The sequence below is a fragment of the Manduca sexta genome, chromosome 14 (assembly GCF_014839805.1).
Source record: "Manduca sexta isolate Smith_Timp_Sample1 chromosome 14, JHU_Msex_v1.0, whole genome shotgun sequence".
Lineage (NCBI taxonomy): Eukaryota > Metazoa > Arthropoda > Insecta > Lepidoptera > Sphingidae > Manduca > Manduca sexta.
In genome coordinates this window covers 6,989,770-7,278,127 of record NC_051128.1, presented here as the reverse complement: position 1 = coordinate 7,278,127, position 288,358 = coordinate 6,989,770, and the positions used below count along the sequence as shown (strand labels likewise).

Here is a 288,358-nt window from a genome sequence, read left to right as displayed (position 1 = left end):
CTGACCTATTTTTAAATAACACTGCCTAGCCTTAGTAACTTATATCCAATAAAATATTTTCTTACGACTCGCCTAATAAGAAATATGCAAAACACTTCCTGCTTCAAATTTTAGATTAATGTTACATCAAATAACACTGTTTTAATTGTTCCTCTTTCACTCCAAATGATTACAATTATCCTTTGCCCTGCAGAGTTTCCGTCCTCACTGTACGTCCACGAATGACCTCCATCTTGTTTCCATCACGCTTTTTATATACAAATTTGGTAAAGGAGAAAGTTAACAGGAATTTATTTTCTGTCTATACATATTATTAAAAAAGTCCCCAAAAGCTGTCTGTCTGTATGTGATCAATATTTATGAAATTTGGTATTTAGATAGTTTAAGACCCTGGAAAGGTTATAGGCTACTGTCTATCCCGGGAAAATATAACACGGGACTTTTATCCCAAAAAACTTTTCCACGCAGGTGAAGCCGTGAGCAAAAGCTAGTATGAAATAATGTACAGTTTGTATAAATGTTTATAATTTATAAAATAATTTGAACAATAATTATAAACAATTAGGGGAAAGTGGGGGGAAACCGGACAGGGGGTAAAAGTGGATAGTGGCTATTTTCATAGTAGGCATATTGCTATCGCCTTCTTAACCTTCGACCGACACTCATAAACGCTCGCTTAGTGTGGTTACAAATGGTGGCTAGGAAAGACTCTCATCGCGCCCGTTTATACGACAAAAACGATAATACAGGTAAGTGATCTATTATTTTCTAATGTTTGACGTACTCTTATTGGTTTTGGTTATAAGTAACTACAATGTTGTATTTTTTTTTTACAATATCATGGATAATTAGTGCATTAAAACTACAATAGGTGTTGTTCTGAGTTAAAAAAAAGTGCTGGTAAATATTATTTCAAATATGGTACTTGTGGGGTGAAGTCGGACGGGGTTGTATCGGATATCCGGTTTCACCCTAGTGACCGAAGTTTCGATTTATGTTTTGAGTACTTATTTAGTTTAATTATATATTTTGTGTTTTGTACCTAATTATTAACCTTTTCTCATTTTTTTACAGTTCCTAAATATATCACGGACATACGTCAAAAATCAAATAGGCTACAGTGGTCGGCGTCAGACATGCTTTTGGCAATTAATTCCTTTATAGAAGGCAGAATAGGATATCTTTTGGCAGCGCATAACTATTATGTACCTAAGACGTCATTACAAGACCGCATTAAAAAAATCAAATCTAAAAAATTTTATGACGAAGTATTCCGAAAGTGCCCTTCTAGTAAAAAATGTGTATTTTCTGATGTCAAAAGTATTAGCTACAAGTTAGTAAAATAAAGGCAAAGAAGAAGAAAAAAGAAAGTCAAAGACTAGGGTTATTGGTAAAAAATCAAATAAAGAAAATAGTCCAGAGGATTCAAAAATTTTAATTTGTTGGGGAAAATACAGCCAAACCACGTCCACTGATGTATGGTACGTGACACGGCATGCTTGAAGTAGAGTGTGGAGTGCCTCATGAAGGTTGTATTGGATGTTCTGCACCAGAGATATTATTTTTTTATATGCAAATATTGTAAATAATTAATATATTTTGCTATTTTGTAGTATACATATTCACCTCGTTGATAAAATATGCGTATCCTGTTTTACCCATAGGTATGGGGTGAATCCGGAAATATATTTTTGTTAAAACCAGTTCTAGTTCCTATAATTATAATTGATCGCTGATATTCGTGCGCCAAAGGTATGTCTTATGTATGTTCTACGATAAGTGATGTTAACTTTTTTAATATATAATGTTTTAACTAAAATTTTTTTGTTCTTTTCTTAACTATCCGGTGTCGCCCCACTTTCCCCTATAACAACTTTATAAAAGTTCTAAGGATTTATATCTCGCGTTAATCACAAAATTTACAAGAGGGTAATTACGTAATCAAATAACTTAGTTAATTGGTAATTAAGTCTTATTTTATGTTATACTAATTATACAAACGATTAATACATATAACACAATATAACATTCAACAACCGCTCATAAAATGTCATTTTACAGAAATTTGTACTTTTCCCAATATTTTTAAATTACATGACTGGTATAAATATTTCCTTTTATGATGTTAGGAGCAATATTTTTACGCTTCTCAAGTTTTCCGGGTAAGGAGCGGCGATGAAGTTTCTCCCATAACTTTTTTGTGATCATTGAATTTGTTTGCCGTCCACTCACACCGAGGTATGGAAGTTTAATGGAAACTTATACTTGCCGATACTTATGACCTCTTTGTGTGACTTCGTCCAAGGAGTTGCGTTTTTTGAACATTTTTCTTGGAAAACTTTTTGAATGTACCTCATTTTAGATTATCAATGCTTGGCTTGTTGAAGTCAAACGTTGGTTAATATTGATGGCAAAAGTAAGTTTGCCAAATATTTGGCTTTTGATTTTAATTCGTGAAGTTAATACCCAAGTAACTATAGTATTTGTACTATAACTTTTGAACGCTCCTTAAGATTGAAATATTGATCCAGCCTAGCTATAAGTATTTTCATGAAATAACAGACGTGCACCCACACGCATCTTCTGTTTATAATTAAATACACCCGAAGCGAATTTAAATTGAAATAAAAATCATTCCAAATTATCGTCTGTTATCCGGAGCGATATTTCTATAACATGGTCAACATATAATTAGTTAAAAATGGCTCATATTTTTCTGGTGGCACAAATAGTAAAACGACTAAATTAAATTTATGTTTTCATGGTGAGGCTATAAAATTATACCCAGTAATATTAAAGTACTTAGTCAAACGGTATAACAAGAGGTCCTCATTTTAACATTTGCACGTATTAAGACGTAACACAGCCCGGCTAAAGATGGAATCGTAAACCTTTTGACAGCCCACCGTAAAAAATGACAAAAGGACTCCCATATGAAGAATCCTTCTTTTTATTTAGGTTTCCAGTCCGCTCGTAAAATGTGAAGCTCACTAATAAAATGTGTGCTCAAAGATTGTATTCAACTCCCTTTTAGTGCGCGCAGTCGTTTTCAGAACGACAATAGGATTTAATTCAAGCCAGCCAATTTCCTTATGTTTTCATTATTTATTTTCCTTGGTGCGTCAAATAACATTGGATATTGGTTGTTTGCTGTGCAATAATGCGTAAAATAGATCGTATATAACAAAAAGACACGCGTGATGAGAAAATTTATCGCATAAACACATTTTTTATGTTGTACAAATCGTGTGCTCGCTTCCGCGTTGTGTGCGGAATAGTTTTATCTATTGATACATTTTACTCGCAACTAAATCTGTTTAGAAGTCGCGGTAGAAAATATTATATATAAATATAAGCATAGCATATAAAAAATCATATTTATAAAATAACAAAGAAACGATACAAAAAAAAATATAACAATTCAAAAACCATTGAACTTTGTATTTAAGAAATTATAAAAACACAAGCAATGAAATCTTCTTTCTAATTCGGGTTTTTATTTTTATATGAACATTAAATACTTTTTTTGAGTTGGTAGCTAATTTTAATTAAATATTATTTTTGTATGTTTGTTACTTAGATTAGATGGCTATTCATGTCAGTCACCTACGTTCCAACCATACGCATGGAACATCAATACAAATTAATTAAATAGAAATGTTTGCGTTGATATTTGAATTTTATATTTGGATAACATTGTTTACTTAAACCGAACGCGCAAGTAATTTTTAAAATACTTTTGATCGTTGTGAGCGTTTCAATAAAGAACTATTTACCTACTTGAATACAAAAAGTTTTATTAGTTTTAAAAATGTTTACCCACTAACAACAACCATATCTAGGACACTTAAAAATCTTGTAGGCTGTGTACATTTAGTAAAAAAAATCATTATAAACCTACATCATTGAATGAAACAGTCCTCAAATATAAGGAGATTGTTCTAGCCAAAATTCGTTTACATATCTGTTCTATAATGGAAAAAACTAAAGATATACTTTGGAATAAACTCGATTACACAACCGTATTTAACAATAAACACGCACGAAATAAAAAGGTTTCAAGAAATCTAAACAGATCTAGACACTAACAGTGTGAAATGAATACAAATAACAACTCATTTTCTTAAACTACACTGTCTGGTATTAGTTCAGTTATGAAGCACCTGGGAGCGATTGTAACCTAGCAATATAACACGTAGACACGACTCGGCCGTTTGGCAATTATTCCGCTCTTGGTATATGTAGGTCAGTATCGCATAGAAAAAATAAAATTAGTTTATTAGTTTTGTTCAGCGTGGTGGACTAAGGCCTATTCCCTCTCAGTAGCAGAGGAGGCTCGTGCCCAACAGTGGGACAGTATACAATACAGGGCTGATTTTATTATATTATTATTTATTAGTTTTGTTAGTACGGCTAAGTAAGCTCTTGCTACGTGCTTCGATAGTATATTATGAAGGGAATCTTAGGATTTAGGGGCTGTATTATTAAATGCAGCTCAGTCTCGTTCTCAAGTACGGAATTAGATGAGGCGTTGTCAAACTAGGTCGGCATCTTAAGATAGTCGCTATGCAGTAAACCTTTATTAACATCACGTCAAAGGACATTTTAAGGCACAATATGTAACGGATTCTGCACATGAATTTTGTTTATATAACAGCCCTAATTCAGCTGGAAACACGCTCTTAAGGACGTCTTAAGCTGAGACAAGATTTATTAAATAGGTCAATAGATAAAATATCTACTGGAAATTTTACTCAAAGGTAAGAGATTTATTAATACGCAATAAATGCATCCCAATAGTTTTATCTGCAATAATAAATGTAACTAGTTCAGAAAATAGTTCTATATTCTGAGATAATCATGATAAAAAGAGAAAACATAAGGCAAAAATAAACCGCAAACAAAATAAATTGTCTTTTTATGTTTATATTACGCTGCATGATGTTCTTCTGAGTAACGCTAATTAACATATTATGTTAATCCTTTTATATACTTGTTATTATCTCTTGTATTAAATATAAATTAAACTCGAATGAAATTTTATACTTGTATCTAAGTCGTTGATGTAAGTTAATCATAAACTAAATGCTGATGTATTTTAAATTGTGATTATTGTAAACATGTCAAATATCTTATGTCACGATATTTGTTGACTTGAAATATATTTTTACATTCATCAGCTTCACTAAAATCACATTAACTATCACACTATCTAATAGCATAGATTCCTATAAAATCTTCACTACTTTTTTCTTATAATCAGGGACTGTGCACTGTCTAAAGCTAAAAAAAGCCGTCCGACTATAACGCAATATTCTTCTTGGAAGAATTCTTTTTCCATTCCACTCGATATAGCTTTAAGGAATAAACTGCGATGAGGGAAATCCATTCGACAATAATGATTGACGCGTTTCAATATCAAAAACCTTGGAGCTGTGTGATCCGTCTGTGCCAGGATTTCTAATTTAACCTAGCGATGTTAGTTAAAAACAATGAGGGCATTTTGTTATTCCAATCAATATAAGTTCTCTATGTTTTTTTTTAGAATATGTTGAAAAATATTTGAATGTCTTTTACAAATCCATGACGCCTTTTTAATTCCTTTAATAAATCTAGTTACAATTACATCACATTTTGAAAAAGTTACATAATATTTGCCCTGAAAACAAACAATGGCCTCGCCAAAAAATTAAAGAAGGCTCACTAATAACTAGAGTTTGATTTTCACTACGAGTAGATTACAACATAGGTTACGTATTAATATAATGTGTACATGGGCAAATTTCATGCAACTGGTCTCAGTTTAAGTAATGCGTGTTTCAGTGTGTTAAGGTTATAAATGTTATAAATAAAAGAAAAAATAATGGCCTTAAAAGTTGCAGTACTGAATTCTCTATCCCTTTAACGTTTATTATAATCTTGAGCTGTTCACAGAGCCTCACTGAATTCACACTCTAAGGTATGGACACGACTTGTTAATTGAGATGAAATGTTGTCCCAGCGGATCCGTTTCAACCAACTTAGTGTTCAAACTGTGTGATAGCTCCAACTGAAACCAATTTATGATGTTTCCACAGTTTAAATGGGTTCCTCTAATTTGTATGTATTTGATAGGCAATTTGAATGGTACTCGAACTCTGATGTATGCAGTTCGAAATAAATTTGAAGGAGCCAATGTGCTTATTTTACTTGTTTTAAACATTTTTATATGGTCGAGCTGAACATGGTTTTTGTCCAGTACGATGTCCCCTTTAGTTAGTTTGATACTATATACTTGCTTTACTATTATATTTGGGGATTAGTTAATAACACTGCTGAACCAGACTTGATAAAATTTGCTGAGAGATGAAACTAAGATGTTACCTTTCTAGTTATTTAATTCATAGCTCGAAACCAATTCAATAATCTAAGTACCACGTAATTATTAACATAAATCATAGAAAAACCAACGAAAAAGCATTATAACTTACCAAAAAGAAATTATATTTCCCTGATTAGATTACATTTGGGACATAAAACGAAGAGAAAATTATTGCCAGTAAAAAGATACAAGCTAATCGTTTCCCTCGTTATTCATAATTCAGATTAAAATATAAAATCAAAAAGGCAAAATTGGTATAAAGTCTGAAAGTAGCCATTATTAATACACCAGGCCCATCAATATCTTGACGGGAATAATTTATCTTGATAAGCTTAGTAAAAGGGAAGCGCCAAACGATTATTTATAGAGTAGAGCTTAGCCTATCGCTATAAATTTAGTGAGACGTTTTAGTAAATTCTCCTTTATTTTTTATAATGTAATCCAATAACGTAGGTTATTTCGTCTCATATCCTGTAACATTTAGTGTGAATCTGCGTAATTAGATAAGCTAATTAAAGATCAGGGATGGTAAACGCAAGATATATTTTGTTCCTTATTGGATAGCGTCCTCTATATTACAAAAAAATTCGGCCATAGCCAGAGCTTGATCCGACATACCATCTTTTTGATATCAGCCAGTGTTATCCGGTAAGCGGCGACAGCCTAGTTGGGTTTGAAATGGACTGCCAACACGAATATCCCAAAAACACACACCTTTAAATTTTCTAAAATTATGTGTATTTTCTTTGTGAATTATCGCTTGCTTTAAAGGTGAAGGAAAATATAGTGAGGAAACCTGCACACAAGAGTTTTCTATAGGAATTTTGAGGGTGTGTGAAGTCTGCCGATCGATATTAGGTCAGTGTTGAGGACTAAAGCCTAATCCCTTTTAGTAGAGGAGGCCTGGGTTCAACAATGAAACAGTATGTAATATAGGGCTCATATTATTATTACAAATATCCAGTAAGATAGACCAGCATAATTCTGAATACCTTTGGTACTAACCGTTTCTCGTAACTAGACATAATATGACCACACATTTAGTATCTGGTTTGCATAGTCACTTTCCTTCGTCAGGATCAAATATTATTTTACATAAACATTCTTATTTTTAATATACACTGTTTATGTCACACATAGTAATAACCGTCTGGCATGATGAAGTCATAAACAATGTTTAAAAATTCAGTACAAAATACTTACTCGTTACGTGTGTTTTCTCGACGCTAAGATAATATATTATTCTTCAAACGAGGGTTAAAAGCTATTGTGGTAGACAGTTCCTGACTGTATATAATAGATCATCAGCTACTTATTGACATCATAGTCAATAAAAAATATAGTTTGATTACACATAAATAAGTATATTTTCTAAACAATAAATAAAATGCTTCTATTACGTCAATAGTCGAGAAATCTTCTTCTTCAGCCTTAGTCTGTCTATTACTGAACATACGCCTCCTCTAAAGATTTCCAGGCCAACCTAAGAATTTATCATTAATTAAATTCCATATCAATCAAAGCAGGATCTTTAGCCTAAGTACCGTTGGGATTTAACTTGGACTTTGAGTTTAAAAAAGTCTATCCTTAATGGTCACCGGCGTAATGTAAGTCTGGCAAATTTCAGGCTTATAAAGTCACCAAGTTAGGCCGTGCCTTGTCTGTGGTATTCCATTATGCAGGACTTCTAAAGTCGTAGCATCATTGCTACCTCATTACAAGGAGGACTAAGACTAGAAATAATATTAATAATACCGATAAGTACTCGTTTCGACTGCTAAATCCAAGCCCAGATCAATGCAATAAAACATGCATTTTAACACCATTAAAAAAATCGTATGTAAATAATTTTTCATTACTAGTATTTCAATATAAAATTTTACAAACAATGAAACAATAAATCAGTGCAAACCAATTCATTTCCGTTCGCTGCAGCTTGTTCCGCTGAATGATGGTTGTTTTAAAAAAATTATAATATTACCGAAAAACTAGTTCACGGTTCGAAAATTACACTGAAATGTATTAGAACTTAATATATTTTCCGTTGGTCGTGGCGGACTTTAAGTATACATATCGTTGGATATCATAAAATAATTTTCTCCGCCTCTTTTGTCTGTCTTATCACGATAAACTTACTCAAAAACGAATAAACGGATTTTAATCAAATTTGGTATGAAGATAGTTTGAGACCCTGGAAAAGACATAGACATAGGTACTTTTATCATGAGAAAATATATAGCGGACCTATTATCCAGGAAAAACTTTTACACGCGAGCAAAAGCAAGTTTAAATATATTATAAATATAATAACTATGTACGTCTTCGTATAATATTAGTATTTATAATAATATTTTTGTTAAATTGCCGACAAACCTAAAGAAGCTGCAACAATACCAAATCGATTTTATTACCGCCATTTCACGATTACAATCATTAAACCTTGGCTACACGATTCAACGACCTTGTTTTAAATAAATATAAATTACTAATGATTTAAACTCTGTCCCAAATAATTTTAAGGCATTAATTCATCGCTAATGACTTCGAACATTCCAAGAACTAGGTTTCAGGAGATGGATTACAGACGTGAATCCATTTGTGAAATTAATATATCTCAAAGCCAAGAAATATTACTGACAAATATTGTTTCCAAGTGTGAAACAAAATGTCTAAACAAAGCCATCTGCTATCTAGCCGAGCTCTTCGCAGTTTGTGAATAATCTCTAACTTGGAAAGTTATTGAACGCTTCAGAATTGGAAACCTTGAAAATACGACTTGTTTTGACTGTTTTTGCTGGTATCCATTTTAGATAGGTATTGCTTTTGACATAGTGAACGTGAGTAATTGAATACTAAACTAATATGTGTATCTTTGATTTTAAAATATAATTAAATCCAACCATATTTATCTGTCGTATACGTAAATGTTCCATTGATAAGTGATATTAAAGGATAACACAATATACAAAATATTATCTTTCAATATACTTACAGTTAAACACTAAACTAGACTAAAAGAGAGAGTCCCAGTAGTCAGTAAGTCCCTGTAATCATCCGAGTCAGTACTACAGTCTAAAACTATCTCAAACTAACAACTTAACTATTGTAGATTGGCATGATATTAAATATCCATATCTTTCTAATTCACTCAACTTATGATTTCTTATGTTTACGCGAATGTTAGACATTAAAATAAAACTAGAGCGATAAGTTACATATACTTCAGTGCCTCCCGTAACCATGAAGGCTGCAAAATCTTCGAATCGCCGAAAGAACGTTATAATATAAAAAAAAAACCGTTATAAAATTCGAAGATTGTTTTATTTCACTCAACTTCTCTTTGTATTTCCTACAGCTCCGGTCTAAGGATCCAGCAACGCACTCAAGATTTCTTTGTTATTATAAATGACAGTGACTATTTACCGTCAAGTAATCCTTACTAGAACTAAGCTTCTGCTATTAAAATATCTAATTTATCCACTTATAAAATGTATACAACTTTCTAGTCACAACTTGCAATATCATTTAATTTTCTATAATTGTAAAATGAAGGTAGATATTGTAACTTTGACTTTCCGGACGAACAACACCTCAGACCTCCTCCCTCCCCCCTCCTGTAACAATGAAGACTGCAAAGTCTTCGAAGCGTCGAGAAAAAATTATAATATAAAATCCGCGACAAAATCCAAAAAAAATATATTTCAATCGCATTTGAATATCAGGAAGTTCCAAAGATTTCACAAATACTGAAGTAGGACAAAGCACGCAGATATGAAGTATTTATACAGGCAGCGGCGCTCGCCAGCCGTCGCCACATGGTGCAAAGAATTCCAAACTTTACTTACATCCAACAATTTTGATACCAATATGAAGATTGTTGGAGTTTTTATATGGTGAGGGTTAAGTGCTGTTTATGGGATGTTTTCGTGTGATAAGAATAGCAAGTCGGTCGGCTGAAGGAGGGCGCTTCGACTGTTTAAATAATAAAACTACACAAGACTCAGATTACAAAGCTATGATGTGATATGATAAGTTACATAACACGATATATTTCGTATTGATAATATAAATATACCTACACTTTCAAAAAATAATCTAGAAGTCAAAATGCTCATAAAAGAAAAACGGCCACGTATTTCATAGAATCGATTCCTTAACGGAATTTAGTGATATGCCGATTGATTCTCAGAAAAATAGTGCCGAATTTTTCGCTATTTGTGCGGGTTTTGTTCAAAGCACGTGTTTTATTTCGATATTTTCAACCACGTGTAACGTTAAAATGAAAACGTGCTGAGAAAAATATTATATAAACAAGGGCAGAGGTCAGCGGGCCTGACTCCGCGTGACGTGTTGACATCACGTCGATATTTTAAGCGGGTTCACCCCTGCAACATAGTTTTACTCGTAGCAATTCAGCTTATAGCTTTTTATTATTTACTGTCGATTCAATTTCACTTAATACTAGGCGTTGCTCGCGGCTTCACCCACGTAAAAAGCCTTTCGCGCTATAAGCCTAGATCTAGCGATCTATAGGGACATCTATTCAAATTATGAGACTAAAAATTCATATTTGTCCCATGGGAGCAAATAATAATAATAATATCAGCACTGTATTATATACTTGCCCACTGCTGAGCACGGGCCTCCTCTACTACTGAGAGGGATAAGGCCTTAGTCCACCACGCTGGCCTAGTGCGGATTGGTAGACTTCACACACCTTCGAAATTCCTATAGAGAACTTCTCAGATGTGCAGGTTTCCTCACGATGTTTACCATCACCGTTAAAGCGAACGATAAATTCACAAAGAATACACACATGATTTTAGAAAAGTCAGAGGTGTGTGCCCTTGGGATTTGAACCTGCGGACATTCGTCTTGGCAGTCCGTTCCACACCCAACTAGGCTATCGCCGCTATAGCAAGCAATGGGAGCAAATGACCAGGATAAAAATACCATAAGTTAATCCAGAACCAGCCAATTCGTGAAATCCAATGAAGCTAAAATATATTATCGGGTAATGAGAGATGGTGTTTTCGACCGTCGCCACTATTACGCCGGCCAGTGTTACTTTATCTACTCTGGTTCTAGAGCGCAACGCGACACGAGTCGCTATAGTGGATATTTTACAATATCTATTGTGGTCACTGTGTAGTCGCATGCCACGTAATATATCCGATACTCAAAACGAGTAAACATGGTGATAATTATGACGTATAACTCATTCTTAGTTTTTATATCGTTCGAAAACGAAACAAATACGTATATTTAATCTCAATTCTATAACCTTGCAACGACCTCAACCCTTCACATCAAATCGCTTACCCAAGTTCCCAAACATTCCAAAACATTTCAACCCTTCGATTAAAAAGACATAAATATTTGTATCGCTCTAAAAGGTGCCTAATTTTTAAATTAAATATGTATACAGTACACGCGTCAAAAAACCAATTCCCAACTCTCGTTTAGCTGTTAAAAAATGTTAAAAAGCCTCTCGCAATAATTACATAGACCTTTTTAGACTGCTCGCCTGTTAAGAGAGCACTCTCATTTTATACAACCGCTGGGGAACCGGAGTTTTACATACAGGATGTTAATTTAAAAGTGAAAATGGTTTGAAATAATGACTGTGCCTTGAGTATATTATAGCGTTATTTTTATGGTAGGGTTGTAAATATTTTAACACCGCCTTTGGACGGTTACTTTGCTGGGCATAATTTAAATCCCGACCATAACTTTTAATTAGATACGGAATCGTTGGTTAAATAATAAACAATTAAATTGATTTTTACCAAATCTGAATCCCAAATAGACCATCAAACCATGTAACACAGACTATGTTACTACGAATAGTAAAACATGCTCGAAGTTTTGTCTAACGGATTCCGAAATATAACAGTTCTTAGTTTATGGGAAACTAAACTGACCAATTAATTCATTTAATTACTAAATGCGTATGTCAACAGTGAGGCTGGTAGGTATTAATAAATTCAGTTCCCAATTCCAACAATGGGAAATAATTTAGACTATTCTTAAAAATAGAATCACTTCATAAATTTATGTCTGCAGTATGAAACCAACCCGACCGTGATGGTACAAATGCCTAAAAAAATACGGCTTGAAGTGGTCTGAATCCGAAGCAGTCTTCCCGTCGTTTCCAAGAGCATTCTGAGGCCACAGATAAAGACACTGGCAAAAGTTTGCCACTTTTACCCAGAGGTTGGTAAGAATCTTCAACAAATTTTCCTGTGCAAATTATTATTATTAAAATAAGATTCAAGTCTAATTTAATTCTATTTAATTTCTAGAGGGGCCATGAACGATTCGTAAACATATTTTTAAATCTGCCACATATTAGTAACTGCATAATATGATACTTACTACTTAGATATTCCTTTATGGAAATATCAATTCCAGTATCAACAAAATAAGAACCATTGCAGACTGAAATAGCAGGTAAATGTATCTGAATCAAGCATCAATTGGCGCATCACAGTCATAGCCACTGACACACATTGCTCTGACCGAAGTTCATTCAATCGATTGATAGCACCATTAACCGTCACTTAAGCTTGAATCGAGCCTGTTCAGAATTAACAGCATTGCTGAACTTAAATCACTATTTGAACTAGTAGCTGCATTTCATTGATAAATTTAGATTAAAAATAACGATTGAAAATTAAAAGATTACAATGATTATTTTATTATTCAAATCCTTACAAAATTCATAAAATATTATGACTATAGAAGTAGTAGAATAAACCTAGTGGAAGAAAGAACAACAAGCCATCAAAATATATTCAGATTTACATAATACGGTTAATAAAGTCAATGATACAGAAATAGCAATAAAAAATCACGCCGTATGCTGCTAATCTGTATATTCAATTTACACCAATAAGTTGTGTGGTTCAATTAAGGAAAGTAATTAGGAATGCATCGGACGGTGATCGTAGAAATGTTCGTAATTACGATATTGGTGTCGAGCGAGGGCGTTTCCGAACTAATGAATTACCTGCGAGGTGCAAATTAATTATAGGCTTCAGTGCGTTCGCCTGGGAAGTACACCAGAGTCAGCCGTGCCAAATGATGACGTCACTGATTCTGAGTTAATTACGATAAAATATGATACTTACGTTGGAATTGTGCATGTCGACCTCAATGCACATGATAATAGACACTTCGAGTGAGATAGATTGGTCAAAGGACTACGACCACCATTTAGGATACATGGTAAGTCCACGAAATAACTCTGAATATGACGTTCTCTATTTTAAATATGGGCCAAATTTACCCCTACTACGCAACATTTGAATTTTTAAGCGACTTCAAAAAAAGGAGGTGGTTCTCAATTCGACTTTATTCTTTTTTAATTTTGTTACCTCAGAAATTTTGAACCAACAGGCACCGACTCCAAAATTGGTAACCAGTATATAGATAATGTTAAATTATTTTTGAAGGCAATATAATTTATTGTTAAAAAAGTATAGTGAATATGGGTACAGATTATCGAGACAAAAGTCCGCAGATTCAAATACTAAAGCACCTTCGACTTTACAAAGTTACGTGTGTATTGTTTATAATTATCGCTCGCTTTAACCGTGAAGGAAAACATCGTGAAGAAACTAACGAAAACTAATTGCTGCTAATGGTTTATTCAATATTGCAATATTATTTCGTATTCGTAACTCCAAGCAAGTTTTATACGCTACTGAAATATGGTATTCTGTATGTACAGATTTTTAATAAAGTCAGTTAGTAAGTTTAATAAAGATTTCATTTGTATGTAGATAGTTAAGAATATTAAATGATTATATAATATAACCTTTAAAAACGTATATAAAAACACAATTTAAAATAAGACAAAACTTATCTCAAGTAACAAATTCACAATCGTGATTTTATTCCCTGTACCATTCCACAAATGCAAATTGATTCGCTTATCGTCAATCTTATTCGCGAAATTAGTTCCCGAAAACCGCGGTAAGGCACGGTCCCCTCCCGTCAGGAGAATCCCTTCTGATTTGTTCCCGAAGGAGTCACATCGCTGACGTCGAAGAGGGGAGATAAAAAATTACTTCGCGGCTGAGACCGAGCGCAGCTGGCTTGGATGCATGTGCATTCACATCTACGCAATTTGATAAATTATTCCGAATTCTATGTGATGAAATTTTCTTTCGAGTGCATATCGTCAGCAGTATTGGAAACCATATTGGGGAGCCGAATAATTTTACTAACATGCAGCTGAGCTCGTATGATTACAAATAAATTATAGGCAGAAGTTTATTAAAAATAATTTCACCATTCTGATCAATCCACACCGTTCGTCTTAATCTAATTCAGCTGCACTTTATGCGGCACGTAATAACAAACTAAAATATCGTAATTATGCAGCATTTCATCCGCTTTTTGTTTCGCATGTCACTGGTCTTGGTATCGTATATTCATATGTCACATAGATGCTTTAAAAACGGATGGCAATGACGTTCTAAGTTTAGATACTGCTTTCGTGCAATATTTTGAAAAAAATTACATATAAAATTTAATAACACGACCTGTGATTTTTGAAGAGGAAAGTCAATGCTGGAACATAAAACACCGCGTATACATCGTATGGAACGTGGATCTAGTTATAAAAGTTGAATGATACTCATAAAACGCAAGTATTTCTTGTCTCACCGATTCAAGGAAGTTTAACATTTCCTATAAAATATTATATTCCGACAGACATGCAATATTCCAGCATAATACGCGTTGCAATTTTCTTTCTTTCTATTTCGATAAAGTGCCAAGAGGTTAGGTATTCGCTTTATGAAGCCGAGGGGTGAAAGCACTCAATTGATTTGCATCACGGACTTACGGACAAAGCACTGCAAGATCCGAGCGAGGCATTGAGGAATCTAGCGCAATTCACTCCTAGAAACTAAATCTAAAGATTAGAAACTATACACACTCCCTACAATGGATTTTTTTTCTTGAGATATTTGTACAAAATGCAAACATTCGACTGTAACGGCACACATGAAGCCGAGGGGATAGTAATATTGGTCACGCTGCGATCATGCGAAGGGGGATCGAACTCCGAGCAAATAAAGCCACACGAGCCTTATAGCAATAAAAGCTATTGCACCGTAAACCGACGATATTTATGAAATACTCGAATAAATTGAATTTCCTTAAGGAACGACAATAAAGCAACAGGAATATGAAGTTGATGCAGAAAGAGCAATTAATTAAACCGCAATTTAAGGCTTACAAATGAAATAAGGCGAAGATAACTGTTGGACTGTTTATGAGAGACGGTCGACCCGATCATTAAGTTAACAGGTTGCGCTTGCACAAACAATATTAAGCGACAATTGCAAGTGGCGGGTGTAAATGAGTTTCACATTTATTTTTCCTTTTAGGAACAATACCGGGCTTTTACCTCGGCGATATTACCCTCGAGGACAACACGAATAAGTAGGGAAAACGTAAAAATATCTAATTGAATTTTTCATCTCACTCTAGGATTCTCTGGCGCTTTATTAAACTCGTTGAATAGCTGTGAGCAGTGCGGGGCAATCGGAGACTGCCTTGATTTGCATTACCAGGATGAACGGACACAAAGCACTTGCAGAAATCCACCAAGCAAGAACTCAATGCAGTCAAAGGCTTTAGAAATGGCTACCACTACACTTCGCACCCTATTTTTGAACACGTTAATGGAAATTAAGCTACAAATAAACGCTACCGGTTCGTTCCTTTGGACATTTAATTTATTCCCATTTAAAATTACACATTGCTCTGAGTATAAGAGCTAAAAATACTTAAATATGAATACTGTGTTATCGTGATGTAGATGCGAATCCCACATCGTATCAGTGGCAAAATAATTGAAACTGTCAGCCTTACGCAATATTATTAAGGATATTCAAAAACTTAATAAACTTGACAATACTTTCATATTATCTAATAGTATTAAATAATATAATCTGTACAATTTTTCAGCAAAAGTAAATTATTTCGTGTCAAACATCGTAAACTTATATTCTAGTACAAAAGCAATGAACAATTGTCGTCACGCGTCCCTTCTAAATTCTACTCTTTCAGCTTAAGTCAGAGGTAAGTACCGCATTTGTCTTCGGGGTTTAGAACCTAAATCAATCCAAAGGACGGACGGAGAAAATGCTACTGCTTCGGACAATTCTATTCTCACAATAAGTTGTTGGATACATTTCGTATTGTAAAGTAAATTTATATCGGCTATAAAAAGAATTAGTTCTTTTAGAAAAAGGAGACCTTTCCAACACACTTTATTTGGCTAGCTTTCTAACGATAAAAGTTACTATCAATTTTTCGATCGCAATCAACATTTCATTCACCCGCATAATAAAATTAGCTCCTATTTACAAAATGGAAGAGCCAAATGTGAGTTCACCATTACAAATAAGGGAAAGCTAACACGAAACAGAAAGTATTGCAAATATGAAGCGCGCACCATTTTTCACGGGCCATAACGAAACGTCAGCACCAATGCAGACCTTTATCATTGTCAATAAACTGCTGTATAAATCAAACAAACATGCCGAGCTCTCTGTTTCTACGAGTTTCCTTCGCAGTATATATCGGTATGTGAACTATTTATTCATTTTATTTCTGTCAGTCACGTTGGAGTTGGTATTTGATTTCTGTGTAAATTTGACCGACTTTTTTCATAATTTGGTATATTCAATGCCCTTGCCATATATGGGTGAGAATACGATTACGAAATGAAGATTTGCTCATCGTTCTTTTAGGTACTCTATGAGTAAGCCATGCGTGACGTTATACAATATCTTCCAGGCCACTGAGAGCAATCAACTGTCCTATGAGTGATTAGACACTAAATTGAGCTCACATACTATAATCACGTTATTCACAAGATGAACTAAGTATAGATAGTTATTATATTTTTGTTTTATTTATAAAGCCATATTTTCTAGTCCAATCAATCATGTTAGAAGAAATATGTATATACTAATAATTATGTTCGAGTTAAATTCCACGTTTAATTAATTAGGTACTAGATATTGCTCGCGATTTCGACGAAATATACGTGTACTTATATACTTTTTTAACGTAAAGAATAACCTAATCTCAGGTCTCTTTCCACCTCTGTGCTAAATTCCATCCAAATCTTTTTATCGGCTTTTGCGTCTACTAAGAAACACGTACATACACTGTCACGTAATCATCCGTTCACCTTCTCAACTAACAGTACTAATATACATAAAGTAAAGAACCCAACCAACAAAACATTAGACACAAAATACAGATTAGGACAATTACGTATTAGTGAACCAAGAAAGATGAATCAAATTGGTTCTCTTTTTGTTATAAGATTGGCTCACACAATCAGCGAAGCCACAGCAAAAACTCGTTAAAGGGTATTAATATTTATGTTGGATCCATTTTCCCATAGAGTTGCGGACTCGTCTTATAAACTATCCATCAACATCATTAGGTTTCTTCGTATTTTATTTAGTTTGATTTGATGCAGGACGGACCCACCGCGACGTTTTGCATGGTGTATTTTTATGAAACTAAATATATATTTATTTTAATCCGTCTACTAATGCGTAGTTTGTTTTATCATATAATATTTCACAGATTTTTAAAATAGTAGTCGAAGGATATATATTCGAAGGATATATATTCTTATATTATGTATAAAAGACGATTATGATGAATGTGATTACCCATGGAAGCGAAATTAAATAAATTAAAGCATTTGCTGGATTATTGCTCTAATTTTAGTTTAAATTGCAAAACTTTCACGTAGATAATTTGCAGTAAATAATGTTGAGATTAGATTTCTGTAGTATCCTACGTTCTAAGTAAAAATTTAATTATAGCTCAAACAAGTACGGAAGCTTTCATTTCATAGTTGCAGGTAACTGGAATGTGGCCAAAAAGGCTTCAATATGAGAGATCTGCGACCCACATTTATTAATGTAATTACAGGGTACCTGTATTTATGTATCTAGATAATATGTACTTACAAAATAGATTAAATATCAAGTTTTTCTCACAGATCCACTAACCGGGATAAAAGAAGAATATTTAGGGGCCGTTCAAGTATTACGTAGGTAACGCAATTTAGGGGTAGGGTCATGTAAAATGTTACGATGCGTTACAGGGGCCGAAGGGGGTTCTCGTACAAAGCGTTATGTAACATTGTTTTTTTATTTTAAAAACAATAACAAAGGTATTTTTGCGACTTTCCGGTATTTTGCGTAAAATAATTGTTAATATTACAAAAAAAACTTGTAACTTTAGAGTTACATAACTTTTGGAGGGGGGGAGGGGGCGTACAGGAAGACGTTACGGCGCGTGACGTCAGTGGGGAGCCCAAAAATCTTCAAAAATTGCGTTACGTAATACTTGAACGGCCCCTTATCCAGGATATAGTTTATATGTGTGTATAAAATTCCATCCAAATTCGTTTAGTGAGTACGAGAGCTACGAACATCAAAATACTTTTACCAACATTCGTTTTTAGTAATATTAATAAGATTAATTATTCTTCTTTCGGTAATGAAGGAGGCCCGTTCGCAGCATTGAACATTATATTTTATAGTGCTGGTAGTATTATATAAATAAATAAAATCAATCAAGTGGATACTATCAAGCTCACAATTGATATGATTTTATTATATTATAGTCATTGAAGATAATAATTGCGTTTGACTGTGATTCAATATAAACAACAAACATATAAGAAAGTGATAACCCAATACTAAAACAACACAACCTCGTAAACCGAAAACACATAAAACTTCAACACATTCGCGTACATAATTCACAAAGTGCGAAAATATTCGAAAACAATTTGCCCTTTTTGTTAGTAAAAATAACAACGCTGTACCAGCCGCATACTCTCGTTATGCAGATTACATTCGTACAAATTTTCATAATCACGGTCTGGTAACTTCGCAGGAAGCAAACGCAGGTGTTGCGAACTAGCAGTCATGGCAACTGACATAATAAGCGCATTTACGGAACGCGCGCCGCGTATGGAAAACTTTGTTTCGGTAGTCGATGTATGTTAATGGTGTACGTCTATTTTACTTATGCCATTCATCAACGTTATAACGCAGTGTGCTGTGACAATCGGTGAATCATGTTTTATTTGGACTAAGTTACGCCAAAATGTACTAATTTTAAACAATATTTGTGGATTGTTATTTGTTGCGGCTGGTTTTTCTATGTATAAAAAAATGGTGTGAATTGGTTCAGATATTTTGTCTTGTGTCAGGTATAAATAGATCTCGGCGTTTTACTAAACATTCAAGTATTACATTTGGAGTAATTAAATGTTAAATATTAATAATTTATTTTTGAATAATTTGTTTAGTACAATTTGTTTTGTTAAATAAAAGTATTTTTATCTACCACTTAGTACAGTAACTTCTTTGCGCTTAGAAGCTAGCATTGCTCGTAGAATAAATCTTATGTCTCAATTTTTTATTTGTGGAGAATTGTCTCAGACAGCTAAGAACAGCGGTTCTTGCATACTGAGGCTTTACGTGAGTTGACATATACTCCGACGGACTCTCAAAGGACCTCAATCAACTAGTAAAATAAAGTTAGTATGTGAGCTGGCTATTACTTTTTTCCAAACTATATATAAAAGGCACTATAGAATACACAGCCTCAGTTTTTATTTAGAGCACAGATTTGCTTTCACAGCGAGGGCTGTAAAACTAAAATCCGGGACGCCGACCGCAAGTGAGTTAGCGGACGATATTAGTTTAGTGGTCAGTTTACCGTCACTTTTTTAGGACACACGTCTTTCCTAACATAGCTTTATAACAGATAGTATTTTATAAAGTGAAACAGCCATTTTTTTTATTTTAATATTTTTTGTTTCATTACAACATCAAAGGAAAGGAAGATTTGGTAGGAAAATATTTATAGTCATCCATTTTTTTGTCGTCACCGGGATGGCACAAATTGATATAGTCAGTCATAAATTGATAGTTCACACATTTATAATCTGTAACCCACAAATAAACCCACACATAATAGCAGTCTATCGTCCAGTCACTCGACATATAATCTGATGAGCCTAAATTATTTGCCCTCATTGCCAAGCTGGGAAATAGACCTCGGAATAGTAAATCAAAGTTGAAAATAATGCACTCAAATGATTGCTCAAATGTCAACATTGTTTTTGTCCCATAATTTGATTAAAGAATTATTTATAATCTGAGTCACGGACCATGTAATTTAAATAACAATCTTGTACTGTTTATATTGATGTACTTACTATAACTATTCGAAAATTGATAAGCATTTTCAAAATTTATCGTAAGCATATCTATCATATTTTTTTACATTATTATATCTTTTGCTCGCTGAATTTTTTTTTCGGAAAGAAAGTCCCGTTTTATCTTTTCCCGGAGTAAAAAGTTATTACTGAAAAAAAAAACAAAGCCAGTTAAGTAATACCTGAGATTAGCGCGTTCAAACAAACTCGTCAGCTTTATTTATTAGTATAGCTTAAAACTGCATAGAAACTAGAATTTCCTTTAAATACTTGACCGATATATCAGCTAATCGAATCGCGCCATACCTCGCACGTGTGCTTCGGAATCCTAATTATTAACAAACAATAGTTACAACACGCCGATGTTTGGTTAATATCGTACATGTTATAACTTCGCGGCTTCATAATTTCCATTATCCATGGAATTTGTGTAGAAACAAAACAGACTGAACCAACTCGCTTATTATGTTTCGCTGCGAATGTTGTTATAATGTAGGAAAACGGGAACTTTGTCGGGTTTGAGTTCATGTTTTGACTCGTAAATTTAATATATTTACATAGGACAAATAATGTATCCTCCTTAGTTTTGAAAACATCGCATTATTCGTACCATTGGTTTTAACGTTATCATTATCTAGATATTGAAAACAAAGAACGGGTTTTATTGTTTCATAGTTTTAAAATACTATAAGGCTTATAACAATTTTTTGCTTATAAAAATTTAAACTGAGGTCTCAAAACGACAAAGCATTTGATTGAATTCATTTAATTATAAGAACTAATTAACAACAGCAATATGCAAAATGGTTGGAAAATCAAAAACAAAAGTCTATTTAAAGCTGTATAATGGCAATTATAAAAATGATGTAGTCAAGTTAATAAAGTCCCTCATAACATTTAGGTACAGAGTGGTCCGAATTACAAGAATAAACATTGCGGTCATCACAATTCACAAGCCAGTTAAGAAACATAATACCGCACAACATAAGGTCGCAGCGGACAACGGAACCCTCAAATTAAGTTAATTGCAATTGTAATTGGCCAGCGCTGGGACCGCGGCAATAAAAGAAAAATATTTTCATTCCCTCCCCGCATTGAGAACCGTGCACAGCTTGCCTGCATCTATTGTGATAAATATTTACGTAATTTGGGCTTTAAGCATATATTCGTTAACGAAAATGAAAGTACCGTAAATTATTGTTAGGAAGTTCTATTTCGCCTACAAAGGCAAATCCGTAATTTTGCAATTACGGGTTTTCTGATCGAAGGATAGCTTTGATAGGTAGGTATATAAGTAAAGCAGTAAAAATACCCTATTTACCTAAGGTTACCATGCTAACCTTCGCTTCTAATCGCAAAAAGGCGGAGTCGCCTACATAGACTGAATAGGGACTCTCAACTATACCTAGTTTTAGCAAATGAGTCAATCCCAAAGTTAGAAAAACATTTAATCTCAACAAAATTATTAATATTATTTGTATTTTTAATGTAAAGTGTGCAAAGAATATTGTAAGTATACACTTTCCTGATCGGACAATGTTTATTTATCTTCTCCGTAAGAAAAATTCCATCGAGAAACCCTCTTCCAAATACGATTTAAGGTGAAAACACTCGATCACTCAAAAATTATGAAAGTACATTTGCAATTGTATTTTTGAAACAGAACAATTGGCACCGGCTCAATTAGTATAATCTAATTAAACAGACAAAGCGGCAAGCGGGCTGTTTAAAATAAAAGAAAAATATTATCATTCGGTTCGAGGAGCCTCTACAAGATTGTCACCGAGTGTTAATAGGCTATTCTGAGCCATTTTCACAGTTTATTCAAAGGGTTGGACAGTTTTATTTCGCTTCGTTAACGGAAGTGGAATGTCGACTGTGGATTTATTTGATTTTTTCATTTCATAGCGGCTAGAAACACTTAAAAGGTTTTGCATTGTCTTCAACTCAATTATATTTTAGTACAGTTTACAAACAAATCGTTATAAATTAAATAAATGTACTCGTATCATAGTACTTGATTCAAAACTCAAGGTACGCAACATTAACTTTACGGAGCTATGTATTGATTTTGATTGTCGATTATCTCCAGTTTTAAAGGCGGGAAATGTCGGAGAAAACCTACCTGCTTAAGAATTTTTCATAAGAATTTCGAAGGTAAGTCTACCAACGCCCGTTACAGTACGATACACATAAAACTTACTTATGTTAGTAAATTTAAACTCCATAACAAACAGAGGATATTATGTAATGAAGCTTTGTGCTCTATTCCTAAATTAAAAATATACATCATAGTATACATATTTTATCTCGGAACTCTGTCGCAGTTTCGGTTTAAATACTTATTTTTAGTACACGCAACATAAAAAATTTATAGTCATAATAATAGACGCGGTCGTTATTATAAAATCGTCTATGGTATGACAACCTATATCATCACGCTATAAATCAATAAAATGGGGTCTCCGCAAATGTCATGTCACATGTCGTATGTCATTCCTCATTTACCTTCCGCACCAACAAAATATCGGAATAGTACATATTATTATATTATGCAAAAGTACTATAACAGGATGTTATTATTTTAATCAGACCTCTACGTGATAAAATAATACTAGTGAAGATAATGTGTAGGTAGTTAGCATTACTCCATACAAATCTTTATTTGAAAAGTAATATTAATATCCGACATAAAAAAAGTTATTAAACAGGTTGTGGAAACAATAAATTAAATTTTACACTTAAACTGGCTGAAGATAAATAAAAAATAAATAAAAATCACTTAATGCAAAGTGTGCAGAGATTTAAAAATGCGAAAAAGAGCGAATACTAAAACTGTCTTTCACGGAATGAATTCCGAGAAATATCTGAAAGCAGCGCAAAAGACATTCTGAATCGGCAAAAAGCATGAAAAGATTTATGTTTGTGCAGGCAGCGAATGAGATATGCAATAATAACTTAAATTGCCGCTTTTTGATTCCTATTTATACCACAAGCACCAGAGGCGGTGCCAAAAAACACTGGATAGAATAGAATTTCGTTTTCACAATAACTTGTACTGACTTTAATGTCTGAAAAATTATTTAACCGTTCTATAGGTTTTTTTCAATTATAAATTAAACCTAAGTTAACGTGTAATTGAAACAAGTCATTGATGACCTATTAATGTCTTCAATAGATCGTTCTTCGGTTTATTACCGCCAATATTCGACTATAATAAATTAATCAGTTTTTTCGACCTAATTTCAAAAATATCTCTCATACCGAGTCCCGCAAAATATTCAGCTGATCAAATTGTCATATACAGCAATATGTATGCATACCGGTTCGTAGTAATATCCGGCTCCACAACTTAATATCCGGTAACACATATGTCAACCATTTAACTCCAATTTGCCTTCAGTAATCCACATTTAGCTAATTTCGAAAACTATAACGCAATACGAACGCTCATATTTGAAAATGTGTCACACAATTAATTAAGTACCACACAGGTGTAACGATCTATATATAAGTACTTGATACTACGAATACATACATCTAATTTAAAAGCGTGGGTTTTATACGAACAGAAAGACGAAGAAAGGTTAATATAAGAATATTGTAATTAGCACACTATTATATGATAAAAATTGTACGATAATTTTTGCTCGCGGCGCCACCCGCGAAAAATCTTTTCCTTGAATAAGAGACCGCATCTGAGTTATAAAGACTAGATTAATAAATTATGCATGTATTCGTCTATATACTTATGTATCAAATTTCGCGCAAATCAATACCGAAATTTAAGCGTTTTCTTGAAACAAATCTCAAACATCAAAACATTTTCCAAACCTTCACATTTATATTACATATATTTCATAAACAATAAAAGCACGAAGCTACCGGCTGTTATCATTAATCCTCACGAGGGAGTAGCAATAACACTTCGAAGTCAAATACCGTAGGAATGTTAGTACAAAGGTCGCGGCATTTACACCCAACACTTACACAAATGTTATGACTGAAGAATGCCTGAAGCACTCACGTTATTATTGTTATTCCAATGTGATGTGAAGTGTTACTAAAAACCACTTCATTGTGCTAAATTAAGACAATCCACGCCTTAGTTTTTACGTAAATTACCAAGAATTTTGTATCCATTCTCGTAATGTTCCGAAATGTATCTCTTGTATTCTGCTTCTTTATTTCTGAAATAGCTGTAAAATACATGCTTATAACATGTATATTTGAGTGCTTGTTTGTTTTATCTTTTAGATAATTTTCCATAGTCTTTGGAAACAACATAAATTTGGACTCATGCTAAAAGTACACATGCCTATCCTCTATGTCACAAAACCTAACTCCCAATACCAAATTAAAATAATTTAAACATAACGTCCTAAAATACTTTGAGTACAACCCTAACATAAATACATACTCCACCTTTGTTTTGTATACATCAGCAATCTCTCCAATTTTACTTACTTTTTATACTATTCCAACTAACACTTGCCAGCAAACTCCAACATTATATATTATGTAGTTATATACATGCGTGCACTCCTAAGCACGAACGATATCTCGAGCCGAGAGCAAGTCCGAAACCTTCATAACCGAGACGATATTACGTAAGGGGGTGTAAATTAGGGTCCCAAATACCTATTTATAGAGATTGCCTGTCCGTTTTGGGGGCAAGTCACGTAATAATATTGTGGTGTACCTAATCGTCGCTGTTCCTTTGTATCCACGCGGTATTTACAGTAAGTTTTAGACTTAGTTTAATGGTAGAGAATGTTCTGGAGACGTTCAAATTCAAGACAACAACTTATAAGAAAATTATAAATGAAAATATCTGGAATTTTTATAGTCTTTTGCATGAAATGTTAAATGATCTATAATATACAAAAAAAGATATTGAAACTTAGAACTGTTGGAATATAATGATGAACGTATATCCTGCTAATATTATAAATGCGAAAGTTTGTGAGAATGTATCTATGTATGTTTGTTCCTCTTTCACGAAAAGACTACTGAACGGATTTGGATGAAACTTTATAGTAATATTATTTATACATCAGAATAACACATGAGCTACAATTTATAATAATTTTCTGTAATTTGGTCATAATATAACTATACATATTAAGTAACTCGAAAAAAAATATTATGCCGGAAAACTCCTCCACGCGGGCGTAGCCGCGAGCAAAAGCTAGTAACATATATAAGTTACGTTATTCAGGTAACTATTAAATCCCAGAAGACTAAATTTCCTCTGACATAAATAGGTATGAGCTCTGGCTGACAGACTGGACTGAATATTTGCGGGCCGCGCAAGATCTATCGCGTCTGAAACCCTAATAAATCATCATAATATCTATGAATAACTTTCATGAAGAGTTTTATTAGAACCGGTACTTGGGATATGTATGTTCATAGTTAAGTGGTGTAATTCATCAACTTCATACTTTATCAACGATACTAATAAAACGTATACTGAGTATTGAAACACGTGTGCAGCTTTTTTTATAATAAATATTTACCGAGACATGTATGCAGAATTTTGGCAGATATTTTGATGTAATTTTGTATCATTTTTTTAGCAATGCGTGGTTTATGAGTAAAATTTTGAGACTTATGCAAAACTAAATACCGCACGGTTTCTTAACTCTCCAACTTTGCCAAAAAAGTCAATTCATAATAATTTATATAGATGGAGACAAGAGGGACAAAAAAATTACCTTAGACTCGATGGTATTTTTTTTGTTATATTATTACTACTAAAATATAAAATTGTAACATCGTTAAGGAACTAACTATTAAGTAAACTTAAGGTAAGCGCAAAATAGTGACTACATAATTAAAATAATAATATAAATGTGTTCGAAATTTAAAATGTATTTTATTACGTACTTTTCTCAACAACTTACTGGCAAAACTCCGGAAGAAAATACTCTGCAATAATAAAACGTAACGACAAACTGGCTCGCGTCTAAAACTTATTCGTAGGTAAAATATTAGGTTAGGTTTTCAACGTTGGGATAAATTGGTGCGATTTAGCCTAGTCCGTTCCCTATAGAACTGCGGGCGACATCAATAAACGACGCTTTTCTTTGACCCACGGCCGCTTCATATAAAATTGTAAATGAAATATGCATGAGGACCCAGATATTGCCCATATAAGAGAATCTTTTTTATGTTCTTCCTTGATTATATTTGGGGTAATGTGTGCGGCTGTATGGTCAAACAGTAGTTATATAATGAATAAACTAAGGCTCAAGGCATAATGATAACTTTTTTCAGTACGAGGAGATACATTTTACATAGCCCGGGCATATTCCTAAGAAGCAATAATTTACTAGAGTATATAAAATCTACGTCTGCTTACAACAGCATTGCTTATTTCTGAACTTCGATTTGAAATTAATAAAATACTGATAAATACACATTCTGAGCTCATTTAATTGCAACAGTTTAAGGTTATAGCTTAAGGTCCATTTTCATACATTTTGTTTCACCTTTAATCTGGGTAACTAAACAAGTATTGGCAAGTAAAGAATTTAAATTCACGTCTGCATGGATATTTCGGCCTTTAAAATTGAATACGACGAAATTTTAAAGGCCGAAATATCCATGCATATTAATTATTTTTACGTTTTTCTTTCAACTGCGAGAACTAATCACTAACTAGACATGAATTTAAATTCTTTACTTGTGTAGTTACCCAGATTAAAGGTGAAACAAAATGTATGAAAAATGGACCTTAAGCTATAACCTTAAGCTTATATATGGACTAGGTGTTGCTAATGGCTCGCTCGTGTGAAATGCCTTGGCCGCAACGAAAAACACTGCAGCAAATCATAGCGTTACCTATACGACGCCAGCGCCATTTATTTAAAAAATAATATTATATATGTACATTATTCCCCATAGAAGCAAAGTTCCGGGATGAAAAGTAGCCTTTGTATTAATCCAAGACATGATCTACACTTGTAAGTAAAAAATTTCATTCAAAACGTTAAGCTGTTTTTTTCGTATTTTTTGTTTTTATTGCTTTGTATGACGAGACGAGCATGTCATTCGTCTGATGGTAAGCGATATGACCGCCCATAAACAGTAGAAAAATCAACCAACACCTTCAATTACAAAGTGGAATACCAAACAATGGTATTCCACTGCGCTCGGCATCCTGAGACATGAGATGTTAAGTCTTATTATGCCCAGGAGTTACAACCGTTTTAACAAACTTTCACGTTTATAATGTGTGTTAGATAGTATGAAGATAAAATTCATTTATGAAACATCCACATGATAAAATATATAAACCCGAAACACAAATATTAAAAAGACTAAACAGATCAAACAAAATTGATACTCGTGAAATAATAAATAACAAAGCACCTCGTTTGATATCAAATACAAAATAAAAATAACTACCGTGTTCAATGTAGCAGATAATCTCGGTACATAACCAAATTTGATTCGGATATTCTACGAATACAAAACGTATACAAATAAAGTGTTGTAAGACATGTGTTTAGGTTCACATACTACGCAATCTAATATTAACGGAGCAGAAAAACATGGCATCGAAAATATTATACTTACACAAAAAAATATACGTACTCTTGTCTTTCATGAATTGCTTTATGTGCAATTATTTAGTTTTCTTTGTGTCAAAGCTACAGCCAAAAAGAAGTCATTATCCGACTATTGCAAAGTCAAAGGATGGTTATTGGTTACGACTTTACCATGTAGGCGTTGTATATTATATGTAGATATATTCCGCCGTAGCAAAAGGCATTACTATCTTTAAAAATCTTATATAATTAATTGTCTACTCCAAGTTACCAGAAATAGATACAGGTGGTTATAAAGATCAGAAGAGTCGAGGATATGATATAAGGCGTAAGAACTATACTCTAATATTTGATTTTAATTTTATTTTATAATTTGCGTTTTAAGACAGATTATGTTATGACAATAGTGCCAAAAGGTACAATCGTAAGTCGCTATAGGTGTCAGGGTTACCACATAACAGGCATTTTTGAAAATTATGTCCTCTGAAAAATATCAGTCTTCATCTTAAATAATAAAAATCCTTTGACTAATAATATTTGTCATCATTATTGTCTACTAGGTGATGTGATAACGGCTTCGCCCGCTTGTCCCTAGTCCCTAAAACACTGTTCATAGCACCATTTGAAAAAAAACAGAGGCATCTATAAAAAAAACTGATAATATAATACCATTGTTTCCAGTGGTAACAAATTGCCGGGACAAAAGGAGCTTATGCTAATGAATAAATATGTGTCTATGCAGGATGTCCTGGTTAAACCTTGTGGTTTACCGATGTGTCAAATTTTATCCAAATCTGTTCCGCTTTTTCTTCCTTTACTAAACATCCAAACATTTTCACAAACTTCCGCATTGGTTATATTAGTCAAAAGTGAAATTGTCTTTTTCTTGAAACCTATAGCTATTTACTTTAGACAGGCATTCCTCCATTTATAAAAGGTAACCCTAGTCACAGTAGACAGATGGCTTGAGCAACAAAAGGATTAATTGGCGCTTACACCTAGTACGGATTCCTGCCAAAACATTAACGCCATCAGCAGAAGCCAAGCTTTAAATAGTCCGAAACATTTTGAATTAATTCATATAAATTTTTCGATTAAGTAACAATTCAAAAAGGGACAGTCAATCATATCTACATACAATAGAAACAAAAGATCATCAAATTCACCCATTATAAAAATTCTATACATGAATCTAAGGCTTAGTGCGTAAAAAATTTGTGACCTAATATTTGTGAAAGTTATATCACATATGTAGTAAAGCATTATGATTTGTTGTATATTTTTAAAAACAGTATACAAATGTTATCTTTTATCTAACCGTGCGTCTGAACACGTAAAATAAATTGGTCCATTTATCTTTTTCCGGCAACGGTTGTGCGAATACACGAATATGCACGACGTTTTAAAAGCGACAGTGGCTCGTCTCTCGAACAAACATGTTTTTAGAATTCCAACCTGCATTGAAAAGTGCAATTTATTGTGCCTTTTCGGTCGAAATATTTCGTGATAGAGATTACAAATATGAAACCGTAAAAAAGATGTAGGTACGTGTAGGCGAGTGCGAATAAAAAATCGCTTTATTTTGTGACAAGTAACAAGCATGAAAATAATTTATTATAACCGTACGATAATAATTATGTTTCTGACTATAATCATCATCATCATCAGCAACATGAGTCCACCGCTGAACATAGGCCTCCACTAAAAATGTCCAGAGGATTTGTCAAAAGCGCCCTGTATCTTGACTATACCAGCGATTTTTTATTACTAAGTTTAAGATTACACGTCTTTTTTTTTTACACATTTAATTTCTTTGGTATATGATATCGACTTCGAAGATGCAAAGGGGAACTTTTCAAAATCAAATAGGATTATAGATATTTAATACAATAAATATACGCATTAAAAACATGCAAATCATGACATGGAAAAATTATGAAGTATTTAAGATTGGTGTTTTGTTATTTCACGGTAGATTTAGAAACCATCACATAAACGCAATTTTTTTGTATGACAATCTTCCCAATGTCCGTTCTGGGTGTATGTGCATTAAAATTACTAGAATAACCAAAAATATGCAAAAGCAATATTCAAGCAAAAATACTTTAAAACAATATGTTTCTGTGGAATATTATAATCATATAAACAAAATTAATATTTTATGCTCAAATTGGAAATGCGACACTGTTCTTGAATCATGAAATATTTTCTGATATAAGCGCCACCTGTTATCTATTCTTATTACTAAAAAAACATCTTTCACACGAACGTAACCGCGACTTTTGAGTATAGATATATTGATAACAGATGGCGCTTATTTAAATCACTCATACATTTATTGTAGATGTCGCTACTTTACAATTAAATCTGGTCCTACAATTAACTTTAACAGCTGACTACAATCGCAATCAATTTACGAATGTAAATTAAATTCTATTTATCAATCTAAAAAAACTTTTAAATAGAATAACTTTTGGAAACACATTTGAAAATTTACTGCTCGTTTAGATGGGTAAGTAATACTTGCCTACCAGTATCATTGTTATGGAATAGATTTAAACATAATAATTTTATACATAATATGTAATTTCACTGAATCACTTTTATATTAATTAAATGGAATATGTAAATATTTATAAACCTCCATTAAAAACATTATAGCATATCATTAGGCACTCCTTAAAATTAAATGAAATAGAAAGTTAGTTATTGTTGTAAAATGTTATTACATTGGTTCGAAGCTGTTATATCACGCGTCTCAGTATCAAGAATTGCCTAAAGGCGCCGTGATGGCTGATAGGGACTGATAAGTCGCCGTAGTGGTACAAACCGGCCGTACATGACATATAAGAGAGAAAACGAAGTACACTGACACCAATCTGCGATGCGAACCTCTGATTTGACCCGAAGCATTCTTATAAGGAATCCGCCCGTTACTCATTCGCCATCGATTAGGGTTGTCACGGCGGTATAACTTCGCCACATACCACAAAGGTTATCGTATTTATTGAATAATAAAAAGTTTTATCGTAAAACCGTGTCTTCTCCTACTCCTTAATCAATAAAACATTATTTTGTTGCGTTAGATTTTCGCACATAATCCGATATAAATAGCACATAGATTAATCACATTATGATAATAATTAATTATTTTATAGATTTGATGTTTAATTCGTAGGCTTATTAATGAATGTTACGGATGTCTCTTGATGTTAATCGCATGGTTAAGTACACATCAAGTATATCCTTAGAAAGGAGCATTGTTTATCACGAGACATGAACACAACCCTAAAAATCCACCGTCTAATCGGTGCGAGCGGCACAGCGATGGTCTCCAAAGGCATCATCAAAGTGGCGGGCGAAACCGCGCGCATTTACTGTCGGCTACGAATAGACGCAATGGGCAACGACTGTGGGTATAGCACCGGTTCCTCGGAGACCAGTGGCAGTGACTCACCCGTTCTATGTCAGTGTAACTGTACTGTTAGCCCAGTTTTTGTTTCCACTAACGAGTGTGTGGACTGTTGACAGTTGTTGTTTTGAATTGTAGGTACGCCTAAATACGACGACGCAGATACCGCATATTTGAAATTGATTTAATCCATCAAACGCATATATTTAAAAAACTAAATTTAAATAGATAAAAATAAGACAGTTCAGTCTGCCCATATATATACGAAATGAGACTAGTGACGAAGATGTTGCTTTTCTATAAGTATTCGATTTTATTTCCAATAAATGACTCATTAAAATATTGTTCAAGTATAATAAATTGCTCAAAAAACCGGGTCGATATGGTTATGTATGCCTTTTACGGTTGTGATAAAACCATACGAGCATCTAACATTACCCAAACAGTGACGAATTTGCACACGGCCCGCGGCGTGAGACAAAATCTGTAATTTGTTAATGTCAGCATACCTCAGTTCTGGGCCATTGAACGGGTCAGACAGAATGGTCGGCCCACATCAGGAATTATGTCAATTCATTTTAGGTCGAACGCGTCAATCAAATGCTATTACTTTTTTATATCTGTATTGATTTAATCGCGGATGGTTAAGATGCTACGAGTTTGGATAATTGCTATTAAATACTTGCGGACGATTTGTCTGATGCGATTTAATCATTTTGCAAGCCGCAAATGCGCAGAGCCATGCTTTGTTTTTGTTTCATACGGTGTTTGTATTAACAGACGCTTTAATAAGCTTCGCTTTGTTAATAAATAATTCACGTTGATTAATTGATTACCATAATCGATATTTATGATTCACGAATCCGCCATCGAGTTTATAGTTTGTACCTTTGTAGTTAATTTAAGCACGTTTAAATTGTAAATTTAACGGCCAAACCTAAGCGTGAAACGTATTAATCAAAACAATTCATCTGTTAAAACAGAAATTAGGATTGAAGGTCACAGAAGCCGTTAACATTAATGCAAAGCCTATACTGAGCAGGAGCAAACAGTGGGCGACGACGATGATTCAATAGTCGCCGGGCAGAAGTGGGTGGGCCAGCTGACACGAAGGCCGCGGCTGTGGCGCTCGGTCATCAACTGCCGACTGCCATTCACTCTTTACATTCAAAACTAGGTATCTATTAATTGCTTAAATGTTGCGTAACGTGACAGAGAGGTTAGATAGTGGTGAAAGGTCATGTTTGTCGGAATGCAGACAGCGGTGTTGCAGACAAATACAATCGAGTGTTTACTTTGCTTTTATCGAACACTTTGCTCTGTCATAACAAAGAATCGTAAAATTTGCTGCTATTATAGTAATTAACATAAATATCTGTCACTTCAAAGAAACTGCGTATATGATACAGATATAAGAGCGGATGCATTAAAATAAGAAACCGATTTGCGGGACATAAGAAATATGACACAATAGTTTATAAGCATTACTAGGAAATGTCGATAATAACATTTATCATTTCGCTTAATTATGCACGATATTATCAAGTTGACTTTGGAGCAATACGCCTACGCACGCTGTATATGGTCAAACAAGTACTAAATAATCGACGAAATCAGAACGAACTAATTTTATACTTACAATATGCGACACGTTTAGAATATTGATACAATCAAGAAAATATTCTTCAATAAGCAATATAGCTCTAAATATAGTGATCGTTTTCTAGCAGTAAAAAATAGACACAAAGTACCTCGTAAATTTGGTAAGGAAATACCAAAATGTAGAGACATTTAATATCTACAGGTCTTATTTGTTTTCGAAAAATTTCAACGTTTCTGCCGCTTTTCTCGAGGGAAAGGTCACAATATAACGTATTATGACTAATAACTAACATTTTAAGATTTTAAAACAATGGTCATATAAATTAAAAGTCCTAAATACCATATAAATTACTGAACTGGCACTTCGGTATTGCTCGTGGCATCGCCTGCGTTAAATACCTTTTCGCTACAAAAGTTCCAAAACATATTTTCAATTACGCTACTTGTATGACGCCAGCACCATCTATATAAAATAATCCAATATGTCCTATGGCAGAAAATTAAAAGGAAAAAAGTATATAAGTTCATCCAGAACATGGTCTACCTGTGTGCCAAATTTCATCCAAATCCTTCCAGCTATCTGCGTTTGCTTCTAACAAACATACAAACATGTTAACAAACTGTCGCATTTATAATATTAATAAGTAGTTGCGTGCAGGGAATTGTATAAGTTCCAATACTAATCCAACTCTCCATTTAGGATAAGCATAACGTCCTTGTAAAAATTGCCTAAGTCGTAGCCCCCAGCGAGGCAGGCAGTCACGATCCTCGTTCTATTACCAGCTATATCATACATGTCTCATGATGTCACCACACGAATTAATTTACCCATTGTCAAAATCGATTCTTCGAATTTGTCGTGACCGTTTACATTATAAATGTAAAATTTTAATAATCATGTATTGGTGTGCTTCTAAAGTCTTACAGACAAGTTATATTTTAAAGATTCTCTATTTTATATATAATAACTCTAAGAAGGTCCGGGGATACAAAAATATAGTTCAATAATTACCCGTTTATACTTTTTTGTGCTTTTTTATTTTCTATGATGATCTTTCCAAATCTAATAGAATGTATCCATTCCGCGCGTCCGCAGGACCTTTATGCAGCTAAATGTGGTATCATCAATGCCAGAAATTGTGTAAGTATTATTATTTTACACACCTACAAGTCGTATAAGTATATTAATTGAAAGTTGTTTATCCTTCATTATATACATACAAATAATTGCACTCAAAGCTTATGAAATATACGCAAATGATAAAACTGCATTTTAATGGAGAGTAATACATCACCAATATGTAGACCATGTGACATACCGTTTATCTTACGATATGTTAATCTGCTTACCTGTCAATACAACTACCAATCGGTGCGGACGGTGACCACCTACGTCGAAAACAGCCCACATAGTTACTCCTGGTGATATTATACTTTACAGCAGCTGTTGTGACCTCTTTAAGGCAATATTTATTTAAAGACAGTTTCGCAATACCAACTGTGGTTAATTTAGTTGTAATTATTATCATTAATTTCAGGTAAATTGTTGTAATTTATAAAATATTAACTCTCAAGTTAGCCTTAAATGGCATGCAGTGGCAGAATTTGCATCGCGGCTATTTATGCGTTTGCTGACGACACAAAAATGATAAAAAATAACGTTTGCTTGAATTAATAATGTAAATGTATGCTCTCATCGATTTCAAAATCCAATAAATCGGACACCAGGTTACGAACGATAGAATTAGATCAAGATAACATTGAACACATATGTTAGCTACGCACGTACAAGTTATAGCAGTTTGTATAAAGATCCTGTGGACTTTACGACGTCCGGCTTAAGTCAACGGACGCGGCCAAAATTAGCCAGTGCGAATGCCAAACACGCCAGTGACACCAGCACTCGCCACTGATGCCAATGAGATAATAATTACGTGCCAGTGCAAGTGCAAATAGATAATCTTGTACTTTAGTAGATTAGCTTTTGTCGCTAAAACCACGTTATGTGAATTATGTAGCTTAAAATAATGTATGTTTTAAATTAAGGTACAATTTTTGAAGTTGTGTATGAGGTTAAATTGTTTTATAGAATCCTTCCTGGCAATTTTACCAAACAGATATATTTTGTATACAATACAGATAACATGAAAACGTAAGCTTAGGACGTAAGGTTAACAAGGGCTATGGCCAGAATATATACCTATTTAGTCAAGGGTGTTTCGCAAAAAAATTAAACATATTGACATTATAATTCAAACGAATTACTCAGGTATAAACATAATATTCTTCTATATGTATTGTACCTTTCTATTCTTTAATTTGCCCCTTTAAGCAGTTATCACCATTTAACGTATTCCTGCCACAATGAAGAAGTATGAAAGCATTATTGGAAACTGCCCTGGGTATCACGATTCTGAAAACCCAATATACATTTAACATATTATCAAGATGACGAAAATAGAGCAGTGTCAAGCAATGTTTTGTAATTTAGAGTTCTGGGTCATATTGTTACTGTATATGAGCGGTAATATTGGTATTTGCCGAAATGCACACATGCTCATTTCATACTCAGCAATATAAAAAGTACTTAACCTGATAGGTATTATAAAATGAGACAACAGTTTTCGAGAGCAGATGCTTTTATACCAAACTTATTTAACAACAATGTGGCGCCACGGCAGATGGCCGTGCGCAGCCGCACAGGTGTTATGATACAAAAAAATTAGGCCCGCTGTACCTGATTACAAAAGCATTTCGACATTATACATGTGCCTCGTAATTACCGAATACAGTATAGTTTCGCTTCGTTCAACTATATTTGCTAATTGCACAATCGAGTCGTCTGCAATTAGTTTGGTAGGCAATCAAGTTACTTTTACTTTTGATATGAGTCTGTCTATAAAACGATCGTAAATGTTGATAGTTGTAAAAAGAAAATTGCGTGTTTAAGTTGTACATTTCATTAAATTCAAATGCTCTGAATTGTTATTTCAAGTTAATGCCGTGAAAGACCAACAAGGTGCTGTTTAATTTATAACCAACCGAAAAATAAGTCCCAAGGTACATAAAGCATTGCGCTGAATACGTAAATAATTATGTCATGTTGTACAAAATGCTTGCGGCAAAATTCCAAGTTATGTCATGATAAGGCTTGGGATTGATCTCTACAATTTATCAACGTAATTGGCTTTCAGGAATTCGAAACATTCAATACACCACACCCGCCACTCGAGTCAAGTGAACTTGAAGGCCTTTGGTGACACGCCACGCGTTGTTAATACTATCGTTTACGCCAATGTACGATTATTACTTCCTTAAAACACACCTTAATGCAACAGTTAATTAGTTAGTATAAAGTGAGAATTACGTCATCCTTTTTTCTAAGGAAAATTTATTTCTCGCCATAAGCTTATAACATTATGTTATAATATAATTTACTACGATTAATGAACCATTGCATTTGAAGATTTGACTCTTAACATTGGTAACAAGACAGTTTATAGTACAAACACCTTTATTCTTATGTTTTTTCTCATACTTTTAGCTGCTTAATGCAATTTCGAGATATAATTATTGTATATTGTAACTACTATTTTAGAGGGTACTTTAGTCTTTGTTTCACTGGGTACATGTGCTTCCAATATTTATAAATGCGAATGTATGAACTGTGGATAGTGTTAGTAGTTGGTTGTACTATTATCTCCGATATTCATGTAGTCCTTGTTTCATAAAATTATTGTACAATTGTATTTTATCCCAAATAAATATAAAAAAAATAATGAGAGAATTTAAGAATCCAATGGCAAGCAGTATTTTCAATGATACACGTATTGAAATGTTCGCTTTGTATAATTTTATATATTTCTTAGAAATATTTTTTAAAGCGACTGACTAAACCAGACCGTTTGCGGGAAATAGTGACAACTATAGTGAAAAACCCTTTTGTATTGTTCATTTCCAACTATAGTATTACTAAACAAGTCAATTGCGATCACTGAAGCCATTATTTTATCAAGTCATTTAGAACTATAGTTCGCTAACTAACTAAATAACATGAATAATCTAATACGATGACTAGATCATTTAGGACGATCAAAGCTTAAAATATCAGTACGCATAGTTCTCTTGTAGAATCGAAGTTTAAACTTTAAGAACACGTCGCGTCTATGCAAATACGATTGAATGGGTTGAATAATGATTCACACATAACAGTTAACAAAGAAAATCTAGGCGTGATTTCGATCTGTGCATAAGTAAAATGAGTCATACAAAACGGATTCCACGTCAACGCAGCGCCGGCCGCAGTTAAACTTGCTATTTTAATAACCACACTTCGTCGCGTGGCTTAATTGGAAGCGCTGTTTTTTCTTTCACGAATGAGATTAAAGCGGTCTCGATTACATACTTTTTGTTCGATTCTCTCGTGTATTCGTGCACAGAAATGAGATCTCAAAACACGTGAGCATTTTTAAATCGAAGATCAATTCAATATTCGTCTATATGTTAGTGAAATTAAATTTGGTAGCCTCAATTGGTAGTGGTAGAGTCAACCGTTTTCTCGAATCTAATAATATTGATTGTCCGTCGTATTTATGTAGTTATAACAAAGGTTACGTCATGACGATAATTGCAATGCAAAAAGCGTAAAGAGCCATGACAATCGGACATAAACGAGTCTATCACCTGTCATGGTTAGAACGGGTCGGGATAGCGCCGACTGTCAAGGCGAACATTACATAATCCCCGATGTTATTCAACAATTATGCGACAATTCGATGAGGCCCGATAACCATGACAATCGAATGATTGACAGCGATCTCGGCAGGTTAGAAACCGTTGCCGACGTGACGGCCTGTCTCGTTAACATTCCTGTAGGTGGCAATTTAGACACCGAATTTGAATAAATTCGATTCAACGGCATACGAGCGAAATTTAATGAAAGTCGCCCACGCCTATCAATCAAGAACAAGCATAAAATTTTCGTGAGAACTCAGTGAAAATGATTTTTACGAGCTTAGTGCTTACGTAATGTATAACGAACATAGATGTGATAGAAGAGGCTAGAATGCCTTGTGGGCAAAGCAAGCGCACTGTAATTATGCAGCGCACACGCTCAAAATAAAACGAATGTCGGTATGCATGCTCTTTAAGCATACAACTGCAAAAAACAAAGTATGCAACTGTATAAGACTTCAAATATAAGTCCTTCACACTTCGCAGCGGGCGCTGTAATGAACAAAACGTATTAATTCTGTCATTTTGATTTCGTACCCTGTAAAGAATAAAAAAACTCATATGTACTGAATATTATACAACATCATTATAAATTAAGAAAATTATTAAGTAACTAATTATCCATTTTTCCGTAATCGATTAATAACAAATATCCTTGAATCATATAACCATATTTTAATAATAAAAATTATTTAACATGTTCCACTTTCAATATTCGTTATTCAAAATTCACAGACCTTAGACTCAAACCTACGCACAATACTATATTTAAGAATAAGTCCTTGCTACCGAGGCTCTATTTTTAATCTTTAATTCGTGTCGGTAAATAAGATTATTATAGAATGCAAATTTTAATTCGATAGGTAGTGTTGCTATTAATACATGCCTACGCATAGCAACCTTGTGCCCGCTCTGGGCTCAATCACTTTACAACTTCTGTGGTAAACGAATTTTATCACATCTAAACGCTCATTTCGTGGAATTAATTTAATTTTGATTAAAAGGAAAGGTGTTCTCGTAACTCTAATTGATATTTTTAATTGAATCATCGTACAGCGTTTACTGCTGAATAGAAACAGTACTAGTTGATCAATCATTTTCACCCATCACTGGCGTCGCATAACTTTCGTTGTACTTTCACGTGTTGTGACGAGTTTGTTTGATCAAGACTGGACAGTTCTTCTACGTAAACTGTCCGCCACGTGATATATCGATTATAATTATAGAAACTGGAAACCTTAATATAGTCACCGAGTGATTACTCTCACGCATTGTTCCGATACGTCGGTGTATATTTTCACATACGAAACCGGTATTGACACGCCTGTCTGTTTAATTACAGTTAAAAAATCAATAATTTCAATATTATAAATGAATGAACTTGGTGTAATATCGTGTTCCGATCAGCTGTTTATATAATTTGCATATTAAAATTGAATATTCAAATTTCTTTTTTTTTTCAATATCTTGTCGTTGGATGTTTTATGTAATATGAATAACAGATTTTCGTTTTGTTGGGTATCATGTTTGTTGTCATAAGATCAAAAATATATTATTTTGATCACACAGTCAATAGCGATACAAAAATTAAGTCATTATTGGTCTTGTGCTATCATTAATACCATGGAAATCGTACACTACTATGGAATTCGAACTTCTAACTATGCTATCATGGGGTTTTGGTTGATATACCTGTATAGATGTCGTATTAAATACTCCGTCCAACGGTGGCCCAATGTTTTCTAAGTTCTCACTGGATAGCTTAACTCCGGATCGTATGACAGTGATTCCGACATAATCACTATGTTGCCCCACAAATTGGAAAGAAATTGAGATACATATTATGTGTCACGAGAAAAATAATAGCTTAATACGCCCAATGTCCATATATGCTGTAAGTTCAATAAAGTTTATTATTTTACAAAAAGCTCTATCGAAATTAAAAAAATTATAAAATCTTATTAACTACCAATATGTCTTGACAGCCAGACACTCTAGACCAACAGACAGAATACTATGAAAAAATACATAAACACGAGCACTACAAGTAACAACTAAGTGACTAATGAATATTTAGTATACAAAGGTAAGACACCCTTCAAAATTCAATCACATGGAACGATCAAGACAATTGCAAAATTAAAAACAATGGCACGGTCTCTTTGTGATTTGGTAAGTGGGTTCACGGTGCGGAACGATAAAACAATTCCATCAGATCTGGCCTTTATTACAATACGCAATTGCAATTTCCCTATCACCAACATAGAGACGCTGCTACACAAGTTATATATTCCATCTCTTTCTAACGCGACCAGCAATAGTAATGGTGTGTCATAATACGACCCCTGATCTAGAAATGTCACTCATCCATCTAGGAAGGTGTTAAATGTTTTACTTGCTGTTGCTTCAAGTGTTGCCTTGTCTTTCTACGTACCGCAATCATTGTACAATGATTGAACTGTGATTATTCTTGTTTGTCGTTATTCTTGTTCATGTGGTAGTCTTTAAACCTGCTTATTTTTAGTCATCGGTATTAGTTAGATTTGCATCCTTGATCCTTCACAGTTATTACAGGAAAATTCTGAATATGAAAACGAACGCCAAAAGAACTTGAAATATTTCCTGCGTTCTAATTTTTTGAACTCTAACTAGAACAACACTTTAGCTGCAAATACAAAAAGCTGATTAAAGAAGCCCCACTAAGCTACGCGCCAAAATTTGTTACGAAATCATTTACTTTACCAGCCTGAAGGTTCTATTACGCGTCCTTTAATATGTAACATAAAATCGTTGTAACAAGATTTCTTAATCGAAACCAGCAAAGGTTTCGTTACACGTCTTCGCGATTTTGCAATAAAACTTCGCGTTAAGCCTGTTACCTCTCGTGCACATACCGGATCGGAATCCAAACTTACTCTTAACGAGTTTTTTGTCGCATTCCTTCGCATATTTTTAAAGTGAGTGTATTGTACATTCCAGGTCTCAAAACCATTAAAGCATCAGTTGACTATTTATGTGTTATAGATATTTCTAAATGTTTAACCTCAAGTATCATGATTGCTCTTCTCTTTATAAAACAAAAACCATTCAAGCATTTAAGAAGAAAGTTCAATTTATTAGCATTATATAATCGAGTATAGTTCACAATAATCTCATGTACAGGCAGTTGGGTTGTTAAAATGTTTGTTTATAAATCATTGGAACTGTGGCTAATGAAGCGATTAATGTGAAATTTTCCGCAGAGGTCGTTCATATTCGCGTTCAACATTTTTACCCGGAACAGTTATAAAGATGCAAGATTTAGCTGGGATTTAGATACGAGTATAAAATATTTTCAACGTTTATTTAAATAAGGGTCATTTTAACGTAGATTAACCATTAAACGACTTACGACGATCATTCTATGAATGTATGAACATAGATAATGCTACTAAATCTATTTATACAAACTTCTCAATTTGATACAAACATTTGAAAACAGCAAGCCCCGTCGATCACGGTTGAATCAGAAATGTTTACATTACTATAATTAGAGCAGAAAACATTTACAAAAAGAGAATAAATTAGATCGTTGAAAACTGACGAAAAATAACTTGATACCATGACGCATGACGCAAAAATTCACACGCATATTCACTCCAAAGCAATTCCAATAAAACAAAACAAGCTGGAATCCTATACTACTAAACCAAATCATAACGTGTTTCTTAAAACTGGCACGGATGTAACGCAAAAGGATCGTTTACCTATTTATCTTTCATTTCAACATTCATAGGCATTGGACACGGCAAAGAGCCAAGAAATAGTTCTATTTGACGTACGCGTTAAACAGCGACTAGTCTACACCACGACCACGAAAACCTTGAGACTGTTCAGATCTTTGCTTTATACACGATGTATGACTATTTTGAAAATGCATTGACGGCTCTTCCGATTTACATTCAAATTAAACCTTGGCCAAACGGAACTGTATTGTTAAACAAAAAGTTGTCTCCGGAACAAAATGCTGTTCGACAATTTTTTTGTTACTGCTCTCTATTATTTTCGTGCAATACACATTGTGGGAATACATGCCATATAGTCAATTTTAAACTTGGCAGGTAGAAACGAACCCATACAATAAATCGTTCACCGGCCTCACCGAGGCATTAGGTATAGAATACTGTATCTTAAAATTTTGAACACAAGATCCCCGGAACATTTTATAGTATGTTATAAAAGTATGATTAAGAATAAGCAGTATTTAATGGCTCAGTTTTATGTGAGTGGTGGTAGCGCCGCGCCGTCCGCCGGATGGTCGTAAGGAGCGGTAGCGTTGTTCTGACGGCATACAGCCGGAAACCGCGAGTTCGCAGAATCGCAGCGTGTAAATATTATTGCATCGGGACCAGACGTCTTTAATAAACGCCGCGAATGTAGTCCGGTATGCTCCTTCGGTACCGCTATGCGATGAGATATTGGCAGGTTTTTGTATGCGCATAAGGAACTTTCTTTGTCCCGTTAAAATCTTAACATTCCATTACAGGTAATTTTGTATTTGCGATGAGCTTCAAGACTCGTAAACGCACGTGACGAGTTAATACTGACATTAACAACTTTAACAATATATTTTGGGTAAGAGGCAATGTTAACATAAAAGAGTCTTTTGATGGCAGAATTACGCCGTTTTGCTTGTATAAATACTTCGATTCAAAGATTACAAACGCAGCCTAACGTATTATGGAAGAGATTACAAATGTAATTTGACATAATACAAATGGTACTAACACGAAAACCAAACTCGGCTATCCCCGGAACATCCACATAAGTAGACAATGAACGATGCGTCGTGTCGTGTGTGGACACTCCGCCGACAAAGGTCCGAGGCACGAGGCTATTTGTCAGTGGTACCTACACAATCGTATGACGCCGGCACGCATACAAATGAGATGAAGAAAGCTTTTACAGGATACTCGGCTGCGAGACACGTTTGACGTTGTTCCGACCACGTTGCTAACGTGCTTTGGTACACTATCATGTCCCTTCACACATTCCAATTTGCGTCAACGGAGTTACATTTTGCTTTAATACTTTTAAGTGTTATAGAATTTGAACAATAAAAAAACTACATTTAGAGTGATGTTGTGATTAACACTGGCTAATTATTCAGATAGAAATACCCATAGTTGTATTACATTTTTTTTCATATTAATAACAAATTACAGTTAGATAAAAAATCAACAGTAATAAATTTAAATGACATTCATTTTACATATGTGTAAATCATTTTGCAATAGTTTCTCCATTTGGTATGATAAAATGTGTGTAAGTAGATCTAAACCAAGGTTTAGACTCCACCCATATTACAGATAAAGTATTAAACCTTACAAAATTCACCGGACTCGAATCTACAGGCAGATAAAAATTATAATTGGTGAAAGTGAATTTATTACCAAAGTCGTAAAAAACTATCATACACGCCGAACTTTTTAAGGGAACGAGGGGATTATTATTAATAAACTAGCTATTAACTTGATTTAAGGGCGTATAAATTAAACACCTTTCGATTTCTAACTTTTAAATCTAACACTTGTCTTCGGATGTGTTTCGTGATAATGTATAGGGGTCGAGTTAATTAAACAGATATTACCTAATTTATCAATATAAACGAACTCATTGATATAAACTATCGGAACTAGGGACCATCAGTAGGGCCAACCTTTTAGAATAAGATAACGAATTACATCAATGCTTAGTGTTTTCTGTCCATATACGCTAGACATTGCCAAAGTCACTGCACCCTACATGAAGTCAGATCATTATTTTACTTAGTCGCTCCCCTACTACGGCACTGTCAAAACAGTTTATAATGAGTTGCGTGAAGTAATTCTCACATAATATGCCAGTGCGAGAACTCCGGCTGAGTCACCGAGTCGGGGTCAAGAGCACGCGCCATGTCGACTACCTGATGAGCTGCGAGCTTCGCGTATGTCGCAAATCATCCTCCGCTAAATACGACTATATACTATTTTTCTACCGATAATTACGATTTGACGGCTCGATGCACTCCGCTTGCGAGCTCATTCATGCAGATGATGTATTTAAGTTGTTAGCATTCAATACCAATATCACTTCTGTACAATATTCCAACACAATTTTTACATTAAATACACGAGTATATTGTGCAACTGCAATTACAGTTATGCGTATTTGTATGAATTCATTTGATATTAACCTTGAATGTAAACTGTGAAACCGCATACGTCAATCATATGATATCAATCTCACACTTAATTGAAACAGTTACAGCGAAACTAAACGACTATTAATGCGTAAATATGAAGGACAGTTTTATCACGATTGTTTCTCACGATACTAAATGGCGACCACGGTACCGAAAGGTGACCAGGCGGGGCGTGACGCCCACGCTTCCACTTTCATCTCGCGCCCGCGGACACACGTGACCACAGCCCGTCATTCTTATTATTGTGCGAGCTCTCGGAACATCGAGTACCCTTAGTACCAACCCGGATTTGAGGAATGGGTGAAACATACAACGAAGATTTGCATTACTGTCATACCCATCAGTCTTGTGTGTAGGCTCAATGGGCTACAATTACGTTGAATAGAAGACGTTGTTGGAGGTACAAAAGCACACGTGTACTCATTAGAAGTAATCGTTGAAATAAGGCCGTCTAAATAGAAGCGTGAGACGGATGTATGCGGACTATTCATAATCAGTGCAATCATAATGTACATTGTGACTAGAGCATAGTGCAGAACAGATAATTGTACTTCGTGTACTTGCATACCGCTATCTACAAAGCAGGAAAGGTGTTAGATAAGTAACAACAATCGTTTTATGTTTACAGAAAGTTATTAAATGGCATTTTTTTTAGTCTGCTTATATTAGTGTGATTTAATGAAACACTGATGCGACAACAGATCCTTTGCGTGAACGCAATAATGAAGGGAAAACAGATTTTTAAATCGACCTATAATTAGCTTTATGTCAATCAACTCATATTTAGATATTTTTCTCTCTAAAATAAAGAACATGTATCGCAGAACCCGTCTGTTCAATGGATACTACAATAAAATATAGCTTGAAGATGGAAAGACATCGTAAAAAATTATGATGTCAAAGAGTCCATTCAACGTGTGATGTATCGTCACCTCGTTATTAAAAACTAAAATCCAAGCGAAATAAAAATGATATCATAACAGGTATTCACCCTTTTTGGCAAGAAAATAAAGAAGTAAAAACATACTGCAATCAATGCGTCAAAGAATGAGAAAACAAAATGGCTTAATCAACAGATCGTAAAACGTGACCTGGTCCGACCCCTATTTATTCTGGATGTAATCAACAAATACTTTTATTCATAATTTAATAGTCATGAGCATTTTAAATTGATGACAATGCTATTGTATTCACCTCAGCAAATTTTGCAAACGAAATGATAGTTACTTACCATGACATAAACCAACAAATGAAACTCTCTTCTACACACGTTGCTACTTATAATATTGAACTCAATAAGCTAATCTTAAATTTAAGTATCGATGCTGTTCTATCAGGAACGACTTTTTTTAACTAATTTGACTTAAGATTACATTGTTCACACTATTAGGTGCTATACCATACCTTTCTATAGTATAAAAAGTTGTATGCAAAATTTAAACCAACTAGCAGTTGGACCATATTCAAGGAACACTGTCCGGAGATAAATAACTAGGTTTCCAATACTCACGAAGAGATGAGAAATCTCAATTGGGTAGGGACTTGTTGGATCTTCATCAATATTACAGACCTTACGAAACGCAACAGATAAACGCGGACGAACCTATAAAATCACTCTACCTTTTATAGACCCTCTTCTTTAACTTCAATTTCGAATAACCAAATCGTTATCCGATCTGTTCCCAAGAATGCTGTCATTAGTCAAGAACAAAGGTTCAAATAAAAAAGCTAAATAAATCTTACTTTAGAACTGAGTGGGCCATCCATTGTTTAACTTGTTTTCGTTAATAATGGCGTCTTAATTGTGTCTATAACGTTTAAAGCTTCATAAAACCATATTATTAAAGTTAAGGGAAATTAAATTTATATTGTTTAATTATTATATACACAATCACGCCTTTTACTCCAGAAAGGGTAGGCAGAAACGTAACTAGTGCACCTACTTTCCGCCATGTATATTCCTTCAAATGATCTGATTGACGGCAAATCCATCGCCATAACAGGTAAAAATTCCAGGCTGTTTAATTAGTCACTTAAAATAATATCTTGGACTAAATAATAATCAAATATAACTTTGTAATACCGCATTCATGCACGGTCAACTGCAATTTAAAAGTACAGAGTGACTACAGTAAAAGCATCAAAGATTATGACACACGTGGTATGCGGCATTTTCATAACCAAATGTAATAGGTTGTACACTACGCAATACATAAGAAATGGCGTCATCAACGTGTAACAAATACAACGTGGAAAAGTTATGACAGCTGAATAATTTTTATCTACAACAAAACATCATTCTAATGCTACCAACAAAATAAATGTCGTTACCGATTATGTTGTGTGTTGCGACATGAGACGTTACGGAGATTGTATCACTATGTTACTGTGCTAAGGAAAGTGAGTTCTATTGGCCTATGAAAAAATCTTTTGTACTCCATCTTGTTAGTGTGCGTCGTTAAAATCTGAATGGTTTTTTACGGCGCTGCGGAAACCTGTTTGCCGGAGGATCGGCCACACACCTTGCCCGGCGCACTCCATTTTAGTACGAGCAAAACAAAGAAGTCAGCTGATGTAACGTCTATAGTGCTTTCACATTAACATGCCTTTATTGCACATTAATCGAAAGTCTTTTAACTATTCAATACGTCCATACTTTTTTGTATTAGCAGTGTAAATTGTAGATTGTTGTTCCAAAATAAAACGGTAATAAAATATTATTGTTAACATTACAGAGAGTAAAACTGTTGTTTCGTACTTATATCATGGTCATAACTTATCAATCAATAGTAAAAATAAAAAAAAAAAACTTATTACGTTGTCATCATTTCTATAGTGATAGAAAGTGATCAAAGAAAAGGGCTCTAACCTCTACATTGATTTCTTATTTTTTGTATATTTATTCGAGTAGGAACCTGTTATTATTGTGACGAAGACACGTAACTGATAAATAATCAGGTAATGCTGCTCTAAAAGTGGAGCAAACGTAGATAACAAGCGATAAAGAGGACACCGATCCATTTATACCTTGTCAAATTTCGAAATGCATGGGAACTAAATAGATTTCTTGCTCAGTAAAAGTATGGAATAGACGGATACTTCTTTATATAATATTAAATGAAAGAGTAACAACGAAAGAAAGCTAGATGTTATCAGCTATCATCATTGTTTCCGATCATAATTCAAAAGCCAATGCTCGATTCAATTTTATTTTCTCAAAACATATGCGAGGAATGTTTGTACAGATCAAAATACACCACCCACGGCTCCATTACACTGCACAATATTGTGATGAATTATAAGAAATTATGCAAAGAGCGCCGACTTTTCGTTCACACACTTTCGCCGAGATAGTTTCGAGTCATTTAGCCATAGAATTGAGGTAATGTATCCAAATAAGTGAGGTCTAACTATTTGAACAAATGTTCCTACGCCCGTATTGAAAGGGTAACCGTGGCAGATCCTATAATGATGGTTGAGATATTACAAACTGGCCCACCCAAGCCGTTCAGGGTCCGTTCCTTTAATCTTATCTCTGCTTAATGATCAATACGGTTCGAGCCTAAAGTGTGCATGCTAATGTTAATTTTTGTACCTACTTATCTAATCTTTTGAAACTTTGAAACATTGAGACAGATAGTTCATAAAATACGATTACAAATGGCGAGCCAAAATGCAAACATCAGATAACTCTACGTTGCTAAACCTATGGAATGTTGAAATGGACACAAATAGTTTAAAATCATTGCTTCATTTCGCTAAATACATAGTCTAATGTGACAAGCTCAATTTTTAATATCATAGTTTTTGCAAGATTGTTTTTTTAATTCTCTGCAACCTTGGCACCACGAGATCAAAGTAAATCGTATTTGTAACACAGACATAATATTGCTGTAGGTCACTTTTTGTACACCGCAAACTTTCTGTGATTAAATAGTCAGTCTATTTGTAATTAATGTTTCTTTTGAGTGTAACTCAAGTTTCCAAGTTTTTGTTGGTCAGTATTTATCTCATTCGCTTCCGTGCACCGCTGCCGCATCGTGGTCTGCTAGAGTCTAGACTATAAAGGAAGGCAGACCTTGATGTGCAAATAGTTCAACGGTTTCATTCGACATGGTCCAAATGTGCTTCATAATGACAAACATGATTGCCGCACCCACACTTCAATTGCGAGCCGAAGCGTTTAAGCATAACCGACTTCAAGTGCAAATATATATAAATACGATGTAAAAATATTTAATGAACACTTGAAAATCTCATTCAGCTTGACAACTGAATTGTGAAAGATAGACACATTACCATGACCTCTCAATTATTGCCAAGAATAAAGAAAGACAGTATCCAAGAACATGTAAAGATGAACAAGTAAATTATAGAGTTCAATTAACCTGAATTGAACGATGAGAAATATTATTATTATATGAATTAAACTGGTATTTAACAAAATTAATGAGTTTGTATTGCTACCAATAAAACGAACATGGTCTAGTCATACAATTTTGAAACTTATTTGTGTCCAAGAATGTATAATTCTTGTAAATCGTAAAGAAAATACAAGCTCAATTTCGCGACAATTTCGCTATGAATTTTCAACAGATGTTCTCACTGAGTTTTTGCTCGCAATTGTATTGAGTGTGCAAGTAATCACGCGAGTTTGACTAATAACGTTTTAAACGTGCCCATTCAGTAACCGTAACATTGTCGCACGCATGTCCGCGGAGGCATATAATGCGAAAGTGGCTATCTCACGACTGATGATGGTATTTCACAATAACTCATCTGTACTGTATATAAAGCTAAAGAGTTTGTTTGTTTGAATGCGATAATCTCAGGAACTATTAAACAAGTTTTTTTTCACTAATAGGATGTTACCTTATTTTTGGGTGTGACAGGCTACTTTTTATACCAGGAAAATATTTATCCCAGAAAAACTTTTCCACGCAGTTGGAGCCGCAGGGAAAAGCTAGCGTGGAATATTTTTGAAAAAAACTTATGGTAAATTATAATTTCGAACCGGAAAAGTATGTTTAATTATGAATTTTAATTCTCATTGTAGTGAAATTCGTTTTCGAAAATATGTATAACAGATTATACTACTACTATTTTTATTATCATTAAAATATATCCACTATAGTTTTTACACTTTAAAGATTTACAAAAACGTTTTTAAAAGCAAAAGTTACACCTGTCTTAACACCTAAAAAATGGAGTACCATAAAGTTCAGCATAATATATTTGAAGAAGGCATAATAAACCCACAAAACTTTGTTGTTAAAACCGTTTACCTCACTCTTTTACCGTCCAAGATAACAGATGAAACCATTGACAAACTGACGCTGAGTTGAAGAACCTACAATGGGAAAATATTTGTTTATGGACGTCGCATTGAATGAATTCCTGTTGGTGACTACATTCTTTCACACGCAAACAGGTTTAGTACGATATTTTTGAAATTCATAAAATTATGACCGCTTTTTATGTGAATATATGAAAATACATCGCAACTGGTGTGTATTGTTAATATTTTATTATCAATTATTTTATAAAATTTTATCAATAACAAAGTAGACGTATACGGGAAAGTTACAGTAATATAGCAAAGTTCTAACATATACAAAATCCTGGTGTAAACGTGGGCATTATTGCCTATAAATCGACTGGTATGACAACTTGCCCGCTAAGGTAATGGAATGCCGCCGTAATTTAGATTCAAGCTATTTTGTTATATGTATTACTGCAAGTGCATATTGCATCAGAAGCCGTAAGACGAATATACCGCTCATTTTATTAGGGCTACCGACTGTTGCGATAGTAAAGCAGTTTGATTAAATCGTACTTATATTTATTATGATTGATCGAATTATGCAAACGTAACAGTTCCATACGAAGGCTTGAACTGTATTTCACTGAGTTTGGCACAGCTTCCATTGATATCTAAATAAGTTCTTTTAGTTCAGTGTTTAACGTAAGTACATAAAAATGATTTAACATGTTTTAGTATTTGAAAAGCGCTCAAAAAAAATCCTGAATATAATTAACACCTTCAAATATTTCGTAACTTGTATTAAGTATAAACTCATCTACTTATCACAATTAGTTAGCTACATTAATCAAATTATGCATATTAGCTAAGACTTGTTGTCTTGTTTTATTTTCAATGGTTTGATTCCCTCGCAACCGAGTTGCGCTGATTTCGCAATACATTGCACACATTACATTTCATATATTTAATTGGCAACCCTATGATAATAGACAATATTTACTCGAACGTTTAGCTGTATAGATACATCCACGCGGTTTGCTTTGTAAATGTATTAAAGTAAACATTGAATTTGCAATAAACTGACATTCGTTAGTGACTGTTTAGCGCTTTTCGAAATGCCACTGTATATATGTAGAAATATCGTCCGTGGGCGTACGGCCAAAGGCCTACAAAATACGTCAAATAGTCAAGAATAATGTAATGGACGTATTGGTAATTGCATTCACTAGTCATTAAACGTTTTAAACGGTTGTTGCCGTTTATGTAAGGTCGTCACTAACACCTTGGTGGTATTCAGTGAATCTACATAATGTTTTTGACGCTTCCGCGACCGTTATATAAAACCTACCTTGAAGTTCAATTTAAAAATTACACGTTTTCAGGAATCGTATAGACTGATACTATGTAGTTTCTGGCATCAATTCAAGGGAAATATATTGAATAACAACATAAAATATAACTTGACATTGTAATCGCTGTTTAATGTAGAATTTATCTAAGTATTTCTGATGTCTAGTTGTAAACACAGTGAAATTGTGGATAAAATAAATCATTTTTACGATGTGAAAAGTGAACTTTGGAACAAGTGGTACAGAGTCGAGACTGCTATGTAAATGTTGTTTACGCAACAAGTGATTCGGCAGTGACAATAATTTACAACCGACCTCGACCTTGCCGCCGACTGCTCCAGCAGATTACTGAGCGGTTGCAGAGTACGAAAATTCCGCCATTTTAACTCACTCAAATGCGCCATTTCGTGAACGGACTGGGACGCGGACGATGTAAATTTTGATAGCCTTTAACTTTTATAGCTGCAAGTTTTTATTTGAGGTCGTCCTGTTATGGTTTATGATATTAAAAACAATATTTGAGCAATAATTAATGTCCGATAAATACCAAAACTTAATGAAGGACAATCAGACCGCCCAAGATAAAGCTCTTAAAATACGTTATTAAAAGCATATTACGCAATATGCACACACAAGTTGTAAAACCGGTAATATTCGAATTTAATTTTATAAACATTATGCACAAAATTTAACTAATCATTCATTATATTTTGGTAGGTATCAAGTAAACACCACTTGCAATTGATCATGATATTATCATTAGGCGTAGCATCCGCACTGCACTCATGCTCGTTTAAATTAATTGCTACGCCAGAACTAAATGTTATTGTGTCAAGGCTATAGACAATTTTATTTCATTCTCAACTATCATGAATAATTGACCTAATTTGAAAATAGAATATTATTGTATCGTGAATTTATAAATAAATAAACGTGGATGTCGCAACGTAGACAGCGGATACAGATTTCAAACGCATCGGGAAATCGGTCGCTGCATAGTACCTACACAAATCTAATTTGGATCGCCTTCAGCTCCAATTTTATTTTTGTAACGCCACAGGTTACACAGTCGTTTCTTCCTAGTACATCACTCTAAATATTTAAAAATGATGAAATAATAGTCCAAAACACTTATTCAATTTAAGTATAAATTAGATACTTACTCATTTAAAATACAAGAATACCTTATCTTTCAATGTCGTGGAAATTAGAACAAAGATAAGGATTTTCAACTTTAAATAAACAAATACAAAATAATATTTCATTTGGCGGTAACTGTTAAACGCAACTATTAATAGCATCGAATTAAATTTACTATTCACGATAAAGTGGCACCTATTCGAGCATTATTTGTATGTACAACTATTTAAACGGTCCGGACACCGTAAAACCACCTACGCGTTAATTAAAAACCCTTTCATCGATTTATCGTAGCCTTCAAAGATATCGCTTACTTACGTAACATGGAAAGTGAACCTGTCCGAAACGTCAAGTACACAATTGACGTTTTATCGAAATTTCGATTTGGACAGGACAAAAAAGAAGTTCGGATATTTACAGAAAGTTGTCTCCAAATCGGGAGGATAGCATTCGCTTTCATTGAACGAGCTTGTAAGAATTGTACTGACGTATTATAACACCGGCCAGTTCGCTGACCTTGGTACAATAAACAACGAAAACATCGTACTTACATAACTTTGAAATTAGATCCTTTTCGATCGATCGATCCTAAAGAGCAATATAAAACGTACTCGAGCTTAATTGAGTGAAAAATTTAAAAGACGTTAAGATAGTGAAAGTACCACTCTTACACATGTAGTTGTAATCAAAATAAACAACTTAAGTACATCGCCTCCATATAAACTACATTACATCGGCTTGTATTGATAAAGTATCACGAGACAGACGCCTGAAATTGCTACTATCATTATTTTCAATTCGCTCCAATAGATTTTACAATAAAGATTAATCAACTCCAATAGTGTTTCTGCCGTATCTACTTGAGATACGTATTAAATTAATTGAGCAGAAGATTTCATTTATTGTCATCTGCATTTGCTACATTGGGAGAAAATCATTATGTGTTCGCATCTTATCTGAGACTAATTTGATTAATGCAATTCAAACAAATTGATAATAATAACAGAATATTCAAAAGTCACGCATATATTTTTATTTTTATCTGGTCATTGCCGACGTTATGTAGCCTCTGTAACATTTCACACAGCATAGATGAAAGATTTCACACCGATGGACATCAGCTTGATCATTATCGATTCTAACGTATTGAGACCATAAAATCGGAGAGGTCAATAACCGAAATTAAAGAAAATATAAGAACGCTATCGAGTGAAGGAAAGCCCCAGGGCTTTTAATGTTCGAAAGCGGTGTTTGGAAATATATTTGACATTTTACGATTCTAGTGTTACATAACAGATTTTTTCAATTATCTTCTCGTGATAGCTATATGTCTGGGTATTATCAACGAGTGCACAGATATCTTGGGACAATGCTATCTTTTCTGACACCTCGTCAACAAATAATAAACTCTATCAATCGTCGAGATTGCTCTGTTACTAACATGGTCACAGTGATATTACAAAATCGTGACTTAATCACACCACATGGGTTGTTGTTGTCATTTTACATAGTGGATAAGAATATAGTATTAACAACGAACTGGACCCCTAAGTTTAACTTTTCATTTCTAAGCGACCATAATATGCCAATAATAATCACGCAATCTATAATGTATAACTGTATTTATTTTATTTCTAAAACTTCATGGATAAAAATTAACCGTTCCACCAAAAACTCAACTACGTTTTTAATATATTAGCTTGATACGGACGTCGATCATTTACTCAAAAATGTTTGTAACAATGCTATTACAAACATTAGTCGCTATTTATGCCAGCATCAACAAAAGGAAACCAAGGATGAAAAACAAATGTATAATTTTATTAACATCTAGTCTAGTTTTAACATTTTTACGATTTCGCGTACCGGAAATGGAGTTTACGTACATTTTATTACGTTAGATATTGCATGGTCTTTGAAGTGAATGGGCATATTTGGTGTGCCTGAGACGCACCCGCCCCGTTAACCTTCTTATCTTAGGCAGGAACGAATTCAAAATCTCCAACTACGGTTTAGACCGCGAATAAAATATGAATCGATGTAACCTTTAAACCTTTATGTAATGCTTTAAAATATCATACTAAACTAGCCCAGCATAATACTAGTGGATGTTTTGAACCTTATGTATACTAGACTAGTGTATCGCCAAGGTCTTTAAATATTCATAGGATTATATGTCTTTTAATATTTATTTTAAAAAGACACAACCTCACTCCTCCTCTGTCGTCAAAGCAGTCTTTACGTATAGTCCTAACCGTTATTTGGCTAGTGCAATCGTTCCGACCATCGCTTTTAAAACCTTGGTTATGTTACACTGAAACTAAATAAAACAAGTTGCATTGGATTTTCCAACAATTTTAGTTTACGTTCTCGGTCATGACCTGACCTCTGCAAAACTGTATTGTTTATTCTGTACTTGTCAATGTTACTAAAAGATAAGACATGTTACGGTATTTTTAGGTGGTTTCCTTTTCGTAAAACAATAGAATTTTGCAATTTTATATCCTGTCTCTTTGTCTCCATCGTTATGTTTGCGCTATATTAAATCTACAATTATCTTTCACTAGAACAGAATAAACGTTCATCAATGAAGTCAAATATTTAACTGAATCTAGGCATACATTGCCTTTTGTGTAATATACAATTTCTGAACAAAAAACGCACACAGAAACCACGGTAACATATCTTGATGCTCCCATTCAATTGTTGTTAACGAGAACTCTATCGATGTGTCAACTGCGTCGAATAGGTCAAGGGAATTGGTGCAGCACCGCGGAATAATGAAGTAAACTATTATATCTGATTCAAACAAATAATACAAAACGAAACCCCCTTTCCTTTCCCACTTATAAAGTTTCCGTGCAAATATCAAATATGAAGGAAAGAACGAAATCTGTTTTAATATCCGAAAACAATTTGTAAATTCAATGTTTTATCCGATACCGTAATTCCAATAATCTTACCTACTTCCGTGAACGTGAGATACGTAAAATATAAATTGGAAGTATTGAAACGTAACGCCGATATGGTAATAGCTTTCAATACTCTAACTGTAATTGTAAATGGCTTGGGAAAACAATGAAGCCACTAAAAGGTGTGTAGCGGTGTATCACACGCTCCATCGTCGTTTATACGTATTCAGTTCCAGTGGCCGAGATTTCCTACTAGGAATACCAATAGATAGATTGCAGACCCGCTCGTTAGTTCCTGGTAAATCTACTCTCGAACGAAACTTGCCTCTAAACGTTTGCGACTTTTTCTCTTATCGGTTAAGTCGTACGCCTAACAACTTGTTAACTTGCGGTGACAGCCGGTTACTGGCTGTAACTTTGCAATGTTACGACACTATTACGCCTGTAGCATTCTGTGCCACTCTATATACATCAACGTGATGCGTGATACAAGAAACTATTCCGATTGCCATTTCTCCAATTGATTAGTCATGCAAACGTGTACCAATGTTATTAATTTATCGTCTATAATTATCTGCATATAAAAAATAACCAAGATTTTACATTCACTTTGATAGAGAATGACCATTGATGATGAAACATTAAATAATCGTAAATTTATTTTAAATATTTAATACTTATTGCACGCATAAAATCTGTACCCGTACATCCGGATTTGCCATTAATCCACACGACACTTTTCACATCCACTCACTCAGAATTGTAACACACGCGTTGCAACGTTACGGCATTCACCTGCGCCCACCGTTCATCACGTAAGAAAGCAAAAGAATATTATATTTTAAATAACCGTCATAATCGAGGCATTGAACTTGCTTCTATAGAGCCGAGCGTGTGATTAATCCAGAATACTTTCACTCTAGTCAGGCAGTTATCGCGCCGATGAGTTTGACTATGTAAATTATAATAATTAAGAGAATGTTATGGACAGTGAGTCAGCTAGACTCGGAGATGAGAGATAACAGCCGCCCGTGTCATCGCGTAAGACCATTGTGTTCGATGAACTTTCGATCGGCGGACTCTTTGTTAATTACAGAAAGAAAGCGGACATTTTCTATATGCCTAATGAGACTTATTATGATTCGCACGACGCCAGTCTCGTGAGAACATAAGCTAAAAGGTTTTCTAAATACGTGTTCGGCTTAGTGAAACAGTTCAGGCATATAAACAAAGATTTCCAAACAATTAACTGGCTAAACACAACATTATGTGCTTTGTGGGAGGTTGCCGTATAATCTTTTCACTAATATGTACCCGCTGTGTACATTACAAGCCTTTAATGCTGCAGTTGAATAATGGATTTATGCTGTCTTATTAATGGCTTAATTTGTGTGCTGTAATAATAATAAAGTCGTTGTTTAATCGCTATAACTAATTGACGTCGCCATATTCTAAGTGCAGATATATTGATTCGACATAAGTGCACATTAAGCGATAATCCCATAGGAATTTATAACCCAACAGACAACATAAATAGAAATTATCTTAGCCCATATAGGAATATCAACTATAAGCCAAGCTTACAAGGTCAATAATCGGCAGAGAACATTGAAGAAATTGACAAGCATTTTTGTTCTGACCTAAAAACACCGATCCATTGAATCTAACACATGTTTACTATAACACTGTTATTATAAATGAATCATCGTGGAACAAGTTTTTTATTTCATTCAAAGCACGCACTCTGATTCCACAAGCTTTACGAAAGTTCCTTTTTCACAAATGTGACTAATATGCCGTGATGGAGGTAAATGATTATGTAGATTGCACCAAACCTAAATATCTCTTTTAATGGCCACAAAAAATATATAGAGTTAGTTAGTTACACTTTTATAATATTCTTATTTTTCACATAAGAATATTATACAACTGTAACGGATTTTTAATCCTTAGACGAGATATATTTATTATGAATCTTCTTCCTAATCTTGAAATTATGCCGTGAAATATAGGTATGTGTAGTTAATTATAAAACTTGTACTTGTATTATTCGTGTTCAAAAAACACAAGTATTTCCCGACCTGGGAACCAAACCCAGGACTTTCCAATCCACAATTAATATACATTATCATTTGCCACTAAGCCAATAAAGCGATAACCATATAATATTATGTAATCACAACAAAATTATTCATAACAGAAATCAATCCTTAAATCAATAAAATAGATTTTCTAATATGCATCAATAATTTATATGTTAAAAAGAACGCGAAAATGCATGAATGATTAATGAAACACAACTTTAAAACTGGCAGTCACTCATTCTACAAGCGTGAAGGCTATAAAATATTTAAAAGCTCTCGCACTACATTATTAAACCATAAATTAAAAATTTCGATCGTCTCGTAATTGAACGTTTAGAGTTATGACGCTTTACATAATAGAACAAGTCTGCAATTAGATTCTTAAATCATTTTTATTATGCACTCAAACATAAGAAGTTTTTTTTACTTATTATGACTTGTGATTAAATAAATTAGAGTCTTTACTGACTAGGCTTGCAGCGACTATAACGACATGCCGAGATTAAATATTTCAATCGCTGATAAATTAATCACCAACTCGAAGTTTACAATTTGAAACGCCAGATCGCAAAATATAATTAATGGACAATTATGTTATTTTGCGCGGAGTATTTTTTTTACTATAATAGGTAAATAACTAAGAAAAAGCGCGAAGGTATGAGATAGATTACATTATGAAAATACACGTAATACAGTTTAGGTACAAACGCTTAGGGACTCTCCCCAATGTAAGAAATGCGGACTGCAGTCTAACAAAGTAAATATTCTACTAAGTTGCCTTTGCGTGACGTAACATAAAGTTAAAATTATATTCTGTTTTATGTTGTATCTTCAGTTCTTAAACGTAATCTCGGTAGGATAAAGGTGTGTCTCAGATAAATATTGGTGTTCGAATAACATTACATGATATCATACATGCACTACCTTGATCTACATTGGGTTTAAACGTGGTATGTAGGTAGTGGACATTCGCCAATCATACTTTAGGCATCAATTACATTCTAATATCAAGTTTTTGGTTAAGGGTTAAATATAACAGATGTCTGAATAATTTGATCTATTTTATACTAATTGCTCTCGAACAGAAATTAATTACGGTTTACAAATTGCGAAAAAATATTTTATAACATTCTGAGCTAAATTCCAACAGACGTTTAAATAATATCGCGGACTTATTGCATTCGTATTAAATTAAAAGAAAACGGATCTTTAGTGCCAACCATAGATCTCAAACGTAAAAAGTCCTAATAATGAGGAAATAAAGAAATCTAAAGATTTACATGTACAGAATATTCTCTCTTTGTGCAACTAAAAACAACCTTTGCGAATATGGTGTTTATGGGTCAAAATCACAGAGGTGAGCATTTTAGGTTTTCAAATATCTGAGAAATAAAGTTTTCTTTTTTACAAAACTAATAATAGGAGTCTGTTCTTTAATTTGTCATGAATCCTTTCTATGAAGAGGCACGCACAAACATGTATATTTTCGAAATTCTACCTGTTAATAAGAATTATGCCAGAGACGTGACTCATTTCGGGAACACTTTTAAATAATTTTTAAATAATAACATAACTTATGTATTTCAAAATCACCTTCCATAAGTTATAATAAACCTGTTCCTAAATTGAAAAATGTTGTTATTTTATACATATTTAAATTCGAAACGCTTATTTTTCAAATTACTCTCCATAAATGTTCAACTGATGTAAATTCTGCTCCAAAACTTCAATTTATTTTAAACATTCTTGCACTAAGTTGTATAAAAATAATAGAAATACACAAGGTCAAAGGTCATTTCATTCTATGTATGCTAGATTTAACTTTAAAGTTACGTATTAGTGATGTATTTGACTTTTTGTGACGTTCCCGAAAATGATGATGGCGTTCCCAAAATGATAGTGAAGTTCTCTAAATGACGTTAACGTTACCTGAATGAGCGCAACACCCGGTTTCCTAAATTTTTATGCATGAAAATAAAATACATTTGTAGTTATAACTTTATTTGTAGTTTAGAAATGAGGAACATGAGTATCCTTAAAATGATGAATGAGTATCCTTAATGGTAAACTTGAAATGTAATAATAATAAACTTTGTAGTTTAAATCACAAGCAACAGGTATTAGGAACTAAATGCTAATAGCACATTATTATTAAGATTATTAACGTAACAATGGATAAAATTAAAATAAAAAACGATAAACTTTGTAATTTCAAAATAAACAGACATTAGAAACATTATTACTATATGCATACTTGCATAACATCACAAAGTAACTTGAGTATCAAAGATTGAACTTAGCCCTACAATAATAAACCTACAAAAGACGTAAAAATATGTAAAAAGAGGAAGAGGATTATTTTTTATTACCCACATTACTTTTCAAATATGTCCATACTTTCATCAAAATAATAAAAGCTACGACTACCTTTTATCTGCAATTTCGGAGTGGGTAAAATTTTAACAACCTGTTCATAGGTGACATATGAAACATCATGTTGTTGCATTTTAAACATTTTTGTTGAGTTCTGCTGACAACGAAGAAAAGTGACTTTTATTTCACCATCCTCATCAACTGAGGTGTCAGCTACTGCCACGTATCTGTATTTAAAATTTTCATTTTCAGTTGGTACATTTACTAGCAAAAATGTCTTTGGGCGTATCAAGTTTGGATGCAAGTTTTCCTTGTCTTCTCCGTACGATGTACCAGCACCATTATCGTGATTCTTTCCATGAAGTCTATCTGAAATCGTTTGGAGATTCTCATCATCTGAAGTGTCTGATCCGTATACGGCGTTGTAAATGCTTACTCTGTTCAGGACCTCTCGATTCATTTCTATGTCTAAATCTATAATTTCTGACGGCGCTGGACTTTCTATTCCTCTATCTTCGATTGAAAATGCTTGGAGTTTAATTATTCGCAACAATTTTGAAAATTGATACAATAGTATGGATACATCAGAAGAATTCTGCCAGACAATCTTAGTTACATTCATGATTCCGGGGATAGCATCTATTTTTTCAGGTATTAAGTTTTTGATTGCAACTATTTCATCGTCCGTGACTTCATGTAGTAAAATAGTTGATTTTTTTAGTAAACGGACAAAATCTGCAGCTGTATTGACATCGTTTCCTCGTAGTACATGGTCATCAGCAGTTTTTTTCAGTACTCCTCCTACACCATCCATTGGCCCTTTACCATGACCTGGTTCACTGAATGTCCACGTCGAAGCAGTTATTTGCGGAAATTGGTCCGTTAAGGTTTTAATCCATAAGTAAATATTAGTGCGGTTTCGATACTGGGATGTGGGTCCGTCTGAAAACACGTGAAGGGTATTTACGTGAGGCCTGGTATCTAATATTTTCTGTAATGCTGATTTGAGATGACCCCATACAGCATGAGCTTGATGGTCCAAATTATCACTCACAGTGGCAAATGAAACAGTTTGTAGAGACGTATCTTTTTTGGCATACAAAACACCTGTGTGGATCGATAATTGACCTTTTGAAGCTCCGAATCTAATAGATTGAATTTCTTTCCCATATTTTGTCATATAATTTTCAGCGAAATCAATTTGAATCATTAGCTCTGTTTCTTTTAAATTATCTCTTAGTTCTCTTTTTGCTTTCAAGTTTTCGCCAATTCCATAAACATGTTTTTTCATTAGAGGAATATCCGCAGCTAAAGACATTTTCAAATCCTTGACTGTGCTTGTAATAGTACCTTTTTTAGTAAGTTTGATGGTTTTCTTCTCTCCTTTTATGATTCGGTCTTCTTTTGTTATTTGCCACTGAAAGTATTGAACGGTATCTTCATTGATCCCAGATTCCATTTTGATCTCCTTGCAATTATCACACAAACCAAACATACAATCATAAGAAGTAATGTCACAGCTGTACGTTTTTATCAACTGAGATGTAGAATTATGCAGCTCTCCCAGTCGGTTCAATTTGTTTAGTTTGTATTCAAAATTTTCGTGCCTTACACAAAGACAAGTATCTCGATCCTTTTTTGTAGGGTGCACTACCCAATAAGGCTTCTCTCTCAAAAGGGTCGCATAAGATACTTGAATTCCAGTCTCAGCACAAAATTGAGGTTGCAAAGTTTTAACAGTTTCTAGAAGCAATCGCTTTTGTTTGTGTCCTTTGAGGCAATCTTTCTTACCAGAACATATCCTGCTGACATCATCGCGCTCAAAAAACTTATGGATATCTTCACGAATCTGCTGAGTAATTGCAAGCGTTTGACGCCTCCGATTAGATATTAAAATGTTGTCTTTATTCTTATTTTTATATAGAAACTGTTTGGCAATATAACTTAAACGATGTTTTTTGATACGATTCCCACTGACGCATTTTTGAAAAGCTTCTCGCTGTTTAGAATTTTTTGGTAAATTTTCAGCAGTGTCTTTTAGTTGGGCTGTCAAAACCTGGCCAAATAATAGATGTTTACGAACTTCTGGAGTAACAAAACATTCTCTTGTAATTTCATCAACTTTGCGAGTAGGCGTATCAGCACAATGTTGAGATGCTCTTTCTTCACGTCTTCTGTTTCTCTCTACTTTTTTTCGCAACTTATCTATAGATTTTTGCATTTTTTGTATTTGTTGTTTCTGTTTTTTAATGATTCTGTATGCCTGCGCTCTATCTTTTTTTATTCGTTTTCTCCCCGATTTCTTTCTCAACTCGCGAATATCGCTTTTCATTTCATTTTCGGAAGCTGGGGGGCTATCAGCTAAAATATTTTCCATCATTTTTTTTTTCTGTCTATACTTTTGAGAATATTCTCTCCACGACTTTCTTTGTTTCCTCTTCTCTCTTTCAGTCATATCACTAATAGTTTTAACTTTCTTTTCAGCTTTTTTTCTTTGGTAATATTCCCTATCTTTCAGTCTTTTCATCTCTTTTTGTTCAGGTGTCATATTATCTAAAAACTTGCGCTTCCTTGCATTAGCCTTTTCACGATGCCTTTTATAAGCTACACTGTCCTGTTTTAATCGTTTTTTCGACTTCCTTTTCTCTTCATTTTTATCGTTTTCCATGTTACTCGAACTAAATTGATACCTAAAACCAAAATTTAGCACGGTTATGCTTTTTAAGCGAGTTAAAGTACCATTTTGTTCACATATTGTCATTTCGGAAACGGTCGTCACGAACGGGAGCGTTTCCGAAATGACCGTTCCCAAAATGACTGTCTGATACATATTTCAATGTCACGCTTGACGTCGCCATGTTAGATATTGGTTTTAGAGGTTATGAACAAGTGAGCTGCAATATTTATCACAATTTTGCAAAAAGTATGCAAATTTATGAAAAACTAATTATGAAACAGCGTTCCCGTAGTGACAGGGAATTAAAGTACGCTACACAAATATCAAATTGAATGGTACTTACCAACAAAATCAATATATTTTTTCCGTAAACACGACCCACGCCGTATTATTTACCAAGCGAACTTCACACTGTTGCTCCCTAACGCCACCTAGGGTATTTTGTTTTAATTATATCGACCAATTTCAACCGCGTTCACGGAATGGTTAGATAGTTGTCGGACAGCGTTTGAATAGCCAAAACATGAAGAAATTAAAATGTTATAAATTTAGTTTATAGATATATTGTTAATTTAATAATTTTCAAAGCTAATATTAGAATATGATATTTTTAATTCGTAATTGTATACATTTTTGACTTGTCTGAACTACGAAATATGGTTTACGGACGCGTTCCCGGCTTGATTATTTAGGCCTGTTTTTGATTAAAATCAAGTAAAAAAATATTATAGACAATAAATATGCTAAGTGCCATGTAGTTGTGCACAGTACCTATATTTTGAAGTAAATATTAAAGTAATATCATGTTATTTTATTAAGGAAATCTTTGTCAGAAGCATAATGTTCACCTCCGTGATTTTGACCCTTATACGTTTCAGTATTTTGAAAACATGAACATAAAACACAATGTTTATGATACACATTACACACTGCTGAAGAACAAATTGAAACAACTTCCTTTCTGCTGTATGTTTACTGATTCTTACAAAGGACTGTCATCAAAATACATCCCGATGAAAAATCCGACAAGCTGTTAGTGCATCGACCTTTGCCCCTACCGGCAAGCGTCACCGATTGATAACGCAGGTTAAATGGGCCGTGCCACCATACAAAGCCATGGGCCATCACAATGCCTCTCTATTGATACACGCCATTCAATTTGCTAATGTCCCTGTTAATTGGTTGAACGATTTTGTTGAAATCGAATAAAGCTAACGGGATGAGTGCCCATTTACCTGATTTGCCTAACTATTTACATCAATTTGCTTGAGATCACAGCTGTTGCTAATTGCTATAGTGTAATTTGACGATTTAATTACTGCATACTTTTTGATTTTTAGCGAAAATGAAATAAAAAATAAACACAAAACAAACATCACGCCTTTATCCCCGATGGCGAAACATAGGTGCAACCAGGGCACCCACTTTTCGTCTGTTCTGAGTTCTGACTTCTGTCCCATGATGTGATGGATGTGAAGCCACGTGCATGTTTTCTTCAGGTTAGCCCGATCCCCTGCTATGTGCGTTTTAGTTCTAAATATGTCTAATTTTCAAAATAGCTTCAGTTTTTAGTAGTGGTAGGTACATACGCTGAACTAAAAGTATCAAGTTGTCCTGACTACCAGTAAATAGTGCGTACGTATATATAAAAGCGGTGCATTAAAAAAGGCAGAAATTAATATATCGGTAAAAAGAACATTGGACTTGCATAAAGTGTATCAAAAGCCAAAGAGGCCGGTCCAACTTGACGTACAACTAAGCGTCGAAGATCCTAGCCTTAAAAATAAATGTGTGACACTTGCCCATTGTACTTTTGATCACAATATAGCGATCCAACCTTAAAAAACGATTTCGAAAAACTACATTAATATTAAAATTTATCGTCAGAATTTTAAGAGAAAGTCGACTGAATTTACTAAACTCCATAATATTAGTGCAGCAGGAAAATGTTCGGCAAAAATTACGATATAAGTATGCAACCAAAATTTGTCCTTTAAAGTTTAACTGAAACCTTATATGTAGGTAATATTATGTTATTATTTCGCCGCGATTCCTTTTAGTGTAATAATAGGTGTCCACGACTATAATACTTAATACCAGCCGTGATGGTTCCCAGTAGTGGGATAATATATTCTTATTATCCCACTAATGGCAACCGGTCTCCTCTACACTGATGAAATTTAGGCATTTGTCCGCCACGCTGACCTAGTGCAGGTTGACAGACTTCATATAATATGTAACTTAAAAATTCTTATGGATGATTTTTAAGTAGGCACCTATGTAGATTCCCTCACGATGTTTTCCTTCACCTTTGTAACCTTGATCAATATAATTAACATCATGCAAGTAGGTGATATTGGAGTACCTTCTTACCAAGACATGTGATAGGCACTTATTGGCCTTGTGTGGCAAATAAAATTACTATCGTACTTATATTGTTTATTCACATTTTGTGCAATGACTGCTAATTTTCTCGTGGGAAACAAAAGACGATCGCTTTGAGAAAAAAACTGATGACAAAATGAAAAAAGACTTAAGGTTTCAATTATGCAAAGATTAATCAGCACTTTAGCTTAAAACTTAGAGCTTAAATGCCATTGAATATTGATGAATAAATAAATTTAAATATAAATACCGTATTAAAATTAAACTATTTTCCTTCTGCGTTGGAACCCAAAAGACCGGCTACCAGACTTCAAGACACTGTGAGCTCATTCTGCGTAGATCGGACCACTAACAGCTAAAATTTTAAAGGTTGTATAATTGTAAAATGTTGGTAGATATTGTAACTTTGACTTTGCGGATGAACAACACCTCAGTCCCCCGTGACCACGGAGGCTGCAGTCTTCGAAACATCGGGAGAAAACTAAAAGATTAAAACCGCGATAAAATCCGAAAAATAGTTTAATGTCTAACATTCGTGTAAACATAAGAAGTCATTATGCAAACCAGTAAATGCCCTCTTGTTGAAGGTTTTTTTATTTACCTTAAGTTTTCTCCATACTACATAGCCAATGTATAATAATATCCACATACTAAATATGTTTTACGAATTATATTTTATTCATAAGTAGGTACCTTTCATTGATGCATCAAATGCTTAAAGTCATCATAGCTTTTGTTGTTTAAATATACTTTACCCAATTTCAACGTAGGTATTTAAGGAATTTAAAAAAATCCAATACTTAGCAATTATGTATCTATCTTTCACAAAAAAAAGCTTATTTATAGGACGTAACCTTTCATTGACACACAAGAACAGAGATAATGGCATTTTAAAACCCGTGCCCTATTGTAAAAAAACACCGTAAGTGTTGTGAGCACGAGTGGTTCTGATGTGAATCGACGGAAGTCGTTGGAACGATGATATTTTGAGCAAGGCGCGTCGAGTATGCGAATTCATACACAATCACATAAAGTAGATACCAACCTGGGACTAATATTCCATGAACATAAAATGGGCAGCCGTTTTTGTTTAGACTTTGCAATACATCAATGAAAAAAGCTAAACAAAACACTCGGAATACGTCTGAGAATCGCGTACAATAGGACAGTCATTCATCTGTGACGTACACCTAATTGAATTCTGAACTTGCAATAACAATAGTCAGGCACGTTGACAAAGAGGTGAAATATTAAGTATAAACAGACGCTAGACAGGTAACTATTAACATTTATCCTTGGATGGAAATAGAAAGGATATCCGTTTGAACTGCGTCTAAATCGTGTCTGAAATAACTGTTCACATTAGCGTTTGCTTATAAGTCCAAGGAAAAAAATCTAACTAGTACTTCCCTAATTACTGCAAATTTATAAAATACACTCAAATACACTCAAACGAATCTGGTACATTTTACTTATCAAAACTTGCAGCTTGAAGATATTGAGTTTGAACCATTTCGCAGGTAAGTACCGTAGTATCCGTAAACATTTTAAATTTACGCTGCAGCACATAAAAATAATAGAATAGATATTTCCGGACCCGATCCAGACTTGTTCTCAAGGACACGCCCAACCCGCACCCTGTTTCCGTTCTATGAATTGGAGTAAAGCGCATTGTGGCCCGAGCAAAAACAGAAGCAGATGGTCCCGCTGGTTCCCACTCTCTCCTGTCGTACTTAATAATCTTACCCTTTATTAGACCCCTAATCGTAATTTGTATAATAAATAGTTATTATGGTTAATTTAATGAGTAATTACTTTACAAGTAGTTTAATGTGAGGTCAGACACAAAGTTCGCAGCATCTCTTCCCGGTATATCAGTAGAAAGGAACCGAACACTATGATCAAGTTGTCGCATTAACACTTCACTTTCCCTACAACCCAGAATTTAAGACATTTACTCATCTGCCGACAAACTGATAGTAATTACAGACTAACCGAAGGGTAGTTATTCGGATGTAATGACAAAGGAGAAACCCAGTACAGCTCTTGATAGATCGCCAATAAAGGATCACTTTCACGAAAATTGTCTTAAAGTATGCCGTGCGAAATGGTATTTTTTGAAAATATGCAGCATGTGCGGATTTCTGCCGACGAAGGCTAACCGGTGTGCGTGCTTTCATCAACAGGCCAGCTGCTTGTTTACATTTTCATTGGAGCATAGCACGTTCCTTTCGACTCGTTCCTATACGTCAATGATCGATGAAATTATTGTAGTTAACTATAGTCGACCCTCTTTTTTATTTCATTCAAAGGTGAACGCATTCAACTACATAGACCATTATAGGCACGAACACAAATATCTCAGTACCTTGTTCAGTCTTTCTAGCCTGCTCCTAGGGTACAAATTTTATTGCTTTAATTTTTAATATAGGCCGTATACGATAAAGGCGTAGAATCGCGATTTTGCCCAATTAACTCAGTTTGGTTAAAAAGTCAAAAATTATAAATTTTGCAGCTACCGATGTTTTAAAAATGCTATAAGTATATGAATTAGCTCTGTACTTACCTAATTTAGTAAACATGGTAGGATAACATTTTACCAAATAGTTAAAATCTTTCTGCAGCAACCAAGACAAATGGCAACTTCACCTACCAAATGGCATCTCATAAATCACAATGTAGCACACGCTGTAATCAACCGATGAGACATGAGACAATAGTTCCTAATTGACTACCCGCATTAGATTAGCATGGGGAATTATCAGAGTCTGTTGTCTCCTATCTTCTCAAAGGGAAGAGTGCTTCACCTCGCAGTTGCCTATATACATGTAGGTAAAGAACCAAAATTTAACAAAGTAAATCTATAAATATAACAATATTAAATAAATAAAATAGGTAAGCATGTAAGTAATAGAAATGCTATTAGTGTATAAATAAAAAATATTAAATGCATTAAATAATTATGCATACATGACGTATCCTACTTACCTACCCAACACGTTGGTCTCATAAATGAAATATTAATTGATATCATAACACTATCCACCTGCAAAGTGCAAATGCGTCAGCCAGCGTAATATTGAAATCTTTCTCTCGCAGTCGGATACCGAACGCATGTAGGTTCGAAATAAAATAAAATGAATGTAACGTAATAATGAAATGACTTGCGATACGAGGCGGGAAGTATAGGGGGCGCGGCGGTAGAAGCGCCCGCTTGCCCTCCTGCCCGCCTTCACACCCGCAGTAAAGCGAGAGGCGACAGCTAGCCAGCTGCGCGTCTTGTGTTTTTCGGATTTTGCGGTGCGACCGACGTTTCCTAGCATTTTTTTAGTTGTTTTTATAAATATAATGAAGTTTGTTTACATATAGTACGTGCGTGATGTCGAGTTAATTTAGAACTAAAACTGACTGTTGCCGTTGGTAATGTCGTTATGACTGTGCGAGGTGTTCATTAAACGGATACCAGTGTCTTTTGTCTGTAAAACAGTGGATTACACAAGAGGTGGTGGTGTTTATTCGTTCAGTACATTGTCGGGTTTTATGCCTGTGGACCCTGCAGTGTGACCAGTGATTGTTGTCGTGGCCGGTTTCCACTAAGGAAACTTTCCAAACGTGCTTAAAACAGTGGGTAATGCTTTCCTAGCGAATGCGGGCCCTGCCTGCACGCATTCCGCAGGGAGGCAAGTGCCGGCAATAAGCATTTTACGGTGAGTAAAGCGCGTTCAAGTTCATCGTACTTTGACCTAAAATTGTGACAACGCATGACAACGCCTCTTGACCACACCAGTGTCAAATGTCGAGACGTCCTAACGCGGTACCCAGTGAAATGATGAGAAATTATTGTGATAGCATCAGCACCAATTGCACCGTGTGAAACAATGCGCTCAGCGGTACGTTATGCGTTGCGACCGAACTACCTAGGTACTAGGTAGATCGTGCAGGAACAATACCTAATCAACACGATTGAAATGATTTGAATTACACCGACCTATGCCCATACGTGGATTTAACTTACTGATGCATCAAAATGGCTGAATTATTGCAAGTTCATGCAGGTGAACACATCCACTCTTTTGTTCGTTGTTAATGTGTATGTTATACTATCTTTATTTTTACTTTCCTGTTATAAAAAAATGGTTCACAAAAAGAGTATATTACCTACTACATAAAACTCTGATTACCAGAAAAATAATGATTAATAACGATTAATCATTTTCATCCATTTGAACATAAAATACTTTCTATGGTATTCATAAATTTTTTTGAAATTAATTAACTGCCAATTTAGTAAAAATTATTTCATAGTTACACATTATGTAATTTTCAGTAAACAATCCCAATGGCTTTTTTCAATTTATCTTAAAAATTGCAAACTAGTTTTATTTTTATATGCTTATAATTGAGATTGGGATCATTATTGAAAATGGAACAAAATTTTGATCTAAACTCCACATAAAGCTTGAATCCTGAAATCCAAATCATATTTTTATATAGGTCACAATAGTTGTATTATCTAAAAAAAAATTAATATAAATATTGTTGTTTGTATCTCTTTAACCGTTACTGTCCCATTTTAGTTTTTATGGTACCTAGTTACAAAAAAACTACGGAATATCATGACTAAGGAGCTGGACTACAACAAGTACACCTTTAACTCCTTAGTGGAGATGTGATACACAATATTAAAATATAATCTGTTGGCCAAGATTACTAGTTGAAAGTGACTGCATTTTTGTATTTGTAATTGCTAAATATTTTGTGTTTACCCATAAAACTCAATATAAAACATGTAACTGATAAAAAAAATATTAGATTTGGAATTTGAAATTTATTGTTATATTCATTTTATATTTCCCTTTTCAGTATTATTTTAGTAAATTTTCAAGTCAGTTCTAATTTTTACAAACAATTACAATATTGTTTATTAAATTTATCAGCTACTGCTCCAGACTTTACCTTCTAATATCAAATCCATTTCATATAATTAAGTATGAAGTTCTTCAATATACTTTAATGGATAATGTAAATTATATTGCCTTTGCATAAAAGTAAGTACTAAGTTCAGGAATGTCACTTAATAATGACCGTCTTATATAAAATTTATGACCTCATCCATAGACAAATAATAAATTAATAAGTTGTTGACAAACAAGTTATTATGCATGCAATATGATTAATCATTCAATTTTAGTGCAGTATTAATTTATTTATTTTATACACTTTTTATCCTCATTTTAAAATAAAAAATTATATGACTACAACCATAAAATGATGTATCACTGAATGGAATATTTTATTATAGCAGTAATTCATTTAATTTTAATTAAAATTCTTATTGGTGTAATATTTTATAACATTTAACAGGATATGTAGCTAAACAGCATAAGTCAAAATAAACTCAATCAACAATATGATTTAGTTTTCTACAAATAAACCCATACTCACAATGATGTTGTACTTAAGTTCATGCATTTAAGTCGTAGTCATAGAGGTAGGTATTATTTTAAAATAGAATTATTGTTAAGAAAATGTAGTCTTTAAATGCCTCATGTGTATGACTGAATGAAATTCATCATTTATTTACTTAGAAGGTTTTGCTCATGACTTCTTCCGAGAAATATGGTCCACTATGCCCTTTTCTGGGATAACAAATGGCCTATATGGTGATCCAGTACTTGGCCAGGTTTCTGTGTTTACATCTAACAAACATCTGAACATCTCCAACAATTTCTTCATATTACCAGGAAACAAGGCGTAAGACCATTTAAAACTAACATTACAACCAATGATTTATTTTATTACATTAGTATCATATTCATATTTCTATGAAAGTTATTCCAACTATGATCATACTAGTCATGTTTACATTGAATCGGCGAGATTTACGTGGTAACTCCATCATTGCATACAATAAGAGTACAACATAATTATAAATAATATTTTTGTGAATGTATTATAATATATTGTATACTATCATCTTCTATTGAGTTAAATATTGTTGAAAGTAGGTAAATATTATAGGGAATTAAATATGTGTTGTAGGTAAAATTCTTGCATAATGGTGAGCAGATATTTCAAGACACTTATTTTAGTATAAAGATTAGTGTCAAGTTATAGGTTAAGTTTTAGGCAATATTTATATCTACCCAAGTATTCTGGCAGTTTCATATTAATAAATATATTTTTTACAGCTTATTATCATTGTTATAAATAAGCATCATGGTATATAATTGATTGATGATAAGGAACAATGATTAAACATTTACTGCAATTACTTTAACAAAAACCTAGACTTTGCAATTAAACATGTGTTTAAAGTATTCAAAATTAACATACAATTTTGTCACTGCCTTGAAATAACCAACATTTTAACTATTTTCCTCGAATGAAAATACAAACAGTTCTTCGATAATATAATTAATATCTAACTTGCTAAAAAATATGATACAACATATAATGCATGGCAACCTCTTTTGATGATGCAGGTATTCATTAATGACATCCTGGCTATGTCATTGAGCTGTAATAAAACTTTATTCCACTCTAGTGTTATTATTAAGTGTGTCAGTTGAATTACTGGATTAATAATTATTCACTCTTACAGTAAACACATGGATTATACTGGGCCCGTTATCAATAATTGGAAACAGAATACATTATGGACTTGTTGGATTAATGATTGTGTTTTATGTTAATATCTATTTCTAATAGAGTGTAACAGATTAACTGGATGTTGATTTATTTTGTTAATTTTACTTTTGGTGAGTGTGTAATACATTTTATAATATAAATTCATTTAGTTTTATGTACGAATTAGCAATTTGAAAATAGAGCATGCTCCATGCATTTTTAAAAATGGGTCTTTTGTCATCATGAAAAAATAATAGTGTTAATAATAATAATGTCATCATCACAACAATCTTAGCGCATACATGTACTGTTATAAGCATACACAATTGTTTTCTAAACACACCCATTATAAAATAAGTAAACTGATTATGCAACTGATAATGTCTAATAACACACTAGTTGACATAATAATTTAATATTGAGTCATCTGATTCCGAGAAATAAATCATCATTTTATGTGAGTCACTCAAAACAAGTGGATCTTACAAGTATTAAATTGCTAATAAACAGAACTTACTAAAACAGTAAACAAGAATCATCAGTACTAATACTTATGAGGCAGACCTCATCTTAAGTACTATATGATATCTGTAGAGAATGGTTTCTTTTTATTACTTTTGTAATGCATTTATAACACGGGGCCGTCTGACGTGCATTCACATATTTTGGAAAACATTTACAGAAAAAAATATGTTTACTGTTATAAAATAAAATGATTAGCCCCTCAATCATCATAGATCATGCTGTGACTTGAAAGCAAAAATTATGATTACTCTAGGAACAATAGCAATTGTTTTCTGTATAAAATATATTACGTCCCTGCGCAAGGTCGCCTAGTGTATAAAACACCAGTGGAATTCTTGAGAAAATGTAGTATAGATAAAGATCGTAATTTTGTTATATCCTTCACAACTTCTTTGTAAAAAAAAATGTTTTTGCATTCGTTACACAATAAGGAAGATTTCGGGTCACGATGTTTAGTGTTTTTGCTACTGTCGAGTATTAACAACTTTTTAGTAGAAATAACCTATTTAGGTACTCGATGCTTAGTACATTTGCAATCTTAAAAAACTATGGTAGTCTGTCATAAAATTTATTTTGTTAATATATAAATGTCTGATTTCCTTATTAGCTAAGATTTTGTCCGTTCTTAGACTTATGTCTAATTATTATGATATTATAAATTATATGGGTATTCATTAAAAGGTGTTACTGATAAATAGGACGTAATAATTAAAATAAAAAGATACTCACAACTCTGGATTTACTTTTAATGTTCAAAAATTTAATTCCTTTGACAATAAAACGAAAATTCATAAAACTTTAACGTAGCAACTTTTTATATAATATTTGACCTGATTGAGAATCGAAAGCTGCGCCCGATTTGGGTGCAGTATTGGTATCTAACTAATTGGGTCGCGGTTTTTTATATCTAAGGTACTCTACGTTCAGAAAGACAAACATTAATTTAAATATACAAATGTCTAGTCCTAGCATGTGTGATTGTAACGTATTTATTCAATAATTTACAAATTTTATATCAAAGAAGTCAATCAAAAATTTAAATGTTTTCATGTCCCAAACCACGGAAAGTAAAATATTTTAGAGCAGATGGTATAAGGTTTTTGATAAACCACTACGAAAGCAGCTGTATGTTTTTGTGAAACAGACTTAATTATCACTCCATGTGTTCTCATCCCTCTCAAACACTCATATTATTCCGTTTCTATTTTTAGTATCTGTGGTGAGCAAGGGAAACAACTTTTTTAATAGTTTCCTTTTAGTTTCTTGTTGCGTGAACTTCCATTCCTTGCGTAACTTGTCATAACGACGTGCCGGTACCTTTGAAGATATAGGTAGAGCCTTAAAAGGTAACTAGTACTGGGTGCTCTCATTGCGCCTAATTACACCTATGGCAATGACGATTTCATCCCACTTAGTAATTAATCACGTTTTAATCCGCGGCGCAAGTCGCGTCGTCATCCTTTTCCCGAATCACAGTCGCACTATGCACAAATACAAAGTAGCGTATGTTATTAATTCGAAACTGTGCCAAATTTCATCCAAAGCTGTTAATTTACGCGTTTACTTTTAGCTAACATTTAAATGCCATCTGTATAAGCATTCGAGTTTAGAATATGGACAGTGGGATAGTATGTCACACTATCGTAAACAAATCAATACACTTGCAATTGATGCTAGATTTATGTTACATACATCGTCCACGTCCACTTCACCCACTGACGTTATTCTAATCAGCTTTAAGTGATGAAACAAGACGTGCTTCCTATCGTGGTTCAAAAATGCGTACGTAATTATGTCTCATTCCTGTTTCGATCAGTGTTTCGACTGTAAACAAAATTGAGACGTCACTAACATCATATTGCAAACTCTATTTTCGGCCAAGACATAAATTGATGCCAAAATCTATGTGCGTTCGGCTTGTCGCTACGAACGTAATACAAATAGTTCTAACAAGTTGCAGCAAAATTAGTGTTCTCAAATAATATTAATACGTAAAATTTACAGTCTCATTTATTAAAGGTAATAATTAATCCCTCGATTTCCCACGATACAATGGCTTCTCCATTAGGCTACAGTTTCTTTTAAGATATGTTATTTAGTAAACCATTAAAGATACCCAATATGCCTTTCATGGTATTATAATGTTGTCTTATTGTTTTTTATTTTAAAAATTGTATCTACAAAAAATTTTGTTACTTGCCAAGCGATTTGTTTGTAATTTATCAATAGATTTATTTGGATTTTCGAAAATATGGATGGATCCGAAAATAGTAGACAATAGCTGTTAGAGCAATATCATACTGTGACGTGTTTTTACTTCGTAAATAGAAATCTAATAGTCAATCGTATTTACAGGTTTTCACGTTGTCACCATCGAAAACAAAATGTACGCAAAAATTATAATCTACGCTTTTAGTATGGATTTAAATAATTATTATATTCTTAGTTCCCTTTATCACATAGGCTAGTTGGGCACCTCAGCAAATACGTAAACAGTTAGATCAAGTAATAGAATTTTCATGATATTCATGAATCCCACTAAGGCACTTCTGATGCATGTAAATTATTACCAGCTGTATATTACAATAGACCGTGAACTTTACAAGATCAAAGATCAGTATTATTCTAGACCTCGATTGCGGCGCTGTCAAATAATAGTATTATACTGCGCGTTTATTAAATTGATTTTGCTTCTGTACACTCGTTCTTCACTTCAAAAATAAAGAATGCGACTAACGTTTCGATGTTGAATTACAGCTGACATGTTGAAATGATGGCACGTAATAACCAAGCACGGGTATTTTAAACGCTGGTTGTGATGGAAAGCAAAATGAGTTAATATTCACGTACATTATTATTGAAACAGTAAAATTCCTTTTATTGACATCTATTACAGAGCAGTCGTGCTGTTTATGCAAGAATATCGGCGTATGTACGCCCTACGCCAAGGCAATGACCTCGAACAACATAATATAATATATTCGGGTCGTGTAATCCGTGTAGACATAACCCGAATTGATATTTTATTCCAGTTTTTATAACACTTTAGGACTGTTCTTTTGCGTGTCGCTTCGTACATTCAAATTCAAAACGAGAGCATTTTTTCGAGCAGATAATAGCGGCAATTAGCCTCAGTTTTTACAGCTATATTAAACAGGTAAGCCAACGCCTTTAGCAATTCGCTCAAAAAGAAATGCAACTCACAAAATTGTGACTGCAGAATCAGAACTCGGTACTCAATTGAGTTGATCCCGTATAACATTATAATTTTCAAGGTAACGAGGTTATGTTGCCAGAAAATTGGGATCGTGATATCTTTTGATCTCAAATTAACTTTTATAATATTTCCATATTAAATATATCATTCAATCCTCTAGGTTTAAATGGCCCGATGTTAGCGTTTAGCTTATTGAGCTTATGAGTATATTAGGACTTGATTTAAGACAAGCGAACCTTGAAAATTTCCATTTGAAGACACACCTTATTTACCCAGCTAGTTTTGTAATTTGTGTGATATCATAAACTAATATATATAGCAATATACTAGCCCCTAACTTCATCTTGTAACAAGACTAAACACTAGAATGAGTTGTTGCCTTTGTTGCATTACGGTATTCAGGATACAGGCTTAACCTTGTAACATAAAAAATTTGCCTACGTTTATATTCCTTGACATGCAACCCACATGTTCACAGCCAAAACTGGTGGCTTGACAGTTTTATGTAATTTCCAAGGTCTCTCAGATAATGGTCAATGATACAGCAGAATGCGCTTCATATTATGCCATCGAAGGAAAATGATGGTCATAGCATACTAAAAGAACGTCATAGCAAACCTGAAACGAACACAATTATGTTAATATTTTTATATCACAATTTAGGCCTATTATATAGGTCATAGGTCGAAATAACCATCAATCCTTATACAAACATATGCTGTTAAAATCACCCACTCTTTCCTTTCGCGTATTCGGCTTAAAATATGCTATGCGCATTAATACGACCCGGGGCATGTAATTTGTGTAATGCAATGTAATCATGTAATTTTTCAATGTTGACAGAGAGGCGAACGGCGCGGGTGGCGGGGCGAGCAGCGGAGGGCTGCTGGCCATGAACGCCACCCAGGTGCAGTGCGAGCCCCACGACTCCGTGGTACTCATTAAATGTAAGCAACACCCACTAATTAAACACTACAAACTGTATTGCTCCGTTCAACTTTGTGGAAATTGTAAATGCATTGACGTAACCAGGTAGTAGACACAGGATGTTGCACCGGCGCATTTAAATGCGCGCTTACTACTAATGCATTGGACGATGTAAAAACACATGATAACGAAATGTATATGACGTCGGTGACGTCCGCATGCAGACCTCATTCAGGTGTTTAGAATGTCATAGTGAACATTAGCAATGCAACGAGTATTCGAGATCGCGCCTTTAGATGCAAACAATCGATAAAGAGTTAACGTTACCGTAAACTCACTTTTTATTTGTTTTAGTTATCATTGTTGTTGTTTGCAGCGTAGTGACGTAGGTATAACGAGGGAATAGTTGATATTAATTTAACATCATTTACTTAGTTCAAATCAATACGCTTGATAAAAGTATTGTAGTTTCAATACACGTGACTTTAGGAATAATGCTGTCGTTACAAGTTATCAAAGCTTGGTAGTAAAACATTTGTTTATGTCCATTAATATCAGGATTATTTTAATCTTCATAGGCCAACAAAAATGGGACATGGGCACCATTCATACATAGTAAGTAAACATCGTCAATGTTTCAAATGTTGTTTTCAAAGCGTTTAGTTTGATTTACGTTTAGTACCATTTAAACAATTTTGTTTACATTATTTTTTTTGCCAGTATTTTACACACAGCATACAGAAGTATCGCTTTTTCACTTTATGCTCGCAACAAAATACCGCATGTAAAATCATTAGTTGTTTAGTAGTAGAAACAGTGTAACTTGCGGCGTCAAGAATAGCCGAATGCATTTATTTGTCTAGCACGCGGCTGAATGTAGACTCAGCGCCACTGCAGTACATTTTAGTGTATTTTTAGATCAGTCTCTATTGTGTTGGCTGTTGAGTGTTGGAGAGCATTATATTCTCATGTATACTTTGATCATCGTTTAAAAATATAATGATAATACAAGAACTGAGGACAAAGGTTTGGCGTATAGCTGCACTATCGTGCTTGTACTTGCCGTTTTTAGAAATAGCCACAATTGGTACTATTTCCGTCACAGAAAGTTCCCCTGTTGCGCCGTCGCTCTCAATTGATGCGGGAGCCGCGCATATTTACAATTAGCTTTGTTTGTACGGCTAATAATAATTGATGCTGGACGCAAGTCAATGTTGGTATTAATTTTTCAACATGCTTACTTGTAGGCTCGTCAATTGTCATAACTGTGCGCAATTATGTTAATCCCGGTTTAAAATGTTAGTTACAATTGAACTGCGGCATGTGGTGCACGTCACATACAATGTATAAATCAATATCGGCCAGTTATGTGAGAAAGTTGTTTTGTTTTTGTGTGTGTTCCTGTGTTACATGCTACGATGCAGTTTACGTTGGTAATCGTCGTGAATAAAGTGAAGCTATGTCCGGTCACCGAGGAACCACTCAAGCCTATAGGTAACCGTTGTGAGAATATCAATGAGCTAGACTGCTTCTGAATCAACTTTTTTACCGTAAATAAAAATGATGTTCGTTTTTCGCTGATAAATAACGCGAATTAAATATAATATTGTGCGTAACGTTTCTAAATTTATGATACAGGGAAGTATGTATGTCAAACTATATCATGCTATATTACCTCGTATTTCTGTGTCTTGGACATTTTCCACGCATAAATTACAAGACATCTTCGCAATCGTATAAAATAAAATTATGATTAACCGTCCACACGTAGAAAATTGAAATTCGTTCGAATTCAAATATTTCAATCAATTTGCAAAATAAACTTACTTGTCCGGCTGATGGCAAACAATAATATATCCTCCTCTGATAGAGCGTAATGTTCAAGCATTACTACAACGGCAAGTAACGGACCACACGTAACAGATGTCGTCCATGAACCATGTGTGGCAACAGCCGCTCAAACAATATTGTAAGTGACATCTCTAACCATCTGAATAAACGTAATTGAACAATTTCTTACAACCATTGCCCTTATCTACTCTTACAAATTCGACGCCACAATTGGTCACAAATGCTAATCATTGTTAAGAGACCGAACTCAATGAAATATTTATGAATCGATTGCTGTTTACGCTTCATTTCGTTAAGCAGGTATATACGACATGCATTAGTAATAAAATTACTCATCGCCGATATTCTGTGTTATTCCACATAATATCCTGAGTAATTCGTTCCATTGACGTCATGAACAAACCGCGAAGCGTACCGAACGTTGAATTTCTAATGGGATAAGCCGGTGTTTGTATCCCGCAAGCGGTGATGAGTTGTGTCGGAGTATCGAAGCTGCGCTCTGTGATCATTCGCTCACAACGCCCTATTTGCCGCATTCTCAAGCCGAACTTACAATAATCGCATGAATCATAAACATCTAGGCGGTTCAAACAATGAGACCGTGAGTGACGGGCCGCGCTGGGCGGTGTCTCTGATCTCGACCCAAAGCAACACAGAGATCGCTCGATACTGCCCGTACATAAATCGAATCTTGTTATGGACCTGCTGTTTGCTATTTATTTTACCTACAATAGGTCAGTGTTCCATCTAATGAGGTTATCTGTGCCAGTAAATAATTGTTGCCTATAAATGTGTTGTACACATGCATAATCCAATATTGATAATGTTTATATGTTATTATTAGAATGTTTATTCTGTACTTGCTTCGGCCGCGACTACGATTGAACTAATAGCATGTGTGTTTTGCATCCACCTAGAATATACGTATACTTGAGAAATGTACGCCAGTCTACAAATTGCCTTTACGTCATTCCAAAGTACACAAACGTAATTTCCTCCTGAACTTTACGATTGCTGTTGTTCTACTCTTATTTCCCTTTACGCTGTTTCCTATAAATTTACTTCAAAACAATTTACCAATGATTTTTTTATAGTACGTACACTACGCCATACTATATTAAAACATTCTAGTTTTAACCCTTCTGTACCGATTATATTTTGCTGTAGCGGCGTCGGGGTTAAAGCAATTAGTTTACATCATCTACTTTCCTCGGAGGATATTACGTTTGCTAGTGTCGGCTTTTCCTCGATTATACTGTAAACTATTTTAAATACATATCTTTAATCATAGTCGTATACCGATAGAAATATATATTTCTAGTATCCAGTGTGTGTATAAGTCGCTTATCATGCAGCGGTATCACCCGTCCCAAAGTGATTTATGTTGCATAGCATCGCTATCTAATGAAAGGTCAACATTGTTAAGGATGTGGGCATCTTCATTTTATCCATAACTAAACAGTCGAGGGCTAACTTCACAAACAAAGTAGCCTACTTCCTTCTAACTTGTTGCTAACGTCACTGTTCTGTTGTGTTTTTGGATATGAAGTCAGGTGTGGTCTTTCGTAGTCGTTTTATTTGCATTATTTATTCACAGGTTTAAAATAACGTTTTCCTGAATGTTGCAAGTAGTATTTATACTAAAAATATTTGTGTTGATCACAAAAATGTTTTATTTTCTTTTAAAAATAGTTCAATATTTAGTAAATATCAGAAACAAAATTAACGGTTGACACTTTAAAAACACAAAATGACTTGTGTAAATATTGTGATAATTAAAGCTTTTGAAATGATATCCATTTGAATATATCATTTTCATTTAAAAACAAACAACTTACATCTGTGCAAATAAACGTGAAACTGTCAAAACACGTATCTCGTGCTGAATCCTGATTACATCATCTTCTCTACTATCGTTAACAATTTTATAATGTTGAGATACAACTAACAATTCATTGAAGTTTTCATTAGTGTACGTTTGAGCATTGTGACGGTGACACGTAAATTCTGTGGAATTTAATTCTACACGACCAGTTTATTGTTATTAGTTTTACTGTGGACTGTTGCGGAATATGTGATAGTGTTGATTACGAGAAAAACGTTTATAACCGTTGTGCGTTAAATATTGAGTACTCATGGAGAGACCTCGACACGACATGAAGCGAGCAAGAAAATGTGATAAAATAACCAAAATGAAATACAAGTTGATAAAGAAACACAAATTAAGTAGGTGATTATTTGCTCATGCGGGTATTTCAAGTACACTGGTTGTCGTTTTCCCAGTGAAACGTCACTCCCACGCTGTCGCCTCGTTTTTTACACGTGACTTTAGTCTTAGTCAGGCAGACTTTTGGATCTATTATGGCCTATATTAAAGCATATGTTTAGGAACATGTGATAAAACACGCTAATTCACTAGGGAGGGTATTTGGATTCTGGAATTCTTAGAATTTAAACCCAACATGCCTTGAATAAATATTTAAAATCAAAATGACAAGGTGTCTAAAGAAAACAAACCGTTGAATATGTGATTATATTATGTTCGCTGCGTTGGACTTGAAAACTTCGTTGACAGTACAACTATGGATAAGTTCCAATAAGGTGTAATTGTAGTCCAACGACTCTGCCATGCGTACGTAAATTTTAACGAACAAAAATATCATTATCATAAATGATATTCAGTGTTTTCTGATAACATTTTTGACGAGATTTTATTTTAACTTCGAAACATTTCTTACACACTGGATCATAATTATACTTAGTAAATATTCAACAAAACTATTTACAAAGACCTCACGTGGTCCCAAAATGGTTCATACGAAGACTACATTTCCGAGCCTACTTTGAAAACATGAACTAACCTATTGCATATATTTCTAGTATTTCTTCAAACGGCTTCCAAAGTCAGAGCAAACTGGAACTAATTTGGGATTATCATAACTTGAAATGAATTTGTTAAAAGTCTCGCTTGCATATACGAGATATAAAACGTGTTCGAAACGTGGTATGCCCGCACGCCCACGCTCGTCTCTCAAGGTCTCACTCCCAATTAATCGGCTGTCTTTTAAAATCGTACTTAAGTTTCGCAATAGTGTAGTGTTCGATTTTTAAACATTCTTGTTTTTAAGAACGTGGGTCATTTGTTTGTGTTCGTCCTCTTGAGGTGACAGGTCAAGAACCTATGTGAATCGTTTTTGTACTAATACATCTCTTATTGAATTGCTGTACTGTGTATGTAGAGTTTATTATGGGTTACGGAATTATTCATATTATGCCAATTTATATGTAAGAGCTTAGATATTTCAAAGGATTTCTTTTATTTTTTACCCAAATGAGGAGTATTCAAGTATGGATTTTAGATAGGTATAATTATTTATTATGTAAATGTAACCCTTTTTATGTTTGAAATCGTAAACGTATCTACATAATGTCTTTGCATATAATAAAATTATAACAGGCCAATGTTTGTACATTATAAATATTGGAGAAACACTAATAGGGAGGTCTTCATTACAGCAACAAAAGCCGTAACTGTTTTTAGATTTTTTGTCTGTTTCTCTGTCTGCAAGTTTGTCACGCATAACGCAAAAAATCTCCACGAAATTGAATGCAGTTTTCACTCGATGTGTTGCTAGAGATCTAACTTAAAATATAGGCTCCATTTTATCTCTCAAAAATATATAACGAAACTTTCATCCCGGAAAAACTTGTTCACGAGGACGAAGCCGCGAGCAAAACCTAGTGAATAATATAACAATATTGTCGATATTAAAATGCTTTTGGGTCAATAACATATGATCTATGGGAATTCATAGTTTATGACTATGACTAATTGAGGAAATCATAACATGTGGTTATTTTACCATTTGTTTTCCTTATTGCGGTCTATAATAATTAAGCGTCTTGCAAAAAAACAATATCGTTTCACGTAGTACAATATAGGAAATCTAATTTGACCGGCTCGATGTTCCTTGTTAGTCACCTCATCTGTCTGCTAGAGCTCCTATCATTTGGTATAAAAATATAGTCATGTTTTCTACGCTACTAATCGCTTGGTATATACATAGCTAGAGTCACGTTGAAGTTAATGTTCAACGCCTTATATACGCCCTGTATAGAAGCAATTGAAGCGAAATATACTGCGATATCATTAGGGATAGTACAATACCGCTTAAATGGCGAAAAAATCAAAATTGACATGGATACATTAAATCCAGTAAGTAAAAAAAAAGTAGACGACACTTCTGTTTTCACTGATTTATTTTTGCAGGGTATTGCACTATACTCAATTTTTTTTTTAATAATTTCTTAAATGCCTAATGCGACTAATAATGCCGTCTTACCACGAATCGAAGTAACTTCTTTTTACTAGTATGGTCCCAGTATCAAAATAATAATAGCGTACACATTCGTGACAAACATGAAGCTGATCAATGTAATTTGCTTCTCGATAAAATGTTAAGACGTCATAAGATACCTATATCCTAAAGTATTTTCTATCTGACTCAATATAGCTTCACTTAAATCAGGTACAGTAAAGCCACTTTGCCGTGCCATCATCACCACATCATTAGTGAACATATCGAGTTGAAAAACCCATATATATCCGGTTCCAACAGGACGGCATAATTGTGTCAAGGAATCATCATCATCATCATCAATAATTTCTCGTCAGTCGACATTCTATTGGACTTACCGTCAGATGAAATGGGGTCACTTTGCCGTACCCGTCTAAAATATGTTTATAAAACTTCTTCCCATTATCACTATGTCACTATGGTCTATCATCCTCTTGCTCTTATTCTTCTTCAGTCTGAAGTTAGCACATTTTGTTTTTAAACACTGTCCAGAATGAAGTTGCTTAGATTTTACATAATTGTGTCAAGGAATCATCATCATCATCATCATCAATAATTTCTCGTCAGTCGTCATTCTATTAGACTTACCGTCAGATGAAATGGGGTCACTTTGCCGTACCCGTCTAAAATATGTTTATTAAACTTCTTCCCATTATCACTATGTCACTATGGTCTATCATCCTCTTGCTCTTATTCTTCTTCAGTCTGAAGTTAGCACATTTTGTTTTTAAACACTGTCCAGAATGAACTTGCTTGATTACAACGATCGCCACGCTAGTAACGTTGACACTCTGATAGATTAATATTATTTTTATGTAAATACTTGATAGTTGGTTTATATATATAGCTATAAATGTGTATTATTTTGTAACAGATGAGCACCGGTCGGCGGGAGGTAGCTGGGAGGAGCCGGTGAGCGCGGTGCGCAACGCACCTCTCAGGCGCTCGCAGAGGCTCAACTCCACGCTGGACTCCAGGTATAACATCTTTTTTAACCTTTTCAAGTCCAATGCTGAACATAGGTCTGCCGTAGAAAATTCTACAAAACTAACATTAATAGATTATCGTTCATCATTGATGGTAAAATTAGATCTGTTATAATAAGGGTCTATTTGAAAGACCAGGGTGTTGTGAATGCTAGTTAATAGATCATGATTAGTGAATGATAGGTGATGCCTAATACTGCTGAGCAGAGACCTGAAGTAGCTTACGTACAGATCGTCAGATTTTTAGTTAATATTAGAATCATGGCGTCTAACACCGATGGCCCGATAATAATTGATAGCTGCTAGGATAATCAAATCTAAGGAAATAGAACGTGATTCTAAAATCCACTTGAACGGGTGAAGTGAAAGAAGGTCACCAGCATGAAGTCAATTCGGCAGAATAGTCTTCACGCCCGATACAGAGAATACAAAACACAACAGAAATCTGGTAACCTATTATCAATTTTATAAAACAATCAAATATAGTCATTCATGCAATGCTCTCTCTAGAATTTTACAAAGTGATAATAAAAATAACTCGTTAACAAACCAGCGTGTAATAATTGAAATGTAAATTTCACCGTCTCGTTAAAGAAAGTTACACACGCAAAGTGAAATAATCAAAAATGTAATTATCGTATTGATGAAAAAATCCATCTTCAAGATTGATTCTAATTACAACTGTGCATGTCTGTCAGAAAAAAATATTTGTAAGTTTTATAGGCTACTAGGAATTGCTGGCGACTTCGTCCGCGTGAAAAGCCTTTCTCGCTATAAAAATTTCTCAAACACTATGGCGCTAGCGCCATGTATTCAAAAAAATAGATAAAAATCATATTTTTTCGTTGAGAACAAATTATCGGCCGAAAAAGTAACCTTTGTGTTAATCCAGGACATGGTCTGCCCGTGTTCGAAATATCATCTTAATCCGTTTAGTCGTTTCTGCGTTTACTTCTATATAAACATCCAAACATTTAAAAAAAATCACTTGTTTAATATTAGTAAGAAGTCCAACTTCTTTCCCGTGAACGGTTTTACGCATCGGAGTAGGGGGCAGAAGCCAGTTAGAGTCTAGAGATAGAACTGAACAACTCTCTCCTTATCAAGTTGAAGGGCACGGAAGTCAGATTAATTAGACCATACATTAACGCATTAAAACAATAATTACCCGCTAACAAGCAAAACAAATGCCCACATCGTAGGAAATAAAGTTCTTAACTTCGATACTTAACGTCTTCTACGTGTTAATCTTATTAGTAAACAAAAGTTGGATGCAAATGTCACAGTCAAGTGTGATTGATTACGCACCCGGACATAGAAGCAATTCTCGTGTTTTAGACATTCGACGAAACGGGAGATGGGGTGTTCGTATTTCCTCTATGAAATATATTAGTCTGTCACTTTACAACGCAATAAAAGAACTGTAAAATGATGTACTAAAATGCGGGTTTTGTGATATTTTTGTAAAGGACAATAAAGTATGAGAAATGAGATTAGGTAATATTAGGAACTACATATTTTTTTACTCTTTAAATATTTTAAATTAGATAGTAAGAATTCTCAATTTTGCGCTATTCGTTTGAGTAAATTGTCTAAAGAAATACTAACAAATTTGAACAATTATTTAGCACACAATTAAAATTATTTCACAATTATTATATCTTAGAATATTCGTTAAAGGATTTATCGTCTTTACATACTACTAATTTATACACCGGTCATAGGCTATCATGCGTGTTAAAAAAATTAATACTCAAGCAAATGTAATATTTACTTTAAAAAGTTATATCATACGCCGGGTCAACTTAGCCGTTATGTCGTTAACATTCAAATCCTCATTATCTCACAATAATAAAGTTACATTTTTTTTTAATTGAGACAATAAAATGTATTATCACTTTAATGGTAACTGCTCTTAAATATCACGGAAGTATTACAGTTTAATATTAATTCACGGAAAGTTGTTTTTACTCAAATAACTGTAACATTGAGTGTCGAGTATGTTATTTTGATTCCACGTGGATGCGGGCGTTACCAATAAAGATAATATTTAATGATTAGTTTCATCTGTGTTTTGTGTCTTTCCCACTTCATTTATTAAGTTGCGCCGATAACCAAGCTTGGAGGGAATTGACTTCGTAGACAAATGTCCGGCGGTTCAAAACCCAAGACACGCACCTCGTGACTTTTCTAGTAACTCATATGTATTCTTTGTGAAGTATCACTTGCTTTAATGGTGAAAGAAAACATCGTAAGGAAACCTGCATTCCTGACAAATTGTCTAAGAATTTTGAGGGTATGTAAAGTCTAACAATCCGCACTAGGCCAGTGTTGTGAACTAAGGCCTATTCCCTCTCGATAGTAGAGGAGGCCCGTGCGCAACATTCAGGCAGTATATAATACCGGGCTGACATTATTACTATATTTGTTACAAAGCTGTTAATAATACTGGCTGTTTCATTTATTAGTAAGGAAAATACGTATGGATAAGTACACCTTTCGCAGTGGTGACGGTCACCGGGTGACACCCGTTGCGAATATCAAGGGTGTTGCCCTATGAATAAAGAATAATGATACAACAAAGGGGTCGTGTTTTTAAAACTTTATCTACATTGCTACAACTTTGAATTCATCACGTTGCATTATTGTGTTCTACCTGTTTCTTTTTATGTATTTAATAATGTGTGGGAAAAATCATTTTCAGTAACGGTTCGATTCATACCACAGTCTAGACTGAATTAATTCATCAATATGAATCAGTCAAATTATTGAATCGGAAACGCGTTGCATGATCCAATCGAAATGTTACTATAAAATGGTCTCATGACTCGATTTCCGAGTATTGCTCATCGGGGCCATAGTTGTATGTGATATGTTGACAGTTAGCATTAGGGCTGCCGTATTCGCAAAACTGGCCATAATGATTTCCAATATTGTCTTTTGATATCAAAAAAATTATACCAATATTGAAACTGAACATGACATAACTATACCATAGCTTATCATTGTACCTATATAAGAGTTAGCAGGCTTACCTTAAAGGGGTTAATGATTCGTTCCAATGCTCGCTCGGATAATGCTACACTCCCGAGTTGACATTGGGCCGTAAGACCAGTGAAACCAATATAACCGTTCCAATCACCCCCCAAGTGATGGTAGCGATAACGCGTTTTTACCTGCAAAAAAAGGCTTACCATCATAACAAAATATCTAATTAAAATCAATCACCAACATAATGAACCACAAATCAATTCCTAACTGATTTACTCGCTAGTTTTCCCCGCGTTCAACCAAAAATTTTAAAGACACAATCTATGACCTAAAAGTTAGCAGCCCTATTCAATGCGACTTCCCGTCGAGTCTCGTTGTGCGGTGTGGTCCGGCGTACAACAATTAGCGGGCGCCCAGGGGCCAATTAACACAAATTTCCTGTGTTCAAACTCCGCAGACCACCGAGGGCAATGCTTCTTCACAAAGTGACCGTTTCACGCTCTAACACGTGCCTATTGTTTTGGAAATCGATGTTAGTGTGTTCGATATGTTCGTTTACGATAGCTAATAAGGATTAATGGGTTAATTAAAATGTTGATGATTCTTTCTGTTTGTCTAAAATATTTTGAGTTATGAAACGTAATTAATTAATTATTGTGTACTTGACACCATCCGTGGTGCAATTGGCTGTAAACGTAAATTTTGCGTGTTGGTCCCGACATCATGATAAAGTTTTGTGGAATTTGCAAATATGTTTTTATTAAATATCCATATTATAGTATTAAGAAAACATCCTAATTCATGATACTTCCATACAAAACTTACATAGATCGCAGAATGTGCCTGTTAGTGCATTTATTTATTAGGTGGTACTATTTAACTCAATTCATGACCAGTGAAGTGCATCAGCAAATTTACTGTTACAGTTATGTCGTTATTCAACGTGTATAATAATTGCATCGCATAAAAGCAAATACTATATTTATACATACATACATACATGGATATTTATATTTGGGTACATACCCAGAGTAATAAAAGTTTAATGTCATTGCATCTTGGCCCAAAATACCAATGTGTTTATACTGTCAGTAAATGTTGATTTATTAAAGATCTTATTCGATTTTGTTACAATACCTGATTTTAAATGCCACTCTAAAGAATGCTGAACTCCAATGCTCGATCTTTAAATAAACACAACCGGCGGTAAAAAGTGGCAATAAAAATGTTTATAACAACAAAACATTCCTGCTATCATAGCTGGACTATTTTTCGATGCAATTCTGTAAATTTGTGTAGAAAATACTTGAATTCCTAACATGATGACAACAATTAGACAATATACTAAGAACCAATTAAATCACATGTTCTGTAATATAGTTAATCATATTGATGACAAATAGCCATTTGAAATATTAGAACAAAAATACATGCATATCGGTATAGTTTAAACGTTTTGGGCAACATTTTCCACGTGATAAGTATTGTCCGGCGCCACATAGCCGCATGTTTAATGTCACAGCACATACAGATAGTATGTAAAATAATGTCAAGGCTTCATGTACCAAGCATCGATTTGCATGAGCGTTAATGATAATAGTAAATAGTGCCTACTTCGTTTGTTGCACAGCTGAATTTATGTTCTTGCAGATTTCATTGAATTCACAAACAATGGCACCATTAAGATCCATTGCGCATAAATAAAATCAGGAAAATTATTTATCTGCAATCAAATTGTTTTTCATTACAATTGTCCTGGTCTCGCGTTTAGTGTCCGCTCTAAGAATAGTGAACATAGTGGAAATCTTACAAATTCAGTTCTCAACAATACAGTACAAATAATTCACAGTTAACACAAGAATGTGTACGATTTGGGAGTATCTATTCTCATGATCCTTTCACTCTTTTATTCTCGAATAATGGAGAAAACTGCAAGAAACAAATAAAAGTAACTAGAATTCCGTGACCTTCTTTTGGAGAAATTTGTAAAGGAATTTACAAAGACAATGTTAACAAAATATTTTGTTTGTCTACATGGCGCTAATTATTACGTTCGAATATTGACTCAAGATAATTTTTAGATAGTGTACAAATATTTGAATTTGTTATACAAATATTTTAATGACGGTAAACCGTGTGTAACGAGAAGTAGTAGTTGCTATACGTGAGTATATTCCGAATGACTACTTCAAAAGGAATCAAATTGTTATGACAATAGAGCTCTTCTTTTAATTACATGACCGCGATACACAATACTTGATGAATACATATAGTATTCTCATTGGTAGCCATCATTTGCACAGTAAATTTTAAAGCGTACATGGCTTCAACGACCTGTAAGAATCAATTCCTTTGACTCGTATGGACTTTGGTATGCACTAAATTCACCACTGGTTCAAATAGCATCCATTTTATCGACGCAAAAACGACGAAGGCCATCAGATCACGCGACAGTATGAAATGCACCCAGTGACAAATATTGAATTATTTTTGCAACAAGGCTTGAAAGCATCAAAGCACCGACCGCTTTAATGTTGCTTAACTGTTTCGTAATTTAAGATAACATGTATCACAAATGTTAGTATAATGTTATCTGAGTTTTTGTTTGAAGTTCTTCCATTACTGCCTTAATTAATGTACAATACAATTGTACGAGTCCAAATTTTTAAAGCTGATATTTCTTTAATATTACCATACGAAAGGCCGACTGTATTTATATGAATAAAACAGTGGTGTTGAAGTGAAAATTGACATGGCAACCACATCGCCAGGGATCCTACTTTGGATAGCATAGACGTGTCAGTTCATTCACCATCTTATCACACAGATAACTGCTCTCGAAACAGATTTAATGTATTTGCGGAGCCGGGAGCACACAACCATTTGTTTAATGCGAGTGTTGTATACGTGACCTCTACATCTCAGCCGAATAAATAAATCTTTTCGTTTCCTTGACGCAATAAATATCTTTTTCAATTAACAGCGATATGACCCAAAAAGATATACTACAGATCTTAATAACGTGACATGCGATTCATTAACATTGATTGTTTTGTCATTGACTACAGTTTTTATTTTGTCTAATTGGGGTCAAACGCTCGTTAGCTTTACAGCCGCTTGTGAAGAAATGAAGGAAATGACTTTTTTTATAATTATCACCGCAGCCTTGATGAATGTACTAAAACGTGTAATAGTTTTGTGCGCATAAAATGTAGGGGGCCATATAAATGAAGCTATAAACTTAGAGAAGATGTAGAGTAAGTGGAGATGTTAAGTGAAATGCGTCTATTGATTTCGATGGAGAACGGGGTTTTATACCACCTAAAATGTGACGTAATATTAACGGTGCCCTGGATTCTGTGCAGTATAGCAGAAAAAAGGCCATTATCTCTACACGCCTTCGATAGAGGCGAGGAAACTTAAATGATTTTACCGTTAAAAACAAAATAAATTATGGCAAAATATTAAATATAAAGGACCTTTGAAATAACCTAAGTCTTCTAAAATATGTAAAATTCTTTTTTGAACTATATAAAGATCACCACGTAAGGCAATTATATTTGAATGACAGTAAATTTGTTATAAAACAACTTGTATACATTCCTACAACGCACATACGTCTCTTTAATCCTAATTACAAACTTGATTTAAACTTCGATGTAGGTAGGACATAGAAGTAAACACAGCAAGCATAATTAATTGCATGACACACAAGCTGGCGCGCTGCGGTAGATAAGCCAATCAGCAGCAGACTGTGCGTCGTCTGTCTCGAGTTATTGATGCCTATTCGTTCGTGCAATCGACTGACTCGCTACGTGGACACCGAAAGTGTGAAACGGGTTGTTTTATGGTGATATTATATTGCTTTTAAGTTTTTCATAGTATTTCTAAGGTATTGTGAGAAGATGTGGTACCAACGATTGCCTAATTATTAGTGATGCTAGGTGATGAATCATAGTCTGATATATAGGAAATACTTTAATGCACAACATTGAACCGATAGAAAGAAACGAAAGAATTTATTTGATTGTGGTAATATAACAAAACTAATAAAGATAAAAAAGATATACATACTGTTCTGTTTTATTCTATTTATACTGATGTATTAAAACATCCGTGTTGGCCGCAACACATAATAATTCATAAAGGCCAATTAGCTAAGAGTTAGATTATGGATTGAAATAATTAATGTCGATAATAAAATGTTTACGAAGCATAATCTAAGTATTATGATATACACAGTTAACGTGATCTATCTGAAGGCAAAAGCCTTGTCGTAAATAAACATTGTAAAGCCTAACAGGAAAAGTCGAAGATGCAGCAATTGACCCATAGATCAACCGAGCATTTAGTGATTATTAACTTGCATAAAAACATTATTTACTTATTGCGACTATTATGCGGTTGTCATTATAATAATGATATCATTTTATTCAAGTTTTCTGGGTTCATAATTTAATGTAATTCACGATGTTAAAGAGGAAAAAAAAACACTATTTTAATTTGAGGATGTCTTAACTTAACGGTCGTGAATTTAAAAACGCCATGTCTTATCTTATTTCTTACTGATGTTACAAATACGAAAGTCTGTGAAAATGTTTGGATATTTGGATGTTTGTTAGAAGTAAACGCAGCAACAACTACACGGATATGGATGAAATTTCGCACACGATTTCACCATATCCTGGATTAACACATAGCCTACTTTTATCCCGATAATCTGCGCCCATGGGGAAATAATGTAATTTTTATACAGATGTTTTAAATAGGTGGAGCTCGCATCGTACAGATAGCACTATACATCGCTACAGTGTTTTAGAGACTTTTGTAGCGGGAACTTTTCACCCGGGGGAAGCCGCGAGCATCACCTCGTTAATGATAATTGTCTTACTTTACAAATTAACACTAACATGTCCAACACCTGTAGCGGAACGTGTAATTGTATCTCTCTAACGTCGGTTTTGTAAAAAATATTGCGAAAAAAACATTTAAAACTGAGATTATCATCTGCATTAATTTACCGCTGAACAAAAACAAGGCGCAACCTTGAATAGTGACTTGATGCATTTCTGCATGATGTGGAAACATCTAGAACACAACACCTTTGCACGAACCTCGTCCGATGTAATCACCGTAACCGACACCACATAATAAAATTTCATTACGCAGATTGCTTCGTAGAGTGAAGTAACCGCAACGACAATATTTATTATCTTTCATCACATTACCAAATACGATCTAATGTATTCGCAACTTGTACTAACTCATACATTAAACATAAACGTTTTATTCCTGCTTATACATTCGGATGTCAGCCTTCAACGGACTCTTTGTTTGGTGTATTTTGTCAATCTAATTGCTCTATTGTTAGTTCAACGACAGTCGGATCTCCTGCCTGCGTTTCGATTAGTTTATTAAGGCCCTAATCCGAGCAAACAGCTTTGACTATTCGTTCTATACATTTATGGCACACGAGTTATGGGCTGGAATATCTAAAGATTTAGAATTAAAAAAAAAAAAACATTAAATGAATATGTAATTTTTTTTCTATATGTATTATAAATTCCGAAAAGAAGCTTCTAAACATACGGTTAGCGCGCAGTTTTTTTGGGAGGCCCTTAATAGGCCCAACTTCGATGGCGACGACGCTATTAATTGCTTTAATTTTTATTAATCGCTTCCCATTCCCAACACTCTCGACACGAATGTTTATTCTGAACTATTTCTTAATTGCGTTCCTATTTGTAAACATGCCACCCAGAAATATATTGCGTAAGGCTATGAGATAACAGGTAAACAGTTATGCGCTCTCGTCAGAATGTAATTTTATATGCTGTCAGAAAGCCATCTATCCGCACAGACCCAGTTTCTATTAAATTTAACCAATTATTGTGTTCTTTTTATCGTTAATTGAACTCCTTCCGCGTTTAAGTTTAATTGCCTATATCCTACCAATCATGCGATCAATTAAACTCAAGTGGTCCAATAAAACATTCTCATAAGTATCATTACATAATGTTGGGTTATATATTATGTCTGTAATCAAAAGTTATCATAACGAAATTTATTACCGGACTGTGTACTGAGTGTGATCTCTATCATGTAGTAGCCTTTGGCTTTTGTTTTGCTTAGTGATGTGATGAGCTGATAGTGATTTACTATGTAACACCCGAACGGATCCGCTTACGATAAACTGCGTAGGCTATCGTTTCGCGTTGTAACGTACTCTTTATAATAGCTATGCGTCTGTATTAGATACTTTTAACTTCATTTTGTGACTGATGCCGTCGCGTCAGTATTGAAAAAAAGCTATCAGTCGTCTCATATAATGGCATACGTAAAATTTGTAGACCAATAGTTCTAATATAATTTCGCCAATCATGTTAATGGAATACCAAACATTCCAGATGTATCTGAATATATAAGACTAACATTCCAGTCCCTGTGCTACGCAGCCTTCATATGTGGTTAACCGGCGCGCGATAACTGATACACTGTTTTGTTCACCAGGAGCAGCGGTCAGCTGCGCAACACGCTAAGCCGAGCGCGTGAGCTGTGCGAGCGATGGCGCAGCGGCAGCGCATCGACGCCGCCCGCGCCGCCGCCCGACGACGAGGGCGGGGGGCGGCTCGCGCGCTGGTTCAGCGTGCGCCGCGGCTCCACGCACCAATACGACATGCACACGCACGAGACGGACAAGATGCCCAAGTTGCCTGAGGTAATAATCACACTCCACCGCCTTTACAACTCACCGCGTCATACAAAAATGAGCGCTGTCTGTCGTATGACGTGTCTCATATAAGAGTTTGATGGATGTTATCAAATGAGGTGTCATTAGATTCATCTGAATGCCAAGAATGACATAAGATGTCACTTGTGGGAGGTGTCAAGAAATATAATATGGCGCCTGTCTGTTGCGGTAATTTAAAACGACTAGATTATGTTTTCCCTTTATGTAGATAGATCTATGATTATTATAAATATGAAATCGTTTATTAAACTATGAATAACTAAATGTTATTCCTTATAAGCTAGTGCAAATAATTAATGAATAACTATAGTTCCTAGTGTATATTCCTCATTCTATTACTGAGGAATGTCCTCAATAAAACAGTCGTTGTTCCACAACAAACAATTTATCAATGGTATGAGAGCACTCCGTTCATAAAAGCAAGAGGCATTTACGGAATTGTCAGACAGCATACATATTTATCCCATTTAAGTTATAACAGAGAGCATAATAAAATAACATATAATGCACAAAGCTCATGATTCACATTAATATTTTAGATGAATCATGATCCAGCCATTGAGTAGTCATTGAACGTCAAACCGCAGTAACGAGTCGATCGTCGCGTCGGCGTCGCCTCGCACGACGTCTCAACACGCTAAACAAATATCTATTTTAACATGTGATATAATGATGTCAGATTGGTATCCAGTGAGCTACCATACCGGATTCATGTATACGATAGTAATTTTCTTACTTCAGTTTATTTTTAGTGTGACTACGTGTGTAACGTGTTACTCGTAAATGTCAAAAGTTAATTCTATTCGCGCGAACGTTCCGCAATGTTTTGTCCGTTTTGCATGAGACTGATGCACGATAAGGCTGAGTATACGTTGACACACTACAACGTAAGTCACGTGGCGTATTGGTATATCGCTTTTGACGTTTACGTGTTGATGAAAGGACAGTGTTCCGATGACGCGAGTCGTGACGCGCCACGCGGCCGAGTGTTCTGCGCGGGCAATTACGGCAATACGGCAACAAACAACGCTCACCAGTCACTACGGGCCGTCCTCGAAATGCGAGATTCCGTCGCATCGAGTGTGCGATTGCGCGGTTTATTTGTGTACGCGATACGAGCATCGGGATAGTGTTTGTGAGTAATGTGTGTGATGTTGCGCGTTGTTTCCAGTTGGAGGAGGATCTGTTCTCGTGCGGGGGCGAGGTGCGGGGCGGGCGCGTGCCGCCGCCGTCGCTGGGCCCGCCGCCGGACTCGCTGACGCCGGTGCAGCTCCGCCGGCGGCACGTCGTCGCTGCCATCATACACAGCGAGAACTCGTACGTCGCCACTCTACAGCGATTAGTCAATGTGAGTCCCATAAGCTAAGCAAACTTACTATACTAATATTTACAAGGAAATTACCGTCCACTGTTAACTGTGTTTTGTTTAAATATTTTAATGTGATGTTTGAATTTACTAATGAGTAAGGACCAGTACACGTTATGACGCCGTCCATGAATGCAGTTAATGAAAATGGAGATATGCAACGGACTTGAACAAACTCTTCGTAACTAAATAAATTTATTGATAGTAAGTTAAGAGGAAAAATTTGTATTCTACAGCCCTGTGCAAATTTTACTTTAAAAGTAAATGTTCAACTGGTAGAACATGTTTAAGAACATGGTACTATTATTGTTCTACAGTATTGAATTATAAATATTGCCATATAAGTAAGTTTTAACGGGCTAATTGTATATATTATAAACAAAAACAAATAATGGAGTGTTTAAGTTCACCTATGTAAGCGTTACATGTACCCAAATATCACCGGTGTAATATCATATTTGCCGTTATGGTTTGGCAAACGGCCAGCAATAATTATCCGTACAAGGTGGGTCGGTGCAAATATTTGCTTTGCGCAATTATGGTCAGCTGAAATAAGCACACTGTCAACAAGACAGCCCACTTGCTAATACAAGTTATTGTACACAAACCGGTTGGTTCGCTATCATAACATCGCGGCATCGGGCGTTCGACGAACGCGCGGGTGACATTTCTCACGACACGAGAGAAATTCGTCGCCGGGAAGGAAGTGTTTAGATTGATGGCAGAATAACTGCCAATTATAATTCAATCATAATACCTACATGCCGTTGCGTAACCTGTCAAGTAAGAGTATGTAACTCAACCATGCTCGCGAGATCGCTAGAGTCGCCAATTCCGCCAGGCGCGGCACTTTTGTTTTCAACTAAACGGAAGAGGTGTGACCGGTGACACGACAGGACGCGGCTTTTTAATTGAATAGCAAAGTAACAGTCACAAAAGCACGTCTCAAGGCGGCAACACTGTGTTTATTAATGAGATTACGCGTTCGGAAAGCGGCCTGCCGGGTTTTGTTAATAGCTGTTGATTGCTCGTTACATAACATTCACACATCAATGAATACCTGTTTGGGGAAGCGCGTTTATTTTAGCTGTGTAAATAAATGCACCTTCACGAACATCGATCCGATGTAATAACTCGTGAGGTAATGCAACTGAAAGTCGTTTGAATCTCGTTAGCGAGCCGATTATTGATAATTGAAATACAAAATATGTTTCTACATTTTCTTCTGTAATGAGATACCAAATTGAGTGTGTCGTCCTTTCTCTCAAACGGGCGTATTAAGCAAATGAGCTTTCTTTTCCACGTTTGTCAACTAAAATCTGGTGAATTTACATGATGTTTTGAAACGGCCGCGAATGGGAGAGCGCGCCACGCATAGGAAATGTCAAAAATCTCAACGCAAACATATGTAAATATACCTGTCTGGCCCACTTTGCATTGTTTCGCCCACAATTCACATGCCATAGATTTGCATATTAGGAAGTAGGGCAATTTGAATAGACTACAGTACACGCTGGTGGACCGCGAGGTCATCTCTTATTGAAAGTGGCGCCGACAGCCGCCACAGAGCGTGCTTAATGCACTAAATTGGACTTTTGTCTGTGCGAATTGGGCCAGTATTGTCCAGAACTGCACTCTATGAGTCAATACAAACGTTGGGACACAATACAAGATATTCAGTTATTGACTTACATTCAGAAGTAGTCTATGTAGAATAGATATCATAATAGGGAATCTTAAAATATTTAAATTTACATGATCCATAAAATATTTTGTTGAGAAATTATCATTTAGGGTTTATAAATTCTTTTGTATGCCCTCGCCGCTGTGTTTGTGTACAAGTTTATTTGCTATTCCAATTAATAGAAGGAATAATATATTTTAAAGCTGGACTGGTAAACACCGCTACATAATAGGTATAAACAAACAACAAACTATCATCGTAATTACTAAGCAAAGCTCATTTGCTGATATCGTGAAGTTACAATGTTTATTATTGGCGAAGTTTGCCACAATTTCCAGATTACAAGGAAAATATACGTACACGCATACTATGTCATCAAGTCTTTGTTCATCTCTGAGAACATGTAAAGCTTATTATTCCAGCGAACAGCGATTTGTGTTAATAAATAGACAATGAACGTTATAACCAAGTTCTTTATTTAAATACGGATTCTGGTTTAATAAATGAGATTCATGACAATACCCGACTGAGTTAAATGTGCACTAATGCCACATTTAATCTATTATTCTAAATTTAAAACGCACACCCACTCACGCCTTTTATCCCTGAATGGGGAGGCAGAGGCGCATCTCCGAACGTATTTCGATCCATGGAGCCTATCGTATATTTTATTAGGCTTAGATTCCAGTATCCGGGCTAATACTCAGTAGAAAAAAAATATCACTTTGCAAATTTTCTAAGTATAGCTACAAAATATTAATTAAAGAAAAGGTTTACGAATACTGGTGGGCATACAGAGGCCGAAATTCAACCGTCAAATTCTATATATTTGTAACACATATTACATATTTTGTGCGTGCGCGCAATGTGCTTAAAAGGGGTACAAGATTTTCTCTTCACGTATTGATGCATAGATTAGAAGATGCGGCTCGTCTTATTAGATATTCAGCATAATATGATGTAAATTGCAGAGGTATCATCAGTCTTTACTTATCGTTAATTGGGACGTAGCAGATATCAAAGTGACATTACCACATTCTTAAATTAAAGTTAGATCAAGTTTTGTAACATCCTATTGTTTTCAAGAGTACCATAGAGTTTCAAAGGTGTCCTTAACCTGCATATATTTATCTACGTAACTCCGTCACATTATGTACTGCAACATACTTATGATTGCACCGCAGTCAGCACGTCCTTTGAATTATAATTAGGCTTTATCTTCTACTATTGTGTTAATAAAAAAAACATACTAATAGCCGAGTTATTACGATCTGATTATTGTTATTGGATAATAATCTTAATGATTGTTCTCGAATAGACAAATTATTGCTTGGCAAACCATAAATTAACCAGATTTTATTCTCGTATATTTTTGTGGCACATTTGCATAAAAATACGTCAAAACCTTATTCCAAATAATAATAGATTATGTAATCATCGAAGTCTCACAGAGTTTGAAATTTATTTATTTATACGTTTAGTTCACAATTTAATGTACAAAGCACTCAATATTTAGTTACTTGTAAACTAACACGACTTGCTCGTTAAGCTAACATAAGTTAACAACGATTATATTCGCTTCGCTAATGTATCACGTTTGCGTCAAAATAATATTCAATTCTTTGTTTATTCTTGGAAATTCCTTTAACTGTATATAGGAAAAATGTATATTTTCTTGTTTTTGCTGTAATTATAATTGATAAAGGCAATAACTGTCATCCTTTGTTATATAGAATTGCTTGATGCTCTGAGCGAATTATGACGTACCGCGGAAGCCTAGCAATCAACAGCGCACGTTTCTTATACTTAACCGTCTTAGAGAACAGTATAACAGATTAATAGACTTTTATATGATCTGATACATATGTCGATGTAGTACTTAAAAATGACTAAATGCCTTTTTATACTGTTTCGTATAGTCGCTGACATGGTATTCTCTGAAATACATGAAGGATTTAAGATTGAAATGGTGATAAAGGATCAAAATTAGATAAACGGCTTTGATATAATTTTTTAAAAAGATTTATTGTGAAATAATATTTTTGTATCTTTCCTAAAGTCGGGCCGTAATTAGTAACTACACTTTATTCGCGCAACGTGACTCCGTCTCCGTTCCACGCTAGACAGAATCTAGCTCCTAAATTTAATTTACAGATGTCTTCTTAGACTACACCCGAAGAGCCTCACGTGTTTTCCTAATATTTTTTTAGCCGCTAGCATTGACAAGTCACACAAGGCCCATTGCAAAAGTGTGCGTTTACAATTTACATTGAATACATACGCTACCTATTCTGAGGTGTGACGCGAGTTATGACGGATTCCGTATTAGCTCTTAGTTTTTATTTCTACATCGTCTTCAACAAGACGAATGTGTGAATTAACATTTATCTGTTAGAGTATGTTCCTAATGTCATTTTTTGTTCATTAACTCGTTTGCTGTGGAATTATTTAATTTTATATGTACATTATTAAATGTAAGCTGCTTTTTCTAATACGCGGCAATGAATTGCATAAATCATTTAAGGAGTGTTACAAGTGTTTTTGTATGTGAACCTCTTTGTGGCTACATTATTTGTAATGCATGAGTTCAAAAGTCGAAATCTTTGATTTTTCGATGCCGCTTTTTATTTCATGCCGTCTTAAAGACTCCCCTTCAATATATTCTTTATAATGTAATCAATTAACTGCTTTACGATCTTTTCGTAATAAATAATTTAAAATTGACAACATAAAATCGATAAACAGTAAATATTTGCCTCATAAAAGTGGGAGTTTCCCAACTTCAACAAATTTTATTTAACCCCAATGACGTAATCAGCATGGAGTGCGACATATATTATTATCATGGCTATAGACATTTTAAACTTTCCTGTATTAATGTCTACGCGTACTGAACAAATTATTAATTTGTGTACGTAAAATCCCCTTTACTTGACTCATGTAAATAATTTTAGTAGTTAAAATTGATTCATATAAGTAAACAGGGCCTTGACCGACATGAACTATATCGCAGTTGAAAGGAGCCGCGTAAAATCATGATTTACGAGTCCCGAATACTAAAACTGAGAACTCGATTTACACAAGGTTGGCGTAAAAAACGTTGAATCTGTGGGAAGCCAATTATAGACAGGTATCTACCATTACACGCGATGTTATAAAAATATATCGAACTTTTACTAAAAATAATCCGTTTGGAATGCATAGGCTTAGTTTACACAAGAATTTTGAACAGAAACAACGCCGAAATGGAAAATACTACTCTACGTTATGATCTCCATTTTTTTTTAAAGTATTAGTTTTGTATATTCATTTTTTTCTCTAAGAATATTTACTTATAAGTGGAACTTGACGTACCTCGCCTGTATTGTGTTCGGGGAAGGAAAAAAAGATTCATTTACCTCAATATTCATAATAAGCCCTAATAAGCGCATTATTTAAAAAGAAGGGCTTTATTTGTTTACATTTTTCTGTAACTAAATAAGGTGCAGGAAAAAAGTTATTACGCACAATGTATTGAATGTCTCGTGGAGCACATATATGGCTTACAAAAAGATATTTCAGACGTCAGTTCAATCAACACAAAGTGCGTCATTATTGTAGTGTTCAGTAAACAATGCAGATATTCACACATACTTAAGGCGTTTTTTCCCCGAAGGGATGAGCAGAGGTGCAACTGGTCCACCTATTTTTTGCCGTGCATATTGACCACTTTCAACAAATACCTATTTTGTAATGATTGCTGGGCAATAAACTAACTGAACATGAGCATTTGCAAGCCAATACTTTATTCAAACATGTCAAATTATGAGCGATATAACTAATCATTTATTAATTACTTTAAATAATTTACAAGACGAAACATGAATCGGGTATTCCAAATGTAAAGCCTTTTTCCATAAATAAATGTTGGTGTTGAAAACTATAAAATAATTTTATTTCCAGGACTACAAGAAACCATTAGAAGAAAGCAGCCCGGCGATATTAAACGCGAGCAAGATACAAACGTTGTTCCACCGGCTTCCAGACATACTCCAATGTCATCTACACTTCCGCACCGCGTTGGCGGACTGCGCGCGGACGTGGGACCGCGATGAAAAAATAGGTAAATCGACCGTTTCCCATTGTCATGTCAGACGATCGTGGCAATAAGTATTTCAGAGATGTGTTGGATTTAAACAGAGTCTTTTTAATAATGGATTAAGATAGTAAACAACATACTCATAACGATTTGTGACTTTGATCATTTTGTAGTTTAGTGCAGATACGTTGTGCTCGTGAATGGATTGGCTATACGGCCGAGTTCAAACCCGGAGCTTGAGTAAAAATTTTATAACACCCATAAATTAATTTTTTTACACCTAGTTCTTGATAAGTATTTTTGCGAGTTATCTGGTTTTAACTAAAAACCGGATTAAACCCTTCTATAATTATACTTAAATAATTTGCGACTAAGTGTACATATTTCTGTACTGTAAAAACATGTGATCCAAAATTAGCATTCTAAATACCTCTCAAACATTTAAGATTAGGTAATTTAAGTTGCTTATCAATTACGATACACATCTTTGTTAAACTCAAACTCATGATACTAAGTAAACACGTACAGCCAGCCACAAAAGTAGCTGAAAAAAATCATAACATTAATACACTTCAACACATTAACTTCAATCGAAATATAATTTTTTCTTTGTCTAAAATAAATTGATCCACTTAAACTTTATTTAAAAAATTCGATTGTTGATACGGAAACAATAGTTTAGGGGCAATTTTAATTTGTTTCAGCTATATTCGTGACTGACTGTACTATCAGTAGATGATTTAAGTTTTGCTTAGTTGGAATAGGTGCCATCTGCCACCTAATGTCAAAAAATCAAGTTCTCGCTCTTATTCTACTTGTCACGTCTCGTCTCTAAAACATACCTTATGTTGAAATGTTAAATGTGTTGTCTAGTGTGTTTGTGAAAGTATTGAATGCGCGGCTTGATGATGATGACGCTTCGATTGGACGGTAATGCCTATCTGTAAATATGTTTCGAGATATTGTTGGAGCGCATGCCTTCGTATATTTTGATACAAACAGTGAAATGATTAGGTTCCGATTAGTCTTGCTCGGTTATTTTGAAACGAATTCCATTATTGAAATGCTGATTTTTTTTTACTTTTGATAAATATAATTAAATAAAATGATTAAATAATAAGGAAGCAGCATCGTTGCCTATTAACTGGCAGTGCCAAGTTCTCCAAATTTTGTAGTAAAAGTAAACGTGAATTCATTTTAATTTAACGTTTCTACGTAAGTTCTCACCATTCGTTCGTATCAAAATAAACATATAAATTCTTTCTTAAAACATAATTGTTACGTTGAAATCCCAAATTAATACATTTCGTAAACACTTGATACGAAGTGAGACATCTTGGAACACATTCGTGGTGCATGCGCGTGGGCAGTATGACTGTGCGGACAGTTTGCTTCTCACCTTTTAAAATAATACGCAAATGTTGTGTATTATTTTTATAAACACTATGTTATTTGTTCATTCGAAACATGAGTGTAGTTTAAATATATATTTCATGCGTCATTTGTTTTATAATAAGATAAATTTATCAGTCCCGAAGTAGTAGTAAATTAAATTAGAATGGCTTGAAATATTTCGCCCTTTTTATGCGTAGCGTTAACCCGAATGAACATCGAATATGCCTTAAATCATTATTTCCTGCGATTTCGAGGTTACCTGCAAATATTTGTCCCACTATGAAAACATAATGATCTATTTTATAACCTAACCGAATATATTATAATAGGTTAATGGATAATGCTTTCCTAATGCCCATTTCCTGGACTATAATTCTTTCAAATGCGCACTATTATTGAATAATGAGGTTGTAATAAATGCCACCTAAAATTTAAATAAATAAAAACCATTATTTTGAATTCAGTACAAAGCCCTGATATTATTGAATCGTTGGAAATTTTAAAATACGCCTATAGGTCGATTAACTAAAGTTGGCACGTTCACAGCACACACACTAATACAATTTTACACAGTATGTTCAAAATATTTTTCACATTACTATAATTAAAAGGGCAGATACAGTGATGTAAACAAAATATCACGCTATATTTTTTTATTTTGTTGATGCGCGAAAATTGCGTTGTCATGGCAACTGACGTTAGTTTATTCATAGACACTACACACACGCAACATTCGATTGTGTTGTACGCATCAGCTTTAGGTAATCGGCCTATACTATAAATTTACAATTAACTTCAAACATTCTTATTCTGGATGCATATCACTGGCTCAGTATTACAAGGTTCTATGCTATATTTATATGAAAATTGAATAATATATACAAGATTCTCAGACTTTTTCAGTAAATTACCCAATAATTCCGAAAGATAAATAAAGAAGAAATCATAATTTATACTTAGTCTTCTCTGATTAATATCAACATAAAATATGTTTATTTAATTTTTGCAACATAAATAAAATTAGCTATATCAGTCATGTCAGAGCGTATCAAGCAGAAGAGCGACTATTGAGGGTACCCACTTATTCTTAATTGAATATGCCAGTCCAGTTTTATTTACAGTCGGCGTGGCTGCCTCGGTGGCTCGCCCCCTATCACATCATGGGACGGAACATACTTGGCGAAAAGTGGGTGCCCTAGTTGCGCCTCTGCATACCCCTTCGGGGATAAAATGCGTGATGTTATGTAATGCGTGGCTGGCGTGGTAATGAAAGGATGGATATATATATGAGACGTGTTGTTGGTTTCAGGTTCTTTATTAGACTGCTCTCATTATACTAACTTATTACAATACTTTACATAGCTTATATACTTACTAAGTACACACACTACATGGCCGTATTTGGCTAAGAAGACATAATCATCACATTATCATACTTTATTGATAGATCCAGGATACACGGCGCTCAATGCTAAGTCTTATATGTTCATTGTACATATGTATTTATTTCAGGCGAGGTCTTTCTGAACGCGTTCTCAAAAGCGGTGGTGCTAGATGTATATTCGGATTTCATAAACAATTTCTCCGTCGCGATGGAGTTAGCCAAGATGGAGTCGAAACGCAAGTCGGCGCTGGCGGACTTCTTCAAGGTGAAGCAGATCAGCGCGCACGACCGACTGTCGTTCTTCGGGCTGATGGTGAAGCCGGTGCAACGGTTTCCGCAGTTCATTATGTTTTTACAAGTAAGTTAATGTAAAATATTTGTTCTGCCCTGGTAAGCTCAAAAGCGGTATATCAAAATAATTTAAATCTTGATTGTTATGGCGTCCGATAGCTTAAAGAAATTCCCATCCAATAACGGTATCTTGTTTAGAACTTGATAAAAATACCTTAAAAGAGTTTTTTTTTCTCTATCTCTGTTTTACTTAAAAACTATAAAACTATATTTACAAAAGTTCGATTATCTCGAAATAAGGTTTCCCTGACATACCGCTTTTGCGCTTAGCACGGCAGTATTAAAGCTGTCTAATATCGTGATAGGTTTAAACCCTATCACATTAAAGATTAAATATAAAATTACATCTCTGGCCTATCACTTAAAAACGTGAAGTAAAAGTTCAAGTAAAGGCGTGAACTTCTGCGACTATGTAATAGATAGGTAATTAAAATGTTGTTGAAAATACTTGCAGGATTTATTAAAACACACGCCGCCAGGACATTCGGACCGCGTTGCTTTGCAACGTGCATTGACAAGACTGGAGGCTTTGGCCGAAGCTTTGAATGAAAGAAAACGTGATGCCGAGAGGACACAGGTAATCTATTTTTTATTATGCAGATACATATATTAAAATAATATTTAATCCGAATATTTTTTCGAATTGCTACATATTTAAAAGTTCTTGATAACTTGTTGACAAAGGTTTAACAAAATAAAATATTATTGTATCCGCAGGCATTCCGCGCGGCGCTGCGGCGGCTGACGAAGGGCGGCGTGGCGGCGGCCGGCGGCGCGGGCGGCGCCACGCGCTTCGGCGCCGCGCGGCTGCTCGCCTCACGCGCAGACAAGCGACATCTACTGCGCCAGGACGATTTACTACAATTGGTCAGTTAACACTTTTATACTCCCCACTCAATGTTTTGATAGGCGTAAAGTACGTTGAAATATGTCTTAAGTCTTAAGAAAGCTTGCACAGTTCTCATGCTCTAGTCCTTGGCAACAATAAAAACAATAAATCATGGCTTAGTCTATATATTAAAGAGTAATTAGGATTTTTTTGAATCTTGGCTTTATTTATACTGTTTCACGAGGTCATTACTTGTAAAATATCATGTAAGTAATGTAGATTAAATATGTATTGCAGGAGTTCAACCAGTCGGGCGGTCTGTCGAAGTGCAAGCCGCGGCGGCTGCTGCTGCTGAACGACCTGGTGGTGTGCGTGTCGGTGTCGGCGGGCGGCGGCGCGGGCGACGAGGAGCGGCTCGGGCTCAAGTGGGCGCACCCCGTGCACGACGTCGACGTGCTCGACACCGGCACCTCGCCCACGCTCAGCAGGGTCCTCGCTCAAGGTACGTACATAAGACTTAACACCACATGTCTCAAGATGGCGAGCGCAGTGGAATACCAAACAATACTTTATTGGATGGTGTTTCTACTGTTTATGGGCGGTCGTATAGTTTATCAGACGAACGACAAGCTCGTATCGTCATACAAAGCAATAAAAAAATATTAAAAAAAAACGTACGGATCACGGAGGCAGATACGACTTGTGATTGGTCGATTTGAAGAGCAACGCGGCGGTAATACGCGCGATTGGTTCTTTACTCAAAGCTCGATGTTTATTGGCTTGTAGGTGTCATGCGGTTAATAAACACTTTCGTCTAATTTGTACATCTAGCTCGCCTCCACCGCTGTTATCTGTGCTCATGACTTGTGCCTTTTATAATGTATTCTCTTTAGTTTTTTACGGGCACGGCAATGTGTATAACGAGACTTAACTTATGCTATAATTTAATATTTTGAACCCGGTTTGATAATGACATAGAAAAACCTGCCATTGTTGCACGTTCCGACATGTTGAACTTTGGGGTCAATTGTCTAATTATGAAAAAAATCTTTATGCATCATATGAATAAAATATATTTTATTCAGTTGTTTATAATATTTTTAAATATATTCGAGAAGTAATTTGTCTATTAGATATCTTTGACATCTTAACCATTTTACTAGTAATTTGGTCACTGAACTCTAAAAACATCGCATTAGTCACTACTGTTATTTTTAAAGTTTAAACAAAGTCTCTTTTTTTTAACAGGTATGAACCGTAGCGGTAGCCTACGATCTAACTCGAGCAATGGACAGCTGAGCACGTCGACCGGCGACTCGCTCTGTAACGAGATGTCGGCGCTCATGCACGACTACGAGACGGTGTCGCGCATGGCGGACCTGGCCGCGTCGCTGCGCACGCCCTACCCGGAGCTCGCGCCGGAGATGTTCAGGGGGCTGCTGCAGAACATACAGAGGAGTATACAGGTGAGGATAGTGATGTGATGTTAGTTGGAAATTTGAAGGACCCTGAAAGTTCTGATAAGTTTAAGATTTAATCAAATGTTTGTTTAAAGTGATAGCAAGAATTTTAAATATGAATTTTAAATTTAAATTTTATTCAAGAATTTTATTCAATGAATATTTCATCATCTTATTGTTTTTACGTTTACGATTGCTCGAAATTTTTGTACAGAAAAAAGACGACGAGATGGCGTGGGTGGACTCGTGCTGCCTGCAGCTGCGCATCCGCGGGCGCGAGGAGGCGCTCACGTTCCGCGCGGGCGAGCCCGGCGCGCGCCTCGCCTGGGCCACCGAGCTGCGCCTCGCTCAGCTCGCGCAGGCCGCCGCCAACGAGCGCGCCTGGCGCCTGCCCGCGCCGCACCACCCGCCGCCGCACAAGATGCCGCTCTTCGTCGCCGCCACGCCCGTCTACTCCTCCAAACATCTCACAGAGGTCAGTTCAATATTACCTATCCACTCAGTTGTAGTTATATCTAATGAGTGAAACGACTACTATATTTAAAAAAAAAAAACTATTTGAATTTTAAAAAAATATTCATAAAATATATTCAATCGTTTAGGAAATTGTGTATACAATATTTTCCGTATATTGCCGAATTACTTAATTGTGTGTATTGTTAACAGGTGCGATGTGGGTGCTTCTACACGTGCAGTAGCGGGTCGCGCGGCGCGGCGATGCGTCGTGCGCGCGCGCTGGTGTGGGTGTGCGCGGCGGGCCCGGCGCACTCGCACGTGGCCGTGCTCACGCACCGCGCCGCCGCGCTCAAGACGCTCGTCACGCTCGACCTGCCCGACACCAAAGTCTCCTCCATGGAGCACGCCAAGGGCACGCCGCATGTCAACACCCTGTGTGGCGACACTGTCTGGCTCGGCACCGAGGACAAAAAGATCATAATCTTCTCAGCCGTTGAGCCAGAGAAACAAGAAAAACTTGTCGAAGTCCCCACCGTGGCCGCGGTCACTCAGATTCGCCACCACTGCGACTCCATGTTCGTGGGACTGGCGAATGGACGGCTGTCAGTTTTCAGACGGAACCATGACGACTCGTGGGCGTTGCAGGAGCCGCTCGCTGTCGAGCTCGGTGACAAACCCGTCCACTGCGTGCTGCCCGTGGACGGCATCGTGTACGCCACTTGCGCCAAACGAGTATTTGCAATAAACGCGCTTACCGCTGAGATAATGCGTATGTTTGAATTAAAAGGTGAAGGTGATAAATCTGTCAGATACCTAGCTCACTCGGGCGTCGGCTTGTGGACCGCATTTTCCGATTCGACGTATGTGAGTTTGTATCATGCAGAGACTTTCGAACACTTGCAAAATATCGACATCGCCGCTGACGTGGCAAAGACGATCGCAGCTCGGGAAGGGACCAAGCCCGCACACGTTTCTGCTCTTCTCGCAGCACAGGGTCTGCTATGGGTCGGAACCACTGCCGGCGTCAGTGTAACAGTTCCCCTACCGAAACTGGAGGGGTTACCATTGATCGGAGGACATATAGCAGTATCGTACCACGCGCATGCGGGCCCCGTAACATTTTTACTCCCCCTTATTCCTGAATCGCGAGATGTAGACGTGAACGTGGTCCGCCGTAACTTGTCAAACGCGCGAGCTCTCGCTGGCACGACAACGCTACAGGAGGAGGATGTCAAGGAGGACAATGATAAGCCAAAACTGGAGAGGCGAATTTCTGAAGAATCAAGCCCCTATCGTCCACAACGTGTACATTCCGCAGTCGTGCGGCGAAAGAAACCTGGCGACGTGCGCCTCAGCAAGACCCTGCCCAAGTGTGCCAATTTGAATGCATGTGACGTGTATGGACTATTCGGTGATCTAATGTTCGTGAAAGACTGTGTCGGCGAAGGTGACGTGAGCGGTGCGGGCGGCGAAGCGCTGCGGCGCAGTGACCCAGAGCTAGCCGCCATCCCGTTCCGCGTCAGCACACTGGACCGGCGGCTGCGCATGCGTGCCGGCCGTCCGCGCAGCCTCGACCTGTCCAGCTGGTCGGTGGACTCGCGCGCTTCGAGTCTTTGCACGTCGTCCGGCAGCGAAGAGTCGATGGCGCTGCGTGGCGTGTCTCGCACCAGCTCCGGCGCATCGGGCGCTGCCAGCCTGGCGCCAGTGGCGGTGTCCACGCCAGACTCGTCATGCGGCTCGTCAGGCAAGTCGTCCGCCTCCGAGCGGTCCGTGTCCCGCAGCGACTCGGCCACGCTGGCGGAGGCGCGTGCCGGCGGGCGGAGCGGCGCGGCACGGAGCCTGCGCGGCGCGGACTATGTGATGGGCGAGAGCGCGGCGCGGCGCTCCGTGGTGACGGTGGTGGGCGGGCGCGGGTACGTGGACTGGCGCCAGACGGCGGACGCGGCCGAGCGGCCGGCCCCCGCCGCTGACCCCAACCCCAAGGACGCACACCTCATCCTGTGGGAGATGCGCTTGTGACGTGTCACAGCACGTCGTGCCGAGATCGTCATAGTAATGTGTTTGTTTACGCTCGTAAAAGTTTACGTGAGTGATGTACAGTTTGACCGGTCCGGTTCTCCGGATCCGTACTTTGTGTCATATTGAATACTTGTCAGCGACTGTAAATATAGTTATGTTGTTGTAATGAAGAATGTGTAAATTTCTATGTCCGAAGCTCTCCTGCACGAGGCCTCGTGTTAGAGTAATTTTGCGCTTTGTTAATAAGCTTCCGAATGGTAAATTTATTAGCTTTAATTGAAGGCACTAAATGATTCATTACAAAAACGTATGCAGTAAAGAGAAGATTTACACTTGTGTAAATTATGTGATAAGCTTTAAATTATTTTTCGATTTTGGGGCTTGGCGTTATATTAGTTGTCCCGATGTTTATTGTATAATATTTAAGCGTTGGTGCATTATTTTTGTGATTGTTTATATTAGTGTTATATAGTGTATGACGATAGAATATATAAAGTTTATCGCTTACGAGGTAAGACTCCGATGTCCGTTCCGATTTTCCGATATTAGTGGTGCACTTTATCTCAATATGAACAAATTTCTATGAATCCAAATGTTACGTTAGTGATGGCGCGGTGAGTATGGACAATTTGTATTCGTAGAAGCCGCCTTAATTATTTAAGATATTATGTTAATAGTAAATGTAGTTTTCCTTTAATTTAATGCAATTTCGATTTTATTCATTTCCAGATTAATTTTCATGTTTTCGATTAGTTTTGTCGGTATATCTGGGTGTACATTAACTTTGAAATTAACACAAACCCTAGTGGCCTTATTTTATGAAAATTTCCAGTGTGTGATTAACATGTTATTCGTTTAAGCTTTATTATTAGACATTGTTGTTAATGTCGCTTTAAGAATTAGACTGATCTAGCTTAAGCGTTAAAATGTATTATTAGTTAAATTTTAGTCGTTTAATAATTTCGAACGAAAATGTTTCACATTTGTTAATACCGCAGATTGTTTATAAATGGGTTCTCTAGTTGATTATATGCAATATGTCCTTTGTAAATTGTATTTAATTGTTGGATGTGACATTTTTATCAAGCCACTGTTAAAAGCCACACATTTGATATTTACTTGTTTAAAATGTTCGTCCATGTAAATTGTTTCTTCGACAGTTGATTTGTATACCAATTCTATTATTGTTAATAGTTAGCATATTGTTTTCGGTCAGTAATAAAACCTAACATTTGTTTTGCATAGTCCAAAGAAAATATAATCATGCATGAATTGAATAACTTACACTGCCCACAAGGAGTTTAACGTGCCAAATTGTAATCAAAACTGAATCATTACCTATTTATATTGTGATGAATTACAACCGTTTTGGATAAATATGTATCAATAATAATTGCACAATATTTAAAGTCCATCACTGTAGAAGTTTCCATACTGAAAAATATACTAGATGCCGTTTGTAAAGCGAAAATGTGAAACACCACGAAACAAATCTCGAATGATATCTCGAAACTTTTTGTTAAGCTTGTATTTAGAACAGACTCGAATTCGATTATTTATACTCCCAAGCGTCACAAAATGTATGTAGGTGTAAATAAATTTTAAGTTTATATATGTACACCTGTATATCTTGTTTTATTTCATAATTTTACCTGGGATTGGCAATGATTTTCAAAATATAGACACGAATTCAATTAGGATTTATATTTTTTACGCCATTACGAAGAAAATATAACACGTCTACGCTTTCAGCATTACGGCATATGAATCTGTAAAAAATGCTGAAGAAGGAATTATAATAATTCACTCCAGAGAGAGTGAGCGCTAGTCCAATATTGAAAATATCCTCAGAATATAAACGCAAAAGTTTTTGGTGATGTTTGTGAGAAGGAATCTAATAAATCGATGCCTAAATTAAATTTGACATACAAATAGACCAATGCATCTATATTTCTGGAAAAATGCATGCTGGGGAATTTTATTCCGAGAAAGATTTTTTAAACTGGTTGAGTAAATATCTAGGTGTCCAATTTGCAATTTGATCAATACAGATCACTTGTGTCCAAATATATCAAATTATATTTGGACACATAAACATTGGGATAAGATAAATGGCTTATCATATATGTATCAGGAAGCTTAAAAGATTGTGGAGATTGATTAACTACAAGATAATTTATTGTACACAGTAAATCAAACAAAGACGTCTTTGTGTTAGATTATTTTTATTTTGTCATAAGAAATTTTAAACCGTTATAGTCATGGCAGCCCTGAAACAAAACAAATGTATGATAATAAATTACACAAATTTTAAATAAATCAGTTTTTTTTTGCATTTGTTTACGTACTATTACGCTTTTTGCATTCTCTGAGTGCATCATTGAAGGCTTGGCACTCCTGCAAGTTATCGTGGCTGGTGGCACACTGCAGAAACTGTGAGATCTCGTACGCGCAAGGACCTGAGGGTTCGGCGTTAGGGTCGTAATTACGAGGCAATGCTTGCACTACCTCTTCTCCACGCCGCCCGCTAAACAAACTTGATATAGCCTCTCCAGCTAAATGGCCCTGAAATTCATATTATACGACTTAGGTAGGCAAGAGAGGCAAGAGATAGGTCTCAGACCAGTGGCGGCCCTAAACGACGCGAACCCCAGGCGAAAGCAAAAAGAAACGGACACGAGGCCCCGGGTAGAGTAAAAAAACGTTTCCTTGTTTTAACAGTTACGTCGGTAATAACGTAAAAAAAGGTCCTGCGAGGCACCGCGCGAGGCCTCTGTAAGCGTGAGGCCCCGGGCGGTTGCCCGGTTCGGCTCCCCCAAAGGCCGCCTCTGTCTCAGACACAATAAATCATCAGTAAGGTGCGGTTTTAAATGCACGAGTGATAAGAGTAGATTTGCTCATATGCTATCTACTAATCTTCTTACAAAAGCTGACTACGAACATGATTATGAAATCGAGTGAAGATACCAGTCTTCTACAGATTAAAATTCCTAATAGCTATCTTATGATTTGTTTTCTATTTGCTTTACCCACCTAGCCTTATCCTACACAAATCGGTCGGTTTAACACAACTTTTGAAGCTTGTCACTAAAATAGATTTGACTTTGTTTTCACGCCGTCTTTTGAAAAATATAAAGTACTTATAAATAGTTTTATATACCTACCACAGTCGTCCCAACGGTTACTCCTCCAGCCACCGCAGCAGCATCTCTGAAAACGGAGCGGCGCGGCACTGGAGTCACTATCACAGTGGCCGGGTGCGCCGGGGCATGCTGGTTCCTACGCGAATATCCTGTCCGGGGGCTTCCACTGAAAATGATAATAGGCAGTAGATAGCCGTTGCAGTCAATCCCATTTTGGTACTTAAATTAGATATTATAATAAGTTTGTTCCGTCGACATATTTTTAATGCCAAAATGCTTAAAAGAGAAGTCAGCGTAAGTAATTACTTAAGTAGGTACCTACTACGCAGTACTAGATGGACGGTTGCGCTGTTTAATTAGATGTATGCCAGTAGAATCCAGTAGATGGCTACTAATGACATGCATGGTGAAGAATAGTAGTGCAATTAGTTTCGAAAAAGCACAGGCAATATGTATAGGACGCGCCTTGTCTGATTTTACCTTTCTACCAAAGTAAAGGAGCAAATACTCATGCACTCTTTTATAAAAACTGTTGTAGTGCATTTTAAACAGATAAATGTTTAAGATTCATTTATGTGGCCTGTGGCGCCTCCCTGAGCCCAAGTGCCCCTAAAGCCCGTAAGGTGTCTCGTGGGTAAAAGTCTGAGTTTATTTTAATTTTATATTTCTACGTACTGATTATTGAAAAGTTATGTTACTTATGATTCATTATTGTACTTATTTAAATTAACTGTAATATAGCAGACACCTTTGTGGTGGGCTGCTGCTTCCACACCGACTACACATTTTTTGTATATTATATTTTGGTTCTGGCTTCAAATCGAGTTGGCATTAGGCCTAGAACAAATGTAACACCCAATTGTATTCAGTCATTGACTTAATAACTAGCATTGTAAGATTCATATAGCAAGTACATTACGAGCTTTTTTAACTACGTATATTCAATCGTTTTGCCCAGCGAAATGATAGCCGTTACAGCTTCTGTTCTTACAAACAGGTGTGAGGTCAGATGGACATTTCAAGGCGAACACTTGTAGTAAACTTCAGGCCTACCTAACATTGGGAATAAATATAGAAATAAAACAACATTTGGGTTTTATGGTATGTATATTTTGTCACTAAAATTACGTAACAATGGATAAATTGGAACTATAGATTCTAGCTATAATTTCCGTAACTTAATATATAAATATTACTAAAATTTTCTAGAAAAATAAAATTAAATACAAAGTTGGAAACAATTCCCCGTCAATAATAGTATCTACTAGGAAGGTGCTCCATTCTGAGGTCTAGGTAAAATGTTTTGAATATGATATAAGATTTTAATGATGACATTGTATAAACACATTTCTTGCACAAAAATGTGAATGATTTCTGAAGATTATACAGCATAATTTAACTTTATGGCACCTTCAATGGAACTAAAAGATTTAGATGTGGTTGTTGACTTTGCATTGGCGTAGAGCCTCATTGAAGCCCTCACAGAGGGACAAGTCGTGCTGTTGTTGCGCACACTCCAAGAATTGTTTGATCTCCCAAGCGCATGGTCCTTGAGGCTGTTGTCCCTGGTACTGGTTGTAGGTCTGAGCTGCAGGAGGGGCTTGCTGTTGCTGTGCCGGTTCGCTGCTGCTTCCTCCACTGAACATTCCTGTTAGCGCGCTGCCAGCCACATGACCCTGTAGTAGAAATAAATTTATTGGCCTGTAGCCCAATTTTTATAACAGTGACACAGTAAAAGGAAGTGTGATGTGTGAATCATAGGTACCCAATTTCGTCATGTGAAGCAATAGCTCAAACTGTAAGCATAATGTACTTCAGTGGCATTAGACAATGTCTTTCGACAATTGAAAACCCTTATAGAAAAAAACAAAAAATGTATGGGAATGACATATTCTAGCAACAAGTTTCTCGCTAGGATATGTATGGGTCATATTACTTTTTTCATTTTATATTAGAGCTAACATTTTAATGGCTCAATATTACAAGGTTCTATGTTATATATTTTAACAAAAACTAATTTATATAATACATCACATAATGTCTTTTATAGCAAAATTTACAAAACCTAAAAATAAAAAAGGAGACACTATTAATTTAAATCTGACATGTATTTAATAAAAAGAAATTATTGTCTTTCCTAATTTTTACCAACAGTAAATATTTAAAACTTATTCAAGTAAAACTTATTATAAGTCTGTGTAATAGTTAGCCATCCAATAGTAGAAAGGCATATTAACAAAGGGCTCTGAGCCCCTAAAAAATAGTAAAATAAGTAAATCAGTGAAATTTTGCTTTGTGGATATTTAAAGGTCATTCTGTTTCTTTTTTTTTATTTCTTTAATTACTTATTAGTTACTTGTTTCATCATAAATTATTATATACATCAATCATATATTACGGACATAATGTAATTATAAATATTTTTTTTTATTTACAAATAGCTGAATTGATGGATATAGATAAAATGATGCAACATGTTAAGGATCAGTTGTTGCTTCAAAATTTTTCCTCATAAACACCACCAAGATAGGATTTATAACTCATTTGGAGTATGATAATGCACATGTAAACAAAATCAGTGACATGGGTTATCTAAACATTTTACCATTATAAGTATTATGATATTAAAGGTTATTTTTTGAAACTAATACACGATAATTATCATAGAAAGTGCTAGAATAAAGATGCTAAAAACTAAGGAACAAAGAATGTTATACAGAGCGAAAACAAATTGTTAGTCGTTGCGTCATGATAACGTCACAAACCATGTGATTTACACTGGCAAAAAGTCAAAAACTTTACAACTAAAAATCATCATGTTTAGTGGTAAATATAAAATAAAGGCATTCCCATACAAATTGGATGTAAAAAGCAAAGGTCAAATTAGTTTACGCGGTTTCGTTGCGTAACAACATACGCACCACAGCAGACCCTACAGCTACTCCTCCAGCTGTAGCGGCCATTTGACCGAATAAGGATGGTTGCTGAGGCTGGGCAGCCATCGGAGCAGGCGCCGACGGAGGGGCACGTGCAGGCACATTGCTCGGCGGTGGAGCAGCTCTAAAACATACATTTTACAGGTTATCTCCACATCATTAATTATTATTAAATAATCAAGTTACATTACAACTTACCTTCGCTGAGGTGCCGGCGGAGGGCTAGCTGATCGTCCTCGTCGAGGCATTATTATTTTATCACTTGTTTATTCACGAAAATCCGTTTATCACCTTAGAACGCACAAAATGAAACTGACAGTCTTCTCACGTCTGAATTTTATATGTCACTTTGACTGCTTCTAGAAATTTTAAATTTAGAATGGCTATCACTATCTCTGTCTAGACAAATGAATATGAAAAGGAAAAGACATACGGTAGCACCAACATTAAAATATAAAATTATGCATTCATGATTCACGAAATTTTCTGCGGGAATCCTATTTTCTAAGGTAAAATTATAACGCGTAAAACAATCTATTCAAACCTAAAAGTAAAGTATCATTTCTTTAATTAACATAATACATAGCTGTACACAAAAATATGTATGCTAAATTTTACTGTCAATGTTGTCTAAAGCCCAACGTCTACTTGAGACTTGAGTTCATCATATTACATGTCCGCTTTTTGTATGGGCGCTGGTTCTTTAAAAGTCGAACGAATTCGAACCAACTTCAAACTTACTGGATAATAAAGTGGCAATAATGTAGAGCTTAGAATCATTATGAAAAAAAAAATTACATTCCTCCATTTATAAGAAAAATAAAAAAAGATTAATGTTAGCAGAGTAGGTAACCAAAAAAGTATTTCATTGATTCGTTAGAAGAGGCGGAATGAGTAATTATCTATTTTGTTTTTTGTGGACATAAGTAGCTATTAATTATTGTCATTCGCGAATATAAAGGGAAAATAAATAATCATGATTTTTGGAGACAAAATTCTATTCCTAACTTTAAATTAAATTATAATGTACGATTGCCATAATAAAAATAAAAATGAAAAAAAGGCAACATTTACATTCCGAAAGCGTTTAAGGCGATACCTCAAGGTCCATTTTCATACATTTTGTTTCGGCTTTAATCTGGGTAACTAAACAAGTATTGGCAAGTAAAGAATTTAAATTCACGTCTAGTCAGTGATTAGTTCTCGCAGTTGAAAGAAAAATGTAAAAATAATTAATAATCATGGATATTTCTGCCTTTAAAATTTCGTCATATTAAATTTTAAAGGCCGAAATATCCATGATTATTAATTATTTTTACGTTTTTCTTCAACTGCGAGAACTAATCACTAACTAGACGTGAATTTAAATTCTTTACTTGCCAATACTTGTTTAGTTACCCAGATTAAAGCCGAAACAAAATGTATGAAAATGGACCTTGAGGTATCGCCTTAAGTGTAATTGTAAAATAAAATTACGAAAATCTCAATAACGAAGGTCTCTAAATTAAAGGATTAAACTCAGTAAGCTCTTTTTTAGGAGTTCTATGCAAATATGTATATACGTATACATAAACAAATATATATAGATATAAAGAGTAAGTAAAAAAATATATAAATTATCTTAGTTAAAATTTTTGTCAAATAACAAACCGTTTTTGAACATTTCCTGTTATATTGTAATATCTACACACCCGGTGTTGAACTAAGCACGCACAGCGTTTTTCTATGAATACATTTTCATAGTAGATACATTTATTCAATGTGAATTTATTTGTTTTGTTATCTAGTCGATATTAGCCATAATAGCATAATGGGTTATGTGAAGAAGAGAGTTCTAAAAAAACAACCAAAATGGGTCACACTACTGTAAAATAACCCTAAACTTGTGCTTAGGTTTTAATAAGAATCGACATACACGCGTAGATTAATAATGTGCCCATATATGTTTAAACTGTAATATATTACTTTCTCTATGGCTTACATGACAATGTAAATATTAAAATAAGATAATATTTTAAATTATTACCTTCCACTTCTGCTGCGGCTGCGTGACATGCTATTGTTATAGTTTATACCACATAATTTTTATTATATTTTTCCCAAAATAATAATCAATCAATTCAATAAAATTTTTAAATCCAAAGTAATATACAGGTATTAAATTTCCGAATAAATTTTGTATTTAAAATTTTATTTGTCACGATTGACATATTTTTTATTACAACATTTTTTTCAAAGAGGTCAAATAATAATTGCATCAGTCTTCTTGGTTTCTCTAATGGAATTTATATTATAAGGATTAGCGTCCATTATAACAAGCCGGGGGAGGTCCACAACAAAGTTGCCATCTCAGTGTCTCACTCCACCGATTTGTTCCGCAGCGATAGAAATAGACGGACTTTTATACAAAATACTCATTTATTTATTTTGGTACACCAACAGCATAACATATAGGTTATATTGTGAAACATTGTACAATTTCAAATATGTAAGCCTATTAAAGGCGTATACAGCTTTGACCATGAAGTGTTAACAAAATATATAGGAGATAGATTTTTGCGATATGACCCGTGTTAAATTATTTATTGTGGAAGCTTTGTAGAGAATAAATAATAATAAATAATAAGTTAAAGTATAATATTAATTATAGTATTTCATAGAATACAATATATATCCATGGAATACAATTTTTAAATCAAAATAATATTTTATAAAGTAAGAGAGGAATAACAGTTCTAGTTGCCAGTAGCAACTATACTACGAGTAAAGAGTATTATAAAAGTATAATACTCCTAACTTCACAACCCGACCAGACTAGCTACGGCTGGTGGACGCTATCGTGGTCTATTTGTAAACGCTCGTACCGTCAGGTAGGTATTGGATTATTGTGCTAGTACAATTTAACGAGTGTAGGTACTAAATGGGAACGCTAGTAAACTGCTCATAGAAATGAACGAGCAAGAACTAAATGTACTAGTAATAAATATTGAACGAGAACTAGTGTTGCACGTCACTATGACAGCGACGGCGCGGCCTGCGGCGGTATCGCGCCTCATTCAATCGGATCAGTCATTTATCTGTGGTTAGTTATTGTGGTGGTGTGACCGCGTGATCGCAACTGTCGTGATTGTAATTTCTGTGACAATTTAAGATTTCGTGAAGAATTTTGAGTGAAAATGGGCGACGTTCAAGCCGGTCAAAATACCAATACATTCATATTGGCGGGGATTACGATTCTATCATGTGTAATATTACACTTTTTGTATAAGACCATCTTTGGAAGCGAGAAAAAGGAAGCGCAAACACATGAGAAGGAGACCGATTTAGGTAAGTTTATATATTATACGTTTAAGTCGAAAGTAACATAATTGCTAAACTTCGGGGGCATTAATACTACATGTATTATATTAGATGTTTATAGGGTATATAAGTTAATGAACCCACGTGTGGGTTCTCATTGAAATCTCTTGCGGTTTTGTGAGCGGATGCTATAACTGTATCCGAAGAGGCTAAGAATGCAGCTGACACACTTTGGATATTCTCATGTTAAGATTTATTCAGTCGATCAATTTCTAGACTAACTTAGCATATAAAGTTTTAATCCCTGCATAGCTTTTTCAAACTTATTATACTACCTACTTGCTTTTTTTAAAATGTATCTATCTACTGTAGGCACTGTATATCATATTCTAATTTAGAATGAGTTCTTATTTAGAATTATTCAAAGGAATTTAATTGAACAAACATTATATATTTTTTGTACAACTCAATTAACTCAGCATTGAACACGTGTTGGGCTTCATGTTTGTAAGTAGTATGTAATTATGATATAATAACTTTTTATTATTATTTTGAGTACATAAACCCAAAATTCATTTTGCAGAAGAACTTATTACATAGCCTTCACATTTTTTTATTATTTTTTTTACTATATACATATAGTGAAGAAATTCTTACTAGGAATAAAATATACAAAACATGTTCAATATTTTTTGTCATCTAAGTACATTGTTATTAACTAAAAATTCAAAACTAACCACCTTTAAATTTTTTATTTATGTATAAATTCATTTATTCTGGCTGATCATATGTTTATTTTATTTTTTTTAAGAATATTGCCATGCATATACCATTGGAAATATCTGTATATAAATATATTACCTGAAGTCAACAATAAGAGGCTTTTTTAGTTGGTCATATAATTCTTAACTCCCAGAAGAAATTCTGGAAAGTGGAAAGCACATTTAAAATAATTCAAAATAAAAAATAATGCCTATTAAGTTTTTAAACTTTCTTACTAGAACTCATAATTTGAAAAATATTTTTTCATCTAATCTTAATATATGCTATGCTTCATTTACATGTCTATATTCAATAAAGAATATTTATGTTAAATAAAGCCATTGAACAACTAAAAATTATAATTATGTAAATATATTTTTAACACATACTTATTCTTTGAAATAAAAAGCAATCCATAGTATATTTTCTTATGTATTTAAGAAATCACAATTATAATAAAAACTGTAATAAATATTTATCATTGGTTGCTTGCTTGTAGTCAATATTCCCTTTAGCCATACTACTGCTTTTTTCTACATTTGCTTCCAGGTATTATTATGCTCTGAGTTATGAATCAGATTGTGTTTTTGGATAACAAGTGACATGGATATCAAATACTTTTTAGTAATTCTATTTAATAAATTATTGTTTTTTATAAACAGATGCCCACCCTTAACCAAGCCATCTGTTTGACTATTTACTTATATAAGATAAAAGGTTATGTGATAATACATAATGAACTTCAAGTTATATTAACTTTATTGTTATGAATGTCAAAGGCTAATAACACCATGCAAAGACTACATTTGTATGTACTGTCATGCCTATACAACTGAACAAATATTTTTCTATGACATATGGTGTTATAAACATTATACAGCCCCACCATTGTGTGGATAGCATATTTATATTATGATTCATTGACTTATAAATCAATTGATGGAAGTTATATATTATTATGGTAATATACCCTGTACAAGTATGTTTTGGACCATCATGAATTTTTAGTATCCATTAAAATAATTTCTTGGTGGCATTAATCAGTATGGTAAATTGATTTGGTTTTATTTGAGTTACTTGGTATACTCAAATAAAACGTCGGTCGTTAATTTATGAATTATGTATTAGTATCTAAATAATTATGAGATAATAAAGTGAGACCGATTCAAGTACAATACTGAGAGAAATAAAAATACAGTTGTGACCAGACCTGTCAGATTGTCATAGGTCCAAAACAGCAGCGACGTTCCCGCGGTCACACGGCTACAACGCGAAGCGTGCCAATAAGATGACCACTATTAGATGATTCACTTGCTTGACCTTCTACTACTACAAAAAGTAATGATGGATATGCCACGAAATACGCGAAGACAACAACTTACTACAGAAGGGCAAGACGAATAACTTATCAAATAGCAAAACCTCGTCACACCCTCACCCTATGTGGTAATCACGACCCTATGACTTATGTCTTGCGAAAGATATTAAACCCTTTGTGAACTCATTTGAGAAAAGGAAAAAAAATTAAAAGTATCGTAAACATTCCGAGTTTATTATGATTTGCTATGCTTTATGCATTTACAATCTGACTTCGATTTATAAAAACTCTCGATTAATTAGTACATTTCTTTCTAACTTTCTAACGAGTGTGAAATGGCGAAACAACGATAGTCTTGAGAGTTGATCGATGGAGGTTACAAGTTCAAAACAACCTCAAGGCTCGAGCCACGTAATTCTGAGTTTTTGATGTTACGTGTCCATTCATTGTTAATTATCGTCGCTTCCTCTGTTAAGGAAAATTTCGTGAGGAGATCCGCATACCGGTGTGCCGTCCATAAGCTTTTTATAAAGATTATTAAATTTACTAATCGGTGTTACACCAGTGGTGTACACATGTGGTGAATAAAATAATTCCTAAAGTTACAGTAATATTTTGTTTTTGTAATATTTCATCATAAATATTCCTGTATAAAAAGTTTTAAAATCCACTCCTGAAATTAATTTTTATCTTAAGAATTCACGGAAACTAGATATTTATTAAATAATCTTTATTAACTTTTTTGCTTATTTGACTATGTACGTTAATTGAAAAATGTCGAATATAATATATATTTCTGTGTCTTAAATATTTTATTTTTATATTGATTTCGCTTACACTGTAAACAGAAAATTTTTATCTCACAAAGATCTAATAACTTATAGAATAGATTCACTATTTAATTTATCTCAGATCTAACGATGCATTTTAATGGTTTTAAATACGTATTTAATGCACAAGACAGTCCTTAAAAGGAAAATATGAATTGCTGCGTGAAATTTGTTTATCTTAGTGATTATTTGAAGCAATTAAAAGGCGACGATATAAACGCAATTTACCGTTAAAATTTATTATTGGTTTTGCCTTTAATATAATTTGAGTGCAAGCCTATCCTTGTCCTGGTAATAGATTTTGTTAAACCACAAACATCGCTTCGGCATGGCTTCAATTCGTAACGTTAAAAAAGAGGTATACCTATGCGATGCAGTTGTTTTATAACGTGATATGTGTAACGTTTACGATCCTCCTTAAGTTAAATACCATAAAGTCCATTATCTTTAGTGAGAAAAGACTTAAGCCTTAATTCCCTTTGTATAATCTAAGTCGATCTGAAACGCAATATGTAAACATAACACAAACTAAGTTAGCTAGATTATTATTATGGCTATGGACAAATTATAAATGCTATATTTTTATGTTATTAAAAGCGTTTTATAGCTATAAAGTTTTTATAACGCAGTTAAACTTTGCTTCAGTCCACGCTTCGTACAGACCAGCTCACTTTCTCTCGAGATGTAGCCAATAAACTTATGTAACCTGCTCCGCACTTTCGAGATACAAAATTTACAGCATTTATTGATTTGACTTTTACTTACACATGTTTGCTTTCATAATTTTTTTGTTTGCATGTTTTTATCAAACGTATTGAAGTGTTTTATCCATTTGACCTCCCGGGGACGTTGATACGAAAATGACGCAGGAGGTCGTATCAGTTCCCGTATGGACAGTGTTAATGATGAATAATAGTAAAGTACCTAACAATACATCAACATAACAAAGTTTATTTATGCAATTCGATTTGAATTAAATAACTTATGTTGCTAATTGAAGAAACATTAATAGCTCTTTTGTATCGAATATTTCAATCAAAAGTTGGATTCAAAATTTAGTTACACTACACTAAAATATTTATTTGTGTTATGTTTATTGTTTTATTATATTCTATAAATATATATAAATATTAATTTAGATAACCGATAACTTCAATATTGTGACCATATTTTCCCCTACGTTTGCTTTTGGTATTAATAGGTAACATATCTTTGCTTATTAAATATTTTACACACACACTCGCGCCTCTAATCCTCGAAGGGGTAGGCAGAGGCACAACTGGTGCACCCACTTTCCGTCATGTGCATTCCGTCCGTGATGTGTTAGGGGAGCTGCTATATCAGGCACTAATTCCAGACTCCGAGTTGATACTGAATAGAAAAACCGAATATCAAGTGATATTCAATTTAATATTTTATTATATATAACTAAATTATATTTTATTGTTTACATAAAGCTACTTCATATTATTAAGTCAAGAGATGTGTACTGGTCATTTGTAGGCAACCTCGAAAACTGTCCTTAACATAGGATCATGGCCCTATGCACTGCGACCTTTTTATGTTTTTATTATTTAATTATTTTATGTCTAAATAAATACAAGATTGAGATATAAATAAGGTTCCAAAAGTTCTCACCTCGTATATAACTGAATATTCAAATTATAGACTGATAATAATCGAACTCTTTTAATTCTGTATGATTTGGTAGCTGAAGCGTTTATTTGCCAATAAAAATAGAAGAGTAGGAACTTCTTAAAAGAATTATACGTAACGAAATAATTTTATAAAAATATCTCTCTCAACTGTCTTTTCTTCGTTTGATTTAATATATATGTTCTATCAAATAATATATACAATGTCGGTAGAAATAAGTCTGCCCTATGACCATAAAGGTAGCAGTCTTCGAAAGGTTGGGAGAAAAATAAAATACAAAAAACTGCGACACAATTCATAAACTAGTTTTAATTCGATGTCCAACATTCCCGTAAACATAAGGAATCAACTCTAGTATAGTAACTTTTAGTTCTCCTTAGATTAGCTCATGAGTTTGGATCATCGGAATGCCTATGAGTAATAGTGATTCATTTTTCTCGCATAGTTATTCGAATAACGTAACGGCAATGCACGGAACGGGTTGATCATTAATATAGCAGGCCCCTGTCAAAAGTTTCACACGCAGAATAATAAAAAACACTCATCCGTTGATTCTTCTGCATTTATCCCCAGTTCCCATAATTTTAACGGTGTCTTCGACAGATGTTCCGTTGTAAAATTACACAATACGATTGGAAATTCAGATCAATAATAAAAATTAACAACTAAGTTGTTCATAGATTAGATAGAAACTCATAAAATATTTTATTCAATTTAGATTTTCATGACCAGCAAGTTAGGGGTTGAACGATGTTGAGCTGATGTTCAGTTAGTAAGCGTTTAGTTATGAACGCGAGATATATTATATGAATAAAAAATAAATGATAATGAGACAGATTTTTCTGCGTTTAAGAACACGATAACCGATGTTTTGTGTAAATTCGGAGCTTTGTTCAGATTTTGTAAATCTGCGCCATAACGTAGTTGTGTTGAAAAGCATTATTTATCCTCGTCTAGCATGTGATGCACATAGCCTTGAGTTGTTTTTCTCGGATTGTAAACGTCGGGCTGCGTTCTATTTCTCACTTATATCATTTTATCTAATATTGAGAATATTTTCTCGAAATTGGATCTGTCATGATGATCAAATGTTCTAAAAACTAGATGATTCAATTTGATCTTTCGAGAGAACAATGTACTGAAATAAGAGTAAGTACAAAAGCGACATCTAGTTATAAATCTTTCAACTAATTTTATTTCGATTTGAACTCTGTCAACCCAGACGCGATAGTTCAAATACCTTTGCTATTTTGAACATGTGTGTGTGATCAAGCGGTTTTATTATTATTGATTTATGTTGACGTCTATGTTCTGATTGGATATACAGGGAACTAGTGTCCAGGGTTTACTGGGCTCATTTCTGTAAAATATTCGCTTTAATTATTTTTGAGAAAATATTGCGTAATGTCTCATTAAAATACCGTAAAAATATTATTTGTAGCTTAAAATTAAACTCTGACTAACCGCAATTATTTTAATTCAATTAAGATTAATTTCTAAACGGAATTTTCAATGTCAAGTTTTAATATTTTGACTGTAATATGGCAGTGTGATAATTACATTGATTTTAAATATCAACATGATATGGATAGTAATACTTATCCTGGAGATAAAGAAATTTTACATCCGTAAAATTTGAGAAGATAGTAATATAGTTCTTATCTTAAATACGAAATAGTCTCATGACGTCTAAGCACATACTTAATCCAATTTTTTCCTCATGGTTAATAAAAAATAAATTGCGTTATATCTAACAACAATCAAATATATCTGTAGAGATAAAAGTACAGAGCGTGGTTACAGATTTATTATGTAAGAGAAGATAACGTCTCAAACAACGTTAACAAAAAAAAAATGATACAGCACGTTGTGTTATCGTACCGAAAAACAATAGAAACTTCGAGAAACCACAGAACAATATCGAATGCAATCATATTAGATAGAGCACGTATTTGTATGGGCATCGATTAAACACCGAGAGATTGTCTATTGGTACTCGCTGTGCCGGTCGCATCATTACAAGTAATGCGGTCAGCGTATGCTCGTGTAACTGTAAAAAAAAACCGTTTCTGTCTATTATATTTAACAAACACATTAACAACATTAATTGCATGTTAATACACATTCATTTTACGACACGCAATTAGCAATAGAAGGGCATTAATGCATCAAATTATTCGATAAACGTTTTGACATAATGATCATTAATTATTGCAGCTGGATACATAATATTATCTACATTTGGATTTTTTCGATAAAATAAATCTACGGATTAGTTGATTTCAAATAATTATAAGCTACGCATAAACATAATCCATTATGAATATATTCGACTGCGCCTATTTTTAGTAAAATAGTTTTACGGGAATTCTTTGAATGGAAAATGCAGCTCTTCATAATTGTATTGTATTAATATTTATTATTGCTCGTTTTAACGGCAAAGAATATGATTTAATTAGCAAAAAGTACTTCACAAACCGGCAAATTACGACATGTTATATGTTGGACGAAGGGCCTAACTACTCACAATGCGCCCTTCGGTTCCACTTTTAAAATAGGGCTTATAATTTATTATGTATTACTAATATTCTCGAAAATTATTCAGATTAGACGGAATGGACACGTAAAATCCCGTTGGTCAAACAATACAAAAGTATTATGTTTTGATGTTCTCAACGGTTATCTTTGTATAAACTATTGAAGTGTACTCAAATGTTGGTGTTATTATTTTATTAATCGACACCACACCGATACGATTGTACGTATTCCCATACTATCTCAAAAAACTTCATTGAATTATTGGTGTGTTTACAGGAGCTCCCACAGAAGAAACCGTCACAGAGACTACATCCACCGAGGCGCGCTCTGGTGCGAAAAACAAGAAACGAGTGCCGTGGAAAGGGAAGACTGAATACAGCCATCCATGGCTCCTAAAGAATCTCAAGGGTCACCCCGGAACAGTTCTGCTAGTGGACTTCTCTGCCAACGGCAAGTTTATGGCCGCTACCTGTGATGGTAAGTTGCTAAATTTTATCGTATATAAAATCTTTTATCACAACCGATAGAAAATATTAAAAGTCATCGTGTACCGCTAAGCGGAGACATCGCGGCCATCCCGCGCTTGATCTTGACTATCGACTTTGATAAAAGCAAGTTGCTAATATTAATTAATAGTTGTTAAGTAGTATAATTTATGTTGAACAACTTGACGTTATAATGGCCACATTTTCACATGAATTAAGTAATTAACGCAACACTTTAGACATCATCTCGTGTCGGAATTATTTTTCATTTCCGTTCTTTTGCATATTTTTAATTGCGTTTAAGATGTTTTGATACTTTGAATTATTTGCTTAACATTTAAAACTGATAATGGTGAACATGAGGCCATCTTAAAATATATCACGGAAGTAAACGTTTTTTTCCAAGATAAGAAAGATTATAAAGTATTACTTAAACGCAAATCATACTTTCCTGGTATATAGTATAAGAATATAATTATAAATATTTTTGTGGGCATTGTGTACTTAATGAGATGGCAAAAAATAAGTCTAATTGCGAACAGTTGAATTATAAATGCGAATAAGACACGTGCCTGAACATTTGCGAATATACGTAAATTGGTTGTCATCTCAATAAAACACAGGATACGTGTCGTGTTTCCAACAAGTGACGAAACCGTTAAATTATTACCAGATTTTATTTTATTCAATAACATTAGCATAATGGGAGTTGAAGTTGTACGTTTGGCTATCACATTATAAATATACCGTTATATGTTTTCTTAAGTGCTGTGTTTTTTACTTGTTGGAAAATTTGACTTGAAGCTACAGTTGATCGCAGCACTGTCAAGAATATTTTATAATTTCCTTTATGAATAGTTCAACATTAACATTAGAAACTAACGAACCGAACGTATAATTGTCGAGACAGTACTGTGTTCAACTTGTTTATCACGCGTTTATCGTGCAACCATCTGATAAACGGTGTTGGTATAGTTTTGATTTCGTCTTATCGCAAAATATTTTGTGCGGAACCGTTGAAAGTTTTTCTGATGGTTGCACGAGGAAGCGTCTGGCCTTCCGTCCGAGGCCTTGAGTTAGCCGCCGCTATGCTACTGTTATGTGTAATTTGGAGGTCCCCCGGTCGAAGTCGCCCCACGGCTGTTAATTATCAATCTGGAATTACCCCGAAATATAGTTAGATAAGAAATGAAACTATTTTTCTTTTAGGCGACGTTACGTTACTGAATCGCCCATGATTGTTGCATGTAATAGTGAACAAAAAACATCAGAAACTCTATAAGTAGGTTTTAAGTGAAAGGCGTTGTAATTGATTATTTACCTAGTTTCTGAATTTGTAGCGTGATGTTTATTACGATCTAAAAATGATACTGAGTGAGTGGCGCATGGTAATTCGGTCAAACCCGCATAGTCATTTAATATCGCGTCTCAATGTTTACCAAATTCGACGTAGTTTTCTGTGTCTTCAAAGAGATCTGTCTTGGAATATCTTCTTGATGTCTTAACCCTTTAACTGCGGTTGGCATTTAGAATTATACCTGAAACTTTATAAATCATTCCATTGTTTATTTCGCCTTAAAGGTCCTTTAATATAATTGTGAAGGAATATTTGGAAACTGTTTCTTTATTACCTATTAGCTTCTGCTCGGGACGCGCCGCGCAGTCAAACGCGTTACCATTTTTTCTCGGGACAAAAGTCCGTTCCGGGAATAAAAAGTAGCATATAGTGCAAAGGGATAATGTAGCTTTCTCTTATTAAAGAATTTTAAGAATATTGCAAAAAGTTAAAAAAAATCATCGAAAAAACAATCATCTTCAGCTGTATGTCAGTGTAGGTTTCTAGCTTTGCTTTTATAGGTTAATCAAGAACTAAAACTATGCAAAAATATGGAATAAAAGTCCAATGTGAATTCGTACAATAGTTTTAAGTTCTATTCACTATCTTCGAAACATGTTTTGTATTAAAATGAGTAACCATTTCCGTAGACACACGATGAATACGTTAAAACATGCTAATTATTGCCTTAATTCAGGTATCGAAGGTCTTAAACTTGTTTTCATGATCAAGGCTGTATGCAAATATGTGTGGTAAAAATGTTAAACAAGCGCATAATAAGCTCAAATGTAGGTATACGTATCATCAAATAATTTGATGTGTTGCAGATATCGTTATGTAATTTATTCGTACGGGAATTATGATAAATGAATTAGATTTAATCTGTCCTAATATTGGGGCAGCCCAAATAATTTGGAAACAGACGCACCGAGACGCACGTGTACTGCTATATTTTATTTTTGCTAATCTCGTCAATTATTATCGTGGCAATCTGGTTTTTGTATCGCGAATTCATATTTATTATTTTGAGTAATCATAAAAAAATCGCTTAATCCTGTCATGAATCATGACCTAATAAACGTTCATAATGGAGAGCAGGGCAGTTATGTAAAGCGGTCGCGTAATATGGCTATGTCGGAATGAATGGACAAAATCTATGAAAAATCAGTTTTGCGCTCTAGTTGCTACGTGAGTGTTGAGTGACGTAGCGATAAGCTTGTAACCGGAATGATCGTGTGATACCGGGGTCGCTCACCTCGCCAAATCGTCTGCGACCCTGTTCAGGCTTTGTTTACAATGTTTAGAAACTGGGTCGTAATGTTAAACATAAAAAAGAATCCGATTAATATGCCGCAGCTAGTGTGTTGTCGCCGTTGGCCTTTTGTTAAACAATAAAAACCCCAATTTAACAGTTTGCTTTTCTCTATTTGTTTTAAATTTTGTAGTTTCTGTTAACGTATTGGCTAAACAACTATTGAAATAACATATTCTACGCTTCGAAACACGTGTGCTAGTTAATTAAATTGAATATATATGCATGTATAAACATAATTATAATTAAACCGGTTTTATAATTGAAGCGTATTATTGTCAGTCTCTTTTTTCTGTCATTATTTGCGTCGTTTTTGTAACCATTGACTATTTTGATGTGATCTTTTTTTATGTTGATTCTTGAAATTTTCACGAATTGGCATAATATTTCATATTTAATATCTTTACTTCGTTTCAAAACATAACAAACGTTTGTAAGTTGACTTAAATAGTTATTTTCATCTATAATTTTACCTGGTCATTGTAACATAAGGAAAATTAACATACGGAAAACAGTATGTAACCTGACAATAATAAAACAAAATGAAACGCAGGTCATATTTAAACTCTCTTGTTGCACAACTATCCGCAGTTTCTCTTTAATGTGCATCGTTAACCTTTGCAACGGTTTGCTGAAATGCTGATTCATTGACGAAATAAGTCGCATAACCATAATCATTGGCATTATGAACAAACGGGTAACCGCGCCACGGAAGGCTCGGACCATAAAGAACACACACTGAATCATAATTTGTGACTAAGATAACTATATGCTATGGAAATCACGATAGCTTTGTCTACGTTTAATGGTTTTTGGCTGCCGAATGTTATTGCAAATATTGTATTTACGGGCAAGATTCGTGATTATTGTATTCCCAGAAAATGAATATAATCTACATTTAATAGACGTTCCGTACGAAGCACGTCGGAACCAGTGTGCCAAATTATCTAAAGACGTTGTGGTTAGAACGTTAATATCAAGATTGTAATCATTTAGAAATACAGTTATTATTCTCGTTAGTAATGACTACTCAAACATTATTTCAGTTAGTTTGCAAATTTAACATATAGAAGTTCTCATATTGTTTTGAATACTAAAGGAAAAGACTACAGTAAAGTATACAAATATTTAAATTTATAATATTTGTGGCATAGGGCTATATTATAACGGTTGCATTTTTCCTTTTTTAAATAAACGGTCATCGAGCAATACGAAATAAGTTGGCCATAGAAAAACTTGTTTATTTCTATAATTTTAAAAGCTATGCAACTTAAAAGTTCAATGAACTGGCACAGACTTCATCTTTTTTTTATATAAAATTTCCATGAGTTACCTACGTAAACAAACCAATTATTTTATTCCTAACATATTGATACCATAAAACGCTATTTTCTATATATCTCTGTTTTATTACCAACTTTTATTGTCAACATTTACGCTTCTTGCAAATCGATACATGTAACTACATGTTTCCCAAAGATTGTTTAAAAAAAGCTTCTTTCCACATTAAAAGTGAATATTGAATTTTATAATGTAACTGGCACATATTGTATCTTTATACAGGGGTTGTGTGTTGAATATGATTTGATATTTCTTTCTTCTTTAGTTTTTTTTTTAAATATCGTGCACATTCCAGTTAATCGTCAAACAGTGTGGAATATTATGTATTTTAAAAAAAAATATAGAATGTTATGTTAAGAGGTATTCATGCTCACACGTTGCAGGAAAACGTCACTAGGAAGCTTTATCTTTGGAATAACAATTTCCCATGTCGACCGTATTTTTGTCTGTGGAAGATTCCACCATGATTCATTTGTATTAAGAACTAGTGGGCCCGGCAGAGGTCACTAAACGTCTTCTACGTAAACAGCATTTTATGAGCACTATATGATTTTTTTTAGATTTCGAAAAAACTTCTACATTTCCGCCCCGAAGCTATCTTATGAAACAAGCTCAATCCAAATAAACAGATTCACAATATTTTATTGAGATTGGTTAGGTGGTTTCGGAGATTAACGTTATTGACAATATGCGCGTTATTTAGCAATAAGTTCACAAAGTTACATCTCAATCCAATGCGGTCTGGTAGCTCATCAAATACGAACAAACATTAATTTTTACACTATATTTGACTAGACATGAAATAATCTATAATTCCATCTCACTATTCGATTTAAATTATCAAATTAAATATATCGTATTCAATGGTGTCCGAATGATACCTATATTGTTCCGGAACAAAGGTGTTTAAGTGTCGTATCAATAAAACGTCGTTATGGTCGGGCAGAGCGGCGAGGACGGTCGCCCTAGGTCGCTCCATGGTCATGCTTCACGCGTCATCGCGCGCTGTGTACGATGCACCCGAGCCGTGACTGCCTCTTGATTACACTGAGCCACATGTTCCCGACCTTCAATGGTTAACACACAGGTTGAGGTTATATGGAATAATGTTACATTAGGGATCCACCCTTGTAAGTCGACACACTCTTTGGGCTTCACTATCAGTTGTAGTGAAGTTACTGAGTTAGAATAAAATTATTGCCTAGAAAATTGACAATTCGCACTTCTACGATAGCATTTAATAGTTTATCTTTGGAATAAGGTTATTTACTGCTTGCTAAAATAAACAGAGATTGGCAGATTTTTCAAAACCACGGCCATTTGATTTGTAATTAGGTCCTTGGTTCTATTAGTTAGGTTTGTTTTAGATATATTTTCTATCACCTATTTTTTTAAATTATGATAGAATAAGAAAAGGTAAAAACTATTATTTTTATTTTTGTATTTATGACACATTTTAATGCGCTTCTTGCTGTATGATAAAAATATATTTTTAATTTAAGCACGGCAAAATATCTTCATTACATTTAATGAAAAGTGCGTTGTAATAAAATTTAAATGTTGACTAGCAAGATTCGTTGTAACTCTGGGAGCTCGCCAGAACCATGTACTATTGCGAAAAAGTTTCTACGAATTTAATTTAAAAAAGCCAGTATTATTGGTAGAAGCGATAGCTAGGAGAATTGTTCTACATTTTAATGATGCGGTGAAGGAAATCTGGAAATACCCATACATTTGATTAAATTCATGATTAGAAATATTTTCCTTAATTTATTATCCTAATTGAAATTATATTCTTTGCTACCAGTGATTTATATGTATGAGGTGATGATATCATTTCGGATGTTTTGACACGCCTCGCTAGACAAAATAAATACATGTAAGCTGATGCACAATAATATCTTCCATTAGTGTTTTTGACTATTGCATCAAAATTAGCTTCTTTGTACGTAAATTGATGTATTGAAACATTAATTGTTAAATATAGCTGAAGATTTTACGAAATAATATCGTGTATATTTTCATACATTTTTATGTTTCATTATTTTTAAAATAATTTAGTTATACAATGTTATGTTTAAATTAATGTATGTGTGAATTTTTGTAAGACGTTCCCAGGTTTTGAGATTATAATAATTGTTCTTACATATCAAGTATCATGCATAATTTAATATCTCTAAATTAAAGTTGAAAAACTCCAATACAATCAGTTACTATAACGGTTTTGACTATGTATAAATTTATTTGACTACAGTTATCTTCTACTCGTTTTACTTCACGTCAAATCATAAATATTGGTTATAACTTGTAAAGTATATGCCATAATAAAGCTTTACCAAAGGCATTTTGTTATATAATGGTAGTCGAAATGTTTAATTGCTTGTAGCGACACATTGTGACCGCATCGCGTTACATTCTGTTTTGAATATTCAGTAATATTAAAACGATATGTTTGTTTTTAAAGTGGATTGTAAAGAATGATCCACATGAAGTGTTTTTCTTGTTTTACATAATTGACTCATATTTATTTTAGCAACCATCTGATTGTAAAAAATAAACATTTACGCTAAATGATGAAAAATAGTTTGTATTACATTAATGGTTTATTGACAGATTCTTTTAGGCCATGATTTGTATGATTTGATATTGTTTTAAACTCAAGTACACTTCAATGAGTTCCGACATCTTTATAAAATATATTCCTTAATTATAATCTAAATTCGATTTTTATTTTTTCCTATTCAGTATTTGTTAAGTGTAAATACGCAGTCAATTTTTAGTATAGGGAGAAAGTTTTCTTTTTTTTCACTACGTAAAATACCTTTTTTAGTCATTGACGTAGTAGTAAAATCTTTTTATATTCCAATCAAAATATTACACAATAAATATTAAAATAATAAATATAATACTACATAAAAGTGTTAATCGTTAGTTAAACGCAGTATATAAATGATAAGAATTATCATTGTGTCGCATCACCACGCTCAACCTTGGTTCGCTTTATTGTACTTCCTAATAGTGACGACTTGATGACGTGTACGCCTTTTCGTGCAGAATATTAAGCGGCCAATATAGTTTTTTAGCAGTTAACGTCTTGGACTGCAAATGTATTGATGTTTGGTACTGGTAATAGTAATAACCCAGGCCGTCTATACTGGAAATGTATTGATGGTTAGTTAGTTGGTAATAGGAACCCAGGCCGTTCTAGTAAGCGTAATCGGACAAATCATCTTAATACTCCAATTTGCGGTAGTTATATAGGAAAATCATAAACACTGCCAACTACGATAGTTTATTAATAACCATTGCCTGCGTGAGTTCATTTTCAACGATTCGTGTTTTTTTTTAATAATATGTAACATTTATACATGTAGATTATAACTCAATTATTTGAATAACAAATAATACGTAGTGAACACATACTGTATTCTCTAATGTATGGTGGAGTATAATCAATATTTCATGTGATAGTAAATTTCTAAGCCGATCACTTAGTCGAAGCATTTCTTGATGGCGGAAGAAAGTGTTTCCTACTTCCTATAACGGTTACGCAATAGCCTTCTAACATAATGCTGTAAAATGAAATCCTAACAAGATACTTGTATTTCTACTTTCAGTGAATCAATTAAGCCAATATCTTATATGGTATTTGTTGATAAATTAACATGAAGCATCGTATTTATTGACGGTTAATGCTATTCACAATCGAAAGCAATATTAATAGCTAGAATTGATACCGTTTAAAATGCAGCTAATTATGTAATACTGCACGCGTTAAACGTTTCATACAAAAATACTGCTTTCTTTGGTCGTGCCGTGACCACGTTATGCATTTGTGTTATACACGTTTCGTAACATATGTAGTACTTATTCCTAGTTTCAAAGCGGTACTTACGCACGCGATAGGTGTAACTGGCAAAAGTAGAAATTCGTGTCGGCAATGTAGGCGCTGCTTGATAGTTAAGTCATGCGCTCATTGTCAATAGATGGGCAATTTTGCATGTGCAAATTATATTTCTCCTGTTTGACCCTTTCTATGTGGCAATTGTGAATTTGTACTAGTATCGACTTAATGTACGGATATACCAAATCCTTGATTAACAATACGCCAGTTTTTATCCCAGATAAACGCATGTTGGAATTTTTGTATTCATACGAGGAAAATCTTCTTCACGGGCGTTGTCACGAGGAAAACCTAGTACACGATATGATAATAATTAATCCATTTGTTTTGCGATAATCAGGTATTAATTTTAAAGTTTGTATGAAATGTTTATTATTTGAACGAACGGTCTTCATTGTTCTGCATTCAATTATAACATTTAATGTGTGTTAATAGCGTCACTCAGTCAGTTACAGTATTTATTTTTGAGAGACTATTTGAACGAGCAAATAATGCGAGGTCGTCCAAAAAAGTACATAAAAATTAAATATTCTTAGATTAATTTGAGGATAAAAAGAGTCATTGTTGTTTTACCTAAGTTTTTCTTAGATGAGGTAAAAATTATTCTTGTTTGTCTTTTAAAAAAAATAACTGGGAAGGTTTAACGTAAGTTAGACACTGATTGAATGAAATATAAGTGTCTGATGAATTTCTTTCAAATAATAAGCATAAAGCTTAGCTCCAAGTATTAGTACAAACACTGATCTGATTTTTTATATTGCTTACAATATATTTTTCAAGTCAACCGTTGTCAGATTATTATATTTTTGATTCGCATCACAACAAATGAATACCCGCCGCACGAGGATAAATATCTACAATTTGATAAAAGTGGGCCTGCACTTGAGAACTCACCTTAGTATTTAGAACTGTGAGGGGATTAGGATTGTCATAGATGTCTGCGAATCGGAATCATTTTTTCTAGTAATCTTAAGAGATCTTTGGTGTCATTTTGTACTCGTGATATTTTTTGATATCATAGGATATTTTTGATGATCATAATTCTTTATTTAAAAAACGGTACTAAAATAATAAAAAATCATCGCTAATACTCGGCTGCCTCGGTGGCGTAGTGTACGTTACGACTACAATGCTGAGGTTTCGGGTTCGAATCTTGGTTCGGGCAAAGTGATATTAGAATTTTCTACTCAGTATTTATGCCCGACAGACTCGTCCTCTATCACATCATGTGTGCTAGTGACCTATTGCGTCTCTGCCCACCCCTTCGGTTATTAAAGGCATGATTGTGTGTGTGTGTGTGTGTGTCATCGGCAATAGAAGTTAGTACTAGGACTAATATAGTATGTCCTTATTTATAGAACGAACGTCGACCTTAGCGTTAGTCACAGTTTTATAAGAATATGTTTAAACTAATAGCTATGTAGGAGAAGATTGGCACGAGCTTACTCATCACACGATGCAATTTAGAAAAATGGACAAGCGTAAGGAATAGCTCGTGGTGTGTTCCGTAGCATGGTCATTACAAATTCAAAAAGGAATTTATATAGAATAAAATTCTTTTTAGCTATTTAATACAAATTCAAGCTAGCCAAGGACGATCCATATACTAAAAACATCGCCCGCAATTATGAATTACAAGTTGTGCATGGGATTTCTCTACATTGGTCACCTTAAGATATTAGATAAAGTCCAGCAATTACACTGACCAGTAGTCTTGGTGACCTTAAGAACGGAGCATATTACAAAAACCCGACTCCACTGCCACTCGGAATAGACATGATATACAAATTGGTGTAATTCTCTCTTGGATTTTTTATTCCAAACATGTAACCCTAAAACTGTAGCCTTGTATGATCAGAATTACTTTTTTTATTCTCGTTCACGTATATTTTTTTTGCGCAAGTTCGTTTACATTAGCTGCCAAGGTACTTCGGTTAGTTCGTTGTCACCGGTCTTCTTGGTAACAATATACTTTTTTTCTAATTAGTCGTAGTCTTCAGTGATGTGGCAGTTTTCCGATCTCTCGATCTCGCATTATAAAAACACAATAGATCATTAAATCATGATGGTCAGAATGACCGAGTTGTCTGACATGCTGCTTGCCGCGTGACGTTGCGACCTCTGGAATTATTGCGGACTTTCTTGGTGTGTTTTTGGTCTTGTTCATTTTTCTTCTTGTGTTCGTGTAGTTTCCTTATTTTTGTATTTCCTGTGATATTTTGTGTGTAGTTGTTTTTAGGCTCTGTGTGCTGTAGTGTTGAATTTGATGTTAATATTATAAATTATTGCGTTTTACACCAGTTGAATATATTATGTATGTGAAAGTAAAAATACTGTGAAGGTAGAACGTGTGTATTTTCTTATGAATATATATTTTTATAATACAATTTATTAAAATAACAAGTTTGCTGATGTATTATCGCATTTATATCGAATTAAAATAATTGGTTTCATTCCGCAGATTTGTATTAAAGATCCGATAACACTATAAAATAGCCAATTAAATTTGCATTTAAAACTCCAAACGTTTATAACGAAAATTAACTATACGAATTTACCATTCCCTAATTAAACGGCGTCTATGCTCATCAGAAGTGGACGATTGCCTTGACACTTGTAGTCGATTACCGTTTCTGTAATTACATCGAGCATTATTACGATTCGCAAGGTTCGCTAGCGCCTGGCGCGATCATAAACCGCCTTTTGTTTTGGTGGTTTAGTATATCGAATGTGGTGCGACTTTTACAAATACAATGTTGGAAATAATAATGTTACTTCTTTGAACCAACAGAAATGTGAAAGTTGTGAAGGTAAATTTTGTAATGGTTACGCGTGATGTCCAATATATATTTAAACCCATGAAACTTGGCAAATGTATTGTAATTCAATTTATTCCTTTCAATATCTGGTGATTTTACGTTGAACCTTGAAGGTTACTTGGAACTATTTACTTTGACGAGTCTTTCGTGTGAATAGCGATCGGTAACTACATTAATTTTCGTATTGTGAATCTGCAATTATGCAAGTTTATTCTACCGACCATTGAGTTTTATTTCAACGCCGCAGTAGATACCTAACGTGTAGACGTACACAATCATAAAATAGAAGATATCATTGAACGATATCTGTGCCCTAATCGCCCTTTTGGCATATCCAAGGACATGTGTATGTCGTCTTAATTTCTAAACACGTGGACTTTAGAACTAGTGCGCACTACTTTTATATCGTCTCAGTCGCTATATTTGATAAAATAATGAATGATTCGTGATATAATGATTATAGTATGTGAGGATTTTAGCGTTTAAAAGTATTTCTGACAAATTCAATAAATTAAAGTATATGCCAAATAGCTTGAAGACTATGACAATAATATATTTTAATATTTTTATGTAATGATAATAAAGTTACAAGATTTTGAAATGCACTCAAACAGCGTAAGATATTTCTAAGTTGATGCGTTTAGTTAATGTTGCAAAAGTAACAATTACTGTCGGATGTATTCTTACCCTTCTTATCTTCAATATTTATTGTAGCTGATAAGATAAATGCGATTCATTTTGTTAAAGGTTTTGCTTGTTTAGGAGTTTGTTATTTTTAACGTTCTGGTCCAAACTGGAATATGTTTTGCATTTAAATATCTTGATAAAGTGCACAAAGTACTTTAAGTTTTAAAAAGGTTCGGCATTTTAATGTTAATCGGTAATTTTATCTGAAAATAATTATGATACGTAGCACTAGCATTATGTTATTCCTATTTCTATAAAGCGATCGCGAGGCGAATGCGTTTTAGTCACATTATAAGAAAAAAGTTACATAATAAAATTGTTATTTGTTATTCAAACTAATAAAGTTTGTAAACACGTCTAACATATTCAAGGTATTAAACGCCTATTGACTCAATAATTTCATACACAAATATATAAATGCATGATTTTCCGGTTCTAAAATAGATCCCCTACTCAAAGCCCATGTTACTTCCGCAATACACAATTGTACTGACGTTGTAAAAGCATATTGAAACAACACATTGTTATGCTAACGTACGTTATCTCACAATACGTTTCGCCTTCATCTTCATTGATTGTAGATTTCCTGGCAATGCGATAATTATTACACCAAAGTTACTCAATCGCATGATATCATATGGCAAAGCTAACTACAATTTAAACACTTATTTAGTAGCGCATACCAGTGTACAATCTATTCCGCCGATAGCATAAGATGAAATTGCCGATTTTTTACGTTAACACTAATTCAGTTCACTTTCTATCTAACTATCCGTAAACTAATTTTAGAATTATCTCTGGCTTTCGCCTTTTCTTCTTTCGTATGCGTCAGTCTGGGATGTTGTATGAATGATCGTGTTCAGATCACAAAAGTTCCGCATTGTTTCATCGCCATATTTAAGCAAGTTCAATGGCTCTCTAGAATAGTCTATTATTCCTAACGGCTACTTAATTTAACATCGTGTTCATTTTGTACTTGCAAACATTTGGCACAACTCTGTCATTATCAATTACTATCATACTTCAAATCTCGCTTACTGAACAATAGTGCCAAGAGCATTATGTTTCTAGAAGACACATACGATGTAATGCACAAATGAAATCCACGCCTCTCACGTCGCTCTACGGAAATAAACCGAGTACACACCTCTACGTGACATGTCGACGACACTGAATTTACTGTTTAACAAGTATATGACAGTTAGTATTGTGTATGGCTTGTCAACTTGTATTGAAGTTTATGTAGCGCACACCCAGACAATTACGACGCAACCCGCTGCGTTATCGTTTCTATAAATTTTGTTGGTATGGTCGATATAGAGGGAGGAGTGCTTGAATAGTTATCTCTCTTTTTAATCCAATTATATAAAACATTGCTTGTAACATAGAACCAGCTTTTTATATATGGACTTTTTAAAAATAGCTCATTATATCGATGTTTGATTATAGTAGCTTTGTTTGCCTTCCATCGGGGAATTTCATCTTTATTGGTTTCGAACAATTAATGCTCGTATGTTTTTCCACATTAAATAATATTATACAGCCTATGAAACTGTTTCCAATATTTATCCATCGTACATTAAAAAGTGATTGCAGTAATAGCAATCTATATACAGAATTTTAATTTCCAATATATACGTTGTAAAAATAATATAAATTGTCCGCTTTAATTGTATATACTCATTTACTTTTTAAATGAACTGAAGAAATGTTTTATCAGTAGCTTAAGTTGCCAGTTAACTTAATGAAACATACCTTTAATTAATTCGGTTTCATGTAAGTTGCCAATATATAAATGAATCATTTGGTACTGCAGAGTTGGCGAAGTTTGTATAAGCTTTTGTAAGGTCTGGGGCCTACGTGCCATATGGTTTGCCTTGCGTATTGTTCCGACCAATATACATACAGCCATCGATATATATGCATACAGTTGGTATTAATAATTTTATCAGGGTTGAAGGGAACTGGTGTATTATTGTTATTTTTATGTTCAATTCTGTCTTGAGATACGATTTTCCTTTAAACATGAGATAAGTATGTGCTGCTCTGACAAAAAAAGACCATAATAAAGTTTCCTCGATTTATTGTCCTTATAAAGGAAGATAAGAACATAATGTCTATTTTTATAATGTAGGAAATCATCAGTGGAACACCGATTAAATCGATATTACTATATCCGTTGAAATGTAGTACGAATGAATAATGCGTAATACAAAAAAATATTTAATACGATATTGACGGATAGCCCGCTTTAATGACCTCATGACCGATGCGTATCTTCAGTCATAATACGAGGAAAATATCTATCGGTAATAATAAATTTTGGGTTAGGTTAGATAAAGATAGCGAATTTTTTCATACCAAACCCAAGATAGCGTGAGGTATATATTATTTCATCCACGAAGACGCACCCCACTATTTTCCTTAATCGCTTGCAGTGTGCATGAGCGGCATAGTACACGCACAGAACGTTGGATAGCGTCGTGGACAGTGCTTGGAACAGACTCTGTTACCTCGCGACGCCTCGCAACACCTGCGCTCAAAAGGTAGTGGGGCGAGTCTTCGTGGATGAAATAATTTATATAAGAGAATGAGACTTATACATGTTTCCAGCCTCTATTATCATATTTTGTTTCGATGATGGCAATTCTAATCGATAAAAATTGCGCTCTTTATTTCAGAATAAAACGTAATTCATATTTATAAGTCTCTAGTATTACCCAATAATATGGAAAACTATATTTTTATGACGAAATAATCTCATCTGGTGTCTTTGTTTACAAAATAATGTTGATTGAAATAGCCAAATGTCAAGGTTAAAACGTGTCGTTGATTGTACTTGTAACTATTGTTTTCTTTGTAACATTTCAACTTGCTTACATTAAAAATGTTAATATGCCTTACCAAAAGAAATTGTAATTGAGGACTGTCTCTTGCAAAATCTCTACTTTCATGTCTTACAGACTGAACATTGTAGAGCGTTTCATCTATTTTTTTATGCTAGAACCTTTAATAAATAACTATATTAGTTATAAAGAGTAGGTACTTATTACAAAATTAACTAACAATATAAAACAAAAATTATTATAAATATATTACATATGGTAAAATATTATATTTATGCAAACTTATGCAATTTTGTTACAAATATTAAGAATTCATTAATTTATTTAATATACATGTTTGGCTGACACATTGATTAATATCTAATGGACTTTATGAGATTTTTGACATCGAAAATTATCATGCGCCTACGCGTGAGAAGTGGTCTAAAATTTGTTATGAGATCACCGATGACTGGCGCCGTAGAGGTCGACTCTACACTTAAAGACCGAGCCGTTTCTGGTTTAATTTGCGAATTGATAACGAATGCATTCTATATCGCTTCCATGCCCGAATATTCTATTGCTTTCAATGTATTAGGATGATCTATGCGCACAGTGTAGGTATTCTTATGACTAATCAATGTACAATCTCATAAAACAAAACAAGTCCAAATGTAAACCAGTCTAGACTTTTTTTACGCTATTAAACTTACATAAATAATAATTATATCATCATAACAAATCATTATCGTTTGTGAAATAAGAAGTATGATAAAAGGTCGCTCTTGAATGCTCGTTCAATGGTTGAATAGAGCTCGACAAGAGAAGTGATTTAGTGAGACAAATCGAAGGATATGATCGGTGAAGTAGCTTCGCGATCACGTTGTATTTTGACAATGAGGTCAATCAATATTTCCGCGAGACGGATTTGCGACCAATACCTGGTCTAGGATTAAATTCTTAAAGTTAGTTGCAATTCTATTGATTTCTGTGATCTATAAAATGAAAGTTAAAATATGCCGTCTAGTGAAGTAAATAGAAATTACCTATTTAATCGCTCATATAAAACATTAAATACGTGCATACGTTTATCTTGTAAACGTTGGTATCTCCTCAATTGTATGTATTACTATATGGTGGCCTTCCATTGTTATTTTTTGTAAATGTGTATTTAGTACGCGAACATGCTAATTTGAAATCCACGAGCGGCTTCCGTGGATGCTGCGCCAGCGCGTCGAAAGCGAAAGGAGATATTTTAACAAAAGCTTCGGCTAAACGGATGTCCGTCTGGAAACAGTAAAACAACAAATAACTGTATTATGTTATGAAAGCGTAAATTTTCATTTGAACGCGTGCATACAAATACGGATTGCCGATGTTTACGAGCGCGCCGAAAAACATAAATTAAATATTCATATTATAATAAACTGTTTATATCTCATAAGGCAATATGGCTAGTGATATAATCCTTCGGTCGGATAAAGTGATATAATGTATGCACGCGGCGCTCCGGACTACTTTCTCTTGAATTCGGTCGCGAAAGTTGTCTCATTGCGCACTTTCTCTATAGTTCACTTAAATCATTCCGCCTTATTATTGCGTCAAATATTATTTGAAGCATTTTTTGAGGAAGAGGCCACTGTCACCGTATTTAGTTTGGTTAACGTGTTCAGAATGTTTGTTACTTTGGCATACCAAATACGCATTGTTAAATTCACATTTAGTCATCTATGCACACAAAACATGATGTATCACTTGGAATGATTAATATTTCGATAAATACAATTGTTACTTAATATTTCGCCCACACGGTATAAATATAGTTATACTTATCACATCACTATAAGCAAACTCATGGCTCAAATATAATTATTTTGCAAAAATCCTAAAGGCTTACTACACAAATCGGCAAGATATTTCTGATAACGGGTGATATAATACTCGTATACTATATCTTTTACGCGCATTTTCTGATAAACTTATCTATGATACAATATATTTCGCTCATTTGTAATGTATGTCATCGAAACCCCTGTAGTTATCAAATATCCGTTAGCGTTATGATTGAATTTCTATTGGATATAGTTAAAACCTTGCCATTTGTACAGTACGAACAACCGTTAGATGTTGGAAAGCTTGGTGAAATGTTCTAGCCTGCGCTCAATGCAAGTTGAACTAAACGGGCAGATCCACTTTCACTTTCAGTGCATTTGAGTGTGCCAACTGTTAGTAAACCTACGTTTATAACTGTGCTCCTACTTCTTACCGCTTTTACGAATCTTTAATATTCTTTTAATTCCGGTCAAGGGATTTCGTTTACGAAATACAACATCGGAATAATTGTTTCATTGTGATTGGCGAGTTTTAAATTGCGAATGCCATACATAAAGCATTCATGATGAAATACCTGTTTTTTTAATCAATACTTAAATACGTTCCAAACATTCCTTAATGTTAACATTAACATGTTAAACGGTGTAATGATATCGGTACAGTTACGCTTGACCAACGAGTGTAAACGTTGTGACCACGTGTTATGAGCGCATGCGCTTTACCGTGAACTGTGAACACACGTGGTGGTAACTCTTACTATAAACGTAAAATTATTATTCATTTTGTACGTACATTTCGTACTCAATGAACTTATCGTAATACTTTAAAAATAATACGTTATATGAATTACATATCTTATGATTAGAGTATTAATAAATTGGAATATTAATGTTAAAGTTGAGGATCGCTTTATTTTGCACAATACAGTGTAATTAATTTGTTATGGCGTTATACATAAAGTAATTTAAATATCTAAACAAAAAAATATTGTACGGTCGTTGCTAGTTGTGCCATCTAGTTTGATAGTGAGAAGGCTTTTGCTCAACTTACCTTAACGGAGTTTCTATGTACAGCTATGAGATGGCGCCACCGCCGACGTTTTATATTAGCAGCTGAACTCATTCATAAATCGTATACGTGAACTCACATGCATCATAGGTTTTCTGTTGCGTACTGTTTAGTCATAATACAAAATATAATTCTTGGAAATTCTATAAGCAACAAATAATACAACACAAATACATCGAGACATACAAAATACTTTATGTAATGACTACAAGAAAAATTTTACCTCATTTAAGAAAAAATGCCGGTTAATTGTTTTACTCAAGGGCAATAGAATTGATAAAAACTAGGAAAAGAGTAAACGTCGAGGTCTTTTGTCTCCGAATAGGCGTCGTCGGCTAAAGTGCGGAAGGTCCTCGGTTCGGTGTAACCTCGGCGGCATTTACACAAAACGGCTTAAACTTTGTCGCGCTAGTCCTTCGCGCGTACAGAGATTATGTACGGAGGCTTAGAAAACCTTTCAACGAATTAGATTGCCAATTTCGTTGTACGTGTCCGGAAAATTGTGTACCTTTTTAATATTATGTTTAAGGTATATATTTGGCTGTGACTTGTGATAAAGTTGTCTCCACTTACAATAATACGAGTCAAATAGCTCTTAAGTGTTGACCATTATCTTGTCGGAAGGTGAATTGTTTATTAAGCGAACTTCCATTGCCATCATAAAGTTCATAACGTTTTAATTTTTAATGCATGTTCTTTTTTACCACTTCTAAGTATCGGGAAGTTTACCTCAATAAATGGTAAATAAGTAGCATTTTTCTTTAGCACCACTGGCCAATGTTGGCTTGTCGTTTTCTAACCACAACAAGAATATGCGCTAAAATTGCTCACATAGCACGTTGCATCATAGATTCAAGTAAACATGTGACATCAATGGTTAAAATACACGCGGTTGTACCGAAAACCTGTATTGTGTTTATGAATTGGCTGGCTAGTTTTGTAAGGCGATTTTCGAAGCTTAATGTCTCTCCGGCCTGTACTATTGTAATAGTTATCTTCGAGATCTTTACATTGTTTTTGTAAAAAAAAGGCTTTTTTTACTACAACAATCAGGTATGATGGTAATACTTCAATGGCCAAAATTACCGTACATCATAAATACTTTGTAAATGGTAAGTTCCTTTACAGAAAGGAGCTTTTCATATCGATAAATAGCAATTCTCAAGTTAGTTTGAACTTGATCTTTTGGTAGAAGGTAATAAATAAATATTTTTACTATATTAAACGATATATTGTAGAGGCTGTTATAATTATAGTAATCATCATAGGTTGTAATATTTATACTGAATTATCGCATTTAGGAAAATAAACAGTAATAAAATATGTATGATATGTATATTTATATTTATTGTGTAATATGTTAAAATGTTTCAATTTGAATAGATTAAGTACCGACCGACTGGACCATCGAAAATGCACATGACAGGGTACTCTGTGTAAATAATAACTTAGAAGCTTTTGTCTCTAACTATGGTGATGGTTTTTACTTAAGATATATTTGTTTTATTTATAAGTATGAAGAGGCTTGTAGATTTATAGAGTCGGATAACGTTACAAACTGGAGTTTGAGATAAGTGCGTCGAAAAGCGTTCAAATCGGTTAATATATACTGAGTAAGCATTTTGTTTCAATGCCATTGAAATGCGCTGAAAAAATAGGGTTTTTGCAACGAGCTTGACCTTCGTATACGTTCACTGGTGATTTTACAGCTTTTTGCGATTACAGACCGTGTAGTTACCGTAAATATCCACACAGCTGGCCAGTGTTGGGATTAAATGATTAGCAAATAATTAATTACTGGTTTTCGTTTCTGCCGATTAAACAAAAACACGTTGAATTATCCATCTACAGATACATATGGCTCACGGTTTAATATCATTGCCCAGTAAACACTTATGAAGAAGTATAGAATGAGTTCCTTATTTAGATCTATCGTAATGTAACATTTACGTTTTTTTTTTCATAATATTATGGTTAAGGCACATACGACGCAGTTTACTGCCAATTATACGGTAATAAAATCCACCCTAGAATCCACCGGTATTAGGAAAAATATGAGAGCCACTAAAGTAACAGTCGTTTTATAGATTTAACGCAAATTACGCTTGTACGATGGTTAGAATGAAATGACCAGAGTCCTTGGACATTCGACAGAAAACCGTCACGAATCACCTTTTAGAGATACGGATTAGTTATTAATTCTTAGTTACACTGACGTCTTTATTTTTATACTAAATAGCGAACATCGTTTTTATATTGATTGCGTATTAATAAACACATAGAACAAAGAATAGTAGGAAGTAGGAAGACGAGTCAATGATAAATACCCGCAACACGTAACTCTGTTAACTGAATTAAGTTTCTACTTCACTAGTAGATAAAGATGCAAAAATAAAAGGTATTTTGCATTAGATTACCGGCGTGTACTAGTATGTGTTCTAATGCGACTTGTCCTCATTATGGGAGGCGGTTTTAAAATGAATACGGACACGTTAGCCGATCGATGGGCGTTGGAAAATTTTGTGCCAGTATTTTAAAGGAAATTATTATATTCCAACTACATATTAGGTTCTTAAATATGAAATTGGTGTTTTGTTATACAGGCCACTTCGATCTGAAATATCTCCTCTTTGGTTAAGAATTCCAAATTCAAATTCAAAGACCTATGTAATATTTTCATACGTTTTTTATCTAGTCACCTTGTGTAAACCGCGGAATAATACCATTATTTGTATTTTACTACAACGTTTAACTTGCCGATATTTAGCATTTATGTCTAAATAAATCTCCGTAACAAATTATGTTATGTCGCGTCCCTCCTCTTACGTGTCGTAAAACATTGTCGCTTCTTTTATCTACGAATCCATGACATTAAAAAAACGGTAAAAAATTACAAAAATAAATTAACAAATTAAAGTAAAAGCTGAATTTTGTCGTTACAAATGAACACGAATTTGACCTTAGATCTGAACAAGTTTCGCGTTAGGCGCTGTTGTGTGCAAATTTGTTAAATCTACGATTTCACTCAGTTCATTTCTAATGTTCGCAAATTTCTCGAGCTGAGCAAGCCACCGCCGGCTATACTGTCGTAACGCTAAAGTTTGCATAAGGCCACGGCCGCCGAAATCGCATGACATCGCCCGTTTCATTGGGGGACTGTAAAAGGCTTCGTTGCATGCCGCCAACCTTCTTTCCGAGAAAAATTTTAATCAAATTGCGTGCGTCGGATTGTTTCTTTAAAACTGATACATTTTCGTGGTATTTCAAGCAAAACTTAATTCTAACGTATTGCGTAGAGAGCTCGCTCGTTGCCGACAATAACTAATCTGACACATAGTATGTTAAGTATTTATTATGACCACAGATGACTCTTCTTATTACCTTTATAACTCGTTACATAACCCACGTGTTATTTAGGTTCAAATAGTTTCCTACTTGTGAAATTTTCAAAAGTAGGCGCATGGCGCATCATTAAAATTTATGTTCTAATAGAGTTTTAGATTGTATATAAATCGCTTCCATTGCAAATTCATGTCAGTTATATTTCATCACATTCATGAGTTCATGACACAAAAATTAAAACGAGAGAACAAAAGAGCATAGGTGTTCCGTTACTTCCGCTCGCGTCACGGCGGACTCTGCACAGACGATGAATAAACACACGAAATAGTAACCATCATGATACGGAGGCCTAAATATAAAGCTAGCAATTGGCAACGTTCTCTACGTGATGTGTTTTGTTATCAAACAATACTCGGATGAGTGCTATGTACTGTACACTCTATTTTATACCGACACGCTTTGTATTACTGGAAATGCGCGAAGATTTGTCATTGTTATTTTTAATTTAGAAGAATAGCAACAGATAAACCGCGAGATGTTTGATTCGATAAATTGCGCACGATTGTAATTTGTGACCGGTATGACGATAGGCCTGCTAATATTCATATTAGTTACAAATATTATTTATTATGCGATGTTTTTCACGCATGTTAGTTACGCGTTAAAATATTTCTTGCCATGTTATTGTATTATTGTTGACGTTGTATACTGTTACAGATATTTTATTTTGGTTATGAGTCATTTTATATAAACATGTTTACTGATGTCCCCAATTATAAATTTGAAATACTGTGCAGTTATTGTATATATAATTTTCCAGCTATATAAATATCACCTCATTAGTGCAATTTTAAAACAGAAAAATATAATTTGTTATAGTTTTATTTTATTAATTTTTTCGTGGTTTTGCGCGCGTGGAGAGCTTTTTTAGTATTAAAGTCAATATGTGCCATTTTTGTGATAACACATACGTGTTAATCCATAATTCGGTATATGTGTGCCAAATTGCATGCCAATTAATTCTGCGGTTTCTGTTTTTATTTCAAAGACACAATAAAGCATCTAAAAATTTCCATCAACTTTCGCGTAATAAATGCATAGCAAGATACATATTTTATCATAAAACACCGAAGGAATTCCAGCGCCAATCCTTAAACGTATGTAAAACATCGGAACAATTACAGCAAAATCAAATTATAATCGGTTGTAAATGAATAATTGTAATTGATTCCACTTTTAAACGGCTCTTCACGTGTACTCGAGTATTGTTAAAAAACATTGCTAAACGTTTGCCTCGCCCACAGTTTTTAATTACCAGACCTTCGGCACGTTACATGGATGACGGGTTGCTTAACAACGAATAAGTATTCGAACGAACGTACTGCAGCTTCGTGTTTCCGTTTAGAAACCAACGGCTCGTGTGTTTAGCAATAGCGAGGAGTGCATTCGTCTTCCATGCGTATGGCACCGCTGTTCAAGGGCACGCAATACTGTCAATCAAACATCATTAGACATCATTGAAACATATAAATGTAGTGGAATATTTGTCTTGTATTCATTTAACTATGGCAAAGCCCAATTGTTTGAATTTAACGTGAATTTTTTTGAGGGAATATGTTGATAAATAGCCTCATATTTATTTGGATAGTCAGCAGTTTTTATAGTTGACACCAACTATTTTTATTTATGCAAATGTCAACTGAGAATTAGGAATGATACATGTCATGTAATCAATAAATATTGTCTATTTTTATCGACTTGGCTAAGTACATTCATCATTCATTCGAAGTGAAACAGAAAGTCGTGAAGTAAATTCATCGCGATGTAGAAACAGAACGATGAGATATAAGAAATACTTTAATGTCTCGGTGTAGAATAAGTTAATCTTGTTTTCCACTTGACTGATAAGCTCATGAATCGATCGACATTAATTCATTCATCAATCGCGACTAGCGGGAAATATTACTCATGCGTGTGACGTTATATAATATTGGAGTTTACTTAGAACCTACATACGTCCGGTAATTCCTGCAGCATGTTGAGGTAAAATTAAATAAACGTTTGCTTGGCCGTACATCCCAATGGAGGCGAATAAAAACACGTGTGACGTCATAATACACATATCCTTGTGTTAATGTAGCGAGGATTGAGAATGTCTCACAGATAGTATAAAAAGCTTTGAAATAGGCATAAAAACAATCTTAGGTTTACGTTTACGTCTCTATTATATAGAATTGTAAAGAAGCACGTTTTGCACCGTGGCGATTTTTTTTCATGAATCAAGTATTGATTGATATTTGACTCAACCTGACAATATTTTTATGATTCGCTTGTTTGTTCGGAAATAAAATGAAATTGTCTAAGGCATTTGCGTCGTATTAAGCACTATTTAAACTCGTTATAAAAATAGATACCGAAATAAGATCGATAAAAAAATAGAGACATAATTTTGTCTCTGCGAAAAAGACGGTAAATTTTATATATATGCTACTAAAAAAAATTAAACCACATAAGAAAAAAGACAGAAGACAAATTGCAATATAGCTTAATTTAATAACTTTTATGTAGGTTAATAATGTATTCGCATTATATTATCTGTCGAGTTGATTATCTCTAGATTTTTTATCATTAAGCATATTAGGTTAGAAACCGTTATAACTAAAATATGACCTCCATTATAACACGATGGTGTCATGAATAACAAATGTTCTTAGAAAATTAAGTAATAATTATATACATAGCGATAAATGAAGACGTGAGGACGCTCACATAGACTTGTGACTTGTGTCCCAACACTTGTCCAACATAGACCGGGCTAAATCACTACTCATACCTGTTTTTATATATAATTAATACAAAAAACTGCGCAGAATTTAATACATACTCAAACGAGAACATAAATATTGATTTATTAACGAATAACTAGGTGGTTATTATGGTTCTGCAGGAAAATGGAGAACACTTATAGGTACGCGGACTGCGAATCGCATTGTCCATACTAACGTCTGTCCGTAGGTCATGGTCATTTCATTCAGAGCCTATTAGAACTTTATAGTTAACTTCTGAATAGTACACATACATAAACAGCTGAACTTAACGAAGCATATTACTTATCCAATGGATAACGTGTCGTTGAGAAGCATTCTGAAGTTTCGTAATTTTTTTTCTATAATTATAACTATACAAAATATTTACGTTCAAAAATACATTACACGACTCACCGTTGGAGTAGGGTCAAATAGTTCACAACATAGAGTGGATTAGGTTAATCTTATGTTATCTTTTGTATTGACAGCTACAGAACCCAAAACTAAGCGTAACCCAACATGCTCTTCGTTAGGTTATTTTATAAGTGGTCATCGACGTTGGGTCGATTCGGAGGCAATGTACTCTTTTATTATATGTATAAGGCCATTTGCATATGGCGACGTCGACACTGCTGAACTAATAAGGCCGATGACCGCTACACTAAACGGTTTTTTTAATACGAACTTATCTATTGAGTGACGAATACTCTGAGGACTTCGTGGATGCAAGAAATGTATTTCCTTTAGATATTGTCAATGTTAAGATGCATTTACACTGCAGTCATTACTTGTAGAACGTGTATTTAGGATATAAAATGTGTATTGAGAAAAGCGGGAAACGAATAAGACGAACCAAAGATTGAATCGAGCTTTGCGTACTAAACTCAATATTCAGCAATAACCTTAAATAGATTGATGGCGTACGTTTTGTATTTACCAAGCGTTCCGCCGCGTTTGGCCGTTTGTGATTTCCATCATATATAAATCCGGATATTTCTCAGACGCGCAGGTTCCTTACGACTTCCTTTTCTTTATCGAGTTTGTGGTATAAATACGTGCTTATGTTTATCTTTTTGCGCTGAACAACGAGTGTAAGGGGGATCTCGGCGGATCGGCCGGTTATTTATAATACAATATATTATGACTTTTTTATGGAACGATAGTGAAGTTTCATATCCATGGTAAAGTTGTATTGCAATTTTAATGTACACCGGATTTTTATGTTCATATATGCAATAATCAGTAAAGTTTTCATATAACATTATTTTTATAAAATTTAATAAATTATCCTCCTTGTCCTTAAACATTATTATTATAATGTTTAAGGACAGGCACATAAGTTTCAAATGCCATATCGTGTGATGAGCATACTTTTGAATTATTTAGCGAACGCTGCGTGTGTCTACCATTGACGTACTGCGAAACGTACATTGGCATCACGCCGAGCGAAGATTCCAACCCGACTAGGTAAAAGCAATGGCACGTGGCGCCCACTTCATTAAATATTATTCGCTGCCTTGAAATACTGAACGTAAATAAACTCGATATAACAATAACATTAGCTCTGGGCTCTATAAACTCCCGCCGATATAAACAAACAATTTTATAATAAAAGAAATAGTTTAAGTGCGTGCAACTGTGTGAACTGCGCAGTAACTTGATGATAAGCGGTCAATGTAAGAAAACTACGATTCTCGTAAACGATTACGTTTTGCAGGTCCCGTTGTCAGTTGTCTGCTCCTCGTTGGTTACATTATATAAATTAATACAATGTGCTCATAAAGAGCAATTATCTGCTAAGTAACCTATTGAAGTTGCAGTACAATATTATATTGACACAATTAAAACGTACTTGCCGCCTGACATTTCCTCACAATGTAAGTAAAAATAATGCGATTATTAATGAAAGTTCTTAATATTTAACAAATAAAGTCCCGAATCTTTTCACTTCCATCAAGTGAACTGAATGCTGCTTTGGCCCTTGTACATAAAAAAAAATATTTAAACAATTATTACTTTCTTTTTGGGATCCCTTGTAAACAATTGGATAAGGACAATCAATGATGCCTTAACTTACTGCCATCAGCACGGGGCCAGCGCCATCTACAGACAAAAAAATTGAAATATCCCCGTTAGAGCAACTTACCGGGACAAAAGTAGTCTATATGTTAATCCAAAATATGGTTTATCTATGTGCCAAATCTCATTCAAGTCCTTTCGGCGGATTACGCGTTTCCTTCTAACAAACATCCAAACATTTTTACAAACATTCGCATTTTAATATTTTATTTTAAACTATACTTACCTTACAATTGTTCATTCCCTTACTATAAATAAAGATATTGATTAGCTTGTTTTTACTAACGAGATATCGTTCTATTTTAAATTGTGTTGTTATTGTTTAACTTATTGACTTTGATGACAACAAACCGATGAACGATAATGATTAGCAACACCTCTGTACCTAACACCGTATGGGCTGAATAAAAATTCAAGGTAGCATATGTTTTTATTGTTTTTGCATGTGAGCCCTTTGTTATCGCAGCGCCTCGTACATATCGCGGTTCAACCTTTGTCGTGCGCATGTTCATTATCCTCTACGCGGCGCGCTTCTCTGAATGAGAATGTGTCGGACATAAGACACCATACAATATCCTGCAGAAAACAATGTTTTGACAAAGATCGTTGAACAAAGTGTATGATATTCGTGTCTCGTATCAGGCAGTGTTCGTGCGTACACCGCTGTGTCTGTGTGGACGTGCCCCGAAAACGTTATTTTTCCGGTTTGCAACAGTCTAGTTTTGTCTCGTTCAAATGACCGTTACCGATGTAGTCCTTCTTAGTGTCAACGTTTAGCCTTTCACAAACCTTTCCGCTAAATTTGTCTCGATGCTTTGGACTGCTTTGTAGAGTTGAGTTAAATTAAAAGCGATTAAACTACAATCTGCTTCGTTTTCAACAAATTGTTGCGTTCTCTATAAAGAGCATTAAAATACTATGTAGGTATGTTTTTGTGCCATTTATTTTATACGTTGCGTTTTTATGCATTAGTAATTTTCAATGAAAATACTGTAATATGGTAAGCCATTCATATAGGAGGCTTAGTCACAACAGCCACGCGAGCTCCTTGACCCAGTTGCGATGGTTCGCACGTCGTGGCGGTGGCCAGCGCGGATTGACACCGTCGATTATACACAATGTATAACTTTCACCAAAACACGATCACGTCACAATACGCCGGTCTGCCAGCAGCCCTTTTGCTTCCGAAACATACAAAAGAGGTCGATTTAATGTCGACCGACGTTCGATCAAAGCTCGCTTACCGTGAACCAAATGTTTGATAGAATTATTCCTAACTTTCGCGGTTGTCGGCTCTCAGCCGTGACCCCAACCGTGAGATATTATTTCTGTGTGTGTTCGCTCGTATCCACGTATTAATAATGCTAATCAGCTTGAAGGTTTCGCTTATAATATTATACAGTCTGGCTCAGTTTGGAACACTATGTTGGTCAGTTCAACGAATATTAGTTTTATTGTCAAGGTTTCGCAGTCTTAACGTAAGTTTGAAATGATGTTCCGGTAGTAGTCATCGTTCGCCGTGGCCCACTGACCGCGATTGTGAGTGGAACATCAAAAGTAGGTGTTTACTCATACGTTTATAGGCAAAACGGACCTCATAGTCGTACGTTTTATTATAATAATATTTTGCGCTCATAATTATATATTGTCAAATAACTTATAACCGTCTCACCCGTGAAATTATAGACGTCATTGAAATGAAACATGATAATTATTAAATTATTCCTTATGTGTAATCATTTAGATCGATAAAAAACGTATTCAATGCGCTTATTTACTATCGTACAATAGTTGGCGTGCAACACAGTTTAATTGCGACAGCAGTAGGTTGAGTGATCTAAAAAATGCCGATTTACAAGTTTGGGTTCAGTTCATTTACATAGACGACACACATACAACGGAGTTAGAGAACACCGGTACACACATTCTAATCACAACATAACCATTCCCATCGCGTCTCTTTGTTTTGTGCATCCATATTTTTTGGCTATGGTGAACATGTACGACTTTATTATGTATAATTCATTGTTATCGCAGACCCACGAGTGCCTTGAATTCTTTGAGCTTTTCCTTGTTCACTTAATTGAAGGAAGAGCGTAGTTAATGTCTTTTTGCATAAATCATTAATAAATGAATTCCGATTGACTAGTCTTCCTCGTTTCGTAAATAACTTTAGGGCTTTTAATTATTTTAAAGGATGTTTTTAAAAAAACATGTTATTAGGTTTTTTTCACATACGGGACGTAGCACGTTAATTTTCCGACGCCCACTTATTTTACATGTGTAATGGTATGTTTGTAGTTCCCATGCTAGTACTAAATCATTTAATACGCTGTGAGGCTCGGTTGTTAGTGCGTTCAAAGAAAACTACAGTTTACGAACTCCGTTGACACGATATTGACCCGCTTACAGTTAACGCGTGTGTGTTGTTTCCGTTGACGGCCGCCGATGCGACTGCTTGCGTCTCTGTTGCACGCGGGGTGTGTCCATTAGCCGTATGCAGGGCATTGGAAACCGATTATGTTAGATTAGATGAGTTGGTAGTGACAAGCGATCCGACTTGCGGAGTGTGCGATACCGTTCGTCGAGTCGCAGCGCGTTTGACATCGAAGGTTATCGCCGGTGTCAGCGACCAGCCGTCGGCGCGCCCACACGCGCCTCTGTATACAAACAACGGCTCGGTATAATATAAACTCACGCATATAACTTTCTACGTACAGAAGTGGACATGGACGGCCAGTGGGCACGCTGTACGGGTACGCACGGACGGATGCGACGCGTGCGAGCGGCGCACACCGCACGCCGCGCCGCAGCCGTCACGCGTACGTGCTCCCGATAGTGAAGTTCATTACAGATCGTTAATGCGAATAAAAATATTACCTAGCGTCGTGTAACACGTTTTCAACATCAAAACAAACAATTAACGATATCTTGTTAGAGATGGAAACTATGTTATTGTATTTCCTGTTATGAATGGATGGAATTAGCAGTTTATTGGATACAATCATATTTTTTGTTGTCAAGAAAGATGTGGTCGCGTTACTTTGTCTATATATAGATTATGCCCGTTACAAGTATGATCATGTCCCTAAATTCTGACAAAAAGGGAGTTCGGTTTGCTGCACTTACATTTGGCATTCGCGCTGTTTTAAACGAATGATATTTTTCTTCAGGCTGTAAATTTTAATTGTTCGTCGCCATTGGCTAATACGCGTCAATGTTCCATCACCTTATATGAGTAATCATCTGTAAAATCTGTGATTCGATTGCGTCAGCCCAAATGAAAGAGCTTTAACTTGACTTCAATTGCAATTACACCTAAAACAACTTATGTTCTCATTTTTATTGTGATATACTGTTACTGCAATAAAGCCTAATATACAATTACATTAAAAATGAGAGTTTACATCTCGGATTTCAATTTAACTCTGTTTATTACGTCAACCTAACGGAAGTTTGAATGATCCATTATTTAGGAGACGCCGAATCAGATAGAGCAAGAGATTTTTTTCTCAGATGCGTAAATATCTGTCCTGAGTCACGTAACCATTTCTCATATTGTGTTAATGGCGACGTATCAATTCCAAATAATATGTTGTTCCATTAAATCGAGGTCTGTAGTAGTTGTGCTTCGTAATAATATAATTTTCCTCCTTTACGTTAATCCGTCGAAAAATTATTCGATGACGCTGTCACGTTGTTTGTCTCTACAATAAACTGTAATATAGATTTTCCGTAACAGTTATTAACGTCAATTGTATTTTTCTCAATTGATAATAATTGGGATTTATTATTTTTAATATGTAGATTTACATGCATCTATCTTGTTATTAAATTCGAGTAATTCATATCTTGGATTAAAAACCTGTAGACTTGAAAGCAATAAATATTTTTGTATTAAGGGCAATGACCGTCCTTCCTTCTGTTGCCGCTCGTTCGTTGTCTTCCCTTGGTCTTTTTTAGCAAATACCGACTTCATCTATATATCGCTATAATGAATAGCGATGATAATTACAATTCTTGACGATTTTTCTAGACTATTGACAGTGCAATTAATTAATTACTATCGTTACAAATTAAACTTTTGTTGACTTTCTAAAGCCGTTTACTAATTACGGTCATTTCGACAAAAGATACACAAATAATTTAAGTAGGCCATCTAAAAAATAATCGGATACAATTATCTATTTTATTTATAATCGTCAACAAACATCACGCAGCGACGCGAACACATCAGCTGATGTGAGTAAACAAAGCGTCGCAACACTTTCACGATAATGGTAGAATAAAGGAAAGTAGTGGCTACTATTTACATACGTCTCGTTTACACATAGTATACCGTAAAATAAATGCGCTTTAATTCAGTAAACACTAATAGTTTTATTATTGTTTGGAAAAATGAGAATAGGCCGGTCGATCGGTATGTCCCGTTAACGAACGCCGAACGCGCGCTACCTACGTAACGTATAAAGCGTGGGCTGCCCCACCAGCGCGCCATTAGTAAAGCGCCCGCGCGCGCGATAGCACGTATCTCACACTCCAGCTCCGCGCTCGGATTATTTCGACTCTATGTGTACACAAGCCGACCAAGAAACATGCATTTTTGTTTTCAATTACACGATTGGTTTTATCAAGAGACCGTCGCGTCGGTGGACTCTGCCAGCGCTGCAGCACGCCGGCGCAAGCCGCGTGATCGACGCCGCCCCCCGTCCGCGCCGCCGACGCCGTCGACGCCGCAGAGAATCTCCACTGAAGAACTAGCCGAGGCGCTCCGCCCGCATCTTCTGTCACCGAAGCGCATGTGGGCCCTGGGATATCCTTTGGAAATAGAGCCAAACTCGTCGAAGGCGGTGGCGTACATCAATCCGCCGCCTCGACCTAGACCTTTACCGATGACTACGTGGGATGTGAACGCCCCCGAATTTGTGCCTGGATCGCAGGGCGACAGCGGTCGTGGATCTTTGGGATCTACTCCACGATCGGACAGTGACGAAGAAGCGGATGCAGTGGAGCACTTGTGCGTACGTTGTGATAAAATGTTTCGGATGACTCGTGAAGGTGAATATCTTAAAGAAGAATCGTGCTTCTATCATTGGGGGCGTGTCAGTAGTGACTGCCGGTATACGTGCTGCAAGTCGGTTCTGGGATCCAGAGGTTGCAGCGCTGCTCGTTTCCACGTTTGGAGTGGAACACGGCCTGGCATGAATGGACCCCTCGAAGGATATGTCCGTGCACGCTCGCCTCGCGGTGGGGTGTACGCCATCGATACGGAGATGTGTTATACAACAGCAGGATTGGAATTAGCTAGTATCGCGGTCATAGCTGCCGATGGCCGGCTCGTATACAGATCATTAGTTAAACCAAGTTCACCTGTCGTCGATCACAATACCCGTTTCTCGGGCATCAGGCCGCGCGACTTGGCGCGCGCGACTAAGACGCTACGAGATGTACAAAATGACATACTCGGATTTGTGGGTACGGACACGATACTTATCGGACACGCGCTGGACAACGACTTGCGTGCGCTGAAGTTGCTGCACAGCTCGGTCGTGGACACTTGCGCCCTTTATCCACATGCACGAGGTTTTCCACTGCGGAGGTCGTTGCGTGCCCTTTCTGAAGAGCTACTGGGGCGCAGCGTGCAGCGGGGCAGCACGGGCCACTCGCCGTTGGAGGATGCTCGCGCCGCCATGGACCTGGTGCTCCTCAAAGTGCACGAGGAGCGCGCGAGTCGAGCACGCATATGCAATCAGTTGCCCATTCTGCAACCGTACGATCCGTTAATTAGTGCCGCCTAGATTTCGAGTGAAAATAACTGTAAATGTGACGACTGTTCTATGGACACGAAATGTGATGATGATGACTAAAGTGTGTGAACCGGCAATATGTTTTGAGTGACAATTAAGTCACGTTGACGGAGCGCGCGTACCCAGAAGTATGTGCCTTCGAATTGCAGTCATAGCAATAAACGTGATATTTTTTCTTTAAAATCTTGTTTACTTTTCCTTTTCCTTACGAAATTACTGAAGCTGGTTAGGCTTTAAAAGAAACAACAGTAAGTTACAACCAAATTAATACATAATACAGTTACAAAGTAGAGATTTGTCAACATCTAAAGTGTTAGTTATTAATCCGATTGCTTCAAAACTGGTGTCTATTTTTGTGTCACTGTAGAGCTATAAAAACTTTCACTGTGTTAGGTTTCTCCGCTACGTAACAAGTGGGTGTTAGTTGTGGCTATGGCACGTAACCTACCTATCTTTAACGAAACAAGTCGACTGTAGAGTCCTCAGCACTAATGATGTATAATTTTTGAGGTCAATGAAATCAAACTACTGGATGTAAACGCGTATAATAATAGCAGTCAGAATTCATTGTTTTTCACAATAGTTTTTCAAATACGAAGAGCTTTTCCTCAAATGATGAATAATATTATAACGTCTAAAAGCGAACAGGAAAATAACACGTGCTTCCACACAATGTTATGACTTTAATATTTAAAACATTGTTATGATAATTCATTACCGTGTAATCTGTACTTATCTGAACGGGATTCCTCGGGGAATGACTAAGCTAGTCTTTACGTAGGTAATTATTTCCTAAAATTTGAGTCAGCCGAAATGACGGCAACTTCATAAACATTTCTGGCGATCAGTTTGCCTGGTAGTGAGTCATTAAGTATAATGATTGCTTGCGCGTACTTTTTTTTTAAGGAAACGCTGTCTAATGTATACATAACGTAATACAACAAATACATACTTGAATTCCGGGAGGGATAGGCAGAATTACAGGCACTGCACCCACGTTTCAGTTTCTAATTCTATAATAAACTATCATAGGCAATAGCAGGCAATGCACGTAGGTTTTTGAAAACATACATATCTCGCCTGACCTTGAATATCGAAGCCAGGACCTCATAGGTTGAATACGTTGCCACTAGACAAATGACACGCTTACACAATAACTGTACACTTGGTGGATGGAAATAGGGTAAAGCTACAAAATAATAATGAAACATTGTGTTGCTCTACCATCTCTATCTTAGATATTGGACGACCGTGCACTCCGAGTAGGTTATATAAGTAGCTTATGTAAACTTGTGATGAAACTATGCAACAGTGTGAGATTTGCAGATTTAATGAACTCCAGTATACTTTTAAATTGTTTAAATTATGCTATTGTTTCACAAGAGAATTAGAAAATGTATATCATTGCTTAAATCAACGAGTCTACGAAACGGCTTGGTATAATTTACAATGCTTTAGAGAAATAGAAGACGCTACCAATGTAGTTTTTGTTTGCATGTTTGTGCTGGCGAGTGCAAAGTCCGGGTAGACATACGTTGATCTGTTATTCACCGCAGCTGATAGAAATTCAAAAGGTAAAACATTATTTATTCCGGTCTCGTCTCCGCACATTCCACTTAATATACAAACTTAATACTCTGCATCGATATAAATTCACATTCAACATTCTAATTTACGTCCATTCGGAGACAATATGCTAAATATACAATCTAGTTAATACATTAAATAGCTCGTATATCAGTGAAGAAAGAGCAACGCCCTCGCGCCCGGTCGTCTGTGCGAGTTTTGTTTACGTTTCGTGTCGCCAAAATAAGGTTGGTATTTAATGTACGACATTTAAGATCATACGTATAACCGACTTTATCAGATTCTAATAAACACTGCGTGCTGGTATAATACTTACGAGATAGTGAAAGATTAAGCACGCGGTTAATCAAATAAGGACGCTTTATCTAATACATTGAGGGCGCGCTATAGTTTCCTTATTACTTTAATCGATATTGATTTAAATGGCAAATGTTTCGATGGTGCTATGCGCGTTATCTAATCTGTTTAACATGTGACATCATACAAGTCCCGTTTGAGTTTGATCAAAGAGGAATAAATGTAGACGTCCATGCCGACAAAACAACGCATCATTGTTTATTGAATTTGTTGTTCATGTACACAAACAAAGCCCTAATGTAATCTTGCGAGATATGCTCGCTGCTATGATGATAATAATAAATAATAACAATATCAGACATATCTTAAATTGATCCACAGCTGGGGTATAGGGTTCTATTGAAGTGTTAGTCAAGCCTTTTGTCTACAGCCCTAGGGCTGCATAAGCCTAGGCTTATGCGGGTTAGTTTATTGCGTATAGCTCTGACTCAGGTATGTAAGAAATTTTAGGATATTTTTATTCTCTGTTTAAAGCAAGCGATAATTAACAATGACTACACGCGTAATTTAAAAAGGTTGTGGTGCGTGCTCTCAATTTGAACTTGAGATCATTGTCTGGCACTCCGTTCCAATTCTGTTAGGCTATCGCTGCTTATGATGATGACATTATGCATATTATTACTAAGATAAAACTACAATGACGTCAAAAATATTATCACACACCAAGTCAATGTTTCCAAGAACGAGAACAGACGACAAAACCACGTCAGCGATGAATCGAACGTGAAAGCTGAAAATAGATCTGTAGAAACCTACGAGTAAGTATGATGTTGTATTACGCTACAATGAATTCACGAAACTGATAAATGATATTGATGCAATCAGTAGATATGAAGTTGTAACAGCGAAGTCCATGTTTGTCATGCGACGTTAACAAAAACAATTTTACTCTCTCGTATTTTTTTTTCGTAATTTTGTAAAAAAGGTGTGGTGCAAAAAGTTCGGCATCGTTATGCGTGCCAATTAAGTGAATTGTAAATAGTAGTAACTACATGTTATTAGTATACCTTAGATGTTTTACTTCTGATACTGTTGTGTTAGAACAAAGTGTTTGCATGGCTCAGTTTACATTTGAAATTATCATGGCATAAGATTTTCCGGAGTCTTACAAATGTATGTGTAAATGTAACTGTAAATAGAAGGCTTGTTGAGAATCGTCACGGTGTCCGCCATGACCAGTGTGCCCCCGCGTCAATAGCTATTTCGCAATGTAACGTTGCACAAAATGAGGGGTTTCGTCATCAAACATACTTCGACACACCTACGAACCCCCACCACGTCACGCCTTATACGTAGCAGTGATGTTGTGTGACGCTCTGAAGATTTGCACGCAGAAACAAGAAATTTCTTGACACGTACTCTGCACAAGGCCGCTGAACCTATTTACATTGAACCCGATACCAAAGCTGTACTGGGTAAATAATGTTTTGTATAACGTTATCAAACTGGTAATATAATGAGCACGTAATTAAACATAATTGGGCGCCTACTGTTCGCCCACGTCATATAAATTTGCGATGCCCAGTCTCGACGTTGCCGACAATTCTATAGGGCCTTGAATTCGCTACGAGTATTACTGACAGACGAGATTTTTTGTATTGCCGTTCGGATAAGAATCGCTTAGCTCATTATGTATTTATGAACCGACGGTCTTGATTATTTTGTATAGTCAAATTATATAAATGTGCGGCTAGTGTGATGACGACTTATGTATATGAATTATCATGTTTTTTCGTAACTGAAGGCATTCAAAACGCTTCCGCCTTAAAGGGAGGCCATTGAACGTAAAGATTTCAACGCGTACAGAAAACTGTAGGCTAAAATAAAAATTTTAAGCTGGCTGGAGGCTACTCTATAATAAAAAAAAACACACACACACACACACACAGAAAACAGAATGTCCTACGTGAAAATGTAGTCTGAAATAATGTGCATATTTATGTAACTTTGGTTCAAAGTTAATTTGTGTTTTTTTCGCGGAAGGATGTTTATAGTATTGCTTTAATTAATTCTAAGTGACCATTAATAAATAAATTAAATCTTTTAAGATATCTACTGCGTGTAATTTAGGAGCTATCAGGAAATAGATGGGCATACAAACACAAATTTGTAATAAATTGCTAAAATATGACCACCATTGACTTGGACGCAGTAGATTTTTAAAAATTATCAGACATACATAATAATACATCATAGATTATCCGCAAATCTTCATAAAAAGATAAATTAAAAAATGAATAACATAATTTACTGCAAAATTTATACATATTCTATTGATGGTTTTAACTAGGTAAGTCTGTAATAAATTATATTGTCCCATATATTTTAGAATACACATGGAATCGGGTGATATTTGCAGTTACAAGACAAACCGTAAAATTGGCCGGTTACCGCTTAATGTAGCGCAACAGGGAGGGAACTAGTTAACTGTATGAAATCGAAAGGCCTTGATACAGTGACTCAGTTTCGATATTTAAAGTGGTGCGTTGACCTTTTACCAGTTATTGTATTGCATGACTAATTTTCTTTACATATAATTGAAATTAGTGCACTCGTTACTCTTCTAGTAAATCGATTCGTTGTACTCAAAACACAGATATTTGACAAGTTCAAAGGGTGACATTGTGTATCTTGAACCTATTTTCATTGTAACAATAAAACTAGCCATTCTAGTATGTAGCTCATCTCAATTACTTGAGTTTATGAAAATAATCTCTATTATTATCGTATTAACGTACAATATTCAATAAAATCATACAACCATTGGGGAATTTCGATTTAACATTGTTGTCCGAGACAAAAGTATTATGATATTTTTGCCATCGCCTCGACGGACGCATAAGAAACGTTCCAGGAGTAATTTAAGTGATTGTCCTGTCGGAACGAAGGCAAATATAACAATTCTTAGTTGTCTTACAAACACAATAACCAATTCATACAACAGTGAGAAAAATTAACGATAACGTGCATTTTTGTCTTTTTAAAATGCAACAAGAAACTTTGTGGAAAACAATAGTATTTATCAAGGATTACTGCAGGTAAGCGGCGGAAGATTTTTGTACCTGAGCTATAATATAATACTCATAATATTTGAAAGTAGAAGGATTTTGAATGTTATTGTTAGTTTTGAACAATGGTAAAAAGTATGTACCCAGTATAGACGTCTGCAGCGGGGTGACTTCGAAGCACTAAACAACTTGACCTCGAATTGTGTCTACGAACTTTATTCGACATCGAGTTCAATACACCTAGAATTTGTATATGAAAACGTCTTAGTGAATAACTTATAATTTTATTCAGATGGTTCAGTGATCCTTTGGGACATAAGAGATCTGAGCCAGAAGGAGCACAAGAACCTTCGTGTGAACATTGAATTCGACCATGCCTCCCACGTCGCCTGGAGTCCCGATTCTAAAGCTTTCATCGTGCATACTGTTCGCGAGAACCACATCATAGTTTACAAGATTGAAAAGAAAAAGGACGGCACTATCGGCTCCGCTACACCAGTCATCACGTTCGACAAGGTTGGTACATTTTTTTTTTAATTCTTCAAATTCTCTTAAAGTTTTTTTTTTGTTTTATGTCTGTCGGTAATCTGCAATTGTTTTTTTTTCGTATACTTTAAAGAGGTGACAGTTAGCGGCGTCACAAAACTGGACGAGCTAAACTGAATAATAAGTGGTTGAATAGTAAAGCGGGCCTTGGCACCAATCGAGATATGAGGGGGCTGGCGGGCTTTATAAAGATGTTATATAGTATCGCGCAATTTTACAAGGCAAATGATGCTCACAAGTGTTTTTATAAAAAATATTTTTGTCAGTCCGTTGGACGAATAATTAAATGCGAAAACATAATAAAACGAGGAATGCGTCCGTGGCCATGGCTCCGTGAACAAGTTGACGTTAGACGTCCTCTGCCTTCTCAGAAATTGATTCCACAAAAAACGCGCTCGTCTCGCGGCAACCACGTCTAGACGAATATGTATCGAATTGTTCCATACAATGAATTCTTTTAGCACGCATTAGTTTTTAACCCTTGTCCACGTGCAGTCGATGACCCGACAGGCGCTTGTTTGCATCGGTGTTACGTAAAATATTGTTATCACATTTTATCTACACAACGCTTATAGCGTCAATACAAGATGTGACATTCAATAAAGCAAATAGTATTGTTTTTTTACTGGTATTATTTGTATGTCGCGTCATGTCAGCTGGGGCGAAATGACCGTACCAGCTCAGTCGTCTGCGCTGTGACCTATTTAGCACGTCCTCTATTGTTAGACCGCTCTCTTGATATTTATTGAAATAAGTGTAATATTACCAATTAGTTTGAGCTCGGAACTCTTAAGTATCACGTGGAAAGTCTTTACAAGGCCAATATATTTTCGCCTTCCTATATAAGACTGTAGGTACTACAGGGAGCTCATGCTCTATTAGCGATACCACATGGTTTTAACGAATATGTCAAACTAATTTGGATGGTGTATAATGTGCATATTGAATTGGGTAGTATTTCCATCACTACCATACATACAGACAAATTATTTATTCTTCAGAGACCGTTAAATTTTAGAACTTCCTGGTGTTTTTATATACATAGTTCCGTTTAAATTTCACGAGAGCAAATAATCGTTATTATTGTTGAGCAATCTGTTTTATTTCACCTGGATATTACTACCGCCTGGGTTGCGCCACTGTTTCTGGCCTTTGGCTCTATTCATCTAGTGCAACCGGAAACCTTTCACAAGCATTATCTGTTCCAATGGGCCGGTCTTGTCCGGTGAACCTGTAGCGAAAGAAGCTATCTGGGCACAACAAAACAAACAAAAAATAGGACGCCTTAAAAGTCGGTGATGGCCGTCTTCCGGTGCAAAAAGACAATATTAGCCAGCTAATCTTCAGCTAGCTCGAGAGGTGAACCATTTCGGTTTTGTACCGGCCGACCTGATTACACATCCGAAGTTTACAGTACACGTGTCTAAATATTCGAGCGCCTCTGAAAGGAGCGGTCCATTCAGCTCAACACTATTTGATATTGCGCTGCGAAACAGACGCCTGTATAAAAACTGGGTTAATGGGTTACGTACCAATTAACGTAACACACTGATATGAATATAATGTGTCTCTATTACGCGCGGGTCATTGTTTTGACAATATTAGATGGCGGATAAAACTAATAACACGAGCTGACGCCGTAATCTGATTAGTGTGTGAATGGTCGAGTTGAAACCATTTATAACAGTTTGGTATACGAGGAAGTAGGTCACGTGATATCATTATCACTGCCCAAACACTTCTGTCATCAAGCGCTCGTAACGGATCTTTAATGAAAGGAATGGCGATCGGAAGTTGTGAAAAGTTCATTTTTGCCGTTGTACTGTGCTTACGGAGTGTGTGATGCAACAATAATGCTGCCAATTTCCAATGCCTGATACAAATCCGCTTCAGCCGTCCCGCTCAAGCGATAAGATAGTCTAGCGGAACTCTACTATACACAAAATAGTTTATTAATAATTTTCCCCATATTTTGTTTCTATATCTTTTCATCGGCTTAAATGTTGTGAAGGCTAGACGTAACATTCCAAGTGTCAGATAAAGTAAAAATTATAAATAATTTGTTATTAACATTTACGACAAGTCCAAATCCGAAATAATCTATTTTTATTAATATCTAGATTCGCTTGTGTGGAATGTAATTTTAAAAATACATGCTATATTGCGTGAGTATTGCATTGCGTAATAATATCGTTCCTTCCGTCTAAGTCTTACATTAGGTAATTGCCCTTTTAAAGGGTAACTGCCCTTTACGTGGACGTGATGTGCGCAGGTGCCAAATAAAATTTCTAAGCGCAGGTACTCAAATAAAAATAGGAATTTTTAAAACAAATACTGCGTCTACTTATGTTTTGTTTTTACCTTTATAATTTACCTTGTTTTGGCACGTCCTCTGTGCCAACTAGATAAATTAAACTTAAAAAAATGTAAGTCTATTATCTATCTCGTTCTAATAAAGGTGTCCGATCTTGATACTTATTTATGAGACCAGGTATTAGACACGGAGATACCTAGAAATATAAATATTTCTAACATAAATAATCTGGTCTACATTAAGTCTTTTAAGTTCATTTTACGTTGTTATGATCGGCGTTAATGACAAAATTGTGAACATGCAGAAGAATCCGTAAATTGTTACCATAAATGTCGTTTTTAGAGTACATGTAAAGTTGTAAAAATTTGAATCTAGATAACAAATCGATATTAAAAAATAGTACGTAATGAAATAGCAAATAACGACAACAATTAACACAATTCGTCCTCTAGACACGGGCATTAGACATGCGCTTGTTTATTTCCACAATGTCACATTAGTGAGTGCTTTGACCTAATAGATATAAAGCGAAATATTATTTTCCGTCTTTAATAAAAATACCTACGTCAAATTATGTAATGCGCAGTTAAGAATTGTTATTTTTGTTAACAATATTGCTTCTTAACTCCAACGTAAAAACTTATTGAATTTTAATCACTTCAGTTATAATGACTGTAAAAGTATTATGGCAAAAATCCATTATAATTAAGACTTATTTAAAGGATTATCACAGATAGTATAGGACAAAGGGTAACACTCTTACAGAATTATTAAAGTCCATTCTATATATATTTCTAACTCTAATATGGCTTAAATATTTCCAACTGAGCATTAAACGATTACGAAGGTTTAATTTGTTCTAGATAGTACAAAGAACCATAAAATTCTTGCCGAATACCCGGCCATCAAACCAATGTTTGAACAAAAACAATTGACAGTAAAAACTCATCTTGAATGTGAACGTTAAAAGCGGCATTCAGTTTTCCAAATTGACTTGAACTGCTATAACAAATAAATGAAGTAAATTAAGATTCGGTAAGATAATCCCGCACGGGTACCGGATTTGTTTTGACAAAATATAGTGAAATACGTTTTGAAATTAAATTTAGCGAATCCGAAAATAGGTGGGCGTCATATTGTAAACGCATGCACGGAGCAATGGCCGATTGGTCGCCCTCTACTGAAAATTCATAAACAATTTGAATACTGTAACATCACTTTGTACGTAAATGTATCAATTTTATTATAAACATGTTTAATTTATCGGAACGGTAATTATAAAAAAAAAAACAAAAACATTATGACGCATTTAAAATTCAGGTGTGTTTTTCCTGTTACTGTATTTTTCTTATTTATAGTCACAGTATATAAGTTTCGAGTAATTCCCTAGGTTCAAGTTAATGATAAACATTTTATCATTGTTTTCCTTATCACCTCACAAAAGAAAACAATTAGTCATCCGTATTATGCGAGTGGTATAAAAATGTTGAATTATTAAATGGAATAAATATTTCATAGGTCAGTGCCGACTATAAATAAATGTGATAATGTGCCTAAACAATAATTTGTCGTACCTGCCCACGCGACGTAGGTACAAATAAAATTTTAACGATGTCATCAGGTCGATTAGTGGTTAGATATTGCGGAGTTATTGTTATACGATAATAATTCTGTGTAATTTCATGTTATGGCATGTAATGTGTTTTGGACTAATTCTGTTTTATCTCTCCTTGATAATGCTGACAGAGCGGGGCAATTGATTGTTTTCGTTAATGCCATTAAAACATAAAATTAATAGTTTATGTTCTAAAATGAATTGTTCATGGACAAAGTTTCAAATATCGAGGTCTCAACTATAGTTGTGTTGACGTGTCTTGGCATAGAGCTAAAACTAACAAATAAGTTCGCTTTGAAGGCAGCTAGTATCAATATATTTTCACAAATGCTGCGTAATGTCAAGGTTGACAATAATCAAAACACATTTGATGAAGACACTTGTATTCAACGTAGCGTGTATACAAAATCGGATGCGCATGGAAATTGAAGATCTTTGTTCGCTGGTGATTGAGTGCCGGAGATAACCTTGAGACTGGAGTCTTTGTTGCGATGAAGTAAATCCGATCGCGTCCTTATCGTAGACGGATTACGAAAGCGGTCCCCGACAATCAATGCAATTAGTCTGGCGCTGGTTGCTCACCGCACGCAATGTGCACCGATGAAGGAAAACGCTCTTGTTATACCTATTTGTTGTTTAATATCTTAAGCATTTAAACGAAAAATACGTTTAGTGCTTGGTAAAAACGTATTACAATGTTACGAGGAAATCGTGGAAACGTCCGCTCTATTTTTAGAGGACCGTTTAAATAGAATTTGCCTGAAGTGCAATAGCGTTTATTTTTATTTCGGTACTCCGATCAATACCGGCGCGCCGAATATCCATTCAGCTCACGCTCGTAATTTCATAAAATCTGTTGTTGTTTTACTAAAATTGTAAAGGCGGACGTTTGTGATGATGTTTGATAGAAGTAAATGCAGAATTTGCCGAATGGATTTTTAAATGGGCTACTTTCTATCTCAGAAAGATAAACAGCGGATATTTGGAGCGCTTTTAAATTAGCCGCACGTTCGCGCTAATGTAAATCCATATTAAAAAAGATCCGCGGAGCATTTAGCGGCAAATTGAAAGCACTCCTAGGTCCTTTACTTTAGCGTCGCTTGTGTTAAGGCAATTTTTATCGATTTACAAAGCAGCGGGGCTAATATGAAGACACTTTTATACCGGAAAAGTGTTTTCAGGCGGGGATGGCCGCGAGCGACACCTAAATACCAATTATATATACTGTTATGATGAAATAGTTTTGTGGAAAATCAGTCCAGTTTAATTTTATACAGACTTATTGGTAATTTAGATTCCAGCGTAAAACCTTCAAGATGGCGTCAACTAGTTGTACCAAATACCGGACAAGGGTATTAGTAGTCTAATAACCTCTGCCCTATCGACGTTTTATGCCAGATTTCCGTTATTGCGCACTAGATTGAATTGTGCAGTCTGCTGCAGTTTAAGCGCTTATTTCCGGCGATCACTTATATTATGTTTATTGAATTTTGATAAGTCCTTGATGTAAGGCAATAGTCAGGCAATTCTATTTATAGTGCTTAATAAACCGCAATTTTGTTAATATAAGAAATATATACGGATTATGGGTTGGCTACAAAATTGGAAAGAAATGTTCGTACATGAAATCTGTCACTTGCGCGTGCATCATACTGTCGAAGACTAGCCTTAACTCCCAGCTCCGCCCGCGTGTAAATGTTTTTCCGGGATAAAAGTCCCGCTTTACATATTTCCAAGACAAATAGTAGCCCCAGGATTAATGTAACATCCTATTAGTTAAAAATGTTTCAAAATCGGTTTAATAGTTGGCTAACGCGTTCAAACAAACATGAAGTATGTTTATCTGCTTCATAATAGTACCTACAGATTACAGAATAGATTATAATCCGCATCCCAAACATAAACATATAATCCGCGTCCCAAGTATAAACATGTATTTACACGTACGTTTACTAATCTATCTAGGCAATATTTAAGGCGTAATGTGATGCTCAATACGTAGCCGAGCTACTTGAGCAATGACGTGGAGTTAGTGTTCTTTATCTACACAGGAGCAAGCAAACCTGCGTCACGTTATGCCCTATCTTGCTGCTTCGTGCGCAGACCACAGACTTTTGCCATGCACGTGTTTATGCCACTATATTCTTATGTTCTGCGTTTGTTTTTTGTTGTGATATGTTTTTTATACCCTTAGAGTTGCGAAACTCAAGTGGCAGTGGGCAGGGCACATAGCTCGTAGATATGATGGCCGATGGGGTGGAAAAGTTCTGGAGTGGCGACCACGAACCGGGAGACGTAGCGTAGGCGGGCCTCCCACGAAATGGACCGACGATCTGGTGAGGATCGCCGAAGTCCGATGGATGAGGGCGGCCCAGAACCGGTCCCTGTGGCACTCAATGAGGGCTGCCTATTGTCCAGTAGTGGTCGATTCCCGGCTGAAATGATGATGATGTCTTTTAAACACCACTCGGTATGAACAATCATAATAGTGTTACCAAAAACTATATCACCAACAAGCCTGTCCTGCATGGTGAACTGTGACCCAAAACCTGTTATGTGAGAGGAAACCAGTCCATCAGTTGGACAAATATAGTCAATTCGTGTTAAAAAGTCTATAGCGAAATACGCTTATTTAAACATACTCGCTTGAATTAAGGAATGAGCGCAATGTGGTCCAGTCCACAATATATGGCAAATGTTCTCGATTAACTCTAATTAAACATGTACATATTATATTTTTACATAACATTATTCGACGTAAGATGAGTGTAGATGATAATGTTTGTATCGTCAAGTTGTGTTTAATGTATGAATAAATACATCTGGTTGATTCCATTGTTAAGAGTTCTCGTAAGTTAGGTAATGTGTACACAGTCGGCAATCATTTTGTTCATGACACAGGTTATATCGATGATTTATATGTAACATACTAATGCATTGTAACAGAGTGTAGAATGCGATGTCAACATTTTGTATCTGAAACAGTACACTTATTACTCATTGTTTTTACATTGTAAGTAACACGTATGATTATGAGTAATGCCATGGCAGTTCCAATTTAATGTTTCACCATGGCTTATGAAATTTTCACGAGAGTTAATAAATACTCGCACACACACTCACGCCTTTTATCCTCGTTGGGGTAGGCAGAGGCGTAATCGGTGCAGTTTCTCGTATGTGCGTAGGTTCAAAACTCAAGTCACGCACCCTTAACTTTTCCAAAGTCATGTGTGTATTCTTTGTGAATTATCTCTTTGCTTTAACGGTGAAGGAAAACATCGTGACGAAACCGGCACCTTAGAAATTCTCTATAAGAATTTTGAAGATATGTGCAGTCTGCCAATCCGCACTAGGCCAGCGTGGTAGATTAAGGCATAATCCCTCTTAGTAGTAGAAGAGGCCCGTGCCCAACAGTGGGACACTGTATAATACAGAGCTGATATTATAATAAATTTTGTTAATTACTGATCTGTTCTTGGAACTATTTTAAATTACTAAATCACCAGAAATACTATTATATTAATGCATGAACGATGTTTTATGTTTATTATTGTACCCGCGTATTGTGCATTAATTCGAGTTTGAAAGATGTTCGTCGTCCGGACTGGACTGTTCCGTACCTAAACACGATTACATGCCAAGTTTTAGAGAAAGCTGTGCATGCTTATAATAATACAGTCAACAATCGAAACACTTTTATATTTAAATACTCTTAGCAAGAATAAATTAATTCTCTCTTGCAACAAAAAAGTTGGCTACTTTTCGGTATTCGCCATATTCGGCCTCTTTTCATCCTTTTCCGTCCGAATACCGATTATCTAAGTAGTATTCGGCCTAATATCGAACACTTGTTGTAGGCAGATATTGGTCAAATGGAAAGATTAAGTAATTTTTTAACACGAATTAAAAAATAATCAAAATTACAAATGTCTAAACTTTGTATTAGAATTGTAACTCGTGAAATTAAAATTTAGGAGACGAAGATTATAATGCAGTAAGACAACTTTATTTGCATTTTTAGTGCTTAGTTTGGAAGGGAGGTCAGTACATTTGAACAAACCAGCGAGAAACACACGTTGATGAAGTTACACCATGTGTTGGCCGAATATTCGGCTATTCGGCCAAGGAGCCCGCCGAATATATAATACTAGCTTTTGCCCGCGGCTCCGCCCGCGTTATAGTTTTTCAGGCTAAAGTTTTCCGTTATAAAAGTAGTGGTTTTCCGGGAGCCTATGTTCTTCCCAGGGTCTCAAACTGACTCCATACCAAATTTCATCTTAATACGTTAGGTAGTTTTTGAGTTTGCACGTTCAGGCAGATAGATGCAGCGGGGGACTATGATTTATAATATATTTTTTACAACTTTTTAAGAGGAACAATCCCGTCATACATCATTGTTGCATAACTTAAACCGTTTACGCAGCGCACGCAACGGAAGCTCTCAAAACTAATAAATTGTCCCCGTGTTTGCAACATGTTTCATTACTGCTCCGCTCCTATTAGTCATAGCGTGATGATATATAACTTAGAGCACTCCAAAAACAAAGGGCTATTCAACACAAAAAGATTTTTTCAGTTCGAACAGGTAGTTTCTGAGATTAGCCATTACTGCTCCGCTCCTATTAGTCATAGCGTGATGATATATAACTTAGAGCACTCCAAAAACAAAGGGCTATTCAACACAAAAATATTTTTTTAGTTCGAACCGGTAGTTCCTGAGATTAGCCATTACTGCTCCGCTCCTATTGGTCATAGCGTGATGATATATAACTTAGAGCACTCTGAAAACAAAGGGCTATTCAACACAAAAAGATTTTTTCAGTTCGAACCGGTAGTTCCTGAGATTAGCCATTACTGCTCCGCTCCTATTGGGTATAGCGTGATGATATACTTATAGCATATAGCACTCCACGAACAAAGGGCTATCCAACGCAAAAAGAATTTTTCAGTTTGGACCGGTAGTTCCTAAGATTAGCCATTACTGCTCCGCTCCTTTTGGGTATAGCGTGATGATATATAGCCTATAGCACTCCACGAACAAAGGGCTATCCAACGAAAAAAGAATTTTTCAGTTTGGACCGGTAGTTCCTGAGATTAGCCATTACTGCTCCGCTCCTATTGGGTATAGCGTAATAATATATAGCCTATAGCACTCCACGAACAAAGGGCTATCCAACGCAAAAAGAATTTTTCAGTTTGGACCGGTAGTTCCTGAGATTAGCGCGTTCAAACAAACAAACAAACAAACAAACAAACAAACTCTTCAGCTTTATATAATAGTACTAGCTTTTGCTCGCGGCTCCGCCCGCGTTGTAAAGTTTTTCAGGCTAAAGTTTTCCATTATAAAAGTAGTAGTTTCCCGGGAGCCTATGTTCTTCCCAGGGTTTTAATCTGTCTCCATACCAAATTTCATCTTAATACGTTGGGTAGTTTTTGAGTTTAAGACGTTCAGGCAGACGGATGCAGCGGGAGACTTTGTTTTATAATATATTTTTTTAGAACTTTTAAGAGGAACAATCCCGTCATACATCATTGTTGCAAAACTTTAATCGTTTACGCAGCGCCCGCAACGGAAGCTCTCAAAACTAATAAATTGTCCCCGTATTTGCAACATGTTTCATTACTGCTCCGCTCCTATTGGTCATAGCGTGATGATATACAGCCTATAGCACCCCACAAATAAAAGACTATCCAACACAAAACGAATTTTTCAGTTCAAACTGGTAGTTCCTGAGATTAGTCATTACTGCTCCGCTCCTATTGGTCATAGCGTGATGATATATAACTTAGAGCACTCCACAAACAAAGGGCTATTCAACACAAAAATAATTTTTCAGTTCGAATCGCTAGTTCCTGAGATTAGCCATTACTGCTCCGCTCCTATTGGGTATAGCGTGATGATATATAGCCTATAGCACTCGACGAACAAAGGGCAATCCAACGCAAAAAGAATTTTTCAGTTTGGACCGGTAGTTCCTGAGATCAGCCATTACTGCTCCGCTCCTATTGGGTATAGCGTGATGATATATAGCCTATAGCAATCCACGAACAAAGGGCTATCCAACGCAAAAATAATTTTTCAGTTTGGACCGGTAGTTCCTGAGGTTAGCCATCACTGCTCCGCTCCTATTATGTATAGCGTGATGATATATAGCCTATAGCACTCCAAGAACAAAGGGCTATCCAACGCAAAAAGAATTTTTTAGTTTGGACTGGTAGTTCCTGAGATTAGCGCGTTCAAACAAACAAACAAACAAACAAACAAACTCTTCAGCTTTATATAATAGTATAGATAGATTCGACGTGTGGTCGAATAGGCTACTCTTTGCAAGACTATATATTAAAAAAAATCGTGAATCTCAATTACTCATTATTTGCGTTAGGTATGGAAAAAACATTAAAAAAAAATACACGTCGAATTGATAACCTCCTTTTTTTAAGTCGGTTAAAAATAAACCAATGCCTCATTAGTAACATAATTAGCAATAACAGTGCATTGCCAATGCTTCATTATCATTAATATTAATAGTCGTTACGGAATACAATTAATGCTTAAATTTCCCCAATTTGTTTCGATGGAAACGTAGATTATCAGTTAACCAAAACTGGCCATTCAACGAAGTAATAATATAATGAACCATGTGTTCGACTATGGTAAAACCCGAACATGCGACGCATTTTTGATGCCAACGTTGCACATATCGCTTCATTTCGTTTTAGGTAACTTTCACTTCATTTTATTTTCATTTTCTTCATTTCGCCATCAATATGGGCACATACTAATTTAAAACAATGCACTATGTACAGCCGTCGCGATCGATTGCACCAACTTTAACATAACATTTTATAACAACATTTGATAACATTATTTCTAACATAAACCTTTAAACAGTTTATCACGTGTATTAATTATTTAACCCAATCCGAAACTCCACACCATGCGTCAGATTATCATGCAATTCACTGTTCCCAAATATAAAATCAATTAATTTGATATTACACAATTTTTATTTTCAAGGGCCATTAAACCTGTTTGCGTAATTGGTATTACATTTGCGGTAACCGAAATTACTTTGTATCGTAATACTTTTTATTCCGCAATTTTACGTGGAAGTAAAGTAAGACAGTTAGCATGTTCATTGATAATTCTCTCGATAGGTTTTAACATCGTATAAGGAAATCGGCGAACGAAAATTACCGCTTGATTCATAAAGCTTAAAAATTGGGTATAACGTCTAGTTAAGAAAGAAATAAATATAAAAAATATTTCAACTTCCATTTAAAGGCGTTTCCATTTAATTCATCAGACGTAACATGAGATAAAAATTTCCTTATACGAACAGTTTCAAGATAAAACAAAACCTTTTTAGCTTTATGCTTGATTGTATTACGATTAATTTATTATCTTGGGCGCAATGTGCTTAGGAATAGAGCGGCTGCCAACTGATGCAGGCCGTTGACTTTGTACGTGAAGTGGCAAGGGTAAAAATCCTGACAGGTGTCAATGAACTTTTCTTAGCACATGACACGATCACACGGCTGATGAAACCGACCGCAAGAAAAGTGCACCGCGTGTTTTCTACGTAAATACGCATAGACATTTAGTGACATCCGGCGCATCAATAGGCTTGCTTCCTATCTCCGGTGAATGTTTCCGCAGGTGACATCATTCGATTATAATTTACATGTAATTTTACTGAGTAAGGTTTACAAGCAATGATTAATGCAATAATCTTCAGCGTCTTTGTTATTGCCGTATCAGCTGTTTTAAGCTATTTACGTGATTTTTCACATAAAACACGAATGTTAAGGGTGTGTCATCGTACGTTACGCTACGGGCTTGCGCATTGAAAATGTGTTTACATGACTCACGCCGTTGATAAGCCGGCGTTTTGTTCGACGCTTGGCGCTTAATCACCCATGGCACCATAAACTATACAACGCCAGCAATTATTTGATACTGGTATATTCCGTTCATGATAAACTTCATATGAGCATGATTGATTAAAAAAGAATAAAAGCATTGGGCGTGAACAACCCAATGTCAAGTTTAACGGCCCCTACGTATCAGTCATTAGCGCTATAAATATTTATTAAGTTTTATGTGACGAAAATAGGAACTGGCAGGTATACATATAGTTACAAAGTAAGGTAGGTATAAATGAACATTTTACTGGTTTGCCTTGACAATGTAACCCTCAACTTGAGTTGACATCATGTCTTAATAGGAGGTGTTTGTGTTCATAAAAACTGCTCTGTTATTTTTTAAGGAATCATATCTTGTATATAAATGTGTGATAATGTTTTTAAAATGAAATCTCAATTTATTCAAGTATTAAATACAAAGGCACGCCGCATGACACGGGTTGAAGGGACTGAGGTCTACTCAAAACATTGTAACGTATCCCTAAAAGTGTTTAGTGTTTTGAAAAAAAATATGTTAGACCAATTCTTTGATTCAACATGTCCTGGCAATTTCATCATTTCAGGTACCTGTGGGTATTGACAGACTTCAAATGGAAGAGTCACAATTACCTACATATAGGTATTTATAGCCATTACAGACGTTTTATTAACTGTGACACAATTATGTCACCATTTTACATAATCGTCTATAGAGTTTTAGGGGACTTTTCATAGCGGTTTTCCTTCCCTCCATTGATGATGAATACGTTTGTAATGCGCCTATGAAGCGAATGATCGCTTGATGATTTATGTAGCCAAAATAGCAACGACGTACCCCGTGTGCAGCCTTTGCTGTCCATGAGTGAAGCGTTCTATGTTTTATCGACACAGCACATAAGTAGTTCGCAAATTGTCCAAATAATACGAAAATTGAAGCTACATGTATATTTTTATTTCTACTACTATTATCATACATGAACATTACTTCCTCAATAAGTTTTTTTCACGTTACTTTTATGTATATTAAAAATAGCAAATAGCGTAATCAAAGCGTTCATGATATGCTGAAGTCATTTAAGTACAAGAATGCGGTAGCGAGGGGCAATCAAGGAGTACAAATAGGGGGCGGGATGCATACGAGATGCCACTACGCTGTAACGGTCTGAACTTAGCGTACCGTGGTTTGACTCGTTTTGCGACTGCGGTCTGTCGCTAAAAATGCTAAGTTGTCAATGAAAATTGTCTATGGGTTGGACTCAGTAGATAAAATGAAAGAACAAAGAGAAAGGGACTACTGGAACTTTCAGAAGTTTTACACGCGAAGAGTATTGCTAAACTACCGATCAGTTCAAAAACCTCACACTGGTGCTTTATGCTGGAGTTCGAGTCAGTTTGTACAGGATTTTGAACCGCGATATTGCAATAATACACGAGACAGCTCTATAAACGCACCCTAAAACCGCTTATTTATATCTTAGTACCTATTAATTTAAAAAAAGTATACTCCTTATATTGATTAAATATTATATACCCAATTCAACAAACTAACTAGCTTCCCAATCTGGTTTCGTCTTAGACATGCTTATGTAAGCCACCGAAATCGTTTTTGTCTCTGTTAGGTCATGGTATATTAATTCACGAATATTTCAACAGGTTACGTTATGTTTTAATTTGTTTCGAGGAAACCTTTAGAACGTTATGTAATCAAAGATGAAACGGCAAGACGTGGAACAATTAAATTAGCGGTATCGATTGGTATATCACGTATTTATCTTAAGTCCCGGCTCGCGTTGCGACATGGACAAAGATCGTCATGTTGCTTTGTTTCAACTTTCTGATGATGCGTTCTGTTTATTGTATGATGTCAGTTTGTTAATCGTTGTGAACAATGAGGTCTAGCATTTCGGTACAATTTAATGATACGAAAATGTACACTGTTATTGTATCGGCGATCTGTAATGAATGATAAAATTGAGGTAGGTCATGGCAATGTGTGCTAAAGACTGAATGGTAATAGGTAGAGGCGTAATAAAGGAGATGATATTAAGCCCATGTCTAATTTACATATTATACTCGTACATACGTAAACGAACGAAGACATTAATGATTAATACGAACTGGATGAGCAAAGGCCGTGTAGAGTTTGAAGACTAAGGTGATATGGCGCCGAGAGAACCAGACGCGACTAACTTTCATTATAACTTTTGTATAAAAAACGTTGTTCAATCTAAGTGTAGTAATTTTGCTGTGCTGTGATAAAAAACGAACCACGCTACACTACTACGCTTTTTCTTTTTTATGTACAATATAAGTATACAATGCCATAAAGGAGGCTAAATTTAATAAGTGCATAAATTTTGAATGTCTAACAGATCATAGCCTGATTGAAGCATTTAACTATTTTGTATCAATAAAGATAGTATTAGACCCTAAAGAGTCTGCAATTTGTTGCTGTTAAGCATTTAAATGAGGCACGAGACATAATTATATAATGCATTATTTTGACAGCGGAATAAAACGGATCGTTTATAATTCATCTCAGATGGTCTGATGATGTTCATTAATGTGACACGCCAGTTTCCTGTAATAAAGTTATGAAGGTACGACATACTTTATGATGAAATACTTGCCCACCTTGTGATCATTGAAGGCATCTGAATAAATATGTAGGATATTGACTTTCTTTCGCTACCATGTTAATGTTATTATCTCCTACAATTTTTTTTTAATAAAAATGTACGCTATACTGCAAGCATTTGTACTATTACCGATATTGACCAAACTAAATATAATACTTTGGCATCTTGTATCTTATGATTTTCTTTAATTTCTAGAAAATTCAGATTAGTCTAAGTAATAGAGCTTATAGGTTATCGAAATAAGAACAAGTTCAAAATAACTCATTAATCTCATAAAGGGTACGTAGTTCAAATGACTGCCAAAAAGCTTGAGACGAAATTATTCAAACAATTGAGCAGATAACAGTCTGATTTGATATCATTACAATTGATACGCAAAAAAATATGTCCACGTGATTTACAAGATCCTTTCCGCAGTAATTGTTGCGTTAACACAACATCTATTGTTTCCTGGAGGTCGTTTGAACATTAACACCGTGTACTCAGTGGGTGTTGTTATTGTACTACGTTTACTAATAACAATACATTATTTGACATTATAAGTGTTGAACACTAAATTGCGGAAAATGTTTGGAGGACATGTGTTTCATATTTATATTAACTTATTACACTGAATTCAGCTTCCGCGCCGTCAAGATATTTACACATACAACAAATATGGTGTCCAATGTCACAGATGCTTGCATGAGGAGAGTGTCGTCATTACGTATAAAGATAAACCTTGGATTTTCGACAGTAAACATCGACCGCAATATATTACGGAACGTCTATTGTCTTACCGATGTGTGAATGTGCGTTTCTTACAAATCGAACTTTTCAGTTCTACGTTAAATTGTTTAACAGTCAACAATGTAGAATTGAATAAGATGGCGGCTCATTCAGCGCGGACTTTGATATTCAAGAAAAAACTATGTTACTGATCGTACTACGCTTCCTCATATTGTCAGATGGCCGAGTATTTATCCCTTTGTAAAACTTCGTTAAAACTAATTTAATCGTTTTTGCGTGAGTCGAGCGCAGACTTAAAAATACGTAAAAAATTTACCGTGGCGTGAGTTTTGTTCTCAACGTGTACAATTTTATTTCTGAGCATTGAAAAATAAGAGCATACCAAATGGTGGATGCAACTTTAGTTTCAAAATTACCGCGACCGATGGTGACGCAAACATTTCATATAAGTTGTCAACGTCGCCCGCGGCCACCTGGAAAATGGTGACATGTCTGACGGCTTTATTTTATTTTTAACGATTTTGTTACGCCAGTGATCAATGAGACACGTAAATGGGTGAGAGTTTATGCTGTTCAATAATAATGAGAACACATTGTTCCGATTATTGATAATACACACAACAATTGCTAATGGTATTTTTAAAATATTAAAAAATACAAGTTTTAACAATATTATGTGTGTAAATCGTAATGACTGTAAATGGGTACGAGGTGCAGAAGCCTTCATATTGTTTAGTACAATTGGCGCATGCTTTTTCTTCTTTTTGTATGCCATTGTTGTTTTACCATCAACCTCGCAAGATTTCTCTGATTGTAATACGATCTCGGTAACAATCTTAACACAGTGTTTCAATATTTCCCATAATTGTAATGACACTAAATGCAACTGCGGCTCTGTTTTCTATCTTTGATTTATTTAGTTTTTGCACGCTCGAAATAAATTTCTGCTCTGATTTGTATAAATATTTTACGTTTGTAGTTAATTGTTAATTCAAAACTTTATATTTGCAATAAATACTAAAAAGTTAATTATACATCTGCATAATTATGTAATTAAATGACTATGTATGTAAAATATAAAAAGTACAATGAAACCGGTAATCTAAAGCCGTTTAAAATGTATGTTATGTTACAAACATTAACAGATGTTGTACGCCATTCGGTTATATAATGTTTGGTAGAATACCCACCGATCCTAGTGGTATTTCAATACATTGCTAATAATATGCACAGAAACTAAATTGCAAACGCAGCTGTTTGGTTTACTTTAGAGATTCAGCGCAGGCCTCAGGTTTCGAAAATACAGTCTATTGAAATATAAGGAGAGATTGCGTCATCCAGGCCATGACACTCCCGTACCAAGTTAATGTAAAGCGATAATTGTGGTAAAATCATTCGAGATCATACATACAAGTGAGTATATACGAGTTTATCAGAATGCGGGCAGACGTTTAAAAAAAGACCTTCCACCGGAACAATGGCTCTTTGATGTAGGCAGTACACACTCCCGCGCGGGTTCGTCGGTAAATAAATATTGTGTTGAACCGTGCGCCGAGGATCAAGCGCTCTTAACTGCGTTCAGTTAAACAACAACGGCGCGCTTATTGTGTTCACTATTGTACAGTTTGAAGTGTAGGTACGTATGGGCCGTCGTCGCACGCGTAGCCTCGAAAATATTATTTTTAGCCGCAGGAAGGTTCTCAGGTCGTTTTCCTCGCGTTTTGTGTTATAAAGCATAATGCACGTATGTATAGGGAATATGTTAAATAATTCGACAATAGCAATAGGAATTTCCGGATTGCATGCACTATATGTCGGACGTGCATATCCGATCAATGTTCGTTGAAGGATGTTCGTTTAGTTTGTGCATCTACAATTTTTCATTTATTTGCATATCTACTCGCTGTCAAGGCTGATTGCAAGGTCGTGCAAATTAATTGTGCTTGTGGGAGACGTCGCTAAACGTTTAGCTCTATTGATTTTACAAGTGCACGTTTTTTAAATGTTCCAGGTTCACGAGGAAGATGTGGTTGGTTTCGACATATCGAGCAATGGGAAATTCATGATGTCATGTTCGTCGAAAACTGACATGGTTATATGGGATCTGAAAGGCCAGCAGTTGGAAAAGCTCGATACATATTTAATGAGCACCCACGCGGCTAAGATATCTCCGTGCGGTCGCTTTGTGGTCGCCACCGGGTTCTCTCCAGACGTCAAGGTTTTGGAAGTGTGCTTTACAAAAAACGGCGAGTTCAAACAAGTGACAAAGGCATTCGAGCTGACCGGCCACTCATCTGGCATTTACGACGTTGCCTTCGACGTGGACACGTCACACATCGCCACGATATCGAAGGATGGCACGTGGAAGCTATATCACACAAAGAGTGAGTACACATTGAATAGTTAATGCGCAAATGTTACCTTGTTATCTAATGCAATTTACGTAGGTGTCGCTGTATAGACGTGACTGGGGGCAAATTAAAAAATATAGGTTTATAGTTCGACGTCAGCCATTTGAATCTGTAAGTACCACGATGACCTTTGAATCAGGTCAAATATTGATGCAAATATATTTGTGATAGAACCTAGTTTACGTAAATCAAATAACAGGCAAGCTGTGGTATATAATTTGCAACTAAAATTGGGAATAATTTATGTTTATTATATTTTAATTCATACTACTCTACATTAAGCCTGGAACTCAATTATTCGATCTAACCAATGGTCCTTGTCAAATTATTGCAACTTTGTTTCTATTGCCGAGGCATTTTATAAACCTCGCAAACCACGCAGGGGGAATGGCTCTCCACTCTCCCTGCGCGCTTGAGAGGAAACGGGTGTCTAGTACTTATCTAATATAATTATAATGTAGGTACTATTAAACCTAGAATCGAAATTAATCTATCTCATCAAAATGATCTACTCATTTTTTGCGGAAAACTAATAATTACATTAATAACTTAGTTTGAATAATCAACTGTTTAGTTTAAAATAAACTTATTGAAAATATCAACAATACTGCATTATAGTAAGATAAAGACATTTGAAGTTGTAGTATTATAATAATTACAGATAATACCTGACATAATGCTCTTAGTTGTAGACAATGTTATCTGAGAGTTTCCTCTTATACTCATTGTTACATGCCTATTAGTTCATTATCAATAACTGTGCTAGGGTTACTGACATGTATACTTAAGCGGTTATTATTTGGGATTTTATCGCGTTTTTTATATTTGATTTTTCGCGACGTTTCAAAGACTTTGCAGATTCATGGTGACGAGGTGAACTGAGGTGTTGGTCGTGCGAAAAGTCAGTTACAATATCTACCTTCATTTTACAATTATATGTTTATTTTAAATTTTCGTTGTTGACGCTGCAATCTATGAAGAATGAGCTCACAGTGTGTGCTCAAGACACGTCGCGTCGGAAAATATTAAAATATAAAAAACCGCGATAAAATTAGTTTTATTTCAATGTCTAACATTCGCGTAAACATAAAAAAAACATTAGGGTTATTGTTTCTATCGTGTATATAGACGTTTTACATACCTGCTTTTTAGTATGGTAAAATTATCACTGAAACTAAAGACTAAATCAATGGAAACTAAAACCTGGCGATATATACGATGCCAGTCTAATTATTATTAATTGCTACAAATATATTAATCAAAGAGCAAATTCATGATGATTCTTATACGTGTGTAATAAAGTATTATCGATTATCTGGTTTAATATCATCAGCAATCAACAACGCGAGATGATTAAGTGTCGTTCGTGTGATGTGTTTATTATATCAAATAGTCATTAGGATATATTTATATCTGATACAATACAACTTACACGTTTATTATGCATCTCTATTTATTTTAGGATTTATGATAAATCGATGCTATTTATAACGACTTATATATTTCTTAATCGATAGATTTTTTTTTTGTTTTCTTTTTTATGTTGTCATAAATATACTACGTTTTTTTGTTAGTCAGTTTAGTAATACAATTTATAATGTGTAGTGATATGTTGCAATTAGGTCCAAGGTTTTTCTTTATATATTTTTCATAAAGTAGTAGGTCTTCAGTTGTTCCATGACCTTATAGTATAAGTATCCTACAATATTCTAAAACTACTTTGTAGCTTTTTTAATATTATTCTTGAATATAAGTGTCACTATTTTTTCGGCTAAGAACTGTATTAATCTAAGCCTTAATCCATTTGAGTGCAAAATTCTTAAAAATCTTTTCAACTGGTTATTCGTAATATAAAAAATAGATAAATATTCACAAACTTTATAGTTTATAACATAAATATAATAGTATGCTAACATGTAGAATTATATAATTACAATTATCGTTTTAATGATAACGTGTTAAGTAAGGTCAGGTTATAACCAACTGGCGGTATTTACTGAAAACGATATAGTTCAAGATGTTTATACTGGACCAGATAAACTTATTATTAGTATTAGCTCAGAGTAGACAGCTAAAAAACCCCTGGCACAGGAAATATCTACATGATGCCAGGTGAAATGAACTGTTCCAAGAGTATATTCCCTGCGATCTCTGTAGCAACGCTATCCGAGAAGACGGATTACTTCCCCATTAGGGATTATCCTCTCAAATCAGTAAGGGATTGGAATACTGACATAATTATTTGTAACAATAAATATCCTGTTCACCAATATCTGTAGACACTTGTCATCTTTCTCATAAAGTTCCAATAATACCTATAAATTGAATTGCGATATAAATAGAACATTAATGGATTTATTCAACCTTCATATTGCGACTTCTGATGCGAAACTATGAACTTTTAACAAATAACATTTTATCACATCGCGTCGACTCGTGTTTGAAGTACTTTATTGAACGACACGGCACTCCTGCACAACCACGTGTACAGAGCGGTGTTTCGTTTCATTGCAAAGTGCGCACAAGCTGACAACGTGTTAATATATATGTTATACATATACAGTATACTTGTTTTGATTAGAATTATTGCGTGTTCTTCCATCGGCCATTTGCGTAGATCAGTCTAAAAATTGCGTGATTCTTGTTTTTAATGAATGAATGTCGACGGGTGACGTGTCACGTGGTCTTGTTTTGTAGTTGTGTATAGTAGGAAAATACGAATGATAAAGATTCGCGCGTGTACGTCATGCTGGGTCAGCCCCGCGCACGTTGTTTTATAATTCTTAAGCATTATAGCGCGTGGTACACGGCAAATTCCCGCTCTGCGTATAGTGATAATTGAGTTTTCCAGGTTTTATAATTTATATTATACTTAAAATAATATATTTGCGATATTAATAGGACTAATAGGACATGATAATTTAATTACTTAGTGTTTTAATCGAATAATGATTAGAAAATTGGGACAAAATATATTGAAGATGTCTGTGGGCATGACGCAGTTAACACTTCAGCACGGGTTTTGAATGTACACATGAATTGCATATAATTGTAAGTATATTTAAATTGGTTGCTATCAATAACATAAATATTGTAACAATTGGGTATATTTAAATGACAATATTTTAGTATTCTTATTTATTCTTACACTTTTCACATTTCATTTTTACATTTCCGAATGGAAATTGATATAATTTTTTGTCCTCCAATTGTACGTGTATTAGGAATTATTATGTAGAAGTTGGATGAAAATAATAGAATTAACTCAACCACATGAATTGAATTGAATCCTTCTTACCGAAATTTCGGCCACGGCGGCCAATCTCAGCGGAGATCAGCCTGGTACGAAGGAGATATTATAGTGCACAAGTGTGTGACCAATATACAGATGCACTCTGTATTCCTGCACTCACAAAGACCAATAAGACGGCAATCCGATATGACCAGCGAGATTAGGTGCAGGACCAACGGCTTTACTTGCTTTCCGCACGAAGGTATCACACCGTTAACTTCCTGACTCCGAACTGCGCCTGAATAATTTTTAAGATGGAAAAACCCAATCACAATTATTACTTTTGGATCGACCCGGGATTTGAACCCAGGAACCTAATGCAGTATTTATACCGCGCACGGATTACGACTTCGCCACTGATGTAGTCACTCAAACATAGACACGTTATAAAAAACAGACAACGCTATTGAACCCCTTAAGGTATTAGGGCCTTATTTACGTTTTAAATCTATTCACGACAAATAATTAACGACAACTTGGAGAGTTATAAGCTTTAAGCATTTGTCCGTCATTGACAAGTTAATGAACCCTTCAACAACCAATTTAATTTAAAAACATTTATTTTATTTTGATTACCGCTTACAGTCGATAAAGAACGTAATTAAACATCGCCAGGTTTGGAGTACTTAGAACTAATTGATGATGCAAAGCCTCGCCTCTAAAGGTGCTAAGGTCTGAGATGTGTCAATGCTGCACGTCAAAAGCGACGGGATAGGGATTCATTTGTACTAAAATTACGCAATCCCTCCAGTTTCCAAATAAATCTACGTCATAACTCACGTTTATATACTTGCTTAACTTCGTTTCGCCAAGAAACCACACAAAGTAATGTTGTCAAACAGTGTGGAAACGGCATGGAAACGTGTTTGATTACGACTTATATAACCATTGTGACTGAACCAAAGTGTATAAAAACGTAGAGGTTTTAAAACATATTAGGTACCTTTGGGTGACACGTATTTTTTTTCATCAGCCTAGATTATTATTAGCATAAAAAAACTTCCGCCTTTAATGAATAATATTGATATATAAGCTCTGTGTTTATAAGGGATTTGTTTGAATGGTTGTACCTTGATCGATATGTTTGAAGGCCCCTGAAGACTATTGATATTAGAAGAGCTCAGAAATTATTCTATTCATCAGATTCTAGCGAATACGTCTCTAGTAACATTGTTGCTTAATACCCTGATAACGGGTTCATGTCAAGTAGGTTGAATATAAAACCATAAGCTAAAACAATGTTGTATATATATAAACATAAACATTAACGCGTACTTACTAGTTAAAATTGTTGAAGGAATATAAGCCTTCTTTTAAGACGACGGCAAAATTGAAAATTCCATGAAGATTATAAATAATTTACAGTTGAATAACGTAAATAGCCGTCTGTAGGAGGAACGCGAAGGATGTAGCGTGGGCGTGCTCGCAGCAGATGGGTACAATTCGATAAAGGTCATAGGGCGAGAGACGTGGGCGGCGCGAGTGCGTGGGTCGAATTTCCACAACCTTAGTCTGACTTAATATTGATCTAATCACGATACTGTTAAAATAACTCACTGTCTAACTTTAGAGTGATGCTCGGACGTAGTTAAAGATTTCCTGGGAAAGCGTTGCATGTAGCGTTAATAGACACCACTAAAAATTTGTTTTGTACAGCGTTTCATTCGTATATTTTCCAACTGCATTTTGTATTTATCATTTTGAGACTATTATGTAATTACCCCGTGAAAATGAAGTATGTAGAAGAGTATTCAGTACATTATATTTTTGCTATAATTTCAGTAGAAAGTAAATTTTCCAATAAATTGTGTTCAAACACATCTAGTTAATTACACTGAAAGTTGACTATGACTAACTATGTTTTAGGTGTATAAAGGGGAAGTAAATTTATTACCTTTGAATACTTTACCCTACCGTAGACGCTGTGGCCTCGCCCTTATCATGTAAAGCATTTTAACAAAATGTGCTGTTATTCGTGCTGTATCCCATTAAACTAAAAAATAATGGGAAAATTGATTTTTTATACTAATACATATCGTTTAGAAGTACAACGGTCTAACAACTACATATTTATCTATAAAAGACAGTATTTTGAAGTAACTTTTGTTATTTTTTAAACCGCAGGTATCTACATATAGTAATTGTTTCGGTATTGCCTTGAAATATTTGGTGTTGTCGCGTATACGGGGAGTGGAGACAAGCACGAAACTTAATCGATAAATCTATAAATATTGCATGCATAAGTTTTTGCTAGCCAACTGTTGTCAGCTATATCCTATTCTCATTTCAATTACATGACAAAATACATTATTCGATTTGACATTCTGACACGCCGTTGTAATTACTGGGTAGGATAATAAATCATTTTTTGGCCAGTAAATGCATTATTGGCATAAATTCAAGTAGCGTGTGGCAATTACTTAAATGTTACGTACTAGGTTAGGTCACATGTGCGAACTCAGTTGTATCTAGAGGGATCGTCGACCCCCTATCTATCTTAGTTTGCAAATGTTCAGCTTTTTAATCTTTGTGTACGAATATTTATAATTTGTTACATTAACATTTCTATTATTATGTTGTACCAGCTTTTGCACGCGGCTCCTACTGCGCTCATGCATATCCAGGATAATAAACAGCCTCTCTGATGCTTTAAGCTTCCTACGGACATTTTTTTCCAAAATCGCTTTAACAGTTGAGCCGTGAATGCGTAACAGGCAGGTAGACAGTTACTTTCTCATTAACAATATTGAGTATGGATGGATTATGCACAATGTTTGAAAGACCGTCACTTGTCCCTCCACACTTTTAAGCCGTTTTTTTAACATATTACAAACTTATAAAAACTTATACAAACACATTGGACTTTCGGGGAGCACACAAGGCCGTCGAAACCATTTGAAATTAAGTGACCATGCTGAGCGCAGCCTACTAACGGGTTACGAACCTCGGCTCAGGACGATCACTGAGAGAGGATGGAGATAGCGATTATGGGATAAGCGAACTAACAACTACCTACTAATATTATTCGTTGGTACGTGGACCGAAACTATAAGAAGGGTCGGGACGACCGGGACCGTGGCGAGGTCCTCTGCAGTTAGGACGGAACTTCGGTCTTGTGCAGTGTTGGAGTTTCAACAACTCGTTCTTAAGGCGGATAGCCAGAATGATATCGTCTTCTCGGTCGGTTAGAGTGTAAGCTGTATAGTGAATAATCTTCAGCTCGATTAAAACGGCTCGGTCTAATACAGTCTCACAGAAAACAAACCGGTATGTTTTGCGAGCGGGTAGTCAAGAACAACTAACTAAATTAACTATTAAATATGTAATGCCGCTAGAACAGCCAGCCGTTCAACTATGAAGAATTTTAAGCACCCGAATATATTGTTCAAACTCCAAATCAAACTTGTTCAAACATTTGTGTCAATGCCAACCCGCACTAGGCCAGTGTGGTGGTTTAACGTAAACCCTCGAAGTATGAGAGACCTCCGTCCGTGCCCAATAGTAGATCATTATTTTATCATAATATCGTAGCCGTACTCAAACTGCCTGCAACGCAACTATATATCGTGATGTTTTTAATTTGTTTATTTTCTTTTTACAGTCGAATACGCCCGCGGAGAATCGCCCCACGTGTTAGAATCAGGCACGTATACACAGTCGGCGAATCCGCCGCGAATCGCGCTCTCGCCTAACGCGGAGGTGCTCGCCGTGTCGGTCGACTCGTCGGTCGAATTCTACGACACTTATACCGGCAAGCTGTATGACACCGTAGAGAATGTTTATTCAGGTATGTATAATCCGCAATCATTTTGAGTGGAAGGTAGTTACGACCTTTGTGATAGTTATGTCATAATAAATAATACATGTTGCGGAATCTAAAGGGACACAACTTACAGGAGACAGAGAATTTAGAAGTCGGGTGTATTCATTTTAAAACACTCGAGAATATTGAGTATAGTATTTCGTATTACAAATAGTTATCGCGGCGTTTTAGTTAAGATAGATTACCGATGATGCAAGTATATTTAGTGTTATTCTATTTTCCTTACTAATTTCCCAAACGATAATTCAACCGGTTAGTGCGTCGTGGCCCAAAACGACGTCTAAAAAACCGAGGTGACTCCACGATGAGTAATTTTAACAGGTTTTTCCTATTATTTTGCGAAGCTAGCGTGAATATGTTTAAAAATATATTTTAATGAATAAAATATATTTAAGGATGTACAGGTTAATAAGAACGTTGAATTCATTGCAAATTGTATAACATGAGCTCACAAGATCTACATTGGGCGTGGTTTATATTAAATGAGTCAGCGTGAGGCGGCAAAAAATGTTCTTGCTTCGGAAATCACGGCAGTTTTATATTAGATCATGGTACTCACGCAAATATAAAATACATAGTAAAAACAAATCTAATTCCCTCGAACACTCGTCCTCAAAGTGCCAATCATCTTAAAGCTTAAGGTTTTATGTTTACTCCTTTTACAAACTAATAAAGTGTGCAAATGAATCGCATAGGAATTTTTATTATTTTCGTCTGGCAATAATGTGCAAAGTTTATTTTTTGTATGGTGAGGCAAGACACAGTTTGGAGTCACGTACAAGTGGCACCATCTTTGAGAAGCTCGTATTGAGTACATAATGTTATCTAAGATGCATTTTTGAGGTAAAATCAATGAAAAGGAGTGAGGGCCCATCCCTCTTAATCTCTCAGTCAATTAAAATTTTTGTAAAGTAAAAATTTAAATACAGATATATCTACTATGTGTAATGATATTTTATACCAATAAATGTATATTTTTCAAACTAAAAATTAATATTACAATTTCGACTATCTAACTGCTAAAATTAAATATTCGTAATTTTTTTTGTTGTTTTGGCAAGATAAAGTAATAACATTTAACATGGCAAGTGCAATCCAAATATATACAATGTTGACCCCGACACTAGCTGTGACCCTCGTCAATCTTCAGAGTTGTCCAGGCGTTACCGATTTACACCGGCCGACCCCGGCACGCGGCGTCGGAAGAACCCACTATATCACAGTGAATAAGTGATACATGGTATTGCTATTAATGGACGTAAATGATGATAGACAATACGAGGGTAAAGTGTCACGAATAGACTAGATATTTTAAACTAGGTTTTGCTTGCGGCTCTGGCGACGTGAAAAAGATTTTTCAGGCATAAAAAGTAGACAATAACACTCAGATATAATGTAATGTCTTATAAGTGAAAAAAAAAAACAAAATCGGTTTAGTAATTCCTGAGATTAACGTGTTCAAACATAACGAAGTCTTCAGCTTTATATATTAGTATAGATGTCTATGATTATAATAGTATAGATGAATTTAAAATTGGACGGAATTGTGTTACAAATGATTGTATTGGATTGTAGATTTTATGTGCACGTTTTGTCCTCGGATCGGAAATTGGTGTAAGCAAGTTGACCGTCGATGTCGCCGTAATCTTCATTATTTGACTTAGATTTTCTTTTCTCGTACTGCCTGTTGAACAAACCTCAGGGCAGGATGTAAGCTGTGCGTAATGCATAGCACTTCATTACTTCCTAGATTAACGTAAATTTCGATTACATAGGTACTTCTTCGGGCAACATTTTAATTCAAACTTGGTCTGGAAATTGTGTTAAGGTTATATTATGTATTGACGTTAAAAATATATGCCAACTGAGCAATGTTTCCTCACTCTTCACTGGAACCCCTTGCGCTCCAAATTGCATTTTAAAAATCTGTAGGAAAATACAACTTAAAACTTAGGATTCGAATGTAATCAGCCACAAAAGTATATGAGCAAATTCAAAACTTCAAAACACTTTTACACATCAACTACAATCGAAGTATTCTTTTTTCTTTATCTAAAATACAGTAAACCTTTTGAAGTTTATTTTAGTGAAAACATCAAACGTTCATACGGAGACAAAAATTTAAGTGATTTAAAATATTGAATTTGTTTAGCTTCTTTCGTGGCGGACTATACCTATAGAAGGTAGCCTCTTTAAAATTGTATGCCAATATGAAATTTATAGCTAATGTATAAAATTACTAAAATAAGTCTTCAACAATCACAACCAAGACACGAAAGATAAGAGCGGAAAATAGATGCCGACGACCCCATTAGAGGACGCCTGTAGATATCGCATTGATATCGTCGTTTGAAACGAATCTTGTGCTGTTACTGCATTGTGGAATTATTGCTATATCCTAATACTTACTATACCAGTGAGTGGACAGAGAAGTAAAGAATTTTTCATTAACGTTTTCGTCCAGTAGGAAGAAAGTTTGTCGCTTTGTTCGGTAAAAATATTTTACTGAAAATAGAAGAAGTGTTTGGTTTGCTGCTCGCTTTACCAATGAGACAATTGTGTAGTTTGCTATTATTATAATTATTATTGTAGTATAATTAGTATCTTTAAGGGCCGATCCGTGATTATAGAAATCTTTACGAGACATCTATGCAGATATAAATTATATATCTGATATTGTTTAAGTTTCGCTTGGTTAATATTTATTTTAGTAATTATGAATATTATTTATAATGTTTTGATAAGGGTCGGTGATTACATTTTTAGTGCCATGCAGAATTTAGTAATGCAAATTTTGTTGCTACTCTTTGTGGGTAGTCGCAGCGATTACTACTTGAACGGGCCATTGGTTTCGCCAAACAGATATTTTTTTATTTTTAAATTAGATTTTTGGTGGCGTAGTTAATATATTGCGTGTACGTCGCTATATGATCTTTGGTTCGAATCCTGGGTCGAGTAAAGTGATGTCGTTTTTTTTTGCGTAGTATTAGCCCGGAGTCTGAAATCATTTCCAATTTGCCGATAGGCCTTTTTTTTAGTTTGTGTTTTTATCTTTAAACTTAGAATTTTCGTTGGACGTTACGTCGTCTATATGAATTACATAATATAAATAAGATTAACCAACGCGAATCACAAGTCCAATCAGTAGGTATTCCGTTCTTGGTCAATTTGAAATGCCAGTTCCGACGGTGTAAGCGCTTCCCGTCGTTTTATAGCAACCGATAGGCAATATCCCGCAACGGATTCAGGGATAGTTCTTTTGATGAAAATGTATAGTTGTTTTTATTCAAATAAGTAATTCTTCAGAATATGGCATTTTCAATATGTGTAAAACTTGACGAAATAAAAAAATAATTCAGCCAAACAGCGATGCACGTGCACTCTTGTTTTATGAGAGATTACCCACTACCTAGTATTCAGAGCTTTTGACATTGCGTTAGTAAATGTAACCATGTAGTCGTCTTTGCCTCAGCTAACATTTTGCCATAAATCATCCATGAATAAAGAATATTTACACCAAAAATACCAGTTTTACTTTTCTGATTTTATACAATTTTGTAGTTTAGTGCCAATCCACATTCGCATTAAACTACAAAATGGCGTGTACGTGAATGTATTTCTGAATGAAAGTTTAATATTGCTGCTGTGACGAATTCTCTTAGAGTACTCACTCACTATCTCACTACTACTAAGTAGTGGTATTAGGGCGCGAAAAATTAAAATTATTTTATATTAATATTTATTCCGTTTGAAACTTACACTTTTTACTTACGTTTACGTTTCGAGTACCTTATTTCAAAGTGTTATTTTCATAAAAATAAATATATATTATGGTTATAAATATATATCTACACCGTGGCATTACAAACTTTGCTGCCTGTATAGCAAAAAAAAAAAAGAACAGAAATTGTTAGTTTCAAATGATGCCACCGTATGATGCCCACACAGGTTTCGGTGTAACAATTTGCATTTATCACAGAATATGTAAATGGAAGCGCGTAATCGGCGATGGCCAAAAACGGTACAAATAGTACCGCTATGCTAAATACATGCCAACGTCGCGTCAACACGCAGTTATGAGTGTTACGGACGACCGTTCTATATTACTTTATTCTTACAAATATTTGTTTGAAACATTTAATAAACTAAAAAAAACAAACACCTTTTTCGGAAGTTATTTTACACCACGAAAGATATAACTACATCACATGTTAAATCCCAAGACCTGATTGCTGCAATTATGGTTAAAAATTCAAAAAGGGTACGGTTTAATAATGTAGTAGGGAAGGTGAATTCGAGGTTGTGGCCAAGACCAGGCCGACCGCTTTCCTAGTAGTCCATCGATTGTTTGAATTTTTAATACATATAGGTCAGTTAACAAGGGCGTGACCTTGAGATTGAGTCAACTAGAAATTTTCACTGTGGGAAATTCATAAAATGTAATACGCTCATTGATAGCTGGCTTTTTAACCAGATGACTCAAGATCTGACGATACGTATATCCTTTGCAATGTTACCTATACTCAAATTTGTTATTGAAATCCGTCTCACAGGCCTTGAGCATTAGGAGACGTGACTATGACGTATATTACTATAATGTAAATATTATTCAATCGTAGAAAAATCTATACAGTTTGAAGCCTTGTACGTCTATATTTAACATACCAAGGCTTTGAGAAGTCAATATAAATTATTTAACGACTCTTCAAGGCACCCTTATCGATCCAAAAGTTGGTACCGTACGTAAATACTGCTGGCATACGATGCATATTTTCTGAAATCTAGAATCAATTGGGTGTTGAGATTTACTATGAGGAAAGACGGAATATATTTTATTTAGTCCGGAAAGGATGGTTGCCAAATATATGATAGTGTTTGCAGTGGCACGAAGTAATTTAATAACGCGTGGGACTAAGAAAAAGGCCAATCCAATTTGGCCCATTTTTAGTAGTAGTCTCCTTAACGGTTGCTTATTCACTGCTAACTTTACCACTTATTTAGCGGTGTGATTACCGCACACTAGTCAAAAGAATTTTCGATTAAAAGTAGAGTTTCAAAATAGTTCTGTATATTTTTTTAACTTATACTTTATACATATGCCAAATAAATGGTTCATTTGGGCGGATAAAGTTTGGATGCGACAAACTTGTACATTTTTATGAACGCATTCTAATTAAATAAGATATCGTGATTTAGGAGAATGAATATCTGTTATTTTGCTAATGGTTAGCGTTTTATATAATTGTCTGCGTGTTTTGTGGCGGTAGAGATTTTATACCGACATAATTATTGCAGTTAAAATTACGTAAGGGTATTGGAAAATCATTTATACTTTAGGTACATCTATAGTATAGATTTCATATTAGGATAGGATATGGTTAATATAATTTAGTTAAATAATTGAAAATTTAAATACTTTGCAGCATTAAAATAATGACCTTTTCCATCGTGTCATGTCATGAAATAGTGTCGACAACGCATCAATAATTCTTATGATATTCTGAATTGGGCGGTACAAGATAGAGAAGAAGAACAGACCGCCTTACTCGTATACTAAAAAAAACAAGCGAATATAATTGAAATTATTTAAATAAATGCAACGTTAGAGATACTAATAAATGATAATATTGTATGTGACTAACCCCAAAGGAGAAGGCAGAAGTGCAAACCGGGATAATATGTGCACGCCTAGAAAATCAGCATCCCGTGCAAGTCATTTTTCTTAGAATTTAAATTTGCACCTAAAACCAAGTGTATCGCGGTCACCTTACCAAGCCGGAAGAATAAAATCGTGCTCACCTAATTACACTTATCAAATAAATCTTATAAGTAATCATAATGTACGCAAAATTTACGTCATTTTTATATCTCTGCTTAGTGCTTATACGTATTTTATTTATAGGTTTTTATCAACCGCCGATTTCAATAAACGACCGCAATCGCTCTTTTTTAATCGTTCGCTAAAATGGATCAATCAGAGTAGTTTTTTTTGCATAATTACAAACGACTTACTTCGTTTAGTTTATCCTTGGCAACGGATCGAAGATTAGATTAGGATCGTTCATAAAAATCGGCCGTTAGCAATTTCAGTTTATAACACAGCTAAGAAAATCAATAAAAAATATATATTGATCGGTCGGTGTCGATAAGCTACGGCCACAGTATCTTTACGAGCGACACTTGTTTCCGTTTTTAAATATATGATACCTATAGGTTAATAACATGATATTGTGTTTATTTTATAGGGTTAATCAACTATATGAAATTCGACGCGACCGGTAAATATTTGTTCGTGTGCGGCGACCGAGTCGTGAGAATCTTCCACAATGTCTGCGGATACCAGACTACCATAGACAGCTGCAACCGGCTGTTGAAGTCTAAGCAGACCTCGGCCACTGTGGAGCGCCTCAATAAAACCATACAAGACTGCAAGCAAATTTTGTCCAAATACGGTAAGTAACGCCATCTGTGCGGCAAATATGACATTAGAATAAGTCTTGTGAATTGCATTTATTTTCGTAATATTACTACACTATTTTTATATTTAAAAATATGAAATACTTTTGGTCACAATATTTAATGTTAAATAATTATGTATTTGATCTCAAAATTGTTTTCTCGTAAATTTTAAAATGTTAGTTTTTATACCATTGTAATACTATGATTAATTAATTGCATTTTTTTTATCAACACCGTTATTATGTCAATCATTGGTAAATCCCAGTGTTTTATTTTCACTTTTAGCCCACATAATGGGGCAAAACTGTTGATTTTGTTTACTGACCTTTTGTTGTAATCGGACACGTATAAAAATTAGGTAAAATAAAGATAGGTCCCCAGGCACCACATGGCACGAAAAATTTTAAATATAGGTTACTAATGATATTTGACATAAACAAATCTGTATACACCACGGTATTCAATTGCATACATTAATATCGACGGGTGAAAGGCAAATTGTCCTAAGCGACATTTTATTTAAAAAAAAAATTAACTACGTTAAACAAACATAGAAAAACCTGCTTATTTTAAAAATGTATGAAACTTAGTGTCGCAAATAATGTTGGTTAAGACAATTAGCCTTTCAACCGTGTTTATGTATTCTTTAGCGTTTTGTATTCATCGTATAATAAATGTGTATTCCGTTGCCAAGTGCCATCTATCGGAACTTTACTTACCTACGTGTCCATAGCAAGTAACAAATCTCTTACAAACAGTTTATAGTTGACATTTGTTATAACTTAACATTCTTGTGTTGGTGCCCATTTTCATATGTCTAGTTAGCTTATTGTGTTACATTACATATAAGTTTTTATTTAATAGATACCTACAACATAAAACCATCTTAATCAATGAGTTTTTGGCACAACACAATTGTAATTAAAGGCGTATCTAATTTGAATTTGTTATGCATTTAATTATATAAAAAACAATAATATGTTTAGTTTGCAATGAATAATATTATTTAATAAAACACATTTTCATTTGATATTTACTTGGCAAGTGCATCGACTCACAAGGACTATAAGAACATACCTATTGTTATTTGCTTACATAACCTGTTGTCTTAGTTTACACTGAGTTATGGAAAAATATATTTTTCTCGCAATAACAAACAGTCGCAAATGAATAACAAACAACTCATGGCGTAATTGATGGTGTTCCAATATTTATCATTTGTTATTGTTTTTACATCGAGTGTTGTAATTTCAGTCATGTTTGTAGGGATTCAATTTACATGTCATTAACTGGTTCCTAAGTTAACCCAGTGCTATGATTTATTGTATGTTTTATGTTTATTCTCATTTCCATACGAATAAAAATCACATATTTTTTTACATTATGTATTTTTCATAATAAATTTGCAAATTAAGAAATGCAGTTTTATTTTTATAATAATACAATACACAAACGATTTTATTTATTTTTAAGGGTATATAGTAGAAGTTACAATAAAACAAGATAATGCATTGAACGTTAACTTTATTGTGTTCCTCACAAAAGTGACGTTATCGTCAATACACTGAGATACTCTGTGATTATACATAATTTAAGTACAGTTTCACAGCTTTTGATAAATAAATACATTTCAGCATTATGCGTACGTTAAACGAGTTTCTCAAATCAATTCCATAATTACTCTCTCCTTATATTCTGAAAATATATGATTTATTGCCAAAATAGATTTACATATTTCACTTGTCAGCTATATCCATTATCGGTGTTTTAAATAATTTATTACTAAATTGAACATCTAACGCCGAGAATATATCTTAATATGCATTAATTGCTATTTTTGTACCAATTTATGTTGTGACCGACATTACTGGCGTAATTGTCTACATTGAACCGATACGTGAGAGGTAAATATAAATGCACCGAACATTATGGGCAGTGGTGCGTGAAATTTTGTGACAAACAAATTCGGCCTATTTACACATACAACAGTACAATCACGCTCAACAAGGTTTTCAGTACAAAACAATAACCAAGTAGTTCTCTTGCTATTCAAGGTGACAAAAAAACGTAGGTAACAATTGTAATGATGCAATAAATGATTGTCTGCCGCATTTTTGGCCTCCATATGTTGTTCACGCAACTCATCAACATTTTGCATGTAATTAATTATTCTCATGTCGAATGACGAACAAAGTAATTGACTTTTTTTTAATAATTATTAACTTTCGTAATGCTCGAGATATCATATCCATCGTCAGGACGAGATTGAGTACCCAAATGACACATAAATTTAACTAAAGCTGATTGATATTTATTTTAATAGCAATGGACAGATCAAGACAAAGGAACTTCATATAACATTAAGTAAACGAAACCAAGTATGAATTGCTATTTGATCGATGAATGATTTGTTCATAACATCGGGCTACCAACTATAAAATTAACAGTATTCCTGAGATAGAAATCTCCAAATATTGTTGATTCAGTAAATATCCAATTTCCACATTTTTAATTGAGATTTAGAAGTTGCTACTTCAAAAAATGAAAATATGCTTATAAATCTGTCATGGACTCGCATTTTCTGAATACCCTTAGTTTCCAACTAGGGCTAAAATATTCATTTTGAAAGGAATGGATGGTAGCCCCAATTATCAAAACTAAACAAAATAATCTTCACATCTTGCGCCCCCGCATAGTTTTTGCAGGCTTAGTCATATGACATGTTATTTGTGGTACACGATTCATAAATAAGGACAAAAAGTTGATTTTCATAACTTCTGTCAAATATTTGCGCAGTAGTTTAATCATACTTGGATATTAGTAAAGTTCATCACCCCAGACTAGAACTCTACAAAGACTCAGTACACTTTTACCATCTGTAATTAAAATTAAACATTACTTAACCTACTCAAAAACAAATACCAGCCTCACGCGTACACATTCGAATGTAATCCATTTGTTTTTGTGAACTTGTAATATGTGTTTATAGTTTCAGGACATTAAGGTCAAAAAACAATGAATGCTCAAGGCATTTTGTGAATAGCGAGCAAGTTTAGAAACCGGCAAAGGTATGATAGGAACCAATTTTATGCACCAATGTAGTTAATCACTTAAAATAATTTGCCGAACGTCGCGAAAAATGTTGGTAAAATTTTAACTATTGTTATCATATGATTTGTCATATATTTTTAATGATGAAATAAATCACACATATATAAGTTTTACATATTCTGTGAAATTGAATATGTTTATAAATATTGAATGTAGGAAATAAAAGATTATATCGACGGTTGTAAGGCTAATTGTCTTAAGCGACATTTTGTTGCGACACGGAGTTTCATACATATTTAAAATCAGCTCTTTTTTCTATGTCCTTTTAACCTAGTTAAAATTTTTCGGAAAAAAAAGTCGCTTAAGTCAATTAGCTTTTCACCCGTCGATATATAGATATGTTATTGAATGTACGTGAACTATTTACTGTTGGTGCTTCATTTAAAACTAATGAACGTTTCTTAAATTATTATAAAGCTGTATATGTAACAATCCTAATGAAAACCATTAAACGCTCACTGAGATTCAAGTATGAACGACGTCCACAAAACATACACAAACGCACAACAAAGTCAAGCGACATTAACACTAATAAAAATTCTAACATTATTCATACAATTCAATACAGATATGTATGTAAAACATGAAACTATATGATAATATTAGCACTTGATTCCTTCTATAGATTAACAATACGTTGATATTTCTTTTATATAAAACGAAAACATAATGTGTGCTTGTACCCGATCAGTCATAATTCTTTAAGTTTTTTAAAATATCTAACTAGCAAAATGGAAGCGATCATTTATGATATGGTGTTTATGTTTTTATTGAGCAAACTGTGAGTAGGCGTTTATTTGTGACCAGATTAAATAATATGTTGCTCAATAAAATGTGTACTGCAGATGATATCTAAGGCTATAGTTCAGAAAGATTTATTAATAACTACCAACGTAGGCAATCTTCATATCGATATTATTGCGAAGCGTTTTATTGTCGCGAAATAACGTTTCGTACAAAAATATGCTGTGTTGTCAACAATGATGATTTAAATAGTTCATTTAAATATTGTCGTTGTCTTATTACTACGCGAGACGCAATGTCGAATAGTGATTTAGATCCCGTATAAAAGATCCAATATAAATGCAATTTAAAAACGACTAGTAAAATCGAGAAATATCGCCAATCATAATATATTTTAGTGAGGAAAATTCGAAATTCACTCAGACAAGACGTGTTCACAGCACACCAACAGACACGTTGAAATGTCAGTCTTAGTCCGAGATTTAACAATATAAACACAAGTCATGTGTACCTCAACACTTGTGTATACGTGGGGTCCCTAGTCTCCTAAGCCTAAATATTATGTGCTACGTAAAAGGCTATTATGGCTTACACGAGTTCCAAAATAAGCTGGGGATGTGTAAACAAAACATTAAAAAAAAAAACCTATAAAAATCAGTCACGAATGTTGTCTAATCATATAATCGATGCCGAATATCGACAAAAACTAATTCCAAAAAAGAAAAACTAAGCTTAAACAACTTAATACAAAATAAATACTGTAAGTACTAAGAATATTCCTAGTTAGTGTAACTTAGCGACCGTCGCGGGTCGGCTAAACTTTGGTGCAAGTACTACGTCCCACTGGCAGTCCGTGAGTATGGCCAACGATTCGATTCTCCGTTACTGTATTCGACTAGCATGAAATTCGTTTTCAACGTGTGCCATCTGGCCGTCGTTCACTTACTGGACTATTCTCTTTAACACGGTGGTATCATCTGAAAGATAAATATTATGTTTAAGGATTTAATCTAAATCCTACTTTTAAATCTAATTGAAACTGTATTAAGCGTTATTCATTTACACTATTTATACCTATGCCATTTACTACTTACTACATGTAAACAAAATGTACTTTCCTTTGAACAACTCTTAATAATAATAAATGACAAATAAACAAGCCCGAATTATGTTTAAAATAAGATATTATATACATTTAAATTTTCGACTACCTACCATTCTCCATATAGTTGTATGTTGGATCGGCGCAGGCGCACCGTTCACCAGTAAGTGTGTAGACGCAGACAGTCGCCCGCGAGGTCGGCGAGCAGCACCTTCTTGTCGGGCAGCAGCGCGATGCCGGCCACGCGCCGCGGCTTCCTGTCCGCGAGCTCGCAGGCGGCCAGCACGCGGCCGGCCTGCGCCTCGCCCGCGCCCGCGCCCGCGTCCAGCACGAGCAGCGCGGGGCGGCCGCGGACCGAGCGCGCGCACACTATGCGGCAGCCCTGCTCCGTGTACTCGAGGGCCACGCCGCCGTACCCGCCTCGACCTACGATCATATGTCTTTAAATGTATATGTATATAAATTTTTATATTAATTTTATTTATTTATTTATTTATTTAGCACTTCATATACAAATGTATACAGGCGGACTTAATTAATAATAAATATATATGTAATATATAAAGAACTAAGGTGGTGACTCTTCCGCTTTATTCAAGAGTAATTGCCGGACTCTCAATTTGAACGCTAGCCGCGTAGTGGATATTATTTATTGCATATTTTAACACGATGGTATTCAAAATATGTAAAAAAACGTTTTTAATAGGAATCAGAGGACAAATAGAATACAAGAAAACGTAATAGCATGATAATAATTTTTGATATAATCCAAATTAAAAAAAAATACCTTTGGGTACAGGCGCCATGGTGGTTTTAAAGTTGCCTTCAGCGTCGTACACTCGCACGGCCACATCCGCCACAATGAGCAAGTCTTCTGACAACGCCAAACCGCCGACCAGACCCAAATCGCCGTTACCAATCTGCACGAAAATTGAATGCGTGTAAATTTCAGTCCGTACTAAGTAAAGGACGAATAGAGGCGAAAATAATCATTAAAAAATTTGCCAGGATGAACAGTTTTGGCACAGCATTCTATTTGATTTACTAATAAATGTTGTAATTGTAGTAAAATTGACATTTAAAAGCCGAGGAAGTAAGACCAAACATTATCTTAACTATGACAGACACACACGGTTTATCTGCAAGGTGGTAATTAGCAAAGTAAAATACTCGCCTCTCGCTCGAGATTCCCTTGCGCGTCGAAGAGGAACACGGCCCTGGCGCCGTTGTCCGCGACGGCGATGCGGCGCGTGGCCACGTCGGCCGCCACGCACACCGGCTCCACGAGCCGCTCCGAGCGGATCGTACGCACCGTCTCGCCCGAACCGTTCACCTGCACAACACAATTACAAGAACTTCGTTAATGAGTATTTTGTCTTTCAATTTCTGCGCCCCTAAAATATCTGGTACAAGAAACACGATACGAAACTACGTATCGTTTGATTATAATTAGTCGAGATATCAACATGTTACTTTCTCAACTGGTTTGTTTGGTATTTTATGCCAAAAAAAAGCGGCGATAACCTAGTTGGGTGTGGAACGGACTGCCAAGACGAATGTCCGCAGGTTCAAATCCCAAGGGCACACACTTCTGACTTTTCGAAAATCATGTATGTATCCTTTATGAAATTATCGTTCGCTTTAACGGTGAAGGAAAACATCGTGAGGAAACCTGCACAGCTAAGAAGTTCTCTATAGGAATTTCGAAGGTGTGTGAAGTTTACCAATCCGCACTAGGCCAGCGTGGTGGACTAAGGCCTAATCCCTCTCAGTAGTAGAGGAGGCCCGTGCTCAGCACTGGGCAAGTATATAATACAGGGCTGATATTATTATTTATTATTATGCCACACCGAGGGACGCTCGCGTTGTTGCGGTATAAACGTGCCAGAATTCGCCTTATTGCCTACATGTTTTTTGTTGTTTTATTCACGGTTATCTCATCAAAGTATTATTTGACTCTTTCCCCTTTACAATATCAATGTTGTATCTACATTATATAACACCTGTAGATAATAATTTACCTCGGTTAGTGTGCGAGTCCTCCAGTTGACCGCCACAACGCCTTCCGCAGTCACCGCTAAACCTGTACAACTCCGACCCGCCAAACCTGCAACAAAAAAATATTATGTTTAATTAACAAATACCCTAGTATTTAATTTTTAACTGCGAAGTTTATGTGCATTGTGGTCCCTTTTGAACTGAATTTAATTTAGTGTAATTATGTAAAGTGGCGATAGCCTAGTCGGGTGTAGAACGGACTGCCGAGACGAATGTCCGCAGGTTCAAATCCCAAGGGCACACACCTCTGAATTTTCTAAAAAATCATGTGTGTATTCTTTGTGAATTTATCGTTCGCTTTAACGGTGAAGGAAAACATCGTGAGGAAACCTGCACATCTGAGAAGTTCTCTATAGGAATTTCGAAGGTGTGTGAAGTCTACCAATCCGCACTAGGCCAGCGTGGTGGACTAAGGCCTAATCCCTCTCAGTAGTAGAGGAGGCCCGTGCTCAGCTGTGGGCAAGTATATAATACAGGGCTGATATTATTATTATTATTATGGAGTACTATGACACCAATGTCTAGGTATGGTTAGCGCATTTCAAACACATGCAAAATTACGTGACTGTTTCAAAAGGTGCAATACATTAAATGTTCTTTACCTTCATTTACAATGTGAGTTTTAAATGCAAACGTTTCGTCATCTAACACTTTCACTCTGGAGTTGCCAGCGTCGAGAACATAGATCTCTCTTCGTTTGGGACATCTGGAACAGTTAAATTAATCAATATTTAGTATATTTTTGCTGCATTAAAATGCTTTATATGTACACAGTACATATAACACGAGGGATTTTAAATTTGACACTATACAAAATTAGTGCCATTAAACATAAATGAAGATACTGAAAGACATTTGAAAGAAATAGGGAAAAAATTCTTAATAATTATCAACATTTTTTTACTTACAGTCAGTTTCTTTACGAAAAGTAAAAGAAGTTATCGGTAAAAAGCCCTAAGAGCTGGTATAGCACAAAAGTGTTAGTAAGTTAGTAAGTGTGTCTGTAAGTACGTACCTGGCGACGGCGACGGGCTGGTTGAGCTGGTCCTTGCCGGTGCCGCGCGCGCCCCACACGCGCAGCGCCGCGCCCGCGCCGCACACGCGCGCGCGCCACGGCGAGTCGCGCACCGCGCGCGAGAACACCAGCACGCGCACGCACAGCGACCCCGCGCTCCACGGACGCATCGAGATCCTGCGCACACACCACACGCCGCCGGTCACCACCGGGAGATACATTATAGATTTGCTAAATTTTAATTGTTATTGGCATTAGACAATGATTAATTGACCCAACACACATACTATATTACATGAATGGAATATGCACATAATTTATACATCGTGAATTATAAAAATAACATTACTTAATATTGAAAAAATAAATAAACATTTTAAAATTGAGTCGTGTTGACGGAGTATTGAGATTAACACATACCAAATGAAAACAAAGTAATAACTAACTTTCACAATTCCCTCAAATTACTGTTAATATATAAATATACCTACCCATTCACAAATAATTTATCTACTTTAATTCTACATTAATTATTACGACAAAATTGGCATAATTTTATCCATAACAAACTTAACGTAAACCACGCACCTATAAAGTCCAGAGTCGAGATCAGTGACGGTGCAAGGCAGCGGCGTGTCGTCTATGGTGGCGGCGGCGGTGACGGGGTCCCCGCCCGTGCACCGCGCCTCGCCGTGGTAGTCCACTGTGCGAAGCACTACCACCACTTCCAAACCGCACACGCATGCCGATTCTAAAAACAAGGTATATATACACTATACACTATGTATATTTAATCGAAGGACCTACTTAAAGAAACAGATTTCATGCTTGCATGTAAATAATAAAAGTATGCGACAAAAAAATTTTAAATGACAGACAATAAACCTGCAAACATTTTCGACAGTTTTTCCCAATGTTTGGGTACCCTTGTGCTAGCTACTTGTTTCACTTTGTTTGATTATCAGATATTAGGTACGTTTTATGAATATTAATTTTTAGCATGATCCGTTTTCCTTCATACGTCGCACTTGGCTTCGGACAGTTAAAAATAATTTGGTGCTAAAATTCCCGTAAAAAAGAGGTCATAATTATAATTTATATATATTTGAAAATGGAATCGAATACTGAATGTAAATGCGCTGGCTTGATTTTAATCAACTTAAATTTGACAAGACTTTAATAGTAAAACCCTTGTCTACTTCTGTAATTTTAGCATTGCATCTTGGTCGAAAGCTAACAATGTATTAAAGTAACCTATTTATTGTAATAATAATTGTAATTTTATTAATGTTGTTTATAATTATTTTAATAGTGACGTTACACTACATATATATTCAATAATTATCGATAAACATTGACCCATAATAGTATTTAAATAACCAGACGACTAATCTCATTTGATATGTATGTAGGTCGGTATTGTAATCGAGAAAGTTGATAAATAATATGCTCATAAATATATTGTAATAATATAATAGAAGTTCATTGTTATGTGAATATTAGCTGCTTTATTGATCTAACGGCAGTCGCAGTCCTGGTTTCAATTCTCAGCTAATATTTGTATACATATTATATTCCATCAGATAAATCACGTTTATCTTGTACGAGAAAAGAACTTCTCCAATATGTTTATAATATTATAGTTTCTTCCTTTACAATACAAGCTGGAAATGTAGAAAGATGTTAAAATCAACTTCTGACTATTTCATCATTTATAGAATCCAGAATTGAAGTGTATAAGCAAGATAAGTGTAATGAATTTAAGGGATTTTTTATTTAGCAATGACTAAAACTAATCAAGAGACTTTTGAATCTCAATACGTAAGTTATTGAAAATATTTTCAAACGCCAATTTTCGTTTCTACATTAACAAATAAACATTTGTGCACGTACCTATTAAGTAAATTTAAAAGTGCTTTCCTCGTAAAATATAGTCTTACTCACCAAGTTGCAACGTACACAAGCCCGGGAAGGTGGTACTGGTCCGCACTCGGCCCAGCTCGGCGAGGGCATCTCTGAACCTCTGCTGCGCGTCGTTGTGCGCGAAGTCGACTGCGAGGAAGGCGTTCTCCCTCGGCTCCGCGAGCGCCGCCGCGTCCCCCAGCCGGGCCCCCAGCGCCGCCGCGCGGCTACTCACCTCACGCACTTCCACTTGCTGCTGCAGGCCAGAACATTCCGCTTCCACCTGCAACAGTACCGGTGTGGTTAGACGTCAATGTCATTAACTGATATTAGCAATAGTCCCTAAACATATTGCATCCAGGATCGTTTGCAACATCACGAAAATTTTGAAAAATAACTTTCGATGGCAAGTATTGTGGGTGATCGAGCGAATGATGATTCTTTTTGTTAAACAACGACAATATGGTAAGTCTAAAATGAACTGAACTGAACTTAAATTAAATGAGGTTTAAAATATTTAGCAGTTTACTCACTTTAGATTTTTCAGCGTCAATCAATTTCAACTGCTCCTCAAGTAGTTTTCGTTTGTGAGTGGCAGCGGCGGCGGCGGCTGATTTCAGTTCGTTGTGTCGTTCGTCGAGCGCCGCCTTCAATTCTGCGAAATGTCTATCTATAGCTTCGTCAGCGGCTGTGGCGGCCGCCTCGAGTCTCCGCAGCTCGCTGGCGACCGCTTCCCTCGCAGATCCAAGCTTACTTAGGCACTCGTTAGCTCTGTACAATAATATTTCCGACATCCTTTTCAATGCTATCGAGAACGGCACTACAGTGTGATCGCAGGGTGTGTCGCTGTGCGGTCCGTCAGCGCAATGTCTACAGAACACGCAATCGCACGTCTCGCAAAAAAGCAATTCTCTTCCGGGGTGTGAACTGCATTGGGGTATCACTTCTCTACGCTGTCGTGCCATTAGATCGAGCAATTGGTTGACCAAGAAAGATGGTGGTAATGCTGGCACCCCGCCGCGAGGTATGGTGATGAGCTCGCGGCATATTGGACATCTGAAACTACCCGCATCTCTGGTCTGCGAAGCAGCTATCCGCGTGAGACAGTGCAAGCAAACTGTGTGCGAACACGGCAGAAGCTTCGGCGTGTGCTCGCCTCCATCATACGTGCCTGAAAAGAGCAAATATAAATCGTATAATAATACAGGATATTATCTAGAGTGTACGCAGTTAAACATTAATTATGAATCCCTTGTTATCTCATGGCTGATAGCTGTCTAAATGACAGAATTACTACTTTCCATTTCACAATAACAATTTAATTTATTATACCTCTCAATATTATTAATATATTTTCGTGATAAAGTTAATTGGTGCAAGAAAAAAAATGGTGTACTAACACAAACAGGTGCCGCATGTGAGGAAGCTCTCGTTAAAGTCCTCGTAGTTGATGGAGACGGTCTCGACGAGCGTGGAACTCATGCTCGCCATGCCGACGCCCAGCCGTGAACTGTCGCAAGTCAACACTAATTGTAAACACATAGCATAATATGCAATATTGCTAAATACGCTAGGGATGCAATTTGTGAGTGGCATGAAGTTAGTAATAAAAAGCAGGACTTTTGAGGCCCATTTCGCACTGTTTGAGTAAATGTAAACCGCTAAGTTACGAATTATAATAGACGATTTATTAATTTGATTACAATTTCTTTGAGAACAAAGTTACGGTAAATATGAAGATTAAAAGTCAAAGTATATTCGGCGAGTAGCGTTTGCTCGGACATTGTGAAACAGGCGCATAATCAAACCTATAAATCTTAAGTGATTAATGTAGTCTTATTACTATTTTAAGATTGAATGTCTCAGTACAAGAACATAGTATTTGAAGGGCAAGTAAGACGCGATTCGTGGGATCAAATTGCTGTCGTGACAGGGCTGTCAACGAAGAGAAACGTTAGTGAATAGATCGTCACATAATATTTACTTAATTGAATCTAGGGTCTTGTCTTGTCGTCAATTTTCATGACAGGGCAGAAGTTGTTTTTAGAATCAATAGGACGGCACAAAGTACAGAAGCCATGAAGAAAATAATTTTAGACCATTCATATACTTTTGTGTGAACTGTAAAAGGAATATGATTCCTATGTTTTATGTATTTTTCAAACTGATTTTTAACGTGGCAGAGTAACCTAGTAAATATAAAACCCATCTATCGGTCAATGCGTAAAGGCTGAACGTAATCGAATTACGATCTAGGGATCTCGTGATGTTACGATGACAGAATCGATCACGTCACCCGTCAGTATATTTTAATACTTCAATGTAAATAAATATCAAAACAACATTTTAATTACAATCGCAACAAACAGGGCGCGGGCTATGTCGCGTGACTTGAAATTCGACCTAGCCAACATAATCCCCAACCTGTAGCTTTATTCCGAGCATTCATGCCAAACGCTGATTAATTAAGTATACAAATAATAACACTGATAGTAGGATTAAAGCAACATAAACACTATTGTACTTACAGGTCGAATCGTTTTTATCCAAATTTTACTTTATCAAGTTACTTCACTATAACATTACGCATTATTTGTCAGTTCGCGCGTCATTAAACTACTACCATTTTATTAATAATTCCATAACATATTGAATGAGGAAAATCCAATACAAACAACGATGACTTAATAAGGAAGGAATTGCAATTCAAGAAAAAACAAAGCTTATTGGTTGACCTCTAGTTACATAGTATGTATTTTGTTCTTAGAAACGACTACATCATACCGTACTTATGGCAACAAAAGGGGTGGATTTATTATACCTCTGTCCACCCCTTCAAGTAACCCAACGTGAAGTCATGTAATATAAAAAACAAACAAGCAAGTGTCTGTCCGTTCGCAATTATAATCATCTATTAACACTAACAATGAAACAAAGAAATAATGCGTTGGCGAAATTTTAGGAAAGAAGGTGTGTATAAGGTCTGTGTGTCCGTATGTTATCTTTTCTTCCCGAAACTGATTAAAAAAAAACATATTAGTATAATGTTCGATTACTTTGTTTTCCATAAATGGACCTGTTTTTTTTCTAGTATGGGCTGTATATACAATTCAAAAAGACAAATAATCGTGTTCTAATCGTAGGTATGAGGTACCCAAACAGGGCCACAATCAACAAATTACTATATTTTATTGTTTTCCGCCTATTTATGTAAAAGCAAATATTCACATTTTATTTTTATTGGGTTACTTATTTGCTTTATTGGACATTATCTTGTTTATTGACCTAAAAATCATTGATTATGTATTTTTGTCTAATCAAATTTAAGTTTAAATTTTCAGAAAAAGACTTGATGGACAACTTAGATAATTTAATTACAGAATACTGGAGCTCATGTATAGCAAATAGTATTATTACGAGAAGAGACTCTCCCTTGAATCATGAAAAACCTTAGGCCCTTATAAACACACACTACTGGGTCCCTCTATATTATATTATTAAAGTAGCCATTTTGGAATAGGTACTCCCTCGCTTAGCTTAGTAGCATAAATTGTGGGCCATAGCCAGTTTATTATTTAGGAGAGCAGAGAGGGAGGGCAATCATAAATTTTAATCCGTGTTTTAAAGCGAAAATTCCTTGTACATTTTATTTATTATTTTATATTATTAGCCCTGTATTATATACTGCCCCACTATTGGGCACGAGCCTCCTCTACCACTACTGAGAGGGATTAGGCCTTAGTCGATCACGCTGGCCTAGTGCAGATTGGTAGACTTTCACACCCTCGAAATCCCTTTAGAGAACTTCTCAGGTATGCAGGTTTCCTCGCGATGTTTTCCTTCACCGTTAAAGCAAGCGACAATACACAAAGAAAACACACATAATATTTTAATAAATTCAGAGGTGTGTGTCCTTGGGTTTCGAACCTGCGGACATTCGTCTCGGCAGTCCATTCCACAACTAACTAGGCTATCGCTGCTCATTGCGCCTTGTACATAGTGCCAATAATTGAACAAGAGTATATACACAATGATATAATTATGTTGAATGTAGGAGAGCAGACACCCAACCTGCTTAAGCTCTTGAACATAGAAATTGTCTGCTTTATTAAAAAACCTAGTAATTACAATTTTAAACATTTTTACAGTGACTATTCGCATATAAGCTGGTAGGAATTGTACTGTATTATAAACCATTTGCCACTGTAAACTAGAACAACATATATTATCACCAACATTCTGTGTTATTTTCATCTCAAGACAGTTGAAGACCGAGCACAGAATAATATAAAATTCAACAAATAAATAATGTGATGTTAGCCAATACATGATAATGTGCTCTAAACTGACCAACACATGTGACTCAATAATCAGTGCAGATTGTTCTCAATTCATTTCATTGTGCCCAATTGAGTGAATTCTGCAATTATATCAACATTCATTATTCATGATAGAAAAATTAACATCACAATGGGAGCCGGTTTTAATGCACATTTCACAATGGTATAGTGAATCAGTCATTGGCAGTGCCCTTTAGATACCTTTTTGAATTTTGATTGTGCAAGGAACTCAATGTTATGAAGTTAAAGTTTGGTTTTTAAAGACTATGTTTTTGAAGAAAGATTTTGTATAAGTCCAAAATTATATAGATTTTGTGTATCCTTTTTTATTATCCAGCAATATTTCTCTCAGTTTTCCAAGTCTACAAGATTGTTAAATGTATTATAAGTCATAAATATTGTTGACTTACTGTTTAAAGTAAGATTTTAATAATATTTAAAGTGTTGATATACCACAATTTTGTAGTTAACACTGAATTACACACAAGGTATCAAAAGTTTAACTTATTTCCTATGAAATCTTAATTTTAATAATAACAATTTGTAATATATTTTATGACTCTTAAAACTTTTATACCTTCTTGAACAGATTACTGAGTAAAATTTAAACTAAGGTAATGCTTGATAGCTGTATATTACATACTTTGCTATCGGCACAACAATGGTAGAATACCGCTATTATGAGAAAAATTAACTATCTTACTTTAGATGTTGTTCTGTAAGCAACTTCAAAACAACTTTTATTTTTCAAAGTAGACATAAAAAATACTAAATATGGGTATAATAAAAATATCTGTTGCATAACATTCACATCAGAGATAAGTTTTATTTACATTTATGCAATTCAGAGGATTGTGATAAGATAAGTGACTTTAGGATGAAGTTCGTTGACCTAGTAACTACAAGAATTTTATGCCCCATGTATATAGAAGAAAGCAAATAGAAAAGTAGTTTATTGTTTGTGTAGTAAATAAAAATAATCATGCCACGCAAACTAGGTACTTAGATTTAAAATGACAATAATAACATGAAACTAATATAGTGGCCACATTAAGGTTGTGTGTACATTGTACACAGATAAATTAGGAGTACAGTCAGCAACAAGAATATTTGAATAAATGTAAAACTTCACTTTCATTTCATATTCGTTTATCATTGCTTAAATAAAGTAAACCATCAGAAGTTTATTTTAGTATAAGTAATTGTTGATATGGAAACAAAAGTTTATAGATGATTTAATTAATATTTTTTATTTTGTTGCTGACTGTACATTTAGTAGTCTAGCTGTAGGGTAATTGTCCATATCAATTACACTGAGTGACATGATAAAGTTATTATTATGTTTATGCACTCATTTGATATGCAAACAATATGGCATGTGGCGGGTAGATTTGAAATTAGTTACAAAAACAATTGTTGGGATAAATATTGATAAAGACCTAAGTTGTCTAAACATAATACTTTAAATTTAAAATTAATGTTATTAAAATTTTGCTAAAATTTGGTTTTCATTTTTTAAATATGTAGTTGTAAATTGTTGAACATTTCAGTATACCATAATAAAGAAAAAAATATATATAGTAAAGCATTTGTTGCCTGTTGATGTCAGATGCCTTAACAATAATTAGGAAACTGTAGTTATTTATCTTTTTTCTTTCCAAAATTTAGTATATGTGTAATTAGCTGCTTAAATTTACTCTCAATAGTTTATTAAATTTGATTATGTGTGTTTTTTACAAAACTAGCTGGCTGGATGGTGCTAGGAGTGCTTGACCTCTTTAGCATAAAGGCAGATACATTGTTGGCATTAGAATTTATATTACGTACTCGTTAAACAGTTGCATAGATTGAATAATAAAACAGGTACTTACAGGAAGGAGCAACAATACATGGACGTGGTATGAAGTACAGACTACAAACGGTTCTCACTTAATTCATATTATTTATGCGCAAAAAACAAACAAATTACTCTATTACTTCAAAGTAATATTTATTAACATTTCAACACAAAGCAAACGTAAACACAAATTCCGTTAACACGTTAGCAATGTTACACGCGCGTAGACTAATATTATGTACATCTAATCCGGAATCTTGATGTAAGCATATTTGTGCCGCGGTTTATTCTATGAACACAATTTTACAAATAACCAAAACGCTCTTTCGTAATCGATCGATAGTTTAGCGAAAATATTTCTTATGACAAAGAAACTTCACTATACACTAATATGCGCACATATACCATACTATTAGAGAGGAATAGATAACACTGGGCCTAAAAGGATGTCTGGATATAAATATTCTAATCGTTTTTACATTTTCGAACAATCCTGTCTAAATATTTATCTAAACTATTTTGTGTCGACCATCAATCTCATCAAAACATTTTTTGACTGTCAAAAACTAGAGATGGACGTTTTAATGAGTTGTCTGTAATAATCGATTTACTTTTAGTCGATGCATCGATTAATAGACTTTTTGATCTTTTATTTTTATTCATATGAAATGGAAACTAAATCATAAACAGTTATATGTACCTATTTGTAGGAAGTCGTATTCTATCCTTTGAATTATATACAAGGGATAGAAAAATATAAATATAGGCTCTCTGAAACATTGCGGAGAACAGTTATACAGATACGATTATTTACTTAGTTATTATATAGTTGAAGTGTTGCAAGAGATACAAGATTTTTAATAGTTATGAGATGAGGCAAATGTTCTCAATATAGACATTTACAAGTTTATTGTAAATTAATAAGTATCTATAGTACTATTACATAAAGCTGAAGAGTTTGTTTGTTTGAACACGCTAATCTCAGGAACTACAGGTTAGAATTTTAAAAATATTTTTATTTTATTTATTCTATTTTGCACTTTATATACATAATAAGTATATCGGCGGACTTAATGCCAAAGGCATTCTCTCCCAGTCAATCTAAGGGTGGTGCAGAGATAAATAAGGTAGGTGCATAAGGATATTTAATAATACATAAACATACATAAAAGTAACTATAATGTATAACTATATTAAATACAAACATAATATAAGTAATATTATAAATACATAAAATACAGATTATAAATACATAAATATATAATATGTACTCGTATATACTAATAATATAAAGTTTAGAATTAAAGTGACAACTCTTCTGCTTGTTTTAACAAAAGCTGCCGTACTCTCCTTTTGAAGGCAAGCCGAGAAGTAGCCGCTCTAATTTCGAGGGGGAGTGAATTCCATAGAAGAATAGATTGGATAGCGAAAGAAGAGTGAGTGAAGTTAGAGCTATGAGATGGACATTTAAGGCGATACCTCAAGGTCCATTTTCATACATTTTGTTTCGACTTTAATCTGGGTAACTAAACAAGTATTGGCAAGTAAAGAATTTAAATTCACGTCTAGTTAGTGATTAGTTCTCGCAGTTGAAAGAAAAACGTAAAAATAATTAATAATCATGGATATTTCTGCCTTTAAAATTTCGTCATATTAAATTAAAGGTGAAACAAAATGTATGAAAATGGACCTTGAGGTATCGCCTTAAGGAGAAGATTGCTAGAAGAGCGGAGATTCCTATCGTGGCTATTACAGAGGTATTGGAAGTTAGAGGATAAGTAAGTAGGAGGAGTAGGGGAGGTAAGTAAAGAGAATAGAGTGGTTAGTGCCCGCAAAGAACGGCGCTGGCGTATAGGTAGCCATTTTAGATCAAGACGGTTGGAAGAAATGTGATCAAATTTACGGAGATTATACACGAATCGAATGCAGTTATTTAGAAGTCGGTCCAGTTTGTTGAGTTGGTCTGCAATTTGTGTGTTGGATAGCACATTTATTGAGGATAGTTATAGGCTCTTTATCATCATCCTATGACTAATGAAAGCGGAGCAATAATGAAACATGTTGCAAAAACGGGGAAAAATTATTACTTTTGAGGGCTTCACGCACTGTGTTAACAGTTAAAGTTACGAAAGAAATATTTATGATGTAATTGTTCCTCTGAAAAAGACCTAATAAATATATTATAAAACAAATGAGCCCCGCTGCGTCTATATGCCTGTCTGACGCTTTAAATTCAAAAACGACGTAACGGATTTAGATGAAATTTGGTTCTTTAACCCTTAGTGCTGATCCTGTTGAAAAACGGAACGGTTGTATGACATTTTGTTTATGGTTTTAACTGGCAACATATTTGTGCACATTTACGTTAACAAAATATTCCATCAAATTAAAAAACTCACAGATATAAACACTTATATACACTCGAGTATGCACACATCACATGACGCAGTATGAGAACATGAAATTGTGCATAAGTATTTTGTTTTCATATAATAAGTAATATAATAATAATTATTAATATAAATAGGAACTTATTATAACATTAACTGTAACTGTTTCAACTAAGTATTAAGATTGTTGATTAGTTTATTATTGTTTTAGCAACTAAGTTGGAGTAGTTATCCACTGTCAACATTTTATGTACAGTGATATAAAACATTTGCGTGACAAATAAAAATCATCACAAGTAATTTACTGGAAAAAAAATTGTATCTTTTTTATCATCTACAAGCTTATTATTATCATACGTGATGTCACAGATACGCGCGACCACAAGGTCATTTTAATCAGTTCTATTTTTGAATATTGTTTGTGAACACTCAAGCAGCAGTTTGTGACTTGTGTTTATTATTCTCGTCGGGTAATAGGCGCCGGCGTCTTTTTATTTTCACGGTTTTCGTATATTCCACTTCATTTAATTAATTAATAATGAGTAGAAAATTTGGTTGTAATAAAGTGTTTACTGTGCAAGTCCAGTGTGTTTTACAGTAAGTATTGGTTTTGTAAATAGTATTTCAATAGATATTGTGTGGACGTTAGGAAGTCAGATGGGTTGATAAATTAATTTTCTGATCTCAGGGCAAGATAGGCTGAAGGGATATAAGTAGATAGTATTACATTAGTTACAGTTGTTACTGATGAATAAGTATAGAATATCTTTGAGTTCAGTACAGTACAGTAGGTACGTGGATATTTGTATGTAAATACCTCTAGCAGCTAATCTAGTCAAACTATACCTTAAAAACGTCTAGTTACTTATATGAGGGGAATGCTAGTTGGTTTGCAGTCAAACTAAAAGTCCCAATGCAGTTATACTTAATTCTTTTTTTTTCACATTAGTAAGTAGGTGTCTACTTATTGTCTACATCGAACGCGGATTTTGTAGGTAATATATCCAGCTTAAATTTATTATTATAAAAATACTTAATGTGCAATATAGTTCAAATTACATACTACAAACTCAGATAACTGTTGTTAAAAAACGTATTCTAAAGGTAATAAACTAGGTAGTTACATGACGAAGGTAAATTTTGTTTGTCATATAAATTATAATAGGTGTACATTATACTCTTAGGGTGCGAGGAGGGGAGAGGGCTAGGAAATGTTCGCGAGCTCTTATAGGCCTCAATGTGAATTTACAACCATGAGGTACACGCACTTAAATGTGTGGCTAGGGCCGCGACGAATGTCCTCCCGTGCATGGGGTCCATTGGGTGGGAGACGGAGCGTAAAAGAATTTCCTCGGAGGGCAGAGTGACCAGTAAAACGTGCAGGGCAGAACGTCAGCGGCTGCTGTTATATAAGTACAAAGAATCATTTTTTTTTCTAGCTAGTTTTGTTGCCAGCGGGACAAGTAACAAACGAATATACGAAAAAAAATTTCAATGGATTGGCTAATCTATCAATAGATGGGGTAATCCTAAGTCATCACACACACACACACACAATATCACGCATTTATCCCCGAAGGGGTATGCAGAGGCGTAACCAAGGCACCCACTTTTCGCCAAGTGTGTTCCGTCCCATGATGTGAGAGGGGGCGAGCCTATCGCCATATCGGGCACAAATTCCAGACTCCGGGCTGATACTGAGCAGAAAAACCCAAATATCACTTTGCCCGACCCAGGATTCGAACCCAGGACCTCAGAGCGCTGTCGTACCGCGTATCCAGTACAACTATGCCACCAAGGCGGTTGTCCAATCCTAAGTCATCGACAACAAAAAATACTTAATGTGTTTTTAAACATAATTGGACAAGAGACAATCGCTTGTGTTTTAACACAGAATACGAATATATACCAAATTGCTTGTTTTACAGATGTGCATTCCGAAAATTATCTGCGGCTGCCTCAGTACCGCCCAAACCGTTCAGTTCCATACCTGGTTTGAAGTCTTTCCCAATTATAGGACCTTTACATAATTTCCTGCCTTTTATTGGTTAGTGATATTCATCATTTTATTGCGAGGTTTATGCTGATGATTTATTTATATATCGTTTTAAAACATCTGTAATTTTTTAGGCGAAATTGGACCAAAAGGAAACATCTTCGATTTATTAGACACACTTCGTGTAAAATATGGCCCTATCGTTAAAATGAACGGAGCATTTGCTAGAGGTCCTATGGTTGTACTATTCGAACCAGAAGATTATGAACAGGTAACCAACATTGTTGTTCTTAGCAGTTTTAAAGAGTCACAGCTATTTGGTAAACCCCTAATAAACCTAAGGCTTATTCTTTAAGGTATACCGTGCCGAAGACCTGACGTCATTACGACCGGGCTTTGCAGTACTTACATATTACAGGGAACAACAGAAAAGTACATTTGAAGGAATGAACGGCACGATAACAGCGTAAGAACTTGACAATGGGGACGAAGTGAAAAAAATAAAGAAAATAATAGCCTTTTATTTACAGACAGGGAAAAGAATGGAGGGATTTTCGCATGAAAGTGAATCCAGCTTTGTTGAAGCCAAAGTTGGTGAAGCTTTACGGTCCAGCTCTTGATGAGATAGCCGTGGAGATGACACAGAGGTGCGTCGTAGTCTTAAAATGTAGATAGATACTTATCTCAAATCATGGCGCTTTTATAAACTTGTTCAAAGCGGTTTTTAGATAAATAAGGAAACATGCAGAAGATATCGTCCGCAACAATTTCTACCGTGTAAACAGTCACCGTAAGCTGATTTTTGCAAAGATTTCAGTACTTGTAGCTCTGCATTAAATTATTAGAATATTGCCACTAGAGTAAACGCATCAGGAATTTCTTGGTTAATAAATAAATAAAGGTAAATAAAATTGCTGCGATAACTTGCTAGTCTAAACACGGTTTAAGTTGATGAGATAAACTTCGTATTCACGTTACATTAGGGATGAAGCGTTTTGCATCGGCAAGCAAAAAAATACATAAGAAGCATATTGTTAATAAGTACTCACATAACTCACAAACTGTTCTTTACCAGGTTATCTCGAATTAAAAACGACGAAGAATACTTAAAATGGAATTTCGATACTGAAATGACGAAATTCTCGTTGGAGTCTATAGCCCTCGTTGCGCTGGGCACAAGACTCGGATGTCTTCAAGACAGCATCCCCGCAGATCATCCCGCCAAAAAAATGATGGATAGCACGAAAGTAATTTTCGAAATGTCTTACAAATTAGAAATTCTCCCAAGTCCATGGCGATATATTTCTACACCCAGTTACAAGAAGATTACTAATGCCTACGACTCTCATTGGAAGTAAGTATGAAAGTTAATTTATCTGTTTTAGCTACAACGAGCAGTGCACGTATTTAAGGATTTATGTTAAACATTGCTTAACAGCTGTAAAACATATTTTGATGGTTGAAGCACTAAATGTATCTTTCTGTGATAATGGTAGCGAAGCCTAATTGGGAGTGGAACGGACTGCCGAGACGAATGTCCGCAGGTTAAGAATCCAAGGGCACGCACCTCTGATTTTTCTAAAAGTTATATGAGTATTCTTTGTAAATTATGGCTTGCTTCCACGGTAAAGGAAAGTATCGTGAGGAAACTTGTATACCTTAGAAGTCCTCTATAAGAATTTTGAGAGTATGTTAAGTTTGCCAATCCGCATTAGGCCAGCGTGGTCGACGAAGGTCTAATCCCTCTCAGAAGTATAGGCCCGTTCCTAGCAGTGGGACAGCAGTGGCTGTGTATAATACAGGGCTGATATTATTATTATGTGATCATGAGAAAGAGAAATCTAGTAAAATACTCAATGATACAGCCACAAAGTTTCCACTTGGAAAGACGATAAGGTATTGATTTTCAGAATAAGCACGAATTACATAAAACATGCCCAGAAAGCGCTTCAAGAGAGAGGCCATGACATTCCAGACGAGGACAAGAGCGTTATAGAAAAACTTTTAGCCATAGACGAGAAAGTTGCTGTTGTTATGGCGAACGAAATGTTGTTTGCCGGAATTGATACTGTAAGTATGAAATCAAATTAAGCGTTCAGTGTTTGATAACTTAGCGTTTATTCTTGACCGTGCGTTGTACTTTATTTGTTATGGTTGTAAAAGATATTCTGCCAATAATAAAAGGTATCGTTATACATCATCATTAATCAGTTTGAGATCTGGGAAAAGAGATAGGCTATTCTATTTCGGAAACATATATATATAGGGGCACTTTTATCACGTACAACTTTCACGCGGGCGAAGCCGCGAGCAGAAGCTAGTCGAGTTATATAAGCCAATAAAAAGTGGTACACGACATAAGATTCTATTTCTATTCTTAAATAGACGTGAGCTGAACATAGATAGAACTAAGGTACTACGATTTATTTCTGAGCTATATTTATTATGATGATAAAATTGCAACGTGGATTTATGTCATTGCGTGGAGATTACGATAGCAAAATCGTTCGACTGTAATTTGTGTTTGGTACCTAGGTTGTAAAATGTTTTCGAGCGATTTAGTATCCGTGTGCCAAATTCCATATTCATTCAGTTGTTTCTGCGTTTACTTCTAACAAAACATCCAAACACCCAAACATTTTCACAACTCGCATTTATGTAAGATTAGATACACATTGAGTGGCGATAGCCTAGTTGGTTTTGGATCGGACTGCCGAGACGAATGTCCAAAACCCAAGGACACACACCTCCAACTTTTCTAAAATTATGTGTGTATTCTTTGTGAATTATCGCTTGCTTAAACGGTGAAGGAAAACATCGTGAGGAAACCTACATAACTGAGAAGTTCTCTATAAGAATTTCGAAGGCCAGCGTGGTGGACGAAGGCCTATTCCCTCTCAGCAGTAGGGGAGACCCGTGCCCAGCAGTGGGACAGTATATAATACAGGGTTGATATTATTATTATAGATACACATATAATTCCAACATACTCATGCTATATTCTAATTTCCAGGTCGCATTCGTCACTACCAATCTTCTTTACCACTTGGCAATAAATCCTAAAGTGCAAGACAAACTACGCGCGGAAATAAGGTCGGATCCAGAGTCTGGGAGCAAATATTTTAGAGCTTGCTTGAAGGAAGCGTTACGATTTTATCACGTCGTACCGGCTAATTTAAGACGAACGTCGAAGCCGCACGTTGTTAGAGGATATGAAATTCCTGAAGGAGTGAGTATAAAGCAAAACTGATTCAATTATAGGTAGAGTGTACGAATGAAGTCAAAGTTATGTAATTTATTAGAAAAGTTTCAATCGTTTTTTTTTTGTTGTTAATTTTCAATTACTATAGAATGTAGGTTAGGTTACTTTTTTTTATACGTGCGCGCCAAAGTGACTACTGCACCTGATGGTAAGTGGAGTTGGGTCCAATAGAATTTCGACTGACGAAAGATGATTACCCCTCGGCAGTCGACACAATTATGCCGGCCTGTTGACACCGGATATAGTGTACAGTGTACACAGGCTGATCCCGGAACGCGACACTTACATGGGCCCATGGCGGGTTTTAATACCTTGTGTACTGTCGTCGTTATCTGGACGGATATAAAATAAATCCTACCCGAGCAATTAAAAATTGAGGATCTCAAAACCTCTGTAAGAATACTTGTTCGAAATGATCACTATAGTTTATTTATATTTGATACTAAACAACAACTACAATTTATTTCAGGTCGACGTAATAGCTCCTAACGAATATCTATCAAGAATGGAGAAATATTATCCTCGTCCAAACGAATTTATTCCAGAAAGATGGATTGCTGATAAAAGTGACCCATTGTACTACGGCAATGCGCATCCTATGGTGACATTGCCCTTCGGATTCGGCTTAAGAAGTTGTTTAGGAAGGAGAATCGCGCAATTAGAAATGGAAATATTCGTAACGAGATTTATAAACGAACTAAAAGTGAGTTGGGATGGGCCGCCGTTGAAGGTCGTTAATAAACTCACGAACACCATAAAGAAACCTTATTACTTTAAATTTGAGGATGCTAAATGATGATAAATAAAAATATAGTTTTGTATTGTGGTTTACCTCCGTATTCACAAACGTTACTTAGCTAAGTACGAAGCAATGCTGTGACAAAGTTTAACAAAGCCAAAGAATACTATGAAATTGTCGACACTGCGTTCGGGCGCACTGTGTCGTCATAGTATTGTCTGTGAATATTGGTGTTATTTTTTAAAATATATTGACGTACCCTATGTGCTACGTATGATATGCAATGCGGTAGCTAATTATTATTATTATGATTATTAATAATATAAATCTAATGATTTCTAATGTTTACGCGAATGTTACTGTGATAAAGATATTTTATGAATTTTATCACGGTTTTTATCTATTATAATTTTCTTTCGATCGAGTTTGTACAAAATTCTTCTTTGGAATCTTCTTTCCTATGGGCTTTCGAGAAAAACGTTTCAGATATCACAGCTTTCACGGTCACGGAGGGAACAGACTCGCAGTAAAATAATTTTATTTCAATATCATAAATATATTATGTATGTATTTTATAGGTCTATGCGGACACATAAGTTTTAGCGATTCTCAAACAGTATCTACAACTAAAACACATCAAAGCGGTGCTTAAAGTTGCGTCAGCCAGCACGCCAAAAACGAAATATTTGAATTTGCATCGCGCTAGATTTTGTTCTAAGTTGCGATGCGACGTTGCGTTGTTTTGTTTAGTCGCAACGCTTCGATGTGTGACCTTTAACTCACCTAAAGTAACTCGTGTTGACATGATATCACAATTTTGTATGGTTTGAAATTAAAACACCTTTACACAAGTAATTTAGGCGATTTAAATTATGTGAAAAAAAAAGAAAAAAATATAAGTAGTACCTAAAAATATTTTCAATTATCGTTTTGAGTTGAAACCCAGCACTCGCGAAGTAAAATTAATAATACCGTGTTACCTATATAGCCGAAATACAATCTGCAAATATAAGAATTAAGATATGCCTTCAGCGTTGATAAAATATAAGCAAAATGTTATCGATAGCAGAAGGATCTGTAATAAAATATTAATGTATTATTGGCATTTATCTGTACTTACTTATCACTAAACAAAATCGCGTAATCAATTTATTTCATACCCGGTATTGATTTTGGCTATAAGTAAAGCCTACTCTAATATTTTTTTCCTTGCTGGCACGGAAAATTTACTGCACTGCGCCTGATAGTAAGCGCGGTACCGTCCAGATAGAGTATCGAATGGCAACAGTTGGCTATCTTATGCCATTCGACACAATCATGCCGGCTTACTAAGATGCTACTTCACGCTACGACGATTTCTCGTAAATTTCTGTCATGGGTCCCGCCGAGACAGGACGAGATCAGAGTGGCTTTTCATATTCTCGCTTGCATAGTTGTCCGTTAGGTAGTCATACAAGATGGACGTGTTAAACGTTTATCGCTGTAGCATATTACAATTGTTTGTTAATTCGAGAAAAAAAATCCCGAGAGCCCTTTGATTCGGGTACAAAATACCAATACGAAGTGGAGACCGCATGAATTTAGAGAAACAACATGAATATGGTCTCTATGCTCTCGTTTTTGGCGGTTCTCGTGTAGTTTTGGCAAAAATGTAGAGCGAAGTTAGGCGCCCTGGGTGACAGTTTTCTTCAAAATTTCCTTAACTTATGGGAAGGCGTCCTGTTTAGGAAAACAGTGTACATAAATAATAGCATCACATTGCTGTTATATTTTATAAATATAGCTCACTGTGTTCGCGACTTCGTCTGTGTGGATCGAGATCTATGCTCGGTTGACACAGAGGAAGTGTCGCGTCGGTTTGCTTCAGTGTTGTAGTTATGTACGACATTGCTCTGAGGTCCCGGATTTAATTCCGGGTTGAGCAAAGCGATAATGGATCTTCCTGCTTAGTATCAACCTGGAGTCTGGAATTTGTGCACTCCATGGCAAAAGGCTCGCCCCCTATTACATCATGGCAAACAAACTTGGTGAAAAATGGGTGCTCTAGTTGTGATTGTTTGTTTCTGGAATATGTCCACCTTTAAATATGTGTAGTATAAAAGACACATATTTCCCTGATGGCAAATATTTATCTTAGCTGTGCATGTTCATGATTTTTTGAAAAAAGATATTACAAATGAAATGGCTCATTTGATTGCATTTGTTATGCATACCCAAAACATATAAGTAACAATTGTATTAAGATTACATAAATATGAAATTGTAAACCTATTTATTCATTAAATATTATAAAGGTTTTCTGTATTTAGCTTGTATCCACACTCTGTACATGGTCAACATTTTCCCTCTGTTCACTTGAAGTCTTCTATCAATTAAATTCTGTTCTTCTAAAAACCCCTCATTTTTAAACAAACTTCTGATTTCTTCTTGTGTGAAGAAATATACCCTTGTGTTGTCACCCCTTGCATAAAAATTATCTGAGATGCATCTCCCTTTCTTGAATCTAAGTTGTGCCAAGTCGTACAAGCCGTAGTCGCGAAAAACTACAAGTCCTCCTGGCTTCAAGTACTTCTTTATGTTGTTAATGACAGTTGGCATCCTGGAAATGGAATGGATTGATTAAAAATAATTCAATGTCATTTTTGAAGCTAGTATGTTATATCATATTGTATATATGTTAAGGACATATTTAACTTAAGTTTGGTATACTTTATATTTTTCCAACTTTTAACTGTATTTTTTATTGTAAAAGTATATAATTGTATGTCAATATTACACTTTCTGCAGAGTAAAAATATAATTAATGGCAATGTGCTAAAATATTCAATTACAGACTGAAATATAAATAGTGATATGCATTATTCATATCAATGTGTGTACTGAACCCAAAACTGATGAAACCAACATTATCCATTTTATAATAAAATTGATTTAAAAAATACTTACTTTGAAGGGTCAATAGCTGACAGAACAAATATCAAAACAATAATGTCAAGTGAATTCTCTTCAAATGGCACATTCCATTTCTGTTCAGTAGCATCCAAAACAAACACTTCACATCTATTTGTGTCATACAATTCATTCTGTTTCATGATTTCTATTGCCTTTGATGAAAAGTCACATCCATAAATAAATAAATTAGAATCTCTACTGTATTGTAAAATAGGAAAAATGGTGTTGCCAACGCCACATCCAATTTCAAATATTTGCCGTTTAGTGTTGCCATCTGTGGGTTTTGGTTCATTTTGGGGTTTATTTTCTGATTGTTTTTCATCTGACTCGTTAAATACCCTTACTGGTGCTGATGTATTATCTGGAGCTAATTCTGGAAACTCAGTGAACAGCCAGTGACGGTCTTTGAAGAACCTGTAAAGGAATATTACGTTGATGTCTGAACCTTACAGATATTGAAGAAAAACTAATGTATGGGGTCTTTATAACAGCAACAGATGTCTATTCAATAATTAGAATATTGATCTGTATGTTTGAATATGCATCACGCAAAAAAAAAACTACTACATGACATTAAATACAGTTTTCACAGATGTATTGGTTAAGCTTCAACTGCACATATACACCCCTTTTTCTCCCAGGAAAAATATAAAGTGGGACTTTTATCCACAAAAGATGTTTTTCAAGCAGGCAATGCTGTAAGCAAATGTTATATCAGTCAGTTTCTTGTTTATTAAAATATTTATAAAAGTGAGGTCTAGGATATAAGATAATGTATACACCATCAGCAGTGATCAACATTGGATTTTTAGGGATAGGCATTCCAATCTGATCTGTATGGAAGTTTTTTCACAATACAGTTACACCATATTACGTAGGTACTCACCTATTTTGATGTATGTCATAAAATGCATCCCAATGTTTGTCAGCTTCGTCTTCTAGTGATTTTATGTCACCTTCAGAGAAATTTACTTGCGAATTCAGTTTCACCTTTTCCTTGGCCAGGTTTTCTTGTTCTTCATCCCACTGGACATTGTCCCTGAAACGGATATTATGTAGACATTTGCTTATTAATTGACAGACTTTAGATGCAGTTTATATATATATTGACTGTTTTTAGATACAGCTAGGAGATGTGAGTAACTACAACTAACTTAACTTAAAAACTAAAATAAATGTAATAGGATTAACCTAAATATAATTACAATTGGATCTTTTTGGCTAAAATAGTAAATAACCGAAAAATATAACAATAATATTACAGTTAAGTACCAAGCATTAAATAGATAAACTAATTTCTTGTCGGGCAAATGTCTAGAGCCCATAGCAGGTTTTTTCCTATGTCTCGTTTCTTCTAATTCTCTTATATCTACATTTTTATGTCTTTTAAAACATTTGATAGTTGTGAATACGGTACCACGCATTATGCTTGAATACTTCGTCAGCATTTTCTAGAAATCTGTTACCAAATTGTGGCCTTTTTTCTGCTGATGATTCGTCCATTAAATTTTACAGGTATTTTCTAGCGAGTTAATAAAAAACTTATTTTAATCTTGTACGTAGTCTCGCTTCTAACAACATAACCTATTTCACAACTGACGATTGACTCATGACGTCTGTCGCAGTTTGACATTCGTTTGACAGATTTATATTAGCATATCATTGTAGTTCTGCATTATAAGTTACGAAGGAGAAAAAGGGACAGTATTATTATTATGCTCAAATATGAAAACTAGTGAAGGCGATGGTCGTGTCGATTAATACACTAATTTAATCATTCGAATAATTTCTCCTTAAGGCGTAAATCAAACAAAAAATCATTCGAATAAGTATATCTATTCAATTGACATACTTACTTTAAAAAAATATTAGTAATTACTAATTGCTGATATTTTATATAGGTAATAGCCTCGTTGGTTTTATGGCAGTTTGCTTTGCTCATGAAGAAAGAACGGGAGAGAGATTTTCAGGTATTATTGATCAAAATTAAGTTATCTAGTACCTGTAGGTACGAGTAAGTGGCGAAAATAATTTTGCTCAAGAGATAACTAAGATTGTTATTAGGAGGTAGCCTTGCCACGGGGAGGCTTGGACAGTTATGTTGTTACTTTTATTAGTGTTACAAATCATAGACGCCAACGGAAAATCAGTATTAAGAATACAGAAAATTTTAAGCACAAAAGAGGAAATATTAGTCACTTTCTGCGTACCTGTGATCCTTTGGTCATCTCGTGTGAAAGAGAGGTGGTGGAGTTATCTAAATGCAATGTTACACCCGCCAATAAACGGTAGCAACCGCTCTCAATGTTCCTTTGAATATAATGTAGATACCTTGTACCACCGTGCTTATTATCAGTCTTTGAATGTAGGTGTGATTTCCTTCAAAATCAGATACATCAATGTTTGTACAATGATCACTGTAGGTTGAAAATACATATATAAGTACTTAAGTAGTCAATGCTTGGTTAGATACGTCGCAATATTACGTCATCAAATGTGAGTTTTATTTTAATAGAAATAAATACCTACATATATAAGTAGGTAGGTACTAGGTACCTAGTTATCATAACGCTTTTTTCCCTTTTCTGGGATAGGCAGAGGTCACACACTCACGTTTCGGCAGCTTTTTTAGGTTTCTTGAAAAGGGGGTGAGCTTATTATTGCCCTTTACCGAGCACAAATTCCGATTCCTTCCTGATATTAAGCAGAAAAACCTACATCACTTCCAAATCTGGGGATCAAATCCGAGGCCGTGACGTCGTAGTCGTAACGCGTATGCATAACAATTACGCCACCGACGCAGTCAAAAAGGTAAATACGGAATGTGCGTTACAAGTCGAAAACTAAGCTTAAATTGCATAAATGCGTAATTTTTTTAAACTTATGTGCGGATCACAATCAAAATTATAAACTAAGCTATACATACTACGAGTAATTTCTTAGCTAATTTAAGCTAACTAAGCTTAGTTCTTGGTTTGCAATCGGCGTTACGGTAATGAAATAATACATGAAAATGCTAGATTACTGTCTACGAAATAAAATTAAGTAGGTTCCAATGGGTAATATTATCGGTTAAAGTGGGTATTTTCTTTAGAACTAGGTAACTTCATACGTAGAAGCTTAAGCTATATAACAATAAGGAACTAGGATGCCAATAAGTAAACACAGGCAACGTAATTATTCTTCTTGGTAGTGGCCCAGTGCTCCAAGAACAGAACCACTCAACAATTAAGGAAAGTAAGCGCTTAAGACGTCCAATTACCAAAAGCTCTCTGCTCTAGATCAAAACAAAGGCTATCTCATCGTCGGCTACCGACACAGTTGATTTAAGTAGATCCTTCAGAACGTGAATCATGGTGGTTTCTTGTATATTTGAATATATTTATTCGTAAGCAAATATTATGAGTAGGACTCGAAGAACTTCCAATTTTCTGGCGAATTCGATGTTATTGCGCCATAAAAGACGTTTTGATGCTGTTCTGTGATCAAAGTAAACATCATAAAAACGATTCTACGGGTCATTAAAGACTTTCCACAAACGTAATAGCCGAACGTTGAAAATTTATATCGTTTCCTAAATAAAGAAACTTAGCAACATTCATTTTATATAGACGCATAGACGGTCAACTGTAAAGCAAACGGGAATATTTGATTGCGTTTACATGTCTGGCGGCCGTCTATGTTTTAGACGAATATTCTGAGTGGATTTGCGCAATACGGTTAGTGATTTCCATTTCACAGGAAATTAGTACATTATTTTAAACATGTTTGCTTACGGCTTAACCGGCAGAAAGTAGATTTTTATGAAACCTTTGAAAAATAGCTACTTAGAATTTCTTAGCTTTATTCAATAAACCTTGGTTATCCATTACCTAATTTCTTTTTCGTTTACACTAAATACTAAAATTAGTCTGATACTTGATAAGTGCTCTAAAAATATGATTATATGTACTTACTAGGTAACTAACCTTAATAGTAATGGTCATGTATTACAAACAACTAAGTAGACATTTATTTTCATGGCGAATACAGGAACCAGTATACCCTTACAGAATTCTGGCAATAATGTAAACACGAATTATGCGTGTTTTAATGAATCTATATCTATACTATTATATAAAGCTGAAGAGTTTGTTTGTTTGTTTGTTTGTTTGAACGCGCTAATCTCAGGAACTACCAGTCCAAACTGAAAAATTCTTTTTGCGTTGGATAGCTCTTTGTTCGTGGAGTACTATAGGCTATATATCATCACGCTATACCCAATAGGAGCGGAGCAGTAATGGCTAATCTCAGGAACTACCGGTCCAAACTGAAAAATTCTTTTTGCGTTGGATAGCCCTTCATTCGTGGATTGCTATAGGCTATATATCATCACGCTATACCCAATAGGAGCGGAGCAGTAATGGCTAATCTCAGGAACTACCGGTCCAAACTGAAAAATTATTTTTGCGTTGGATAGCCCTTTGTTCGTGGAGTGATATAGGCTATATATCATCACGCTATACCCAATAGGAGCGGAGCAGTAATGGCTAATCTCAGGAACTACCGATTCGAACTGAAAAATTCGTTTTGTGTTAGATAGCCCTTTATTTGTGGGGTGCTATAGGCTGTATATCATCACGCTATGACCAATAGGAGCGGAGCAGTAATGAAACATGTTGCAAATACGGGGACAATTTATTAGTTTTGAGAGCTTCCGTTGCGTGCGCTGCGTAAACGGTTAAAGTTATGCAACAATGATGTATGACGGGATTGTTCCTCTTAAAAAGTTCTAAAAAAATATATTATAAAACAAAGTCCCCCGCTACATCCGTCTGCCTGAACGTCTTAAACTCAAAAACTACCCAACGTATTAAGATGAAATTTGGTATGGAGACAGTTTGAAACCCTGGGAAGAACATAGGCTCCCGGGAAACTACTACTTTTATAATGGACAACTTTAGCCTGAAAAACTTTACGACGCGGGCGGAGCCGCGAGCAAAAGCTAGTAATTCATATAGATGATTGTAAATTTTACCCCGGACCTCTTGGTACGTAACTGGAGCTGTAGTCAAGATACCTTTCTAGAATAGTTAACGCTAACATTATGTATGAGAATTACATATCTTAGCAATTAACTTATCGATAGCATATGTCACTTCGATACGTTGTTTCTGTTATCTATTAGCATTAATAATTGTAGAAAGGCGCCGTTGCTACGGCCACTGTTGTACTTTAATAGAGCATCAGTGGTGAATTTTCGATATAACTCGATCTACGTCGGCTTTATGTAGATTTTGTGTTAAATTTAATTATCGTTAGAATTATTTTCAGACCTTATTGTACCTAGATGTTGTATCGGGTTCACATTCGGGAAATTTCACTTTTCGCCACTGGCCAGCATTATGCCAATCATTACGATCGATCATAGTCATTTGTCAATTTTTATGTTCTAGTAACAAGTTACAACTAAATAAGACTAGGAAATGAAATTCCGTTCATAATAATATCCCTCGACCAAGTCCCAATATTCCGAATGTTCCCGTCAGACAGCGGCTGAGCGGTACGTAGGTACCTATCACGAATTCACGAGACAGTTCTGAAATCGACTGCATAACTTCCACCGACTCCCAGAAGTTGCATCGTTTACAGACATACGCGTATGCCTACCAGTTTGTTGCCTGTTGTATGTTAAAGTGCTCACAGTTTGCTAGTGTACGTAGCTATTAGTATCCAGATTTCTGTTAGTCTAAATACATATTGGCGGCTTCCGCTTAAACTTACTTCTGCTTAAATTTTTGAAGTTATATTTATATCACAGTAAAAATGTAGTCTGCGGAGTTTTTCGTCAATAAGACATTAAATAAATAAATCCTTCACAAACAGTCTCCAATGAAATATAGTCCGGAAAGTGAAAAAAACGATGTGGCGAAAAACAACTTTGCTCGTGTCATTCAATGCTAATATATTGTAACATACTTGCTATTTTTGAGAAATCTCGCTGTCATTTTGGCAGTTGAAATTTTATCATTTTTTTTTACCTACTTTTATTTCCATTCTGTAAATACAAATCTAGAATGTAGATCTACATATTAAACTTGGTAACAGATAATAAAAATACGACTTAATATAATAATGAAATACGACACTATGAGGCTTCACCAGACGGCATTATAATATAGTTTTTATCTACTGTTATTGACCTAGAATTCGAAAACATACAGAAACTATTTGATTTAGTTATAACTAAAATAATATTTTACCCTATCTCGAAAATGAACCCAGAACCTCCTAATCTATACGATATCACAAAACCAAAAAGGCGATAAGAATACAGTAGTCTTAAAGATTTATACATAGAAATTATAAACCGAAAGACATCTCAGATTTTGGTTTTATTACTGCTGATTACAGAGCTCAGTTTAGATTGTATTAAGAACTAATCTAAAAAAGATTAACAAGTCCATGACGAAATAACTCATTTTGAATTTACAAAATACATTATAATTATATTCGCAGACACAGATATCACAAGGAAATCTAGACTAATATCGTTGCAAGATCTAAAACTAGTTTTTTTTTGTGTGTCTACGTGTTTTAGTCTGGTCACGTACAAACTCTATAAAGATTATGACTTCGTCTTCATTGTTAAAATAGAGAAGCTTAGTGTCTACACTAAGAATAATAGCGCAGACACTAAAGTAATGTACATTAATGTGATATACGGTTTAAAATAATACATTTAAAATAATGTAACAGGTGTATTTAATATTTAATTTGCTCGTAGAAGGGCTGTTAGCAATTTTTGCGAAGAAAGAATACAAGAATGGTTTGTAATAGCTTGCGCAAAATATTATTTATGTGGTAATAGTATTTGTCCTCCATTTATCATTGAATAAACTTAGTGGACTATCGCCAAGACCTTGTCGGTATGTGGTTTAAGTCCTTGAACCTATTTTGAACAATAACCTTACGAAATTACGCATCCCAATGCACGAGATGAATTGCTAAACATAGAAATGCTCGTAATAAGATTCAACGATATATATCGCACAATAAACTTAGGAAGTTAGACCTTTGGGTCCATATAATCAACTATCCTACGCTAATGTCATTACTAAGAGCCATTATAGTAATTTATCTAAAGATGAATGCACTACGGAATTGATACTAAGAGCTTTACAGACTTGTATATTTGCTGTGCGTAAGTTGGGAATAGGCAGGGACTCGGCGGCGCCCATCGACGATCCAGGGATAATCCGGCTCGAAGGACCAACGCTCTCAATAGTTCTAATGCTTTCAGTATCCTCAAGATTTAACGCTTTTCTTCCAACACTTATCTAACTCAATGTACTGTATTGAGTTGTGTACTTGTTTCGCTTAGTTACTGCTTACGACTAAATCCTTAGATTGTGTTATATTTACTTTTGTTAATGTATCAGAAAATACAATAATTATTAGATAGTAGGTAGAAATTACTTAATATTTGAATGTAATTCATAAGACGTAAAAAAATAGTTTAAATTAGTAAACTTAATATTGTATAAACTTTGCGAATCCAATAATTATATTATGAATATTTTATTAACTTTATGTTGAGTCTAAATAATTTTCATATTAATTAAAATTTGAAATAACTTACGAACATATGAGTTTTCACATCAAATTGTAGTTTTTTTAAATTGTTTCCGTCGTAACAAAATTTTCCAAGCTTAATAAAATTTGTAAATAGTCAATTTCAAAATGCACTTGTATAATTTAATCAAGAGAATCAGTTTCACTATTTATATTTTTAATAGTTGAATCAGAGGCAGATTAAATAACAAGACAATTTGAACGGATTTACTAGATAGATGGGCTAACGAGATTACCTTCAATCTTTTACTCTAAGTGATCTTGATTGGAGCTAAAAAGGAGTCTATTTCTAAAACCAGACATCTCTGCAAGCTCCATTAGAAGCACTGGTATCGACAGGGGTGGTGCGGGGGTGTGGTGGTGCGGCGGCGGGGCGGCGGGGGGTTTCACAAACAATCCTCGCGGATATTGAACGCCGATGCGTTCGGAAATGCAGCGATGAGCGTCGGCTGCGTGGAACGGAACGTTGTTCGTCTCATTGCACGGCAACCAACGTGTGAAGATATGAATGCCCTCATTTTCATCCAGTTTGTATTCATATTGCAATATGATTTCGAATAAACAGCGACGATTTAATTTTGTGATCGTGATAATGTAATCAGCGTTGTGAAACATGTTGTTTTGCTTGTAATTTTGCTTTATTAAATTTTAATTAAATGTCCATTGAGGTGAACATTGTAATGGAAGTGCGGGAAACAACTTACTTTGTTTCTCCTATGACGGCGTGAGGCTAAGGAAAGGTAAACTGCGGTTTTATGTTAAGTAAAATATTAACTAACTATTTTAAGTTGAAATATAAGTAAATAGTGGAATAGAATAATCCTGTTACTAATTACATATACCTAAGTTATTATAACTAAAGTAAATGAATAAATATAACAGGTAATAAAAAGGTTTGTATTTTTTAAAGGGTAAAAAAGACAATTGTACTCAGCTTACTAAATTCATTCTTATAGAAACAAATGAAAAGCGCAAAACAATATAGCACGGGGGTTAATAACTTCATTCTTACAAATCAAAAGAGCCGGGGCTCTTCACAATGAATAAATAAAAGCGCAATTTTTTCCCGATGTTTAAACCGACAGAACTATTAGTTATATACTCTGTTAGTAGGGGTAAGCGCAGCCATCTGTTGCGGTCAAGTGTGCTCCTTCCGAAGCTGGATGAGGTTCCATCCTTCATGGACAAAATAAAACGCCTTACACTTCGTATTATGTAAGTAGATGAGAAAACTGGAACGCAGTTTATTTGATTTGTGCTTTGTTTGGTCTGTGCGTGGGTTTTGTTTTAAGATTTTAGTTGTTTAGTTTTCGTCTTTTTTACATTTAGGTCTTTATTGAACATTACTTTTAGTGTTATTTTATTGCCGCTAATTCTGTTTATGCATATGTTAATTTTGTAGTAAGACTTAAAAAAGGATTACTTACTTATATGTTTATTTAGTCAAATTTATCAACCATCAGGAAATGTGATTTTAGTGAGTCAAGAGTAAACATGAAAATTAAATCTGTTGAATTAAGTACTTAAGTATACCAAAGGATTACTTTAAAGAAAATGTAAATCAATTTATACGTAATTTTTTTGTAAAGTATTAAGTAATAGTAATTTACAAAATGTGTAAACATTTCAAAAATCATACCACGCGTCGTAATATAGTACTATATAATTAAAAACATGAAAATAGTACGTATTACTAGGAACACTATGCTCCATGCACTACTTAATGTTCGTAAAAATTAAATAAAAACTGGACTGTCTGTACTTTGTCTATATACAGGGTGGATTTTTATGATGGGGCAGCAAGGGTACCTTAGTAGTAGTAGCTTAACTGTTATAGCTACAAGTAAACTATCTTAAGAGACTGTCCATCATTTTGAAGTCTTTAAAATCTGCATTCACAGATTATGAATAAAATGTTTAGTAACCAATTTCTTACCCTTAAAGTACTTACATCAGCAAGGAGATGTTATACATATAATATAAGAACATAAATTGAACTCTATTAAGTATATTTTATGTGAAACTGCCAACGTAGCGGAAAACCACTAAAGGTAATTCGGTAATTTATGTTACCCATCAAAATATAACCAAATTAAAATAGGTACCCGTAGTAATTCAAGGAATTTGTTGTAACAGAAAACCTCCGCTGAATATCTAATATCCTTTGAGCATGTTTTAGGTGAAATTGTGTAGTTATCAGGTAACGTGACGTGGTCCTACATGGGGCACATCAATCAGGGACAGTTTGTTAATATATTATTACATAAATATCTATATTCATAAGATACTATAAATATAAATACGTAATTATAAATAGTGGGTTGTATTCGCTGTAAGGGTTTCAGAAAGTTGAGCATTGTTTAAAAATACAATCGTTCATATCATAATAATGTGATTCTTGCAATTATTAAAGTAGTTTGCAAAATACGAATCTTACCAAGAATAATAAGACCGCAGCGGTGGCTTTGCGTCGAGCCGACGGTGAGCGGCGACACCGCGTACCCTGATTCTGTGGAGGCTAAATGACACCTGACACTTGGCTTAACTGGCCTGCTAGGAAGAAAGTTGCAATGGCTAAGATTCAGAGCTCCAGGGTGGAAGTGCTTAACCGCGTAATAGCGAGGAAACCTACTCCTGGACGCTTTAGTGACTTGCGATGGTGAAATCAGTGCACAACTCTCGGCACACTTTAGCAAACCACACCGATGTTGCTTCTTTGGCGTACGCCATTATTGTGATGTCTATCTTGTAGGGGGTAAATCACTGTCTGCCTTGAATACAAAATATTAAGATATTTTACTAGGCACACGCCCTTTTATCTCAATCAATATTCCAGCAACCATCCCCGCTAGATGCCATCCAGAAACTCAGTAAAATTCCCATCTTTTCCCCGATACTCTTTAGACCTTGCAAGCGTTGTCTTTGGCTGTATATCCCCCATGAATATAAACAGATAGAGTTCTCCCAAGTGTCCCCATTCCAACTAGAGTAATGTGTCTTAAAGGTCTCTATGTGCTGGATACATATCCCCACGCAAACCTTTCAAAAGAACCGACATTCAAGTCTTGATTTCCCGCAGGAAAGATACAACATAATAATATTATATTATATTACTATATTATAGTAATAATATTATAAAATTTTATTGTACACACATTTACAATAGGGAAAAAAACGAATATATGTGGGAGATTGGATATTCGTTTGTTTGTGTTCACACCGATAGACCATATCTTGGAGTTTTTAAACCGAAAAAGTACTTACGTAGTATATTTTTTTCTAGAGAAATAAATTATAACTTATATTTATGTTGAAGGATTCAAAGTATGTACATTTTGATTATCTATTAACTTATAAGCGCTACATGGTTCGGAAAATTAGGCGACATTAACTACGCTATTAGATACTAGATGGCGTTGGTAGCCAAATCATTCACAGTTGAAGCTCGGTAGAATATACGTTAATGGTTGAAGCAGATTTGTAGAAAGGTCAATTTCATTATTCATTTTAATTTAATTTATCAGTATCGATGAAAGATTTTGATATATATATTTTTTGGTACATAAGGTAATATTACTTTTTGTGATTTTTATATGTTGGCTCTTAAGAATACTATGATGATGATTTCCACGTAGATAGTACTAAATATTTATTGTCCAATGTCCACATACTTTATATTTGAAGGAAACGTTTTTAAACAAAAACCTCCTTACAGAAAATCGTAGTGAATTAAAAAAACATTTTACTGGTTCCTGTGATTTTGGATGCGCAATAGAAAGTGATTAGCATCACACACCTTCTTCTCAGCCTTCGTTCAATAACAATATTTTCGCAAAATAAACGTTCTAAACTTGCCTGAGGCTAATTTAATTTACAATAAATACACGTAAAATTTTAAATCCTGATTTGTAAACATAATCTCGTCTACATAATATAAAACTTGGTTATGTATTTTGTTAGATTTGGCTCGATTTTCAAAGGTAACTGCATCCCTAACGGGCGCAATTATTATGTGTAACTGTGTGCAGACATTGTGTTTTGGCTTACTTCCAACGTCAAACCCTTGGGTTCGGCTTGATATCCCATGCAGGATGTGAATAATGCCATATACTAAACAGTAAGGGCTGCAATCTGTAAATTTGATAGTTGCCTAAGGTTACAAACAAATATAACCTATACAGGGACATTTTGACATTGCGTTACTAAATGAAACCACATACTTATCTACTTGCAAATAACACTTTAGAATAAGTTACTTGAGTCATAGATGTAAAATTAAAAAGTGTATGTTTCGAACAAAATAAATATTATTAAAAGGTATTTTTAATTTTACGCGCCCTAATGCCACTACTACTATCCTAAGATAATTCGTCGCAGCGGCTACATCATACTTTGAGTCAGAATTACACTTACGCACACGCCATATTTGCATTCAACTACAAAATGATAAAATGATCAGAAAACTAAAACGAGGATTTTTGGTGAAAATATTTCTTTATTAATGAAGGATTTCTGGCACAATGTCAGCAAAGGTGAAGACGAGTATGTGGTTTCATTTAGTAGCGCAATGTAAAAATGACCCTTTATATTACTTTATACTATATAGGTAGTAACGTATGTTTAATCTTACTTATTACTATTTTATCTTCCGTGTCACTAATATTAAATACGAAAATTTTTAAAAATATTTGTATATTTGTTAGAAGTAAATTCAGAGATAATTAAATGGATTGGGAAGAAATTTGGCATACAGATAGTTCATGTCCTGGATTAATACGTAGGTTGCTTTTTATTCCGGTAATTTACCCTTATGGTAAATAATTGCTCCAGATTTTTAAGACTTTTGTAGCGGGAAAGGTTCTTCATACTGATGATGCCACGAGCAACACCAAGTTGGTTATAATTATGAAAACTACATTCGAAAAAGGAACATTTCTGAATAGAGGATATAAATTATAAACTTTTAGAGAAAAGATAGTGCGATGAGAATTAAAAACTTATGACAGTGAATTCTAAAATAATAATAATGTATCTACAAAAAATGCATTCTTGATCTTGCTTTGTTTACGTCCCGCCAAATAAATTAGGTAACATAATTGAATATCTATTATCTCTATTATATTAAAAAAAAAACTTTTACTTATTATTATTTTCTATACTCAGAAATCTTTATAAGGTCAGGAAGCCCTATTATAGGAAAAAAAAAACAGGTCTGGTAGTTCTATAGGTAAAAGAGTAAGAAAATCCCCTATTCACCTATATTGCTATCAAAGCTGTCTTCAATTAGAACGCCCGTAATTGCAAAAAGACGGTTTCGTTCTCCTAGACGGAATAAGACATCCTATCCCTACTTATTTTTAGAAGGAAGAAGTTTTACAATAAAATATCAAAATGGCTTGATATTCGATATGTTAAAATAACTTATCCGCATTTTCATTGTAAGTGTTTGAAATACGCTACAGAATTTTAAACTTAATAACAAAGGGCACTTCAAAAATCATTAGTTTATTAATTGTCATTAATAAATTTTGTATAATTGTGACAATTATGGAAGAGTTGGTAGCAATTAGCGTCTGTTGGTAGAGGGTGCTCTTCACAAGAGCCATCTGGCGGCGCTCCAATGTGGCTCTTCTTAACACGAGAAAATTCACTTCTCCACGAGCGTAACTGTTTCACAATGACGTTTCTACTTCAGGGAATAAAATCTAAAAATGCTCGAACTGCAGCACCTATTGTTATAAACTTGCAAATAGTTCTAAACGACTCTTCAGATAACTTATTGCTAAGCATATAGTTGTGTTTTTAAGGATGTCATAGGTATGCGGGTATTTTAAAATCGTTTGAATAGTTTTACAGGAATAGTTAAGGTAGTCAAAATAAGCGTGAAATCATCAATCTGTATGGAAATAATTCAAAGCCCTACATTTATGTTTTCACGGTCATGGTATGTGATAACTTAGTTTTTTCAATACCGGTATTTTAAAACGAAGCTGTTCATGACATATGAAATTGCATTTAGAGATGAAATTACCGAATTACTGTTTTTCAAAACATTATCATTAATGTTAATTGATTTTGTAATCCCTATCCAATAACGTGCAGTCATTATATATGTAATGCTTAAAATTTTGATTATTTTACAAATTTCTGGCACCAGTCCAGCGTGCGCTCGCACCAAATATTGCCAACGCTTCAATTACACGCTGTATTATATTCTTTTAGCGTTTGGATACACACAAACACTGTTAACTAAACTGCTACACAAACATTGTTAACTAAGTTTTGCTCACGACTTTGTTCCAAAACTTTCAAAAAATCCCATTGTGCAATTTCCAGTGACAATTATAGGCCCTGTTAACCTAGAAAATATGTATTAATAGATCTAAATAGATATGTCAAACTTCATGTAAAATCTGTTCAGTAACGTTTAAGTTTACTTTATATTATCTAATTATAATCATATTATTTACTAGCTTCCGCTCGCAGCTTCGCCCGCGTGGATTTCGGACTTCAAAAATGGAGGAGGTGCTCAATTTGTCGGGATGTTTTTTTAATGTATGGTGGTATGCAGGTGGTGCGATTGTCCGGTCAGGGTCTGATGATGGGATTCAGTATTCACGCGTGATGGCTTATTATTAGCATATCATGTATAACTTTGGTGTTTCTATACCGATTTCTATGATTCTTTTTATGGAATATTTAATAATGTTAACTTTTTTAATTAGGGGTGACTGAGAGTGTTATAAACGTAAGAGTAGACAAATATAATGAGAAAGCTTCGAACTGCTAAGCTATCGGGAGTTACACGTGTTATTGTGAGTCAACCATAAAAGATAGACATATGCTGTCGTGGGATATTTTTTACATAATTTTAAGGAGAACATTTCCGTCATACATGATTTCAGTGTAGCTTTAACCATTAAGGTTGCACACGCGACGGAAGCTTAAAAAATGGAGTAACTTCTCCCGTTTTCCCAACATTTCCCTTCACTGCTCTGCTCCTATTAATTGTAGCGTGATGAAAAGTATACTATAACCAGCACAGGAGTATGATAAATAATTGTACCAAGTTTCGTTAAAATCCGTCGAGTAGTTTTTGTTTCTATAACGGTTATACAGACAGACAGACAAAAATTTGACTAATTGCATTTTTGGCATCAGTATCGATCCCTAATCACCTCCTGATAGTTATTTTGGAAATATATTTCATGTACAGAATTGACCTCTCTACAGATTTATTATAAGTATAGATAACATTAGCAAAATTTATTGTTATAGCATACTTTTTCTATATTTCTTTTTCACCTTAAAAGAGTTAATTATTTGTGACTAGTATAATATTATTCCTTTTCGTGTTATATTCATGTAATTACATGTTGATACAAGATTAAAAGTATAGATTACGATATTTAATAAATAATCTTGATCACGCACACAATTTTCATTTCAATCATTCGTAATCGCACTCTGATCAAATTTAAGTCCTAAATATATTTCCTAAAATAGAGGCATTGAAAACTACAGGAATTATATTGTGTCACATAAAAACTCATAATAAATTATACGATATTCACATTAATATAGAGTACGCATGAAATTATACACATAATTATGTTACACACGCTAAGAAAACATTTAAAAAGACATATGTTTTAAAACATCTAGAATTCTGATTAAAATGCCAAACATCAACCAATATTGTTTCCAAACTCCAATATTTCCCACATTTTAAGTAATCAAAGAGTATGCCGATAGATTAATATTGACAGTGCAGATGGATGTACCAGACTGTACATATTTATTAAAAACAAACTGAAATGTAAAGAGCGTCTTACAGCGGTGGAGTAGGCGAGCCCGGGGTCGAGGGCCCCTGGCGGATTTCCAAAGTATTCACTGGCTGTGTTATGTATATTTGTCGCTTTGTATCGATTTGACTCACAGAAACTGTAATTTCTAGTAACGTGTCGACACTACTGTGGATGTAGTGGTGTACGCAATATACTCGTCCTTTTCAAAACTGGAACGTTTTGTGCAGTTTTATTACATTTTATTTTTGTGTAACCTCATTAAGTAATTTGGTGTCGTCAGTAAATGATTTTATAGTATATTAGGATTGTTTAGAAGTTTCAACCTTCGATTTACTCTTATAATTTAAAGGTTAATAACCAACAGTAATCATTATTTTTCCAATAAGTAGATGTAAGTTATGTAGTTAATCATTATTAGGGTAAGTTTTCAGCGACCGCGCAACACCGCGCGAAGAAGATGCAAACTTGAACGAGATCAAAGTCCAGAGTTTCTGTTTTCTTAAGAAATCTAGTAATCTTAGTTTTGTTAAAATTACCTGTACCTTCATTGCAGGTTGCTTTCTTGATACTTTATGCTTCAGTAAAATGAAATATTCCATGTATTCGCGAGCGTCGCTTCCTAACGCTCGCTGGATATGCAGCGGTGACACGTTTTATCTTATAACACAGCTTCCTGATCTCGTGCTGCGATGTTAGCTATCAGAATTTTTAAGTCGGAGCGCATGCAATATGGGTAACTAAAGAATATCCAAGTTATATAAATTTTAATGGATTTATTATCAAGTAATTTTTCATGTTAATGCTTATCCTAGTCACACATGATCATTCACTAACAATAGTTTCAACAAACAACTTAGAACTTTAGTTCTATCACCAAACTTGGGATAGATTATTGTATATTCAGTTATTCACTTATGAAAATTGAACCCGAAATGTTCAACTTTATAAGTAGCTAATAACTTACCGTGCCGCAGGGGTTAATTCTTTTTGTATAATTTTCTCTTTACATCCACATAAAATTTAATCTTATAAGCAAGAAACGGAACACCTTCAATAACATCCAAACGAAGTAACAAGCTCTGACGATTAATTAACTCGGGAAAAGAAGATGCAGGTAGAAAGCTGCATATGTGCGTGTTCATATTCCCGACGCGTCCGCCGTCCACACTCGTATATTGCACAAAATCTATCTATGTTATGCAATACATTATGTATACAGAGGACGGGCGAGTCTGTATGCGCGGCTCTCCACCGAGCTTGAAACTTGAGTGGCCAACTTTGTCGGCCACGCGGTGAAACTTCGTTTTTCATTTAATTTGCCCGAAACGAGTGCAGCTTACAATATTTTCAACGCTTGCAACTTTTGGCTCGGTCCTTCGTTATAAATTTATAGTTAGCCACGGCCGGGCGCGTTGTTACCCGTATCTTAATCATCACTTATAAAACCACCTCAACTGTAATGAATTTAGTGTTCGAAAGTCAAGAAACAGCGCGAAAAACGTCACAAACTGTGTGTCATGTCGTATACAGTATTTGTGAACAGTTAGTTTCCTCCGTCGAATGGCACGCTGCATGTAATAAGTGTTCTGTTGTGACAATCACCCAGACAACGCCAGTACTGAGTTTCAATGTTATACAATTCACTCCATTGGAATAACAAGTCGCGTAAATATCGTCTGATGGTCAACGTTATTGCAGACAGGATATTATTTTTATGTTCTCATAAATCTGCTGAAACTGCTATTTGTACTTAGAAGCTGAAACATAACAGTGAACGGTTTTCAATAAACAAGCTTAGTTCGGTGAGCCGTGAGCCGTGAGCGCAGTGCGCATGGTGCACGCCTCAATACTTACGTCTGCAGCGGGCGTGCGTGTGCCGCGCGCCGTGTCGCCGAGCGGGCCCCGCTAGAATGTCTTGCAAAGCCTTTCTAGTGTGCCACGTGCGGCGAGCATCGTTCCGGCGGACGATAAGGAGTGATCTGCGGAAGACAGCGTTGCAGCGTGCAGCAGACGCGATCGATAGTGCAGCGGGGCCCGCGCCTGTTGCCTCCCGCGGCCTCCCGCGCCCACCGGGCCCCCACGCGCCCCCACGAGCCGGCGGCGGCTGAAACTTTCGCGATAAGTACGGAACTAGCGCGTGCCGTACGCAATGCAATATTGTTAGCCGGTTACGAGTCTGAAACAGCGGATATTAAGGCTACAGCGACTCTGCCGTCCTGTTTTTACATTGTGAGTTTCAAATGAACACCAACTTTGCGTTGCATTGTATTAATTTTTATTATCTCACTAACCGCTGCTCGGGTACCTACTGGCTAAGGCAATTTAAATTAATGTTGTTATTAAACCCATTATTTAAGATGATCTGACATATAAATTTAATGTCATGTAGGTTCATACCAAATAAACTATATTAATTAGTGTGTTAAGTAATCACATTTTTTTTCTTCCGGGGTTAAGATAAATCATATTTTGACAGTCTAAGGAAAATGCCTGATGCTGAACACCATAATACATAAAAGCTATATAAAGATATGTAAATTGGTGAAGTCAACGTTAATATAGCGTAATAATGATTTATGTTGCAAAACCACGATAACATTCAAATTGTTATAGAGTTTTAGCATTATATGATACTATAAAATTTGGATACGATGCAAGTTTGTACAAAATGCCATAGTTTTCAAAGAACATAAATCCGCAGTAAGTGAACGTAATTTCCACCTGCCATGAAATATAGCATATTACATCAATAAAGCATTTTACAAAGAAAATTCGAGGCATTTTAGTTCGCCGATAGGAAGTTCCGCAAGAAAGTTGTGGTGGTCGCACGACCGGCCAAGTTTCGCAGTTCCGACCACGCCTCACATACAGTTTGCAGCTTCCTTCCTCCAGATGTGGCACACATTTTTTCTCCTATCTGGTAATATTCGCTGACAATAAGACAGGTGTGCGAAACATTTTTTGTTGATTTCATTCGCAATTAGCAACGTGGAAGACCCCGTGATGATATAAATTACGTTCATTATCATGAACAATGCTTAGGTGCTAAAACACCAGATAAACAAATCATAATCTACATCTACTAAAGAAGCGCATAAGAAGTTTATCCTCCATTTTAAATGAGGAAAAATGTTCTCACGGCAAAAAGAGCAGGTGAACAACTCCAGCTGCGTTACTTGCTAACAAATTTTCAGCAAGTAGACTTAGTTTACCGTTTCTCATAACAATTAAAACTTCCTCGCGGAACGAAACAAACTATGCTCAGAAACCAGGAAGAAAAACGCCTTGATCGTGATTTCTTTGACGAAATGTTAATAAATGGGGCGCTTACACCTTATAATTGGGAAAAACTGTCGCGTCGCCCTCTCAGTTACAGATGGGAATAAATCTTTATGTAGTCGGGGATCGGCGGGTGCCTTCAGCTCGGTGTCGGTAACTTATTCAGATCACGCGCCCACTCTGTCCTCTGAATATAAGGAATATAAGGCGTTGTGGCTCATTTATTGTACGTCAAGAAACGCGCGTCACTGCGTCGGCTCGCCGCGCCCAGCTGCCGTTCAAGATGCTCAAACTACCCTTAATAATTAATTACTGCCGTCACCTAACGCTAATTTTAATTATGCTCAGGCGCTCTAGGGCAAATAAATAGGTATTCGTACCGTGCTGACGTAGTTTCGAACAACTTTAGTTGCAAAATATTAGTTATGCTTATTGCTGTTTTAATTAGTTAGACAGTGATTCCCGAGGCGATGAATATTCTAGAATATTTATTGCACTAGCCATGTTTGGGGATTTTACTACTACTTTCTGTTGTTTATAACAGAAGAAATAAATACGATATAATGTGGTAATTAAAAAGAGGGGGTTGTTAAAAAGTTCCCTTTCATTTCTTATTTAATTTTAAATTATAATGTATAATCGGTGAATATATTTATCCAGTCATGCAAAATGTGTGTAGACCCACATTTTGGTCTTTGGAGTTATATCTTAATATATTCTGTAATTTTTTAATATAAATGCCTATTTTGTAAGAAAGAAAAATTAGAAAGATTTAGTAGTAAGGCGTAATTGCTCTGTTTGCTATATTTTACTGTCGGTTGTCGTTCATTTATTAAAGTAGATGCACATTTTCCCTCCATTTGAAGCATGTCGGGAAATGTCAAAGTGCAACATAGACGTTCCGGTGCGAGATAAAAATAGAGTGAGTAGGAGATTTCACGGAGCCGACTCGAACCGTGGAACTTATTTAATTATGTGCCTGGCATTTAAAAAAGTAGTTATAATAAAATTATTTTATTTTCCGAGTTTATGCGTCTAAGAACAAGAAACTATGCAGTGTTTATGACGTTGTTTAAAGATCGCTACTATTCACAAAGGAGTAAGGTATGTTTTGTCGGTCTAAAATGGCAAGGGATTTTACAGGTTACGTGATATTTACTGGTCGGTAATTTCATTTTTACAAATCTGCATAAGAATTTGTACAATTTCTTATTGCCCACCAATTCAGATAGAACCCATTTCAAATATATTTTAAGCAAAATCGATCGGTAATACTTCAGACCAAGTGAGTGTCTGAGGGCTGTCAAGAGAGTGCGAGTTCTTGGAGCATTATGAGTTTTAAAATGCTTATTGCTTCATATAGATACAAATAAAAATGAACTACTTAAAAAGCATCATTAGTTAATGATTTTATCAGCATTTTTGATTGTGGTATAGCTACACTACAGTGTAGTAAGTACAAGCATTTCAGGCTGTAGTCATACGCCCCTACTGGAGTGGTAAATAGCCTTTTAGGAAAACCATACGAGCATTAGAGCCAAGTTGTACGCACACAGTATTATAATATGAAATAGGTGGCATTTAATGGGAAATAAAAAAAATATTGAAAACTTGATAGCGACCGAAACAATAAAATCGGTCGAGTTCTAGACTTTCTATCCTACACCATAACTAGCGTTTGCTCACGGCTTCGTCCTCGTGAAGGAGTTTTCCGGGATAAAATTCCCGCTATATATTTTCCCGGGATAGAAAGTAGCGTAAAACCTTCCCAGGGTCTTAAACTATCTCCATACCAAATTTCATAAAAATCCGTTCAGTAGATTTTGAGAAAATGGATAACATATAGACAGACAGAAAAGGGGACTTTGTTTAATAATATGTACAGATAGAAGAAAAGGATCGTTGTGCGTGATAAAATATTTATATGGTATTCATTGCTTAACATATCAGGCGCTATATTAATATCAGGCCAAATAAATAAACCTTCTTAACATTTTTCACATTGCGTGACTTGAAAACTGCGACACGTTATTTCATGGCTATTCATAATAGAAGATACTCCGAGATACCTATGGTACCTTTTTTTAGAGCAGCTCATCGCTGTGTTAGAGATAACAAGAATAGTTCAAGAATCATTCTTTAATGGATAGATATTTGGTTTCACAATCATTATGTTTAAAAATCGTACAATATATACATGAGGGATTTATTCATAATTCTGATATTAGTAAGTATATGGTGCATTTCAACATTGAAATACATAAGTAAATGGAATAATTACCATTCTTTTATCGTGCAGTCGGAAAGGTCAATTATTTTTATAAAAATATGAATGTACGAAACTCGTAAATAACAATTACAAAAATAAGATTGCGGTAGGTAATGTTAATAACACCATTTATTCAATAAATCTCTGTCCATCTCCCGCGAGATAAATGATGCGAACGATATCCGAGATGAATGATTTGTGTTGATGAATCGTCAGTGATCAACACGGGAAACATGGCAGGACGTGTGGAGAGGAATATTATTATATTTTCTAATACTTCAATTGATTTTAATCAGCGAAGGAAAGATGGAAGGTAAAAATAATTGAATGGCTCAATATTTCCGTTTTTTATGTGAATGTTTGCATCGACTTCTTATTTTCTTGATTATGTATATGTTACAAGGCATTTAACGTCTAAAATACGTTTTTATGTACCCTATATTTGCGAGCCTGAGTTTACTATTTGGTCAGTCTATATTAAAAAAGCAGCGATGGCCCAGTTAAGCGTGGAACGCACTGCCGAGACGAATGTACGCAGGTTCAAAACCCACGGACACGCACCTCTGACTTTTCTAATGATAGGTGTGTCTTCTTTGTGAATTATCGCTTGCTTTACCGGAGAAGGAAAACATCGTGCATACCTAAGAAGTTCTGTATAGGAATTTCGATGGTGTGTGAAGTCTAACAATCCGCACTAAGCCAGCGTGGTGGACTAAAGCCTAATCAATCAATTAAAGTAGAATCAATTTAAGCAGAAATCATCTGTTTTTTGAAATTTTTGATCTATTCTATTCTATTAGTTTGTCATTGGTCACTTTATAGTAAATAACGCTTAGAAGGGTAAAAAAATGGTTTTCATATCACCTACGTCTCCATATTCGTTTCTTTAAATAAAAGGTTAATTTTTACACACAAATATCTGTTTAATCTAGGCTGAAAATTTGTGTAACAGAAGTTGAGCAGTAGTAAAACCACATATTTGTTTTTACCTCAGCTAATATTGTGCCAAAAATTATGAATAAAAATATTTTTGCTAAAAATCCTAATATTAGTTTTCCGATGTTTTTGATAATTATGTAATTCAGCGCGAATATGGTGTGTTTGTTAGTGTATTTCTGACTGAAAGTATTTTGTTGCCGCTCCTATAAATTCTCCTGGTGTAGTGGTAGTGGCCTTAGGGCACGAAAAAGAAATTACTTTTTATTCATATTTATTTTGTTCAAAACTCCCATTTTTTTTTACATCTAGGGTTGGAATAACTTATGGTGACATGTTGCTTGCAGAAGGAAAAGTATATTATGGTTTCATTTATTAACGCAATGTGAAAGTGATCCTTTATATATAAAGGATCACTTTCGGGTTATAACCCGACATTCGTGTAATAGAAAACATATGAAATAAAATTGGATTTGCGTGGTAAGTACCTAAACCTTTTTCCACCTAAACTATATGTAAAATATCATCTATTTAAATTCTTTGGCGGCAAATGCGCTGTTCTAAAGCACTGGTGCTTTATTTTAATATCATACAAGATGTGCCGATGATTGTGTCAGACAAATACCAGTGGTGTTTGTATAGATTCCGCTGCGGGGCTCAGTTCTCCCCTCGTATTCAGCCGGAAGGGGACACTCGTGCCGGCTCAATGTGTTAATGAAAAGAGTTAAAACTAGTGGTGCGCCTACTAGCCATTTGAAAGCCAACCATATTTCAATTTTTTAAATATGGAACGCTTTGTCTATGTTTAAGGTTGACCGTTAAAATTACCTATGGATTCGATTGTTTTTGTAACATGTTTAAAAAGTTTTTAGTTAAGTAAGTTTCGCCATTACAAATTTGCAAATTGCCATAATAAAAAGAATTTAAAGCAATTTAATGATGTCCCTTGTATAAGAATAACTCCGTCGGTTACGCTTCAAGAGACGTCTAACCACTGGACTTCCGTTATAAGTCCCAATTAAACTTTGTTTTAAAACATTTGTGAAGTTTTCTTCAAGGAAACGTTCAAACTCACATTTTGACAAATGAGCGTCACTAATTGTTCGCTTTAACATTTTACAAAAGTCATTATTATTTGAATTCATTATATTTCAAGTAAACTATAGGTACTTATTTTAGGGTTTATGCTGACTATGAATGATTTGTAATTTTTATGACATCTTTGTATGTGTTTGTGAAGTCTTCAAATTACACACTACATTGGTTTTTAGAATAATTGCGGTTTTAGTCGACTTTAAAATAAGGAGGTTCTATATTCAACCAGTACGTCGTATTGTTTGTGTGTATGTAGGTAAGTTTGTATGTTTGCGATTTTCTTAAAAAGTACTGGTCGAATTTTGATGGTTTTTTTTTTTCAATTAAATGTATATTTTGCAAAATGATTTTAGTATATATTAGAATCTGGTAAATATAAAATAAATAATCTGCGGAGATAGATAATGGTACTCTTAAATAACTAATAAAATACGACAATTAAAACTGCCTTCAAAATCTCAACAAAGCAAAAAATAATACGGTTTTCAGTTTTGTTATTAAGTTTATAGATGACAAATGGATGACATTAATTTATAGTTCTAATAAATTATATGATTATATAATACTGAAAGTAATAAATGATCAAACGTTTTCATATAAATGCAATATTAGCATAGATATTTATTTTACTTAATATTTAATTGTATTTATTTCTATACCTTAGAAGAACCAACAACTACTTCCTTTATAATACAACAACATTTGAAGACTTATAATAACAGGTTCTCATAAATATCGTATTTATATTTATTTCATGTTCACCTACAAACTTTAGAATTTTCGATTGTTTGATTTGTATTAAATTTATTTTTTCATTATTCTGGTACAACTGTGGGTTAATGGTACATGTAATAAATTGAGTCATGCTTATCGTTAACATATCATAAGGAAGAAAACAACTCATTGCGTATTCCTCTCGCAGACGCACTCTTCGCGAAAATGTGACTTCGTAGGGGTACAAAAGAGCTACTTTTTAGTTGTTATATACTTATACAAATTTAATGTATACTAACAATTGTAAGTTTAAGTAAGTTTATATTTTGCTGGCTCACTATTAGAAGGTCCTATGTTGATATTTACTTGTGTTAAAAAAAAGGAATCATATTTTTCATGTTGGTAAAAATTTTAAAAGACCATTGATGATTCCCCCGGTATTTATCTTCCGAGATTATTGAAAAAATTCACTAAAATAGTCTTATAATTATGTGATATATATGTATATAATTAAATTTTCATATCAAATGAAACATAGAACTCTGTAGAAGTAATCCAGCGTTGTATGAAGCATATAGATCGATGAACTTTATTTTTTTATTATTTGTTTTTAAAAATATATTGGTCTATAAAATAGTTAATTTCCAAAGTATTTTCCACTATTCTACAGTTTTATGTACACATTTATAGTTCGTACAAGTTTAACGTCAGCATTGAACCCTGTCCTTTACACCGCCCCCGCGCGCGTAGCATTGATTTTCCTCTTTATTTTATTACACCCTAATAAAGTGTTTTATACGCCAGATATTTGTAGTTCCCTCCTTCACATGCATAAATAATAAAAGTAAATTGAGTGTAAACATTACTTGTACGACCCGAAGTTGTATGCGAAACACGAGCAACCAACAACTACCGAAAATATAACTCGTAACTATCTACTAAGTTTTATTTTACGGCAGAGAGGAAGCTTTCTTTCTGTCGCTGCTTACTTATGCATAGTTTCAGATAAGTTTGCATGAAAATATTGTATATTCCAGCGTGTGTTCGTCTTCACTGGTTCCATATTTATGGCACGCAAAATAAAATGTTGCTGCCTGTCGTCGATGCTTGATAAAAATGCAAACCGTAGCCGCGGGCTCGCCGGCTCTTCGCCCACAGAATATGGCTATCATGACGATGAAGGCATGATTAAATTTTAAGAGTGTTTACTTTGTGACAGCAAACAATTTGCTCGAGTTTCACGGCGCAGCACGCGGATAATGTACGCTCTGCGCTCGCACGTAATAAAATCGCTCGTGAATTGTGATGTATATAGTGCATGCCGGCAGAGTGTATGATTCAGCCATTCTATAGAATATCTACTGTGCTGGATTCCTTCAGGCGGTGTATAAAACGTTGCATCCCTCTTTGAGTAGTGCCTTTAGGAAATGATGAAAGTTCAATAAATGATTTATTCTATTTTATGGTACCAGGTAAAAATATTTTTTACTTTTGTCAGGCTACTATTATTTATTTAACACAATTATTGTTATTAATTTTTCCAAATAAAGAATAGCATTACGGCAAATTTATATAGTGCATTAGAAAGTACGCCCACGTATAAATATTATCATCGGATTATAGAGACAGATGATGAGGTATATTTGTGGAGTGAGGCATGTTAACGCAGGTATAGATAGGGAGCGCTGGCGTAGCGTCGGATCTCACCTGACCGTCAGGCGGTCGCAGGTAAACATTGTAACGTGACTCGGCCACGTGGAAAACATGTGGCGCGTGAAGCACGCCGAGCGACGGCCGCGGCCACGACGCGCCACCGCCGACAACATTCACAAACCCAATAAGATCACTTCTTAACACCAACACACAAATTTAATGATTTTTACCCAGTTTTATTTTATCGAATTTCCAGTGAGGAAGCGCAGTTACCGAGTTGAACCGGTGGGCGTGTTCCAGACAGTATTGATTTTGTTGTACGTTTTCTTTCCGCTTTCCGCTCGGGCGGCGCGTGCGAGCAGTACAGCGATAGTGGTAGGAGGCTGCTGCCTAGTGTAGAGTTTCCGCGTAAAACCCGCGCCAGCTCCGAAAGGGCCTAACCGAGGGATGAATGAAAGCGTGTTGCGATCCTGAAACGACGGCCGCTGTCGACGCGTCCGCTTCCGGTAAATCCGTTCTACAACTTCGTGCACTTAGTTTTGTTTAAAACTGTTCCTATCGCTTTTTGAAAATAAACTTCGGATAATACCTGAAAACGAGTTTTCTTTATCACCTCTGGTTTTAAAAAAATCTCGGATAGTTTTCCTGAGCGCTCGCCATTTATCTATATTAATCATATTATATTCATTAAAGCCATTAGGGTATCAGTTGTACGCTTTAACTGCGACATGAAGGAAAGTCCTTGAGTTGATTGCTACATTTCGTTTTAAAAAAAATATTGTTAACATTTGTTCAACATAATAAACAATCTAATCATTCATTTATCTACATTTTTAAAACATAATGTCAATAGATATTTCTAGAAAATGGGTCTATGTAGGTTAGATGAACATAAGATAATTTAGAGCAAAATAAGTCTTTTAAATTGAAAAACGTTACTTGCATGATTACGGAATAAAAAAGAGAGTATAAAAGAGAAATAATTTAAAAAACGGCAATAAGTATTCACATTTAAGATAACTACATAAGAATATGTAAATTATGTGTACAATTAAATAACTAAAATTATAACGAAAACCAGAAATATAGTAAATGGGTTTACTTGCTTAAATAGATTTGCGAGAATGGAATTTCCCGAAGAGACTCGGTCCTCTTTAAAAGTTAGGGAGGTACGAGTATTTTCACAAATATTGGTGCGAAGTGGGCGCGGGGTCGCCCCGGGAGGTTGCAAACTTCACATCCAATACCCCGGTGTTTTCCACATAGTAAAAATATCTATTTTGTCGTTTTTTCCATCTTCGTAAAATACACGATTTCTTCGCTCGGTTAATACTTTTTAATATATTTCTTTGGTTGTATTGCTATTGCTAAGAAATAGAATAAAAAGGATTATAGTTCGTAATGTCAATGTGGTATTTAGGTTATATATTATGATGAATGTGTTTTATTACGTTGTTTTATCATCGTCTATAAATCAATAGCATCGCGGTATTTCTGGCTATAACTAGGACTATTAGGAATTAGAGTTTGGGGCAAACTCGTCTACTATTATCATTGGCCATTATCACCTACGTGTGATGATTAACCATCATTACCAATAAATAATTACAATTAATCACACTATCGAGAGAATTGGTAGTGATAGATGTGAGCACTAGCATTTCTGTCTATCCTTTTCGAGATACAAGCTTCAGTTTATTTTTTTATGTAATGTTGGCAAACGAGGGTATGGCGCTACCCCAATAAAGCAGATAGATTTAGGCCATATTATAGACAAGTATGTAGACAGCATAATTCTGCTATTTTTTATGTATTGTTTATTGAATTTCTTACGCAATTAGTTTTAAAAAACATATTACTGCGTACATACAAATAATCATTGAGCCGGCATATATTTTAACTACCTTTTGCCTGCGTCTCCACCCGCGTGTATTTTTTCCCGGGATGAAAAGTAGCCTATAACACCCAGGAGTAATGTAACTTCCTATTTAAAAAAAAAAAAACAAAATCGGTTTTATACAATCTGAGATTAGCGCGTTCCAACAAACAAACTCTTCCGCTTTACATATTAGTATAGATCAACCAATAAAGATAATTAGAAAAGTCGCACAAAATATTTAAATTTCGCAATAGTAGGTAAATCGATCAACAGTAAATTTATCCTTCGAAAATCGTCGAAAGACGTTCAACTCAGCGAGCTTTATGTTTTATTAAATTACAAAGCCTTTATATTGACCTTACAGTCATTCTAAAATCTAATTAATATATTCCATTAAAGGCGTGAAGTGCTAAAACTGCCAAGAATAGCACGGAATAGAAAATAATATAATCGGATAGCTCGAATAGCTCATTTCCAGCTAACAAAGGATTCATTCATGCGGACTGAAATCGCTAAATTGCACTTACCTACTTGCTCTAGAGAGGTAATTATTGGTAATTAATTGAGGGCGTAAAAATCACTGGGATAAGTGCACGGTTCTCGGAAATGTTGGTGGATTTGTGTTGAACATTATTTATTATTTTGTAGCTTTAATGATTAGGCGTTTAATTTTTTGGTCAATTTTATAATTAATTGTCTTTTGAATATTATTTTCTAGGTTTTATTGACAGATATGAAAATGGCGATCTGATTTTTTAGTCTCTTTTTGTTTTGTATCTGCTTTTTTGCTGGACATTGGCAAAATCACTGATAAATAAACGGTGACAGCCATTATATAAAAGAAGAAGATGAATTCTGTCATTTTAAGTAATAAACTTAAAACACTTTATATACATATTGGTATATTCAATAGCAACTTGTAGCAAGCTCATATATTATGGAAAATTATAATTAGATTCAAACGGAAAGTAAATGTAAGATACAAATAAAACTAAATAAATTCATATAAGATAATAAATTGACATGCGTTTTTTTTTCTCAGTATTAGCTCGGAATCTAAAATTTGTTCCTGATATGGCGATACACTCGCCTCCTATCACATCATGGGACGGAACACATATGGCAAACAGGGGGTGTCCTTTGCCTACCCTTTCGGGGATAAAAGATGTAATGTGTGTTTCTTTTGAATTCATATAAGTATTTGGAGTATCCAACAGAATACTATGAATCAAGGAGAGTACAACGCCTAGATAGGAACTTAGTAAATTCACAAAACAATAACATTTTCCAACAATAGCACTCATTATTATTTTTTAACCATTTTTGGACACTGCATCATCAAAATATCTAGAAATAATTACTAAAATGTAAACTTAGTTTATAATTAAAATCAGTCGGCGAATTGCAAATATAAAGCGTACGAAACGTATGATGTATTTATGTTTATGTTCCAGTTAGAACGCTATTAAAGATCGATAGCGCTGCCGTCGGTGCACCCGGCGTGGAAGTTTACAAAAGGTTCCGATCTTTGCACGTTGATACCTATAATATAATAGTCTGGATGGAATGTTTACTAACTCCTCCATGCCCTGCCACCCCTGGCTGGATATCGGGCTAAATAATAGCCTCTACAGGTTTCCGTCCAAATAATATTCCGTGCAAGTTTTAAACGATTCACTAAATTGTTATAGTACTTATTTTTTTTCGTCTATCGAAACGTGTCATTTTAATATCAGTGGAGATATGTTTACTTTTTTCAAGATTTGAAAGTTTAAAAAAAGAATGCAGACATTTTTCTGAAAAATCAATAAACGTTAATAAATAAATTTTATTAAAATTTTTAATAAGTGTATTTATCTCAAATCCACTATTTACAAATATGTATTAGTAGTCCATATAAAAATTACACATAAACTACATTCACCCAAATAAATTACTAACTTCTTTCGAGAATAAAGTGACAAAACAATAATTTAATTAGCATTGTAAATTCAATGTGGATCAAGTAACTAAAATACAAACCGGTTGCGTAAATTACCTCGAGCGTCTAATCCATTTTGGTTGGTAAACGTTGCCGTCCCGAGGGACCGAATCCCGGTAAGATTCCTACTATCCAATGCTTGCCAAATATGAATGTTGTGCTTCAAATTGATGCCTCTATATGTCCGTGTACTTTACGACGATTTAATGCAAAACTTCCATTTAGAGTTTAAAACCTGCAATGCGCTTAGTGGCGTCCAAATATTTCATATAAAATTTGATGTATTAGTGTTATGAGGAAGGTGAAAAACTTTAATTTATCTTTGGAATAGTTTGAAATGAACATTTTAAAAGATAAAACGTTTCGTAAAATAAAATTGACGGAATACAAAAATTTGGAAATAATAATTATCTTCACCAATTCAGGGTGCTCGTTACCACAATATAGTTAAAAGCTATCATAATACTACTCATTATTCGTAATTAAAAGATTTAAAAAAATAATTCATTACGCAAAAAGAACTTATGTTTATTAAAAAAATCTACTTGATAACGAGATGACGGCAAACATTTACGTCTAATTTATATGGAGACAATGGAAGGTGGTAGCAATTAGTGGAATGGCCACTGAGAACAAACGCGATGCCAACAAAAGAGTGGAGGCTCACTCTGACAAGGGCGCTCTTTCATTTCTTCCAAATGAGCAAACTACAGACGCTAGTAGGGAAGATTTGTTGTTGAGGAACGGCCCTTCATGACGAGTGTGGCCATTGTTCCAACCGCTGCCAGTTTGGTAAGCACTTGTGTTCCCTTGTTCTAATCAAGATTACGCGACTGTGATTTTATTTTCATTTCACCGTTTTTCTATTGATAACGTTCAAGTACTTCGCCTTTTGTTAGATAATGAATCGGAACGGGAAGCCCTATTGTTGATTGTTTAGTTGTCTATTTATACACAAATAAAGAAATTTCCCGATGATTATGTTTTACTATTCTTTTGTGAAAGCATCTTGGACAATTGGGTTTTAGAATACAAATTAGTAGTTATTTTATTTTTTGCGGGTTATGACGCAAAATGGTTTTGGATATTTTTTATGAAAATTGGGTCAGCGGTAAAAATCGCTTTAAATGTACCTTTCATTGAGGTTATTAAATACAATTAAATTTACAAGACTAGGGTGTAATATTATGGAACAATTTTAGATGTACTGTAAAAAAACCGGCGATAGCCTATTTGGGTGTGGAACGGACTGCCAAGACGAATGTCCGCAGGTTCAAATCCCAAGGGCACACACCTCTGACTTTTCTAAAATCATGTGTGTATTGTTTGTGAATTTATCGTTCGCTTTAACGGTGAAGGAATACATCGTGAGGAAATCTGAACATCTGAGAAGTTCTCTATGGGAATTTCGAAGGTGTGTGAAGTCTACCAATCCGCATTAGGCCAGCGTGGTGGACTAAGGCCTAATCCCTCTCAGTAGTAAAGGAGGCCCGTGCTCAGCAGTGGGCAAGTATATAATACAGGGCTGTTATTATTATTATTATAGATGTACTAAAGACATTTATTATAAAATATGATTAGGTAAACATTTAAGAATTATGTAGAGACAATAAAATCGTCTGGTACATTTGTAAGTGCAATAATCGAGCCCTTCCCTTCAAAATGACAATATTATGCAGTTTAAATGAAAAGCATGAAATATGCTAAAGTAAATTATAGCAAGTAAAAGCAATTGGAAGCAGTATAAATCTGGAAAGTTAGACGTGCATACAATTTAACAAGTCCGTAAGTTAACAACACATTAATATTCCCCCTTGGTTGGCAACCCGACACGTTGCTAACTATTACAAGTATTATAGAGGATACGGGTAACCGTTACGGTTAATTTTTAACACTGAAACATTACACCAAATACTCGGTAATAAAATATTCTATCTAAAAGATTGAACCTATATCCAATGACCTACATCACTAAATTTCTACGACTTAAAATATTTTTTTTTATATTTATGTCGTTTTTTAATTATGGTTTTGAAATTGATTGTATATCAGAGAATAAAAAAATATTCTATATTTTACTACAAGATTTTATAATAAATTTGATGTTTATTTAAATTCTACATTACTCCTTGTACAACTAACTTGATTCCCATCTTTTAGTAGTTATGAATTATAGCTATTAATAACAAAAAGGGGACAAATAACAGTTTTATAGCCTTCGGCTACGTCTTCCAGACAACCTTTACCTAACGTAAGTAAAATCACTAGTACATAAGGTATTGCTACTCTCTATTTACAGTTTTCAGAAGGCCGGCATTTGTTTCAACTGGCAAGGTATAAGGTCAGAATCTTTATCATCAGAGAATTAGCTTCAGCTGTCTATTAGAACAACACTCCTCTTAAAATCAGTTGAAGTGGAGAGAGAGAGAGGAGAACATTGCTGTGCTCTTATACGAAAAAAAGAAAAATCATATCATTATTATATCTTATTATATCATCCTTTACGTAGGCACATAATCAATGGCGGATATGGTGAGTTTGTATAATGAGTACGTAAATTCGGTGGCGTGTTTTTTTTTGTTTTTATATGTTATAGGAGGCAAACGAGCATACAGTTCACCTGATGGTATGTGATCACTGCCGCCCATGAACATTTCTAGGTGGCCTAAACATGCGTAGCCGGCTTTTTAGGTAGGAATACGTTGTTTTTAAGGTCTCCAGGTCGTATTTGTCGGGAATGGTGCTGGCGGCATTTGATTCCATACTAATTGAATATTCGTTTAATTCGATTTTTCACTGTAAGAGTGAGTCAGCAATTTTTATAATCAATATTTTTTTTACCTTGCCAGCCGTCACTTAAAAAAATCTAGTTCCAGATTACCATAATACGCTGTAATGGGAACCCGTACTAAGTATTTAATTGTTCCTCATCAATTTGTACTGCAGTTTGATAGGAACACAAGTTTGTCATAGGATATCAACAGATTTTACATCATGTTTACAGTTGGAACACGTATTTATCTTGAACGTAGCATGTGTTTAAGTCGGCCCTGAAGCGCAGTTCCACTGAAGAGTTAAGTTTCCGTTTGCATTAACAGATATACGTACGCAAACTATGTATCGAGTATGGTGCAACGCGACAAACTGTGCCTAAGGCGGCGACTGTTGCACGAGCGAGTACGTTGTTATACAAGCGGATGCGATTTAGGATATAAATTATTAAACGGGGGAAGGGGGCGGAAGTAAATGATCGGAAAGTCGTATCGGTGCAATAATATCGAAATTAACGATTGTTAAATCTTAGCGATGTGAGAACATCGCTAAGATTTAACAATTAATGCATAATGGACTGCTTTGGATTACAACAACGTCTACTATGTTGTGAAAGAGCTGTTGTATTTATGTGGAGAATAATGAAACTAGTGGAATTGATATTCCTACGTCCGGGATGACGCGCATTTTAGAGCCTTGCAGCAATTTGTATCTGAAAGTTTCAGGTAAATTCGCTTCCGTTGATGGTACTGTTTAATGTTTATATTAACTTAAAACGACCTGCTCATTTCGTTAACGTATTATTGAAAAAAAAACGAATAAGTATGATAACGAATTACTTTGTTAAATACGGATTATATTCTTTATTAATCTTGTAACCTCTGAATGCAAGTGTTAGAGAACACTTTCGATATAAATTTAGTAATCAAAATCCAGTGATTTAATGAGGATTTCTGTTCGAAAATGAGAGTATAGTAAAATTTGAAATCCAATCCATTTTTTTAAGTTCTTTTACAACAAAGGCCGAAAAACAATTAAATGAGTCATATGTGATGTTAAATGATCCATCGATTAAAAACACCCACAAAAACAAAAGAATCATGAGTGCGTTGCCGGCTTGAAGGATTAGCAAAGGGAAGAAGGTATTTTGGTCTCCGGAAATCCCACTTACCATCCTAAGCGTCAAACTGTCACTTTACGTTAGTTTTTTGTGAGACATGTTGACAGTTATTTATATTAAAAAAATACAAATTTACCATTACAATAATCTGAAGACTTGAAATTGTCCAAATAGGGTAAGTAACAACGTGAACGACAAAATTACGTACTGGCTTTTTGTTCGTAATGCATAAATACGTCGTTTCATTGATATGAGACGTCAATATCAAGAATATATGTGTGCGTACGGAACAATTTTCATTGCATCTTACATCTTAAATAACGTTTGTTGTAGAGAAAGATGTTTACAGTTAGTCTTTACCACGTTCAAAGTAAAGCGCCAGGCTGGTAAAGAAAAATATAAATCATTGGCAAAAATAATAACATGAATAATATAATTAACCTTGTATTATTAACCCTGCGTTCAGAAAGTTAAGTTTAACGTCATTAATTATGTTCCGCAGAGCATGTCAAATGTCAGTTCTCACGTGATCGAGGTATTGACTGTCTGACTTCAAAAACTAACACAGATTCATCTTAAATTAATTTTATGTCTACCGCATAAATAAGAAAAGGTGTTCTCAATTGTGTATTGATGATGATTTTTTACCGCCTTCAAAAATATGTTATTCAATTCGTATGATTACATTTGTTTTGCGATAAATGTAACCGTATTATCCAATTCAAATGGTTCTTTTTGCATTGATCCTATTTTAATTTTATTTGTATTAGATCTTGGATTTCGAAGATACAGCACATATATTTTACTTCCTATGGTACGATCAGCAACAAAAGTCGATGAACAAATACTAATTTACAAAACACCTGAACATTGAAACGGACCACAAATCACTTACCAAAGACGAGTACAGATTAAGGTTATCATTTCAATGTTACAAAAGTCGCTAAACATTTTATAACTTGACAATGCATTAGTTGATGAATCTCAATATTGAATCTATACTTCTATACTATTATATAAAGCTGAAAAGTTTGTTTGTTTGTTTGACCGCGCTAATCTCAGGAACTACCGGATTAGACTGCAAAAATATTTTTGTGTTGGATAACCCTTTGTTAGTGGAGTGCTATAGGCTATATATCATTACGCTATGACCAATAGGAGCGGAGCAGTAATGAAACATGTTGCAAAAACGGGCAAAATTTATTAGTTTTGAGAGCTTCTGTTGCGTGCGCTGCTTAAACGGTTAAAGTTATGCAACAATGATGTATGACGGGATAGTTCCTCTTAAAAAGTTCTACATAAATATATAATAAAACAAAGTCCCCCGCTGCATCTGTCTGCCTGAACGTGTTAAACTCAAAAACTACCCAACGTATTAAGATGAAATTTGGTATGGGGACAGTTTGAGACCCTGGGAAGAACATAGGCTTACGGGAAAATATATAGCGTGACTTTTATAAGGGAAAACTTTAGCCCAAAAAACTTTATATCGCGGGTGGAGCCGCGGGCAAAAGCTCGTACATCATTTAAAATATGAAAAATAAACTGAGGTTTTCGTTGAAACCTTCGATGAGAATCTCCTGTCAGTATAATTTTGAATTTACACATTTGTTTTTAAACCGGCCAGTGCTCTATAAAATAGGATGTTTAAAATGTAATTAACCTATTTCTATTAATGTTATAATATTACTTTCTAATATATTATGATGTTTTGTTCATACTTAAAAATTTATAATTTTGGTTATTAACTTCAATATATACTATTATATAAACCTAAAGGGTTTGTTTCTTTGAATGCGCTAAACTCAGGAACTACTTAACTGATTTTGAAAATATTTCACTAATAGGAAGCTACATTACTCTTAAGCCCTACACGCTACTTTCTATCCAGGGTAAATATAAAGCACGACTTTTATCTTTGAAAAACTTTTTTCACGCGGGCAGAGTAGCGAGCCAAAGCTAGTATGTTATAAAATAACAATTTAAATAACATCCTGGACTGTTGTATTTATTCGACAATGTTTTGATAGTAAAAAAACGCGGTGCGCTGCGCTTCGCGATATTGGTGTCTTGAAGCTTGATGGGTTCAATTTAACGAATAGAAAAAAAAGCTTGCATATAAAACAAAGAATTTGCTAATTTCAGCCACATTTGTATATATTACAGATCATAAAAAATGTCGCTAGTAATGTTTAGCAGTTAATGGTTTGACAGCGTTCAGCTACTTTTGTAGTTCAATTATGACAAGTTGTTTTGTTTTTAAATTAATCAGCAACTTATGGTAAATGATAATGATTAGGAAATATTGGAAACAAATTATGTTCAACGACTTCTGTTGCTGACTGTACTAAGACCTTCTGTATACTTTTGTATATTAAATGTAATAAAAAAATAAATGTAATAAAATTTATTTATATTAGATCTTGGATTTCGAAGATACAGCACATATATTTTACTACCTTTGGTACTAAGAACTTCTGTATACTTTTGTATATTAAATGTTATAAAAAAAATATAATAGTATAATTTCAATAATATATAATGGCTAATTTAGCTCGATAATCCGCTTTCCGCGTACTGAAACTAACTATTATATGACGCACCCGATGTTCTGATTGAATTGTTTACCTACAGCCGACGTATATGATTCATGTTCATTAATGTTTCACGTATGGATTTAAAGTTGGCCTGTTGATAGTGTCGCGAAGACTGTAGAGTTTATTCATTGAGCATTATTGAAGACAGAGGCAGGCGTGGAGTAGATGTTGTTGGATAGGTATATTTCTTTCTTTGGACTATCAGTATTTTTTTTTCATCTGTCTCTATCCCATTTCACTGCTGGGTCGGCGCAACACATTTTTCTAGTGTGTTGCAAAAAGGTTTAGCTTAGATTCCCGACCAGCTATTAGCATTAAGTAAACTTTTCTAGGGGATCTAATTAATAAAATTCTCCAACCTGTAAACCGTACTTAGGACTTCCTAGAGCGTAGAACATAATATTGATTGCTACTATCAAATACAAATGACTAAGTGCATGTTATACTATTAGATTTAATTTATTAGGTTACCGTTATAATGGGATGTTTAATTTGCATTTTGGCCTTCTATTAAGGTTGTTTCTTGCCAGATTTGGCCCATTTTTTTTATTATAAGAAATATTTTGAGGCAATGAAATGAGTTCACTTGCTTAATGATGAATAGATAAAAACATATTGAATAAAACAGACGATATTAAAAAATTATAAATTTACAACTCGTAATATCATTTATTTCATTAAAGACACCATATCTAAGTGGGGTTACCTAAGTGTTCCGTGATTGCGATCGATGTCCAACCCGTCACGAGACGTAAAGCATTGTGGAAAACTTTTCAAATAAAGATGGGAGAGGAGATAACTGCGGATTCCATTTCAGTACAAATAGTACAAACTTATTTATTAACAAATTAACTAATGGGGTATTATATTGAAGGCTTATTTCACAAGTTCCAAGTTTTTATTTGACAATTATCTTATTAAACTACTTATAAACTTGTTTAAGCGTTAAGAAGTGATTAAGAATTGCTTAAATTTCTGTCAAAAACATCACCGGTTTCCTAAAAAACTTATTAAGTGGCAAGATGGCGGGTTTTGACTTACAGCTGATTTACTAAATTTGTGTTTTAATTAAGCATAGCTTAGCGATTTTTTTATAGGAAGACTGATAATGTCTCGTAGTGATAATTTTATTACCATTTAATAATAATAATATCAGCCCTGTATTATATACTTGCCTACTGCTGAGCACGGGCCTCCTCTACTACTGAGAGGGATTAGGCCTTAGTCCACCATGCTGGCCTAGTGCGGATTGGTAGACTTCACACACCTTCGAAATTCCTATAGAGAACTTCTTAGAAGTGCAGGTTTCCTCACGATGTTTTCCTTCACCGTTAAAGCGTTATTACCATTTATTTGAGAGCAAAGATTAGTTCGTGATTCTTGTTTTTGGTTGGCTTACACATTTATGTGATGAGTATCTAGCATTTAGTTAGAAGTTATAAAACCTCAATAATATGCCTTTAGTGAGAGTGTGAAACAGACCCTAGTATTATTAAAGTTTTACTCTAGTTTATATATGTATAGATTAAAATAAAATAAAAAAAAAAAAAAAAAAAAAAATCTTAGGTTTTATGAAACTTTTAATGGACTCGTTGGTTGTTACGATTCCGATGGACCTATCAATTGATAATATTATACAATAACGGGAAACACGCCACAAGTTTTGCTAGTTTCTGCAAATAGCTTCGCCCGAGTGTTTTTGATACATTCAATTTGATGTTTATATTTAGTTCAAAAAGGTCCTGGATATTTTCCGGGTCGTTTACTAAAATAATGTGCTAAATTTCATTCAAATCCTTTATCTATTAATATTATTCATTTTTGCGTGATTACATAGAAAAGGATTGATATAAGTACTTGTAAGTTTATAGTTACAGGATATCTTAACAAGTTTTAGAACTAAAGTAAATTCCACACATACATAGTACATTATTGGGGTTAAAAAAGGTTTCATTTGTTACCCCTACAATTATACTAGTGGTGTAAAAAATGTTTCCAACCCCTTTTTTTCAGGGAAACATGAGGGATTCGCGATAGAAAATAACTGACTCATAAAAATAACAACAGCTGTTGTAATTTGTATATGTTATCGTTACAATAACAGGAAGTCTGCGGCGACAATTTGTTTGTCCTCTACGAGCATGTTTTCATCCATTTCAAGTTATTGTATTAAATGCTTATAAGTATTTAATTAGCAATGCTACTTAGTGTTCAGAAAATTAAGTCTTAATGCCATAATTATAAAAGTCATTACCATAATTAATGTGTTAATAGCTCTGTAAGTCATTTAAAGGAAAAAAATACAAAAAAGTATAATTTATTGTAAACCGAATTATTAAAAATAACGAAATAACTAATGCTTTCAACATAATTATTCTCCGACAAATATTTAATTAAATCCACTGATAAAATTTTTTACTATGATATATATATAACGATATGTTTAAATTTAAATTCGCTGCAATGGAATATTCAAAATTAAGCATGGTATACAAAACACATAAAAGTTCCACTACACAGCTAATGGGCATTTAATATTGTCTGTCAACTGTAAATATAATTAATTAAATTAACCAGAGACGATTTAAAGTTAAAAATGAGAATAGACTGGCATTCACTTCCCGGATCCTTAAACGAGAAAAAAAACGTTTTTCATAGCATCTTGTGCTGATCAAAATATATGTCGAGTGCTTTATAGCCATTGTGTTTGCCTTTTGACGTTTGATGAGTGCAGCTGTAGCTGACGAGTTCAATTCGACAGCTCGTTTTTCATACGGTGTTTTTGATTGAACCAATTGTTGGGAACTCCGTTTTTATATTTCTTTTACGTGGTAATATATCATGGGCGATGTAGATCATGAACGTAAACAACTTAATGTAGTGTACAGTTTTATAGAAACAATACGTAATTAAAACAAATCGCATTTTTATACCAAGCTGTTACGTTTAAATGTATTAACAAGTCCGCCTCAATGAAGTCTATCCCTAAAGCAAGAAAAACATTTAACGTAACACAAACCGTGAATGAACTTAGCTAAATTGTAATTTGACACGCCAAGCTCACACTTGTGTTCTCTTGCGACCTGTGACTTTTAAATTACTCTCAATTGTGTACTTTTAGCTTCATCCGTAAATCCCTACGTTTAAAACTGCCAGACGTTGTAACTTTAATTATATTTTTTCCAGTTGTAAAAGTTATTAAAGTACCTACAATACGTCATGAAACAGTAACTTTTAACTCAATTACAAGTTTAACTATAAATCAATTGGTAGTAGAAAATCTCGTGGAACGCGTGGTTGTAGGCGCCCCACACCCGCCCACCCCTTGCTGTTCTGACACTCGGCTATTTTCGCGCAGACGTAACGATTTGCTACGGTGGCGCCGTGCGGCGGAAAACTGAACCTTTTGACAGGCGGCTAAAATGGCCGCGTGAACACGCGATCTGCCACGCTGTACCCGCTACGTACGTCACGCGCGAACTTATTACTTAACGTATATCCACTGAACTATGTTATAGTGCTTCCACGGACTGATTCACGTGTTCAGTTCTCGTAAAACCGTATCAATGGCTCTCCACCTCGAGACGGCGTTGCAGCGAAAGTTAAACTTCAAGATGACCACGGTAAGTGCATGCCGCCCGCCTAGCCGCGTATCGATCGGGTGTCCTCGTGGTCGGAACATATGGTGCCTACGATCTCGTAGCACCGGCCTACCTATGCGCTACGTTTCCTAAACACGCACTTTATGCGTTTAGATAATTTACATTCTATTTATAAGCGTGTGCCGAAACATTGTTATCGTTGTGTAAACGACTGACAATGTATACGTAAACATGTAAATAAACACTTGTAGAGACGTTGCCCCGTACGGTACTACTGAAAACATTTATTCGGAGTATTGAGAAACGTGCGACTTAAAGTGTTTTTAAATAAATCCAGACGTAAACAAACGGTAAAACTCTGTAACGTAAACGTTTAAGTATCGGTCTACGATCGTGGTTGTAATCAAAAATAAGGTTATCGGTGGCCGAGGCGAACCATGCACTACGTATTTGGCCATTATTAGAAACCGCCTTGGGTAACGAGTGTGAACTTTACCGGTGATTGGATGAAGTTTGCGTCAACTTTCGTAAGGTGAATAAACTTTGCGCCATGTTTAATGAACCGGTTGTAATTAATTTTCCTCGTTTGCGCAACATTGTCGTTTATGTCACATTAACTAATTGTGAATAACTGTTTATTTCCAAGTTTAGTTTGGCATTGGCTGAATTGTATTTAACTGTTCGCTGTAAGTTTATTGGGATTAAATGACTTCGACGGAAATTTGGAAGGTCAAGGATATTACCCTGAAAACCAGTTTTCGCAGAATTGTTATTTCAATGCCAAAACTGGCTTTCGGGGTCGTTTTTCAGGCACCCATTACTGTGATTAAGTATTAAATATGTTCTAAGTATGAATTGATAATATTTATGGAGTTCATTCTTAAGTATAGTCAAAGAAGTATATAATACAGTATAATAATGCTGTATATTATATATTTGTATTTCAATTCAATGATGTAAAATACAGCTTTAATAATGATGTATATATATATAATTTTATTTTAATTCAAAGATGTAAAATAAAATTTTAAATGTTTTTATAAGATTCTACTTTTCCGCCTTAAACATACTATTATGCTACGATCGAGAAGTCCGACAGATTTCCTAAATACAAACTTAATCAAAATAACATTTTCACAAATGACATAAAAACAAGCTCAGCTTAAATTAATCCCACATTTATATTCTAAAACTCTTATGAAAACAAAATGTTTTCATTCGAAAATGTTAGAACAGAACCATCGGCGTCGGAGCACTTAGCATATCCCACCGCCTGTGAGTGTGCTACGAAATTATTAAACAACAAACTTAAATTTTCACTGCATAATAAATTATGACGGGGATTTCACTACTTTCTTTTTTAACCGACTTCAAAAAAAGGAGGAGGTTATCAATTCGACGTGAATTTTTTTACAGTAGAGTCTTATTTTGATATATCACGATTTTCTGTATAAATATATGTGTATGAAGAAAGAAGATTATAAAAGAAGAAAATTAAAGAGATAATAATGAGTATTTTAATTATTTATGATTTATATGCTCTTAATAGTTGAATACTTTTTAGAGCATATTTCGAAATTAGGATTGGTTTTTTATTTCACTATTTAATTTAAGAATATTAATGCATAGCGTATGACAATTTCATCGTACCTCAATATATAGTACAAAACAATAAGTTTATAATTTAAACATAAATTCATTAAGGTAGGTTAGTATTGAAAATTATAATGTAGCTTGGTTGTTAGGCAAGTAAGCTGCCTTATAATGTACTCATGTTAAATATTATACCTCAATATACTTGAAAAATCTTTATGTCTAGTATAGAAAAATCGTAAGACGTTACGGACACTTCGTCCGATATTGAAGAGTCATCCTATGGTTATTTGTCAATGTTGGATTGCGCTCAACTGATTACAGCCGATTGTAGAGCAGAAATATAATAAAATTTGTTCTAGATCTTATTATTTGATTTGTTAAGAAGTATTATAATATAGTTAACGCACAAAAGTTATATTAGTTTCGGTATCTAGTAAAGTAACGGGGATAAGGTTCTACTGATTTTCCGCCTCATTTATAATTTTATTATATTATTTTACCTAAAGGCCCTAAGCCTATTTTTATTTGATGGCAACATAAGAAAAAAGAAACAGTTTTAAATTAAACCGCAGAAAACAGGCAAGCTTATCTCCATAAAGTTGGACGGTGTTCATAATTAAAGAGATAAAATATTGTGCTGAGGTAAAAAAATGTTAAATTAAACTTACCTTTATAATTTATTTATATTATACTTTACATGGATGATAAAAGTGTTAATTTTTCATTGAAATATACATTAAATTTCTATGTTATATAAGAGTATTTTAAAAGAAAAAAACAATTTATGATACACGCTAAATTTTAATTTAACTAAAACCTCTTTTAATATAAGCGTTTGTAAATAAAACGCTTTCATTACTCGCATCGCGCGACATTCTCCCGCGGAACGAGAGTCAGGCACATAAAACATTAGTTTACACTAATAGGATGTCACTGTTCCGCATAAGGCACGCAGTTTAAACGCGTTACGTTTTATTGCTTATCTGTAAATCCTTCCTCAGGCCGTCAAGGAAGGTGGCCGCCCGCGTGAATCCAGATGGAAGGGTTCCTCTGTCCTCGTATTAAATGACGCTACGGATTTCACTCATGATATAATATACGATAGGGACGCGAAAGAATCGATGTTTTCGGTTTTAGTGTATGTTTTTATCGATACTTTATCTTTTAGTTTGAATGGTAATAAAATAATTAATAGCTCAACATAAGTTAGAATTTAAATTAGTAAGTTAATATGTAAATGAATGCCTGATTAATATGTGTTCATGTTGCGCGATTGATAAAAAAATAATGTGCCTATTTAACGATTTTAGACTAGTCGGAATTACAGTGTGGCCAATATTATTTTTATTACACAAAATCAAGTTTTATATTGAATCTTAAATAAAATATCAAATAATATTGTTTCAAAAAATATTATAGCAAATTTGAAACACTATGTTTTCTCGATAAATCAAACTATCGATATGTTAGTGAAGTGCTAATTCTTGTCATGAAATATATCGATATTTTTCATTCAATACCGTATCCCTAATGATAGGATATCAGCGGGCTTAAGTATGTATGAACATACTTTCGTTACCTCGCCGGCTTTATCAGTATTTTGTCTGTTTTTGCGGCCAGGGTTCATGTCATAAAGGAAAATTATGTTTGATGAATTCTGACATATTTTAGTAAGCATAGTTTCGGGAATATCCGTCTGGGGATCATTTGTAACATGACGTGATTTAGGGTTGAATAATAAATTGAGACAGCCATTTATCTTGTTTGTATTATGAAAGTAAATTTAAAATACACGCGATATAACGACTATGTACAAATGTAGTATTAAGAGTCTATTTATTCAGTACACGTATACAATTCATCTTTTAGACAGTTTATGTGATTTTCGCCATCAAAGTGGTATCAGACCTTGCTAAGCAGGTCAATATAAATCCCGCAGCCGCAATACGGTGCAGGATAGGTAGGGAATTCTTTTTTTTTAGATAGGGAACGAAGATTGGATGATCACATCATCCAAACTTCCGATAAACCAATGAAAACTTATCTCCCTACACAAATCGCGTACATAACCAGGCCATCCATAACACGTGTCTGATATCTATGTAAATCGAAAAGGTATACCTTCAATCGTATTGCAATAACAAATAAAGCTACAAATAAATCACCAACGGTTTTTCCTTATAGAAGGTTACGAATTCAAAAGATTTCTTTTCACAGTTGTCTGAACCCACGCAACTCTCAACTTGCGCATATCACTGAGATTTTTTTCTAAACTTCTTAATGGAGAGTTAATTTTATCTTTGAGAGTGTTTTATGGACAACTTTGCCTCTAATAGCACTTGCATTTTTCTTTTACGAAAAGATATATTTTAAAGTAAAAACAAGTCTATCGGATAAGTTTATAACTAACTGCTACGGCTGCTCTTTGAATATAAGAACTTCTCTTTTAAATGTAATCAAACAACTTTACAAACTAATAATGTTCCGATCGAGTTACTATTTTTCCTACGACAGGATTTGATTTCTGAATTCAGAGTAGTTTTCTGTAATAAGTGTAAGTGCTTGATCTCATTAACTTTTCCGGCACAACAGCCAATAGTATAATTAATGAATTAATGGTAGGCAATGCTTCATATCGACATGGTAAAATCATTGGAACATTACAAGGAGCTGTACTTTAGGCAGTTGTACGAGGGAAGCCGATTAGTTCGTTCTGCGCCTCGTAGTCTCTTGGCGGCGGTACTTAGCCACTTGTTTGTTGTTCTTAATGAGCTCTGTAACCCAACTTTGGACTGTTTCAGCCTCAATTAAGACTAAAAACATGACCGAGTGTTGTCATAATGGTTCGTCGCTTCATGTCGGTTCGTTTAAATGACATTGTGTAATAACCATGTAGTGTGTTTAAGTTTTAATGTACAGCGGTGATTTATTGTAATTAAATACTTATTAAATTAGACATCAGTAGATAATTATATATCACCAGTAGGGAATTATCGTTAGCTTTAAAGGTGAAGGCAAACTTCGTGAGGAAACCTGCATACCTGAGAAGTTCTCTTTAGGAATTTTGAAGGTTTGTGAAGTCTACCAATCCGCACTAGGCTAGCGTGGTGGACTAAACCCTAATCCCTCTTAATAGTAGAGAAGGCCCGTGCTCAGCATTGGGACAGTATATTATTATTTATTACCTGTATATATAGATAATTACATTTCGAAGAGCATAGCGCTGTAGGCCGAAATACAAGTGCTTCCTAGTTAGACTAGATCATCATCATCATCATCATCTCAGCCACAGGAAGTCCACTGCTGAACATAGGCCTCCCCCAAGGATCTCCACGTCGACCTGTTGGAAGCGGCCTTAGACTAGATACTCCTATATTATTAAAAAAAATAGTAACTTATACCCATCATGTCAGACTATTAGAATTTAGCACTTTTTTTAATAATATTATTATTATTATTAATGAAACGATGGCGGAAATTGGTGAAGCAACTGTCAGTTTATAGTGTTTCTTAGCAACAAGTAGAAGGGTTTACACAACACCGTACTCAACAAGCGAGTTGAGGTGAATCATAGGTGCACGGGCCTTGGTTACAGGAAGGGGTTACTGTGCCCGTGGGGTAGATCAGTAATTCTGACTTCATGAAAATTTGTTATGTACCCATTGCCGTTGGAAAATGTTTACCGCCAGTCTTACCTATATTTTGATAACACACTGATCGAATCGGTATATCCCATAGATAAAAGTAGCTACAGGGTTTTTGGCAATTCAAAATACTTAATTCTAGTATAAAAAATGATATTGAGTTTTTCTGTCAGTCTGGATTTGTGTTTGATATGGCTATAAGCTCGCCTCCTATCACGAGTCTGAATATACACGGGAATAGAATTTGTACGTCTATGTGTGTGTGTGTGTGTGTGTGTGTGTGTGTGTGTGTGAGAGAGAGAGAGAGAGAGAGAGTGTTTATAATATACTATTACAGGTATTTATTAACTGAATAAAGAAATTGAACACAGTATTAATCATTATACTGAGTGATAACATTTTGGCACTCTGTTACTTATACTAAGAGATAATACATTAATTAGTTAGGTGAAACGTTGATGAATATATAATGTAGGTATTAACTAGGTGTCGCTTGCAGCTTCGCCTACTTGAAAAACCGTCCCTGTTTTAAAAGTCCCTAAAACGCACAAAAACGTCAGTGCCATCTTAAAAAATATATATTAAGATCTATTAAATCAAGGATGCGGTTTACTCGTGTACCAAATTTTATCCTAATTCGTTTAGTTGTTTCTGCGTTTACTTCTACCAAACATACAAAAATTCAAACATTTTCATACACTTTCGCATTTTATTAGTAAGATTACCAACAAAGAGACGTTTCGCTTTGTGACAGTTTCTGCTATTAATACAAACCTGCTCTGATTAAACACAATAAAAACAACTTGAAGTGGTAGTGTGCTAGTATTGCAATCAAGACTCGTACATCAGTATTTCAATAGTGAATTTCTTTGAACAGTCGATCATACTCATGTTCATACAATAGTATTACATCTCACTATTAGCGTAGAGTTCATTGTGATTCGGGCTGTATAAAAAACTACACGTGCCTGCAACTTGTGTCATTGACGTCTTATTCTTGTTTACAATTAAAGTTATATCTTAGGCACGTCTATCAGGCATTGCACTGGCTCGAGATTGATGTAATCACGTACTTTATTTGTATTGTGCGAATTTTATGGTCAGCATTGATGACGTTACATAGATGATAATACAGCAAATATGGTTTGTATGACTGATTTATCGTTTATTGATTACACGATGATTGAGTTCTTTGTAATTTCAATTTTCTATTTCAATTTATTACACTCCACAATTGTTAAAATATAGGTTTAATAAATTAAGAAAAGTACATAATTGTGGAGTGTGGAGCAGGGCACGGCAATATAGAGGAGAAGGAAAAACTTTTCCTTAAATAAAAATTGTTCTTTAAAGAAGTTATTAGATTGTTTCTTTTTAATTTACCATTAAAAACAACACAATGTTATATAGTTAGTAAATAGTGTAATTAAATGTGTAGGTATAATTATTTCATTACTAATTTAATGTGATTGTATTAAATTTTTTTAGACACATCACGCCTTATATTATTATAATGCAAAGGTAAGCAGAGGCGCAATTAATGCATTCACTTATCTTTTTATGATTAAAATTTAATTAAAGATGGATTTAGTTTACAAACTTTAGGAAAAAGTTTTAGTACATAGTGAATTGACGAGTCTATGTCAAGTAAATATATAGATTGTTCCAATGCAGACCCGGCTAAGTTACTAGTATAGGATAAAATATTAGAGTTTTCTATATATTATACACTATCTTTAGTGTCGGTTAAGAAAATTTATTATGCTGACTCATAGACTCCTAATTTAGTACCATAAGATTCAACTTTGTTTTTCAGTAAATGTATAAGAAATTGTTTTTATTCTATTCCAACATTACCATTGTGAGTGACTAACGAACAGTGCGTATCAGAAAAACACAATACATTATTTATTATGTATTTTGAATACATTATTCAATGCTACCATAGCTCATTACACTTATTAACGGCGCATTAAAAACATTCCAGTTTGTTTCCTTACAGAAGAAACTTTATTTATTACTAAATGCCCTTTTCTCAGTTCAATTAATAGTCAATATAAAACAATACATAGTTTATCGATACAGCCGTGGGGATATGACAAAGTCTAAATTGAATATAAGTATAATGAGACGAGCTTGCCATTCGCCAGATGATAAGCGATACGACCGCCCTTAAACATAAGAAACACTACTCAACACCATGAATTATAAAGTATTGTTTAGTTCCACTGTGCTTGCCATCCTGAGACATAAAATAATGTCTTATTATGTTCAGTAATTACACTGGCTACAATGTCCTTTAAACCGGAACACAACAGTGACTACACACTGCTGCTTGGCGGCATAAATAGACATTACGGTGGTACTTGTCCAGGCGTATACTCTCATATGAGAGACCTACCACCACCATCACATGTGGTCAACCGTATCAAAATAAAAAAATAGACATATAATGACACATGATAACAGCGGACATATTTATTGCTGCAAAATGCGAAAATTTATTCGATTATCTGATTTATACCAGCTCAAGTTCACGGCATTCTAGTTTGTGCGTATTTTGAGATCGTAAAGTACTACGCACACTTGAGACTTACAATAGCGTGGTCCATTCTAATCGAGGTCTTTGCCCTCCAAACACGTGCGAATCGACGCACCCATTAACGGTAGATACCGTTCATAAACTTAGTGTGAAGGTTTGCCGAAAAAATATCTACTAAGTACATACAAAAGGAAGATGGAACATGTCATGCTGATTGCTATATTTAGAGACGGGCTGAATGGAGCTTGATACAGTTTATTTGTGTAGACCTTTTATTCTGTTAGGTTTGATCTTGTTATATGGCGCTTTTTGATACGATTTTGTCAGGCATTAGTTTCCCAAAGGAGGTTGACATTAATTAGAAATCTTACCTTAAACAATGCATGTAGATCAAAAACATGTATCGTATTCGCGTATTAGAAGGACAGGTAAAAGAAAGCAGCTTATCGTGGTGTCGTTAAAAACCTTGATAAGAAGCTTATCATCAGCTCTGCAACAAACACGGAAAACGGGAATCCCCTAAAAGTAAAATTGTTGACGTTGAATCAGACTGTTATATCTATTACTCACTTGAAACGAATGTGTGGTAATGATAGTAAACAGGTTGTATAGAATGATCGCTTATTATTGTATCATCCGTGGTCCAATTGACCTTTACCCAAGGGCAGTATAAACCTCGTTCACAATGAAATTTGTTATATCGCCGGTTGACAGTTTAATTGACTTAAGCAACGTTAATTTGCGTCCTTGAGTTTTATACATATTAGGAATTAGCACATTTCTCAGCGTAGTTTCCTAGTCTTAATTAAAAAAACGTCGCTTACGTCAATTCGCCTTCCAAACATCGATACATATATTATATATTGCTTGTCTTGTAAAATTGTCGGCGACGCTTCCATAACGAGCGAATGATTTATAATGAATTCTGTCAAGCGTGACGTCATCACCCCACTGAGTTACATACTGACTTTGTAATTGTAAAGCTATAATGTAAACATGATTTCCCAAAGCAAACACACTTGTTTGAATATGAACTCGCGCCATGATGTCGGCAAAGATTAAATTTCTCGAAGGAGTATTAAAAAAGTATCCTTCAAAGCGGGTCATATTTATTTTCTATTAAACCTAAAAACTTCATGTTACTGAAGAAAAATGATAACATCGAGGAAATTTTCCTTTGAGGAATGAAAAACTTATCGAAGCACTGGAGGAGACTCATTACGTGGAAAAATTGCACTAAAGGAAACTAATTACTGGAGAATTTATTCATATAATTCAAGAAAAAGATTCATTAGTATTAGGTGGCAATCTTGCATTTTTGTTTATTGAATTCTATTAATACATTACAATTTTAAAATAAAAAATCTGTTAGTTATAACTCCAAAGGAACTGGCGACCTAGCCTATAAGAACGCTCATATAAAAGAAATATTCAAGATATAAGTATATTTTAATGAAGAGATATTTTTAATGATTTGATTAAACAAATTTTATATTTAGGAACTTAGGTATCATGTCAAACCCTGGCAAATCGTCCATTATGCTTATCATAATGTTAAATTTTCGATCTAGATACTTTTAACTGTAATAAGAATCTATTAATTAATTTTATTTACATATTCAAATCAGTGAGGTATGAGATATAAATACAATCGAATAACATCATCCGCTCTTTGATATGCGGTCGATAAACTTAGCCGATCAGCACGTGTAACAAGTGCTTTCATCGCATCCTGACCCGCGCGAACTAACTTAACCCATAACGCACTTCTGTGATGTTATGGATAAAATCATTATCATATTTAAATATTTTTTTAAGATTGTCGTATCTGATCGCTATTTCTTTTTTCATAAATATTTATTAATGGTAGTTTAATGAACAGACGAGCATACCGCGTGATGGTAAGCGATATGATCGCTCATAAACAGTAGCAACATAGAAAAAATTGAATTACTATTACGTGGAACTCTGCTGCGCTCGTCACACTGAGATATGATATTGTCTTATAAAGCCCAGTATTTACGCTGTCTACAATTCAGAATTTTGTAGAAATATACAGTGTGGTTATTTCTTATATGTTCCTTGTGTATAGGCTTGGTAGAAAGGGTTTAATTTTTTTTCCAACCGATCATAATCTTACCATTCTCTCCTTCATTCAAATTGAAGAGGTTTAAACATTATACCTCTTTTTATACGTCGTTGGTTTTTTATAGGTAACAGAGGGCTTGTGGTAATGGAAAGGAAAGGTCCACATCCAATAACAAACATTGTAATAAAAGAACAGCAATATTTCAGGACTGTATAACAATGAACAATGAATGTCTTCGCAGACAAACAACTACATTTATGTTTTTGTTCACACTAAAAGCGAACGGAGAGAGACAATTAGCAAACAATTAGAAATAAAGGCGTTCCACTCTACGTAAATAATGATCTTTTAGGTGCGTGGGATAAATTCTCCTGGTGCTTACACGCTTCGTTGGCTGCGGATCACGAATATAATGTAAAATTTTTCATCTTCCCATGTTTTGTAGGTCAGCAGAATTATAATTGTATCACAATTCTGGTCATCTTGGAATTGGTTTCTGCCCTACCTACAATAATATTGTTCAGCATTGAGTCGATTTATTTATTAATACCTATCTAAAGTTAAGACTATGCCATTTAAATAAATTATGTTTTTACTTGGTTACGAGGGCTTGTCATGTCTGCTTAAGATAAAAACCTCGGAATTAAAATCAAGATTAAAAAAAAAACCTACAATACTAAGTAAAAGTTAAGTGATGGTTATTTCCCCGTCCGATCGCCATACCGATGGTCCAAGACATTTAATATTATAGCGGATAAAGTACGGAAACCAAACACTAGCTTTCCTCTCGTGAGAATCACTAAAGATAAGATTACTATATTCGTAATTAGAACCTCCAAATAATTAAAAAAAGGTCTGCCTGGCTGGTAAATCCACCGGTTTATAGTATATAAAAAAACTATATAAATGATTAAAATCCGATCAAGTTGGGCGGTGGAACCGCCGCGCGAGGCGCGTCGAGGTGTCCCCACATCGATAATATAATTGGTTGTTATAAAGGTCTGTTCACATAATACGGACACGTAGAAAGCTACAAGCAATATTCCAGTGTCTGTTGCCTTTATTGGCGTTTACACTAGCACTAAAGAGATTAAGGTAACACGTAGCCAGACGACACCCTATGTAAATGCTCCTGGGGCAGGAATGTATTGTTTGGAAATGTGCACGTTGCTGCAATGTATATTGTGCTTTATTGTATACGGCCGAGGAAAGAAAAAAGAATGATATGTATTGTTGGAGCAAAAAATAACTTCAGACATTTTTGTAATTATTATATTGCTGTAATATACAATTTCGTGTTACCTATACTTTACTGCAGCGTTATTTAAATACATTGTTAAATAACATGAGATAACATAACTTAATAGCGATCAATATGTACTAAACAAATCATCGAAATATGATCAATCAATATCACAAACAATATATCTTTAAAATAGTGTGTAGAAAAAAAATACAGTTTGAACGAACCTTAAAAATGTAACATTGCTGACAATTACAATTATGCGGGCTTTGTACATTCCCATTGTGAACGTTTTGACAAACGGTGGGACACGAGGGCATCCCGATGATTTATATTAATTACACAAATTAACGCACGGAATGTGTCTACATGATTTAAGATCATGTTATTGTTGAAATAAATGAAGAGATTTGAAGAGTTATTTTGCAAATCTAGGATTTAATATATAATCATAATAATTTCAACCCTATATTTTACGCAACTGCTGGGCACGGACCTCTACAACTAATGAAAGAGATTAGACCTTAGTAGCCTGGTGCGGATTGGTAGACTACACACACCCTCAAATTTCTATAGAGAACTTCTCAGGTATGCAGGTTTCCTCAGGATTTTTTCCTTCACCGTTAAAGCAAGGGATGATTCACAAAGAAATACACATATTTTTTTGAAAAGTCTGATGTGTGCCCTTGGGATTTGAATCTGCAGACTTTCGCCTTGGCAGTCCGTTCCATACCCAAATAGACTTTCGACGGATTTTATAACGAAAATGGAAAAAAATAGATTAGATTACTTAGATCAAAAAGACACTCGTGAATATTATTATTAACTGTTCTTCTGTCATATCAATGTTTTATATTAAGTAATGGTGTATTTTATTCAACTTTTTGTAGAATAACTACTAACTTCCGAAATGTAAATAACGTGTGGGTTTTGAAGAGTAATTAAATCCGAAGCTAATTATCTGGCATAAGAACAGTCACAAGTCACAGTAGAACAGTTTTAATCTGTCGATTATTACTTTACTAAAGGAATAGTAATTCTCTAATAATAATGACGTCAAACTAATGGCTGGTCGTAAAATCTACTCGTAAACACTTGGAAACATGTTGCGACCCCAAGCAGTTATAAAACATGTTGGCTACACGTTCTTCAATCAATTATTTATAAATGTGATTATTAATTTAGTTATCAGTAGGTTTTGCTCGCGAATTCGCCCGTATGGATGACTTCTGAAATTATTTTTTGCAAAAATGATTTTTTTCTCAGTTAATCAGTTACAATAGCTGTCAAAACGACTTGAAGTTGATTTAAATAAAGTTTTAACAATGAATACTACTAGAGAATTAGTTGTACAGGTTTTTAAAGAATGAATGAACCTATTGAACTAATATTAGCCCCTGATTCTGGTCTACAATATTACATAATTGGTGCATATCGTAATATTTTTTTCTATTTTATATATAATTGCAAACTTTTTAATCATTCCTATCACAATAAATAAATGAACGTATGTTTTATATGATTTAAATGGTGAGAAAATTGATTCGGATTTGTACCATACTTAATACAGATAAACAATGATATTATAGTAGAAATATGTGAATGCAGCAATTATACTGCACTCGGCTTTCAAAAACGGCTCATTATCGCACGCATAGATAACTTATTATTATTATACCAAACTACAATATAACACGTGAAAGTATAAGAGCATTTCAACATTTTCATTAGTATTATATAGAACATTTGATTAAAAATTCGTTTGGCAACAAACTTCAATAGATGCTAACGCCATACTAAGACCGATTTTACTAATTAGCTCAATCTTATTGTGCCACTAGATTTTTTTACGACGAATCTACACTTTTTTTTATTAAAAAATCATTGTTGATAAATATAAAAGACAATATTCGTTCACGTAAGTAGTCGAGCTGTATTTATATGGTTCGTGTATTATAACAGACTTAACTAAATATTTAAACTACTTATCTATGAACAGACATAACTGCACCACAATTTCATAAGTGTGATAAATATGTTCACAAGTTAAGAGTGGAAAAATCTTTATTGCGTTACTGGCCGAATGGAAACTGGAGTATGGCACTACCACCTTCAATCATTTCAGCTGGGAATGATTGAAGGTGGTAGTCCACTGATCGACATAGGCCTCCTTCATTGAGCGCCATAGGGACCGATTCTGGGCCGCCCTCATCCATTAGACTCCGGCAACCCACCCACCAGGTCGTCGGTCTCCCGGATCGTGGTCGCCACTCCAGAACTTTTCCGCCTCAACGGCCACCACCTTCAACCACTAATAATATTTTCAGTATTTTATTATAAAACACCTCCATCGATCACGTAAATATAACACCGGCGCTTTATGCTTTTATTTTGTTTGCACGGCGCATCGTCGTTTTATTTTTTATGGTAATTTTTTATTATTAACTCCTTTGTTGGAATTTTCTTTTAAATAACCTTTAATGTTCTAAGTCCGCGTTTTCATGTTATAAGGTTGTATGACGTAGCAATAATGAGATATATCTCATAATAATAAAACTATAGTTTTCTTTGACAAATTCGATTGTTTTATTATTTTGACGTATTAACGCGACTTTATTACGTGTATTGTCCTAACAGGTTTATTATAAAGCTGAGGTCACATGCACAAGCAATATTTGTATCGGAGATAATACAGCGGTTTACCACAAAATTGACAAACTCCGGATACGTAAATGTTTTGCCCGCGAATGCGCGTGATCCGGTTTTCGGTAAACACAGTGAGTTTTGAACACACAAACTTTGTTTTAAAAAACTGTGTGATGAATAATGGAAACCGCGGTAAAACTTTTGTTGATTATCGGAAAAGTTTTGTAGTGGATGACATTTTGTCATCATTTTTTACGTAATCATACAGACATTTTTTAAACGAAGTAAGTGTTAGTGAGATATCATTCTAATTTTTAAAGCTTTATTATTTATAATAATCTTCTAATTATTTCGAAAAAATAAAAAAAAATTGAACCGAACGAAAACTCAAATACAATGATTTTGATTACGCGATAGATTATGATAGGAGATACAAGTCCTAAACTTATTGTGCATCCTAACTCCGTTGTAATAACCCATATTATATTAGTGCTATGATTTGTAAATAAATTGATATACATGATTTGGTTTCAGTAACAAATATGATTATTTTGTTCTCAATATATACCAAACAAAACTGTTATTATTTCTCAACATGCCAAAGATCATGTAAAACGATGTGTACAAACCGTATACCAAACAGTAAATGCAAATAAAATTACTTATCTATGCATTTATGGTGATTGAACAGTGGTTAATGATTGCAAACAAACATAACTGTGATATAACTGCATACATACTCGTAAATATGTAGGTATATATAGGTTAAGGGTAGCTTTATGTTTGATTCACACCAAGATTTAATTCTCAATTTGATAAGAGGAATAAGTTATTTTTCGGATTTGTTATGCCGTGTGAAAAACCTTTAAGAAGAGGTTGCCAGTTAAAAATGTATTCAAAGTTTTAACAATAAAAGTGTAAATCAGCGTGAGGATGAGCTCTTATTCCACGTGTTTACATCGTAGCTGAGATATCAAAGTATTTATTTATTTAAATGAATTTGTAATGTCCAATAATGTTGTACTTACAATAAATTAATGAACGTGCTTATATTATTTAAATTGAGTCATAAGTATTCAGATTTTACTCTCACATTTTTTCCGTTTGATAACTTGCATTCCATAACGTTATGTGATACCGTAATAAATATTTATTTATGTTATTAATAACTGGGTTTAACTGTATTTTCCCTAAATTACATTATCATATTTATTTATATAAATATGATGATGTAATCATATTTATTTTAAACAGGGGCACAATTTAGAAGACATCATCACTAACATAAAGCGAAACTTGGTGTTGCTCGTGGCTTCGCCCGCGCGAAAAGTCCTTACCGCTATAGAAATCTCTATATTATAACAATAGCGATCTATAGCGCCATAGTGCGACGCTAGCGCAATCTACTTAAAATTAAGATTAAAAATTAAAAATTTTTCTACGGGAGCAAATAATCGGGATAATATGTAGCCTGTATCTATGTTAATCCTGGACAAGGTGCTTGTGCCAAATTTCACCCAAATCCGTTGAACTATTACTGCGTTTTCTTCTAACAAATAGCAATAGATGTTCCATAGACTACGAGTAGGCGGTAATTATGTCCAAGTTTAGATCACGATGTCTATGTGACGTAAAGTACTATACACAAAATTTATCGTTCTACAACTTCGCTTGAGATTCATGAACTCTTATGTTAATATTGTTAGAACAACTTTTATTTCGTTTAAACGGTAAATTAATATGAGAAATTAATTGTTATTTAGGGGATATTTGTGGTTTCCGTTGCGTGAAAGATAAGCAATAAAAGTCACTGTGTATATTTCAGGCATAAAAGAATCTATGTGGCAAATTTCATGCAAATTCGTTCAGTGGTTATGGTTACTTTTACCAACTAAACATCTTCATAAACATTCGTATTGTTATAGTAATTGTAAATCGATTGGACACTTACAAGGATCAATGTTAATTTATAATTGTGTTGGAAAAAATTGATTTAAAATTGACATGTAGCTAAAAATTTGAAAAAGACAATAAGATAGAAACGGGCCTTATGTCTTTCTCAGGGCCAAAAACTACCTCCATACCAAATTTCATCGAAATCCGTTGGGTAGTTTTAGAATTTAACCCGTTCAGACAGGCTGACAGATGCGGCGGTGGACTTTGATTTATAATATATATTGTTGAACTTTTTTAAGAGGAACAATTCCATCAAACATCATTGTTCCGTAACTTTAACCATTTACGCAGCCCATGCAACGAGAGCTCTTTAAAGAAAAAAAAAACCGATATTGCAAAATTTTTCATTGATGCTTCGCTCCTATTAGTCATACCGTGATATTTTAGAGCCTATAGGCTATGTAACATCAGGCTATGATATTATATATTATTTATCCAACAATAAAAGAATTTTCCAATTTGAACCAAAAGTTCCCGGGTTTAGGGCGTTCAAACAAACATACATACCCTTCAGTTTTTTATAATAGTATAAACTTTTTCTAAAAAAAAATATACCCATGTGGTATATACAATTCAATTTGTACAAAAGAACCTTATATTAAACTAGCTAAATACTAAAATAAAATAACTAAAATTTAGTCTGTTATAAAGCGACAAGTTTACCGAGTAAGTACCTATAACACGTTGAAAATACGCGTGAATCGGTAGTATTGCATAAACGATGAGTGACATTGTCGGAGCCTGATTAATCCCATTTGGGAATTGCTATATCGGCTTCCTTAAGGATCAGAAGTGCACTCACAATTAGCGGAGGTTTGTGGATGTTTATGGAGGTTAATGATGAGTTAAGGTCAGGTGATATCTGCTCGTTTATTTTTGTTAAAGAATTTATATGTTCAGGAGCTTTTTGACTGATCGTTCTTATGTTTTGTGTTGCTTTACGGCGCGCTACCTTTCTAATATAAGGAATGTTTGTTTCATTCTACATGACATTGTTAAAAAGAAACATCGAAGATCAAAATTCATTTAAATATGTTAATTTTCATTTTAACTGTTAAATGATTCTATCGTTTCTTTCGGGAAATCCGCCATCCCTAATCTAGGTGCGTTTAGTCGGGTACATACCGACACGTATGTTACATATAGTGTTCATTAATATTCACAGCGCATCTGCAGCTTGTTATCGGGTTCACAAGAGCGTTAATAGTCATTTGTTACGAGTATATTGTGTTTAAATCAAATTTTGGCACTTCCACAATTAAGTACCATTGTGAATCACCCTTTAGATGTGAAAAGATTGTTTTGATGTACATGGTCATTGTTCTATTGCAACGTACCTAATACCGACCTATAATTATTCAGTTTTTTTTTTATATTATTTAGTGCTGACATGAGCATGTTGGTTATGAAAATTATCATCTTTAACTTTACACGTTTTGACTGGTAAATTTAGTAATGCCGTGTAATTTTGTTTACTATTATAATTACACTAAAATGTGAAGAAAACTGGCCAATGTAAAGCAATACTGAAGAGAAAGACTTATTCAAACTCTATAGACACTACATCAATATCTCCAAAATATAATAACCAAATCCGATCACAAACTCAAAGCCCGGATTTATAAGGTATTCACAATCGGTTTATACTATATCCATTTCACTATTAAAGAGAATTATGTTATCTAATGTTTATCCGTGTAACGCTTGGAATACGGTAAAGAAATATTTATTGTTGGTTTTGTCGACAATTCTATGAGAATTTATTGCCTTCTAACAAATTATCGAATGGTACTGTGTTAATAACAGAAATCGGCAAAATAGAACGCCACGAGTGTATTGTATACGATTTATTTGGCAAGAACAGACCATGTTAGAATGTACATTTTTTGTTTTTTTACTACGCTTTTGTGTGCGTTAATGATAATGTCTTCATTGTTGTAAAGAAAAAAGGCAATCAAGTTTATTTGTTCATTCTCCTTGTCTACTAACTTTTCTTTATTTCCATTAATGACATTCTCATCACATTTATTACTAGTTTATTTTTACAAACGCTAGTTGATACAAAGTAAGTTTCCAGTCCTTCAAATTCAAAATTACCATATAGTATGTCGTACATCAATGTCGAGAGCTGGAAACATCGTACTTTATTGTTAAGTACATTTTTTCTTCTCTTCCCGTAATTAATTTGAGTTCTAACGTTTGTATGAATTGTTTTGAAGAGTCAACTTCATCCTCTCCCTTTCGTATCAAATCAACACGCCTGCGGCCAATTGTACCGTAACCTGCGTATCGGCACGTGAGACAATTTTAAACTTGTACTTTAGTTGTATTATTAATATTTATCGAGCATTGGATTGGTATTTTGGTGCCGTTTTCTTTTTCTACGTGTGTGTTTAATGTATGTAAATGTTTAATATGACATTACGAGAACGTTAAGCCATTTTTTAAAATGTATATACCTGTGATAAATAATATTTTATGGATTTAGATACAGTTTCGAGGCAACCGTATTGTTCCAACTTTGTTGAAATAATTAAACACAGAATGGATATAGATATTATATCTAACAAGTTGTTATAGTCTAACGCTACAAAAGTTCCTAAATCACTGTGGCGATGCATAGCACCACATATACAATACCAGCGCCATCTATTCAAAATCAGATAAAAAGAATCTATTATTTCCTATGTTATCAAGTTACTGGGATGAAGAGTAGCTTGTGTGTTAATCCAGGACATGGTCTATCCGTATGTCAAATTTCATCTAAATCAATTAAACTGTGTTTGATTTTACTTCTAACAAACATCTTAACGTCCAAGTCCAATCATGTTTACAAACATTTGCATTTATAATATGAGTAATAAATAAGATAATTTTCGTTGTTTTCTTAATCCATGCTAATTTACCAGTGAATGGTGTCCCGTACTTACCGTTGCTTAACCGCTTGATGACACTTAATACGGTGCCGTCTACACGAAGGCACTTACGCAAACGTGTTTATGTAAGCCTATGATAGTTATATCGGCACTCAGCGATCCAATAACAATTAATTGGTTTTGATTCAGAATTATCGGTTGTGTGCCTTAATAAATCTGACTGAGAATTGAGATTGGGCCAAGATGACTATAGATGCGTCTCTCTTGATTCATCGTGTTACTGGGTTGTTATACGAGATGTATGTTATATCTCTGGCTCCCCTTTTTAGATACATGCGTGAACTTGTTTCGTTTTTTTATTGTTTGTTTTCCTTTAGTAACAAGTCTTGGATGAATAACTTCCGAAAATTCCTAAGCTTTTTCGAAGTTATCTGTATTATGGATAGTGGAAATAGTTATTGTTATTTACGTATATACAGAGTGTGCTGTGTTTATTACTTTTAAACACATAATTTTCCCATATATACGATGTGGATCGCAATAACTCACTGTATATGTATACTGTAGGTTTACGTGTTCGTGGCGCGATGCCTTTGTTTTCAAAGTCAATAACGGTCAATGAATCAAAGAACGTTGTGTTTGCAAATCATATTAGTTATGTAGATTTAACTTGTTTTATCCACACTCGTTCGTTCTTTCGTAAATTAAACGGTAATTTGTTCGTGGAATTTTAAAAGTACCAATGAAGGTCATTTTCGAAGTTGATTTACTAAATGCGTAATGTTTAGATTAAATATGGTTTGTTATTCTTTTGTTTTCTGAAGACGTAAGTCTGCGTCGTTCACAAATTATTGTTTTTTCAAACTGTTTTACTGTTATACAATATTTTTTCAATATCTTTTGAAGCTCAGTATTTTAAATAACACAAATAGAATGACTATTTTATCGTCCCGTCACAAAAACGGATACCTCCGCTTCCCGCCAATACAATTTGAATTCTCTAGGGCAAGAGTATAAATCACAATCTATTAAAGCCAGAAACGATACACAAAAGTCACAAAAATATTCTCATCTTCAATGCAATATTTTTAGTTTAGTTCACAAAGCGATTTGTGTGGACCCCTATTTCCTATGACGTCAGCGGCGTTATTGGAACGTTGCGAGAGCTGGAATATTCACAATTGAAAGCGAGGGAAAATGCAGCACCAACAGTGGTTCGTCCTTAACCTTTACGATGCGTGGGCTGTACAGTGCGAGCGCAGACTGCGCCCAGGGTTATCATCAATTTAGTGTTACATTGAGAATTAATTATTTTAAGACAGAAATAGGCAAGGAAATTAAATTATCTTGCATTTACTACAGTTGATTATGGAATGTGATACAAATTACATAGTTTGAATAGTCTAAAAGTGATCAATATGGCAATAGGCTTATTCTCTACCATATTATCGGTTGAATATAGGCTTGTCGAAATATCGGTGAACTGGTTATGTCAACATCACTCTTCAGGGTAATTAATATTAAGTTGTAAGATGTAACAACAGATATAATTGTAAAATGTAGGTAGATATTGTAACTATTGACTTTTCGGCCGACCAACACTTTAATCTGCGCCGTGACCGAGAAGGCTGCAAAGGCTTCGAAACGTCGGGAGAAAATTATATTATAAATAACCACGATAAAATCCGAAAAATAGTTTTTTCTATGTCTAACATTCGCGCAAACATAAATTGTTAAACAGATATGGTTAGATCAATATATATTTGCACAATGTGGACGGACTGTCGTGCTTGTTTCTCTGAAGCTGAATATTATGATCAATCAATTTACTGGTCTATCATATGTGAGAGTCTGTCTGGGTAGGTACCGCCGTAATGTCTATTTATGCCGCTAAGCAGTAGTGTCTTGTCACTGTTGTGGTCCGGTTTGAAGGACATTGTAGCCAGTCTAACAACTGGGTATATTAAGACTTAACATTTCATGTCTTATGATGGGGAGCGCAATGGAGTACCAAACAATACTTTGTTATTCAAGGTGCTATTTATATGTCAAATCTTAATAAGAATTGCAATACACTCTTTATTTTATATTTATGGTTCGAGTAACTTATTGTAGTTTTATTTTCGAGAAGATTAGTACGTTATTTAATTTATTAACGCTATGTCAAATCTTTCCTGTCTCCCTTTATTTTGACAATTAAATAAAAATTATTATTTCTACACGAGTGCCTGCCAGCCCTAGACATTGGATCGTTTGCTTACCGCGTTATTTACCTAACGAGATCTCCCTTAATATTGCCTGGTATAAATGAATGGGATTACTTCCTTTTTTACTTTTCTATCGATAAATTTAAAGTCTATTCTAAGATTAAATGTGAGGAACATTTTTATCGCGTATTTGCATACATTATAAAGTATAAATTTCAAATAAGTACTAAGTAAAGTTATATTTAAGTCATAAAGTGCCGAGAGTTGTTTTAATTTATAGATTTTATCAGATATTTTACATAAAAACGGACTACTTAGGCATTGCGAGTGTGCGTTTATGGATTAGCATAAAACAATTTCATGACGCTAAAGTAATCAAAGGCATAGATCTAACATTGATATTTAGAAAAACAGTTACTATGCCTACTAATAATACTAAAACACGTCGTTTTTAAACAATCATTTTTTTAAACAATGCTATTATAATTGAAGAAATAAATGAACACACAAATGTTTACGTGTAACAGCTAATAAAATACACGAACGCCCGCAGCGCTGTTTATCATAATGGACGATTATATCCGTTAATTATTTTCAGTATCAGAAATGGCAGAAGCAGAGCCGCTACGCGCAAATCCCGAAACCATATTAACCGCAATTATTATTTCGCCAAACATGTCACGTGAAATGAAACGCGGCACGTAACAGCACCACCGCGATTATCGCTCTTACATGTGGATTGATGTTATAGTTTTCATTTGGACAAAAATAATTTGAAGCTCTATTGATTGCGGAATTAATATAGAGTTTTTGCATATATCATTTATGTCTTAATTCATTTCGTTCAACCTACTGCTGTCCACTGCAGAACGTAGGCATTTTTAAGTGAGCGCTGAACATTCTAGTCTTGAGCAAACCACGTCCATCTGCTGCATTTTTTTAAGCCGTGTGCAGCAGAAAGTTTGGCTACCAGACTCCAGCAGTAATGTCTGCTCTGCTAATCATTAGTCAATCTTCAGACATGGCCAATCCATTCTTAGTAATTATAAATGCCCTAATTTATAAGTACTTTCTACTATTTCGTAGGCCTCTCATCAATTTACGAAATATATATATTTCAAACCATAACTAATATATTTAGATAGTTGGTGTTGCAAATATTTTACTAGTTGTTAACTTAATTGATTTTCGAAACTTCTTTTATCATTTCATGTAGGTACCGACTGCAAAAAAATATGCAAAGCTCTTTCTAAACCCCGAAAGTTGTTTTGGTCTGACTTATAGTACCATCTACGATCTTTTTAAAAGTTCAACAAAATTCTGTGGCACCAATCCAAATTTTATTTTTCACCAAAATGTATATAACATTTAGATTATTTATCATGTTTGTAAAATAGTGTTTTAGTTAGAATGGGGCAAGTGGCTTGCGTTAATATCTGCCCTATCTTATATACTGTCCCACTGCTGGGCACGGGCCACCTCTACTATTGAGAGGGCTTTGACTACGTAATAATAATATTATTATCCATGATTGCCTTAAAAAACTAATATGTAAAAATAATAAGTAATATAAATTAAAGAAATATGAACTTTATTGTAAATATAAAAAATCTTAATTTAGCGATACATCAATGCCATTTAGTTCATCTTAACAAAGTTTGATAGGAGTTGAACTTGTTCGGTATAACCGGTGTCGCGCGGTACCCATGTCACCGAAGTTCCGCGGGGCTTCAGTAATTATCTTACGGATGCGGACGAAAAAACATTAATTACTAAAGTTTTAGCAAGTTGTTTTGTTTGATGTGATTGCTGTGTTTAACACAACCTTCATTTTTTCTCATTCTGGTTTTAACAAGTGAGTTTTCTTTTTTCTTTTCTTTTCTAACTTTAAAATTATTGCATACCATACTCTTTCGTAATTCGATTGGTAAACAAAGTTGAGTTCTATAAATGTTGAAGTAATAGGATATCTTTGTCAATTATCTTTATCAGTAGATACCAATTAATGAATTAATGGAAAAAAATCGTCAATAAAAACAACTTGTGTCATATGATTATTAAAACTAAGTATCATTATTTCTAAACTAGTTTCAAGGGTATTATATATTTTAAACCATGATAGATTCTATTAATGCTGCATCATGCATGTATTATATGCTAAATATTTCTAATATTTAAAAAAAAAATTACTACAACATTACACTTTTAGTCAAAAATACACTCACGAATACACCATATTTATATAATAATAATAATAATAATAAGCCCGCAGGGGCGGCTTTGTGGCGAGCCGACGGTGAGTGGCGACACCGCGTTCCCTGATTCCGTGGGGGCTAAATGAGACCCCCTGACCCTTGGCTTGCCTTAACTGGCCGGCTAGGGGTGGAAGTCGCAAGAGCTAAGAACCTCAGCTCCAGGGTGGAAGTGCTCAATCTGCGTAATAGCGAGGAAACCCGCTCCGGGACGCGATAGCGACCCGCGATGGTGAAATCGGTGCACACCTCTCGACATCCTTAAGCCACCCACACCGGTGTTGCGTCCTTGGCTTACGCCACTTATGGGATGCCCATCTAGTGGGGGCAAGTCACCGCCTGCCTTGAATACATAAGATTGAGACATTTTACTTGGCAGGCGTCCCGTTGTCTCAATCAATAGCCCAGCAACCAGTCCACCTAGATCCCATCCATAGACCCAGTATAATTCCCATCTTTTCTGCAATAGTCCCTGCACCTTGCAAGCGCTGTCTTTGGCTGTATTTCCTCCATAAGTATAGACAGAGAGAGTACTCGCAAGGTGTATAAATCCCAACTAGAGTAATGTATCTTAAAGGGGCCTCTACGTGTTGGATCCATGTCCCCACGCAAGCCTTCCAAAAGGACCGGCCTTTATGCCGTGATTTCCCGCAGGAAAGATACAACATAATAATAATAATATCAGCCCTGTATTATATACTTGCCCACTGCTAAGCACGGGCCTCCTCTACTACTGAGAGGGATTAGGCCTTAGTCCACCACGCTGGCCTAGTGCGGATTGGTAGACTTCACACACCTTCGAAATTCCTATAAAGAACTTCTCAGATGTGCAGGTTTCCTCACGATGTTTTCCTTCACCGTTAAAGCGAACGATAAATTCAAAAAGAATACACACATGATTTTTTAGAAAAGTCAGAGGTGTGTGCCCTTGGGATTTGAACCTGCGGACATTCGTCTCAGCAGTCCGTTCCACACCCAACTAGGCTATTTATACTAAATATTATATTTATATTAAACTACAAAATACAAAAAAGAAAAAAGTTTATCTGGGATTTTTGGTTCGAATTTTCATTTTTAGCAAAATGTTAGTAGGCGTGAAGATGAGCACGTGGTTTAATTTATTAACGCAATGTCAAAATGACCCTGTATAAATGTACCAAGAAGCATGGAAAGAAACTTGGTCACAACTTAACCCTATAAATTTCAATAAACAAGTTCCACCTAATACAATTTTACTTTAGCATGTTTATGGTCTGAGCTGTGTTATTCAGTAGACAATATCGTGCGGTATAGTAACATACAATTCTTTATTCGAACCTAACAACTACGACCTTGTTACATACACACATTCACGTACACCTTTAATCCCCGAAGGGGTAGGCAGAGGTGCAACTGGTGCCCCCACATTCTGCCCTAAGTATTCCGTCTTATGATGTGATTGTGGTAGGTGGCGAACCCATAGCCACATCGAACACAAATTCTAGACTCCGGACTGATGTATATAATATATTGCTTTTTTTAATATTTCATCATTATGTCATACGTTTGTTTTATTATTATTCTTATTGTGTGTTTTTCTTTTTCTTTTTATTATGCATCTGTCTCCGTCCTCTCTACACCATCCTAAGGTTGACTGGGAGAGAATGCCAATTAAGTCCGCCTGTATACCATGTGTACAAAGATTAAATAAATAAATAAATATCACTTTGTCCAACCCGGGGATTGAATTCAAGACCTCAGCACTGGAGTCGTAGCATTATATAACTAATCGAAGTAGTCAGTATGACCTTGTACATATTTAGTAATCTCATTAGGCAAAAGAATTTAAATATTCTTCCCTCTCGACACCGAGTTGACAATGTATGTATTTTGACAAATGTGTTTACCAAACCATCTTTCGAAAGAACAAACTGTGTTCCACTTAAATTGTTTGGTGAATGTTTTATTTGCACAAACTTATCACTATGTTTTTTCAACCGGTCTTATTGATACAGGATCGACCGAATCAATCACTACACTAAACTCTTACACTCGGTTAGAAAGTAAACATTGTACCGACTTGCCTCTACCCTTAACACGTGATTCATATTCATGAACATCAAACACCGTAAACATATAACACATACAATTTTCTAAAAGGTGACATTTTCATCTCTCGAGATAAAAGGGTCGACCTTTAAGAAATGCATAAGCAATTTCCAAGCGGTTACTATTAAAGTAACATTTTCAATCAAATGTTAATACCTGTGCAGTTGGAATCTTACCAGTTTTAATAGTGGTCGGGGAAATAAAATAAAAAAGCAGTTAAGGCCCCGATGTTCCTTCTGTAGAGCATTGATTGCGCCCCCTACCACGGCTTTGTAGTTGAATAAAAAGTCGCTTGGTAAAATGCCAGGGCGATGAAAAGAATAGCTGGTCCGCGATAGTGAAATATTATGGGAGCTATGGGGAGCGTACATCGCGCTATAAATACCATAGATTCAAAGCGGAGGCGGTATCGAACGTGATTAACGATTTAGTATAATGTGTTTCAAAAATACCTATTGTGGTTTCGATAATCTGTCGCTAAAATATAAAACTATTTTTATTAGCAAGATTACCTTTTAGTCCGTATACCCATTCAACTACTATATCAAACTAATACCAATTATCAAATGGCTTGGAAAATCGTCGATTTAAATGAAATAAGCTTGATAGGAACTAACGAAAAACATGTTACATGAGTAAATGATCTTAATTCGCGTGTCGAGTCACGAAATTTAGTTAATACCCGCTGTGTGCACTGCTATTTATTTGTCCGGGAAGGGCGCGACGACGACCGACAGTCACTGTCTGGTCAAGCCGCGGCTTTCCGACCTAGGGTTGGCATCTCGAACATTTTCGGCGCCGGATGAAGGCTTCTATTCTAGACGTTTGGGTGTAATCCATTTTTTTTCAAGGTTATGTGACGAAGTTTGGCCACAGTGTCGGTTTGACAAACATGCCACAAGTAGAAATTTAAAGTTGCGTTGATCACATTTAAAAAAATAGTTTTTGGTGGTGGTAAACTGGAAGAGTTTTGGGAATATCTAAGCGGTTAACAGATTTATTTTAACAAATGCAGATGGCGGAGTGTCAAACATTTGAGTCCTTTGCCTTTGAAAAGTGTTCGGGGCGTTCATTTAAAACCGCAAAACTTTGTGATCGCGTAGATAGTCGTCGATTATACGAAACGGATGAATATGCGATTCATGTAAAATTTCGGACTGTTGGCAGCCCTACATCGACTCAATAAGGGTCAAGGATCCGCGGTCGTCGGCTCGTGTAAACCACTCTGAATCATTTTATTAATCTTTGTGTATTGCCATCATTTTCATACGTCAAACGTTTTATATACGACCTCTCGTAAATTATAATTCCCGCTAGGATTATATTGAACTAATAATTATCCATGTCTGACCGTCGCTATTCCTTAGACATTTCTTTTAGATGTCCTTGTATTAGAAATGTCTAGATGAGATATGAAAATTTGTTTTTTCTGCTTGTTACATCCAAGAACTAATAAATGGGACTTGCAATTAAGATTCCTTTGGTAAAAAAAAAAACAATAAACTTCAGCCAAATAGGCAAGCCTCAGACAAATTCTATTTTCAAATATCGAAATTCTATAAATTAAGTTTTCTGTAAGTTTGCGGTTTTATTGCATGTTGTACATGACATGCAATTTGATGATGGCTAGATTTTTAAAGTTAACTTGGTAACATCGCGTGGAGTCCCTAATGCAGTCCTTAAGAATAATAGAAATGTCTGCGCTATTTTAGTCGTAGATTTAGATAATATAAAGGCAAGAATATTTTTTGTGTGTACTTACACCACGTCTTCATACCCAAAGATGTAGATAGAGGTGCAACCAGGGCGGTTAATTATCCCATATCCGTTCCCCCTCATGATGTGATAGAAGGAATCTCTATCTTCATATCGAACACAACTAAGCAGACTGGAGGTTTATACAAAACCAAATAACTCATTATCCGACCTCGAATTCGACCCCGGGATCTCACAGCGGTATTGTCCCGCGTCACAAATACATCACCGAATCAGCAGAGAATAATCTATGTTTATTATAACTGGTATTACAGCTGGTGGTTCTTGATTGATCATCACATGACCAACTTGTTCGTAGGCTGCCTTTTAGACGTGCCAACGCAATTAAACGTCCTTGTTTAAAAAAAATTGTTTCGTCGAAATCAATTCAACCCTTTTCTTTCCTTCGAAAAGTGAAAAATGATCTCGCAGATGTTACAATATTGCAGACCACAGCGTCATACAGATTATTTTCCTAGTTCATATTGCAGTGCAATGTGTCAACATGATTGCAGCATATGTTTGCTGAAACAAAAAAAGCAGGAATACCTTATCTGTATTGGTAAATCAATGCGCACTCCATTATGATTTTGATAATCGATTTAAGCGATTTTTTTGCGACATCGAGTTTTATACATATTCAAATATTTTTGAAACTAGTTCAAATTAAATAAATAAACGGTTAAACTTCAAGTAGCCTGTCGATCGTTGAATTAGGTAATATGTGCGTAAGAATGGGCCATATTGGAGTGTTCTATTCGAATTAATAACAGGCAAAGATAGGGCTTTCAGTCGGCTTCTTTCACCTTCTAAGTATTGTATTTATAAATGTACCTGAATTATATTTTTAATATTTTATAGATTTGCTGTTATTATTAGGTATACTTTCTTTTGATATAAGATCAATTTCATGTCGTTATTTTTTTGGATAATGTATAATAATATAAAACATGATTAACTGTTCAATATAACACTGTGTGTCTGGTTTAAATGCAATGTATGAAATTGTAATTAAAATTATAACAATATTACATCTAATTAAGAGTGTTTAATTAGTTTACTATATGTATATGTCATTTAAAATTATAAAATGTAATTGCAAACAGTAATTAATGGAACATTGGAATAGGTTATATATACTAATAACTTCAAAGAATTACATGGATATGAGAGGTAACTATATAAGATAAGTATAACTATATAAGATATAGTATGGCGGTATGATGCACTCGTTACGCCAACGTAATGGTAGAATTTTTATTAGTCATACATATTCAACTTACAATGTAAATTTATACACGAACAGAGAAAATATAAGCTATCTGAAATAAATAAATTGTAGGTTTATAAACTAAGAAGAAACTAATAATAAATTTATGGTCGCTTTCCTGTTATGTGATCTGGGATGATGGCCTAGAAAATTATGGGATTGTCCTTATTTCATAGGAGCATGAAGGATTTGAGAATCCAGAGATTCATGGTTTAGTTAGATACGTGTTGCCAATGCATATAGTGGTAAAAGTTATTGCATTATTCATTTTTTTATGGCTAACTTTTATGTTATATAATAGAAGCCACAATCGAAATAAATTACCGGGCCATGTTAGATAACGTCTCGTATGAATATTTTTCTGTGGAATAAAGAATATATTTCATAATAAAACGCAAGTCACTTCAATAAACTACAAGTAAATAGCCTCAGTCTAGACACAATATCATTTAGAAAAACTCCGCGGAAATACATGATAGCCGCCAATACTCTTGATTAGATGGGACATATGAATGCAGCCTTACAGAGGCACTCGGAAAACTACATATAGATAGGTCCAGTTCACACCCACGGTATTATCTCCTACATATTGCACAGTGTATCCGTGCGTTATCTCTTTTATTATGTAATGATCTACATTGTTAGTGGAAAAACAGGAACTTTTTTATATCCATCAAATGTATATGTCTGACAATTTTATGGATAAACGGCTTACGGAGTCAACTTGAATCATTTGAGCCCGAGTTCGCAATCGTTGAGCTACGAGGAAAGTTTTTATTTATAGACATATTACATTTTTGTGGTTTATGGCGTTTACAATTGAGAAATAAATAAGAAGATAAAAATGTTTGTAATTTTTGAACTATTTTTCGCCGTTTTAATTGTTTTAGTTTTCTCCCGACGTTTCGGAGACTTTACATCTTACATGGTCACGGGGGGGACTAACGTTATTGATTTAAATAAATTAATATAATTGGTTCTTTTAATGTTAC

General features: G+C 34.7%; 8 protein-coding genes across 15 annotated transcripts; 3 read left to right on the top strand and 5 right to left on the bottom strand.

Annotated features, from left to right (window-relative positions):
* Positions 1-58,913: 58,913 nt before the first annotated feature.
* On the bottom strand, positions 58,914-62,389 carry LOC115456138. Its single transcript, XM_030185053.1, has 2 exons — positions 62,323-62,389; positions 58,914-61,992 (listed from the first exon to the last, which is right to left on the bottom strand). The coding sequence occupies exon 2, from the start codon at positions 61,968-61,970 to the stop codon at positions 59,304-59,306; it is 2,667 nt and encodes an 888-aa protein (XP_030040913.1). The 5' UTR covers positions 61,971-61,992; positions 62,323-62,389; the 3' UTR covers positions 58,914-59,303.
* A 5,210-nt stretch (positions 62,390-67,599) lies between these two features.
* Positions 67,600-109,248, top strand: LOC115456152 (rho guanine nucleotide exchange factor 10). 4 transcript variants are annotated; one of them, XM_030185078.2, is made up of 13 exons: positions 67,600-68,071; positions 75,580-75,683; positions 82,747-82,849; positions 92,360-92,567; positions 93,772-93,948; positions 99,593-99,752; positions 102,636-102,865; positions 103,313-103,435; positions 103,576-103,725; positions 103,985-104,189; positions 104,936-105,153; positions 105,362-105,622; positions 105,814-109,248. In XM_030185078.2, exons 2-13 carry the CDS (start codon positions 75,629-75,631, stop codon positions 107,620-107,622), a joined length of 3,699 nt encoding a protein of 1,232 aa, XP_030040938.1. In that variant the 5' UTR covers positions 67,600-68,071; positions 75,580-75,628; the 3' UTR covers positions 107,623-109,248. The 4 variants fall into 4 exon arrangements, with proteins under 4 accessions (XP_030040938.1, XP_030040937.1, XP_030040936.1 ...); XM_030185077.2 differs by lacking the exons at positions 67,600-68,071; positions 75,580-75,683 and adding an exon at positions 76,926-77,157; XM_030185076.2 differs by lacking the exons at positions 67,600-68,071; positions 75,580-75,683 and adding an exon at positions 79,481-79,740.
* Positions 109,249-109,826: 578 nt separating this feature from the next.
* On the bottom strand, positions 109,827-115,953 carry LOC115456151 (coiled-coil-helix-coiled-coil-helix domain-containing protein 10, mitochondrial). 2 transcript variants are annotated; one of them, XM_030185074.2, is made up of 5 exons: positions 115,728-115,953; positions 111,514-111,602; positions 110,787-110,931; positions 109,971-110,187; positions 109,827-109,892 (listed from the first exon to the last, which is right to left on the bottom strand). In XM_030185074.2, exons 2-5 carry the CDS (start codon positions 111,549-111,551, stop codon positions 109,882-109,884), a joined length of 411 nt encoding a protein of 136 aa, XP_030040934.1. In that variant the 5' UTR covers positions 111,552-111,602; positions 115,728-115,953; the 3' UTR covers positions 109,827-109,881. The 2 variants fall into 2 exon arrangements, with proteins under 2 accessions (XP_030040934.1, XP_030040935.1); XM_030185075.2 differs by lacking the exon at positions 111,514-111,602 and having other exon boundaries at positions 115,728-115,952.
* LOC115456150 (coiled-coil-helix-coiled-coil-helix domain-containing protein 10, mitochondrial) lies at positions 111,967-114,079 on the bottom strand. The gene is made up of 3 exons (XM_030185073.2): positions 113,900-114,079; positions 113,687-113,825; positions 111,967-112,441 (listed from the first exon to the last, which is right to left on the bottom strand). Exons 1-3 carry the CDS (start codon positions 113,947-113,949, stop codon positions 112,196-112,198), a joined length of 435 nt encoding a protein of 144 aa, XP_030040933.1. The 5' UTR covers positions 113,950-114,079; the 3' UTR covers positions 111,967-112,195.
* Positions 115,954-116,747: 794 nt separating the features above from the next.
* On the top strand, positions 116,748-193,849 carry LOC115456137 (transducin beta-like protein 2). Of its 2 annotated transcripts, XM_030185051.2 has the most exons (6): positions 116,750-117,028; positions 124,382-124,582; positions 160,995-161,218; positions 178,462-178,834; positions 185,755-185,940; positions 192,222-193,849. In XM_030185051.2, exons 1-6 carry the CDS (start codon positions 116,878-116,880, stop codon positions 192,434-192,436), a joined length of 1,350 nt encoding a protein of 449 aa, XP_030040911.1. In that variant the 5' UTR covers positions 116,750-116,877; the 3' UTR covers positions 192,437-193,849. The 2 variants fall into 2 exon arrangements, with proteins under 2 accessions (XP_030040910.1, XP_030040911.1); XM_030185050.2 differs by lacking the exons at positions 160,995-161,218; positions 178,462-178,834; positions 185,755-185,940; positions 192,222-193,849 and adding an exon at positions 154,579-155,933 and having other exon boundaries at positions 116,748-117,028.
* A 93-nt stretch (positions 193,850-193,942) lies between these two features.
* Positions 193,943-209,092, bottom strand: LOC115456096 (tripartite motif-containing protein 3). Of its 2 annotated transcripts, none has more exons than XM_030184983.2 (12): positions 208,579-209,092; positions 203,768-203,877; positions 202,901-203,538; positions 202,410-202,650; positions 201,054-201,216; positions 200,466-200,642; positions 200,053-200,156; positions 199,414-199,499; positions 198,567-198,725; positions 198,180-198,312; positions 197,506-197,818; positions 193,943-197,267 (listed from the first exon to the last, which is right to left on the bottom strand). In XM_030184983.2, exons 1-11 carry the CDS (start codon positions 208,596-208,598, stop codon positions 197,550-197,552), a joined length of 2,100 nt encoding a protein of 699 aa, XP_030040843.1. In that variant the 5' UTR covers positions 208,599-209,092; the 3' UTR covers positions 193,943-197,267; positions 197,506-197,549. The 2 variants fall into 2 exon arrangements, with proteins under 2 accessions (XP_030040843.1, XP_030040845.1); XM_030184985.2 differs by lacking the exon at positions 208,579-209,092 and adding an exon at positions 204,896-206,013.
* A 2,019-nt stretch (positions 209,093-211,111) lies between these two features.
* On the top strand, positions 211,112-218,028 carry LOC115456093 (cytochrome P450 CYP12A2). Its single transcript, XM_030184979.2, has 9 exons — positions 211,112-211,531; positions 212,863-212,981; positions 213,065-213,201; positions 213,287-213,396; positions 213,461-213,577; positions 214,006-214,284; positions 214,841-215,000; positions 215,944-216,159; positions 216,662-218,028. Exons 1-9 carry the CDS (start codon positions 211,473-211,475, stop codon positions 216,986-216,988), a joined length of 1,524 nt encoding a protein of 507 aa, XP_030040839.1. The 5' UTR covers positions 211,112-211,472; the 3' UTR covers positions 216,989-218,028.
* Positions 218,029-219,120: 1,092 nt separating this feature from the next.
* Positions 219,121-221,526, bottom strand: LOC115456094 (methyltransferase-like protein). Of its 2 annotated transcripts, none has more exons than XM_030184981.2 (4): positions 221,301-221,526; positions 220,770-220,922; positions 219,878-220,297; positions 219,121-219,530 (listed from the first exon to the last, which is right to left on the bottom strand). In XM_030184981.2, exons 1-4 carry the CDS (start codon positions 221,384-221,386, stop codon positions 219,218-219,220), a joined length of 972 nt encoding a protein of 323 aa, XP_030040841.1. In that variant the 5' UTR covers positions 221,387-221,526; the 3' UTR covers positions 219,121-219,217. The 2 variants fall into 2 exon arrangements, with proteins under 2 accessions (XP_030040841.1, XP_030040840.1); XM_030184980.1 differs by having other exon boundaries at positions 221,156-221,369.
* Positions 221,527-288,358: the final 66,832 nt, after the last annotated feature.

Bases quoted from the DNA above. Each gene is read 5' to 3' on its own strand.
- LOC115456138 (XM_030185053.1), bottom strand. From the start codon at position 61,970: ATGGAAAACGATAAAAATGAAGAGAAAAGGAAGTCGAAAAAACGATTA.
- LOC115456152 (XM_030185076.2), top strand. From the start codon at position 79,650: ATGGAGAGACCTCGACACGACATGAAGCGAGCAAGAAAATGTGATAAA. The intron at 93,949-99,592 runs GTGAGTCCCATA...TTTTATTTCCAG, and splicing joins CTCTACAGCGATTAGTCAAT to GACTACAAGAAACCATTAGA. The intron at 105,623-105,813 runs GTCAGTTCAATA...TATTGTTAACAG, and splicing joins CCTCCAAACATCTCACAGAG to GTGCGATGTGGGTGCTTCTA.
- LOC115456151 (XM_030185074.2), bottom strand. From the start codon at position 111,551: ATGTGTAGTCGGTGTGGAAGCAGCAGCCCACCACAAAG. The intron at 110,932-111,513 runs GTGTCTGCTATA...TATCATTTTCAG, and splicing joins AGCAGCAGCCCACCACAAAG to TGGAAGCCCCCGGACAGGAT. The intron at 110,188-110,786 runs GTAGGTATATAA...TATGAATTTCAG, and splicing joins TAACCGTTGGGACGACTGTG to GGCCATTTAGCTGGAGAGGC.
- LOC115456150 (XM_030185073.2), bottom strand. From the start codon at position 113,949: ATGCCTCGACGAGGACGATCAGCTAGCCCTCCGCCGGCACCTCAGCGA. The intron at 113,826-113,899 runs GTAAGTTGTAAT...TGTATGTTTTAG, and splicing joins CCGCCGGCACCTCAGCGAAG to AGCTGCTCCACCGCCGAGCA. The intron at 112,442-113,686 runs GTGCGTATGTTG...TTTCTACTACAG, and splicing joins TAGCTGTAGGGTCTGCTGTG to GGTCATGTGGCTGGCAGCGC.
- LOC115456137 (XM_030185050.2), top strand. From the start codon at position 116,878: ATGGGCGACGTTCAAGCCGGTCAAAATACCAATACATTCATATTGGCG. The intron at 117,029-124,381 runs GTAAGTTTATAT...GTGTGTTTACAG, and splicing joins TGAGAAGGAGACCGATTTAG to GAGCTCCCACAGAAGAAACC. The intron at 124,583-154,578 runs GTAAGTTGCTAA...GGTTTTATCAAG, and splicing joins TATGGCCGCTACCTGTGATG to AGACCGTCGCGTCGGTGGAC.
- LOC115456096 (XM_030184983.2), bottom strand. From the start codon at position 208,598: ATGTATTGTTGCTCCTTCCT. The intron at 202,651-202,900 runs GTGAGTAAACTG...GTACTGTTGCAG, and splicing joins TTGACGCTGAAAAATCTAAA to GTGGAAGCGGAATGTTCTGG. The intron at 198,726-199,413 runs GTAAATTATTAT...TGTGTTGTGCAG, and splicing joins GGACTCGCACACTAACCGAG to GTGAACGGTTCGGGCGAGAC.
- LOC115456093 (XM_030184979.2), top strand. From the start codon at position 211,473: ATGAGTAGAAAATTTGGTTGTAATAAAGTGTTTACTGTGCAAGTCCAG. The intron at 213,202-213,286 runs GTAACCAACATT...TTATTCTTTAAG, and splicing joins AACCAGAAGATTATGAACAG to GTATACCGTGCCGAAGACCT. The intron at 215,001-215,943 runs GTAAGTATGAAA...TCTAATTTCCAG, and splicing joins TGTTTGCCGGAATTGATACT to GTCGCATTCGTCACTACCAA.
- LOC115456094 (XM_030184980.1), bottom strand. From the start codon at position 221,331: ATGCTGACGAAGTATTCAAGCATAATGCGTGGTACCGTATTCACAACT. The intron at 220,298-220,769 runs GTGAGTACCTAC...ATTCCTTTACAG, and splicing joins TATGACATACATCAAAATAG to GTTCTTCAAAGACCGTCACT. The intron at 219,531-219,877 runs GTAAGTATTTTT...TTCCATTTCCAG, and splicing joins TCAGCTATTGACCCTTCAAA to GATGCCAACTGTCATTAACA.